The 277856-nt window shown below is 45.2% G+C and overlaps 16 protein-coding genes, 2 long non-coding RNA genes, 3 other non-coding genes and 1 pseudogene across 47 annotated transcripts; 11 read left to right on the top strand and 11 right to left on the bottom strand.

The window, feature by feature from the left end:
- Nucleotides 1–3633: 3633 nt before the first annotated feature.
- On the bottom strand, nt 3634–8914 carry PSPH (phosphoserine phosphatase). The gene is made up of 5 exons (XM_065694862.1): nt 8600–8914; nt 7772–7906; nt 6080–6225; nt 5146–5294; nt 3634–3820 (listed from the first exon to the last, which is right to left on the bottom strand). Exons 1-5 carry the CDS (start codon nt 8872–8874, stop codon nt 3710–3712), a joined length of 816 nt encoding a protein of 271 aa, XP_065550934.1. The 5' UTR covers nt 8875–8914; the 3' UTR covers nt 3634–3709.
- Nucleotides 8915–17823: 8909 nt separating this feature from the next.
- CCT6A (chaperonin containing TCP1 subunit 6A) lies at nt 17824–25719 on the top strand. The gene is made up of 14 exons (XM_065694334.1): nt 17824–18018; nt 18249–18312; nt 20276–20410; nt 20981–21154; nt 21311–21414; nt 21945–22055; nt 22608–22767; nt 23028–23110; nt 23522–23618; nt 24020–24167; nt 24473–24606; nt 24728–24830; nt 25110–25182; nt 25361–25719. Exons 1-14 carry the CDS (start codon nt 17885–17887, stop codon nt 25431–25433), a joined length of 1593 nt encoding a protein of 530 aa, XP_065550406.1. The 5' UTR covers nt 17824–17884; the 3' UTR covers nt 25434–25719.
- Nucleotides 20734–20865, top strand: LOC136022206 (small nucleolar RNA SNORA22). The gene has a single exon (XR_010616067.1). It is a non-coding gene; the product is annotated as a small nucleolar RNA SNORA22 (small nucleolar RNA).
- On the top strand, nt 21680–21811 carry LOC136022205 (small nucleolar RNA SNORA15). Its single transcript, XR_010616066.1, has one exon. It is a non-coding gene; the product is annotated as a small nucleolar RNA SNORA15 (small nucleolar RNA).
- A 1044-nt stretch (nt 25720–26763) lies between the features above and the next one.
- On the top strand, nt 26764–31391 carry SUMF2 (sulfatase modifying factor 2). Of its 3 annotated transcripts, none has more exons than XM_065694338.1 (9): nt 26764–26872; nt 27155–27311; nt 28339–28453; nt 29014–29058; nt 29263–29413; nt 29912–29967; nt 30361–30445; nt 30923–31088; nt 31169–31391. In XM_065694338.1, exons 1-9 carry the CDS (start codon nt 26824–26826, stop codon nt 31272–31274), a joined length of 930 nt encoding a protein of 309 aa, XP_065550410.1. In that variant the 5' UTR covers nt 26764–26823; the 3' UTR covers nt 31275–31391. The 3 variants fall into 3 exon arrangements, with proteins under 3 accessions (XP_065550410.1, XP_065550411.1, XP_065550412.1); XM_065694339.1 differs by lacking the exon at nt 26764–26872 and adding an exon at nt 26922–27029; XM_065694340.1 differs by lacking the exons at nt 26764–26872; nt 27155–27311 and adding an exon at nt 27323–28079.
- Nucleotides 31392–32084: 693 nt separating this feature from the next.
- PHKG1 (phosphorylase kinase catalytic subunit gamma 1) lies at nt 32085–38832 on the bottom strand. Of its 2 annotated transcripts, none has more exons than XM_065694335.1 (10): nt 38318–38832; nt 36558–36688; nt 36145–36320; nt 35784–35838; nt 35180–35245; nt 34879–35042; nt 34170–34260; nt 33175–33328; nt 32963–33088; nt 32085–32387 (listed from the first exon to the last, which is right to left on the bottom strand). In XM_065694335.1, the coding sequence occupies exons 2-10, from the start codon at nt 36638–36640 to the stop codon at nt 32139–32141; spliced, it is 1164 nt and encodes a 387-aa protein (XP_065550407.1). In that variant the 5' UTR covers nt 36641–36688; nt 38318–38832; the 3' UTR covers nt 32085–32138. The 2 variants fall into 2 exon arrangements, with proteins under 2 accessions (XP_065550407.1, XP_065550409.1); XM_065694337.1 differs by lacking the exon at nt 38318–38832 and adding an exon at nt 36923–38137.
- Nucleotides 38833–39580: 748 nt separating this feature from the next.
- Nucleotides 39581–41851, bottom strand: CHCHD2 (coiled-coil-helix-coiled-coil-helix domain containing 2). Its single transcript, XM_065694342.1, has 4 exons — nt 41684–41851; nt 40995–41232; nt 40275–40434; nt 39581–39815 (listed from the first exon to the last, which is right to left on the bottom strand). Exons 1-4 carry the CDS (start codon nt 41731–41733, stop codon nt 39805–39807), a joined length of 459 nt encoding a protein of 152 aa, XP_065550414.1. The 5' UTR covers nt 41734–41851; the 3' UTR covers nt 39581–39804.
- Nucleotides 41852–44831: 2980 nt separating this feature from the next.
- VKORC1L1 (vitamin K epoxide reductase complex subunit 1 like 1) lies at nt 44832–59448 on the top strand. Its single transcript, XM_065694341.1, has 3 exons — nt 44832–45086; nt 56467–56576; nt 57259–59448. The coding sequence occupies exons 1-3, from the start codon at nt 44893–44895 to the stop codon at nt 57483–57485; spliced, it is 531 nt and encodes a 176-aa protein (XP_065550413.1). The 5' UTR covers nt 44832–44892; the 3' UTR covers nt 57486–59448.
- Nucleotides 57536–63096, bottom strand: LOC136021778 (uncharacterized). The gene is made up of 2 exons (XR_010615885.1): nt 62807–63096; nt 57536–58182 (listed from the first exon to the last, which is right to left on the bottom strand). It is a non-coding gene; the product is annotated as an uncharacterized LOC136021778 (long non-coding RNA).
- Nucleotides 63097–63563: 467 nt separating this feature from the next.
- On the bottom strand, nt 63564–74862 carry GUSB (glucuronidase beta). The gene is made up of 12 exons (XM_065694333.1): nt 74587–74862; nt 72774–72962; nt 72150–72331; nt 71484–71626; nt 70798–70985; nt 69778–69930; nt 69142–69320; nt 68617–68763; nt 67456–67540; nt 65735–65911; nt 65007–65142; nt 63564–63786 (listed from the first exon to the last, which is right to left on the bottom strand). Exons 1-12 carry the CDS (start codon nt 74845–74847, stop codon nt 63629–63631), a joined length of 1998 nt encoding a protein of 665 aa, XP_065550405.1. The 5' UTR covers nt 74848–74862; the 3' UTR covers nt 63564–63628.
- Nucleotides 74863–76510: 1648 nt separating this feature from the next.
- On the bottom strand, nt 76511–85955 carry LOC136021790 (argininosuccinate lyase). The gene is made up of 17 exons (XM_065694365.1): nt 85864–85955; nt 85663–85724; nt 83488–83682; nt 82522–82605; nt 82157–82213; nt 81533–81630; nt 80821–80898; nt 80459–80536; nt 80004–80056; nt 79535–79597; nt 79204–79318; nt 78460–78544; nt 78228–78287; nt 77871–77954; nt 77527–77607; nt 77171–77277; nt 76511–76751 (listed from the first exon to the last, which is right to left on the bottom strand). Exons 2-17 carry the CDS (start codon nt 85672–85674, stop codon nt 76601–76603), a joined length of 1401 nt encoding a protein of 466 aa, XP_065550437.1. The 5' UTR covers nt 85675–85724; nt 85864–85955; the 3' UTR covers nt 76511–76600.
- A 5542-nt stretch (nt 85956–91497) lies between these two features.
- LOC136021818 (argininosuccinate lyase) lies at nt 91498–99863 on the bottom strand. The gene is made up of 17 exons (XM_065694443.1): nt 99837–99863; nt 99634–99695; nt 98137–98331; nt 96963–97046; nt 96598–96654; nt 96248–96345; nt 95557–95634; nt 95195–95272; nt 95033–95085; nt 94604–94666; nt 94270–94384; nt 93540–93624; nt 93308–93367; nt 92951–93034; nt 92671–92751; nt 92192–92298; nt 91498–91738 (listed from the first exon to the last, which is right to left on the bottom strand). The coding sequence occupies exons 2-17, from the start codon at nt 99643–99645 to the stop codon at nt 91588–91590; spliced, it is 1401 nt and encodes a 466-aa protein (XP_065550515.1). The 5' UTR covers nt 99646–99695; nt 99837–99863; the 3' UTR covers nt 91498–91587.
- Nucleotides 99864–104173: 4310 nt separating this feature from the next.
- TRNAG-GCC (transfer RNA glycine (anticodon GCC)) lies at nt 104174–104244 on the top strand. Its single transcript has one exon. It is a non-coding gene; the product is annotated as a tRNA-Gly (tRNA).
- Nucleotides 104245–104283: 39 nt separating this feature from the next.
- Nucleotides 104284–137703, top strand: CRCP (CGRP receptor component). Of its 3 annotated transcripts, XM_065694550.1 has the most exons (7): nt 104284–104444; nt 108480–108516; nt 111713–111811; nt 114991–115085; nt 127259–127316; nt 129170–129202; nt 135650–137703. In XM_065694550.1, the coding sequence occupies exons 1-7, from the start codon at nt 104437–104439 to the stop codon at nt 135791–135793; spliced, it is 474 nt and encodes a 157-aa protein (XP_065550622.1). In that variant the 5' UTR covers nt 104284–104436; the 3' UTR covers nt 135794–137703. The 3 variants fall into 3 exon arrangements, with proteins under 3 accessions (XP_065550622.1, XP_065550623.1, XP_065550624.1); XM_065694551.1 differs by lacking the exon at nt 129170–129202 and having other exon boundaries at nt 104286–104444; XM_065694552.1 differs by lacking the exons at nt 104284–104444; nt 129170–129202 and adding an exon at nt 107048–107274.
- An 8264-nt stretch (nt 137704–145967) lies between these two features.
- On the top strand, nt 145968–190059 carry TPST1 (tyrosylprotein sulfotransferase 1). 11 transcript variants are annotated; one of them, XR_010615907.1, is made up of 8 exons: nt 145968–146209; nt 148687–148747; nt 165513–166457; nt 173952–174150; nt 185274–185324; nt 187170–187245; nt 188265–188312; nt 189559–190059. XR_010615907.1 is itself a non-coding variant. In XM_065694476.1 (7 exons), exons 2-6 carry the CDS (start codon nt 165613–165615, stop codon nt 188267–188269), a joined length of 1119 nt encoding a protein of 372 aa, XP_065550548.1. In that variant the 5' UTR covers nt 157741–157938; nt 165513–165612; the 3' UTR covers nt 188270–188312; nt 189559–190059. The 11 variants fall into 11 exon arrangements, 3 of the variants coding, with proteins under 3 accessions (XP_065550548.1, XP_065550549.1, XP_065550550.1); XR_010615908.1 differs by lacking the exons at nt 145968–146209; nt 148687–148747 and adding exons at nt 158353–158640; nt 164912–164996; XR_010615909.1 differs by lacking the exon at nt 148687–148747.
- Nucleotides 190060–191621: 1562 nt separating this feature from the next.
- On the bottom strand, nt 191622–211436 carry GGNBP2 (gametogenetin binding protein 2). 4 transcript variants are annotated; one of them, XM_065694469.1, is made up of 14 exons: nt 211331–211436; nt 210345–210475; nt 206237–206317; nt 203954–204207; nt 202944–203042; nt 199741–199854; nt 197868–198077; nt 196687–196861; nt 194397–194591; nt 193678–193828; nt 193379–193504; nt 193145–193296; nt 192493–192741; nt 191622–191857 (listed from the first exon to the last, which is right to left on the bottom strand). In XM_065694469.1, exons 2-14 carry the CDS (start codon nt 210435–210437, stop codon nt 191654–191656), a joined length of 2103 nt encoding a protein of 700 aa, XP_065550541.1. In that variant the 5' UTR covers nt 210438–210475; nt 211331–211436; the 3' UTR covers nt 191622–191653. The 4 variants fall into 4 exon arrangements, with proteins under 4 accessions (XP_065550541.1, XP_065550540.1, XP_065550539.1 ...); XM_065694468.1 differs by having other exon boundaries at nt 194412–194591; nt 211331–211414; XM_065694467.1 differs by having other exon boundaries at nt 197874–198077; nt 211331–211414.
- Nucleotides 211437–211479: 43 nt separating this feature from the next.
- On the top strand, nt 211480–212915 carry LOC136021834 (uncharacterized). The gene is made up of 2 exons (XR_010615914.1): nt 211480–211542; nt 212007–212915. It is a non-coding gene; the product is annotated as an uncharacterized LOC136021834 (long non-coding RNA).
- A 2428-nt stretch (nt 212916–215343) lies between these two features.
- PIGW (phosphatidylinositol glycan anchor biosynthesis class W) lies at nt 215344–218198 on the bottom strand. Of its 5 annotated transcripts, none has more exons than XM_065694474.1 (2): nt 218178–218198; nt 215344–216877 (listed from the first exon to the last, which is right to left on the bottom strand). In XM_065694474.1, the coding sequence occupies exon 2, from the start codon at nt 216861–216863 to the stop codon at nt 215349–215351; it is 1515 nt and encodes a 504-aa protein (XP_065550546.1). In that variant the 5' UTR covers nt 216864–216877; nt 218178–218198; the 3' UTR covers nt 215344–215348. The 5 variants fall into 5 exon arrangements, with proteins under 5 accessions (XP_065550546.1, XP_065550545.1, XP_065550542.1 ...); XM_065694473.1 differs by lacking the exon at nt 218178–218198 and adding an exon at nt 217678–217784; XM_065694470.1 differs by lacking the exon at nt 218178–218198 and adding an exon at nt 217538–217636.
- MYO19 (myosin XIX) lies at nt 217630–238452 on the top strand. Of its 5 annotated transcripts, XM_065694464.1 has the most exons (25): nt 217640–217780; nt 218627–218717; nt 220503–220647; nt 221411–221559; nt 221796–221909; nt 222681–222813; nt 223288–223357; nt 224012–224114; nt 224307–224403; nt 224886–224962; nt 225322–225412; nt 226387–226558; nt 226894–226967; nt 227058–227179; nt 228837–228950; nt 229330–229506; nt 230376–230522; nt 230978–231085; nt 231905–231975; nt 232915–233024; nt 234874–235034; nt 235522–235651; nt 235831–235916; nt 236265–236570; nt 237593–238452. In XM_065694464.1, the coding sequence occupies exons 2-25, from the start codon at nt 218706–218708 to the stop codon at nt 237719–237721; spliced, it is 2898 nt and encodes a 965-aa protein (XP_065550536.1). In that variant the 5' UTR covers nt 217640–217780; nt 218627–218705; the 3' UTR covers nt 237722–238452. The 5 variants fall into 5 exon arrangements, 1 of the variants encoding a protein (XP_065550536.1); XR_010615904.1 differs by lacking the exons at nt 235522–235651; nt 235831–235916; nt 236265–236570; nt 237593–238452 and adding exons at nt 233489–233528; nt 233619–234158 and having other exon boundaries at nt 217630–217780; nt 234874–234957; XR_010615905.1 differs by lacking the exons at nt 235522–235651; nt 235831–235916; nt 236265–236570; nt 237593–238452 and adding exons at nt 233489–233676; nt 234031–234158 and having other exon boundaries at nt 217630–217780; nt 234874–234957.
- On the bottom strand, nt 238420–239632 carry ZNHIT3 (zinc finger HIT-type containing 3). Its single transcript, XM_065694479.1, has 4 exons — nt 239508–239632; nt 239382–239413; nt 239166–239312; nt 238420–238904 (listed from the first exon to the last, which is right to left on the bottom strand). The coding sequence occupies exons 1-4, from the start codon at nt 239585–239587 to the stop codon at nt 238714–238716; spliced, it is 450 nt and encodes a 149-aa protein (XP_065550551.1). The 5' UTR covers nt 239588–239632; the 3' UTR covers nt 238420–238713.
- A 1958-nt stretch (nt 239633–241590) lies between these two features.
- LOC136022106 (lysophosphatidic acid receptor 1-like) lies at nt 241591–242876 on the bottom strand (annotated as a pseudogene).
- An 8053-nt stretch (nt 242877–250929) lies between these two features.
- CA4 (carbonic anhydrase 4) lies at nt 250930–270068 on the top strand. Its single transcript, XM_065694480.1, has 8 exons — nt 250930–251087; nt 262064–262117; nt 262568–262738; nt 265363–265520; nt 266163–266255; nt 266521–266584; nt 267099–267262; nt 268324–270068. The coding sequence occupies exons 1-8, from the start codon at nt 251030–251032 to the stop codon at nt 268510–268512; spliced, it is 951 nt and encodes a 316-aa protein (XP_065550552.1). The 5' UTR covers nt 250930–251029; the 3' UTR covers nt 268513–270068.
- The last annotated feature ends 7788 nt before the right edge of the window (nt 270069–277856 follow it).

The raw sequence follows: 277856 nt of genomic DNA, 5'->3' as shown, positions 1-277856 counted from the left end.
GAGGTTCTAGAGGTCATAAATTCTGTGCTGTTAAAGTATGTTTTCCTTTTGATTTGTCTCCGCAAATTACACTTCATATTTCAGGTCTCATTTCTTCTGTATTCCCATGTGAATTACTCTGCACTCCTGCCTTGGCTTGAATTTCATCTTGTACAAAGTCAATATTTGATGTGATTCTTGCCTGTTTTCCGATTTTCCTCCTGCTGCCAACTGATGGTGGGATTTTACTGGGTAAAATTCTGTACTAAATTAGCTTCAAGTTCTCAGCTTGGCTTACACATGGGCCATGTACATCAATGCAGCTGTTCCCTCTTATAAATCAGCCATGAGCAGTACTATCATCTGGGGCTGTCATTTTTCCAGGCTTTTGGGTCTACTGTTTAGCTGCAAAAGGTGAAAAAGATGACAATATCAGCTTCCAGTCCAGGTTATTCCTCCCCTTGTCCTCCTGTATTTCTTGTTCCTAGAGAATTCCTTGTAACTTACGCCTCACAACCAGCAATCTCAGTCAGAGACAAAAGGTAGAAACCATTTTTGGAATTAAAGGATTTTGTGGGTTCTGATGTAATCCATGTTCCTTACCTTCAGCTGGGAGCACTAGGAATTCCAGTCAGGTAGAGCTCTTATTGTTTGAGGATCACCAAGGTTTTCATGAATAAGGAATCCAAGGAATAACTGGATGTTCTACAGGGTGACATCACACAAGTCTCTTCAGTCTTTACACACTGCCTAAGATCTGAATTCCCACTAGTGATATTGTCATGTGTTATGAAAGTGCCTCCTGTCATTCTGAGCTCTAAACTCGTGCTCTGGCTGTCATCAGAGAGAGACCGGTTCCTGTTATTTAGTTACAGATAACTATGTAAACTGGAATGTACCACAGTAGATAAATAAGTAATGCTGATCTTTGTTGCTTCCCTTTGCCTGAGCCTTCTCTGAAGTTGGGGTTTGCCGTGTTGTAAACACTATTGTGATTTTCCCTTCCGAATTTCATGGCTGATTCTGCCTTTTTCCTTCGGTAAGCAATGTGTCAGCATTTCTTAGAGCAAAGTTTGTAGAGTGCAGAACTGAAGTAACTTTCCAGTGCTTAGGAAGTAGGGAACGATGCCTGGAAGGGTCTCTTGTTCCACTGTAACGAAGACACAAAACTCAGGTTTAGTTGTGCTGTAGTCTTCCTAGAAAAGCTGCAAACTACAAGTCCCCTCATACAAATTGAATATATAATTTAAAGTTGGATAATAAATAAATGAAAGGCTTTATATGAAGTGGTGTGTCAGGAGAGACCCACCTGCAGACTAGGTACTACCGGCCTGACATGTGCTGCTCTCCACACTTTGCTGTGATGGGACATGTTCAGGTGAATCGGTAGCGTGAATGTAGCATTGGAATTTCCCTCATGCTGCTTTATTCCCCCCTCGTTTTTCCCAGTGTTTTATAGACAAAAGAGCTTAGCCACTCGAAGCCAAGTAATCCTTTTGGTGCCTCCTGCTCTAGAGGTCAGGCTTGATATTTGCCCAGTGGAAGGGGGGTGGTATTCTTTTCAAGCCAGTCAGACCTAAAGAGCTCTTGTGAAATCACTGGCACAACACCATGTTTCCATAGCACTCCGACTGGCAGAAGATCCCACTGTGAATGTTAACATCTCTGTGGCACAGAGCCTGGGCACGGTCTTCTGACTGTGCCATTAGTGAAATGACACACCAAAGCACGTTGCAGTGTTTGTCAGAGCAGGGCCGGTAGCTATAGCTGATGGGCTGGATGTTAGACTGTTTTATTTGCAGCTAACAGACACCACTTGTGTTTCCTAACTGTGGAACTGCAGAGGAACACAGAGCCAAAGGAGTTGATACTTTTTCTACTCATGCAGTCTTGACTAAACAAAAGCATGATTGTACATGAGCTGCCCTCGGAGCTGGCTGAGGTTTTTCTCAAGAAGAATTCAAAAGAGATCATGGTTGATACTCCCAGCAGCATTCTGCAAGCTGCCTGCCAGCTATTGTCTGCCTTGGCTTTGTGGAGTTCTTTAAACTCGGAATACTCAGTACTGCTGTTGATACCTCCAAAAAGCAGTGTACTTCTGGATTTGTTTCTTTTAACCCTTCTGCTTCTCTCGTATGTAAGTGCTGTTGTAACTTCAAGGGGTTATTGCTTCATACTTGTCACCAAAAATGTTAGGTGGCATCACTGAGAGCTGCCATTCCTCACTCCCTGGGGCTCTGTTGATGCTACTTTCCACTATATCCATTCTAATGATGGTGCAGAATGGACAGAACTGGGATTTGGTTCAACTGTTGGTGATGCTCAGACAAGGAGCTCTCACTGCACCTTGATTTGACCTTACTAAATGAAGGAAATCTAGTGCAAGTTGTGCAAACCTGGGATTGTGGAGACTGTGAGATGTTGACAGGCAGGCACAGCACTTGTTTCTCGTCTATGAAATATGTGGTGGGATGAAAGAGGATTGGCATACTCAGCCTAATCTTCAGTTCCCAGAAAAACCCTGGCACTGTTTGTAAGCACCCAGAAGATTGGGGCCTGCATAGATATATTTTTTCCAGCACAAATTTTGTCATATCTACCCATCTTTCTCCTGTGATGGTATTAGGTAAATGAAGGATGTGGGAGATGTGGCATACATTTTAACATTAGTAAAGCTTTTCACATTATCTGAGGTGAGATTCATCCAAGTCAGGGAAATAAAAGTGCCACATTATGTCTGCAAAGCTGCTTGTAAAGACATACTCAGAAGAGTTGTCAGGAACTTGCTGGCAAAAAGCATTTATTAAGTGTGCTCTGTGTAAGGACGCTCTTGGATCAGACAGTGCAGCCACAAAGGGCAAATCCTTAAGAAACAGATTTGTTAGGTGAAGCTCAGAGTGGTACCTACTTAGAACAGGTCAGACTTTTCTAGCACAAGCAGTTCAAATGTGGTTGATCCACACTGAGGCAGAGGAAGAAGAAAAGTGTCACGGTGTTTTCTGAATCAATAGACCATGTTTTCAAAGGTTGATGAATTAGATTCCACCCAGTTACAGGTTGATGCGGATGGGTTGTTAAATTAATAAAACAGTGAAGTCAATGGTGTGTGCCCATGTTACAAGATCACCCTTCTGAAGTTTAGTGATGCTGAGTCATGGATGACATCTCAGGTTCTCCTGTAGATGTATTTTAATGAAATCAGAGATACTTAGTAATGTTTCCTGTCTTTCTGTTCACTGTCCAGCATAGTTCTGAAAGCCTTTGGAATGGAAAGTACCATTTTGTTTTCCTTTTAGACTATATTATTGTTAATTATTTAAACTTCTTGTTTGTGGCCCCTCTTCTGTGAGGGTGGTGAGGTGCTGGAACAGGGTGCCCAAAGAAGTGGTAAAATGCTCCAGTGTTCAAGGCCAGGCTTGACAGAGCCTTGGGTGACATGGTCTAGTGTGAGGCATCCCTGATGATTTTCTACCTTTGCTTTTCACTCTGAGTGAATAACCAACTGAATTCTTCCACCTTGGAAAAGATACTTCAAAAATCTGACCATTTTCATGACAAAAGATTTGAGTAGAATGGTGCCAATTGCAACATGAGGTTCAGGGCAGAGATGACAGTACCCAATCCCCAGAATCATTACAAAATCCAGAACAAAACTTTGCAAACAAATAAATGTTTAATTGCATTGTATAATGGATGTAGAGTGGTTAAATATATTATTTTACTGTATAATTTATCGCTCTTCCAGTTCCTTTAGCAGTTCGTCAAAGTGAGTGATGTACCATTTAGCTTTCTCCTTTACTTGCTTTCTGATTACATTTCCTCCAAATCCAATGAAACAGTCCTGGCAAAACAGAAAGAAAGGGCACATTATCACTGCAGTCCTGTGTACTGGGAATGGAATAGAGCTTCTCAGCAATTGTTTGATTTTAAAATGCCACTATTCCTCCCTGCCTCTTCCCCTGCTTTACTCTACATATTCATTTTTCAAATTCATTAACAAGAAGTTCATTACATTTGATTTTGCACCACTTTGGTTATTGGAGTTTTGTTCCAATAGGGAAGTTGTGTTTCAGTGCCTTCAAGATTATTCAGATCTGAGATTTTACTGAAGATCTGATGTGAACCGTGATGCAGCATAAGGCCTTACTACTCAAGAATGAGTTAACATCCCAACGTGCATGCAGCATCTCACAATTATCCTTACACTGTTTACCTTAACTCTGTTTACCTCATTTGGTAGATACCCAGAGTACACATTAACCATGGCTTCAATCATTAACCAGGAGCAATCATCATTTCTACATCTTAGAAAACCATCTGCAGTGAAAGTGGGGTGTTCAAAATTTCCACTGCTGCTGGTTTGCCCTTAGGTAGAAAGCATGAAGCACACACTGAGCAGCTTTGGTCATGCTCGTGTTTAACAGCAAGGGACCAGCTGCCATGACTTGCAGCAGCAGCAGCTCTCAGAGTTTGCTCCTGTGCATTTCCATGCACTGGGGGATCTGTCCCTCAGAAGGGGTGTCAGGGTGCTTTTACACAGAAAAAGGCGCTAAAGGGGAGATGGAATAAAGATCTCTTCTGCAAAATGATCATTTATAAAAGTTGTCTATTGATTTTGTTGTTATTTCACCCTGTCAGGGCTGTCATCCTGTCAAAGGTGTCATCACTATACAGTGACATGAACTCACTTGCTAAGCCAGTGTCGGGTAAATGTGCACCAGATCTGTGCCAGACCTTCATGCTAAGCACCGTTAATCAGTGTTCAGGGCTAGGACCTTGGCAGGGTATGACCTCTGCACCGAAGTGAGCACTTGCTGTGGGGACACAGGGGAGAAGGAGAACGTGATAATATCACCTTGATTTAAGGTTGCTTGGCTGCTACACAGTCCTGCTAGACCCAGCAGCATCCGGCCTTAGAGGGTGATACTTACTGAGATTATCTGAACTGAGAGAAATGAACCATTGTGTGATGCAGGCTTTCTAGAGGAAGACTACCTACACAGATCACTTTTAGGTTGTGGGATGTGCTAAAGATCTTCCCTGAAGTCCTATAAAGAATTCAAACCACAGCTCTCATCTGTCAATGTGTCATCATCCATCCCCATCCCCCCGTCCCGTCCACAAAGGATTTACTCAAATTTAGAATTCCAGTTCTTTAATACTTACAGCAGGGGGACAGGCTTCCATGTCTGTAGCTCCATCCCCAATCATAACTACTTTCTTAAAGTGGAACTGTTCCTTCAGATGAGAAATAACCTTTCCTTTCCCCCCCGATTCAGCTGTCGGTTGTGTTTCATCAAACCCTGCGTATTCTCCTAGAGCACAGTGGAAGAACAAGTTAGAGACACAGCATTTTCTCTTGTAAATGAAGAAAGATTATATCCCTATGGTCTTTACTTCAGAAAATGGCTAATTACATGCAGTCCTCTAAGCCTCACAATATCAGCATCCCAAAAAAGTAATCAGAAGGTAGGCTGGTAAAATCCTAGTGAAGATGAGGATTCTACTCAAGTCTTCAGTGGGGATATTTTTAAAGACCCAAAATGCTAAGACAAAAGTAGAAACCCTGTATGGGTGGTGTTACAAATTCACTCCCGGTCACCCTGGTGTAAATATTCCAAAAGCAGCATCTCGTATGATGTATAGATTGTATGAAACACTGAGTACGAAACAACCCACTAACTATAGCTCTGCTTGATTACACTAGCTTAATGACCAGAGCAGCTCTACTAAAGTGCATCGGTCTCCACACGTACCTCAAAGTCCCCAAAAGTGAAGTTTGCCTCTGAAAGCAGGTAAGTGGAAAAGACTCTTTAACTTGAAGGAGCAAGAGAAAATGAAACTCTGCTGTCAGCAACTGTACAGTGCTTTACCTTTGGCACAGGTTGCAATTAAAAAGTAATTGCAGCTCTATTTTATATGACTGGAAAGTGACCTAACTCATGTTTTTGGTAGGGTCTTGCAGTTTTCCTACTTGAAGCTAGCTGGATTGGTAGCAAGGAGGTGTAGACTGGCCAGTATCTGTAGCCCAATATCTGTCAGTTTGAACCAAAAAAGTGGCATTAATGAGCAGAGAAAAGAGACTTTATGGGAATCTCACCATTAAAGTAAAACTTCAGCCTGTTGGCAAAGACGTTTGCTGTAGGAATGTTCAGCTGCAAGGCCACGTGCTCCACAATGCTCTGAAACCCTCCAGAGACCAGGAATACCTGGACCCCTCGTTGATGAAGCCTGCTCACCAGCTCCCTGGGCAGAAAGAGCATCACAAGTGTGAGTGCCTGGCAGCATGTAGGGATAACAGGAAAGGTAAAATACATCTGTCCTAAACAAGGTTGTCATTATGTAGTGTTACTCCAGTTTAGTTCAGATGTGTGGCTGCTTCCATCTCTGCTGCCCAAAGCTTTTCCTTTTTTCCCTTGGGTTTGTGCATACACTTGCTTGAAAAGAGTTAAACAGACCCATCTCATCTAGAAACATATGGATGTTTAGTTGCTCAGAAACAAGCACTTCCTAGAAGTGTTCTCTTTACACTTTCATGCTGTTTGCATTTGTTCAAATGAGAGTGGATCCAATTTTGGTATTTTTTGCTGCAGTAAAACAACACCAAGACAATGAATCTACAATGCAGGAAAAAGATAGGGAATGGGGAGAGAAAGCCACTTCACTGCAATGCTGAAGTGGGCTGAGAAGTGTGCAGAATGCACACACTGGAGTTGGTTCCCCAGGCACTGGACGCTGGTGCCATCTTTAGAAGAGGGCACCAGCAACACAAAAGGAATCAGAAAAAGAAGCTTTTTGACCACGTTAATGTCAACAGGGCTTGAAGGTGGTTAAAAGTTTTATGGGCTTTGGCTCATAAGCAGGAGGATCAGCATGCAGCTGTGCTGAGCTGGAGAAGCAGCAGGAACAGCAGAAATGCTGAATGCTATAAAGCAAAGTGAAGGCTTAAAGCGGGCTCCACAGAAAAGGAGGAAGAAAGGGAAGGAATGAAAAGGGAAATCATGTGATTCCAAACAAGCAAACAATGTTTTCTTTGTAGTTGCATTCTAGCTATGCCTTCTACAGAAAAAGCCGAGCATGTGCTTAATTTCAGGGAGAAAATACAAGCACATTATCACCTCAAACTACTGTATGGGCTAACAGTGTTTTACACTCAGAGCTTTTGGCAGGCTTTGTAGTAAAGAAATCCTTTTCAATTGTTTGAAACAATTTGAATAGGAAAAAAACCCCAAACTTTTCAGTTTAAATAGTTAATTCCAAACCCAAAGATGGACGAATATGCACATATATGTCTATTTCCCCTTAATGACTGTTTAATACTTTTTTAGGGACTTCAGTGCATGGGTAGCTCTGAACAGTGGATCTCCTAAGCTGAGTCCAGAGATGTGACTGCACATGGAAGTGTAAGAAAGAGGTAATGCAGTTGCAGAATAGAGCAAACCAGTAGTTCCTACTGGGTATTAAATATCCATCATCCGTCAAAAAACAGACCTGATTGAACAGATTGTCTTCCATGCTGTTTAATCCTCAAGCCAGCATTTGAGCTTGCTAGCCAAAATGATAGTTAATACCTAAGATAGTTTTCTTTTTACATGGATGCTCAGCCACTTGACATGGACTCAAGCCATTATAAGCTCCTGATACAAGTTTTGGACACAAACAACATGGAAATGGAGCAGGAAGTCAACCTAAACCAGCTCTGTGGTCTTACAGCCTCACCAGTGTCACTGAATTTTATGGATTTATGCCCTTTTGTGCTTTTGGAATTGAACTAATTTGAAATTCTCCTTACCGTATTCCTGGTGTTAGCTGAGGTGGGTTGTCCGATATTAGTTTCTGCACTTGCTCATAGGAGGGACGTATGAGACCAAGTCGTGCTGTTAAAGCTGCTTTGAATGTCACAGTGCCACCCATAGCTCTGCGGGTCCTACATCGTGAGCCAAAAGCAGCAGATCAGTGACACTTAAGCTGAGGTTTCTCCCAAGAACAGTTAGTTAAAGAAGCATGACAAGGAACAAGGTCAGAGACCATAGGTTCTAGGTTATACTGTACAGAACATTGGTACATTGAAAAGACTGGTAGCAACCACTGGGGGAAGATCTCCACAGATATGAGCTCTTGTGAGAACCAGAGAGGCAAGGGAAAACTGCTTCATTCTCTCTGTAAGTGCATATGAGCCACTGGGACCAGTATTCCTAAACTGCAGCTGAGGTGCCTTTCTCTGAATTTAACAGAACTTTTGCTACAAGCATCAGTGGAAACAACATCAGCCTCAGGGAAATCATGAGAGAGTTGTCTTCTCTCCATTGTCTCATAATACAGTTTCCTAGCGCTTATCCAAGTTTAATGGTGAGGGCTGATCTTAAGTCTATCAAAGAAATATACATTAGAGAGTTTCTCAATATAGTTTTGTTGAGTGGCTTCACAGTTCCAGAAGAAGTTATTCCATTTTATGCATTAATTCCACTTATTATTCCTAAAATCCTTTTTAAACTATCATAATCTCCTATGACAGAATTAGTCCCTACTGTAAACTCATTGTCACATATTACCCTTACCCATGCTCATTTTTTACCACTTTTTTTACTACTCCTATGAAGTTAACAGCAAATACACATACATCTCTGCGACGGCATCTCCAACTCCACAGAACTTCGCGAGCTCATCGATGCCTTCTTCCCTGATGACTGTACTGTCCACGTCAAAGCAGACTGCATCAGCATTCCGGAAGATCTCTTTCATCTCCAAGAGGGATGCCATCCTTTTAGGAACCTTCTTACTGTGAGGGGACAAGATAAAGTCTTTCTCTGAGTGGCAGCACTGCACTCTGTCTTGAGCCATTGGCGCAACTGCTCTGGTTCTTGCAAGAAGGGACGAGCACAGCCTGGTGGGCATCTTATATCAAAGGGGGAGCAGTGGTGGAGGTCTGGCTCAGTTGCTGATTTGCTCTCTGCTGTTGCTGCCTACTGATGTTCAAATTACGTTACAGATGGGCCGTGGAGCTTTGGTCAGTTGCTGATTTGCTCTCTGCAGGCTCGGCCCATTGATGTTCACATGGAGTTCAAGGTTGTAATACTTGGCATTTGCTGAACCATCTGACTGCCAACTGCTGTGTGGGACTTGCAATTGTCTGTCTCATCTTGCCCTCATCACTCAATTGGATCTTGATTTCTCATCAGACCCAGTTTAGTGTGTCAAATTAGTTGCCCCAGGAGATAGTAAAAGGCACCCAGCCCTTAAGGATTTGCTTGATCACAATAGACATAATTATCTTAAACCTATCAGTGTGTGGTTGTCCCTAAATCATGAAGGTTTAGATTCTTTTCTCTGTCCTTACTAATACAAACTAAATATTTTCATCATCCATGAATGCATTTGGCCATTAGCATTGAGAATTAGTCTAAAATCCATTAAAGTCTTGGGCTTTGGTAACTTCACTCAACCTGCTCAGATATCCCATCATCATGCCAACTTTTTCCATTACAATGCCTGACAAAAGTTTATTTTCTTCCCTTTTTTATCTGTCCTCTTAAATATGTGGAACACTTCTGCAGATCAGAAGCATAAGGTGTTAATCGAGTATTTCCTTACTCTGCCCCACTCATCTTGTGCTTCCCCCTTTTCACGAGGGAATTCAGTGTGGACTTCACTCTTTATCAATCTGTACATTTAGAGAGAAAGCTGTTATTTATCTCACTTCCCAGATTTTTGTATAAGTTTTTGATTGTTTCTTCTACTCTCTTAGATGTCTCTCAGGACACGTCTTGTGTAATTGATCTGGGTGGCAGATTCTCTTTTTTTTCTGGGATGGGGGAATGAAGACCATCTATAAGCATGTTATCTACCTTCCTTGTGCTTTATACCTTCACCTTTTGTTTTCATCTCACTGAGCTCATTTTTCTCCTATATATCACATGGATTCTGATGGTGAGAAGTCTTATACACACAAGTTCCCCAAAACCACCTATTTTTTGCCCTTTTTGGACAAATTTTACAGCTCATGGCCAGGCAGGAGTCATCCAGGGATCCACATGGTAAGCACCAGTGCTGATTCCTGAGGTGAATTCTGTGTGCTCACTGAGAGATCACAGCTAAATAGTTACTGCTCAAAGCAGGAATAGGAACCTTTGGGTTTATTGTGGTGACTAGTAACTGTTTGGTGAATATTGGGAGACAAAAGGCTTTCTGAAAGATTACCATAATCACTGCAAAAATGGATAGAACACAAGAACACACACTCATCTTTGATTTGTTCACGTACAGAATAAAAGAGACTACTCCAGTCCTTCACTGAAAACTAGAAGTCTATAGATGAAGCTGCCAAACCTAACTGGTGAAAGCTGTTGTGAACAGCTAAGAGCCATATTTGTAAGAGATGATCTCTGTTTCACAAATGGGTGATACGAAATAGCAAGAAACAGAGAGCAAGTCACATGAAAGGCAAAGTTATCCAACAGCAGCCATGAAACTGCCCTCAGAGGGTCGTTCTAGCTATTCTTGAGGTTTTAGTGTGAACGTATTACTGTAGTAATCAAAGTGGGTTCATGGCTTTCGCACAAGGCCGAGGAGATGCCACAGGAGCCTCCTCAGTGCTCCTTTGTATTGCAGGTGTGAGGATGGGCGAGCAGTGATCACCCAGCCCACACTTCTCTCCTGTGCATTTGGTTTAGGTGTGGGAAGGTAGGTGTGGACAGGTCTCTGCTCTTCGTGCATCAGAGCTGTTCTGTGCATGGATATAGTATAAAGCTCTGGTCCAGCCTTAGAAGCATCACTGAAGAATTATTTGCTGCAGAGAGCATGTTGGGTTTTAGGGTTTTTTATAAAGACTGCACTATACATGTAAGAATCAGTCACAGGCCAGCAGCATGGCACGTCAGAGAAACCTCTCTCTCTGAAGTGGCCATGGACATAAAGAGACTGGTTGTGAGCTAAGAGTTGGCAGTGAGTGGGCAGGTGACACATGAATTCAAGTATGCTTTGTGCTAGCCTTGACTTGACATTGGCTCCACAGCACTGTGTCTGTATTTGTAGTGGAAGATTTTGACTTCTGAGCAGGAGGGCTTTGACTTCAGGGCAAGACTTGACAGCATTTGCTAGATATATTTGTGCAGTGGGATCAAAAGAAACCAAACATCCACTAACGTATTTTAAGTGGCAGGGCGTGAATTTTTTCCAGCCTCTTGGACATTGTAACTTCCACCAAAACTTCAGCCATTGGTTTGGTGCCAGTTATAGAGGTTTGCTCTACTGGACAAACTTGTTGCATCACTGTGGTGTAACATCTGCGTCACAGTGTTCCAACACTGATTCCTTATTATGCAAAGCCATCACATTGCCTCATACTAACCTGAGGCTGCACTGCAACAGTGCCACATTATGATGCAATGTCACTGTGTGGGTGCACTGCACTGGGATTGTTTTTTCTTGGGAAAAACCTGAACTGTATTTCTGGATACATCAGAATTTTAATCACTCTGAGAAAAATGTTATTACTGGAAACACACAATGGGAGCAGGAAGGAAGAGACATTCACTTTTCCTTCTCTCTGGTATCCACATTTCCCATACTCCTTTTCCTTCTGGATACTCCTTACAATCACTAGGCCACTGTTGTGGTGGACTTCGATGGACAAATAGAGAAGTTAATGGAAGAATTATGGATCCCAGTTGTGGAATGGTTGGAATTAACCCTGTCCTCTCTTGTATGCGGTAGCTCTTTCAGAAGAGTTTCAAGTTGTAGTTTATGGTGCCTAAAAATTACAAGTTGGAAAGGTTGTGTTTTGAAATGCAGCAACCATCAGTAGTTCCTGATCTCCCTTGGCCTGTGACCTGCTAAAGTCTTTCCACTTTCTCCTATAGCTGGGCACTGGGTCCTGGAAAACAAACACCTGGGTTTGGCTAGGGTACCATCACACCTGTGATGAACTGTGAAGTAGGGAAACTCACGCAGGAGCAAAGAGAAGAACCTATGAAGGAAGCTTCAACTATTGTAGGGAATCTTGCTAGTGGGAAAATCAAATCTTAGGAGTTCAAGGTGGCTCACTTGGAGTGAGATAAGGTTCTTCTGTCCTTGCTGGCAGAACTCCAGTAGTCACCAGCAGCTCCAGAGGCTGGTAGATGCCATTCCAAATGGTAACATGCCAATTTCAGTCACTTGTGATTATTTTTTCCCAGCCCTAAATGTAGATGAGAACAACTTTCACTTGGAAATATGCTTTAGTGTTTTAATGAACTGGTAAGAAAAAAGAAATTCCCACAAATAAGGAGTTCTGTCTCCATGAGAAAAACATGGGTAGAAAATCTCTCATCTTCCTGCCACTGAATTTCAGGTAAATCTATTTGTATCCTATTTCCATGCTGGAAGAGCATCCGAGCAGCAAACATTTCAACAGGTTTGATGATCAAATATTGTGGGGAAAAGCTGAAAATAAGAAAATGGGGAAAAGAAGAAGCAGTGGCTAAAGAAGTGACTACAGAAGACATAAGAAGAGACTGACAGAGGGGAGAAACAGGGTGAAACTTGAGCTAAAGATGGAGAAAAAGGAAATCATGAGAGAAAAGTGTAATTCCCATGAGATCTGTTTGCCTCCAGGCTATGAAGTACTTCATTAGGGTACTTGGGAAAAACCTTAACCCTGGCATTTCCGCAAGAAATAGTTCTATTTTGTAACAGAGAGGGAGGAGTCACAGAAGCAAGCACAGGAATTATGTAAGGCCACATGTTAAAGGAAAACAACTGAAATCTTCTCTGTTTGCTGTCCCTTCAAAGAAGGGCACTTGCTGCACTGTGAAAAACTGAAACATCCACAGTATCTGCTACCTATAATGCAAAAGGAACAAGCAAATGGTACTTGGAACTCCAGGTGTTCTGGGCTGGTGTGTTTCGATAAGATCTTGATGAGATCTCAAAATCCTCATTGTGGCTAGACTTCACGTGGTGGTGTGTTTCAGCTGCCAGAAGTGCTGCCACATTGCTATTTTGCATTATGTTGATTATTGCTGTGTAAAAATGAAGATTAAGTGCATCTTAATGAAATATGAACTAAAATATCTTTTGAAACAGATCACCTGGGAATATCCTGGTTTGCAAACAGTTTCTGGTGTTTCTGATCCTGATTGACTTTCCCATTAGCAAGGTGAGGGTGAGCACTGAGATACACTCTGAGATAGAGAGTAACGCTGTGCTGAACGTGTGTGAGATTAACAGAAACACAACCACGTTAAAGTGTTTCTGTTGCATTGAAGGGAAACTGCTGCTTAGACTAAGGGATTTGGAGAAAACAGTTCTTGAAACCTTTCTCAGGACCTGTTCCCACTCCAGGAGTGATCCTGCTTGTAAGATGCTCACAGAAGTGTTCCCATAATGCCAAACAAACCACTTAATCCTCGTTGTTTCTAGTTCTATGTCTGTAAAATGGGAGTAATACAGTGATACAGCTTTTCTGTGCTGAGGTTTAATTCAGTATTAGCAATATGTTCTGTAAGCTTTAGAAGAAAGAGGATATGTTTAAACAGACTAGCTATATTTAAGCAAATTGTGACTGATGTTCATATCTCTGCAAATAGTACTACTACTCTTTACAAGTTTAACCCAACCATCCGTAATTGTGAGTTTCTGTGGGTTTCAGCATGAGAATAGAACAATTCAGTCCTTAACCTCACTGAGGTTGCTTCACACTTCCTGGTTTTCTGTTCAGTTTTTAAAGGTAGTAATTCAAACCTGTATGCAAGCCAAGAGATGAACTGTTTGCAGCTATACACTAATACCTGAACAGCAGTGCCTAACTGAACTTATTTAAGCACCTTTTAAAAAGTAGTTGGAAAGGGACAGAAGGAACCTGATGGATGTTGACATACGCCTCCCAACTCTCCAATCCCCTCTTGCCTGTGCTGACAAAACGATGATGCTTCCCCCCTGTATGATTGCATCATTCATGCTGCTGCTATAAAAGAGGCACCACACTGCTGCTGCATCTTGCAGGGCAGCACAGTCACAGTCCCAGCAGAAGTTATTCTGTGTTTTCTATGCTAGAAACATACAGTGTTACACGAAACGCCAACCCCTTCCAAACTGAGAGAAGAAAATGTTACCGGTGACTTACAGTATTGTACTGGCCGTGGCTGCTGCTGCTGCTGCTGCTCTTGACTGCACAAGAAAGGAAGCGATAAGCTGAGACCTTCAGTCACATAAACAGAACGGCACGGGCTGATCTGGAAGGACGCCGCATTTTGTCAATCACTCTTTTATAATGTGCTGAGTAAGCCAGTCTGGGTATTTAAAGGGCTGCACACATGTAACCAGAGAAGTCCAGCTGTGCGCTGACAGGCGCAGGGACGAGAGGTGTAACCTTGCCTGGTAAGGGGAGGAGCCGCTCGGGCCCGGTTTGGGGCGCTCCCGGCTTGGCCCCGCAGAACGCGATGGACGGGAGCCTGCCCGCCCGCAGCCAGCCTGTGCCACAGGCGTGAGGAGCAGGACGGGGCTTGGCAAACTCACCTCGCCCTGTGCCAGCAGAGCAGGGCTCTGACAATCAGGGGGTTCTCCGGGAGACCAGGCAGGGACACTGTTTCCTTTCCCTGGGGATGAGATGAAAGGGTTTGTGAGTTAAGATTGCATTACTGCATTTTGGCTTGCACTGTCAGTCGGTGCATCAGAGTGTGTTACACACACAAAAAAAACAACGTTCATCATAAGCTTTGAAGGCAAAATTAAGCTTGTGCCTATGGGAAGGCTCAGGTTTGCTTCCCCAAAGGCAATGGGAAAATTGCAAAACCTGACCGTGCTCTGCTTTGGCATCCCACAGAAGAGCTTCCCTCGGTCATTACTGTGGACATTGGTTAGGAAATGGGAGACTGCCAACCCAGAGCTATGAAGCTGGTTGGTTGGTTCAAGGTCAAGAAAGCCTGATTTAGCTGATTTAGCATCTTTAATTCAGCTCTGATGGGAGTCTTATGACTGCTGCCCATCGTGAAAGACTGTCTTGCACCACTGGGTGCACCAGTCACATTCTATGCATGATCTCTTGCCATTCTGGCAGTGTCACCCCTCAAAACTGCATGCATTAGTTAAAATCAATAGCCTCATGTGCCTCTACTCCCATGTCTTCCTTTCTTTCAGACGGTCTCACTACATGACCATTTGTCACCATGAGCATTTATTAGTAACTTCTTTCATTGGGACAGATGGTACCAAGCCCCTTTGCTGCAAAGCTGGTGACACAGTTCCCTGCTCAGCCTGGTCCTGTTTGTTAGTTTTATCATGGCAGGGCAGGATGTTTTTAAAGAGGATTTAGAAATCATTTCTGTGAATAAGGTCGAATGGAAACAGATCTTGATAAAGATGAAAGAAAACAGCTTTTACTGAGAATCTCAGAAGGGGTTTTTTTGCCAAGATAAGCAGTGCATGATTTGACTGAGAGAATCACTGCTGAGTATTTCATGACGGATATTCCCTTTACTTGGCTTAGTTTAACAGACATGTTGCTTTTAATTCACTTAAATATTTTGATCCTAATCTGGTGTAATTTGTTGTAAATCCATTGATTTCAAGGGACAATTCAGGCCTGATAAGCATCTGCTCTGTATTTTCACTAAGCATTAAAAACAAATATGCAGAACAGTTTGACAACTACAGCTAAGACTGAAAATGAAGGTAAGCTTGTCCTGATGTCTGAAAAATGCTGCAAAATGGGGATTTAATGTGAAAACATCAATGATAAATGTCACTTTACCATAAAATAACTATTCTCAGATCCAGCAAAGAAACACAGAGAAGTCTTCCTGGAAGCTTTAAGAGGATGTTTAAGAGTGAAAAGCACAGTTCACTTGGATGTGTGATAGCTGATGCAAGCACAGACCTAACTCTTGTACATCACTACACATCCTCTCCATTTGTACAAAAAGCAGAGGACTAGAAAATCTCTGAAAATGGCTTTTTCCCCCACAAAAAAACCCATCTCAAATTCAAACTAAATTTTCCCAGAACTTCTATTTTGCTACAGTAATAATTCCCCTCACAAACCTGAACGTGCTGGGGCAATGGCCATAGCACTGTCAGCAGCCAGCTCCACGCATCGCAGGTGTTTAGCATGGATAATTCCACAGGACATCACCCACACGGGTCACCACAGCAGCAAGGAAAACATACAAGGTGCCGCTGGTGTGCAGCTGGGTTTGACAAGGCTGCCCTCTACTGAAAACAGCCCCGAGAGAGAGAGCATGAGGTAAAACCATTACAAAGCAGGGAAATCAAGATCAGCAAAGTATTTCCATGCGATTTGGGGGCTATGGAATCGAGGGTAGAGCTGGGGATTCCGCTCTTTTAACCAGGCATTGCATAGGAACCTCAGATGTTAGCACCACAGCCTCTTGGCGCTGGGTTGGTGTTACGGTTTCAGCAGATTGGAAGCATCCCAACAAAAGTGAAGACTAAACATTAACGGGGTTCCAGAGGCAATGTTGAAAGGCCAAGCATAATTTCCTGCATTTTGCAATGCTTAATGTATATTTCTAATGATTACAGTAACAGAACAGAAAGCCCAGCTGCTACACTAAATATATTTCACAAGAAGGATGCACTGCTCAGCTAAACAAAAGGCCTCCAAACTTGTGTCATGTTCAAACACCAACTCCATCTAAAATGTTTCAAACCAGAAACCCAAGTGTATTAGCAGCTGAGTCAGTCTGCGTGGCCATGCAGGGCATCCTCCTGCACAGCATGGTGTTTTGCCCAGAAACCTGAGCTCCTCACCCAATTCCCTCTACCAGATTCGCAGCCTACAGCCAAAACCTGCCCTAACACTTGACACTCGTTTCAGTCAGGCTCTCCCAGAACAACATTGTACCCAACAGCACACTTAGGCTTGGCTACTGGAAGAGGCATGAAAACATCTTAATCTCACTGCATCGCTGCTCAGTGCCAAACCCAGCATCCAGGGCCGCATCCAGAGCTCCCTGCTGCAAGAAGTGGGATGAGATTTACCCTGCACCATCCCCATGCCTGGTGGATGAGGATATACCAAATCCTGGGTACCAATGGCTCCTGTCTGCTTGGCACCCTCCTGAGCTGATAGAGGTTTTTAACACCAACAAATGCTTAGGCTGGGTCTCCCTCGCACACCCCTGCTACCACAGGCCATGGTTATTGTGGCAGCATGCACCTTCTTTATGCAGTACCTGAAATAAGAAGCAGGCTGTGTCACACCTGATATCACCACTTGCTCAGGGGTAGCAGATGGGTGTTAGGGGGTACAAGCCCAAGCTGGCAGCCAAACTTGGAGCACTCTGTGCCTGCGGGATGTGTTAGGAGCCAGGGCGGGAGCTCCCTTCCCAAGGGAAAGTCCGTTTCGGAGCCCAGATCCAGGCAGACACAAATGGGCCGCGCCCTGACAGGCACAGGCCAAATGCTTCCAGCACCCGCAGTTGCCCTGATCTCCACATTTTCATTAACCTCAACTCTGAATTTTTCCAACAATTATTTTGATTATTAATCCGGGCCGCTTAACTATTAATTCTCTCCCTCTAAAGTTAAATCCCCGGGTTTAATTATTTATTCTCACAGCTCTGCGGACCCGCCGGGGGGTCCCTCTCGCATGACGGGCGGGACTCCCGACCGACCAAGCCCCCCCAAAGGCGCCGCCTCACGGCGCCCGGAGCCGGCCCCTCCGCCTGCAGCCGCTCCGCCTCAGAAGTCCCGCCAGCCACCGCGGCCGCCTCCCGACTGCCTCAGCGGAGGGGCGGGCCGGGCCAGCGCTGGAGCGACAGGCGCTGTAGCCAATAGAAACGACGCTGGCGTGCCGGAGGGCCAATGGGCGTGAGCGCGCCTCGGAGTGTTCTAGAAGGGGCGGGGAGGGAGGCCAGGCCTGCCCCGCCCGGCTCGGCCCAGCGCGGAGCGGTGTGCTGCGGTGGCCATGGCGGTGAAGAACCTCAACCCCAAGGCGGAGGTGGCCCGCGCCCAGGCCGCGCTGGCGGTGAACATCAGCGCGGCCCGCGGCCTCCAGGATGTGCTGAGGACCAACCTGGGCCCTAAGGGCACCATAAAGATGTGAGGGGGTCCCCCGCGCCTCCCGCTGGGGTTTGGGGGGAAGGTTCCTCCGAGCGGCCGTGAGGCGAGAGGCAGGGGGAGCCCGGGCGCCGCTGCCGCATGGCGGGGAGCAAAGGCGGAGGCCGCGGGGCCGGGGGAGTGGGATGAATGGAGGGGGAGCGGTGCGGGCCCTGGGGCAGGCACGGGCGGTGGGGCCGGGCCGCTGCTCACCCGCCTCGTGTCGCCCACAGGCTGGTGTCGGCCTCGGGGGACATCAAGCTGACCAAAGATGGCAACGTGCTGCTGCAGGAAATGGTGAGCTGGAACTGGTGCTCGAGGGGGAGGGAGCCTTGGGTATGGCCTTCGGGTGCCTGGGGCTGAGGGGGACCACGTCCTGCATAGCCCCCGGTCTGCGTTGCTGTGGTGTTCGTTGAGGGCTTAGTGCTCCTTGGGGGAAGGTAAGGAAGGGCAGTGTGGTAGGCGTTGAATGAAGTTTGTGTGCTGATTTGGCAGGTTAAAAGGAAACGTGAGCTGTTAAAATAATGACATTGGCACTTACATGTCTTCCATTTTGCTTACAGAAAGCATTTGAGTAGCTTAAAGGCAGCAGAGTTTGCCATGGTGTTTAAAACTGGGTGATAGATGCAGCCCATAGCTCTTGCATGTTGAGACAGGAGGTGTATCACAGTATCCACACCATAGGGGTGACAATTACAGGAGGGGTGATGCCACCCTGCCACTCACTGCACTGGGTCTGACATGCTGGGGGCCTCATGTTGGGCCCATGGTGGGTCCTGGTGCTGTTGGGCTGCAGTGTGCCTCCAGCTGAGCAGGGCATTTTTGTGCCTGTGGAGTATTGCACTCTACTAGGTGTTGTAATTCAGTGTGAAATGTTGAAGTTAATGTACACAGTGATCTGGGAGACAGGAAAAACATCATTAAATCACTTCTTTTGTACTAGAGGTGGTACTTTAAAGATAATATTAATAAAAAGCTAAATGACAGAATAAATGGTTCCATTGGATTCTGTCTCACTGTCTACTCACCCACCTAGACTGCAGTGTTCAGCTCTGGGGCCCCCAGTATAAGAAGCATGCGGACCTGCTTGAGCGAGTCCAGAGAAGGCCGCAGAGATGCTCAGAGACTGGAGGACTTCTGCTATGGGGAAGCAGGCTGAGTTGGGCTTGCTCATCCTGCAGAAGAGAAGGCTTTGGGAGACCTTTGAGCAGCTTCCAGTGCCTGAAGGGGTGTCCTGGGTCTACCAGGAGCCGTTTTGCTCCTTCTTAGTAAACAAGAAACTTGGAGAGGGGCTTTTTAGAAGGGCGAGTAGGGACAGTACAAGGGGGAATGGTTTTAAACAGAGGGGAGATTTACATTAGGTATTAGGAAGAAGTTCTTCCTGTGAGGGTGCTGAGGCACTGGCACAGGGTGCCCAGAGAAGCTGTGGCTGCCCCATCCCTGGCAGTGTTCAAGGCCAGGTTGGACAGGGCTTGGAGCTTCTTGTGGAAGGTGTCCCTGCCTGTGGCAGGGGGTTAGAACTGGATGAGCTTTAAGGTCTTTTCCAACCCAGGACTCTAGCTCAGTTACTGAGCACTAATTTTTTCAGCTGTAGGTACCTTTCTGTCGGTTCGTAGGCTCCAACCTATGTTAAGATACACTTCAGGCAACCATTGGAGATGCTAAGTGATGTGTGTGTTCTCTGTAAGTAACCCAAGGCCACATATGGTGGTTGTGATGTCTGGCTGAGCAGGCATAATGCTCATAACTGGAACACCAAGTGTACTACTTAGCAGAGCAACTGGAAAGAAACAAACTAATTGAATATTCTTTAGTTTCATAAGTAAACTGCCAAAGGAACAGCAAACCAGTGAGGTCATGTACACCACTGATCATGCAGAGATTCCTAAATTAGCTCTAAACATGCTGGGTTTAGTGCCAGCAACAGTCCAGTTGTGATGGTGCATCCTTTGCGTAAAGGAGAGGAGGTCTCTGCCAAGCTAACTGGGAGTCGATGACTAGTTTGGCTCTTGGCACTCAATGTTTTTGTGTATAGATGCATAATCTGAGGGGGGAATTAGTGTTACATGGATTAATTCCATCCACTTATTGTCAAAATTATTGGTGTTACTTGTTGAAACCAGCTAAATAGACATGAATCCTGAAAACATCAACTAGTTCTTAAAGATTTCGTTTAGCTGGTTGCAAATTACTTGCTTCCTGTACCAGTGCAGGAAGACTTATGCTCAGCTTCTTGGCTTTTTTTTTTTTTTTTTTTCAGCAAATACAACACCCTACAGCCTCTTTGATAGCAAAAGCAGCAACAGCACAAGATGACATCACTGGAGATGGCACCACTTCAAATGTCTTGATCATTGGTGAGCTCCTAAAGCAGGCAGACTTGTATATCTCTGAGGTATGTATGCGGTATTTCTTTAGTAGGTGGACAAGTTAGATGCTTCATCTGAGACCATTCAGCTTGTTTTGTTTGATGCTTAAAACTCTTTAAGTCAAACATGAAAGTGAATCTATGTTTCTGCTTTAAAATGAGTGACTTGTTCAAAACTAAACCTGCTTATTATTGATACTATAGCTTTTTATAAGGTTTTGTCTGATGCCTGCTGTTATTTCTGTCTGTGTTGTGCGAGTTAAAATGCTGCTTTTACTTCTGTGTTAACAAGGAGATCTTCTCTGATAGTAGATATTTTAGATGTTGTAGTTACAGAATAGGCATTTGTACTGCACAGTGAACGCCCAAGTGTGCTTTGTAGTTCCCTTGGTTTCAGTTCTGTGCTAGAAGAATCTGTACTTTTCCTCTGCATTGGAAGGATTTGCATTCCTTTTACATGTATTCAGAAGGACAGTACATTTTCTTGGCTTTGTAGGATGTTTTGACATGGAGTGTTGAAACTGCAGGTTCTATTTCAGAAAAAAGTACTATTTTGTCTTTTGCTGTCTAGTGATTTCATTCCTTTCCTTGTTCTAGGGTTTGCACCCTAGAATAGTAGCAGAAGGATTTGAGTTTGCAAAGGAAAAAGCACTTGAAGTTTTGGAGCAGGTGAAAGTAACCAAGGAAATGGACAGGGAGACCCTCATAGATGTTGCCAGAACATCCCTCCGTACTAAAGTTCATGCAGAGCTTGCTGACATCCTAACGGAGGTAGGTCTGTGCGTGTCTTCTGCCTCTTAGTGTGAAGAGGTTTTACAGAGCTGTGATTATTGCTTGAGTGAAAGGTGGATGGAAAGATGTGAACTTGCACTTTGGAAGACTAATAGTTGTCTTGGGGGGGTTTTACCCCCCTTCCCTCTCTTCCAGGCTATAGTAGATTCTGTTTTGATAATTAGAAAACCAAATGAGCCTATTGACCTCCACATGGTAGAGATTATGGAGATGAAGCACAAATCAGAAACTGACACAATGTAAGTAATAAGTATCCTTGAGCTTCAGTTTAATGGTGCCCTGATCTTTGAGTAGTTTGTGGAGTTTTGTTTTCTTTTTAGAAGAGCTTGGATTTTTGAGTAGCAAAGAGTAACACTGGCTTAGGCTTTTACACAACAACTTGAATAAATACTTTTTCTTAGTGTCTGTAGTTCAGTTATGCTTTAGGCTCATATCTGTCCAAGTACAAAATAGCATTTGATGAATGGAAACTGGATTGTAGTCATGTAGTTGGAAATTCCATAGGCATAGGTGAATTCTGCACTAGCTTTCCTCAGTAGCTAATGCAGTCAGACGCTATGCCAGAATAAATTCCTTTTTCACACTGCCTGGTATGCTTTTTACATGAGTGGGCATGCCTTTGGAAGTGGAATACATGGTTGTTAACTCCCAGCACAGGCAGTTTGTATTTGACAGTACAGCTGGTCAATTTTGACTTGCCTGCATTTCCATGAAATATGTGTTTCCTGTATGTGTATGTTGACACACAAAATGCTTTCTAATCTTTCAGACTGATTAGGGGGCTGGTTTTGGACCATGGTGCTCGTCATCCTGACATGAAGAAAAGAATGGAAGATGCTTATGTTCTTACTTGCAATGTATCTCTAGAATATGAGAAAACGTAAGTACACAGCAGCAAGGTAAAAGAAAATGCTCCTGTCTTTTAAGACTTGTTTAAGGTGTGCTTAAATAAGAACCTGAAAGACTGCATAGGCTTTTCCACAGCAAGACAGGTAGTGTAGAAGGTGGAGTAGAAGAGGTAGTGCTCCTGCTGTCCTCTTTTAGGAAGGGGAAGCTGGTGGCTGAGAAAATGCCTTTGAGAGGCAGAGCTTCATAGTGGGTTTTAGTTTCATTATTTCATTGGAGAAAAAAGATGGAAGTCCTTCCTTTCTTGGGTATAATTTTATATTCTAAAGAAACATCTAAATACATAATCTGGAGTTTGCTCAGTTTCAAATGTATGCCTTATTTCTTGCAATGGAAAAGCTCTGAACCAGAGAACAGGAACAGAATGCTGTATTCTGCATGCTGGTCTGGGGCAGGGGAGTGGCTTGGTTGTTCTATATTGATTTCTTTAAAATGTTGCTGAAAGGACTTAAGTTTATCTCTACAGTGTAGAGGAGGTTTTTTTACTGCTTTTTCATTATTGTTGTGGGGCTTTTTTGTCCTTTAGAGAGGTGAGCTCTGGATTCTTCTATAAAAGTGCTGAAGAGAGAGAGAAGCTTGTGAAAGCAGAAAGAAAATTCATTGAAGACAGAGTGAAAAAAATCACAGACTTCAAAAGAAGAGTCTGTGGCAATTCAGATAAAGGATTTATTGTGATCAACCAGAAGGTGAGATGAAGGATATAACTAACTAGAAAAATTAATTTGAAATGCTGGCTCTCTTGGCCAGCCATGTGCTATTTGACTCCCTTTGTGTACCATTCTGCAGACAGATAGCTGAATTTAGGCTGATGTACTTTGCATATATTCATACAGTTCCTATTTGGGATCTTTGAGCCCTGGGGGAGAACTTAATTCATTAGTGTCAGATTGAGAGAGGGTGTGTTTAGCTTTTTCTTTATCCTGATGGTCACTTCCTTAATTTCTAGGGAATTGACCCAGTTTCCTTGGATGCACTTGCAAAAGAAGGAATAGTTGCTTTGCGGAGAGCTAAAAGGAGGAACATGGAAAGGTCAGTTTCTGTGGAGAGGAGAAGGCTAAATAACATGCTTTTCCAAATCTGAGCAGCGAGCCAAGTCTGGTTTTGGTCCACTTTTAAGGACTTGTACTGAAAAGTCCAAGTCCATTTCAGTCTCACCAGCTTTTGCTGGTGTTACTTATGGTAGTTTGTACAAACTGTAGGAATACCAGTTCTGCACACTGGGTGATGCAGGAATTGCATCTGTCTGACTCTTCACATCTAGATACCTGTAGAGGAAACTTAATTCTACAAGCTTATTTTTGTGAAGAGCTCTTTCATGAGTAGAAGCAAACCGCTCCAGGCAGCGTGGTGTTCTGCATGCTAAAATACTGCTGTTACATTACTGACTTCAGATAGTACTTAACACAAAGCAAGTGCTAAGCTGTACACATTTTTTCTCAGACTGACCCTTGCATGTGGTGGTACTGCCATGAATTCCTTGGATGATCTCACTGTTGACTGTCTGGGACATGCAGGGCTTGTCTATGAATATACATTGGTGAGTATGACACAGCTTTCAGCTGAAGGCAGGTTGAATACACCTAATTTGGTGCCACCTTTTCTTTTGTCTTGATACTTCTGTGCATGGATTTTTCTTAAATGTTTTAATAGCCTTATTGGAGCATGGACAGAGGCTGGTAGCATTTCACATCCCAGTATCCCACTTTTGTATGTGAACATCTACTCGGATGTTTCCTCTTACCGTAGTGTATTTTCCTGTTATTCCCATATTATGCTTTTAGTATCTGTAAAATTCAGAAAATAAGGTTCTTGTGCTTCTCATCACTTTCTGAAATACTTTGAGTGCAGAACTGAATCTGAAAGTGTTCAATTTTTCTGAGTATGTGTATACATTGAGCAAATAATGACATGAGTATGTAACCCTATGGTTTTTCACAGGGTGAAGAGAAATACACCTTTATTGAGAAATGTGACAACCCCCGCTCTGTCACCTTGTTGATCAGGGGACCAAATAAGCATACACTCACACAGATCAAGGATGCAGTAAGAGATGGGCTGCGTGCTGTTAAAAATGCTATTGAGGATGGTAAGTCTCCCCTCTCTTTAGGGATATTAAGGATCTTCTGTTGAAACCTTGAAATCAGTGAATTCTGTCAGTTTCATTGGTATCCTGTGCAGTCAGACACCAAGCTCGGTGTATTTCAGTGTGAAGTGCTTTCCATTTACCATTACTGTTCTTGTATTTACAAGCAGTTAACTGTGTAAGTAGTCACCTGATCAGACACAAGCTGTCTTTCAAAAGATGAAGAGGTCAAACTACACTGTAAATCAGCTGTTTAAACTGGGATAGGTGCTGATCGTGAAGTCTCACCGGCAAGTTTTCCCTTGCAGGATGTGTGGTTCCAGGAGCGGGTGCCCTAGAAGTGGCAGTAGCTAGTGCTCTTCTTAAGCATAAGCCTAATGTAAAAGGAAGAGTGCAGCTTGGAGTTCAGGCTTTTGCTGATGCTCTGCTCATCGTTCCTAAGGTATGAGGAACTCTTGACTAAAGCGGCTTTAAAGCATGCCAAGACCCATTGCTTTTCCTGACAGAGGTCTCTTTTAATTAACAGCATGTTAACAGCATGTTAACAGCATGTTCTCTTGCAGGTTCTCGCTCAGAATGCTGGTTATGATCCCCAGGAAACGCTAGTGAAGGTTCAGACAGAGCATGCAGAGTCAGGGCAGCTCACTGGGGTTGATCTGAACACTGGTAAGAACTTCCTCAAATAATGCTCTAGTAGGAACTTGTCATGGCTGAGCTACAGGAAGAATAAAGTTGCTCTGAGTGCAGACAGCTATCCCTCTTTCCGTAAACAGCTGTGCAGGTTTCCTGGTGCTTCAGGCTTGGCACACTGGGGTACTTCCCTGCGTTCTGTTAAGCTCCTTGTGAACTGTAACACTGTGTTGAACATACCAGTATCACATGTTAGATAGCACAAAGTCTTTGAAATCTGTGAGTCATTATTTAAAGACCATTGTACTTTTGCAGGTGAGCCAATGGTCGCTGCAGCAGCTGGAATCTGGGATAATTACAATGTCAAAAAGCAACTGCTTCATTCATGGTAAATGTTAACACTATTTTCACTTCAAATAGTTACATTTTGTTTCATCATTGCAATTGATAAGGTGGAATGGAGGCATCCTTTGTAGGGGAAGCTGTCTGGAAGGGCAGAAATGAAACCGAGTTGTCTTTGAACTCTTATCACGTGGCTCTTCTAACACTATTTGTTCTATGTCCAGCACGGAGATCGCTAGCAACATTCTCTTGGTGGATGAGATCATGCGCGCTGGACTCTCTTCTCTTAAAGGCTGACTTGGATCTGTTGTTGCGGGTGGTGGTCAGCTCCGGAAGTGCCCCATGGAATGTTTGTAAGAAATCCACCCAAAGATGCTTTTCTTTGGCTGTGGTGGATTGTCCCAGCAGCAAAAGTTCCTCTGCTGTCACAAGCAGCCCCTCTTTGGTAAACATGTGGCCAGTCAAAATAATAGCAATTTGATCAGACATTTGGCTCTAAAACTCAGTTATTTATTTTTCATTTCACTGATGTGTACAACTGAAGTTGCTTTTCTTTTTACCCAATAAACTCTTACGTTCTGTGCTTTCGCCTCTTGCTTATTTAAAACTTCACCTCCCTTGGGCCAAGATTGGGAACATTCTGGTTCCAGCGGGCTGCAGGCCTTGACTTGTGCTGTCTGGCTCTCAAGGGCAGTGTTAAAAACAGTAAATTTCCACTACATGGGTTGTGTACGTTTGACTTCATCTGCATCCATGGATGCATTCCCAGCATCTGGCCTATGCCCATCTCTACAGTGGCTGATTCCTTCAGAGGCTGGATGCCTTTCTCTGTTGTGGTCCAACTGAACAAATGACTTGAAACATCATCCTTGTACAAGAACCTTTCTTTCACAGCTGCCAAGAAGCCTGCAGCATCCGGGAGTCCCAGGCAGTCTCCTATCCAAGTATTAACAGCCTAACCCTGCTTAGCTTCCACGAATCAGACCGGATTGGGTGTTCTCAGGGTCATTGCACCATAGGCAAAACAGAAAAGGAGGCTCTGCTGCTGCGGGAGCCTGGGCTCAGACCTGGAGTCTGCTCTCTATGTTGTAAACCTGGGTTACGCTGGTTGCTCCATATCTTTGTACTTCCTTACAAATGGAACTGAGCAATTTAACTTGTTTGGAGGAGTGGTGAAAGACCCAGTGTGTGTTGTCAGCCTTGTTACAACATGGTGGCTGGTTTTTAACACTGCTGCATTAAAGTATTAATGGACAGCTAGGGTTATAAACTGGCTTAGGGCAGAGCTGCAACTCCAGCTCAAGCCTGTGCAGGCCAGCTGCTGGGGTAAAAGGGAGGAGTGGGTTCCTACCCTTCTAAATGGTCTTTCTTAATCCCTGTTGTGCTTTGTTAACAGCCACACTTCCCTGCTCACATGTAGCTGCTAAACCACCATGAAAGCATCCTTAAATAACAGCCACTAACCCTAACCCCTCTAACACCCCCGTTAGGCCAGCCCGGCGGCTCAGGATGGTGGTGGCTGCGTTGGTGCCTCCAGCACCAGGAAGGGTGTCAGTGCCCCCTTCTCACACGCAACCACGCGGTCCCTATCCCGGAACCCCCGCCGGCTCCCGCTGTGCAGAAGGTCCCGGAAGCGCTTCCCGACTCCCGCAGCTCTTCCGTGTCATTGCGGTTGGAGCCCGGTGCGATGGCCGCTGCGGCGCTGGCGCTGCTGGCGTGCGGCTGGGCGCTGCGCGGTGAGCCCGGGGAGCGCAGCGCTCCTTTACAGGCGCTGCCGGGATGATTGCACCCGGTTGGAGCCATTCCCTGCGCCGAGACACATGGAAAATGTGGCTTGAAGCATTCTAAAGCTTGTTATCAAATACGAATCATAGTTACTAACATACCCCTACAGTTATGTATATAGCAGATAACCCAATCTCCAGTACATCGAGGGACTTTACTGCAAATACTTCTTGCTGTCCTGTGTGGTCGTGTTTAACACTGAAAGTTCTCACCCTGAGTTTCTTTCCTTTCAGCTTTCGCCCAGGATGACAGCATGGTGCAGCTGCCTGGTGGGAAGTTCCAGATGGGATCCAGCTCCCTGGAGAAGAGGAATGAAGAGGGGGCCGTTAGGGAGGTGACAGTGAAGCCGTTTGCTGTTGACAAATACCCCATCACAAACAGGGATTTCAGGTAAGGGTGAAGGGTAGGGGAGGTTTGTCTCTGCACGGATTACAGGGTCCCTGTAGCCTGGAGGGTGCTGGGTCTTCTGGGGCTGGTTCCCAGGTCCAAGAGCCAGCCCTGGCATGCTGCCGTGAGGACAAAAGAATGTGTTTGTCAGTAATAAATCATCTCAAGGGCTGCAAGCTGAAGCAGCTTACCAGTATAGCTCACAAAAATGTATCCTTTTCCTCTCTGTTTCTCCTTTTCTTCTCCTTTTCCTTTGCTTCTTCTTTTCCTTTTCTCCTTCTTCTTCTCCTTTTCTTCTTCTTATCCCTTTTCTTTTCCCTTTCTTTTTTCCTTTCCCTTGCAAACACACGTGTGTGTGTGTGTGTGTTCTTACGTACAGGGCTGCACTGCTTCAGATTGCAGGTTCCTATAGGTTCCATTTCCCTTTTCAAACACCTGATCACTCCATGTATTTTACCGGAGCCCTTTTACAGAGCACTAATAAATGCATTGGGGGAAATGCCTTTATTTGTCTGACTGAGCCCTTGCTGCTTAAGAGCCAATGCTTCCATGCACCACTGACTACCCAGCAACACCCAGTAATGGCTGTTACTGCAACTTAGGCAGTGAGGAAGTAAATGGGGCAGAAGCAGGGTGAGATTATTCAGCAGCATGTGACATATGTTTTTGCATTGTAGGGCTGCTTCACTAACAGCAGCTGTGGGTTTAGTGGCCTTTAAGGGATTTTTGGTCTGCGAAATCATAATCTTTTATGGAAGAGCAGAGTGCAGGGTGAGTTTACCCGCAGGGGTAACAGAAACCCCTGTCACATCTGGGAACAGATGGAACTGGGCTGCTTTATCTGTTCAGTCTGTATCAAACTGGCCTGAGCTGTGCCGGGGAGGAGCCGGGACGCTCTGCAGATGGGGTGTCTGAGGTTGAGTATGTTTTGCCTTGCTCTGGTCTTGCTGCGTGTGCAGGTGGCTGTATTTGGTGGTGTGACTCTTGAAGAGCTCTACCTAGCCACCTGAGGTTGTTGTGTTTGTGCCAGGGAGTTTGTTAGAGAAAAGAAGTACAAAACAGAAGCAGAAGTGTTTGGCTGGAGCTTTGTCTTTGAGGATTTTGTATCCGAAGAGCTGAAGAAAAAGGTCACCCAGAAACTAGAGGTAAACCTAAACCCCATGGGGACCAGTTTCAGTGATGGGGATGGAGGTGGGATTCCTGATCTCTCTGGTTTAAGTGGAATAAAACCACAGGAGGGGACACCCTTGCTGGTATTGCTTTTCCACTGAGTAGCATCTGCCTCTCAGTGCAGAGCCTGGCCATTCTCAATGGTTTGTCTTTAGGTTTGGGTTATTTTGCTTCTGAACCTAACAGCAGAGATGAGCCTGAGTAGATTTATGCTGCTTCTCTGTTCACATCCTCTCCAAACAGTTACATTGGGCTCATGATTTGCTCCAGTGAGCTGGGAGAAAAGGACGTTTCAAAGTACTTTATTAACCAAACCTTGAAATAGAAACCGTAACCAGCATGGGCTGCCTCATCTGGTTTCCCTTTTAAAAGTAGACACCTCTGTTGGAAAGCACGATCAAAATGCCTGTGATAACCCAGCTCCAACTGCAGCATTTAACCATTCCCAGGCTAAACCGAGTGATCTTGTTAACATCCACGCTGTGGGGTGGTGGTCACCAGTTCAGCTTTCATCCGGTGTCATTTCTTTTCCCAGTCTGCCCCTTGGTGGCTGCCCATTGAGAAGGCATTTTGGCGACAAGTAAGTAAAGAGCTGGTGTGCTGAGTCCTCTCCATGCTGGGAGCATGCATGCGTTAGTGTGTGCTGAACCTTGCTCACCAAAGCCAGCGAAACAATAGCATCTCTGGTTGCTGCATGTTCCCTGCCCTGTTCTGTCCTTTGTTCCCTTTTGAATTGAAAAATGTATAAAATCAATTAAAATCTCTTTGATGCAATTCTTCCCAGCCCTCAGGTCCTGGCTCCAGCATAAAGGACAGGCTGGATTACCCGGTGTTGCATGTGAGCTGGAATGATGCGCAAGCTTACTGTGCCTGGAAAGGGAAGAGGCTCCTGGCAGAGGAGGAGTGGGAATTTGCTGCCAGGGGAGGACTGGAGCGTATGTACCCCAGGCTCTGTTCCCAAACTGAGGCACTGAGCAGTGTTCATTGTGTCAGATCCAAACCTCCATCAGGGGATGCTTGTGGAGGTTAATCTGTGGGGCTGAACCACCTCTTTTGGCCTGGGAGTCAAACTGTTATTATGGAAGAAGTGGCTTATATATGGTCTTAATGTATGTTCCTAAACAAAGGAATGAGGCAAGGAGTGAGCCACCTGCCCCCACACACTGAGGGGGGCATAAAGCAGCCACTGGCATTGCTTGGGGGGATCACAGGACTCCCTGGTGCTACTGATGGTTTGTGAATGGGAAGCTGTTGCTGATTCCCATCTCTCCTTGGCACCATCTGTAGGGATTACACTGACAAGCCCCATCCAGAAAACCCTTCTCCGTGTCTCAAGCTGAGCAGGAAAGGATGGACATGAAAGCCTGGTTAAAAACAGGCAGATAGAGATGTTGGCATGGCACAGGGTAACGCGTGGCTCTTCCTCCTTGCAGAAAGGGTGTATCCCTGGGGAAACAAGTTTCAGCCGAACCGTACCAACCTGTGGCAGGTAAGAGCTTTAAAATCATCCCATCTACACTGAGCTCATCTGAGGGGGCTGTTCAACTTGAGCAGACTCTGCATGGCTGCCTAAAGTGGCTGCATGGTCCTGGGAGGCAATGCAGGATACTGGAATTGAGCTCTGGATGGGTTATCCAAAATACCATTGGAGGGGGCAGACTCAGCCCAGCTTCCCTGGAAAACCAGGATTCCAGCTTCCAAAAATCCATACATGGATTTGTTTGGAAAGGGGGTTGTCTTGGGAGAAGCTGAGATGAGTGATCTCTCTCAGCTGGAAATGCTGTGTAGAGTTAATTTGCAATGGAGAATTACTTCCATGGTTCAAGTGTAACACAGTCCTGTGGGGCAGTGGTGGTCTTTGGAATGATCTCTCTTCCCACAGGGAGATTTCCCAAGGCTCGACAGGGCTGAAGATGGGTACCATGGCGTCTCACCGGTGGCAGCATTCCCTCCTCAGAACAACTATGGTACGGAACAGGCATCCGTGGTTTGGGGAATGGCACCTGCTTCCTAAATTAACTCTGCTTACAAAATCCTGTAGTTGTGGCTGTTTCAGGTATGAAGTGGGATCACACCAGCATCTTGACAGAGTAACCAAGCCCAGCAGAAGCAGTGATGGTTGTTACTAAGGCTGGATGACGGGCACCAAATCATCCCCTGCTTCTGACTAAAGTCAGTTATTTTGCACCTCAGTGTGATTTACCTGCAAATCACAAGCACATTGGTTTGAGGGCAGCAGATGTCCTCACACAGATGGGACACGTTATAAAGGTCCAGGCGTAACCTGGGGCCAGTTAGAAGTACAGTGAAGAGCTGCTGGTTCCCAGTCTCACCATTAACCTGTGCTCTTGCAGCAATGATGTGCCCACTTCCATACACCAAAGGGCTTTTGCAGCCCATACAGATGTGCTCTCACAATTCAAACCCTCCCATGTGTCACTCAGGGCTCTATGACCTGCTGGGGAACACCTGGGAATGGACCGCATCTGAGTACCTGACGCCGGGGCTGGCATCAAGGCAGCGCACTCAGAACATGCGGGTCCTGAGAGGTGCCTCCTGGATTGACACCGCCGATGGGTCTGCAAACCATAAAGCTCATGTTACTACCAGGTAGGTCTGGGCAGTGCCCCAGGATGGAAGCGTTCACTGGGAAGGATCTCTGATTTCGGTCTCTTCTTTTTCCCTGGGAGAATGGGGAACACCCCAGACTCAGCCTCTGACAACCTCAGCTTCCGATGCGCTGCTGATGTTCCGCCTCTCGTGGCCAAGGAAAGCCGGACCAAACCTGAGCTCTAAGAAGGTCACTCACTCAGGAAGAGCTGAGGGCATTTTCTCCTGTGGAGATGAACAGCAACCCCCAGCAGTCGCTTTTGTTAAACCCCAGTTTAAAACATTAAATACTCCCAGCTAGAACTGCTTTCTGCACCGGAATGCCGGGGCACCAGCAGGGATTGGGAATGGCAGGCCAGGTGCTTCGTCTGTAACATCCTTTTGGTGTGGTTGATATTACAGCTCTCCTTTTGGTGTCCGTTCTAAGCGAGCCAAGGGGTGCATGTGTGCAGGGCCAGGGTCTGCTCTGACCTGCAGCTCCACCATGGGCATGGGGCTGTCCTGAGGGGCCGCTGATGGGGTAAAGCAATGGGGGCACATCTCTGGAAGAGGGACTTGTACATCATTCGCCATCTCAGGAATTCCCAGCTCTGTGCCAGCTGCGGAGCCATGCCAGGAATAGAACAAGGCACCTTTGTTGATCCTTGAGCAGCAGCAAAATGATGCCTGTGCTCATTTTTAAGTGCACTGTGCATTGACCCACCTCTCTTAGGTCTTACAATTAGCACAAACTCTGCCACCAAACCTGATGGCACCGGGAGCCCTGAGCACATGGGTGAGGACAGTGCTCAGGGTGCTGCTCATCCCTCTACCTGCAACTGCCCCACAAGGGTCCCACTTCAGTGCCCAGGGCTGAGCCTTCCCCATCAGGAGCTATTACAGCTCTGTTAGAGCAGCTCCTCCTAACCCATCCCTGGGGCACACACACACCCCAGAGGCAAATCACTGCACCTGATTTGAGGCCGGTGCAAACAGCAAAAGCCAAAGCCATCACCCTTCGGCTTTCAAAGGTTTTATTCCTTGTGAGCGAGCTCACTGTCCACAGCGTGATCAGAACAGCTCCTCGGCCGCCAGGGTCAGCAGGATGGCCTTGCAGGTGTTCTCGAAGAGGGCAGCTCTGTTCTGCGCCTCCCCCTTCTTCACCCAGTGCCGGTAGGTCCTGAAGGCGCAGGCATCGATCAGCTTACGGACGGGCTTCAGGGCGTACGGGTCCCGTACCACCAGCTCCCTGGTGACCGACTTGACGAGCCGGTACTGGTAGTAGATGCGGACCGATGCCAGGACAGTCAGGCAGATCACCTGCAGCACAGCGGGCACAGGCTGGGGTGTGAGCACAGTCCTACAGCAGGACCAGATCAGCCCCCGTGCATCCCATGTGGCTGCTGTATGTGTGGAGGAGGCAGGAGGGAGCCTGGCTCCTGGTCCAGGTTTAGTCCCGTGTGTGTGGAATGAGCTTTTTCCTTAATGGCAAAACTACAGCGCAGTCCTAAATGTGTCACCTAATTCCCTTCTGGGTGCCTTAGCACTGCCCTATTGACTGGCTGTAGGGAAGGGAAAGGATTCCTCTCTTCTGTCAGCTTTTGCATCATTTGATGCACCCGTGGGATGTCAGCTTCATTGATTCCCCCTTAGAACTGATCTTGTTAGCGGGAGGCAGGATTTTCCCTTCTCTTATTTAATTCCCTTCTGTGAAAAAGCCCTTAGGAAGTACCACAAAGCAAGCACAATAGTGCTCGGAGAAGCATCTCCTCCCAGACCGCTGCATCCTGCCAAAGCCCAGGTCCATCAGCCTTCCTGACTCCCAGTTTCTGCCAGCTCAGCTGGGAAACCCATCCCACCTCTTGGCTCCAGGTCACCCCATTCCCAAACCTCACCTTGAACTTGCGGAAGGGGCTGAAGTGCCGGACCTCCTCTGTATCGTACTGCTGGAAGAAGGGGTGTGCAAGCGCCTCCTCAGCCGTGTACCGCTGCCGCGGGTCCACCACCAAGAACCGGGAGATCTGCAGCAGGACAGTGGCTCCATCCGGGCTATCCTGGGTGTCCACACCTTCCCCACACCAAGGCTTTCCCATCCCCAAGCACCTACCAGGTCCTTGACAGTGTCTGAGCGGTCGTCCCACTCCGGGGAGCCGAACTGGTAGTCCCCATTCATGATCATCCGCAGCATCAGCATCTGCTTGCGGTGCCAGAAGGGAGGCGAGCCAGCCAGCAAGGTGTACATGATCACCCCGGTGCTCCACCTGCAGGTAACCCACATGGCCCCCACAGCCCGGGCTGGTACCCATGGGGCACCCAGCAGCATCCGCACCCCAAGGGTGGCTCAGGGGCTCCCCTCAATGTGGCTTTGCCTCCCTGGGATACAAGGAGGAGCCTGCCCTGCCTGATGTGTGCTGCTGGGGCTCATCAGCCCTGATGGGTAATGGGGAGCAGGGGCTGCCCCGCTGCTGGGGAGGTGTTTGGGGTTTCTGAGCTGAGCTCATGTGGAGCTGCTCCCCCGGATGCTGCAGGAGGAAGCTGGGGGTTGGAGGTATTTGTCTTCCTTGTGTTTTACAGGGGAGGGAGAGGGTGCAGGAGGGTGGGATGTCACAGGACATAATGGCACAGCAAGGCTGGATGCTCTGGTGCTGCCTCAGCTCAGGCTGTGGTGTGTTAAGTGTCCTGTTTAAGCTGAAAAGGGGCTGTAATGCTCCAGTGTGTTACGAGTGCTTGGTTACACCTCTGACCCCTGCACACCTGAGCCTGAAGCCACCAGAGGTGGTGGCAAAGTCCTTGCAGGACTCTGACCTGGCTGCTCTCTCAGGTCTTACTATGGGGGTATTTAAAAGGCCTCAGTGTCTTGGAGCCGAGCCTGAGCCGATACAAACACAAAGTGTTGCTTTCAACCCTACCTGAGAGGGTAAAGCAGGGGGACAGGCTTGACCCCAGCCTGCTTCTCCCCCAGCCCTGTATCAGAGCCCCCTGGTCACCAGCACAGCCCCTTCCAACCCCTGAGGTTGTCTTTTGGTGCCTCATTTAACTCCTTCCAACACTCAAATGGGAGCCCAGGTGCCCACTGTCACTGTGCTCTGGGGTCTCACTCACATATCCACCTCCTTCCCATAGCCTTGGTGCTCGTCGTCCATGGAGCACTGGAGGATCTCGGGGGCCAGGTAGCCAGGAGTGCCGCAGATCTCTGTCAGGACAGGACACAGCATCCCATGAGCCACCCCGGAGGGACAGTGCCATCCCCACCCAGGATGGGTGCTCAGGGGGCTGGATCCCAGCTGGGATCGTTCCAGTGATGGGGCTCCTGTGAATCTCACTGGTGACCTTTCTTGGTGCACTATAGTGGCTAAAAGCAAGTGAAGAGAGTAATGGGGATGCCAGTGGAGGGGATGCCCGTTGTTGGATAGGTGGGTCTATGCAGGGTGGGAGTTGGGGGGAAAAACCTTGCTGTTGGGCAGTAAATGGATGGGGTGATGAGGATTGACTGGAAGGGAAGTGCAAAGAACAGGATGGTTTTGTACCTCTTCATGGCAAGGAGTGTGGCGTGGGGGCCATGTGCAGGCAGAGCCAGGCTCGTGTGTGAGCAGGAAGGCACCCTAAGCCAAGAGGCACCAATCTGCACCCATGGCAGCGAGACTGGCTCCAAGGGGAGAGTGGGGCTGGAGAGAGCACACTGACTTGGTGGTGGCCTTGGCAGTGCTGGGGTAAAGGCTGGACTTGATGATCTTAAAGGTCTTTTCCGGTCTGATTGATGCTATGACTTGTGGTGGCCATGGGCATCGCCCCCACTTCACCGTCCTCCTACCTTTGAGCTTCTCATTCTGCTGCAGCTGGCAGGAGAAGCCGAAGTCCGTCAGCTTAATGTTCATGTCGTCATCCAGGAGGATGTTCTCCGGCTTCAGGTCCCGGTGGACGATGTTGATGGAGTGCAGGTACTGGATCACCTCCAGCAGTGCGCGCATGATCTTCCTGGGGATGGGTGACAGCAGCTCTCCCAGCCCGAATGCCCACCAGCACCGTGCTCCCCCGGGGGTGGGAACAGGGAGCGCACCCTCTCTGAAGGCACCCTCTGCTTCTGCAATGGGATTTTCAGCATCCGGCCCTACCTCGTCTCCTTCTCGCTCAAGGTGACTTTCTCAGTGAGGTAGTCAAAGAGCTCCCCTCTCCTCATCCTGCAGGAGGGAGGGCAAAGGGAGGCAGTGACGGAGCTGCAATGGAAAACTGGCCCCTGGGGTGGGTCAGTGTCCCTCAGCAACCCAGCACACCCACAGCACAACAGGACAAGCTGGCTCCGTGATAAGAAAGGGGTAAAAATGCCTTTATATTGCTGCAAAACATCAGGCAGAATGGGAAAGGCTGTCCCTGGAGAGGGCAGGTTTGGGATGGGGCTTTCCCAGTGCCATCATGCTCCACTGATGTCCCACCCGCTGCCCTGGCATCAGGGGTTGTGGTGTCACATACACCCTGGTGCCACTGAGCATATAAATAACCCGCAGGGATGCACAGCAGCTTCCACCAAAGGTTACAGGGAAACCTGAGCAGCGCTGACAGAAGGGAAACACTGCTGGGAGCAATCGAGGCTCATTTCTACCCTAAGCAAGAGCTCGTTGTCCCTCCACTGAGCCCTGTTTGGGCCATAAGAAGCTGGGTCCAGTGCTGGCTGGCTGCAGAGCGGGAATGGGCTTGGGGTGATGGCGAGCTGGTACTTACAGGTCAAACACCAAGAAGAAGAAGGTGCTGGATTCGTAGCTGTCCTTCAGCTGGACTGCAATAAAGCACGGGGAGGGGGCTTGGGTGAGCACAGTGTAGAACATCTTCCTGTCCATTAAGGGACTAAAAACCAGTGATCTAATTGCTAATTCAATTAATGAGGAGTTGATCTGGAGGGGAGACAACCCAGGCACTGCTGGTCTGTGTGCAGGGGCAGAGCAAACGTGATGTGGGGCACCCGCTCCGAGCAGCATTAGGAGCATCGGAGGTCTGACCCTCAAGGATTTCATCCCAAAACCCTTCCTGGGGTAAATGGGGCAGACCCCCCCCGCCTTGCCCTGATGCTCGGAGCGGGACTTACTGACATTGGGGTGGCCTGAGACCTTCCGGAGGATGTCGATCTCTTTGGTGGTGGCCTCTCGCAGCTCCTGCACCTCCTTGGGGGATAAGTTCCCTGCGGTGATGTCGATGATCTTCACAGCGTACTCCTGCCGCGTGGTCTTGTGGATGCACCGACGGACCACGCTGCTCACCCCCCTGCCAGGGACAGCACCAATGGGGGCTCCCATTGCCCCCCTGCCAGCCCATTGCCACCGGGGCTGGTCGGTGTTTTCAGGCCCAAGAGGTTTCCCTCTCTTGGGATGGAAGATTTTGAGCTGATGGAAAATGCTGCTTCATGCTATTTTTAACCCTCTGCTGCCACAGGCCCTGTTCCTATCGGATTCCCAGGGAACGCCGTACTGGAGCACACAGGAACACAAACCCAAGCTTTACCTGCCCAAAACCTCCTTTGGCTCATATTTTTCATAGAACTCCTTGGATGAGTTCCAGTCGGGCAGATCTTCTTCCTTGGTCATCGCTGGCTCCTACCCGGTGGCACTCTGCGCTTTGCTGGTGGAAAGCAGCTGCAAGGAGAAGAGCGCGAGGGTGGCATTGAGGCAGAGACCCTCGATCCCCTCCGGAGGAGAAAAGATTGAGGAGGAAGATCCTGGACCACAAACCAAAGGAAGATCCCACTGGGGACAGAAGCAGCCTGGCTGGGGCCAAGGCTTTGGGAAGCACTGCAGCGCCTCAAAACCCCATCCCTTCCTGTAGAGCATCCGCACCCAGCTCACGGGGCATCGTCCTCCAGCTCCTACCGTGTGCCAAGGGCTTTGCCACGCTCCTCCTGGTTCCTCCAACCCGGGAAAAGGACTGAGGAGGGAAATGGCTGCGAGGGGCGGTGAAGCAGCGCGAGGAGCTGGAGGGGTTGAGGTGCTGCTGGGTTCGGGGTGCCTGGGGACAGCCGGGGCTGAGCGAGCTCCCTCGCATGCTCAGCTGCCGGCGGGCTCCCGTCCCATTCCTGCTTCCTGGGAGAGGAATGCCGCGACACTGCTTTGCCAGAGGAGGGGAGTAGCCGGTCCTCCCCATCCCCGGTGGTCACCCGCTCCCCTTTAAGCCCTGGGAGCAGCTTCTTCCTGTGCCCAGCGTTGCTGAAATCCCAAGCGTCCAAGTGCAGCTGCCCCACAAACGCATGGAGACCAAGCAGCACGCGTGGGAAGCAGCTCGGGCGGCGAAACCGTCCCCGTGGGGTGACAGCAGGAGGGCGAAGAGCCCCAGTAGCGCAGGTTTTCCTCTGCCTTCATCCCCGAGGGGGGGAACTCTGCCAGGACGCGGCCAGGCAGGTTCGCACCTCTGAGCTCAAATCTTACCAGTGCCCTGCGCCGGTCGTAAGGACCGAAGCTATGGGCGATGTCTAACGCGGGCTGGAGCGTTTCTACACAGCCCCGAGTTTGCTCTAATGACGTTTCAGGTGTTGGTAGCAACGCCAGAGCAATCGGGGCTGAGACCAACGGAGAGGCAGGAGCAGGGAGAAGGAAAGATCTCCGGGGTGGGGGAAAACCATCAGCTTTGACTGGGTTTGAAGCTGAAAACCCAAGTCCTGGGGTTGGTGTTTGGGGAAGGGCTGGAGGCTGGGGAGCACCTGCGGGTGCTGCCATATGGGAGGAAAGAGCCAGGAGCTCGTTTATGATACCCTGATATTACATATATCCCGATATATATACCCTGATATTACATATATCCCGATATATATACCCTGATAGAAGAGCAGCTGCTCCGGGGCACTACCAGGGTAAGCTGGTTCTATTATCAGAGCTTTCGAGCTCCATGGGAGAGGAAAGGTGGAAAAAAAAAGGGGGGGGGGGCACAGAGAGGTTTGTGTCTTAAGGCAGCGATGGAGGAACGCAAATGGAGGCGGCGCTGGCCGTGCCCGCCGCGCTGCTGTGGATTCGCGTCTTTGCCTCGGTGAATCCTCAGTAACACGCAGATACCCACTGGGATCCCGCCGGAGAGCTCGGGCTAAGGCAGGGCTTAGGCCAGGAGTGCCCCCGCTCCCCCCCCCCCCGACCCCTTCGCTTCCCCCTCCGGATTCCCCCCCCCCAGAACCCGGCCCCGGCCGGAGCTGAGCGCACACGGGCAGAAAGCGCTCAAGGTAACGCCGGGATCCGCGTCCCCGGCACCCCCGCCCCCCGCCCCGCCGCCGCTGCGCTCACCTCGCCGCGGGCAGCCCGGGTCCGCCGCCGAGCGCCCCGTCCCGGTCCCCGTCCCCGTCCCTGTCCCCGTCCCCGTCCCGCGGGCGGGCGAAGGGCAGCGGCCGGGGCGGGCCGAGGAGCGGCGGCCGAGCCAAAAATACAGCGCGGCCCCGAGCGGGGGGGGAGCGGGGCCAGACCCCGCAGCGGGGCCGGGCCGGGGCCCAGCGGCGGCGCCGCGGATGGGGCTCCCCCCCCGCCGGCCCCGGGCTAAGCCCTGCGTTGCGCCGGCCCCGAGCTGCTCGGCGGCGGTGCAGGGGAGGCCTCGGCTCGCCCGGCCCCTGCGTGTCCGGGTGCCTCCTCCCCGCTGTCCGCCGCGGGCGCTCCTGCTCTTCCCTTTCCCCTTCCCTTCTCTTCCTCAGGGGGGTGAACACGGAGCAACCGGGGTGGGAGCTTGGGCAGCAGGAGGAAAGCGTCGCCTGCCACCGGGAAAGGTGGTTTAGTCCTTATCCCCCTTCCCAACACTGACGTTATCCTTCCTTTCACTTCCCGGGACGGCAGACCCGAGATGGAGGAAGGTTTTCAGGAGCCCTTCGGGAAAACCAGGCCACGCCGTTTGAAGTGCTTTTAGCAGGAATCTGCAGGGTCATTCCCAGCGCACTGCCCCGTGAGGGTCCCTGCTCCGTGCAGCTTCCAGCGCAGCTGAGGCGCAGGAGCGTTTACTCCGCAGGTTGCAGGGGCTCAGCGGGGCATGAGCTGGCTGCTCCCTCCGATGGGAAGAGGAGGGCTCGCACCCTGCATCGGTAAACACCCTTCATATGGGATAGTTTGTTCTCTTCCTGCAGCAGCTTTGGCCGTTGCCCACACGAGGTGCAAAGGCTGGAGCACCACATCGTGTATCAGGCTCTTGGCACAACATGGAGGAAAAGAGAACCTCAGCTGGTATCATGAGGAACTGCAGCTCTGATGCAAGCTCTTGGAGCATACAACTGCATGGCAGCCTAGGGACTGCCCAGGTAATCCTACCAGGGATCCTGGCCAAGGGGACGGATTTATCAGAACTGCTTGAACAGAGCTTGTTCTGAGGAGCAACAGGAGGCTACTGGGAGCCAAGGCCCAGGACATGAGGAACATCGTGTGTGGGGCCAGGCACCAGCTCCCTGTCCCTGCACATTTTAAGCAGCAGAAGTTGCCTGCAGGGTTCAGGTGTTCACGGCAGAACAAAGAGCAGTTTATTTATACACGGTGTCACATTCACCACAACAATCAGCAAACCAGTAACGCAAATCAGCTCATTCCACTTTATTCATTCTTCCATTTTGTGCTAAATCAATTTGCGGCTGTAAGTTGTAGCACATCTGCAACGGCTATGGCAAGAATCAAGCCACAAGGACACAAGTGTGAATACATGAACTAGGAAAGTATCAACTTTAGGCTTTATTACTGAAGCTTTTTCTTCATTCACAGATCAGTTCTTGCAAGATGACATTCAGCAGCCTTGTTCTGAAGGCTTAGGCTAAACCTGAAAGGTAAGGAGTTGGCAAAGTTAATGGTAGAAAGGTTTGGATCCCGACAGATCTGCCGGGGTGTTCCCTCTCCCTCATCTATTTGCTAAGCTGCAGACATGAGCAGCAGTTTCCTTTCTCCCACCCAGGCCTTTGGTGCCACCAGGTGCTGGCCACCCACCAGCAATGCTGATTCTCCAAGTGTGCTGCCACCACTCCCCCACACTGTCAGCTTCAGTCCATGCATAAAAGCTTTGGGAATTCATCTTCCCCACACCACACCACCTCCAGCTACATGGACGGGACAAAACAGGAAGCCAAACAGGACAGGAGCTTGCTCTAACAGACTCCATTGTACATGTACTCCAAGTACCTCCATTCTTTACTGGATGGACTTGAAAAAAACAGGACATTATTCCCACATTCGTTTTACTGACCAACTCCTTCAGTAGTAGCCTGGAGCACTGCTCACTTACCATTAGCAAACCTGCATTGCTTCAGCACCTCACTGAAGCCCTCGCACAGCTTGAGGTCAGTCTGGTTCTGGGCACACTCCAGGAATTGCTTCATTTCAAACTGGCAAGGAGCAAACTGCTGCTGCTGCTGCTGGTAGGCAGGCTGAGCTGCCTGCGGCTCCTGAAACAGCAGACAAGCACCCTTCAACACCTCCAGCTTGTGACACCAAAGCACCCTGGTGCTGCTGTGTGTTTTTTCCCTGCATTTCAGTCAAAATGCTGTGCTGCCTTTTAAACGGAGAACAGACAATGGGCTGAGGACAAAACAGGCTTCCAGCAGTGGCTTGGCACATCCTAAGCAGTTTTCTACATTACAAACGCTTGGGTAACTTTGGATACACTTGGGTAACATCATTATCTTAATGTCTGAGCAGCACAAGAAGATCTCACATTAGATCTTGCCATCGTAAGATCTGGAACATGGAAGCCCTGCCTGAATCAAAATACTACAGTAGAAAACAACTCTAATATCCTGCCACAAGCATGTTATCACCCATGCATCCCTTTGAGCCCGTTTTAGGATATGGTGATTGTGGTAACCACCATGGATAGTGGAGTCTGTATGACAAGATATGACTTGTGTAGGCTCTATGTCTACAGCAATTATCTGAGCCTGTATGTAACTGCTTTGCCAAGTTACCTGTGCCTCATTAGTGGGTGTCCAGTTGTGCTTTCTCTTACCTGGTAAGTAATATCAGGCCTTGCAGCTTCAGAGCTGCTTCCTCCACCAAATCCTCCTGTCAGCGCATGGCCTATGGTATGGCCCACAGCAGAGCCTACGGCCACTCCAGCAGCAGTTGTAGCCATCTGTGCCATCAGACCAGGCTGCTTTGGCGCGGGAGCAGCCACAGCAGAAGCCGGAGCCGCTGCTGGGACAGGCGCCTGTGCCGGAGCTGGAGCTCTCATTTGCGGCGCCCGACTGCAAGGACATGAAGAGAAACCTCAGGTCATGGCTTCAAACACGCCGGGCAGAGGCACAAGCTCCTCCTCATCACACCCTGCACACTGACGGCAAGAACTCAGTGTCCTGGCGAGTGATTTATGCACATCGAGGTCAGGCTTCCGAGCTTCTTCTTGCCCGTTTTAAAGGCCAGCAGCCCCCCCTCACCCAAAGCACTGCGCTGCTCTGCGCTTAACGAGGCACAACCCGAGAAGAGCTCATTAAACCGGGCCTCAACGCCCAGGCCCCGCTCAGGAGCTCCGCACCCATCCTCGTTAGTCCCGCTAACCGAGCCCAGCGCACCCGGGCCCCGCTCCCCGCCGGGCCCGTTACCCCCGCAATGGCGGAGAGGCCTTCGCCGCCCGCGGCCTACACTGGGGGGGGGGGGGGGGGGGGAAGGAGAGGAGGAAATGGGCCCAGCGGCCCTCACCTGGCGGGGGGCGCCACGCGGGACGTGCGGCTGCGGCCGCCCCTCGGCATCGCGGCGGTGAGCGGAGGGCAGAGACCGGGAGCGGAGAACGGAGAACGACAGCGCCGGACCGCGGCCACCCGCTTCTGAAGGTCACCCGGCACCGGCCGTGCGTGCTTACGTCACGCCGCAAAGCAGCGCGTGGAGGCGTGGCTTGCGCAGGCCACGCCCCCCTTCCCGGCTCATTGGCGGGAAACGGGGGCTGAAGGGAGCAATGGCGGAGGTGAACGGTTGAATGGTGTCTGAGCGGTTCACGAACGGTAAAATGGTGTCTGAACGGGTTCTAAACCGTTAAACGGTGTCTGGGAGTGCGCCTACGGAGGATCGGTCCCTGTGGAGAAACCCGGGGACACGGGGAAGGAGCTCATAGAAATAAAAGTCAGGTGTTCCACAGTGAGTCGTGGCACTAGATCCGGAGCTGTTACGCTGAGGTAAACACTGCCCTTACTTAAATGGAGCTAATGGAACGCTGCTTAAATGGAGTTCTCTAGGCAAAACACGATGGGGTTTGGAAGCTGGTGTTAATTATGGGCCTTAGAGCTTTAGGGAGGAGTGAGTTACTTAATAAGGGTAAGGGGGAAATGAAAGTTATGTCATATGACTTGGAGTATAATTAAGATATATTCCAGGCAGAGTTCACTGCCTCAATCCAGAGATAAAATTGATCTGAATCCCTGCTTATTCAGTTAAAATAGCATGCACGTTTGGTTTTTCATGATCTAAACCTCATTGAAAGGATATAACATACACAGGATTAGACCCAGTAATCTCCCCAGTTAGTTAATAATCTCTCCAATTAGGCACAATAGACTGGAACTGAATGATCTTAAAGTCCTTTCCAACCCAAAGCATTCTACAGTTCCATGACATTGAACAACTCTGGTTCTCATTATAAGCAAGCAGTTTGCTTCTTGTCCTCGGAGCACATATACACACGTTCATCCACAAAATGACACTGTAACATTGTCACTTGGTTGTGAAGCCATTATCGTGATAAAACATCTCTTGTTCACCATTTCTTCAGTTGTAAGGGAGTTGTGCAAGACCAGCCATTTCAAGCTCAACAGATACTAGTTACATCCCCTTACATGAATGAAGCATTAATACCATAAATTTATATAGCAACGGCAATCCGCAAGCACAGAAAAGCAGTTGCTGTTAATGCCAAAATTATTAGGAGATAAATATAAATGATCTATTATGCTCAGAACAGCGGCATCCACCAGTTCCAGCTGCTGGTGCCAATGCAGGAGCTCATCTCCGCATGCACCCTCTCTCTGGTTCTTTCACTCTTGGCCTCTTTCCATCCTGGCTGCTCCCTGGGCAGCTCTGCCTCTGGGGTTTGGTCAGATGCCCTGAGGCTCTGTGAGCTTTGCACTCCAGCCATTAATTCACTTCAGACCTGGCACTTCCTCTGAGCAATGCTTCCAGACATCCCATGGTGTCTGGTTGGTGTCCAGAAAGGAAAATGTGAATGCTCCATCCCTGGCAGCGTTCAAGGCCAGGCTGGACAGAGCCTTGGGTGACACGGTCTAGGGTGAGGCATCCCTGCCCATGGCGGGGGGACTGGAGATCAATGATCTTAAGGTCCTTTCCAACTCAACTCTTCTGTGATTCTATGCCTAGACCTCATCTTATTTAAGGCCCAAGCCGCAAACATCTGAGATTGGGTGATTGATTTTCCTCTTGCTTTAGCACATCTCTTGGTTGCCCCCATCTATCTCGGTTGTCTCTGCTCCTTCCCATTGTCCCCCTCCCTGGCTCGCACAGATAGCAGCACACAGTATAGAGAGCAGGTTTTTACTGTAGTTTATACATCAGCTAGAGTTCAAACAACTCGTTTCTTAATGAGTGGTTTTCTCAACTCCTTTTTATTAACATAATAGTTATTAATATTTATTAATATTTATAATTAACTCCTTTTTAATGAATAGTTTTCGTTTTACTTTTGCTGGCAGAGGGATTCTTGTGGCTTGAAGTGATTTTGCAACTGTCTCTGAATGGGTTTTGTTTGGGAGAACAATGCATGCAGGGATGGTGTGAGGGCGGTGTGAATGCTGCCATTGTGTTTCCTCCTCCTGCCTTCCTTGGGAAAAGGAGCAGAGCTTCTGTCTGAACTTGCTCTGGGATCTGCTGATGGGAAGCAAGACAATGGAAACAGGGAAGGGATGGAGAGCAAGAAACCACCCCAAAGTAAAACCGTAACAGTGGTGATGGGGGGTTAGAGCAAGAAAAGATCCGTTGTTTCCATCCACTTTTGTATTGGTAGACCAGAGACACTCGCTGGGTCTCAAACTACAGGCAGACGGGTGTTGATGCTAGTGCTGATAGAGAGGTATAAAGGAAAGAAGATGCAGCCTGATTGCTGTTGGTTGTATCCATCTAATTCCAAGCAGCACTATTAGCTCATGGGTCTGCTGGCTGTATTTAGAGGTGGGATACCTGGGTGATCCTAGGTCTGTGAAACAGATGATGACATCTTTTTTCTCAATGATGGAGCATATTCTTCCAAAGATGAGGCTTGGGAGGATCCATTGGCAGCTGCTACAGAGCCAGGCAGAGCACGAGGCTGTGGTGTGCGCTGGGAAAACCAAATTTCATGTGCTTTGGATGCTTCTTGCCCAAATTCCATGTCCCAGGAAGCGTCCTGGTAAACTCTGGGACCATAACAGGCCCTCAACAAGGTCCCTCTGCACCGGGGGCACCAGATGGCCATTGTCTGCAGGTTGTGGTGTGTGGCTTATTCTCTCTAAAGTCATGGCCAAAAGCTGTGGCTCAGAGACCGACCCCGCCTGGGTTAGAGGGAATGGCACGTCAGCCCCTCAGCCGTGCGGGGTCTCCGCTGCCTGGAGCAGCCCGGACCTAAGGAAAGCGGCTGGAAAACCTCATTTTCCGGCTCGAATGGGAAGGGGGGGGGCCTGGGCGCCCTGCAGTTCTGCCTGGCTGCCGCCAGGCGGCGCCACACCCGCCCGCCGCGCCACACCCCCCTCTCCCCCGCCCCCGGGCCTGACGTGACGTCGTCGCGGAGCGCCACGTCCGGCGCGGTCGAGTGGGGCGGGGCGAGAGGGGCGCGCCCGCCCATCTGAGCCAATCCGGTGCGTGCGCGCGTGCGCGCGCGGCTGGCCGGCGCCGGGCGCGCGTCGCGGGCTGAGGCGGAGGGAGGGGGTAAGATGGCGGCGCCCGTCCTGCTGCGAGTGTCGGTGCCGCGCTGGGAGCGGGTGGCCCGCTTCGCGGTGTGCGCGGCCGGCATCCTGCTGTCCCTCTACGCCTGCCACCTGGAGCGGGAGAAGGGCCACGACATCCACTACCAGGCCCTGTGCGACTTCAGCGAGCGGGTCCGCTGCTCCGCCGCCATCACCTCCAGGTGAGGCGGGGATGGGACCCGTCGCCGCCTCAGGCTGCCTCGCAGGGAAGGGGCTGGGAGCGGCGGGGCCGGATCCCCGAGCGCTGCCTCCGGTAGCGTGCGGGCTAAGGTGGGGTGTGCTGGGAGGCAGGGTCGGCTCTGTGACGGGGCTCGAGCGGGCGGCAGGGGCCGGCGGCTGCGGACCGGGACCCGTCACTGGAAGCGCTTCCTTGGGGCACTGAGGGGGGCGGGCGGATGGGCCTGTGCTGGGGACTGCAGGGCGGGCAGGCCGAGGAGGAGGGGGTCGGGGCTCTGGGTTCAGGCAGCCCCTTCGTTGGAGGGCTGGTGTGGGAGCGGCGTTCTGTCGGGATCACCGCGGGCCGGAGGGTGAGGCACCCGCAATTTGCGTGTTGTAATCACCAGTAATTAGCTGGAGCGACAGGCGGTTTAGTGGTGAATGTGTGTTCCAGTGAGATGCTGCAGGTGTGACTAGCGGTTAAGGCCAACATAAACGTGTACACTTGTAGATGGTCGGGTTTGCGTTGCTTTAATTGAAGTATCTGAATTGGGTTTTCATGAGAATGGCACCTAGCAGCACAGAAGATTGTCTTTATGATACAGAGGAAGCGTTAGTTGAAGAGACATTTGTATAGCTGCAAAAGGCCAGTCCAAAACCTGTTTTATTTTACAGGCTTCCTGTCAATAATTACTTTAGCACTTCACTTGCTTTCTAAAGGCCAGTGGCTCTTATTTCTGTTAGGAGAGTCGATGTACGAGTTCTAATATGCTGGTGGCTTGGCCTGTTGTCAAGTCACTAGCTGAATGAATAGCAATAATGAAAAGACTTAACCTGCTGTATAGTTACAAATGCTACCAGGGTGACTGTGGTACAGGAAATACTTTTCAGGTGTAATTTGGCCAAGAAAAACTCTCTTAAAAGCCTATTCTCAAGTATTTCAGCTAAAGAATTAAGATGAGTTGTTCAGCAATATCGGAGCTCTTCTGTGCAAATGTGTGTCTGTGTGTGTGTATATATATGCATATGAAGACATACACAAAGGCATCTACAAGAGCTGGGAAAGGGATGGGTTTAATTCTTCAGCAAATGCTTCATTTTTTAATTAGAATTTAGTTATTATCATGTTTAATGCTTTCAGCTGAATGAGTGCTTGAGATGCTTCCCCTTTGTCCCCCCCTCAGTGTAACCTGCATCAAATTTGTCACTGCTTTTATGAAGGTACTTGCTGTATCATCATACCAAGGCAGTGAGGGAGGACATGCCCCTTGTCTGTGAAGGTGGAGGCCAGTTAAATTGTTTAGGCAAAACATACAGGGAACTCTTATTCTTAAAACTATTTCTGGGGTGGCAGAAGTGGGATTGTGTTATGCTACAAAGAGATGTGTGTGTCTGGATGCCTGAAATGAGGCTCTTCTGATTGAATAAGGGCCTTAACTCTGCTTTTCTATCTGCCATCAGGTAATCATTAGTTTGTGAAGGTGCTTGTTCATGTCTCTATTTGAGAAGCGTCCTGAAATGAGAAGTTTCAATCTAAACAGGAAGAAGACTTGCCAGATAACTTAACTTAAAACTGAGCATAAATTACTGAGATTAAACCTTGTGAGTACCATCAGTAATTTGTAAACGAGTAAATTTTACCATAGCTATCAAGGTAAAAAGAGAGTAACAGGGATTTAAGCACCTAAGTAGTCTCTATAGTTGCCTGTTCTTGTGTAGGGTTGTTTCTTCATTACCTTTGTATTGTTATTGTAGTGCTACTATTGGGGTAGGGAATTTGAAGTAGTAGTTTTAATGGATGTTTACTAAATCCTTTGAAGAAATAAAACAATTCCAGTTATATCTTTAGATTTTTAATTACGGAATGCTGCTTGGTAATTATAGTGTTCATTAGTAACACTGCAGCTGAAATGTTGAGTATGCCATGTAAAAACTGTACTGTAGGAATTCTGTAGAATAATTCTAACAGCTAGGGATAAATCAGTGAAAACCTCACTAGCAGTTGCTAGGAGAGTCATGCTTAAAGACTGAAGTATTGCAGCTCATGATAACTAGAGCAAGTGGGAAAAGGACTGTGTGGAAAATGAAGCGTGCAAGTTCTGTTCAGTCAAACCTTATTTGGAGAAGAAGAATGTGCTCTCAGTGCTGTACAGGACAGACAGAAAAGGATTATTGCTGTAAAAGTAAGTCAAGGGGCAAGCTATGAAACTTTGAAGTAAGAATAACACTGAAAGAAATGAATCTTATTTTCCATGTTGCCACAGCTCCCCATCCAGCAGTCATTCTGTTTCCAATAGAGTATTCCTGGTTACCACATCACCAGTTTCTCTGAAACTCGATAACTGAAAGGAACTTTTAACTACAGTTTAGATTTCACCAGGATAATAGAGTTGCAAATACTGTCTTCCAGCATTTTCACATGTAATGCAGATTTAACTTTCGTCTGTTTCTTTTCTCCTTAAACTATTACACTGGCAGTCAGAAATCAGTTGGTTTTCAATTGGCAGGGTTAACTACAGAGTTAAATGGGTGACAAACTTGTATTTTGTGGCTTTTACTGGGCTTCTAGAGCATTCATCTGGTTGTGACTTTTTAAGCTAGATTTGGTGATGGAACTTGTAATGTAACAGTCTTCACATTTTGAGTGTTGACTCCAACAGTGGAACTTTAAAAAGCACCTCATGGTGTCAGAACTAATTTTAACGGTATAGAATAATTAGGATAAATTAGTGTACTCCTATCTGAGCTGAGTTACTTTGGAACCAAGTTCTGGCCTTTAGGGAGGCTTTTTTCCCCACTAATAAACTGTTAACATTTCCAAGTCTTGCTTTTAAGCCAAATCTGGTACTGGCACAACAACAAGAACAGAAATGTTGTAAAGATTACCAGCATGCAAAGGGAGGAGCATAGAAAAATCTTGTAGGAGAGTCTGACTCATCCAGAAGATTGTGCTGGAGAGATACCTCCCTAGTATTCCTTATTCAAAATACTCATGGTCAGCATATTTCAAGTTGTTACCATGGAGAAAGTTCATTAAATAGTTTTAAACCAGCTAAGGACAGTATATAAGGGAAGGTATGAGGGAAGCACCTAATATCTTCATTTGGCAGTTTTGTAGATGTTTTAAGTGAATTGCTGTCTCATAATTGAGAATGATGAAGTGGCAAGAATGGCTTTATTTGTAATGAAACTGGCTAACAGCAGTTCATGACAAATACCCTTGGTCTTGTTGTTAACAATAGTTTCACAGAGTGAATTAAGCTAATAGACAAGTTTCACATAATATGGATCGCGGTATGGCGTGAAAGAAAACGTGACATAGAAGTAGTAATGGAGAGACACAGAGCTAGGGAGACTTCTAGGCCTTCTACTGTATTTCTGCTTTCTGTCTTGATTAATTTCAGGTTCCTGCAAAGCAGTTTAGTGGATGGCTCTGTTTGAAGCAACTTTTGTAGCCTGGCATGTGTTAATGCTGTAACAGCTTCAATGCAAACTGAAGACAGATGGCATGAATGAGCAAAGGGCACATGCCACTGTATATCTTTGCCAATATGGGTGGCTGTGTAAGGGAAGAGGCTTGGAAATTATCAGTATTGCTCCAGGTTAGCATCTTTAGCTGACTTACTGAAGAAGTTGTGGAGTCTGTTAAGGTTCTGTGTTCATCTGGGTGTAATGTGGTAGATGACATATTTTAGGGGTTCCTTCTTCTGAACTTTATGCTAATGTGCAGGGTCTTAGATTGCTATTGTGCACTTGAGCCACTCTGAAATGCCTATTCTGAAAGTCTAGTATGCATGTCTGCATTATGTCTTCCAGTAGGTGCACCAAAATAATCATCTGGTGCTTCTTGAAAACGTGTATCTGTAACATTTTGCATGCATCGTGGACTGATCTGTGCAGACATGCACTTGTTCTGTTGGATTTGCCATGCGTAGCCTGTGTAAACTGCGGTATTATTATATTGTTCTGCTCACCTTCATTAATCACTTCAAGCAGTGAGTTTAGACTTTAGTGCAAATGTTATATTTGAGCTGTTTGTCCTTGCAACACAGTACTTCTGTGCTGTGTTGTGTGAGTAGAATTGTACTGGTGTAGAGATCACCTCTCTGCAGAGTGGGCATGGAATATGTTATGCTTATATCCCCTTCAATTCTCATTAATATCTTTCATATTAATGGTAAGTTCCTGATGTCCCAGCATGTTTTTTATTGCTGTACCTGCAAGCCAGCATTCAGATTCGAGGTTGACAGCTACAGTTGTTAGTGATTGATACAAGGTGAGAAAAGGTAAAAGTAGCTTTATACAGGAAGTGGGAAAAGCATGTGTAGTCGCTTTTTTGTGAACCAGGGTGCACAAATGAGACCTGTGTGCTTTTTAAGCTTCCCTGGTTTTGCAAGTCTCTGCTCTTTTTTAGTCAGCAATGTCTTTAACCTGGGCCATATTGTTTTTGTTGGGCATCTTCCATTCTGTATAGGAAAAGGTGGAAGTTTGATTAAACTGCTAGAGGGCAGCATGTGAAGCAGCTGGTGTTACATTCAACAGGAATCATTTGTGGTTCTTAGGCTACTGAAATAGTTTACATGAAAATGTTGCCTCCTGAGACTCAGCTATAATCTGTCCTGTCATATAAAATGAGGATTGCAATGGTTAGAGAGCAGCTGTAATGATGCTGCTTCAGTTATTCTGTAGCAAGGATTCATTGGTTGTGCTGTCTGAGGGAAGGTTTGAAGATCTCCAGCTTGTTGCTTGGGCAGAGGGAAATCAGTGTAGGCAGAATCCATCTAGTATGTCAGGCCTTTGTTTCAGCAGCATTTGGAATGCTGCAGGTTCAGGTGATGGTGAACTGGTGTAGCTGTAGCTACGAGTGTGATACAAGTTTTACAGCTAAGGATGGTGAGCCAAATAGCACAAACACCTTGAGGCCAAGGTAAGTTGTGTTTTTCTGCTTTTTTAGCCTGGTTTCTAGAGGAGATTTTGGTTTTGTGCTGCATTAATAATCTATATTTTTTTTAATCTTTTAATGGCAAAATTTAAAGGAGGTATTGAAAAGATGTGCAGATGTGGCACTTAATGACGTGGTTTAGTGGTGGACTTGGCAGTGCTGGGTTAACGGTTGCACTCAATCATAAAGGTCTTTTTCCAACCTAAACGATTTTGTGATTCTCAGTAAGGTTTTATAGAAACAGATTCAGTGCTAAAGGGGCAGGGGGAGAGACTCAAAATAGTAACTTTGGAGGGAAAAACCGTGCCATGTGAACTAAGGCTGGCTGTCCTATTTGGTCAGCCAGCCAGCCAGGCAGGCAGCACATGTGCAAACAGGACTCGGTCAGAACTGATAGCTGATGGACTTGATTGTGGAGGATGTGAGCTGGGAGGGATCCAGAGGTTATTCGATGTGCTGGGGGAGGAAGGCGTTTCAGGAACACTTGTAGAAAACCAGTTTCATTGGCTCTAAAGGAGGCTGTTCCCAAAGCAGCAGAAGCTGATAGTTCAAGTGAGTTTTGCCTTATCTTTTTAACAGAAAATTGGTAACTTAACACTTCAGGCTGCTGTAATGCATAGTGGCTGAGGTCCAGGTTTTATATAATACAGCAGTACCCTCACTACATGTCTTTCCAACCTTACAGTGTATACATGGACATGTGTATTCTGGCTTTTCATAAATACATCATTTCCAGCTTGACTGGAATTTGCAGTAGGGCTGAGAATTATTTTGCGTGTTGCAAAGTAAATTTAACAAAGTGCCTATAGTTCAAATTCGGGCTTCATTTCTGGTAGCTTAATAGATGAGATTATGTAGAACAATGCTGTTGGCTTGTAGCTTGGATAACCAGTGTGTCTATGAAAACTGCTATAAAATAATTAACCACTTTCTGCTTGAGACTTGCTGATCTAGACACTGAGGGGTTTTTGGACTGTTTCTGAGGTAGAGCTGGAGGAGATACAGAACAAAATCCTATTTGGTTATGGTAAATCCTGCTCATAGATTGAAACATGAAATGCATCACAACTTTTCAGCTCTCTTGGCAAGTTTACAAGTGGGAGATTTTAATCTCCTTTCTTATGGCTTTAATCGAAGGCTTTTACTTAATTTATTAAAACTCTTAGAATGGCCTGAGCAACCTCGTAACCATGATCTAGGTTTAAGCCACAATCCTCTAATGAAGTTGTAAAGAAGCTGCAACCAAAGTTTCCTAACATTGCTCCAGCTACTTTGACCTTTATATGAGCTTTTAACTGAGTGTGATGATGTGTGAGCACAGGCCAGCTCTACTTCCCTCCTTAGAGCTTCCATTCTGTACTGTAACTTATCTCGGAAGTCAAATGACACTTCAGGAAATGGGCACATCACTTGCCAGATGTAGGCTTATTTTAGGAAATTACATTAATTGTTTCCTCAGGGTTACAAAGTGGTAAATGGTGCTTGCTGTTGATAACAAAAGAATGCTTATGGGATGAAAAACAATCCTGAAATGAGGGGCTTTAAGTAATCTGTTACTCTGAAAACAAAACTTGAGTTCTTTACTTACAGTTCTTTTGAATCATCCATGCCATTTAATAACCTGGTCTCCTGAAAGATTTGAGAGCATTTTCAGCTAGCTGTTCAGGAGACTAGAATGTGAACTGGGAAGTGCAGGTGCTTTGTTCAAGGCATCTGCTACTGGCTGGTGTCAGGGATGTGGTTCTGAAGCCAGCTGGCCTCAACCTGATCTAGTATGGTTATTTTCATGTTAAAATGAATATACAGTGGTTAGTTCTTTTCTTGACATGAGAGCTATGGACTGCCAAGTGAAATTGAGCTGATGTGATCCTGGCATCACTGTTGTGGACGTCAAGTGTGTGTTCAGAAAGCATTGAGATGCGCTCAGGCAAGCTTCAAGTTAGGCATGACAAAAAGTCACTGTAGGATTTGATTTTAGGTGTTAGGAAACTACATGAACAGTTCTAAACACTTTTTGTCTTGGATTTCTTAAATCACTATTCTGAAAATCTTCGTAAAGAGCATTCAGAGTTGTACTTGCAGATGAGGAGTGGATGAGCATGTTAGTGCAGGGGAAACCCTAGTTCAGAAGTTTCTTAAGCTGATTCTTAGTGATGATTGAGGTTAAGAAGAGCATCTTGGGGAATGATCTCTTTGTAAAAGCCCTTAAAAACATCTCCTGCAGGTAACTAAGCACTGAAATGGTTGGCTAGAGCAAATAGTATAGCATTTCTTACAGAGAGAGGATGAGAGAATAATCTGACTCATGGCTACATATATACTTTGTTTGTTTGACTTGCTGTGTTTGGCAGGCTTGGAATTCTGTTGCTTTTTGAGCTAAGACTGATAACTTACAGCTGTTAACTTAAAGATGGAGCTTGTTTACTTTAAAATGACTGAGAGGCTGTGCACTGCTTGTGGTTCTCTTGGTTGCCTTTCTGCCAGTGGTATTGTCACTGCTAAATTACAGTAACGTGTTTAGAGTTTAAGTGTACTCCCACAGTCCATTGTTCCGGATCATGAAGGATGTTCATAATTGTGCAGAAGAGGTAATTATTGAACAGAGTAGGATTTTATTTGAGAGATGTCACTTGTGGATCAAAATGACCTCAGTTCTTGCTATTAACAAGTGTCAAGTGTGTGCAAATGCTGCTTGAAACTTCTGAGAATGCGATACTTCTGATTTTGGTTAAATAGCACAACCCAAAAGGGACACTGTTTAGAGGCTGGCTAATCATTTTCAGTGTATTTCTTCCTCTTGTTAGAGTGAGATGCACACTGGACTAGAAGTCACTGACTCCAGTATAGTGAATAGTACAGTGAATAGTATTCAATTTTAGGCATTGGGAAACTGCATGAACACTTTGCCTTGGATTTCTTGAAGCGTTTATAGGGCACTTTCAAAGCTGTACCTGCACATGGGGAGTGTCATCTTGAACAGACAGGAATGGAGTTACTTCAGACATGCAGGAAGATGGCTAAAAGGTTTACTTTAAAACTTCCTTGTCGTTAGTTTGCTTTTGTCTTACTAGGAGCAAAACTGGGGTGTGGCAGAATTAGTCTTGCCACGTGTGTTGTCACAGTGCTCTGAATCACACAGGGTGGCTTCAGGAAGAGTTTCACAACAGAGCATTTAAAAGGGACAGGGAGCCAAAGTCATACCAGCAAAAAGCGGTGTTGGACTAAGCTTTCATCTTGCTGTGGAAGCAGCTCTTGAATTGGTGCAGTTCGTTTTACTTAGCGTTCTGTAGCCAACAAACTGATCCCAATTAACAATAGGTCTTGTAAATCATAATCCTTGTGAGACACAAGTTCTGTGAAGAACTGAGCTGTTTCTAGTCCTTTTTACTGATCTTTTACCTGGAATTTGTGGTTAGGACTGCAGTCTTCTTGCTATTTCTTTGCCATGTTTTTAGACTTTCAGTTACAACTTGGGTGTGATTTGCATGATTTAGGTGGGAGAAGGGAGATTCCTGTACTCAGTGTTCTACCTTCCTCCAATTGCTTTGCGAAGTACTTGGCTTGTTGTGCCAAGTGGGTTTTGGGACCTCCTTGAGAGAATGAGGAGATGATTTAGCCTCTTCAGGAAAGAAACTAGATTGAAATGGAAATGCACAAAGTCTAAATATTTTGCTTTTCAGATTGATGCAGAAAACTTCCACTTCAAACCTGGTAAGGTTGGAAAAAGAGCTTCCTCTCAAACCACAGGCTTCTTGACTGTCTTCAAGTGTGTGGAATAAGATGTGAGATCAGAGCTGTTGTACTCCATGGACTGAAATTTAATACTCCGTGTTCTTAACGCTGCTGCATAGCCAATAAGATATTTAATGAACTACTGCATGTGGAGAAAGCTTTCACCATGCTCTGACCTTCTCGCAGCTGTGAGCAGTTCACTTGGGGACCCTGACTATCAGGGAGGGCTCGAACTCATTATCTTTGCATTAGCAGCATTTTACTCACTTGTAGAATAACTGAAGGGTCAGGTTCTGCAGTCTGAAGTTTCTGATGTTTTAAGCTTGCGTTTGCTCTCAAATGTGAGAGGATCTCATGAGCAGCAGAAGAGGTGAGAGCACACAGCTAGAGCAGGGAGAGGGTAGGAATTCCACATCCTGCAGTTACTTTGAGCTTGGCTAATGTGGAACCACTGACTTAGGCACACTTTGTGTTCTGCTGTTTAGTCTCTCAATAAGGAAAGTCTGAGTGTGTTCAAATAGAGTTTAAAGTCACCCTGCAGAGAATTCTCACTTAGGGACAAGAAGAAGTTGCACCTGTGGATAGTAACCTGAAGCACCTATAAATGTGGTAATACAGAACAATAAAAATAGGCCATTCAATGCAAAATGATGATGCCTTTAATGTATTTGGCTCCTTAATGCTGCATTTGGTAGCTGGACACATGGGACAGTTGTCATGTGCTGTGACCATCTTATCAAAGTTCTCACAGAATATCCAGATAACCTTCAGTGTGTGGGAGGAAGGTCTTGTCATAGCTAAGATTCTTTGGAACTTGCATATTTCTCTATGATGTTTGCTTATCTGTTGTTGCACAGTGTTTGGTCTGCTTTGAAATCCCTCCGCCTTGGAAGCATGGCTCCCTTAGCTGTCAAGTGCTCACTTGAACCTCTGCGGCTGCTTTCCCAGATCTTTGGTATCTATCCTTGATGCTGCTTCACACACAAACTTCTCTAGATGCTAAGCGGGACTGTTTGCCATCATATACTGGAGGGGGGATGTGCACTCAGCCTTGTGTAGCCCCAGACGTCCACTGGGAAGACTGCAGGGAGTGAAGCCACACAACACTGGTCACCCCAGCAATTGACTTGGTGTCTTTCTGAGCCTTTGAGGCTCCGGGATACAAGACATTGTCCTGTGGTAAAGCAGTGTCAGTCTTCTCTGTGCTGGCTTAAAGCTTTATATTTGCACAGAGGTTTCACTTCAGTCATTTATCAGATTTGAGACCAAACTGGTTGAAAGTAGGTTAGGTTTTTTACTGTTTATGCAGTAAATGTGCTTTCTAGGGGCAAAGTTTCTGCTCAGTTTCTTGGTGAGAAGAGCAGAAGACTTGGGTGTCATAGTTCATTCCAGACAATTACTCAGCTTGAACTAAAATGATCAATTTGAATAAGTTTCGAAAATACTCCACGGACGGTTGTGAGATCATGAAGTGTTTTGAAGACTATCTTAAATTGTACTACCTGTGGTACCTTTCTCATGTGAGGAAACTGCTTGTAACGTGGTGGTGGCCTTTCACTGGTCTCAGATGTATGGCAAAGTATATCAGCAACATTCCTGTAGTGTGCGGAGAGCAAGCCTGTGCTGTGTCTTGGTTTAGAGCTGTTGCCTCTAACTAGTACAAGAAGCTATTTGGAAATGGCACTTGTGTGGGCATACATGTAGTGCGCTGGTGTTCACTGCTCCAACAGCAGGGAGGGATTGTGCTTTTATTTACATAGATACGTGACAGTTCACCTGATAATGTGAACCTAGCCGTTTAGGCAGTACTTAACTTGGTGCTCCAGAGATGTGCTGGCAGATACCCTAACATTCTCTTGTAAATTAGTTCAGTTGCATGTTGAAGCAGTAATAAATACAGTCCTCACTTTGCTTTTACAAATAATGGCGTGATCTGCCTTAGGGCATTGAATTAATGGTTTCTTGCACATTTGCTCATTTAATCTCTTGTGCCCTTCCTGCTGCAGCAGTTTCATAGGGCTTGTGTCACTTTCTGTCTTATCACTAAAAAGTTGGTTAAAGTACTAGTTCAAGATGTCACACTGTGCCAGGGCTCTGACAGATGAGGTCTGTGAATCCTGTATGGTACTATCTCCAGCTTGTCTGCTTGACAGGTTTGGGTTCCTCCTGAGGTGTTAGGCTGATCAGGAGCAGCTAAATGCAGACGCATACTCTGCTTTACTTGTTCTGAGGCTAATTAGGGAAGTGCTGGTAGAGTGGTAACAACTAGTTACCAAGTTGTACTATTTTCCCTCAGCTGTATAGTGAGCAGTGTCCAACTTACTGTGCTGGCAAGAACTGCTAAGGCTGTCGTTGGAGGAAGGAAGTGTTTATTTGATGAAAGACCTTTAAACTCCAACCCTAGGAAGCAGACATGGTGTTTGGTGAAGTTGCAACCATGTGATTTTGGTAGTTTCTGGTGTGTCAAATAACTTTGGCCAGCAGCGTGTGGGATAAAGTTCTACGTAGTGCACCCCGTGTTGCAAGCTGCTTGGTTTTCCAGGATAACTCTGAACTTTGTATAGAACTGTGGTTGTCATGTCAGAATATATGGGGGGGGTGGGGGGGAGGGGATATGGGTTTTCTTGATTCCTCAGCAGTGATGAACTGAAAATACTGATGTAAAGCAACAGGTACCTGAATACGAGTTAATTAGTTTCACTGTTTTACAGATGGGGTCGAGGATTCGGTCTGTTGGGTTCCATCTTTGGAAAGGACAGTGCAATAAATCAGTCAAACAGTGTTTTTGGGCTCGTGTTTTATATACTACAAATGCTACTTGGTAAGTATTAATTCAGTTTTGAGGCTAAAGTAAAGCTCTGTGGTGATGTGTATTACACATTGTGTAATCTGTAGGAGACCAGACAAATGCGTGTGATTTTTATCTTTTTTAGCACCAGTTTAATGACACATCTGTCCAAAGGGCTTAAAACCCCAACTGATAACCAAAGCAATTGCGTTTTTCTCCTGTTACACTATTAATATAAGCATCAAGACAGTTGCTGCACTGGTATTCTCACTTCAGTGTATTTAGCATTGTCTTGCATGACAGAAAAGAGAGGAAATAAAAATGGAATTCACAAGTTTTGCAGGAGTAATAGAGATAGCAGGCAAAAAAGTGCATGAAATGTAATAGTTACATGTTTCTTTGTATATGGTCTGCTATAGAGCTATTGACACACATAACTTGACCAGCCTGTAACTTTCCCATAACTCAGGAATACAGAAGATGGTTAATACACATACTTCTTATCAAAGGACTGTCGTACAGAACCTAGAAGCTCCCCTCCAGATAGCGATTCGGGAGCCAGCCACCTTGGGCTCATGGTATTTTAAACAGACTTCTGTGTAATACCAACTTGCTGAGTAGCCTTCAGTTTGAATTAGAGTGCTTAGGCTTTTTTGCTCTGTGTGGAAGGGGGGGAATGAGAGCAATGGCAGTAACTTTCTCTCTCTTGTTGCAGGTATGACAGCAAGTGCAGTAGCAGCTCTAATCCTCATGACATCCTCCATAGTGTCTGTAGTAGGGTCACTGTACTTGGCATACATTCTGTACTTCGTGCTGAAGGAATTTTGCATTGTCTGCGTCATCACATATTTGCTGAACTTCATTCTCTTTATCATCAACTACAAACGACTAGTTTATTTGAACGAGGCCTGGAAACGGCAACTCCAACCCAAACAGGACTAAGGCCTGTTTGAACTCTTGACTGACAGTCTGAAGACCCAACTTCCATTAAGTTTATTTTGCAGTAATTTTTTATTCTCCATATCAGACACTTTCCCAGAGAATCATAACAGAATTTTTAATTATCAATTTGAAGGGGCCCTAGATAATTGTTTTTCCTTTGTGCTAATCTTCAATGTGGTTATGAAAGAAAGCTCTAATACAATCAAAGACAAGCTTTAACTTTACTTTGAAGGAGTTTTAGCCACAGCAAAACCTAGACTCTCTTCCCCCCTCCACTTGTGAAGTGGGTAACACTTGCTATAAAATATCCTGTATATAAATTCAGGTATAACAAGATGTGATCATGACATTAAATATTCTAGACTAGGATTTACCATATTTAATGTTGCCATGTTTACAGTATGTGTATTACTTTTTTTAGCTGATGGACTTAGATTTGACTAGGACTTATACTGTAAATAAAACTAGAGATACTGGTTTCATCCCTGGAGAACTCACTGTACAATCAGTTTTGCTAGCCTAGGAGCTGTCAGAGTGTTCACCTAATAATCGACTGACGTGATGGAAGAAGTGACCTCTGTAGAACACTGAGTTGCTGCAGTCGCTGCTAGTGCTGTCGTGAGAATGATGGTTGGGTTTTGTTCCATTCCTTTTTGTCCGTGTCTTCAGTAACGAGAAATGGAATTAAAGCTGAAACCTGAAGTACGTTTGTTAAACAACAACGTCATTAATTTCTGTACAGAATGAAATAGCTTAATGTGGTCAATAGAAAGCTGCCACCGAGATATTACATGCAGATTGGGGGTTGGTGTACCAACATTCTTTGGAAGGACTTAATTTCCATGCAGAGCTGTTTCATTTTTAACCTGTGGTCAGCCAGCCAGTGTTACTAATGTTTGATGTTACATGAATGCTGCAGTATAGAATTGCAATTTGCAGTGGAAACCACTGACTGAATAGGATAACCAAGAAGCAGTTCCTTAATTGATCTTCGTCAGGATCTTTGGTTTGTGCTATATTGGGAAATGAACTTTAGGCCTGACATACATAAGATCCCTTGGAAGGGCACGCTGTTTAGTGAGATAAGTAAGTAAATGTGCTCCTGAAAATGAAATGTGATCTAGTGCTATCATTGCTCTTTCTAATAACTAACTGGGAATAAAACAAAATTAAACTGCAGATCTGAACAGAGGAACAAAATTGTAAATGTTGTTTCTGCACTCAGTATTCTAAGGCTGAATGTTAAAAGTGCCTTCTGTCTTAAAATCCTAAACCAAATACTTTGTGTTGAACTTGGCAGGCAGAAGTGTCCTTGCTTTAAAAATGAACAAACAAACCAATTCCCAGGCAAACTTGCTGGGGATAGGAGAGTATTAAGAGATCTGTTTTAGTTTTTAGACTGAGAAGTGGTAGCAATATTGTTTCAGTTAACTTAAATCAGTGTGACTGAAGGTTGATAATGCAATTTGGGAAAGTAAAGTACTTGTGTTTCGTACTCTGTGACACCAAAATGTATTGGTTCAGCTACTTTCTGTAATTGGTGCTGTGCTGCTTTTTGCCCTTGTCAGCTTCTAAATATGAAGAACTCCAACTGCGTACCCATTTATTTAAATAATGAGCTTAACTAATTTTAGGATGTTTTTGCCTAAACATGAATGTCAGAGAGACACTTACGTTGTCTGGCTAGGTGGATTCTAAACACTAAGTTATTGAGGATAAACTTGACTGTGAAACATGCAGTGTTCCATAGAGAGAAAAGTAGACTTTTTAGATTGAATTTACAAAATACTATTTAAATTACTGAAGTAATTTTCTGGTTTGTATCAAGGATGTAGGTGGAAACTGCTTTTATGTATAGAGTTCTGTGGTATGAGTAACATCTGTTGCATGTAACACTAAACTACTTGTCCCTCTTGTCTAACAGTTTTAGACAATTCATTAAATGCGTTTTGTATTGACCAGAGTATAGTTAAAGCTTGTCTTGATGTTTAGTTCTGTCTCTCAAATGCCTTGAACTTTGATATGAGGGGAGTGAATTATGTTAAACTGGTCCTTCAAGGCTTTACTTTGTTCTCTTACAAGCCTTGAGGCTCTGTCACTGTTTAATGTGTTGTATGGATTTATTTTGATGCATTCCTGTGATCTACTCTAAGGCATCTTTTTCATCCGAGGAAGAGGTGAACACATGCTGCCTGCAGTGGTTAGTCGCAGCGCTGATCCCTCAGAACAAGCAGCAATGGAGACAAGTATTATCAGTGATTACTTGGTCCAATTTCTGGGTATAGTGCACACCGAAAACAAAGAAGAAAAGCCCCATCAGCTGAAAGTATAGGTGTTGACTAACTTCACTGTGTCTTGTGCTTGTCTGTGTGGGCATAGTCTGTTAATTCAGTTTGCCTAGTAAACTTGTTTAGGGCCAGATTTTGCACAGTCGTGTCTGCAGTCCTTGTTTGTGTGGCCATAGGGATCAAATGGAAACAGAGTTTGGTCTCTGGAAGAATTTGCAGCTACACTTTGTGCACGAACTTGCCAGTCTGATCCTTAATTGTGAACTCTCTTGTCTTGTGTGCTTTTCTTGCAGTTACTTTTTACTGGAAGGGATTTGCTAGAAATGGCCCTAACTCTTCTACTTCCTCCCTTGTACTTCAGAAATGCAGTTGGCCTGAATAAAGGGCAAAATAATGTTAGCAGTAGAAATCTGGACCTTTCTGCTTCCAGCTCTTTGACTCTTTCCTTGTTGCTCCCAATGATAGGACCAGCATATTTCTTCCAGTAAAATGGCTCAAGTTATGATTAGTTAGTGTGATGGAAATCAGAGGAGTGCTTCATGCAACTCCCCCCGCCTGCCCCCAGCCAAAACTAGTGCTATGGCAAATGTTTAACATGTAGTTGATATGAATTTGACTCTTACAAATCTGAAGGCAAATTCTGAGGAATCTTGAGGATACTATGGGGAAAAGCAAGTAACTAATACCTGGTCTGGCAGGACAGGAGGGTATTACACAGATTCTGGTTATGTTTCAACACTCAAAGCGGGGGGGAGGAGGGAAATCATAATACACAAACAGTGGTTCTGAATTTGGGCTTCTCCTCCCCCTCATTGGCTCTTAGAAGTTCTATGCTGGGTTGGATTGGAAAGGCAAAAAACCTCATCCCAAAACTTGCTTAGGAATTAAACATTCCTAAAATTCTCTTACTGTAAGGTACTTGCTACTCTTAAGGCCAATGAAGCATTCAAGTCTTGTTTCGGAAATGAATGTTCTTGGAAGTTTCTTACTGTCAAGTGTTTGCAACGCTAAGGCCAATGAAACATTCCCTACCACCTCCGCTATCTAAAGTGACAACAAATCTTTCTTAGGTTTCCATATACCATAGGATGCGTTTGTCTCTGCTGTACAGATCTCTCAATAGTTCCAAAAGATTGGTGAGGTGCTTCGGGCAGCACTTGATGCTCCTAATTTATATGGGCTAAAGTTAAAGAGCTCTAATAGCTTTGGTTCTGCCAACATTGTTTAAATGTGATCTAGACAAAACTGGTCCAGAAAAGATGAAGTATTCTGCCACCATAAAACTGTATTAAGCATGGCCTAAGTATTAGGTGTTTGTTCTGTATAGTATGTTCCATCGACTATTTATTACTAGTGCTTTAAACTCCAAATTAAAACATCCCTTGAAATGGAGTCATTGGGCAGATGTTCCTTTTATCAGTATAGGTTGAGAGATTCTCTATTGGAGGTTTAGGATCCAATTTTGCTAACAGGTAAACCAATGTAAATATGTATGAATTCTATTTGTTGCACATAACTTTTTTTGGTATAAAAAAAGAATAAATGTAGAAATTACCTGTGGATGTCTTGCTGCAATCATTCTTATGCTGCATTCATTCCAAACATAAGAGCTTGAATGAACCCAATTGGAGGCCTTTTTGGACTCAGTCTGAGCCTTAGAAACTGTTTTTAAAGTCAGTACTGTAATTCTGTTTGTAGACATGTACTAAGCTGTGATTGTTTTCAGAGATACTGTTAGCAGCAGAACACTTAAAGCACTCGGGTGCCCAGCGATACCAGTTCAGAGCATTTCTGCAGCTTTGTGTCTTGCTGAATGTTGTGTGCACACGGGTGTGTAAAGGGTGAGCATCATTGACTTGAGGCTTTAACCGTTTACAGTTCTCTAAGCAATGTGCAAACCCCTCCCCGTTCAGTGTGTTCTTGTTATCCCTTCCTGCTTTCCTTGGTTCTGTAGGTCTGCTTTACCTCTGCCCCAGCAAGATGACAAAGTATCTGGAAAGTGCTGTGTGTTCTTCTAGACTTGGGGAGGGAGGAACTGCTGGGAAGGGTTGGATAGGTGGTTTGGGATTCCGATTGCACTGAGCTCTTGAGAACAAGCAGGAGCTAAGACTGAAATGTGTGCTTACTGTACGTGTGGGTCTTACACTTTGCATCTGTTTTGTTGGACTGAACTAGAGTTCCTTCTGCAACCGCAAGCCCTGTGTGTAACCACAGGGATCTGAGCCCTAGTTTGTAATGAGTTAACGGTGTTAGACCTTTATCTGTGTTCTGATGTGGCAGCTGTTGGTGTGTCACGGCTGTTGAAATGGGGAAGAAAATAATTTAAAGGAAATTATGTCTAGAGAGCAAGAAGTCACAATGACTTTCATTGTTGGCTGAAGTATGGTATTTGCTCTTATCCCATGGTACGTTTGAGCAAGTTTCTTTACACTGTGGATGGACTTCTGTGTTCTGGAGTTTTAGTTATATAGAAAATGTGTAGACCTAACACAGTAGAGAGTGTTGATACTATGCTGCTGCTTTTCCCTTAAAAGCAAAATTGTTCTGAAGTCTGCAGTAAACATGTATGTCCTTATTCTGCATGTAGCAGTGTGGACAGTGGTGCTGGTTTCTAACCTACTGCATCTAAAGGAAAGAGAATTTGGGAGAAGAGCCAGTTGCAGGAACAGTTGTAGCAACAGTTTCACAAAGTATCTGTGCTTCAGAATAAAACAACTACATAATTGTACCAGCTTCCAAAACACAGCAGGCAGCCTCCAGTTTGGCATTCTGCTGTGGGTGACACTGCTCTTGGGACAACCCTGGTGTGTTGCAATAAGAAGATTGCAGAATGTTCTGAGCTTTTCTGAGTGTTGGCATCATCTATTGCAGTCTGAAGCCTGGTCTTTAGGGTCCTCTAAGCCTGTTGGGCAGCGTGAAAGAGACGTTTCTACACTACGTTACTGTCTAATGTAGCATGTGACCATTAATTTACACATCGCCCTACCCCACAAGGCTTCAGGCTAGTATCAAAAAGGTTTAGAACAAACTTACCCTCTAGACGACTATTACTGTAACACATAGTGACAATTTAACATGAAGGACCTCCTTCCAAGCTGGAAGATAAAACACATCTACTAATGGCTGTTCTGGTACTGGGAGTAAAAGAAATAGTTTTAGACAAAGTTCAGTTGATGTAGTACCTATCTAACATATTCCACCTTGCTGCTGTAGTGTGAATTCTGTACTGTATTGGAGTATGTTGGGTATCCTCACAGTAGTACTTTGTACAATTCCTGAATGCTGTGAACTCTCAGAATTTCTCAGCCAGATGCATATGTTCTGTCCCACAAGAGAAGATATATCTATATATATATAGCTATAGATATATATATATATTGTGCTCTTTGTTAATCCTGCAGACAGCCTGCTGTGATCTGAGTAGTGTAACTGTTAGGGGAGTATAACTGGAGACCCTCATTTCCGTTGGAGGGATATGATGTTCATTTACAGTAACTTGGATTTTTTTAAGTCTTCAGCATTGACTTGTATCATGTAATACATGTAATGCTTTTTTTTTTTTTTTTTTTGCCATAACCAGATACCTCAGTCAGGATCTCTTAACTTCAGCTCCTTGAAACTCTGAATAATCATTTTACTACCTGGAAAGAGGAAGCCTACAGACATGGTTAAGCATAGGAAACTAGTGTTTCTGATCTGCTTTGTATCATAGTAACTACTTCATAGTAGTTACTATGATACAAATACATAGAAATTGCATTAGACTTGCAAGACTTGAGTCAGGCATAAATATTATTTAAACAGAACTTTAATGAACAAGTTCAGCATAGTACTCAGCCACTATACCTTTTGATGTCATTCTAGAAAGACGGTATGTGATTTTATTACAGGAGGAAGACAGCTTGATTCATTTGCAATCTTCCAGTATCTTTCTCTAAGAACAAATGCAGCTGATTTGGGCTGTCGTTGGCGGGTAAATATTCCTTTTTTGTTCCCCAAAACACGTGTGGTCCCTGTAGAGAAGTTGTAAAATTAAGCACATATACATAAAATACTCTTTTGTCCCCTACTGTGAACTGTTACAGTGTATGTACTAAATCAGGTTAAATGGAAGAGATGTATGCGCTTTCTTGCACACTATCAGGTACAACAGGGAACCTAGCAGATGTAACTTGTGTTATCTTGGCAAGAGTTATGGTGTAACTGAGCAATGCAGCTGCAGTTTATTGTAGTTAAAACTGGTAAGTCGATGACAGTTAATTCAGGTGTGCCCGTTAACTTGATCAGTATTGTATTTACAGCAGATATCCTCCTGCCATTGGTTCCACCTTGAATTTGACAGTGAAAATGTTGAGTGCTGTTTGACTGTGCTGTCTTTAGTAGTGATTGTATCTGTTTTGCCTCTTTTTCATGGGAAACTAGAAAATACAACTGCAACATGTAGAAAGCCTGGAACTGCCTATGTGTATGTGAACTTGTCTGTGTTTTCTCTATCGTATTTGAAACAGCACTTTTCTAATTGTGCTCTGTGCTGATTGAGCTTTCTAATACCTACATTGGTGCTCTACAGGTTGTTATGAATGGTGTTTCTCTGCCTGAAATTAACACTGACTGTTCACCACCCTAACTCACTGCAGGTGGCATATGCATAACTAGTTCCTTCTTACTAGGTCTCCTTCTGAGCTGTAATTGTTTAATTTCTCTGTGTCTGCACTGTAATGCCCCATACTTTGTGAATGCACATTAATAGTGGGGCAGAGTGTCATAATAGACAGTGGTTTACCAGAATGGAATCTGGTCCTCTACTGCTTAAACCTCTACCAAGTTAATAATACATTATTTAAGGTGCTCTGTTACCAAGGGCAGTTGCAGATGAAATATGAAGCAAGTGAGACATGTCCGTAAGAGCTGACTGAAGTTCTGAATTGAGGATAGCCAAGAAATAGCAGTAATCTGGGTCTGCTCACAAGCTTCCTTTGCCTTCTGCCCTAGCATGTTGTCTCGTGTTTTGGGGAGCACCTCTGCAGAGGGAACACCTAGGAGCTTGAGATGTGGAGGGAGGATGCATTAAGTACAGGCAGGACCTTCCCTCTTGTCTTTGTCACAGAAACCAGCTTGATAAGCAGAGGGCCCTTTTGTCCTACCCTACAGCACAATATTGTCTGTGTGTCACAAACCATTTTAAGCTTGCATGGAGGCTGGAGAGTTGGTTAGAATATAAATATAAGCTTACCTTGATTGGTCATGAAGTCTGCAAAGTTCCAGATGAGCTCCCCAATCACATACTCTTTCCTCTTCTTGTCAAAAACTGAATGGTACTCCCTTAGCATCGCTTTCTGATACTCCTCACTGAACATCAGAGGTGGATCCTACAGCCAGGGAAAAGAGGTGGCCTTGAATGAAGTGACAGTTAATCTCAGCAAAAGCTCTGTATGTTTACTCCCTGTTTACCTGGGACCTGCTTCCTCAAGACAATCTTAACAACTGCTCTGGCTTTTCATTGCAGCTGCATTAACTGACAATTAGCAACTACTGAAATTGCAAGGGGAGGCACAGTACAAACATAATGCCAGGGATGCCTGGGGGGAAGTCATGGTTTTACTTGGTGCTTTGTGATAGGTGTAGGAGTGCCACCCCTTCCCTGTGGGACAGCCTCATGAAGTGAATATCCACTCTTCAGTGTCCTGTTTTCCAACTAAGCATTTTCTGTGAATGCTGAAGTGCAGATTTTGGTGCTCAGTGCTTTTAGTCAAAGTTCAAACTTTGCTCTAGGTAGAATCTAACCTTTGTTAGTAGCACAGCTCACTGATTTCAGTGGAGCAGGATTACAGTCCTCTCAAACACCTGTAAACTCTCAAAGATAAGTCAGGCTCAGTGGTACCCACCTCTTCTAATTAAACTTTGCTGCCCTTGTAGAAAAAAGCACTGCTCTTCCTATCTTTGAGCATCTATAACACTTACACTGTGAAGCCCAGGGACTGAGTCTGCTCCATATTCACTCTGGATAATAGGTTTTTGGTAGGTTTTATACCAGTTCTCAAACTGTGCTGTGAGTTGTAGTGGAATAACCTCCAGATGGCCTGGGTCATGATACCAGGAGAAGTAGCTATTTACACAAATTACATCCACGTAAGGAGCCTATAAAAAAGAAAAGGGTGAGGGTGTTTTATCACAGAGCTCAAAGTAGACAACCTTCACTTGAAAAGCTAAATCCTCCTTTTGGTTCTTTTAGTGGAATCCAGTTTTATTACATGCAGAATAAAGTCTTCCCCCTGTCACTCGGGCCTTGCCGACACAAAACCTTTCCCTGGAAAAAAGCAGTTATTAGATTTAATAATAGCAAACTAATTTGGCATTTTTCTCACAGACTTAGGAAGTCACAGCAAAGAGTTAGACAAGGTCAACCCATTTCATCCTCAGGTTTGTTAGAAGTTTTTGAGTTTCCAAGATGTCTCTGGCTTGCTGGTACCTTTAGATGTACTTCTTGAGTACTGGAATGTGATTATCAAGTTAGCGGTCAAATATTTTGACTAGCAACTAAATTTGTGCATCAATGGTGCAATACTAGAACTAAGCATTCTGCAAGTTATATGCCATTTCTACCACGTGGACAGTATGATAAAAAGGGCACAAAGCCCACTAAAGATAAAGTGATGTTGTATGTAACTTGTTCAATGTTCTCTTAACATGTTTTGTAATAAAAGCAAAAAAGTTCTAATATCACATCAGTGTATGAGATCTATTCTTTGCTTTTGTTTTCCTGTGTCCCTGAGCTATTCAGAACACTATCCTGGGGATGGGATGTCAGGAATCGGCATGTGTGTGCCTGATGCAGCAGCAATAGCCAAGAGCAGATCCCTGCTGGGCTCCTTCAGTACTAAGGGCCACCAGGTTTTATCCTAGTGTGGGGAGGAACAGATCTCTTGGAGTTACAGGAGGCCATGTCAGGATAGCCTGAAAGAAATACAAAGTGTAACCTGTAGCAGGGACGTGGTGGAATCACATCCCTACAGACTTGCCTGCTAGAAGTGTTAATTGTACAGTAGTGACATGTACTGTAAAGCCATCTTGGAACTATTAAAAATGACATAGGAATGACCCCGGAAACAAATTTCTGTGTTAAAGATCCTTGGTTCATGTTATGGCCAGCTTAAGGCATAGACATCCAAGAAAAGTGCCTTTTGGATATTTATACAGCTCTAAGACTTTTATAATGAAGCTGGAAGAGCTTATAGATTATTCGATGTTAATAGACATCTGCCAAAGAAGATCTAGAGCAGTTTAAAGCAGGAATTAAAGCAAAGCTGCCTTCCTTTAGACTTCCACAAGGCCTGTTAAGCATTTTAAAGAGGTTTAAGCTTTGGTCTAATTGCAAGTGAATGCAATCAATGGAACAGCAAAGCATGACAATGTTAATGGAATCCAGGGGTCTGATCCTGCACACTTCACTCAAGACAAAGAACTTTCTTACAGATTTCTTTTTCCCCAGCTGGACTACAACTACAGGATAAGGTGCTTTATACTAGAAACGAAAATGTAAGTTCTCATCTGACTCTCCCTATTAACTATCTCCAGTAAACTGGGGGAGGAAGGGGGGAAAGGAGAGTAATAGAAATGACAAGAGGAGGAAATTTAATGTGTCAATTAAAAACAAAAAAGGCTAGAAAATAAAGTGAACTTACACCATGATCAAGAGCGTAATGAGCTTCTGTCACATAGGTTACTGGTCTGGAGGGATCGAGAGCTTTAGTGTGAGCTATCACTGTCCTGTTTGCAAACAGTAAAGCAAGAGTTCAGCAGCAGCATGGAGAAGCACAGCCCCATTTCCCCAAGCTCTCTGTCCTTCCACCCTCACAGGCATTTGGAGCTGGGTCTGATTTAGCAGACATTGTTAATTCAATACCGGAGGATACTTAGTGATCATCTATCAAGTGCCTATAATGTAGCCCATTCTATAGGAGTATAAACATCACGTCACAAAGCCGGCTGCTATCCCAGCTGAAAAAGACCAGAGTGGAAGTGTACCAGGCACGGGCAGCTCAGGAGTTGGAGACGGGACAGTGAGTTGGAAGACAAAAACATAAGAAGGGTAATGGGAAGTTCCTCAACAGCTCTGCTCCTGCTAAAGCACAAGGCCACAGCAGACAGAGCAGTTACAGGCTGGCGGCCTTTGAGGAAACCCTGAATGAGGGAGGTAGAGGAATGGGGAGATGTCCATGAATGGGAGGGTCAAGCTCTGCTGCTGCCTTGATATTGCAGGAGGGTGGTGTGTCATTGTGAAGAATGAAACTTCATGGTTACTTCTTAAGGCTCTTAAAGCTACTAGGGACAGTCTGCTGTCCCATTAGAAAGGTAACTTGGCTAACCAAAGCTTAAAGCTCTTTAAAGGAGGGAGGAGGAGGGAAGAGCTGTAGAGACTCAAAGCAGTGGCTTTGAAGGGGGCATCACGATCCCCAGCAGAACAAATAACCAGCACTAACGGAAGAACCTTGTCTTTAGAATTAACGGCCAATTCTTTTACAGCTCTTCTGTAATCCTTGAAGAATTTAGCACTTGTCTTCCACAGGTAACAAGGAATATGCTGTTCCCAGCAGGTTTGCTTTAGCTCAAACCGAATGGACCCCTGTCAATTCTGCAGAGCCTTACGTTTTCCAAAGCAGCAGACTGAGACTGTGACGTCGTGCTGAGCGTCAGTTCGACACGTGAGCGGTTGCACTGTCACCTTGTGGGTACTGCTTCGGGGTTCCCTCTCTTTACTACTTCTCTGTGCCACCCCCAAGGAAGAAGATGGCCCATCTGCCCAGAGCCAAGCCTCACCTCTCTGTACAGGCACACGCACTTACTTAAAGTAATAAGCTGCTGGGGCCAGCTCCGACGCTGGCTCGTTGGCTACTGACCACATCACGACGGATGGCCTGTTCTTATCTCTGCGGATCAGCTCCTCCATCACAGTCAGATGATGCTGCAAGGACTTGTTCCCAAAGCTCTCACTGAAAGACAAAAGGAAGCAAGACCGGGTGAGGTGAGGGTGCAAAATCCATCCCTTCTGCCCTTCCCTGGGGAAACTCAAGCTCCTGGGATGTACAGCTGAGCCTTGATGCTGGATATGGCTTCTGCCCTATCTCCCCAAAGCCTGTTGCACGGTTCAGGGCCATGGTTTGGGCGCGTTAATCCCGATGACGTGATGGCCGCGCGGCAGAACGCCCTCCGCTTGCCCAACCGCACCAGGCGCACGCGGCACCCCGGGCTGATTGCTACACAGAGCAAAGTACTCCCATTACCGGGGCGACGGGCGCTGTGGCTCGGGCGGGGGGTGCTTTTGACAGCGCGCACAGCCGAGGGCAAGGGGCTCCTGGGCGCTCTCTTACGGCAGTTTAATGCCCACGGCCGGGCACTCGTCGATCACCACGATGCCGTAGGCATCGCACAGGTCCATGATCTCCTCGGCGTAGGGGTAGTGGCTGGTGCGGAAGGAGTTGGCCCCCAGCCAGCGCAGCAGGTTGAAGTCCTTCACAACCAGGGGCCAGTCCAGCCCTTTGCCACGGATCTGCGGGAGGGAGAGAGACATTGCAGCCCCTCCCGCTGCTCCTGCCCGCTGCCAGGGCGCCTCCAGCCCCGGGTGCCCTTTCTGGCCGACCCCATGCAGTGTCTGCGCCCGCCAGGGGCACCGCCGCTGCCGCCATGCCCGGCCCGCCCGCTCCTTCGCTCCCCGAGGCGGGCAGAGCGCTGCGGAGGGGAACGGAGCCTCCGGCGCGGCTGCGGCGCCCTCCCGAGGCCGGGCCGCGGCTGCCCCGGCCCCTCCGGCCGTGATCCCACCGCGGAGAACCGCGGCGTGCGGCTGGGAGCTCTGCCAGCCGCCCGCGGGAGCGGTGGCTCAGCTACGGCCGGAGCGGGGATGACCTGGCTGCAGGCCCTGAGGACGCGGCCCCAGTGGGCGGTGAGGGGAGGCGAGCGCGGCCGCCGCCGCCACAGCACGACGCGAAGTGCCCGTGGCGCGCGCTTACGTCTGCGTCTTCGTGCTTGTTCACGCCATGGAAGTAGAAGGGCCGGCCGTTGATGAGGAACTGCGTGCGGGTGACGTGCACGGTGCGGATGCCGACCGGGAGCGTGTACACGTCCTCCAGCATCGCCCCGTTCACCTGCGCCCGCATTTTCACCTGGAGGTCGAGGAGACAACACAAGTGCCGTGATGGGCTCCACAGGGATGCCCTGTCCTCCCTCCCCTTCACTACCAGGGCTCCCTTCACCTCCCATCCTTCCCCCAGCCTGCTCCTCACTGCTGCTTCAGCCACCTCTTGTGGTCCTCAGAGATGGAGCAAGGTTTGACTGAAGAGACAACAGAAATCCAAGCTGGGGAAGAGGAGGGATGAAGAATGAATCCTGGATGACCCTCCTGGAGCTTGGTCACTCCAAAACATTCGGTTTCTTTTCCCCGTACCCATCTGGGCCGTTTTGTCCCCCAAGGCACAGCAGCAGCACAGCTCTTCTGCCCTGACACCCTGACGCCAGGCAGTGACTGAAGTGTCATCTGCTCACAAGAGATACAGACCTGAGCCCCTGGAACCTCAACAGCAGCTCGTCTGCCCCAACTTCTGTATCTAAATGTCACTACTGAGCCTTGTGCTGTTGAAACCGAACTCTTGTCTTGCAGAGCAGGAAGAAAGCTCATTGCATGGCAAAGCACGGGTAAGAGGTCAGCAGCCTGCTCCTCAGACACTCAGCTTTCACAGCCTCCCCTCCTCTGTCTCAAACATTCCTGTTGCAATGAATGGACTGGGCCCTGAATGTGAAGGGCAAGTATCTCAGAGCGCACACATGCCCTTCTCACCAACAGACCTTTCAGTTCAGCATCCAGAAGCTGGCAGAGCTTGATTTGATTACTGCATAATCAGCACCGCCACTCTGGTTACATGAACAGCACCCGTGTGAGAAGATGGGCACAGAAGATGGGCCACGTGGCAGTTCTTGAACGCTATTAGGCAGTCAGAGTGAATGCACATGGAAAGGAGGAAACATCACGTTACCTCTAAGGAGTAGCGGTATCCAGGGGTCTCGTGCATTAGGTAAGGCCACCAAAGGTTTGGGTTGAGGACTTTTAGCTCTCCAGTTGGCCCATCGCCTGTAGCAACCACTTTCCCCTCTTGATCATATAAACTCAGGGATAAGGAATAGAGTGTGCTGCCAACAACAGACACCTGATACTGCACCATTGCTGGTTCAAAGGAAACAAAAGACAATCAGAAACTGCCATGAAAGGAAAAATACATGCAGCAAATGTTGGAGGGGTTTCACACAGAGCAGCGTTAGAAGAGGGAGGTGCAGAACAACAACAGAGTGGCCGGAACTGGCTGTAAAGTCTCAAGACTGTCTGTCTTGAGGTCCCCAGTGCAGCAAGATTTGTGTTATCACACAATTCTGTCAGTGATAATCCTGCTTTAATGGCAGGAAGACTGCCCCTACAGAGAAATTCCACTTCAAGAAACACCTGATCATCCTTTCACTTTACCAGCTGTCCCTTGCAAGTAATTCTTTTCTTACCACTTCTGAACTCCTTACCATATCCTTGCAGCTGCTGAGCTGCGCAATGGATGAGCTCAGGTTCAAGAGAAAGCCACTATGAAACAAACTGAATCAGACTTTTGCAGGGTATTCTGCCCCTGTCATCTCCATTTGGAGCCTCAGGTAGCTGCTGTAACTGTTTTGGACCTACCAACACTGTCTGATGAAGCAGTTGTCACAGTAATATCATCTATGTAGACAGAAGGAGTGGTGTAAAGCACAACTGGGCGATGGATTCCAGCGTAATTAAAGAAATCAAACCTGGTGTTCTGTATAAAATAGTTCTTGGGATACCTGAGTGAGGAAGACAGGAGAAATGGCTACATTATGTTTCATTACAGGAACTGAAGGCAGCCTACGGATGCTAGCAATGTAAATTGTCATGTAACAACAAATGCTAGCTGGTAAAATAGTCTTTACAGCAGGATGGATCTGTCTTTCAGTAGTGCTGCTGCTGCTGCTGCACTGAAGGGGGAATCCCAGTGAACAAATATCTAATGCACTGAACAGGTTTGGTCCTTCAGGATAGCTGGGGCTTGTATATTCCAGCTGAATTCAAGCTTCTCAAATCTGCCATTTATTCAACTTGGCAAATCACTTAATCTCAGTTCCTTGTGTATAAAACAGATGCAATAACTCAGTGCAGATTCCTCGTAACAGCAAAGCTTAAACACCTCCCTGCTCAACTAACGGATTTCGGCATAAATACAATCCCATGCTCTCCTAAGGTGCTTGGAAGGTCTTGTGAACCAGCAGCTGAATCAAGTCCCTTTCTCTCAGTCCCGGGATAAGCTCAGCAGTACAGTAAGTAACTCACCTTGTTGTGTCACTCATGTATAGAATTGACCCTGGAGGCAGAGTATGGGGGGTGAGAGTGTTGTTGAGCGCAACAGTGATGCGGCAGGGGATCCCTGGGCTGTCCTGGACGATGCTGCTTATATCTGCTTCGAAAGGGAGGTGGCCCCCTTCATGCTCCACCACTTGCACTCCATTGACCCACTGCAAGAGAAGACACCCTTGGGCCCGAGAAGCAGGTTATTGGGTTTTTGTGGCAAGCGTAGAAGGGCAAAGGGAGGGAGCTCAGCAAAGGGCAGTTGGGATTCCCAGTAACACTGAACCTTGTTCTGGGCTCTTACTCCTTGAGGGATCAGTTTAGCAGCCCTTTCTTTGCTGGCTACTAGGTCTCGGTCATGTACAAGCAAGGGTCACTGAGATGACAGTGGCAGATCCTGTAGCAAGGAAGTATTTTAGTTACTAGGCCTGATACTGGAGAATCAGAGAAAAGAGACCTGGAAACAGGGCCAAGTGCTCGGCTGGAGGAAAACAGGCAGGAGTTAAGATATAAAATCTAGGCAGAGGTGTAGCTGCTGAACAAGCCATGAGACAGATTTTAGTGCAGCACAATTCTGGAAACACAGGGACCATCTCCCATGCAACGTACCACAATGGAGTAGTAATGGGCACTGCCGAAGCGGAGCACCACCCTGGTGTTGAGGTCATCCTGAAGCCAGCGGAGAGGGAGCAGCACCTCTTTCTCATACCAAACCCAGCCAATGTAGTTCTCTAAGCTCGGGTCTTGAGTGATATCGTTGAAGCTGGCAGGCACTGGCATGTCAATCACAGGGCCAGTCTGGCAGGAATGGAACAGAAAGGGAGGAAACAGATCAGTTAAAGAACTTTTACTGTCTTGGGTGTCCAACCTGTACTGCTGGAGGTGTCTCCTTCCACTGACAGCTTTACAATCCCTGTGTCCAGTGGAAATACTTGGGAAAACCTGTTTAGAAACTGGTGTGCTCTGTCACAGGTCCTATACAAGTCCTCCTTAGTACCAGGCCCAGGTACCTGCTTGTTCCTACAGTAAGAAACTGCTCATATCCTTTCCCCTGATGATGTATAATGAGATGCTTTCATTAATGACTCTGGTATTGCAGAATCAGAGAAGAGAGGGGAAAAAAATGCTTAGGTCTCTGTTTCAGCTTGAGACTTGGCACGAGCAGTAGCTTCTCTTGCACAGCTCTAGGTGTTGGGTGAGCAAGGCTGGTGGTGTGGTGCCAGGTCACCGGTGTGGGGCGCTGCTTTTTGGGCTAAGAGTTGTTGTAGAAGGGTGACAAGAGACATGGATATTTTGGGTCAGATTCCCCATGGAAGGTTTGTGGAGGCTGTTTGGGATGAGTCCAGCCTTTCTCATTCCCTGAAAGCAAAATAGATTCCTTGGGATTACAATGGAGTGAATTCACTCACTTATACTTCATGTAAGGCTCACAGGCAGGCAGCGTTGGAATACATTTAACATCGAGGTAACTGGATGCTATTGTGACATAGAGCTGTTCATTTTTAGCACCTGCTGTGCTCATGATGTTGCACAGAAGAGTGCTGCTGCAGCAGCTTCCCCTTTCCTCAGGAAGCTCTTCCATGGAGAACGGAACAAGGAAGGTCTGGTTGCCCAGGGGTGAGCATCATGTGCGCGGCTGACTCAGCACTGAACCATACCAGTGCTGCAGAGAAACTCAGTGCCCTGATCAGCCATCAAATAATCCTAGCAGGAGAATCCTTGGATGGTGAAGTGGATTTTCCTGTATCTGTTACAGGAAATCCTTTGACTGGAATGGCCATAATGTGCATCTCCTTCAGGGGGAGTCTCTGCTGTCTCAGGCAGGTTGAATATACATGGCTAAGCCTCCCTCTGCGGGGGCACTGTAAAGGATCCCTCTCCTCTGGCTGCCTCATTTCACTGGGCTTCCAGCAGCACAGTGCCTTTCAGCTCCTCTCTTTCCACCACTGGGCAAAAAAAGCTGGCCAAAGGGCTAAAAGAGAAACGATGGGCATGTACATTTTACACAGAGACTACTTACTCCTTTTAGGTCATGGTGTTAATCCCATACCTGACTGCAATTACACTGGAATTGTTTATCAGCACTCGGGTACTTTGGAATAAAATCACTCGAGCGCCCTTTCCAGGCGGTTCTGTTTATCCGACGCTGTTGGTCACAGATAAACGTTGTGCAAGGCAGCGCCGAAGGTGGCTGTAGTCCATTCAAACGCTTTACGGCCTCCGAGCCGAAGCGGGGTAAGCAGAGGCGGTCGGTTCTTAGCAGGTCTCTTAAGAGAACCGTCCGCAGAGCCGTAAGGCGCAGGCACAGGGGCAGCCGCTCCGCAGGCCCGGCGGGGAGGGGAAGAGGAACCTGCGCTCGCGGCGGAGCAGCGCCCCTGCCGCGCGGATTGCCCCGGGGCAGCCCCCCCGCTCCCCGCGATACCTGCCGGAGCGGCTGCCGGTACCAGCGCTGTACGAAGCCGACGTCCCTGGTCGGCGAGAGGTCGGCGCGGAAGCTCCAGAGGCCGCCGAGCTCCTTCCGCTCGCGGGACGGGGTGTCCCGGGGGTACAACATGCCGCGGGGCAGCGCCGCCGCCCGCCGCGCCGCCAGCAGCAGCGGCAGCAGCAGCGGCAGCAGCAGCAGCAGGCGGCAGCCCCCCGCGAGCCCGGCTCCCGCACCGCCGCACGCCGCCGCCGCCGCCATCTCCGCCGTGGGCAGTGCCCGGCCGCGGGGCGGAACCAGCGCCTGCAAGCCCTGCCCCGGCGCGACGGGGCGGGCGGGTCTGCTGGGGAGCCCGAGCCGCCGGTCGGGGCTGCAGCCCGCGGCTGCCGAAGCGTGGCGTTGGGGAGCTTGCGGGCGTTGGGCTGCGGCCGGGCTCGCTGGGCTCCCGCGGCGGGGGATGGTTTTGTGTCTTTACTGGTGCGCTTGCCCGCTTTCCTCTGTTCTCGGAGTCGCTTTATTTTCCGAGTCGCTTTTCTTTATTCTCAGAGTCACTTGTTGAAGCGGGAGGGCAAGAAGTTGTTGGAAACGGCACAGAAGAGTGCTGATGACCGGATGGAACCGGGGGGACAGGCGGGAGGGTGATCGCTGCGTCAGGAAACCGCGTCAGGGCTCGGCTGCGAAGCACGGTAACACTTTCCTAACCGGACGACGACCCCCAGAACTTCATTGGGAGTAAAGAGAAAAGCATCATGGGGGCAAGGGAGGGAGGCAGCGGTATCAGACTGGTTTTAGTTTTGTAGGATATTTATTTGTAGCCTATGTCTGCTTTCTGGATGATAACATGTACCTCCATGCACAGTAAGCAGCTGTCGGTCATGCTGTGTTTGACTCAATTACAGAAGCACAAACGGCTTCGTTTATTGCAGATCAGTGAATGGTTTGGTGACACATAAGAGTATCAGAAAGGTGGATGGTCAAATGGGAGTACCAGTGATGATGAACTGTTCATTTAAGCAATAAATCGAGGTGTGATAATCTGCTAAAACCACCTCCTTTTTTCAAACAGCACTGCCCCCCAAGGAGCTGAACAGAGGCAGCTGGGAACAAAGGAAAGCTGAGTTGGCTGAGGCATGTGAAATGGAACAGTGGGGAGAAAGCTCGGTTTTAATTGTCATTGCTCTAAAACGATACTCACTTGGGTGGCTTCCTACATGGGAGGAAAGGAAAGAACCATGAGCTGAGAAGGAGGAGATAATCCCTCTTCCGAGTCTTGGTGTTGGCTGTTGCTGTCACCTTTCCACCTGAATTAAGTGTACATAATCGATTTCCCTGCGCAGCTAACTTAGCTGGAAGGTGAGACACGTGCTAAATCAGAGAGAGAAGCATCAGGAAGCAGGAGAGGACCTGGGAATGTCCTGGGAGTTCATACTGCAAGTAAGGCTGCTCCTGCTCTTAGTTCTGGTTTTACTTCTGCAAGGGCAAAAGGTGGTAAATGATCTCTGTCAGAGGCAACAGCAATGCAACGCCAGGGATTATTTACATTTCTTTTTAAGGCACTCTGCCCCACCTTAGCTTGAAGGCAAATCAGGGCATGTGGCTCATACAGGACAGAAGTACATGTAGTTCTGTGATGTGTTGGGATGACCTGTGGGTTGGCACAACCTGCCTAAGGCCATGCCAGCTGTAGTGCAAGGGGGTGAGGAGATTTTATTTTCCTGCCAGAAGGCAGGCAGGAGAACATAATCCTAGCAGGAGAGCAGCGACAGCTGGAGATGTGGTGTGTGTTACAGATGTTACACCAAGCATCCCTCTTTGTGGACACACACAGTCCTCCTGCAACACATGTGCTGACACTCCTGCTGCTCTCTGCCTACCAGAAGCCCAACTCAGTCATACTTCTAATAAGAAAGACACAAGACAGGAGTTTCAGTGAGCTACATACACCACAGTGTTTATTAACTCCAGGTTAGTGATATAGGCACAACGTTGCATCCACGGGATCTATCCCCACACTCTAAGCCTGGTCCTTCAGCCTCTTGAGCTGCTCCCTCAGGTGATCGATCTGGGCACTCACGCTGCTCTTGGCAGTGCCACCCATGGCCGTGTACTGCTCCACACTGTTGAAGAAGTTGAAGACCTGGGAGACATCGCTGCCAAACAGGGGGCTGGGAGGGCAAAGAGAAGAGTGTCAATGGAGAGCACTGGGTGCTGGTGCCTGGCTTCAGGTGCTCACTGCTGTGGAGATGGTGAAGGAGTGGACATGGAGCCTTTTTGGCAGGGGAAAGGCCTCCTGCAGCCCTGCTTCTGCACTTCTGGTGCCTGACAGTAGCTGCTGGTGGCAGACCAAAGATCAGCTCCGCAGGCAGAAGCCTGGAGCCAAAGTCTGCTGGAGGGCTGGTGCCTGCAGGTCAGGGCATGAGTTTCATTCATTCCCCCCAGTAGCTGCTGCCCGTGGTCTGCTGGAGCTGAGTGGTAGTGATGTTGTCCCCCTTTTCCCAGCAGGATTTTGGGGTGCTGTCTGCCCCAGGTGATTTGGGAAAGGGCACCCTGTTGAGGGAAGTCAAGGTAAAAAAGTGATACAAACCTGATGTTCTTTAGCTCATCAGGGTTGAGTTTATTGATGGGGATGCCTTTAGTCTCAGCAAGGTGGATGGCTTTTCCAGAGGCAATGTGGGCTTGTCTGAATGGCATCTGCAGTGAGAAGCAGAGGCCACAGTCAGTGACAAGGCAATGGGGGTGTTTCTCAAAGGACACAAAATAGATGTGTTCACTGTTTTGCTTGGCTTGTTTTCATCTAGTAAAATGCCATGTGAATCCAGGTTTGTTGACCCAGAATGATCATCGCCTCAGAACAGAAGACAAGGCCTCATCTCAGGCCTTTGCAGAGCAGTATTTTGCATCCAAAGGAATCGGAGTTCCAAGTTTCCCCCTGATACTTACCCCTTTACGGACCAAATAGAGAGCCAGGTCAGTAGACAGCATCTCAGGGCTCAGAGCCCTCTCCATGTTCTCCTTGTTGATCTGCAGAAAGGGAGAGAGCGAGGCATCATCACCTCTTCCTTTGGGATGTCAGTGGTCACAGTGAGGGGACTTTATCTGCAAGGAACTTTGCTCTAAAAGGACCCTCTGATTCCTTGAGCAGCTGACAGTGCTGGCCATAGTAAGCCATATGGGTGAGCTACTGAAGAGCCTTCATCTTAGGACCTATGTAGAGCTCATTGACCCATGTTATCTATGCGATGTGCACCCCAACCATGTTCAGTAGGGAGAGCCTGAAGCCTTACCTGGAGGGTAGAAATCACTCCAGTGGCCACCTGGAGCACAGCGTTCAGGGTGTCCACAACATCAAAGACAGCCTCCTTGTCCTCCTGCATTAGAACAGGGATGAAAACTGCTGTGAGTCAACCTGGTGCAGCCCATGAAGCCCAACGAAGAGCCTGAGCAGCCTGGCCAGCAGAGCAGGGGCTCAGCACAGGGGCTCCTCTATGGCCATGGTGCCAAGTGCATTGTGCTGAGCCTCAGCCCCTTCCTCACCCCCTACACACAAGCAGGGCCTGTGCAGGGACAGGGACTGGCCAAGAGCTCCAGAGTAGAAGAGATCTGTGTGCTTGAGAGGCTCTGTGAAAGCCAATGTGGTTTACCTGCAGATCCTTGTTGTAGGTGCTTGGAAGGCCTTTGAGAACCATGAGGATGGCAGCCAGCTGCAGAAAGAAGCAGGCAAGGTGGTTAGGTACAAGAGGAGAAGCACACTGTTGCAGGAGAGGTGAAGAGCCCAGACTGGGCACTTTTCTTTGAGCAGAGATGAGAAGGAGGAACATTCCTCAGGCCTGGGTGAGCAGTTTCCCCATCCCCTTCCCTCTGGAGCCCACTCACCCGTCCGAACACTCGTCCGGCTTTGCTGCGGATCAGTTCCAGGCTATCAGGGTTCTTCTTCTGAGGCATCAGGCTGCTGCCAGTGCTGGAAGAAAGGTGTGTGGAGTGTAACGGTGAGCAGGACCCCAGCCCATACAGACACAGGTCATGCTCGTACATCCTGGTACAGCCCTCCAAAAGCAACACATCTGTCCCTTTTTCTTTCTAGGCCTCAGTTCACTAAGCAGTGAACTGAGTGTGCCAACTTTCTCATGTTTCCCACAGCAAAGCCTTTGGTTTTGCAGTTCTGTCTGGAGCTAACATGCAGTTCCACCTCTCAAAGAGGCAGCAAAGAGGAGATTTGCCCCCAGGCCTCCCCACGGCTGCTATCAGCAGGTCAGCTCTCCTGTGACAACAGAGAGGGAGGGCTGTGCTGTGCTGCCCCAAGAGACAGGAAATCCATTAGGACTGCAAAGCCAGCCAGGCAGGGAAGGCTTTGGCAGGCAGTGCCAGCAGAGGAGGAAGTTGTCTGAGCCAGCAGTTGCTGGGGAGGAGCGAGTGCTGAACGCAGACTTGGTTGAGTTGCCAGAATCGGGAAGAAGTGTTCAGTACTGAGGGGTATTCACCCTGCGGCTGCCTTCCTGCCAGCCTTTTAATGCTGTCAGCCCGGGGCAGCAGGGAGTCCCCAGACACTGTCTTACTCTCTCAGGTGAGGATAGCTGAGGAGGAGAGGCTGAGGGAAGGGCTCTTTGTCCAGAGACCTACCTGTAAGCATCAGAGAGGGTCACAAAGCCAAACTCGCTGGTGCTGTAGATGATGAGATCTTCAGCCATCTTGCTCAGGTGGATCATCAGCAGGGTGGCAAAAGAGAGGAATTCCACTGCAGAGAAGGCAGGAAATCAGGACGTGAAAAAGGTGCTTGTTTGCCTGATAACCCAGGGAGCCCTGACTAGAGTTTAAATACTATCAAACAGGTTTTCTGTATAAGTACTTCCTAGTGGAGGATTTCAGTCCTTATGAAGGGAAGTAGACCGGAAAGGTCTACGGAGGCTGCTTCTAGAATGGTGTTGGGAAGATGTTATTGAGTTGTGCTTACCCACAAAGTCTCTCTCACTAATGGCATCCATGCTGTTCAGGCTGATGGAGGCAAAGTCCAGCTCTGTAAGGAAGGGGATGGATAAAGGAAGTCAAGCTTGATATGAATGGAGCTAGAATATAGCAGTTTGCCCCAGCATGCAGGTAACTGTGAGCCCTTGAGTAGTTTCAGGAACACAAGCATGCTTTGTTATTAGCCCAGGCAGGCAGTGTGCAGCAGAGCTGGTTCTGTTTATGGTCCTACCTCACAGGCACCTGCTGCCTCACTGCAGTAAAAAGTCTCGCTTACCAAGTCAACAGGAGCTGCCTCCCTCCTCTTTCACTGAGCGTCAGATAAAACTTCTTTATAATTAACACTCTCCATGTCCATGTTTAAGATATTGCAACTTCAGGACAATGTGTCAAAGGCTTCCCCACCTCCCAGGGATTATGAGCAGACCTGTGCCTCTCAGTCATATGGAGACGTTTACCATTACGTAGAAGCTCTCTGTCAATGTCCAGTGGATGACCAGCCAGAGCACCACTGCCAGGGGAGAAAGAAACAGAAGTCATGTATGACATCCTGCACACTCAAGCCAAAGCTGAGCTCTGGCTCCCAGGGATGACACCTCTCTCAAGATTTCCCTCTCTCAGTTCATTTTGGTTATCATACAGTGTGGCCTGAACCTTGGCAAACTCTGACCTCTGGAATGAGAGGAAGGCTTATTTGGTAAACGATTGTAGTTCCTAATTTCAGGAAGTGAGAAGAACAGTCTCTCTGTGGTGGCAGTCTTCTATTTGGCAAGAGAAGCAAGGATTGCAGCCTTGCAGATCTTTAGTGAACAGATTCTACAAACCCCAGTGGTTCAGGGATGCAAAGATCTGCCTCAGCCATTTCACAGAGCAAACTGAGACCCAAGGACTACACACGAAGTAAACTTTATACCTTCCCAAAGGCAAGACGTTCATCCTCCTCTTCACATCTCCCAGGCGCTCAGAGTCACGGGTCAGAGCAACAGCGTGGCTGGGAAAGGACACGAGAGGTGAAGCACCTGATGTCAGAAAGTGTCACACAGCCCAAGAGGTGAGAGTGGCCAAAGGATGGAGCATGCAGGAGTCAGCCTCCACTGTCCCCTCAGTGCTTGGATCAGAGCCACGTGGGGAGCTCCTGTTCCAGTTTGCAAGGTTATCTCTGGTTTATCGTCACCCCTGTCTGCCCCCTCAGAGGACAAGGCCCTTCCAGGCTCCAGCTGAGCATGGCCCCAAGGGTGGAGAAGGGTCCCTGCAGCCAAGTGTAAAGGTGGTTACCTGAGCAAGAACTGGCTCCATCTGATTGGCTGAGCTTTCTGCAGGTGGGTGTAGCCAGGCAAGATAACATCAATTTCTCTGCATGTGGAAGGAGAGAAAGAGGTGAGCGGCAGCTGTGAGGATGCCAGCAGTGGCAGGGACACTCCAGGCTCTCTGGCAAGGTCACAAAGAGAGCATCCCTAGCTTGTGCTGAAGCTGGTCTGTCTCCCTGTCGCCTGCTACCTAAGCACATGGGGTTTAGATTTCCCACTCTTCCAGAGTGGTGCATCTGCTGTAGGCCTCTCTGGAAAACTGCCTGATAAAGTAATCCCCCTGGCAGGCAAATCTTCCCCCGTGTACCACTGGCTTGGAGTGTGGTGGGTAAGAAGGAGTTAGACATGGAATTTACACAGCTGAGCTTTTCTCATATTTAGCAACCTGAAACATGTTCCCCACGCCTTCAGATGGATTTGGTCCTTCGAAAGTCTTGTCCGCACTTCCCACCTCAATTCCTTTGCCTGGATACACTGGGGGAGGAGGAAGGTCTTTGTGACATGAACTGTGGGGAAAGAGGGTCCTTTGCCTTTCCCTGTGCCACCACACACTGCCTGTCTGTCTGTAACTTCCTCTGCAGGAGACCCTGCTGCTGCCCTCACTGGGGCCAGTCAAAGAGCAAGCCTGGAAGTCTCCTGGTCCTGTCAAGGGAAACATCACGGATTTGGAAAGCACTTACATGGCAGCACGTTCCACCAGGGTCTTAATGAGCTGCAGGAGGTGACTGGAGATGACAGAGAGGGAATTCCTCATGAACAGCTTCAGGTCAGTCACAACCTGTGTGAGATTGGCCACAGTCAGACAAAGCAGAATGTGACACATGAAATATAAAATATTGTTCAGCAGAAATCCCTGGCAGAGTTATCCCCTCCTTCTCTGTGATGGGAAGGGATCACTGATTTGTGAAAAACACCGTATCTTGCTTTCCATAAACAAAACCAAAGCCCGTTCCTTTCAGTGGCTCCTCAGGCATTGCCAAGTTTGACTAAGAAAATCCCAAACCAAGTCAGTCTTCATTAGAAGGACTGATCCTGCAAGCTGCACCCAGCCCGTAACGTCACGGTTTCTATAGGCTTTCAAAGCAATGTCAGTGGAAGTTTGTGGGCTTTTACCACCAGGAAGCAATTCTGCAGTGCCCATTTTCCTACGCAGATGAGTCACTGCACTGTCACTAGCTTAAAGCCTTAGGGAGTCCATGCTGGAGAGTGTCAGATCATCTAAAGATGGCATAAAGAAATATGATTAAGGAACTGAGGTGGGGGAGGTATACAGAAGGAGGAAAAACAACCAGCTCTGTACATACCTGATCATTCCTGCTCCTTCCAGTGTGCAGCTTTCCAGCTATGTCTCCAATCAGCTCCTGAGGACAAGAAGAGGATTTCTATCAGTACCTCTGTACTCTAAGCAGGAGACTCCACGTGAGCAGACCTCATCCCTGCCTGGAAGGGATTCTAGAGGATCCTGTGAGTAGCCATGGGATCCCTTTGGGGAAGGGCACGTTTGGGTTCTGTGCTTGTACAGTGCCTCTTCCACAAAAGGGGTCTTGGAGCCACTTGATTGTGCAGCAGGGGTCTAGTGGAATTCCCCAGTGGAACAGAGGTACAAGCACTTCATGTCAGGCAGATCCAGCTCCAGAGGAGCAGGAGCAAGAGGTGGGAGGACCCAAACCTTTAGTCTGCGTTCGTTGGCAGTGTGGATATCCTCATCGGTGTGTTTCACCACAAAGGCTCCTTTAGACCATTCCTCAGAGATCTGCAAACATCAGCAGAAACACCAGTCAGCCTCTACAGTTACCGTGATGCTGTGCATGGGTGTCCTCAGGAAATACCAATCTCTGTCATCCCAGTGGATATCAAAGTGTGAAGTCTCATGTGAGCTCTGCATTCCTGTTCTTTCAGGCCAAGGCTGGCTGCTTGCTCTATCCCAATATTCTATACTGCACTTGGTGGGATTCCTCTCTCCCCATGATGATTCTGCAGTGTTATGTCTATAGGAGGATTTAAGCACTGCAGCAAAAAGTGAGCTCATTGTCCACCAGGATTTTCCTATACAAACATCGTATAGAGTCACCATTGTCCATGGTGGGTGAGCATGAACAATGGGATATTTTCTATGCAGGCTATGCATTGCCTGCTTCTGACTCGGGCAGCCAGGCTCAGCGGGATCCCAACTGCCAGCAGGAAAATAATATTCCTGATTCAGAGGGAAACAATTCCTGGTGCCTGCAGTGTGAAGAGGGGGCAGGTCACACTGAGCACACCTCACCGTGGCGCTGGGGCTGTCATGATGAGCATTGGCAATGTGCTCCTCAGGGCTTCAGGCTCTCACTGGGGGCTTCTCTGCTGGTTCACATCCCACTGTTGGGCTCTGGAGCCTTTAGTGGGATGCAGTTTGAGCATCCATCTCCTGCCCAGAATGTCTCCAAGAGACCTGAGTGCAGTACACATGGGCCCGTCATGTCTGTGACTTAGGGCAGCATTCCCTTTCAGGAAAGCACTTCAGCACATGCCTAGCTCCAAGGAATAGGACATGAAAACATTAAAAGATTCTCTTTAGAACAGCAGCTCAGGGATGCTACTAGGGATGCTGTCAGAGAAGGAGCCATTCATTCCAGCACATGAGGGAAATACATACCTTTTCCAGGCCACTCAGGATCTTCTCCATCTCACTTTTAGGTAGGATTCCAGTCTTCTCCAAGGCTTTGGCGTAAGCCATGCTCCCCTGGATATCAACTTCAGCCAGTCTCTGATCATAGCTGATGGAAGCATTGAGCATCTCCATGACTGGATCTGTGCTTCCACTGAATCTTCCTCCCCAAAGTTTATCTCCCTGAGACAAAGGAAGCAGCATATTAAAGAGGCCCAATAACTTCAGTGAAGGCTCTATGCACTATATAACATCCAGTGATCTGTTTATGCAGTACTGAGGCCATGCTCAGCTATGTCCTTGCAGGGTGGTAGCACTGAGCAGAAAAGCCCTGGACTTCAGCAATGGAGAACATGTCATTGTCACTAGTGTTCAGCTCCCAGGGTGTGAGGCCTGGCTCAGGAATCCTCTAAGACATTTTGTCTCTGCAGGGAGTCCTCGAAATTATTATCAGGGCAGATGGTGCAAGATCAGCATGGATTTCTCTTTTAAGGCAGCTGCAGGTCAACAACCCTTTTACAGCCTTTTAAAGGCTGAATAAAGGAAAGCACTCACTAGCAAATAGAGTGAAAGCCAGTGTCATCAAAGGTCTTTTTGTTCTGTTGAGCTAACAGGTATGTTTCTTTGATTGACAAAGAGCTGGAGGCCAGCACAAACCACAATATGAAGTGTTTGGGGTATCTCCAGAGTCCACTGCGCTTGCAAGCTTTGGCATACAATTAGCATAAAACTGCTTGAGGTCCAGACTCCAGAAAGGGAGTCAAGCATCAAGAATGTTCAGGAAAATAAATCAACAGGAAGGTTTTAAACAGCATAGAAATGAAAGTTGGTTTTCTACCCATAACCAGGATTCACAGAGTAACCTCACACACTTAAATGTGTCATCGACGTAACTACTGCGCTGGGTGACCAAAGACAGGTACATAATTCTATCTATGCATCGCAGCTGGTTGTGTGTAAGCTTTTTCACCAGTGAATCAGCAACTGAATGGATTCACCAGCTAAGAGACATATATGCCACTTTTTGCTTGCCTGGGTAGGACACCCCAAACTCTAGCAAACTTGCACTGAAATGGAATTTCACTTGTGCAGAGGCCTTCCAAATTATCCAAGGTTTCAAAAGCAACTCTCTAGTGCTAACAGGCACAAAAAAGAAACTGGAGTCATTTAAAGGAAGGGCCGAAATCCACTCATGATTACAGAGCAGGTCATAATTACTGATCTACCTGATTTTCCTTCAGACACCCCTGTCCAGTCTCTTCTCACACTGTAACTACCATGGACAGCAAGAAGCTGGTGGGACAGTTGCAAGCTGGTCTGTGTCAGGGCTTTATCAGTCAGACAAAGCACTGTTGAGTAACCTCAGAAACTTGATTCCTAGTGATTGTCTCCATGTTTCTGCTGATTCCTGCTGAAACAACGTGACTGAGAGGGCAGCAGGAGAGAGCCTTCGCAGGTAAGGTTGTAGGCATCTTGAAAGCAGGTTTGTCAGAAAGCTGAGGGAAGGCACAGGGGGAACCAGAACTGAGCAAGGAAAGCATTAGAGACCTCAGTGTGCACCTGGTGCCCACAGGAACATGGCACAGGGGGTGCTGAATTAAAGGCCAGTATCAGAGGCCAAGTGCTTCAGTAGGGAACAAGACTATTCAGATATAACTTCAGTATTACGGGTTTTCATCAAAGTGAGAAGTGGGTCAGCAGAAGCATTGCAACACAGACATTTGCAATCAGGAAATTAAAACTGAAAGATTAACTTTAGCTAGCTGTGGGACTCCGATTAGAGAGGTGGCCACTACAGTCCAAGAGTTGACAGACACTCATCTGCGACCCAGAGCAGAAGAGGCCAGGGCTGTAGTAGCCATTTGAAGGCAGAGAGTGTGACTCACGGAGATGACTGCTCACGTCTCACCTATCAAGGACAGAAACTGGAAACGCAGCTTTTGTAAAGAGAAACGTTTGCAGAACCTGCTGCGCGTACCTCCTGCCTCAACACAAGTCATCAGGAATGAACTGCACGGGTTATTAGTCCTTCCCTGGGAGAAGGAAGAACCTGCAGGCAATGGCAGGCTGCTCGGCCTGCGACTTACACTTTAACTCAGCTGAATTTGTGATTGCCAGAGCACTCCGAGACCACCCCTCCAGAGAAGCAAAGTTCACCCTCACCTCTCCAGCCATTGCGGACGATGTTCTGCTTGCTCCTGCAGCGATCCCGCAACTGGTGCGACCTGTGGGACAGCGCAGTGAGATGAGATGAAGGTCCCAGTCCTGATACTGGTCCCAGTCCTGATACTGGTCCCAGTCCTGATACTGGTCCCAGTCCTGATACTGGTGCCAGTGGCCGGTCCCGGCGCTGGGCCCCCTCACCTGCTCCGCAGCTCAGCCCCGGCCGCTCGCTATCCCCCGGCCCCGCAGCCCGCTTTTACCCGCCCGTGCGCGGGGCTGGCGGCTCGGCCCGCCCCCCGGGGCGGGGTGTCCCCGGGGCCGGCCCCGCTCCGGTCCCGCTCCGGTCCCCCCTCCCCTCGTACCACCCAGCGGCACGGGGCGGCTCGGCTTTGCTTGTGCCCCTGTGGCATTTTCCCCCCTGCGTGCGCTGCCGGAGGCCTCCGAGGGTTGCAGGAAGTGCATCCCACTTTTCTTGTCCCCTTTTGGGTTTCCTGGCCCTTATCCAGCCCTGTTGGCACAGGGCCGTAGGATAATTCAGGTAGGAAGGGACCAGTCCAGCTGTCTTTCCTATGTTCTTCCCTGTCCTGCTATTCATCCCCTTTCTGAGCTGAAGTCTAGGGCACAATGGGATTGCTCGATTGGGGCGTGCTGCATTCTGTAGCAGAGAGGGCATGGGCAGAGTGCCATGGCTACCATCAGGCTGCCTCTGGCTACCAGATCTGAATGAGCAAGTACCTTTTGCAGCTGCATTTCCAGTGTGTCACCTTCAGTATCAGTCCAGAACATGCTCAAAGTCTGTATGTGGATCCAAGTATTAATTCACTGCTTCTCAAACATTTCCACTTATATTTTTTGGGGAAGGGGGTATGACCCTGTTCCCTTTCAGACTTCCAGGCTTGTAGCAGCACAGAGCACCACACTGTCTACACTGGGGAAACCTCTTTAGACCATTTTATTGCCAGGTGCCTTCCTCTTCTGAGGTCCCTCATTTTTAATGCTTCTCTTGTGATGTTCCTCTATTAAGAATGTCTGAGTCCTTATTCTGAGCTTTAACAAGAGGTTGCTGAGGATTTGGAAAACCAGTAAGCACTAGAGTTACATCTAGAATGAGGCATGTACAGGGAGAGGCTTTACCTCGGGGTGTTTGTGATATGGGCTCAGGGCTGGCTATGTGGAACATATACAACCTGTTCAAAGACTGGCCTCCAGAGACCGCTTGTGACCCACAGAGCTAAGAAATGGAAGATGGGATCTCTGCGGCACTTGCAGAGTTGCCCTGTATCTATTTTGATAGTTGTGTTTTCACATTATTAACCCCATGTGTGTGTGCTACATGATAGCTTTGATTTCTAAATGTTACCTGTATTTAAACAGTTCCATGGTTAAATATACCAGTGAAAGCTCCACTTTCAGTTCGATTAGTTCCAGCCCTCTGGGTAATTTTTTCCATATATCTGTATGTGCACCTCTCTGTAATGTGAGGAATAGAAATGGTTGAAGAATCCCAGTGAAACTGGTTTGTGTTGCCTGGCAAAGAGGAGTGCAGTGTAGATGCACCCGTTTGGATGTTGCTGTCTCAAATTCATCCATGGTGCCTGCAGGGGACGTTGCTGACCCGCAGTGCGTCTGTTCTCACAGTTCTCTTGTGGCAGGGAAATATGAGTAGCTCAGCTTCTTCAACAGAGAGCTAGGGGACAAAAGGACCAGGCACAGGAATTTGCTTAGGAGACAAAATATTCAGCAGGATTTTTCCCAAGTATAAAAGCAGGTTAGAGCTCTTTTCCTTGGGGGGGGGGGGGGGGGGGAGGGGGCAGAGAAGAGTTCACTACTTTTTGGATTGTCTTAAGAGCCCTTCTGTAGGTTTGTTATCTACTTGGGTGTCAGAATAGAGTTACATAGCCATCTGCTGAGAGTTTCAGTACTTCGTGATCAGCCTACATGAATTCTTGGTCTAAGTGCCTTCCTGTGGTCTGTAATGGAGCAGACCAGAGCAAGTCCAGAGTAGTGTCCAAGCTGCCGAGCCTATACAGATCTATACAGATCTATACATCTGTCTATACAGATCTTCCTGTGGTAAGGGTCGGGGCTTTAAAAACCCAAATCACAATGGGTTGTAATAGGATGATGGTGAAAGTCTGAAGATATTGTGGGCCACACACTCCTATAGTCATAGGATCCCAGACTGATTTGGGTTGGAAGGGACCTTGGAGCTCATCCAGTTCCAACCCCTGCCATGGGCAAGGAGACCTTCCACTGGAGCAGCTTGCTCCAAGCCCCTGTGTCCAACCTGGCCTTGAGCACTGCCAGGGATGGGGCAGCCACAGCTTCTCTGGGCACCCTGTGCCAGCGCCTCAGCACCCTCCCAGGGAAGAGCTTCTGCCTAAGAGCTCAGCTCGGTCTCCCCTCTTTTAGCTTGAAGCCATTCCCCCCTATCCTGTCCCTACAGGCCCTTGTAAAAAGGGCTTGGGAGACCTCCGTAGGTCCCTTCCCATCTAAATGATTTCACAGTGTTAAGGAAAAGGTGGATGAGTGGGAAGTGCCAGTGCCTGTGAGTTGCTCATTTAAGTAGGAGGCTGAGATATGATAATCTGCTCATACCTCCCTTTCTCTTTCAGTTTGGCAGAGCTCTGTGTCACTCGGCACTGGCCCTGAGGAACAATGCCAGACATTTGCTGCTGCGAGCAAGAGAAAATCTATTCAGCTGGGGCCTCTGAAGGTATTGAGAAGGAGCTAGAAGGTACAAATAGGGACAAAGAGGGGGGAGTGGCACAGGTCAAGAAAACTTATGGGAGGGAAAAGAACTATGAAGTTGAAATGAGGAGTTATCCCTTCTGGCTCTGTCGGTGTCTCGTGTTGGTGTCACCTCTCCCTTTGTTGCTCCTTTCCTCGATCAGCTAAGAGCATGTAAGTGATTTCCTGGCCACAGCTAACCTACCTGGGGAGTGAGACACAAGTGCTGAAACAGAAACACAGCAGGAAGTAACAGAGGAAACACAAAGGAATTTTATGGAGTGGTGATTGAAATGTGCTGTTCTTCAAACTGCAAGAGAACAGATCAGGTTCAGGATCAGAATAAGGGGACACTGAGGGTGAAGTGTTGAAGAAAGGGAAGTTTTCGGGTGCTGTTTTTTCTCTTGAAGCACATGGGAGAAGAATGTCCTGGGGTACTTTGTTAATGGCAGGAGATTTAGCTCATGGCAGTTTGTAGTGTTTGTGCTGTAGACCTTAACCTAAACATAGTGAGGCAATGCTTGCATTACTGCCATTACCTGTTTGTGCTACAGTCTTGCAGTCCTAATGCATTGCTGCATCAGCTGAGTGCAGGGTGCTAAGCAAAACACCTCTGAAATGCTGTGACAGCAAAGAAATTGTCCATGACAAAACTGATACTACTGTGCTGTGGGTCCCAGGTTCAAGCTGGTTTAGTGTTTAAAGAAAACTGCACCACTTTCCCTCTGGACAACTGTTCTTTCTCTGCCTTTCAAGTCAAGTTGCAGGCATATTTCTTCCAGAAATCACTGCAGAACAATAGTGGGGAATGATGTTTCAGGTGTTTGTTTAATCAATTATTTAATTCCCTATGTAAGGCTTTTCCTGGTCTCTATTCTGATCATATTTCTATAAGGACAGAAGGAAAATAGCATTAAGATTCATAAGAGGCAGCCAGCCATGCCAGTGTCTGTCCAAGCACTCTGCCACAGATAGGTTGGCCAGGTCACACAGAAAAAAGCTTGACCTGGACTCATGATTTTGAGGAAACGGGGGCCAAAAGGGGCTTTGTGTTGGGCTGGAAGACCTCTGTGTTGATGTGCTGGCCATGTCCTGCCTAACACTATGCAAGTTTTGCCCCAGGTGGTGAGAAGACTTCTTTTGGCCACTTCATCTCCCCTGTTGGCAGGCAGGCAGAAAGCATAGTCCTGTGAGGAGGGCAGCGATAGCTGGAGTTGTGGCATGTGTTATAAATGCAGTATCAGGTGCACATTGTGCACGCCACAAACCTCCCTCAGTACATTATGTGGCCTGCTCTGGACTGCTGGCTCCAGCTTTGTGCTGCATAGAATCATGGAATCATTTAGGTTGGAAATTACCTTTAATATCATTGCGCCTTAATCGTAAGCCTAACACTGCCAAGTTGGCCAGTAAACCATGTCCCTAAGCATCACATCTACATGTCTGTCAGATACCTCCAGGGGCTCCACCACTTTTCAAGTCTTATGAGGAATGGCTGAGGGACCTGGGGGGGGTTCAGTCTGGAGAAGAGAAGGCTCAGGGGGGACCTCATCGCTCCCTACAACTGCCTGACAGGAGGCTGTAGTGAGATGGGGTCAGTCTCTTCTCTCAAGTAACAAGCAATAGGACAAGAGGAAATGGCCTCAAGCTGCACAAAGGGAGGTTTAAACTGGATATTAGGAACAATTTATTCACAGAGAGGGTGCTCAGGCACTGGAACAGGCTGCCCAGGGTGGAATCACCATCCCTGGAACTGTTCGCAAACCGTGCAGATGAGACCCTCAGTGCCATGGGTTAGTGGTGGCCTTGGCAGTGCTGGGGCAATGGTTGGACTTGATCTTCAAGATCTTTTACAGCCCAGTTGAATCTATGTTTCTATGATTCCCTGAGCAGCCTTGTCATGGTTTAAACACAGTCAATAACTAAGTACCAGCAGCCCCTTGCTCACCCCCCTTATACCCACACCAGGTGGGATGGGGAGGAGAATGGAAAGAATGAAAACCTCACGGGCTGAGATAAGAACAGTTTGATAACTAAAGTACAGTTTAATACTACTATGGCTAATAATGATAATGCTAAGGGAAATAACAAGGGGAGAGGATATGAAACTAAAAGGGATAAGTTAAAACAACAATAAACACAAGTGATACACAATACAATTGCTCACCACCTGCTGACCCATACCCAGCCCAACCCAAGCAGGTACCTGGGCCTTCTGGGTGACTCCCCCCAGTTTCTATCCTGGGCATGCCGTGCTGAAGTATGGAATATCCCTTTGGCTAGTTCGGGTCTGCTGCCCTGTCTCTGCTCCGTTCCAGCTCCTTGTGCCCCTCCTCACTGGCAGAGCAGGAGAAACTGAAAAGTCCTTTACTGGGGTAAGCATTACTTAGCAACAACTAAAACATTGGTGTGTTACCAGCATTGTTCTCAGACTAAAGCTGAAACACAGCTCTTTACCAGCCACTGGGAAGGAAATTGACTCCATCCCAGCTGAAACCAGGGTAGGCCTTCTTGACAACTCTTCTGGAGAAGAGATTTTTCCTAATACCCTCCCTAGTGCAGCTTGAGACCATTTCCTTTTGTTCTATGGCTTGTTATTTGAGAGAAGAGACCAACCCCCACCTCACTACAGCCTCCTGTCAGGGAGGTCTAGGCAGCGGTGAGGTCCCCCCTGAGCCTTCTCTTCTCCATCTGACCCCCCAGGTCCCTCAGCTGTTCCCCATCACACTTTGGCTCCAGGCCCTGCACCAGCTCTGTTGACCCTTCTCTGGCCTCGCTCCAACACCTCAATGTCTCTCTTGTAGTGAGGGGCCCAGAGCTGAACACAGGATTCGAGATGCGGCCTCACCAATGTCAGGTGCAAAGGAACAATCAATTCCCTAGTCCACCACCCTCCATTCCAAGAGACTTCAGGTCTCAGGACACTCCTGCTGCTCTCAACGTACCAGCCCCTGAGATACTGAACGCCCCATACCCAGCTCCACTGCCTGGGGGCAGGCCACAGGCCCATCTTCTTTCACACCAGTGAACATTTCCCCAGGCCTCACATGGGCTGAGAAAGCCCAACTCAGTCATACTTCTAATAAGAAAGACACAAGACAGGAGTTTCAGTGAGCTACATACACCACAGTGTTTATTAACTCCAGGTTAGTGATATAGGCACAACGTTGCATCCACGGGATCTATCCCCACACTCTAAGCCTGGTCCTTCAGCCTCTTGAGCTGCTCCCTCAGGTGATCGATCTGGGCACTCACGCTGCTCTTGGCAGTGCCACCCATGGCCGTGTACTGCTCCACACTGTTGAAGAAGTTGAAGACCTGGGAGACATCGCTGCCAAACAGGGGGCTGGGAGGGCAAAGAGAAGAGTGTCAATGGGGAGCACTGGGTGCTGGTGCCTGGCTTCAAGTGCTCACTGCTGTGGAGATGGTGAAGGAGTGGACATGGAGCCTTTTTGGCAGGGGAAAGGCCTCCTGCAGCCCTGCTTCTGCACTTCTGGTGCCTGACAGTAGCTGCTGGTGGCAGACCAAAGATCAGCTCCACAGGCAGAAGCCTGGAGCCAAAGTCTGCTGGAGGGCTGGTGCCTGCAGGTCAGGGCATGAGTTTCATTCATTCCCCCAGTAGCTGCTGCCCATGGCCTGCTGGAGCTGAGTGGTAGTGATGTTGTCCCCATTCTGTGTTGTGAGGGCATTGATTTTGAGGTATTGTCTGGCCCAGGTGATTTGGGAAAGGGCATCATAAGGAAGCCCATATGGCGAGAAGCTGATACCTGCCTGTTGAGGAAAGCCAAGTGATACAAACCTGATGCTCTTCAGGTCATCCAGGCTGAGATTATTGATGGGGATGCCTTTAGTCTCAGCAAGGTGGACGGCCTTTCCAGTGTCAATGTGGGCTTGTCTGAATGGCATCTGCAGTGAGAATCAGAGGCCACAGTCAGTGACCAGGCAATGGGGGTGTTTTCCAAAGGAAAAAAAGTGGATGTGCCTGTTTTGGTTGGCTTGTTTTCACCTAGGGCAATGCAATCTCAGTCCGGGTTTTCTGGGGTGTGAAGAGGGAAGGAGTTAGTAGGTAAAACTCCACCTGTAAATTACTATCAAGTCCACCTGGCAGCAGTTCCACTACTTGGGATACATGTAAAGAATAGGTTTCCAGCTTTCGTGTTTGTTCACCCAGACTGATCATCACCTGGGAACAGAACACAAGGCCTCATCTCAGGCCTTCGCTGAGCAGTATTCTGCATCCAAAGAAATCACAGCTTCCAATCTCCCCCTGACACTTACTCCTTTATGAACCAAGTAGAGGGCCAGGTCAGAAGACAGGATCTCGGGGCTCAGAGCCCTCTCCATGTTCTCCTTGTTGATCTGCAGGAGGGTCAGAAGAAGACATTACCATTAACTCTTCCTTGGGGCCATAATTAGCTGACAGTGCTGGCCATAGTAAGTCATATGGGTGAGCTACTGAAAAGCCTTCATCTTAGGACCTATGTAGAGCTCATTGACCCATGTTATCTATGCGATGTGCACCCCAACCATGTTCAGTAGTGAGAGCCTGAAGCCTTACCTGGAGGGTAGAAATCACTCCAGTGGCCACCTGGAGCACAGCGTTCAGGGTGTCCACAACATCAAAGACAGCCTCCTTGTCCTCCTGCATTAGAACAGGGATGAAAACTGCTGTGAGTCAACCTGGTGCAGCCCATGAAGCCCAACGAAGAGCCTGAGCAGCCTGGCCAGCAGAGCAGGGGCTCAGCACAGGGGCTCCTCTATGGCCATGGTGCCAAGTGCATTGTGCTGAGCCTCAGCCCCTTCCTCACCCCCTACACACAAGCAGGGCCTGTGCAGGGACAGGGACTGGCCAAGAGCTCCAGAGTAGAAGAGATCTGTGTGCTTGAGAGGCTCTGTGAAAGCCAACGTGGTTTACCTGCAGATCCTTGTTGTAGGTGCTTGGAAGGCCTTTGAGAACCATGAGGATGGCAGCCAGCTGCAGAAAGAAGCAGGCAAGGTGGTTAGGTACAAGAGGAGAAGCACACTGTTGCAGGAGAGGTGAAGAGCCCAGACTGGGCACTTTTCTTTGAGCAGAGATGAGAAGGAGGAACATTCCTCAGGCCTGGGTGAGCAGTTTCCCCATCCCCTTCCCTCTGGAGCCCACTCACCCGTCCGAACACTCGTCCGGCTTTGCTGCGGATCAGTTCCAGGCTATCAGGGTTCTTCTTCTGAGGCATCAGGCTGCTGCCAGTGCTGGAAGAAAGGTGTGTGGAGTGTAACGGTGAGCAGGACCCCAGCCCATACAGACACAGGTCATGCTCGTACATCCTGGTACAGCCCTCCAAAAGCAACACATCTGTCCCTTTTTCTTTCTAGGCCTCAGGAAAGCAGTGAACTGAGTGTGCCAACTTTCTCATGTTTCCCACAGCAAAGCCTTTGGTTTTGCAGTTCTGTCTGGAGCTAACATGCAGTTCCACCTCTCAAAGAGGCAGCAAAGAGGAGATTTGCCCCCAGGCCTCCCCACGGCTGCTATCAGCAGGTCAGCTCTCCTGTGACAACAGAGAGGGAGGGCTGTGCTGTGCTGCCCCAAGAGACAGGAAATCCATTAGGACTGCAAAGCCAGCCAGGCAGGGAAGGCTTTGGCAGGCAGTGCCAGCAGAGGAGGAAGTTGTCTGTGCCAGCAGTTGCTGGGGAGCAGCGAGTGCTGAACGCAGACTTGGTTGAGTTGCCAGAATCGGGAAGAAGTGTTCAGTACTGAGGGGTATTCACCCTGCGGCTGCCTTCCTGCCAGCCTTTTAATGCTGTCAGCCCGGGGCAGCAGGGAGTCCCCAGACACTGTCTTACTCTCTCAGGTGAGGATAGCAGAAGAGAATTACTCTCCAGAGACCAAAAACTTACCAGTAGGTATCAGAGAGGGTCACAAAGCCAAACTCGCTGGTGCTGTAGATGATGAGATCTTCAGCCATCTTGCTCAGGTGGATCATCAGCAGGGTGGCAAAAGAGAGGAATTCCACTGCAGAGAAGGCAGGAAATTAGGACGTGAAAAAGGTGCTTGTTTGCCTGATAACCCAGGGAGCCCTGACTGGAATTTAAACACTATCAAACAGTTTTTCTGTGTTAAGTACTTCCTAGTGGAGGATTTCAGTTTCCTTATGAAGGGAAGTAGACTGGAAAGGTCTAGGGAGGCTGCTTCTAGAATGGTGTTGGGAAGAAGCGAGTGAGTTGTGCTTACCCACAAAGTCTCTCTCACTAACAGCATCCATGCTGTTCAGGCTGATGGAGGCAAAGTCCAGCTCTGTAAGGAAGGTGATGGATAAAGGAAGTCAGGCTTGATATGAATGGAGCTAGAATATAGCAGTTTGCCCCAGCATGCAGGTAACTGTGAGCCCTTAAGTAGTCCCAGAAACACAGACATGTTAAACTCTTCACTGACTGGGGTCTTTGTTATTAGCCTAGGAAGCCAGTGTGCAGCAGAGTTAGCTCTTCCTGCTCCCAGCTAACAGTCATTGTCTGTCTCTTTGCAGTAAAAAGCCTTATGAAAGAAAAGCTTTGGCTCCAGCACATTGTATTATGGTGCCATTGTAAGCCATACATCAGTGCTTCCCTCCCTTCTAGACATGATGGTTAGGCAAGTGTCACTCAGCCATATGGAGACATTTACCACTACGCAGAAGCTCTCTATCAATTTCCAGTGGATTGCCAGCCAAAGCACCGCTGCCAGGGAAGAAAGAAACAGAAGTCATGCAAGATATTCAACCAAAACTGAGCCCTAGGAAGCAGAGAAGGCAGAACAAAGCAATGCTCAGTGATAACACAAACTTACCTTCCCAAAGGCAAGACGTTCATCCTCCTCTTCACATCTCCCAGGCGCTCAGAGTCACGGGTCAGAGCAACAGCGTGGCTGGGAAAGGACACGAGAGGTGAAGCACCTGATGTCAGAAAGTGTCACACAGCCCAAGAGGTGAGAGTGGCCAAAGGATGGAGCATGCAGGAGTCAGCCTCCACTGTCCCCTCAGTGCTTGGATCAGAGCCACATGGGGAGCTCCTGTTCCAGTTTGCAAGGTTATCTCTGGTTTATCGTCACCCCTGTCTGCCCCCTCAGAGGACAAGGCCCTTCCAGGCTCCAGCCGAGCATGGCCCCAAGGGTGGAGAAGGGTCCCTGCAGCCAAGTGTAAAGGTGGTTACCTGAGCAAGAACTGGCTCCATCTGATTGGCTGAGCTTTCTGCAGGTGGGTGTAGCCAGGCAAGATAACATCAATTTCTCTGCATGTGGAAGGAGAGAAAGAGGTGAGCAGCAGCTGTGAGGATGCCAGCAGTGGCAGGGACACTCCAGGCTCTCTGGCAAGGTCACAAAGAGAGCATCCCTAGCTTGTGCTGAAGCTGGTCTGTCTCCCTGTCGCCTGCTACCTAAGCACATGGGGTTTAGATTTCCCACTCTTCCAGAGTGGTGCATCTGCTATAAGCCTCTCTGGAAAACTACAGGCAAAGATTCCCCAGTCCACCATCACTTTGGAATGTGGTTTGAAAGGAGCAGAGTTAAACAGGGAGTTTACACAGCTGAGCTTTTCTCATATTTAGCAACCTGAAACATGTTCCCCACTCCTTCAGATGGATTTGGTCCTTCGAAAGTCTTGTCCGCACTTCCCACCTCAATTCCTTTGCCTGGATACACTGGGGGAGGAGGAAGGTCTTTGTGACATGAACTGTGGGGAAAGAGGGTCCTTTGCCTTTCCCTGTGCCACCACACACTGCCTGTCTGTCTGTAACTTCCTCTGCAGGCGACCCTGCTGCTGCCCTCACTGGGGCCAGTCAAAGAGCAAGCCTGGAAGTCTCCTGGTCCTGCCAAGGGAAACGTCATGGATTTGAAAGCACTTACATGGCAGCACGTTCCACCAGGGTCTTAATGAGCTGCAGGAGGTGACTGGAGATGACAGAGAGGGAATTCCTCATGAATAGCTTCAAGTCAGTCACAACCTGTGTGAGATTGGCCACAGTCAGACAAAGCAAAATGTGATATATGTAGTGACTGGCCACTTTTACAGCAATCCCCTCCTTGTTCTTTGTGATGGGAAGGTTCATCTTCCTGTCATCATTTGATCATTTTGATGTGGTAATGTCAGTATACCTTGCTCCTCAGGAAAAGAGCCAAAGGCATTTCTGGTCTCAGGTCTCCTGAAGTGAGGTGAGGGAGGAGTAGAAAGGATTCAAAATAGATTCTGTACATACCTGATCATTCCTGCTCCTTCCAGTGTGCAGCTTTCCAGCTATGTCTCCAATCAGCTCCTGAGGACAAGAAGAGGATTTCTATCAGTACCTCTGTACTCTAAGCAGGAGACTCCACGTGAGCAGACCTCATCCCTGCCTGGAAGGGATTCTAGAGGATCCTGTGAGTAGCCATGGGATCCCTTTGGGGAAGGGCACGTTTGGGTTCTGTGCTTGTACAGTGCCTCTTCCACAAAAGGGGTCTTGGAGCCACTTGATTGTGCAGCAGGGGTCTAGTGGAATTCCCCAGTGGAACAGAGGTACAAGCACTTCATGTCAGGCAGATCCAGCTCCAGAGGAGCAGGAGCAAGAGGTGAGAGGACCCAAACCTTTAGTCTGCGTTCGTTGGCAGTGTGGATATCCTCATCGGTGTGTTTCACCACAAAGGCTCCTTTAGACCATTCCTCAGAGATCTGCAAACATCAGCAGAAACACCAGTCAGCCTCTACAGTTACCGTGATGCTGTGCATGGGTGTCCTCAGGAAATACCAATCTCTGTCATCCCAGTGGATATCAAAGTGTGAAGTCTCATGTGAGCTCTGCATTCCTGTTCTTTCAGGCCAAGGCTGGCTGCTTGCTCTATCCCCATATTCTATACTGCACTTGGTGGGATTCCTCTCTCTCCCCATGATGATTCTGCAGTGTTATGTCTATAGGAGGATTTAAGCATTGCAGCAAAAAGTGAGCTCATTGTCCACCAGGATTTTCCTATACAAACATCGTATAGAGTCACCATTGTCCATGGTGGGTGAGCAAGAACAATGGGATATTTTCTATGCAGGCTATGCATTGCCTGCTTCTGACTCGGGCAGCCAGGCTCAGCGGGATCCCAACTGCCAGCAGGAAAATAATATTCCTGATTCAGAGGGAAACAATTCCTGGTGCCTGCAGTGTGAAGAGGGGGCAGGTCACACTGAGCACACCTCACCGTGGCACTGGGGCTGTCATGATGAGCATTGGCAATGTGCTCCTCAGGGCTTCAGGCTCTCACTGGGGGCTTCTCTGCTGGTTCACATCCCACTGTTGGGCTCTGGAGCCTTTAGTGGGATGCAGTTTGAGCATCCATCTCCTGCCCAGAATGTCTCCAAGAGACCTGAGTGCAGTACACATGGGCCCGTCATGTCTGTGACTTAGGGCAGCATTCCCTTTCAGGAAAGCACTTCAGCACATGCCTAGCTCCAAGGAACAGGACATAAGGACATGGAAAGATTCTCTTTCTAGTGAGATACTGAACAGGTTGCCCAAAGAAGTGTTAAATGCTCCATCCCTAGCAGCCTTCAAGGCCAGGCTGGGCGGAGTCTTGGGTGACATAGTCTAGTGTGTGGTGTCCATGCCCACAGCAGGGGGGTTAGAACTTAGTGATTTTAAGATCCTTCCCTACCCAAACTATTCTATGGTTCTATGATTCTTTAGAACAGCAGGTCAGGGAGTCTGCTAGTTATGCTGTCAGAGAAGGAGCCATTCATTTCAGCACGCATGACAGTTTGTAAAGAAAATAAATACCTTTTCCAGGCCACTCAAGATCTTCTCCATCTCACTTTTAGGTAGGATTCCAGTCTTTTCCAAGGCTTTGGCATAAGCTATGCTTCCCTGGATATCAACTTCAGCCAGTCTCTGATCATAGGTAATGGAAGCGCTGAGCATCTCCATGACTGGATCTCTGCTTCCAACAAACCTTCCTGCCATCATTTTATCCCCCTAGAAGTAATAGTTCAGAGACATTCTTAGAAGACTTTCTGATCTATCCCCTATAAATTGGTCAATGGCCATGCTACTCCTTATCCAGCTGTAACTGAGGACATACTCAGGAATATTTTCAGTTTGTACCATTAACCAGAAAAGCCCTGGACTTTATGAACTGTCAGGTCTGGCTCAGGAATCCTCCCAGTTGCTTTACTTCTGTAGGAGTCTGGGGGGAGTACATCCTGTCCATGATCTTATGAAGAAGAGTATCAGGCCATATTTTGCAAGACCAGCAGGGATGTCTTTTAAAGCAGCTGCTGATCACTGACCCTTTGATAGTCCTCTGACACAGAATAAAGTATGGCATCCAGGGATACAGTGAAAGCTGTATAGTGAAACCTACTGTTACTTGAAATAACATTTTTTAAACCCCTACTCTTTGAGAGAGACTATAAGGAAAGAGTTGACAAAGAGCTGTGGGCCAGCACAAGCCACATCCTCTAAAACACTCCTGTAACTATGAAGTGCTTGGAGTTACCATTTGAAGCATCTCCAGTCTCCGTGAGGTCCTTGCAAGCTTTGGCATAAAATTAGCAGAAAAAGTGGTTAAGGTTCAGACTGCAGAAAGGGAGGTCTGGGTCCCTTTGGTGTTAGCAATGTTCGAGTAAAGAGGAAAGGAAAGAAACACCCCCCAACCCCACCCCCAGCCCCAATACCCTGCGCAAGGTCTGTGGAGCAGCGCGGAGCTGCCCAGCGCGCTCGCTACCATGGACAGCGGCGGAGCCGGGGACCGGAGCCCCGAGCTACCCCTTCCCCAGGGGCTGAACCAAGGAGGGAAGGAGAACCCGAGAGGAGAGCAGGAGAGAGCCCGTGGATGTCAGGGCGCAGGCACAGGCTGCTGATGGTCCCGGTTTTGAGGGGTTTGTCAGTAGGAGCTGTGAGGAATTGGAATTCAGTTGGAATTGAAAAAGCAAAGTTTTGCATCTCCTAGCTGAGAAACCAGCCCCTGGGGTGAATGGCAGAGGGGATGGGGCGTGAAAGACAAGTGCTGGGAGCTAAGTGCTGAATGGGGAAGAGGTACCCAAGTATATCCCAGCTACTGTGGGCTGTCGCCGGAATCAGAGGTGGGTCATTACAGCTATTGCAACAAATATGTTTGCTGTCCCCTTCTCCATTTAAAACCCAGGAAAACAAATCAAGAAGAGAAGCACCCAGGTCAGCAAGGGCAGGTTGCAGTGCTGGGGTTATTATGCAGCTGAGCCTGTTTGCCAGAGCACCCCGAAACCATCCCTCCAGAGAAGCCAAGTTCACCCTCACCTCTCCAGCCATTGCGGACGATGTTCTGCTTGTTCCTGCAGCGATCCCGCAACTGGTGCGACCTGTGGGACAGCGCAGTGAGATGAGATGAGGTGAGGGGAGATGAGATATGAGATGAGGCCAGGTGCCCGGTCCCCGTGCCGGTCCCAGTTCTGGTCCCGGTCCCCGTGCCGGTGCCGGTGCCTGACGCTGGCCCCGCTCACCTGCTCCGCAGCTCAGCCCCGGTCGCTCGCTGTTCCCAGTCCCTGCCGCCCGCTTTTACCCGCGCGGGGCTGGCGGCTCGTCCCGCCCCGGCGGGGCGGGGTGTTCCCGGGGCCGGCCCCACTCCAGTCCCCCCTCTCAGGCCCCTTTCGCCCTTCCTACCCCCCATTTCTTCCGGCCCCGGTTCGGTGATGAGCAAGTCAGGGAGAGAAGCGTCTTTGGAGGCAGGGTGGCCGCAGGGAGGAGGTTTGGGAGAGATGCTTTCATATTGCTTGTTGGTGAAGTTACTGGGGTAGCTTGAGGCAGTGCTCTGGCAGTGCCAGAGTGTCTTGCATATGGATAGGTCGGCTCCTTTTCTGGGGATATCACTATACTGAAGGAGTCACATCACTCCTTGTCACAGCCCTCTAATGAGCAGCCTTTGACAGGAATTGATATGATGGTGGATCATTGTTGCTCTATCCCCATTGCCACCTCAGCAAACACACAAGAACAGAATAGCTGGGAGCTAGTGGCTCTTTCTCATTTTCATGTAGATGAGGCTTTTCACCGCACCTGGAAGGATGCTGCAGCTCCAGCTGTGGGACTCCCCTTGCTGTCACTAGCTGCACGGGGTCACTCTCCCCAAGAGGTTCCTGTGAGCCTCAGGCTGTGGCTGTGGGGTGTGAGGTTCTGCTCTGAAGCCTTGGCAAGCAGCCTGTCTCTTAAACTCATCAAACTTCAACTATCATGGAAGTAAAGAACCAATTTAAAGTACAAGACAACTTTGGGAACAGCAACTCACAAAGCTACGGCTCAGCACCAATTCCTCATGAGCACCTCACACACTGAGCACTTTTCTGCTTGCAGGTTTGCCGTACCGAGTACACTAATATGGTATAATATTTTTCCATCTGCATGCTCCAAACCTTTCACAGAGCTCAGGAAACATATTCCAGCTTTCTCATCCACGTTTTATTGGGTTCTTTTCATTCCTTTAACTGACCCACTTGTCCTTTTCTGCTGTTCTCTCAGTTCTGCAACTCACCTCCTTTTCCTTTTTTACACTTGGATCATTGATCATTAGGAAAGATCATTTGCGACTGTGTTCCTTCCAACTGTGAAACCCCCCATTTTTACCACTTTTCTTGGCTCTTGTTCACCCTTGAGGAGTGTCCTTGTCCTTTCTCTGGGCATTGACAAGAGATTGCTGATGTGTTGGGAAAAAGTTACTAACACTGAATTTGTAACCAGAGCACATCAATGTCAGTAAGATCTTATTAATCTGTGTCTGATATTACATGTGGCAAGGGTGTGTGCTTTCACATGGGATCTGTCAGCACTATCCCTGTGTGTTCAGCAGACTTCAGAGGGATTAGTTTGCTTATAGTATGCTGCTTAGCTCCTGTCCCAGTTTGTAGCTAGGAGATTATTCAGTCTCCCTTTTCCCATTTTTAGATGAAACAGGCAATAACTATCCTTTCTGTAAAATAAGAAATGTAGAATACAGAGGAATGTATTTTTATCATAAGAATGGAAATGAAACTTCCAAGCAGAAATCAGTAATATAAATTGAACATTGAAGAAATAGCACTTCTTAAAGATGCTTGGAACTGGAGAGCTGGACTTTTTTGCAGGTCAGACAGTGAAATAGCATTGCAAAATAGGTTTTCTAATGCACACTGGAATGGACTCTCATTACGGTCTTCTCAATTTGATTTGGTTTGGATGGCTCTCCACTTCCCATCATCTTCTTTCAATATTTGATTTGCTTAGTGAAATAGGAAGTTTAACCCCCAAATCTCCACCCCACAGTTCAAAACCAAGGAAGGCCTGAGAGAAAGGTCTTCCACTTATTTTCCCTTGTGGCATATCATTCATAACATCAATATTCCCAGCTACAATATTCCTTTTCTAATCTGAGATACAATGAGGTAGTACTAGAGAGTAAATTGCCCATTTCGCAGCATGAAGAAGTTTAATTAAATGTATTTGAATGTTCTCAAAGTTTTGAACTTTATTTGTGCCTGCTTTTGTCATCAGTCAGAGCCTTACTATTCCTTTCCGAGTGCACTTGTTGCTGGAAGAGCACAATGCCTGGGGAGTGCAGCTCCAAAGAGCACTTTGGTGGTTTCTAGAAGTCCATTTTTCATATAAGGACTCATTTCCATAACTGAGTCCAGGGAAGAAAAAGGATGCAGACACTGCTGCAGTGCACCTGCTTTAAAAACCTTCCTTTTTTTAACTGTCATTTTGGTTTAGGACAAGAATAAAAGCTCTGTGGGCTGAAAGCGCTGCTCAAACGCACCGTCAGCTGCACTGGTGTGGAGCAGTGCTGACATTTTCTGTTGGGAAAAAAAACCCAACTTTGTTTAATGAATTTTGAATGTAAAAGAAAAAAAAAAGACACTAAACAGTGCTCAGCGAAATGCTGAATCCGGTAAACATCTTTCATGACAAAGAACACAAATACCCCACAGATCTGCTTTCAATAGCAATTACTAGGCCCCCTGCTTTCAATAGTTAATACCGAGGCCCCTCTCTCACCAAGCCTTAGTGGTAACAATCACAAGCCAATGCTTAAAATGTTGACATGCTAAGCACATTTAGTAAAACCTATGTCTGCATTCCCTATGGATGGTGTAGCATAACTGTCTAACACCTATAATGCAGCAATTCAAAACAAAGTGAACTGAGCTAATCGCCATCTCCTGAAAAGTTGTGTGTAAAGATAATGAGTTCTCTCTTAGATATTCCCCTTCTCCCTCGCATGGACCTGTAGCTGCTCCATATAGATATGTCTCCATAGGAAGATTCTTTGGAAGAATATTTAAATAACTAGCTGTGGAGAGAGGCATTTGTGGTTTGCTCATTTATCCCAGCTGCTGGGATCAGGCATCATCATCATGGATTGTAAAAAACTACAGCAGCAAAGGCCTGGAATGAAACTTTTGGAGAAACAGTTAAAATAAAGATGATACATTGGTGATGGGGGAGAGCTCTAAAGAGGGGATGCAAAAGAGAAATGAAAGTCATATGCTGAAGGTTCTGAAGCTGTATCTAGAGAGAGTGATGAGAGGCAGGCAAGGATTAGTAGATTTCTGAAACAAATCTCTGAAATTTGATAGTCTTGGAAAATTCCATCTTTTCAAATGAAAGCTGACATCCTTTCCCTTCTCTATTCCCTTTAGCCTGGCTGGGTGCTGGTGTGCAGGCAGTTTCCCATGTGCGGTTTGAAACATGGCAGAGAAGTTACAGAACATTTGCTGTGCAGGTTTTGGCCAACTTACAGTGTTGGTTAATCCTGACATGCAAAAGATCAGCATCTGTTACATCCTATCCACTGAGTCAGACCAACAGCTTTCAGTCTGCAATTTGAAGACCTTCCCATGGCTCTTTTCCATAGGACTCCATGACAAATGATTCCGGAGTATAGCTAATTTCTACCTGTACCACAATCTGTGCATGATGGGGTCCACATGTCCACTGCAGCCTTTTTAAGAGTCTTCAGCAGAAAAGGGCTGAAAAAGCTTTGCAGGAGGCTTTCAGACTTTGCCTAGCACTTAGGGATTTGATGACAATGGTTCCTGGAGAGCTTGGAGTAGTTTGTTGCTTGCTGTCCTGCCTGTTTCTGAAGCGCTGCAGTTTATTCACATTATTCAGAATTGATTTAGGATTTGCAATATCCCAAGGGGAAGTAAAATCCCAAAAGTGGGAGTGGACTTTCTTGTGGTGTGACTGGAGAGAGTTAAATGGCTGGTGGATTTTGTGCTGGTATTGCAAGAGGGAGGTAGTGACCACAAGTCTTAGTTCCCTAGTTTGCTCTTACAGCACAGCTGCAAATAAGTGAGTGGGACACCTTAGGGAGTGTTTCTGGGTTTGCAGATAAACTTGAGTCTGAGAGATAACGGCAAAATTAAGTAATTAATTAAGTAATTAATTAATTCTGGCTCTCGGTCAGACTGTTTCCCTTGCTGTAGCCAATTGGATTTTCAGCTATCTGCATTCAGTGAAGTATCTTCAGTTTTCTTGAGAATGAAAAGGGCTCTTGAAGAACTTAACAGCACCTATGTTAAATGGGGAAGAAGTGATGGTAGGAAAAGGCATATGACACTGACGCCCTTGATAAGGTTATGTTCAGGTGCTTTAAAAGATGATGGGAGTATTCTACAACTAGTTCAGCCTTAGTGTATTGCTTGCGCATGACTAGATTTGATTCGGAAGGGCCTCTTAGAATACTATTTCCCCCTTGTCGTACTTGGCAGCTGGTAGTTGTCAAGATCGGGGTATATCTTAACAGAACTCACGTCTGTAAGTGATGCTTACAAGTCACGGAGCGCAAAGAGCGAAAGCATCGCCGGCATTGGTGGTTCAGTGGTAGAATTCTCGCCTGCCACGCGGGAGGCCCGGGTTCGATTCCCGGCCAATGCAGTCGATGTTTTTTCAACCCCCTCCTGTTACACCCCTTATTTCTCCTTCCTTTTCCGCTTCCGTTCCGGCAGCCAAAACTTCCTGCAGCTCAACCCGGCCCCTGCCGCGCTCCCCTCGCCGTCTCCGGGCGGGTTGTGGCTGCCCTTGTCGGTGTAAGGGGAAGTTCTCAGCGCGGCGGCCGGGCCCGGCACGATGGAGGTGTAAGGAGCGGCGGGGGAGGGCGCGGGGCAGCGCCGCGGCCTGTCGTGGCGGCAGCGGGGCTGGGACATGGGGCGTGTGTGTGTGGATGGACCCCATCCATGTGGGCCTGCCTGTGTGTATATATATATATATATGTGCTTGCCTTGATGTGTGTGCTGGGGTGCGTGTGTATAGGCTGCCTGTGGGGTGTATGATACCGCTGCATCATAGAATCCCAGCCTGGTTTGGGTTGAAGGCACCTTAAAGCTCCTCCAGCTCCAACCCCTGCCCCGGGCAGGGACCCCTTCCACTGGAGCAGCTTGCTCCAAGCCCCTGTGTCCAACCTGGCTTTGAGCACTGCCAGGGATGGGGCAGCCACAGCTTCTCTGGGCACCCTGTGCCAGCGCCTCAGCACCCTCACAGGGAACAGCTTGCTAATATCTAACCAAAATCTCTCTGCCAGTTTAAAACAGTTCCCCCTTGTGCTGCCACCGCACGCCCTTGTAAAAAGTCACTCTGTGTAGCTGTATGGACCTACCAGCAGTGTGTTTGTGTGGGGGTGTTTCTATGGGCCTGCCTGGGGTGTACGGGGGGCTACGTTGGGCCTTTAACACCCCCATGACCAGCAGTGTGTTCAGGTGTTCTGCTGAGAAGCTGAGGGGGTTTCACCTTCAACAGAGTGCCGAAGGTTGTTGGGGCAAAAGGCACCGTGGCTCAGCTTCACCCCTGCTCGCAGGCCCTATTTCCCCTCCCCTCCTGCCTCCTTATGCTCCCTTCTCTGTCCTGCCCTGGAGAGGTGAAACGTGGATCCTCAGCTTTGGGGAGAGCGTTATTCCTGTGAGCATTGAATGAACAGTTCATTGTGGGAGCTGAATGTGCTGGAGAAGGAGAAAACCTAATGGGGGGGTTGATAAGGTGATCTCCAGGGGTCACTTCCAACCCTCATGATGTGATTGCGTGTGCATCAGCGGACAAGAGAGGCGAGTCAAAGTGTTGGCTAGCTGATAGTTGAGGTAGTTACCCCAGCCACCCCCAGGCTGCTGTCCCAGGCAGCAAGTGGTGCTGGCTTCCTAAGCTGACAGCACTATGTGTGTTTGTGTCTTGTTACCGTCACCCAGGCACAAAGCAATAGGATTTGAGCTGGTTTGAAACATAGAAACTCATTCTCATGAGTTCTGTGGAGCTTGTTACATTGCGTGGTTCTGTATGCATACCTGGTACTTGTTTCTAATGAATAGGAACACCGAGGGCAAGAGTCCCAAGGGATGTCTGTCAGCATCCTCCAAAGTCAGCTGAGCTGCTGCAGTTCATGTTATCCACGCGTGTCATTATCATTAAATCTTCTGTATTATTATAATCAAATCTTTACACAAAATGCAGAAAAAGATAACAAATAGGAAATACCCAGTGAAATACAGGTTTGTATTACATTAGTCTTAGCATGAGTAACAGCCTGCAGGGAAATGAGCTGTTCTTGTCATTGTATACTGAAAAATGCTGTGAAACATGCACAGGCCAAAAGTTGCTTTTGCATGTGAGGAAGGGTAGGATTTGCCCTGCTCAGAAAGATGCTTTTGATATGCTGATGTTTATACATCCATTTGTGTTTTATTACCTTGAGTAGCCCAACGTATTTTACTGGTGCTGCTTCTTTTAATAACAATAAGAAGGCTCCTCAGAGTAGAAGACATGGGGCCTGAATTCCTGAGCTTTGAGTGAATGTCCCTTGCATTGGAATGGAACAGTTTAGTCCATTTTGAACTTGAGTTCCTTTTGGCATTTAATCTTCCTAATCTTTTGCCTCCTGCCTGATGGCCTTCATAGAGAGAAGCTTTGCAACTAAGGAAACCTCTCCTAAGTTCATACCATGTCAGAAGTACCTGCTACTAGAGGAAAGAACCCTCCAAAAAACACTGTGATTTAAATGTGCAGCGTATTTTCAGTAGTAGATTTAAAACCATGAAGGGGCAGTGATACTTTGAGAGGTGTGATGCCATATTCTGGGATACTTTTCCTAGCATTTTTACCTTCTCAGTAATATTTTGGTTTGGACTCAGATTTGGGCAAATATTACTTAGTTAAAGATTCTAAAAGGAGTTTATACATTTGGTGTCAGCATGACTTTTTTCCTTTCTGCTTTATATTAAGTCTTATATTTATTATTGCTTAAGTCTTATATTTATTGTAGTTTAATATTAAGGCTTAGTATCATGAAAATGAAGCAGACTGTTTAGCTGACTTTTTAAGAACACACACTAGAATTCATCATTTATAGTTTCTTGTTTTCTGAATGGATAAAATCAGCAGCTGCGTCAGGAGAGTTAGCACTGAAGAAGAGGGTGTTTCTACTTGTAAGTCCTGCAAACATTTTGGAAGCTGAATGCAAGGTCTTGTTAATCAGTTTATAACTGCGGTAATGCAGCACAGGAAAAAGGTTTGAGACTGATTCGCTTGCTGTCCATTGTTAGAAGAAAAAGTAAGTGGTTTTCTCGATGATAATTTTTTGGATTAAAAAGGAAGCAATTGTCTGAATTATTTACCTTCAGATAGCTTTCACAGCCTCACTGGTGTACTAATATAGTTATATGGCCCTTCCGCTTTACTGAGTAATTCCCTATATCATTCTTCTATGGCGTTATTTTTTCTAACAAAGAATGTCTTTGATCCATAGGGATTTCTGTAGCGATAGCCTGAATGCAAACATTCTGGAGGATTGCATTTACCTAACAACAAAAGCTATATGGTTTGTAAAACATGAATGAAAGCTAATGCGTGTGTGAGCTCACTGGCTGAAGTTTCACTCGAGTCAGCGGAATGGAAGTTGAAGTTCATCTCAGCGTATTTCAGAAGGTCCTTTTCATTTAAAAACAATGATGGAACCTGTGGAAGTTTGTGGACGCATTGAACTCGTTTGAAAGTGATGAACGTGACAGTTCTATTCAAACAGTTGATGGTGCTTAACAATACATGGTACCTTTTTTTCAGAAGCTGCTGCACAGACCTGAGAAAGGCCTTTTTTTCCTTTTGTATGGAAGCTGTCTGTTGTTGTGGCTGCTGACTGCTCAGCAGAACGTGTTGTTCGGGGAATATAGGATGTTCTGGGTTGGGTTTTCTCCCTTTTTTTGAGTTTAAAAGTATAAAATTACAAGGTGTGGTAGTAATAGAGGCACGATGAGTCTAAATACGTGCTTAACTCAGTGCAGGCAACCTACCAGCAGTGAATAAGGATTCTTGCCTAACTGGGACATAATTAGTGGCGAATTGTTTAGCTGGTGGAAAATTGGAAACTCTCAGCATTCCCTGATGCTAATAAAGGAGTAGACACAAGAGGAAGTGGCCTCAAGCTGTAGCAAGGGAGGTTTAGATTGGATATTAGGAACAATTCCTTCCCCAAAGGATGCTCAAGCATTGGAACATGCTGCCCAGGGCAGGGCTGGGGTCACCAGCCCCGGAAGTGTTCACACACCGTGTAGACGAGGCCCTCAGTGCCATGGGTTAGTGGTGGCCTTGGCAGTGCTGCGGAATGGTTGGACTGGATGAGCTTAAAGGTCTTTCCCAACCTGGTTAATTCTACGGTTCTATAATAAAAAGGAAATGGAGTGAGGTTTTTTTTACTCAGAGCAATATGCGTAAATACAGTGCCATATTTATACACACACATATGCCTGTGGTACTAAAATAGTAAGTATCTGTGTTCTTGACAAATAATTAGCATGTGTAATCTGGATTATATTTTCTGTCTCTCTTTATTCAGATAAAACCAGAGGCCTTTGGGTTTTTTTTTGTGAGGAAGAAGCAAGGCATTTTGGTTTTAGTGTGTAAAACTGAGCGAGTGAATAAAATAGAGTGACTGAGTGAACAGATGATGTTGTACAAGTGTATTATGATTTAAGGGGCATAGCGTGCAAAATATGTAAGATGTATGGAAAACTATTTTCAGAGAGGGAACACTTCACAGAAACAGCGTCTGTTCTTTTAGAATGTATGACCAGCCAAGAAAACCTTTAAACAGTTTCATTTGGAATATAAGTAATTGTTTTTATTATTCCTTTTAGGAAGGATGCGAACGCCGCATTGCTCAGTAACTTTGAGGTAAGTTTAGCTGTGTTCTGGTTTTGAACCAGCGCCTTAAAGCTGTCATCTGTCACTTGGATACTCCTGTAGTAGCTGAAAGTTGCCAGTGGCAATCAGTGTGTGATTCCCGCCCCCCCCCCGCATTTGATCTGCTTTTAAGAAAAAAGCTTTTTAAAGAGGATCTGGAAATGTTTTCACCTATAATGAGTTGTATTATTATTAGTTTGGTCCCAGACCTGTAAAACCAGATATAAACATGGCTGAGAAGCAGGTATGTAGAATGTCAGTAGCTTGAACTTCAGCCTTGTTGTATTTACACTGATGCTCTGTGGTTACTTTGCTGAATCCTCTTGTTTATGGTAGGTTGTCATTTAGAATTTGATTCTCCACATCTTTAAACACTTGCACAGTTGCGCAAGCGCACTAGATTCAGTGGTACTTCGTGTGGCGTATGGTGCATTGGGTCCCAAATGGGGCGTGTTGACCCCCATGTGACTGAGCAGCGATATCCAAGTTCTCTTTTAGTTTTTAGTTTAATCTTATGCCAAGCCAATATAGCACCAAGTGAGTGACACACTGATGACTGGAGTGTCTCTAATATTGCAAATAAAACTCTTGCAGAAAGCCCTTCACAGACGGCTGCTGCTAGAATCACTGTTTCGTATTTAACTTTAACCTTGTGATGTGCAGCATCATCCAAGAACCTGCAACTTATTAATGCATAGTTGTATGGAAGCCAGTGTTACTGGAAATGCAGTCTTACAGCCCTGAATGCTTGTGTTCTTGTAAAGATCTTCCAAAGCAGGTTAGATTATAGGAAAGGTGAAGCAGTTGGCTCATCTGACGTTTTATTCAGGATAAACGCTCCTAGGAGCCAGTGATGTCCCTTAGTCTGGAGCCACAAGGAAGTTACAGTGCCCTGTTGTAACAAACAATGAATATTGGCATACACATAACAAATAGCAATATAGTGTTCTTGTTGGTTTAACCGCAGCCAGGTATTGGAGAGATCTCAGTGCTTTGTTCATGAATGTAATTTTTTGGCATGGTTTTAATAAGCCAAGTGCTTTGTATTATTTTGTTACTGAAGCTTGAGTGTTGCACAGCTGTTTCCATCTCTTCTGAAATTAATCTTGAAATGTTTTATCATGAGCTGCATCTGTCTGTGTACAGCAGAGCAACCATCTGGGGACTGTTAGAAGGGCTTTAGTGACTCACTTGGAAAGAACTGTCTTGCCTGAGAAATAGATGATATTTTGTCAGCCAAACTAGTATTAGGTGGCTGTTAAAAACGACTGCTATTGAAGGAAAATAGCAAGTATTTCAGAGATTATTTACTGCAAAATCATCTCTGCCTCCTTCTTTATGTGCTGGGATATTGTTGGAATATAGATATTATTGTCTGCTGAGGTTCAAGTGATGGCAGCCACTTTATGTAAAATCTATATGTGTCCTAAAGGTATGGTCCAGAATAGAGAGAATTGCAGAATCCATTCTTCATGCTCTTCAGTCAGAACTTTCTTCAGCTGAGTCCTTTTGTTGGTGAATGTACCATGTGTGTTGGAAAAGAGCAAAAGGAAGTGGAAAATGAAGTTATACTGATGAGAGTGCTTATTTCTCATTTCCCTTTCACAGCAGGGTTGTCACATATGCAGCTTTTCATTCCTTACAGGAAGGGATTTGCAGTGTCTGTAGCTATAGGCTTTTGGGGCATGGCTTTTCACTGCTCTTCAAAGTACTGATTCCCCTGAAACTAGTGATATCTTTCTGTTTGCTCCTCTTTTCAGTTGCAATTTGACTGGCATAGCTAACATTCTCTGTATTGAGGTAATATTTTGCTCAGAAAGTGCTGTTTGAAAGAAGTATTCAGGATTGACATGTTTTATGTTCCATGCCTACATTTCTTGTGTGAGTTTTAAGTTATGTTGTGTTTTGGTGTCACTGGCTACATTTTCTTCAAATATATATTAGGTAAAAGTTCCTAACTTGAGTTTTGGCTTTCAAGTCAGGATTGATGGGTGTTCCTGTTTCACAGAAGATGCAGTATAAAGGGGTTGCAGGTTATGTTCTTATTTCTCACTGTCTAGAAATGTTTGTATTCTTATTTCTATGGACTTGTCAGTTTGTCATGGATCTTGATATGATCAAGATATCTTATATGACCTAGAGATCTTATCCTGATCTTGAATGAAGCTAGTTAAAAATTAAGGGATGAACAGAAATAAGTGGTCTGTTACTTTGCTGTGGGTATTAGCTCCTGATATACTGTAAAGCCTGAAGCAAAACATCTGAAGAAATTTCAACCTAACGTGATTTAATATGGGAATAAAAGAGTAATTGTGATGCTGTCTCAACATGTTGCTGTGGATGTAGCTATAATGAGTAAAGATGTTGTGGTGTTGCAACGAAGTTGACAAAGCACAGTTGCAAAAATCAAAACATCTTCCTTGCCTTCAGACTTTGAATCTCGTTTCTACATTAATAATCACTGTATCATAAATGTGAAGGTAACTTTATTACTTTCTTTTCAGGAATGTCTGCTTGTATTGCATTGCTATGATGAAATGAGGAGCTAATTTAATCTTTGTGGCATAACATACCATAACACTGTGCTGGTCATTGTAACATTTACTATTATGAATAACTCCACTGGAGTTTAAAATGGGATCAGTAATCTCTGGAGCATCTATAGGTCAAGCTTTTATTTAGTTGGTTCCTGGCAATGTGACAGTTGTAGAGTTTACTTTTTTTGAAGATAAAGTAAAATTGCATCTCTGTGAGATGGGATACATATCCCTTTTAATACTATAGTTCTATCTTTTGTAACAAATCCAGCAGGGCCATAAACTTGTGTGACATTTTGCTTCAAGCATCACTCATATTTAAATGGGAGCTCTGTTCCAGTACAGCAGGGTATGACCCAACCATGTTCAGAGCATAAGATAAACAAGTAGAATGGATTCATCCTGGCAACTTCTCCTTTGGAGCTCTTGGGTAACACTTAACAAGTGCTGAAAATCTGTTATTAAAAATCAATTTACATACCTTTTCATTGTTGAGGTGCCACAACATTTTTCACTTCAATTGCTGCTGCATTCTTCACCAAAGAAGCCACATTATTTTTGTTTGGTTGATGGGATTTTGCATTGTTCATTTCTGTTTTCCTGGGAAAAGGCTCTCAAATGGTCTAAAATACTTTAATTTTTTCCCTCAGGTATTCCAGTTACTCAACGATCTTAAGCAGCAGCGCAAAGAGAGTGGGAAAAACAAGCAGAGCTCTGGTCAGCAGAATCTGAACACGATCATGTATGAAGTGAGTAGCAGTGTGACATTCCTTTGCAACTTAGTAGGTTACATCCTTAGGTCTGTATGTTAATAATTTTGTATCAAATCTCCCCTGTAAAGACCACGGTTAAATACTGTATTTGCCACTTTTCTGTGGTCACTTTGCTCAGGTTGTGGCTGCCTGCACTATCGGAGCAGAGGCTGCTCTTACTAAAATCTGTCATAACAGTTTTTTAACAGTTTTAGTTTTGTGACTTATTATTAGTCCAAATATTCTCTCCTTCTAAGACGCAGAGCGGAGCTTTCTTTCATCTGATGAATTGATGATACCATGTAATCATGATTCCAAAGCTGAAGCGCAGATCACATATGGTATTTTCTGTATTAACAGAAATAAACTGCTAATTTCCAACTATTTTTCTTCTTTTTGTCAAAAGAATAACCAAATCATATATTCAGATGACAACGTGAGTTGATGTCAGACTGGTAATGAGAGTTTAACCTATTGCTAGGAAGAACTTCTAAAATTGTATGATACAAGTAGGAACATTTGAAATTTCAAATAAGCAACTTCGATACAGACTTGCAGTGTGACCTGTTGTGTCTGTGTTGGAGAACTGCATGAGTAGCACCATGATTAGCAGCGAGTTGAAAGCAGTTTGCCTTGCTTGCATGAGTAATCCTGTTGAGCAGCAAAACTACTCATGCGAGTAAGATTTGGCCTCGGCTTTGTTTTGTTTTAGTTCTGGCTTTGTTTGAAAAGGTACAGGGTTGTAATTCCTAAGCCTCGTATTCAACAAAATAGGGGCTTACATAAAGTCTAATTTAAATCTTCATGGAGACAAACAGTCTCTTCCTGTACCGCTTTGAAACAGTTGAGAAAGATTCTGTAAGTATATGCTGTCAGAAGGTACCTTAAAGCTTTAATCGCTTTGTTACCTTGCTAGGTGTTAAGTCCCTATAGGAAGCTGGCTTTTGTGCATGGAGTGAAGCTGGTGTACACTCTAGGTATATTTGCTTTATATCTGACTTGAAGAGAACCAGAATTTGATTGCCTTTGTTCATGCTGAGTGTGTCTTCATGAGCTGTGGACAGGCTTGTATCCACTGGTATTGAGATCACTAGATGAAACTTGCTAAACTGGAGCTCTGTTTTGCTGTTATGTCCAGCACTTTAACCGATTTGAAATCGCTAAAGAAAAACTAAACTGGAAAAGAAAATAACTCCTATTAAGCAATTTTATTACATGACAATATGATGATTTAGTGTCAGTCATTATTGATGCGTAACAACTTCATTTTGTCCAAAAAGGTCAGGTAGGGCTTGTAGAAAGGAGGGGTATCTAACACCTTATTGTGCTTTTAAATGTATTTCTTAACAGTCCAATGAACCTTGTGCTTAAGAATACCAGTGATTTGTATTTCATCAGTTCTTTACCTGTGTAGTAGGATGATTTATCCTGTGATGTTGAAGTCTGTTTTGTTTTACCTAGCATTTTAAAATAATAACGGATTTGAATCGAAATACACTGGAAATACATTTGCCTATTTTCTGATGTGCCTTAGTGGTCTTATAGCTCATTTTAAACCAGTGTCTGTTGTTTCTGCTTTGAGAATACTGATGCTGCTTTTTTGGCCTCCGACTTTCCAATATAAATATATAACATTTTCTAAGAAAGAAACTCGGAGTACCATGTAGAATTGTGTGGGGTTTTATTATTGTTATAGACAATATGTGCATGTGGTGTCCTACTACACGTCTCTGTATTTGCCATCCAGTAAGTGCACCAGGAGTCAGTTGTATTGGTACTTCTAAGCTTTATGTATAGCTATGCAGTATCAACAGGTGAAGATTTTCTTCCTTAACGCAAACCAAACATTGACAATAGTCTTAAATCCTTCAGTTGCTGATGCACACAATGCAGACAATGCAAGGATTTCCTTGCCTTTTCCATTGATGGGCATTATTTCCAACTTTCATTTTGGGGTCTAATCCCAGCAACAAGCAACATTCAGCAAGATTCTAAGCTACTTCCACTGAAAAGACAGCTGTGAATTGGAATTTGTGTGGAGTTTTTATCAACAGATGTTTGGTTCTTACTCCTGTCAAGTTACATTATGTATTATCTGTCTGCTGGGTGTCCTGTTGTTTTAAACAAAGTAAGCAGATGTAACATCTGCTGCAACAGTTAGCTGAGGTTGGTGGGTATTACATGCAAAAGATGGAGCAAAGATAAATTGTCTTGTCAGATAACCATTTCTCATAGTTCTTGCAGATGTTCATGACAGCCCATCTAACCTGCTTCGATGAACTTTCACAACGTATTGCCAAATAGCATATGAAGGATGGAAACAACCATAGATTGGAGAGCTTACTGAGTTATTTATGGGTTGGCAGTGAGAGTATCCCTGGCAATGAGCATGTGAAAGCTTGGCAGAGGATAACATGGTTTTAAGGATGAATAGTATCAAACTTGTCTGAAGTGTTACTGCTTGAAAACAAAAAAGAAACCCCAAACCAACAACAAAAGAAATAAACAGCACAAAACTGGTAACTTTTTAATCTAGCTTTCACAGTAAATGTTTGTTGGTTTTAAAAGAAGTGAATGTGAGTGATACTATTCAGCACAGCTGTGAGTATGTCTTGATCACAGTCTTAGCATCACGTAAAATCATTTCAAGCCAAGAAAGCAAGTGTCTGCTGTCACCGCAGCAGGTGGTTTTTTAGTAGAGCTAAAACTCGATCCTTTCCTGTTCTCTTCGTCAACATGTGACTGGGCTTTGAAGAGATGAGAGAAATGGCCTCCAGGGCCATGGAGGGAATAGTCAAAGCTGTAGTTCTCACCTGGATGTGTAATGAGCTGGTTGGTTCATGTCGTTACAGAATAAATTTGCTGGGGCTTTCTGGATAAGTACTAATGTCATTTCCGTCATGTAAAGTTGTAGTTAGGTGTTGCCTGTTTCTTACACCCTCAGCATGTATCAGTATAGGCTTACTGAAGGTAGAAATATGTGAGTGATCTGTGTCATCTATGACAGTGCTTCCCACTATTAAATAAGAAACCAAACCCCAAGCACTGGAATTGACTTTTCCAGTTTTTCTGAGTGATACTGAGGAGACTTTCCAAAATCGGCTTGTTCCATACGCAGCTGGTAAACCGAAGAGTAACTGTGAAATAACAAATACTTCTCTTTCTGTCTGTTGCAGACACTGAAGTACATTTCCAAAACACCCTGTAGATACCAGAGTCCTGAGACGGTGAGAAACTTCCTTATAGCAATGAAAGGCCATAAGCTAACCAAGTAAGTTGTGCCTTTGATTAGAAGTGTAAACTCATGGTAATGTTGAAAAACTGATCCCCAAATGCACAATATGATAACCTGTTGGGTTTTGATCTACTTATATTCTGCCATTATTTAAATACTCATCCAAACATCTTTTCCTTCAGTCATTAACACCTACATGGATGAGTATTTCCTTAAGTGGGCCAGTGGTTATCACTGTATATCTCAAGCAGGTTCTTGTCAGTGTGCTGGGTTTTAGCATGTTTTCACATGGTCCAAGTGCAAAATAGGGTTCATAAAATGTTTTCAGAGGATGAAGTTGTAAGTTGTAAACGGGTTTCGAACACAGTAAGAGAACTGCAAAGAACCCCCCCAACCCAACTCCCCCTCTATTTTTATGAACTTTCTAAAGGAAAAATGCATTCATTCTGAAGAGGTGATTAAGAAAAAGGTGACTGTGTTGCAGGGAGGTAATAAGTAAATAAAATTCTAATATAGACGTATGGGGAAAAAGTTAATTTTCAGGTGAATCTGTCAAACCCAACTGCTACAGAGCAGGGTTATGCTCTCTCCTTACTGTTGAGCAAACTAAGATGTTCAGCTTCTCTTTTTCTGCTGTCTGTCCACCAGGATTTCTGAGATGTACATTTCAGTTACCTAAATACTGTGTCAGTCAGCCTCCTCGGTGCGGTTTCCAATAAAGCTGAACACGGAGTTCGTATTTTCTTATTTTGGGAAGTCCTGTGTAGAAAAGAAAATATTTCCTTCGTAGTCAAATTTTCAATCTTCCTTTATAGTCAAGAAGACTGAAAGGGCATTTTTCCTCTTTGGCAGTGGTGCAGATACCTGTTCACAGTGCTTGGAATGCATAAGCCTCTTGAACCTCTGCAGAGTGTGAGCAAAGCCTTCTGTAAATAGTCAGATCCAGAAAGAAATTGCATCAGCTGGCTACTTGCTTGGATAGCTCTAATCAGTCATCTGATTCTTAAAGCAGAGAGAACAAAGATTTAATGGCTTCTAAATGCCTTCTCCTTCACCACGAAGAGGTAGTTTATGCTGTATAGACACTGACTGCATTCTTTTTCCCTGCTGGAAGGACTCCCAGAGAGTTCATGTTCTGGGAAGGAGAACTACTGAAATTTGGTTGTGTCTCAAAAAGAAATGCAAAGTGAGAGCATCTGGAGAGTGCAGTGCTACGAGGCAAGTTTTTACCCTGTCCAAAGCACAGTAAGTTGTGTAGAAAGCAGATTGTCAGCTATTTTGTTGGCTTTCAGTGCCCCCTCTCTACAGTCATGCTCACATCCAGTCTGTCAGCAGCTCTGATCACAGTATTGCTGCCTCTGCAGACACAGGGGTGCTAGTACTTGGAAGCTTAGTCATGGGTATTGTAACTTTGCTTGTAGTGCTTTCTTTTGTAGAACTAAAGTTGCAAGGTCAGTACGTCAGTGTTTAGTCCTCTCATAGCTCATTTTATATAGTGGGATGCTAGTTTATGTAGTGGGCTTGTTGAAACGTCGAGAAAATGCTCTTGAATATAAAGACCTGGTAGAGACAAAAGAAAGTGTATTAAATTGGCAACAAACTATTTCTTGGGTAAATAATGAACATCCCCTTCATTTCTGGTAGTGTGAAACAGTCGTCGTTTTTGAAGTGAAATAAGCTGGTTCAGTCTGTAGAGGACGCCAGTTTAGGAAAGCACTAGAAGAATGCTGTATCACAGCAAAAAGCCAGTGGGAGTTAAAAAGGCAGAAGAGTATTTTTCAGAAGTAACCGAATGAGTCCCATTAAAAGCCAAGGGTTTCGGGTTTTTTGTCGTTGTTGTCTTAAAGCTCATTTTTCAGCTTCTTTCAGGTAGAATTTGACCAGGATCTCATGGTTAACTCTTAGAAAAAGGCAGGGGATGTATGACATTAGATGATTTGATTGCATCTGCTCCCCTGTATGGGGTCTCCAAGAGTGAAACTAAATCATGTTGAGTCGTAACAATGAAAATTCTTGCTACAGAATCTCTTGGTCTCTCATAGTGCCTACCTGTTTTGTGAAGATCTACCCAAATATTCCCCTTCCCATACCTGCCTGTTCTGTGAGCTTGAATATAGCACTGCTGCAAAAGTTGAAGTAGTTGCAAGCTTGAAATGAGATTTGACTATTTCTTATGGATGCTAGGAAGTGCCTTTGGTTTTATGTGTCATCCTCTCTGTCCTTTTTTTTCTGAATCAGTCTATGAGGTAAGCAAGAGAATTATTCCAAAATCATTTCCTTCTGCTTCATGGCAGAGGGATGAGAGTGTGAAGAACCAACCACTAATTTAGGTTCTAAATTTACCACATTTATGGCTTATCTTAATGCAGATTGGACTGTGACACCTTGGTTTCTTGAGCATCCTGCACAACTTTGTTAATATCTTTGTCATCTGGTAAAGAACGTGGCAGTTTTGCATTGGCCACATACTTTACAAAAGAAGAAATTTAGTGTGATCTTGGCAGTTCTTCTTTCTTCTAATCTTTTCCATTCAGACACTTGGATCTAGAAGTATCAAAGCCCATCTGGCAGCCTCTTCACAACTAAACACAGAAAGCATATGGTGTGCAATTACTATATAATTTTATGTTAAACCACTTAAAATAGTAATGCCTCCAAGGAAATTCTGAACTACCCTTTGGTTCATAACCAGGATAATTTCAACACTGCTCTGTTGTTAAATAAAAACTGAAGGCTTTAATCATTTCCATCCTGTGATATTTGTATAAAAGACTTCACTAGGGATTTTGTTCCGGTTACCTGGTAAGAGAGCTTTCTCACCCTTTGGGAGGAAGGATGTTTGCTTCAATGCTTCGATGTTTGCTGTCCCAAGACCTTGCTTACATGATTTTGCTGTAACGACCTTTCCTTCCATGCAGGTTAATAAACTTCAGAATCCGTCTTTGCCACTTCCTTTCTGGGCAAGGCTTTCAAAGATTTGCTGTCTCCCTTAATTGCTTAGCTGGTCATATGCTGTCTCTGCTGGTAACAGCTTTCTGAAAGTAGGTGTTTTGATTTAAGATACACGTTAGTTGGTGTCTATCCTCGGTGAGGGCACGGCGGTGTCTTCTGTTTTCTTGTTGCAAGAGTATTAGAGGATCTGGTTAAAAGATTGGTCACAAACACCCCATCATCTTAGTCACAAACACCCCATCTGCTTCCTCTGCTCTTTCAATTCCTTGTTGCAACTCTGCCTCTTCCTCAGGGAGGAAACACTTAAGCAGTGCGTTTGTGCTGTTAGGCTCAGCATCTTCTTTTCTAATAGAGGGACTTCGGGGCTTTGAATAGAAGAAGAATTTGCAGCTATATCTTAAAAGCCTGATGGAGGTCGGTAGTGTGCTGAGCTCACTGTCCCTACTCAGTATGTTATTGCAGCACTCAAGCACTAGGTTGTGCTACTGCATGCGAGAATTTCAAGGTAGTGAGGAAAGAGCAGACGAGTTGAGGTACCATTCATCTAAAGAACGGAGCTTTTCATCAAGTGAATTTTCATTTCTTCTGCACTCCTTCCACAAACCTGAAGGCTCTGAAACGTTCTGGCGCCAGTTTGCTGGTAGCCTTGTGTTGTCACATGGTGTGGTTCCTGTAAAATCACCTCAAGCCTTTTCTATCTGTTACTGCTGCTATTTGCTACTCAGGTTACCAGACCAGCATCTCTTTTCTGCTGACAGCATCCGTTTTCTGGGATTTTCTCTTTTAAAATATACTAACTTACACAAACAACTTAAACCTTTCCAAGTCATTTCAGATAGCTGCCTTGCTAAATGGAGCAAATTCAATGGCATCTAAAGGTAGATTTCACTCATATTGTCAGTAAAGTGTGGTTAAGCCCAGTTTTTAACTTGTCATCAGTTATTTTGGTAGAATCCAAGCTGTAGAACTGAGATTTTTGTACAATGAAAAGCTCTGAACTGACATCGTACTGAGGTTTATTATTACCTTGTGGAGGCCTCAGGCTTTGGCTAATGCAGTACAGTAAGCCATGTTGTACTTGGACATACACTGTGCCACTGAGAGCTAATTTTCCAGTTTTAGTCCTTGGAATGGCTTCATATTTTCTAAGGTAGTGTGAATGGCACTGCATGAAAAGAACATTTATTAAACTTGCCCTCTGTAATCGCCATCAAACGAAACTTGGCTCTGCATGTACTTCCGCTGTTCCTGATAGCCTATCTTGGATTGAATTTTGGAATAATCACATTTCCAATCACTGCGTATTATTATACGTCTTTCAAAAAGGGACATAAACATTGCCCTTTTTGTCCTTATGTTAACACATTCAAGGAAGGGTTGAGCTGAAAATCAGCAGTACTTCTAGAAAGTATTTTCCCTCATTACTGCCAAAAACTACAACAAATATAAGCCTCTGCAATATTCAACACTGAATGATTTCCTTTGTAATTTTTGTCTCCTCCAGAGCTTTGAAATGAATATTCAACACTAAAGCCAGTTTAACAATAGCATCATTGAATACTCTTTAAAAAGGCTGTTGTGTTTCCCTCTAAATGGATTAGAAATTAACCCTTCAATTTGTAGCAGTGTTGCTCAATTCTTCATATTCAGATGCCATTATCAGCCCTCAGATTTCATCCTGGACAAATGTCCTGACACTGAAGTACAGTGGTAACCCCACAGGAGGATACAGCCCATGGGCAGACTGGTACTGTGATTTCACAGACCACAGCTCAGGACTGCTCATCCCTAAGCCAGATCTTGTGTGATCTTGATTCAGACATTTTATGCGAGTTGCTGTGGCTGACTCAAGACCATAGCATTTGACTCTTTAGTATTTTCAGCTAGTAATGAAAGTCATGGTTATCTGATGTTAGTTTATGGTTTTCCTAGCAACTAAAAAGCATATATTCCTAAGGATAAATTTGCCTCTGCACAGTCACAGATGTTTTAGGGGATTTTTTTTAGCTCTGTATGCTGTATCTTGGCACTAACACCATTCTTACCCATGCCTATAGATCTCTTACTAGAGCAACAAAATGTGCATACATATATATTTACATTCAGTCTAGGAGTTCAGTAGCTAAAACCATACAATACCAAGTTTTGCTTCAAACAAAATGCTGTAAATATTTGGCTCACTGCTGACAGGATGTGATGCATTTTGTCTTAATTTACACAACAGTATGTGACTGGTTTTATTACTGTTTTTAATCTGTGAATTGATTGTCATAGAATCATAGAATGGTTTGGGTTGGAAAGGCCCTTAGTCATCCAGTTCCAACCCCCCTGCCGTGGGCAGGGACACCTCTCCCTAGACCGTGTCACCCAAGGCTCTGTCCAGCCTGGCCTTGAACAGTGCCAGGGATGGAGCATTTACCACTTCTTTGGGCAACCTGTTCCAGGGCCACACCACTCTCACAGTAAAGAACTTATTCCTTATATCTAACCCAACTTCCGCTGTTTAAGTTTGAACCCATCACTCCTTGTCCTATAACTGCAGTCCCTGATAAAGAGCAATGCACTATGCACTACAGCAGTGTACAGTCCATTTTTCTACCCAGATATGCAGTGTGGTCTTGAACGCAAGACAGTGCTTTTTTTGTCTTCTAGAAGAACTTAGTTTTTACTGTAAAGGATTCCAGCACTGGAATCTCCATCCTCACCTCCTACACTCTCCCCTCAAACACAGACCTCAGATCCATTTCTTCTCCGTAACTGTGCATATTTTTGTATCCCACAGCCTGAGCTTTGTATGTCCCAAAGCCATTTCCACATCATTTTGCCCTCAGCTGGAAATGCTGATCTTGGCTCTAGCTGAGTCTCAGCTACTGCTGGATGTGGCCTAGAAGTGGGAAATTGCCATTTTGGGATTTCTCCCTAGGCAGGTCCTATAAGAGTCTGCACAACGAACAATTAACTCTGATTAGTGGAATCTTGCTTTTATGTGAGAAAATAGCTTGCAGCCGTCACTCATCTTTTGTGTGCATTCTCTTGAATGAGCAGCTTTCATGTTCCAAACAGTGTTAATGCAAATCCAGGCAGTCTAGAGAAAATACAAATACAGACTTTTGGGGGTCAATTAAGCTGAAAATGTTCTTCACCCTCTGTTTAGATGAATGGGGCAGTTATCCTTTCTATTTAATGAGCACAAGGGTGAGCACACATGCTGTAGGAAGTGTGAAGATGGTTTTATCCGAGTTGGCAGAAGTTTGGTTTATTTCTTAGATGTAATGGAGCATGAACTAAATTCAGGCTTATTGTGTCTTGTGCCCAAGCAAAATACTGCAGTCAACAGTGATATTGATGCATGTTGAGGCTTGCAGCACTTGCCTGCATTAAAGCTTGTTTTTGGCAGAATTGTGGGTATTCAGGTTCTAATTTATGTATGTGCTTGCAAGAAATACCAGGTACAGGGAGATTCTTATGCTAATAGTCAGATTTTGGTATCAGTGTTGGAAAAAGTCAGTGCAGTGGGTACTGAGCTCCAGCTTAAATTGTATGCAGTGCTGGACTGCTAATGTTGAGGGTTGAGTAATCCACTTCTCTACTGCAGCATTGAACTTCAGAGGCATTTTTGTATTTGCCTCAAGGGGATGCCAGTAGTAACCTTCTCATCACTCCTTTTGTTAAGAGTAAGAAGGTTAGCAATTACACGCAGGGAGAAGAAGTGGGATAAAGACATCAAAAGGGTCCTCTGAGCTGGTCTCAGTTTACTTGGACTAAGTCACTTACAAGGAGCAGGAAGAGCTGCTAAGATGGCCCTCTGTGTAAGCAGAGGTAACTGTTCATGTCTTGCACACACATATGCTTGGTATTTCTTGATTAATCTTAGCAGCTGGCTATTTACTAAACAGAAAAGAGAAAACGTTACTGTTCTCTATTGCAGGAGAAACATATCTATCCATACTAGTACCCGTTACACCCACACTACTGTCAACGTGTCTGTCCAGTTGTCTTCAGTTATAGTCAGTTATCCCTTTGCCATCTTGCAGTATTTTGCTAAAATACAGTAACTTTCATCTTCATTATCAAAATGATCTTTAGGTTGATCAGCAAGTAACTGGCTAAGTACCAATTTTCAGATGCCAGTTACTGAATAGTTGGTCATTTCTCAGTGTCTTTGGATTCCAGCTCTATGTAAATAAGACAAATACATTGCTTAAGTCATAATTCTATAATGTTAACATGTCTGAAGACTGTTATTTTTCAGTGTTAATTGGTGTTTATGATTTCTAAACCCCTGTAACACTACACAAGCACCTTCAGAGGAAATATGTCATTTATGCAGCTTTTGTTTTCTTGCGCTCTGGTGCTAATTCCTTTTTGATGTTCTGAGTCATTTTTCCAGTAGGGAGCTTTGCAGATCAAAATCAGGCATGAAATTTTTCAGCTAACACATTCTAATTACTTACTTGCAAATTATCTCTTATTCTTCCGTACACATTTTAGAAACAGCAAATACTGTGAAGGATATGATCTGTGCTGAAATAATGCTGAAGCATTATTCCTATTGTCTCATCTGTAACACTTCTGTCTGTTCCCTAATGAGTTACAGAAATGTTAATGGCTTATAAGCAAAAAGTATTTGACAGGTGACCTTTATTGTGTCCTGTATTTCTTGTCTTAAGCAAACATGAACAGTTTCACTGATTGATTTAATCACGTGTGTCATTGGGTTTAACTTATTTCTGTTATTTACTGCTCTGCCAGTAGTCTTTTAGCGCTAAACATGATGGAGTTCTACGTGTTGTAAAATAGCTCTGCATAAGTAAGATTTGCATTCTTCAGCACAGGCATGATATGGCTTTGGCTCTTTGAGCCTGTTTATTTGGCCCTGAAGTTTTGTTGGAAATCGAAGGTACTACTTTGAAAAACAAGACTAAGAAAATCTCGTATGTGTGGTTCAGTAAAAGTCAAATAATACATTTTATCTGGAGAGGCGGTGGAGCTATAGGGTAGGACTGGGATATGGCTTGCTGCAGAAGTGAAGAATGACTTGTTTGAAAAGGCTCTGATGTGAAAAGTGGCCGTGTGAGTGTGCAGTGCAGTGAGGAACTTGTATACAGTTATGAATTCATTAAACAGTGGACATAAAAGTCTATAAATAGGGCTTTGGGAGGAGGGGGAGGTGTTTTACAAGAAGATATCCTCCTGGCTCTCCTGTGAGAGCTGAAAATAGCGTCTCTGTTTTAGCTGTCTGGAAACTGAGGCATGGACATGTGCCTGGCCAGGGACCATAAAGCAAGTAACATCGAAAGCCAGGACCAGAGAGGCAGCTTCTGTGCCTCTGTCAAGTGCTCCAGGCACAGAAGCAGGCAGTTTCCTAGCTCTTGAGGAAAAAACATTAAACCTTTCATGCCTTCATTCAGATGAATTGGCCAGGAGATCTTTAATGTTCTTCACCCAGCTCAGTTAGGACTTCTGCTTTTTGACAGTGATGTCTTTCACTACAGTTTTACAAAGGTGTGTTGTTTTCTCTCATTAATTCCTTAAATGACCTCTCAATTTTAGTTCCAGTGTAAAGGATTTCAGTACTTGTCTCCTGTCAACATTACAGTTTGCTTTCTGTCCTTCATTACTTCTGACAGTAGGAAATGGCAGCAGTTACAAATATCTTTCTGACAATAAACCAGCCAACAGTGGTGCTCTTGGTTCAGTGTTAAATTCAGCCATGCTTTTAGTATCTCTTGCTATAATGCTGAAGCTGCCGAATAGCTATACGTGGTTAGCATAGGAAAACAGAGGAGGTGTATTCACTGCTTCCTACCAACGGAAGCATATTTGGCTTTCATGCTTGATTCTCCAAACCCAAAGCAATCTAATAAATTTGGCTGTCCAAGCTAATTCTGATTCCTTTGTGATGTCTGTAAAATCACAGGATTCAGAAGTTAAGACCAAGCCCTGTGTTGCCAAAGGGCTGTTAACAGGAGAGTGAGGAAAATGTAAATAGCTACTCAGGAGGGAATAGAGAATGTAGCCACTACAGTCGCTGCCTTGAAATACGGATTTATCCTGTAATTGACACAAAGAACCTTCTCCCCTGCATCCTCCTGTATTTTTGCACCTTACAGTTCATGAATGCAAGGACAGATCCTTTTCGGGGTACTGCAAGATCCCCAAGATGAAGGAGGAGGTCTGGAGAGAGGCCATGAACATACATTCCTTCACAGCATGAGTTAGTGGAGGCTTCAAAGAATATAGAAACATCTGGTGCCCTGTACCCTCTTAAGGGCTTCCTTTTCCTTCTCCCACACCACATCTCTTCCCCACTCTTACACCTCCAAAACCCAACACCGTTAAAGCACTCACAACTTAATTGTTCTCCCTTAGTCTTACTGTCAGTAAAATGGGGATTGTGATCCTTCCTACTTTGTACAAGGCACACAAATAAGTGAGGGCAAACTCAAATGTCCAAGTAGTCTTTTAACTGTGAAATCTGAAATCGAAGTGGAATCTGCATTTATCCACATGCCAAATGTCACTTCACTGCAGACGTTTTATGAAGACTGAGAAATATCTTCTGATGTGGTTCTGTAGAAGCAGGAAAGAAGATTCAAAGGACTGGGTGGTACCCATAATAGTAGAGCTCATTTTTAAACAGACATTTTGAACTGTTCTGTGGTTTATCGCAATGGAGGTTTTCTCCTTTTTTCCCCTCCTTTGTACAAGTTTTAATTCCTTACCCCCTCTCCAGTTTTGAAATGTAGAGAGTAAAAATATAGGTACATTTGTAAAGTAAGTGGGAATTGAAGATGTTAATTATGTACACTTTTTAATGGTAAGTGAATGTATAGGAGGAATTCTTGGAGCTCTCTGTTCTGAGTTGTTAATATTTCACAAATGTTGCATTAAAAAATGACAAGCTTTTCTTTTTCTTTTGAAGCTGAACATCACGATCAAAATTATTTCCCAGCATTTATACAAATGGTGGCAGAATGGCTCAGGGATTAGGTGGAACAATTATAAACTCTTCTTTTGTCAGGATTTTGGGTTTGTTACCAGCAGGCTGGATCTAAAACCAAGTCTTCTCTTTGGAGCTATTTCCTGTTCTTAAGGGCTGTGAATACACATCACAAAACCCTCTGGTGTAACAAAGCCCATCAGCAGAGCAGTTGTCTTCACTGAGCCACAGCCCCCCCGTAGTCCTGTTCCCATCACTTGAAATCATGGACATTTTAGCTGAAGCGGGCCTGTTAGATCATCCAGTCTGTGGTAATACAGGATTTTTCCTTCAGGAGACAGCAGCCAGGAAAATGTTATGCGAGTGCTGCTTGTTTGATGTGTTTAGTGGATAAATGAAGGGCCTTATTCTTTGGGTGTCAGCCTGGTGCCTTCTGAAGTATTGCGTTCAGTCTCAACACGTACACGTGTGCTTGGCAAAGGCTTCTCCTGAGGAGAGCAAGCACCTTGGTCTTTGAGCATGCACCACTGTGCATACGTGAATGATAAAGCATTGAGGTGCCTGACAGCGTTACAAGCTGTGAGCTGGAGTTAGGTTTCAAGGGCAGCCAGTGTCGGAGGCCATGTGAAATGGGACAGTACGTCTGAAGTGTCTCCAGACACACAGACATTGACCTGTGGGTTATAAACGTCTGCGTGGGAGAGATCTGTGTTCTCTTGAAAGCTGTGCAGTTTCCTTTCTAAACCACCCACAGGTCCAATAAACCAGGGTACTGCTCTTCAGAAACAGTTTAAATGTGCATTAAAGGTGCCCTTTAAATAATAATAAATTCCAAGCTTTAGTTCTTCAGAATGGTAACTTACTACTGTAGCAGAGACAGATCTGGCATGCTGTCACTTCTCACTTCAACATGTGAATGTGTGCAATAAAGATGTGCTGCATAAAAAATAGATGACTGCTAGGAAAGGCTGTATATCAAGTAATAATAATTCAAGATTCCCTACCCCCCAGTATCCTTTCAAGTTTCTTCTTACCTCTTCTTATTATACTTTAACTGTATGTTTTTATTATAAAACTGCATTTGTTACTGTTACATACACCCTTTTAAACATCTGTTGTAGCTTTAGCAGTGTTGTATTGTGCTTCTCTGTTCTAAAACACAAAGATCAGCTTCCAGCATTAGACGTGCTGCTATTATGTGGTCAGTGTTTTGAGCTTCCGAACTGAATGAAATATGCGTTACTGGCATATGACAGCTGTTTTTTTCCTTTGGCTTTAGACTTATTTGTATTTAAGTAGGGTGTAAGATTAATAATTCAGAGCTATTGCCTGAATGTTGTGGTTTGAATTTAATGAACATGCTTGTTTGATCATGTCTTCAAAAACGAAATGAATAAAGAAGAGAGCTTTTTAAATGTCAATGAAATGTTTTCTCTCAAACCCATTCTTTTAATTTCTGTGAATGATCAAAGTGTTTAAATGGACATTTGTGAGTCATGATTTCTTGATGAGAAAGTAGAGCTAATAGCTGCTCGGTTAAAATGAATCCAGTAAAACAGTGAGGATGGGTGAGCTTATTGATGGTTCTCAGCGTACCGGGAGTTTTGCTGCTGGCTTCAGTGGTGCTACCCTGTCTCTCTGGAGTATTGAAGTGTTTTATGTTTTTAAGTACCAAAGTCAGACAAGTTTTACTGACTTCTCCCCCTTGCAGGCAGAGGAGAATGGAATTTGAACTATTAAAAAGAGATGCAACAAGGTTCATACCTAAGTCAAAACAAAAGAAGTTAATATTGATTGAAAGGGTTTTGTGCTAAAGGCACAGGGCTGCAAATCTGAATTGCTTTCTGTCTGCCTTAGAGTATGGACAGGAGATCAGAAGTGTTTGAGTTACTGTAAATGGACAGGCAAAGAGAAGTGTTTGAATTATTGTTAATTGGTGAATTGTCACTTGTATGTTAAACCAGCAAAAGAGTCTGTGATATTTTGACAAGTTTAGTGTTTCCATACAGCTTTTAACGAAGCAACAGTGCATGTTAGTTAATGCTTGTACAGTAATGATCTCAGGGTCTCTGCCTTGCCACCTTAGACTAGAGGCAGAAGTAGCAGTATGTCTGAAAACATAAGAAAGTAGTGTATTTAAAATATCCAAATTATCATGGCAATGAAACCACACTGCAAACCCAGTCAGAATTATTCTAGGCAGCGGTGTTTCACCCCTAAGTTATCAGGAATGTGTTTGCATCTTACCAGTCGTTTGAGGGGATCCTCAAATTACATAGTAATGAAGATTGTTTTACGCTTTGCTTTTAAACAGGGCAGAAAAGCTCCAGTTGCTTAACCACAGGCCTGTGACAGCAGTTGAAATACAGCTGGTAAGTAACAATGCTTCTGACTGTTCAGAGCTTAAATGAAAGCAGCTTTAACCTTGAAGATCAATTGAATAATTACTTTCTTATGGGCAGTGATTGAGTGCATCCCTTTATGCACATCTTTACATTCATGGCTGCAAATCCACTTTGCTTCCTCTCAGAGACCTCCTTAGAGACTTGCCTATCTTTCTCTCAGACAGATTCTCCACCTCTGTTTGCTTTAGTGTCACATACTGAAAATGCCCAGTGCAGTCATTAAAGGTTAGTTAGGGTATTACAACTAAGAATGTATTTAACCTGAGTCTTTTTTGCTGCTCCTCTGTAATCAAGTACTTGATTTTTTGACAGCTGTGATAACCTGATTGTTTTGATGGCAGGGTTTTATGTTACAGTAAAGCCAAACGCACTAAAAAGGATCAAGTAATGACTGATACGGACCTTTGAGCAGTGGCGCAGATTGAGAAATGGGTATAAACAGACTTTTGGATGGAAAATACCCATTGTCAATCTGTTAAGCACAATTCTGATGTAAAGAGGGACTGTTGCTAGATAGAAATAGTTAATTCTATTTTCTGAAGTATCTCCTTAGGAATACAAAATCCTGTGGTAATAGGTTATTATAATAAGGATATTCTTTTAGTAAATACCTCTTCCATTAAGAACATCTGTTTACAATCTTATTCTGAAACCAAACTGTGTAGCAACAGGATCATATTTTGCTGCAAAAAAGGGAAGGATTAGATAGGTACCAGTAGGACTATTTTTCTTTCGTAGCCAGGGAGTAGAAATTATAATGCTGAAGGCATCTCATAAAAGAGTGCTTCTAGCTGAGGAGTTAATACTGTGTTTTGTGATTCAGGAGATCAGTGTCAATCATCAGCCCAACCAAGAGCGTTAAGGCTTCATGAGTTTTGCTTAGGAAGTTAGTCAAAAGCGATGATATAGAGCCTGTCTCATACCTTTGTATATGCTGAGACAGAGAGTTATTATGTTCCCATATAGGCCATATATGGTCTATTTTCCCCTTCTTTCAATGCAGTGGTCTTTAGCTGCTTTCAGGTGACTCTCTGATTTTGTCTGTGTTTTCCCTCCCCTCCTCATTATCCTACCTTGTTTCTGATAATCTTACCTAGCCATAAAATACTGAAAATAGTTTTGTTCTTGTGTCACATTTGGAGTCCAGGAAGCGAGTGTAAGAAATTGGGCCTTTATATTGGAAATCAGGTTTCTGTGGAGTGTCGTGCTTTAGATATTCCAAGGTTTGTAATGTCAAGGTTAGGTAAAACTCATTGTTGAAACTTGCAGGATACAGATAAGAGATTTAATTTTGATGTGCATTACTGATATGTAACCCTTCTCTAAAGATGAGAAGCATCTTGTAATATTCATACATTTGAGGACTAACCTGAATTTGTATTGTCATGGAAGTATTAGGGATGCAGTTGCTTCTGTTCCATTGCGATACCCCTGTAATTGCCAGGGCAACTTTCTCCAAAACCAGTGTTACAGTAACCTAAGTTGACTGGACTGTTAGCGCTGTGTTAAATGAAGCCTCCCCAGGATTGCAATATGTTTACTCTTTCATCAAAGCACATAAAAGACTTTTGAGCGCAGTAACTGCTAGGAGACTGCAGGCCATTTTTGTTAGTGAAATACAGAGACTAGAAGCAAGGAAATAATTTTGCTGTTTGACTACTGTCTTGAATGATTTTGGGGTTTGGTAAGGACTGAGGAAAGAGACTGTAGCAGTGCAGCTTCTTTCGAACAAACAAACCCTGTCTTCTCTGAGCATCTTTGAGTATAAAATAATGCAGAGCAGTGGAGGCTACCAGTGTTTTCTTCTTTGATGTCAATAGGGAGAAGATTACCCATTCACATATTTCATGCAGGCAAGTCAATTCGCTGCAGTTGATGAATGACAGACAGCCTACAGAGAACTGAATACTAAGTCTGAAATCACCTTGATTCTCTTTTCATCAAACTTTCCCCTGCCACTGAAGAGCTTTGAGTCACTCCTGGAATTGAATCAGAAATACATGATGATGAAGACTTCTGACCACTTCATCTAACATAGGCAAATCAGTCTTAAAGGCTTTAAACAAAATGCCACACAAGCTGTATCTCTGTCTCTGACTTACTTTAATAGTTTTGATGTCTCAAACTTTTACTCAGTGCTGCCTGTCCACGGAACAGAGTCAGGTTTATGTGATAGGCTTTTAAGAGCTGATGTGAGAGGATAGTTATATTTACTACTGCTTGTTGCTTTTTTGCCTTCCCAGCTTTTTGTGGTTTTATTCCCTTCTATAAAATTATCTGTCTTTTGTTGCATGCAAACTATAAATCAGTTTTGCTAAAATCGTATTTAAGCTAAAAGGCAAATTTATGTTGTGATCTTTTGATCTCAAGTTCCTTTGTAAATCTTTATGCATAAATCACTGTAATTTCTCATATTTGTCTTCTCTGGACTGCATGTGAGGATTTATTTTCAAACAACAATAGCAACAAGAGGAGCATGAAATTCTAATTCATATCCCACAGGGTAAAACACTGTACACATTGCAGCTATCTTGACCTCCTGTTTTAATCTTTAACATATGTTGTTCCCAGCTCAGTGATTCAATTCACAAAGGAGGAACAACAAACAAAACAGTGGTGCTCATCTAACCATGACAGTGGGCCAGCTTTACTTAATGCTGAACCATGATGGGTTTGAAGATTAAACTTCATCTTTTCTAATGAACAAATTGCTCCACATTCTTCTCTCTGAATGGAAAAGTGGATTTCAATTCTGTGCTTTTGAAAGCTGGATTTCCATCTCAGAGGGCTTGGTACCACATCTTATGTGCTCTGCATAACCAGCCTGACAAATAGTCTTTTATTGTTGAATGAAAAATAGGAGTGTAAAATATCCTTCTGGAAATGAAAGACGTTAAGAGGATTTAATCATTTTACGTTCTCGACAATATATTTTGCTCCCCACTTTGCATACTTGGTTAATTATCTCTGAGGGACATTAATCCAATCATTCAGTCTTTACTTCTTTTCTATGTGCCTTTTTTTCTATGAGCATGTTCCTGCTGAACAATTTCAAATTACTGCTCAAAGGAGGAAATAGCAGTCATTTTCTCATAAAATACCTGTCTCCTACACTGGGGTTAAATTATGTGCTTGAGAGCTTTGGAAGGGATCAGACCCCTCTTTTTCACTGATTATTTTTTAAATAGAGCTTTTAGCTTAACATTCAACTAAACAATAGCTTTTAACCCACAGGTTGTTCTCTTCTGTGATGCTGAGGTTTGTTACCCATCAAATATTACTTATCCTTGAGACAGTTTCTCAGTTCTGAAAGAACTTTGCAGGGTTCTTTAGTGTGGCTTTATTTATGCTTCTTAATTAGCAGTGTATTGTCATGTTTCAAGAGGCTAAACATTAGCGATGAAAGCTGAAAAGGAGCACAGGGAGGATGGTGAAGTCTCTTATACTTAGCTTGTATTTGAGTAAGCAGAAAAGACAAGGGATGGCTGTAATTAGGGAAAGCATGTTCCTAAAATGATTGTCCTTGTTTCACTGGTAAAAAAGGAGCAAGTATGCATGTTTATATGTCTGTGTTCATGTTTTGTGCTTACACGTATATGTGGCACTACTAACATGCAGATTTGCACATTTATTTTAGGAACAAACATTTTAAGGCTTGGTAGTCAGGCGAGCCGGGCTTTTCTGATTTACCTGCTCCATAAATGAAGTCTTCAAAAGCTTCTGAAAAATAGCTTTCTGCCATGAGAATGTGTCAGCAGGTTTAATGGGACTTACTGCTTAATGGAATTCTATTACTGCATTCTGATTTGGTAATTATGGTTGTTTTGTTCCTGTGAGAAACTCATACATAGTGCTCCATTAAAAAAAGCTACTGTTAAAATGTGCAGCTGGGAAAGGCTGCGTGGTACTAAAATATTCCACATACACATTTGTTTAATAAGCCCAGCTCTGGTTCCCAGTAGCGGTTATGTTACTGTGCAAGGCATCTGCCAGTGTTTAATTCCACACTTGGCAAGTGATTTGTCTTTTCATTCTCATGTAGCAACATTCAGTGATGGATGTTGGATGCGTGTTTCATTTTGCTGTGTTAGGAAGCCCATCCATAGATGAATGTGGAGAGGAGAACAGAATTGGCATCCTTTCCTTGTTGTATTCTCCGTTTAATAAATGTTTGCCTCGTTTTAAGCTCTAAGTCCAGTGAAGTTAGCTGGACTCCTTGAGTGCTTGAAATTAAGTCAATACATAAGCTATGGCTTAACACTTGTAGCTATGAGGTACTTAAGCAGGTGGAAAATCAGTTATTAGACTTTTAAATACAGGTAGCAATGCTCTCAAAGGTGACCAGTACTGGGGCTTCAGCTGCCTTATGAGTATGTTGTGTATATTCCACAGTTCTGAAGATCTGGCTGTTCTTGTCAATACATTCATTGATAAAGTCAGAAGCAACTTTAGGTGCTCAGGCTTGAAAAGTATATCTTAGCTGCAGGGGGAACATGCCTCCCTTTTTTAGCTGTAAGGATTGTGTGCCGATGATTGGCAAAGTTTTCCCTTTTCCTTCTTTGTTTCCTTCTGTAGTTGTCTTGTAGATTATATTGTTTAGAGCATTAGCTGGAGGGGAAATGTCAAAATTGCTTAGTGTAATAATATATTGCAGTGATAGCTTAATAACTGTTACAAGTTTGAGTGAAATAAGAAGTCATAGAGGTCTGACTTGACTGAGTTGATCTTGACCACATAGTTCCATTTCCTAGCAAACACTGTGTATATGTATAAATGACATTGGTATGCTACAACATTTGCTACAAAAACACTGCAGTTATTTTGGGACAGTATAGACCTGAATGCTGAAAAGCTGTAACAGCTCAGGCATTATTTATTAGAAGCAGCAGCATAGCTGACATGGCTTACTGCCTGTCTCTTGTGTTCATTTCAAGCAAATCCTTGCTCTCCGCCCTGCGGAGACACGCTTGTCTTGCAGCACCTCATGCTGCAAGACAAGCATTTATCTGTAATAAGTGCTTTTTATCTATCAACTGTGTTAATATAACATTGTTCAATTCTGCTACTTGCGCAAATCCTGGCATCTTGCAAATTCACAGTTCAGTGGAGCTCTGATTGACAATACCCTACACTTAGCACATGGCATCATCTATGAGGATAATCTGTTTCCATTTGGTGCCTGTGGCACTGCCAATATAAACATCTTATGTCATACACTTATTAAAAACATTAGCATTTTTTGTTTTCCTTAGTATAAACTTTGCATTCCTGGCTGCTTGTGGTTTGAAGCTGTTGCTTGAGCACCGTCAGCCAATTGCAAGTTTGAGGTTAGCAAGGCTTTTTGATAGATTTTTTTTTTTTTTTTCATCTATTGGTAAGATTCTTGCTGGAAAAGCAGGTACTTGAATACATTTGTTTCTTTTTGCCTCCTAGGCTTTTTCATACACTTAATTTCTCTTCTGAGTATCATTATTTCCTAGTATTATCAATAGCAAAGGTATTTCATCTTATAAATCAGAAGACTCTGAACATCTGTTGAATCTAGAATAAGCTTCTGAGTGACCTTCTGTTTCCCTTGAGATCTGTTTTCCTTTTGGGCAGTTTCATTTGTCCCTATCTACATGCTCTCTGTGCTTAACTCTGTGTTTTTTCTTTTGGCATCCTGCTTTGCTGCTTCCTAATTGCTTATGTTTCCTAAGTCACTGCTCAGGCTGTTTCCCTGAGGAGTGAAAGAAATTGATTTTTATACTTATGAGTTTGAGCCTTTGAACTCTTGACTAGTATCACAGCAGAATAGTGCTGAAGCATCAACTGGAATAATAAGTTGTCCATCCTGCCTAATACAGAGTTTTGACTGTTGGTAGTTCCTGGTGTGGGAGCTGGTAGTGAGGATGCATGGCTCGGAGGCACCGAGAGGTGAGCCCCTGATGAGTTTGGTGTAGTAGTTTAAGGAATTACCACTTCCCTCTGGCAGAGGCTGTGGATCTGTCAACAGAAGGAAATTTGGAGCTACATTACCTACTCCTCAGTGCAATGTCTGGCATCTTTCTTTAAAGGTGCTTTTCACAACAGTTTAATGAGACATCAGCGTCAAAGCATCTGAAACATGTGAGGCTGTTTCCTTTCATCAACTTTCTGGTAAAGTATGGTTTCTTAAACTGTCACAGCAACCACCAGAGCTCATCTGTTGATGTCCTGAGTCGTATCTGCCATTTTGTCAGTCTTGCAGGCTTCTGTGTTCAGTCGGTACAAATGACACCAACATGGTTGTTCGTACTGGGAGCTGTGGTATTACTCATTTGGCACTGAGGAGCACATCAGAAGCAGTGACTAGACACTCATATAAGTGTCCTTAAATGCAGGAGTTGAGAGAGTTGATGCTGATCTAGAAATCACTCTCTGTTCTCTGTCTAAGTTCTGATTAAATCCTTGTGGCTACTGGCTACCTGAAGCAAGCACCTAAAGGAGGTGTTTGGAGGAGAAATGTAAAGGAGATATATATAGGGAGGGATAAAATTTAAATGGGGAAGAGGGTCTGACTTCATGTGATCCAATAAATCAAACCTAAACCAGGCAAGGGGCCATTTTTCTGAAGATCAGAAACCAGTGGGATGGTAATAAATGTGGGAGACATTGGCTACTAAGAGAAAAATCATCCTGCCTTAAGTGATATTGCCTGTCCAAAGGATGTGGGCTTTTTCTTTGTGCGGTTCCTGCTGCTATGGGACTGTAACCTTTCAAATTCAATGTAACAGTAATTAATAAGCCAGTCCAAAAATCAGGCTGATAATCTTCTACAGAACTTAATAGCATGGATCATCTACAGAGTAGTGGCTTTGTCAGCAGTGTTGGCAACGGGGAGTGTATGCACACACTGCAATGTGCTGGATTGTATATTGTTGATGCTCCAAGGTATGGTAGTCAAGCTGCTGAGATGATCACTTCCGAAATGCAGCCTAGCAGGCAATTACCTGATACCACTTCAGTAGCTGCAGCAGTTGCTTACACAGAAGGGTAATATTAGGAGAATTTTTAGTATATTTTAATGCACATTGTATAGTATAGCAGCTGGTGGTAATGAGAGCCAGCGCTGTTTTTCAAGCCAGGGTCCTACAGTAGTTCTTGAACTAACAGTACTTGGAAAGCCACTTCACAGAGAATTTCATCCTTTGGTCAGGATAGTCCCCAGAAACAGTCATTTGCAAATGGATATTCACTCTCTGCCTTTGCTACATGAGTGGATTCTAGTATCTGTGGGTAATGGCTGATGAAAGATGATCAGATTGTGCAAAGGGGGCTCATAGGACATCGAAGGGAAAAAAAAAAGTTAATTGAATATACCACTCTGCTTTTTACAAGGCAAAGATGTGTCTGAATAGCTGACAATTTATAGCCAGAACTGATTAAAACTGCATTGGCTTGGAATCATAATTTAATATAAATCACTGTGCTTCAAAGGACATTCTAAAGGACTTTGTATAAAAAAGAAAATCTCAAACCCCACAATCCTAATTGGTTTCATTTGCGTTTGAAGAGTTCTTTTGGCTTGCTTTTCCAGGCCTCTGACAAGCTTTTCCTTTTAACAGCTGCCTATAAATTAGGGCAGTTGTTTTAACTGGTAGCGGTGATATAAGAGTTCCCACAGCTCCACAGTGAGAGTAGGGTCCTAATTAATTGTAGGGAATTTTACTGTTGATTCGTGACAGCGTGTTTTGTGTTGCTCAAAGCTTTTATATGCCTTTATCTTCAGGAATCTCACAATCTAAGCACATTCCAATAAAGTATAGCTGCTTAGGATGAAATGGTTTCTTTTATGGCCTGATTGCTTATAGTCTAGGTGCAGGATAAGATAGAAAGGTTCAGTTAACCACTCTCTGTCATCTCATTTCAGTTTATACATGAAAGCACTGGAACTTAGGAAAACCAGCCTGGAAGGCAGGTTTGCACGTGAGCTAAATGAAAAGCCTGACTCAAGATATGGACGTGTACCAATGAGAGAGGCTTTAGAAGAAACCAGGGAGGAAAGTCTGTTCTGAGTGTGTCGTTCTGCTTGCTGTAAAACAAGCAGGGTCTCATTATGGAGTGCCAAGTGTAGTAGTTTACAGTGGAGCTCTTCTGTCTCTGTTTTTGAATATTGTAAGAGTTCCACTTTGTAAAATGCTTTGGCAATCAGCTCAGACTATGTCTTGCATCCATTAAGAATTCTCTTTCCCAATTAGTTGAATCCTTCTGTTTGGATTCAGAACAAGGAAGGAAGTATGGATTTAATGATTACAATACATTGCTTTTTTAACCTGCAGATGGTAGAAGAAAGCGAGGAAAGGCTCACAGAGGAGCAGATTGAGTCACTTCTCCAGACAGTCACCAGTATTCTTCCAGGGGATCCTGAAGAACAACAGAGAGACTCAGCAATGGCAACTGAAGACAAAAGTGACCAAGCTTAGGGGGCATCTAGACCAAAGCTGGCAACGATTTCAGCAGAAGAGAACCAGCTAATATTTTTCTGGTTTTTACTTGATACCAGTTTCATCTTGTATTTTACAATGATGTCCAATACATTACAATTTTTGACTTGGAGGTGATGAGGGAACCAATTGTTTACCAGAAAGCATGAAAAAGGACACTATTGTTTTGGCATTTTGTCATAAACAGGGATGGCAATAACTGAGTTTGTAATGTCTGAGAAATTATGGGGCACAGAATCTGAAGCTTTTGTATTTTTTCCATTACCCGTGTAACAGCTGTACATTTGAATAGGCTCATGTACAGCTGGCACTGTTTTAATTATCACAGCAGTGCTAAAATTATAATTGCTTTCATATGTTTTTGAATTGCTCAACTGGTTTTCAGAATGCATTCTACAATACAAAGCCAACTTGTGGAGCTGTTTGTGAAGAGGGCTCTTTTCAGTGACCGGAACAGGGAATAATGTACAAAAACTGCTTGGTATCTATCCAGACAATTTCATGTAGGCTGTTGGCATCGTGGAAGTGAGAAGATCTGTTGGAAGGGTAGCTGTTCTCAAGTATATCTGGCATTTCTTGATTAAAGAATTATCCAGATCATCAGCTAAATAAATGTATTGCCATCATAATCAGCTGCATTGGACCAGTTTATGGCAGCTGAGGCTCTGGACTCAGATGTTAAGGCTCTTAGTAATACAAACAGAAGAGCATTTAGGTGAGGTGTATAATTTCCCTTCAAACGTTTGTTTCAATAGTTATATATAGACAAGTCACAGTCTTGTTAACATGCTTGTGACCATGAAATAAGTGAATGAGTCAACACTGGAGTCCTAATCTGGTTTGGAAGAGTGGGAATCAGTCAAAGTTAAAGCAGAATTTTCTGTGTACTGAGCTTTTGTCTGACTGAAGATTTCAGAATCAAGTATTTAATGTTGAAAGCATAGATGATTATAATAAATCATTTGGGTAGTATACATATATATATACACAAAGTCATGAGTTATACATGGCACTGGTTTTATACGATGACTGCAGACCATTCTTTTATAATTATGACGTACTGGAAATAGAAGTAAAGCTTAAAGTGTATCCTGGGAATTTTAAATCTTATAGACAAGATATAAGAGTTTGGATCAGGGTATCTGACTGCTTTGCTTCTGTCATGCTCTTATTTTGTGGTTTTAGACAAAGAATTTATGCTTTCTAAGCTGTGTGTGAACGGGAGAGATAACTTCCAGTGTCTGGGGGATTTACGACACACATTGCCACGGTATTTTAGGTTGCTTTGATATTTGGAGAGGAGTAAATAATTGGAAAATATATTTGTTACCTCTTAAAGATAATTTATCTGAAACGCATTCCAAGGCTGGAGACTGAAGCTACATTTTGACTGGGGAAGTGTATTAGGATTAGAGGGAAAAGTGGCGAGTTTTATGATACATCATTATGCGTTTTTCTCTCTAAATGTGCAGCAAAACAAAAGAGATAAGTAGATCAGAGCACACACTGACGTGCAGTTAATTCCAGAATTAGCATTTTTACCCGTAGCAGTCATGGTTTGACATGCTCTGGCCTTGGGCTGCAAGTGTTTACATTTTTAGCTGTCTTCTTCTAAAATGAAGTTACTGAAGCACGTTCTAAGCTTACAAAAAGCAGATGGAAGCAGATTGCAAGCGTCTTTAGCCAGCAAGAATATGTTAACAGATCTCTGAAGCTGGATGTTCCATCTTGGGAATTGCTGATTTGTTATCAGGGTGGATTTTTGCCAGCATCCATGTTGTCCTCTGCTCTGTGTGTGTTGTACAAGATACAAGAACTTGCTGTTGTATTTAACCTTGTCATCAAAATCAGTTCCAGATGGATACATGTATTAAACTTGTGCAAATGCATGGGCAGCTCTTTCAGGCTCAGTTCAGGTACGTAAACCCTAAGTTCCCTATAAATGCAATTCTAAGTAACATTTGAGGGGTTCTGGGATTTTGACATCTGCATTACATCAAGAAATCATTTTTAAGTGTACTGTATTCTCTGATCCTGTAAGTGCAGGTGAGGAACTGCTGCGGTGCTGAGAGCAGGTTCATGTTGTGCTGTTTACCCTAAGGTGTGTTTTTTGGAAAGCCAAGACTCAGAAATGGTTTAGGGAAAGCAAATGTCTCACCTTGCTTATGTGATACCGTCTTTCCAGTGTCCTGTGTCTTACATGACAGATCTGCCTCTCTCCCAGGGCTGCTTTTTGTTAACTAATCAGTTACCTAACACAATAAATATACTCTTCTAATTCTTTTGAAGGAGAGAAGATGGCATGAAGAGATGGTGGCCTTCTGATGTGTCACGGGTACAAGAAAGCATACATGTGTATTGGGCACTTCAAAGCTTGGTCCCTAGTATCAAGAACAGAGGGGCAGGGTACTCCTCACTTTCTGATATTTAAGAAGCGCGTAGTGCTTTTAGCTTTCTCATTCTTACATGTTACTCACGTTTATTGCATGTTTGGCTCTTGGCTCATTGATAGCTCTGCTTAGGGCAGCTCCTGTGCTCTCAGCACTGCTCTGAGAGAAAGAGGGAATGAGCTGCCAGAATTCCTCTCCCGTTTCGATACTTCAAAATAGCCAGGGTTCCTCTTCTCATAAATTGAAGCCCAAGAAGGGCAGCTTGCCCTAGGCTTTGTTTGGCAGCCCTTGCTGGAAAAGTTTTTATTAGAGCATTTGTTTTATGGGAGGAGAAGGAGCTCCTACCTGGCTGTGCGCGGGAGCTGGGAAATGGATACACTGGGAACAGAAATGTCCATGGGGAATCTTGCGGAAGATCCAGGAAATCCCTACCAATGAGCCAAGCAGCTTTGGTGGTGGTCAGACCATGGCAGGGCTGTATAGGGGGCTGCTGCCCACCACTGAAGTGCAGAATTTGACAAGCTCTCCTTGTCTCGCAGGGAGCAAAAGGCATTTTATTTCTGTCTGTGTGGTGTGTTCACTAGGTAAAGGTGTGTGGTCTTCATTAGAGAAGGCAAACCCCCAACATTTGGAGGTTTGGCTTGCTTCTGAAGCAGGATTTCTGCTGAAGCATGCCTTTAAACAACATTGAAGCAGGACATTGGAGTGGCATTCAAGCCTAATGTCTCAGTGTGCTGAAGGAGTTAAGCAACATCTACAGAGTGTCTAAAAGTGTTTATACAGATGTTTTTAAGGAGGTTCTGTCATAAACAGCTCTGTAGATAACTTTACTTACTAAAGGCTCTCCTGGTCATAGACAAGCTCTTGCTTTAGAGGTTGACCAAGCCAGGCTGGTTTGCACCATTTGAGAATCATGCCCTAAAATGATAAACCAGCCACATCAGAGTACATGAGCGGTGGATGCCTGCACTGCTGTAATCATGGCAGACCCTGACACAGGACGAATAATCAATCTGGACATGTTTTTGAAGCTGTTACACCACAGAAGAAATAAGAAATGGAACTAGAACACAGCCGAGTTGTAGCAGAGCAGTCAGCACATGTCCTGGAGCAAATTCCTGCTGGTCCCAGACCTATCTTGGAGGCTGCCTCGGGGGAGCTGCAGGCTGCTTGAGTCATACTTTGCTCTTCATCCCCCTGGAAATGTGTTTCTCCCACCTGATGGTTGAAGGGGAAAGACCTGGTTGACCCTGTGTGAGTGGGGAGGTTGAACTGCGTGATCTCCAACCTCAGTGTTGCTGGCTGGCTGGTTTCCCTCCCACTATGCACTTGGAATGTTTTCGGTTGCTTGCTCAGCACAGAGGCAAAGGCTGCTCTCCTGAAGATCTGAGAGGCAGCAAGTTGGGGGTTTCTCCTTTGTCCCCTTTCCTGTTCGTGCCCAGTGGCCTCTTTGCTGGTGGGTGCTTTGGGGCTCTGGCACGGTGCAAATACTTCATTTCTGGGCTGTGACAAAGGGAAAGGGGCAGTCTTGGCAGGATGGCAGCAGGGGTTTATGTGGTGCCTGTCATTTTGTCAGTTGCTGGAGCCTGAAGTCGGAGTTTCTGAAGTTGCTCTGTGTTAGTGGTGCGTCCTGCACATTGCAGCTACGGCAGTGAGTTGAGTCTGTTCCAGATGAGGATCCTGTACTGTAAAGGATGTGTCCCAGGATGCTGCTGGGATAAGATGATCTTTCAGTGTGATCTTAATAACAATTTTCTCTTGAGTTTTGCTTAATGCTATTCCACAGGCCAGATTAATCCACAGAGCCTCTTCACTGCCTTATGGTTGACCTGAGATACAGAACCATTCACTCACTCCTGCTGGCTGTGCTCAGCCCCTCGAGTCAAGCCACGGGTGAGTTAACCCAGCCGCAACTGAGGTTATCCTGGTTTTGAAATGTCCAAATCTCCCTGTACTGCATTGTCTATGACTACATATTTTACTGCCTCTGCCTCCCTAGGGTGGCAGCTCTGCCATGGCAATGCACAAACAGCACGTTCTGCATCCCAGAGAATGCTTCGCTTCTAGGCATGGAAGCTGCTTCTCTGCGCTTGGACACAGGCTTCAAAAGCACCAGTCTTGACAGGGAAGCTACTGTTGTTGAGTGACTTCTGAAATGCTTTGGGCTTTGGCAGGGGGAGGGGAGTTGGAGGTGCCTGTATGCACCTCAGCCCGGCTGAGGTGGGGCTTTTCCCACTTTTCTTGCTTCATTTTCCATCTGCTACCCATAACCAGCCTATTCCAGCCTGTTCCTGCTACCAGTTCCCAGAGCAAGGGGATGCCAGGCTCTTCCAAAAGACAGACTGCAGAAGAGGCAGGAAGATCTTTCATGCCTGAAAACTTGTTGGCTTCTTTGCTTGTAGCACTTGGTCTAGATAACAGAGAGCATCTTCCCCCATGAGCTTTGCCTCACTGATACACTGAGCATGTGTGGTTATGAAATGCTCCTGTAATCAAGAAGGACTTATGGCAGTATCTCGGTTGACTCCTCTCCAGCACAGGCAGATGATGCTCACAAGGTAACCACCCCACAGAAATACAGCCTTACATTAAATGTGAGTGACAGCCATTGTCCTTTCCGGGTGACACGCTGATCAGGCAGGCACGAACACTCAGCTCCTGCTGTTCCCAAAGGTCAGTTCTTTCGCCTTGGAGATGTATTTCCTTCCCTGCAGATGGGCAGTGCTGGGGTGGAAGATGCAGAGCGAGGAGGTGGTGTGGCAGGATGGATGGTGTCTGTCTGGAGGGTTACGTAGTGCCTTTGGAGCTGGGATCAGTCAGCAAATGCCAGCTCTGCCACTGGCCTGTGGCCTTAGGGAGGTTGTTTCTCTTCTCTCTTCTCTCTGTCTCAGGGCTTGCAGCCAGGCTGGCACCAGGAGCGCTGCCCAAGGCCTTGTTCAGTCCTTTTGTGCATCCTGACAGGTAAAGGAGTCTTTTTTACTAGGAGCTAGGAGCTGAGGAGAGGCTGCAGCCCTCAGCTTTCCCTGTGCTTTGAAACCAGCATGTGGGTGCCCATAATGCTGCTGTAATGTGCTCCTGTCCCACTGGACATGCGGGTGTCCGCTGTGCTGCTCCCAGCCCCGACAGGACCGTGTACTTGCGTATCTGTGAACGCTTGGAGGTCGTTACAGGGAGTCGAGTTAGGAATTGCACAGGACGAGTTGTTGCCAGACATCACAGCCTTGCACCCCTGGGAGTTACCCCACCGCGAAGGCATGTCCTGCGTATGCTGCACACGGTTCCCTTCGCTTGCAGCAGAGGTAAGGGGGAGCTGAACTGCGAGGAGATGACTTTGTAATGAAAACATCTGTGCTCTTGAATTGGGCACAAGATCAAATCGGAGGATGGGGCCGAGCCGTGGAGCCAAAGGGAAGGGTTCCCTTGCGGGTGGGCTGCCAAGCACCGGCATGCCGGCATCGCTGGGCGGGTGGCTGTGTCCCTTCAGCAGGGACAGGTCATGCTTTGCAGAGCAGCGGTTTAAGTTATTTAATGGCAATCAGAGGGTGAGGTTTATGCAGGAAATCTGAACTACACAGGTTCTTCTTGGGTTTAAAACGCAATGGTGGGAGCAGATCCTGAGCTGGCATATGTAGACTTTGCTCTCCTGACAGATACATGTGCGGGAGCATCCTGTGGCTCAAGGAAAACGTGGAGAGGGCAGTGCCTGGTGTTATCCCAGTGAGAGTGTGCAAAAGGCCACATGGGGACACCAAACCTGGCCTTTCTGCATCAGCAAGGTGTTAGTGTCATTAGGCAAGACCGAAGTTGTGTCCCGAAGTGAATGCCATGGTAGAGCTGATGTTGGGGACATGGGAGGAGTGGGGCAGGGAGCAGGCAGCTGGAAAGCCACCAAGAGATGAATGAGTTTTGAGCATCAACATGAGCATCGCATCTCTTCCTTGCCCGTGAGAGCGATGCCTTCATCTGGGTGGTGACATCCTGCCCTAAGGACACTGCTTCCTCACCACCGGTTTGATAACCCAATGCTCCCAATGCTACGCTGTGAAATCAGGGATTGGGATCCCTGTTCCTGGGTGCTAGCCTCTAAAAGGGGAGGAGGCTTAGGTCAAGGCAAGCAGGGAACTAGTTCTCCTTGAGATATTAAAGCTCTTTAAAATACTCCAACAGCAGCTTGGATGCATCCAGCCCCCTCACACTCCCCCAGATGAGCCCAGGGGATCTCTATAAAGAAGCCCAAAGTACCCTTTAAAACCATGATATTTTATAACCTTCCCACAGAGAGGAAGGTCACGTTAGCCCCCTTTCCAAAGGGCTGCTCTATGGGGGCACAGGTTGGGTTCTGGCCAGCATCCTGGAGGGAGGCGATGGCGGCATTGTTTAGGTTGGAGCTGCTGAAGACATTGACAGAGAAAATGTTTTGTGTTCCCACAGAAAGAATCCTGCTGCAAAGCTTTTACTGAGCGAAAAGAAAGGCTTGTGCTGAAAAAGAGACAGAGCTGCAGCCAGAGCACAACTGAAATGCAGCGCGCAGTTAGGAAACAGTTCAAGGCCCAAGAACTTTTGCTTGCCACAGGCAGGAGTCTCTGTGCACGTTTGCTTGAATTCATTTCCCTCTGCATTAAGGATCTTTCTTTTATTAACTTTAATACTTATAGAAACAACCATCAAAGGTAGCAGAGAGGCTGTTCAGCTTTAAAGATAATTAGAATAAAGCTGGCCTGAGAACCAGCCAAGTGGGGTGAGAGAATGTCTGAGAAGAGATGGGGAAGCCAGAAGTCATGGGCAAGGATCTGATGCACACAGTGAAGCTGGGAAGGGAGCTGTGGGAGCGCTCAGGGATGCTGCAAACAGTCCCAACAGGACCAAGTGCTTTCAGGAGCTGTGGCGGGTGTTAAGGAGCATCCTCTGGTCAGCTCTTCGCCAGCATCTCTGCCACATCCAGCCTGGGGAGGCAGAGGGGTGATGCTTCACAGGAGCATGGGAGGGTGGCAGAGGCGGCATAGGTGCCCTCGGTCCCCTCAGATGAGCTTCAGCACCGAGCACAAAGGCTCGCTGTGGTTTAAAGCCCTTTTTTGTGTATGGCACCCCTTGTCCTCCTCCTAAGGAGCAGCTTCACTGCCCGACTGCTGCTTGCAATTAGTGCTCAGCCCTGTGGGGCTCCTGCTCGGTGCCTGCTGGGCTGCGAGAGAGGAGCTGGCAGGAACCACCCGGCCTTCGCTTTATAGGGCCAGGCAGAAACTTCATTGCTCATTGACAACAAAACAACCCCCAAAAGCTGCACTCCAACCCCCTCAAACCTGCTGTTTGCATGACAAGCCCTCCGCCTCTCACCCCTAAACAGATGCCCCATCGGGGTGGTGATGTTTAACAGGAGCTGGGGCAGCTGTGGGGCCATGGAGCAGGGCTTTAACCTGGAATATCAGTGCAGGAGGAAGTGGATGAGCCCAAACCGTCAGTCCCAGCTGGAAACAAGTAACCAAGCATCTTCACACTGCTCCCATCAGAGTCGCACCTTGCCCCGTGTTGGTCCCTGGGGGCTCTTGTGTTGCTGGATGTCAGTTCGGGGAAGCAAATCCCTTTTGTCACAGACCAGATGCTGGCAAGTAAAAGGCATCCCAAAATAGACGGCCTGAGCAGTTGAAATTCCAGCTCAGTGGTGAGCGGGGGGGGGGGGGGGGGGGGGGGGTTCTGCTTCCCCACCTCTTCCCACACTTTATCCATGCATGTATTTTTATATCTAGTGGAAGTTAACCCCGGGGCCGTGCCAAAGGCTTTACAAACGCGCTCTGTTGGGCTAGAGGGATTTTGCTGGGTCTAAAAGGACTTTCAGGGGCTTTGCCACAGCAAAACCTGTGCTGCCTGTCCAGAGGAGAGCATCAGCTGAGATGAACCCAGGGTCTTTTATCAGTGGCAGAGCCGAGAGGGTTCATTGCCTGACTCAGACTGCTGTTTCTTTGTTATTTAGATGTGTTCAGCTATCTGACGGGCTCGGGATGGACAGGGATACACAGCAGGACATGGTGAGCTCCAAAATGCCCCAGTGGGCAGAAAGCAGGTGGGGTTTGGGGGAAACCTGCAGCACAAACACCTTGATGCCTCCCCGGTCCCCATCCTGATGCGCTGGGCACCTGGTGTCCCTTTTGTCCCATGGGGAAAGTGGTTGGGGCCACCACGGTGGGGCTCCCATCCCTGGCCGCTTGGCTGCCCCTGCTCCTCCATCCCAGGCCAGCTCCATCCCAGCCGCTTCCCAGCCTCACTGGCTACAGCATCAAGTGTCCATTCTCTACTTAGCATCTCCAGACGTGCTTCATCTGCAAAGACTTTGTTTTCCCCTTTTGTATTGTTGATGGGTTTCCTGAGAAAAGGCTGTGGCCAAAGGCTTCCAGGGATGCAGCAGCCCGAGGGTGGCTGTGAGGGGGGGGGGAAGGAAGCACTGAAAACACCCACTCAAAACCTGTTGGGATCCAAGTGCTTCCTCCCAGCAGGTTTGCTCCTTCAACGTCTATCAAAGCCCATAGAACCCCCCAGGCGCTGCTGCTCTGAGCTGCCCACACCTCGGCATCCATGAGTGGGAAATGGGCCGTTTCAGGCCAAATTAAACATCTTCCCTTTTCCTGTGCAGTGTCCTGTCCCTGCGTGTGGGCTCCGCACAAAGTTGCCTCTTTCCCAAGCCCTGTGGGGCTGCTCTGAGTGGGGCAGGACAGCCTGCCCGTGTGCCACCACCTCACCAGAGCGCTGCAGTGTTGCACTGGAAATGCCCCTAAAATGTTCCTTGTGCATCCACATGGAACTCATCCCCGCGTGGGGCTGTCCCATCCATGCCGGGTGTCCGCAGCGGGATCGTTGCTGCCCATCTTGAAAACCAGCAGGTTTGGTGGGATGAGATGGGGTGAGCAGCAGATGAGTGGTCAATGTTATGCTGGTAGAACACAGTTGATCCTGTTCGGGCTTGCTGCATGGGGCTGATGTGCTTTGGGCTGCTTGGGAGGGGTTCTTGGCTGATAAGGACCACTGGGATGGTGAGGATGAGCAGCTGCTGCTGGTTTAGGCACTTTCCTTGTGTACAGATGCCAGGAGTGGCTCCAAAGGTGAATCCAGGCCTGGACTGTGCTGCTGCTGGATTGGGAAGGGGGAATGCGTGCGAAGAAATGCCCAGGGCAAGGAATGCACTAACCCGACTTCTGTCCCAGGTAACCCGCAGCGTCTCACTGGGATTCATCAGGGCAATGGAGAGTGAGGTCAGACCATGGGTCCCAGCCCGTCTCTAGCACTCAGCGTACCGAGAAAGCCTGCGATTCAGCCCCAAAACCTGCAGTTTATTCTACAGATGCTGCTTCCTCATGATTTAACCTCTCAAAGCTACGGCTGCTGCTCCGGGTGCTGGGTTTTGGGCTTTTCCCAGCCTTTTTCCTGGCCTTTTGCACCTCTGGGAGCTGGAGCCTTCCCTCCAGTGCCAGCTGAGCTGGTTGTATCAGGACAGCAGCGGAGGCTCTAAGGAAAGCCATAAATATTGTGGGGCTGGTGATGAAGCAGGGAGCTGGCAGGAGCAGAAGGACAGGCAGAGGGAGGCTGCGGATCCTGCCTATTTGCTGGGGCCTCAGCAGAGCCCAATAGTTAATCATTAAAATATGCTTATATGTAACTAATCTCTGCAGGACAATGAACTGAGGAATTATTTAATGCTATTTAAATGGGTCATAGCAGTCACTATAATAAGTGTGCCTCGAGCCAATGGGAGCTATCAGGCTCCTATAAAAGCGGGTGGGGAAGAAATAGCAGCTGGTAGGAAGAGATTGCGGAAGATCCCATGCGTGTCCTGAGCTGCCTCTCCGAGCCCTCCCGACCTGCCTGAAACCAGGCTCCGGGCTGAGCCCTTCTTCAAACACTGCTGATCCCACTGGGGTCAGTGGCTGCAGTGGGAGGGACGGGGTCCGCCCGGAGCCAGCACTCGCTGCCGTTCAGCACGGCCCATGGGGACCAGCATCGCTTATTTAAGGCTAAAAAGGTGAACTTCAGCAGTGCTGTGAGTTGGGGGTTGCACCGCTGGGGCGGGGGTGAGAGGGATGCTCTTCTATAGGGCTGGTTTTGGTGAAACCCCATTCGGGTTTGCACGTTTGGAGATGTGGTGGTGTTATCGAGGCGTTATCGAGGTGTTATCCTGTGGGGACAGGGACGCGCAGCAGCGGGCGTGCTGCTGCCAGGGATTTGCAGTAGCTTTGTGAAGAGAATGGGGTGGGGGGAATGAATGGAGATGGGTTCTAGTGGACTTTGATCGGCTTGTGGGAAGGATTATACCAGCAGGGTGCTCTGTGAGCGGATCCCGATGGCTTCTCAAGTCCTGTTCTGCAAACACAGTGCCTGGCTCCCAGCATTCCCGCTGGGATGTTTTGGCTTTATCCCTGGTATCGTTTGCAGCCCCTCAGGACCGATGCATCAGGTGCTGTTGGTGAACACAGCTCAGACCCTCCAGCATAGCGCTCACCATGGCTGGGTGAGGATGTAGCTGCTGGAGGGAGAAGTGACACTGAGCTTTCTGCAGCCTTGTTGCCTGCCTTGTGATACCCAGAGAGGTGTGAGCTGCAGTGCTTTGTAGCCCCACAGCACAGGCATTGACCCCCGTGGCGATGCATGCTGCTGCCCTGGCTGCTGGCCCTTGGGTAAGCAGTAAATCCCAGCATCTCCAGACAGCAGTTTCATCAGTCTGGGGGCTGGACCAGGTGACCTTTGAAGGGCCCTTCCAACCCAAACTATTCTCTGATTTGATGATACTTGTTTTTTCTCCCTTCTTTTACTTTCATCATATTTCATCTGCCTCTTTCAATGAGTTTTCTGTCCTTTGTCCAGTTTTAAGTCATGTACAGTTGATTTACACCAAACCCTACACTACATGAGCTTTCAGCTCCCTCTTCCCTGCTCACAAGTAACCAATGGGTGCAAAGAGTTTCAAAGGTAATGGTGGCTGCTCCAGCTGCTCTCCCATCCAGAAAATAAAGAGCACAGCCTGTTTCCTGTTAAACTTTGCTGGTCACATTGATTTACATTGCTTGTCTCGTGTTTTATGGCTTCCAAACTGATGTTGTGTTAAGCTGGCTGGAGTTTAGGCAAGAAATCAAATGCAGGCACTGGCAGGCTTCCCCACATGCATTCATGAGTGTTGATCACATCACAGTCACATTTGCTTAGTTACTGGAGGACAAATAGCAGCACTGCCCTGGTTGTGTCCCGGCTGGTTTGCATCGGGGCAGTGCTGGTAAAAGGAGTTTGATATTCAAACTGTGGGGTAATGCAGGCTGCAGGGGGGCTGCATCCCCGCTGTGCCATGGCTGGGTGTGCCTCCAGTGGTGGTTTGGTGCCATGGGGTATCTCCTGCCTTTATCTTAGCCCATGAGCTTTATCTTTTATCTTCTCTTCTTCGTGTTGAGGAGGGGAGTGAGAGCAGCTGATGGGCACCCAGCAGCCAGCCAAGTCCATCACACCAAAGCCATGGTTTGGGGCAGAAATACATATATATACATACATAAATGTGCGTGTGTGTGTAGGATAATAGAATACCTCAAGTTGGAAGGGACCCATTGAACCATCAAGTCCAACTCCCTGCTCCTCACAGGGCTACCTAAAACTAAACTGTATGACTAAGAGCATCATCCAGATGCTCCTTCAACTCTGACAGGCTTGGTGCCGTCAGTTCCAGTGTACATATGTGCATTCTATGCATATGTGCAAATGCATTTTAAGCAAAGCAGAATGAGTTTCTCCTTGCACAGGGCATGCCGCTGGGACTCTGTGCAGCCGAATGGGACTGTGTATTGCTGCTGCTGGTGGCGGAGGTCAGTGCATGGATGGCTTTCACCCCAGGCTGTCACGGGGAGGTTGTTTGTACAGATCCAAGGGGATCTGGATCCCTAGTGGGTTACTAGCATCGTCCTTGCTGCCTCTCAGCAAGTCTGTGCAATGGGCTGTGGATGTGTCCACAAGGAGCCCCAACAAAACCAACTGCTCCGTCCGCTGCGGGCCAGTCAGAGGCTGTCTGCAGAGCAAGGCAGGGATTTTTGCCCAAAGGAGCCCAAAGCGTTTGGAATCCGAAGGGCTGGATCTAAGGGAAAAAGCTTCTCACTGCTCACGAGTGAGGAAAGGTTCTCATTTCATTTCACAAGTGTCAGCAGCACGCTGGATTGGGAATTCTGCCGTTTCTGCGCCGTTTCTGGCAGAGAAAGTCTCGCTTTTCCTTAGGAAAACAAGAAATAGAATATTCCTGTAGGATCAAATGTGAGAGAATGTGCAGGAGTTAAGAGTAAGGAATGCATCCACAGGAACCCGCAGGTTCCTGTGGCAATAGGTCGAACAGCATTTAGCATTAACTAGAAATCATCTATTTGTGTGTGTGTTTGGGATCAGCGGAGGAGCCGCATGGGGGGTGCTGGAGCTGCATGGGTTGGGCGAGTCCTGATTTTGTCATTTCTGTTCCCTGTCTCTCCCTTGCAGTGCGGAGAACCGGTGTATTGATGCTGCTCTCTGATTTACGAGTGCTGCTGCAGGGACACAGGTACATTACTTGCCTCTGCTGGTGCAGATTTGGGTTTCATAAGGCAAACCAAAGGGGTTGCTTCTTGTTGTGCCTCGGGTTTTTCACATCAAGGGGCAGAGCTCCAGGAATCTTTTCTTTGGTGCGTTTCATTCTTCTCTGTGCTGCTTTTTGAAGGTAACATCTGGTTTATGGTAGAGGGGGATGTTGTCCGGTGGCTCGAGCTGGGAACAGGGGGAAAGGAGGTCTGGGTTTCGTAGCTTGTCTACAATGAATTTACAGTGGGTGAAGGTTTCAGGTGTCTTCACACCCTCAGGTTCTCTGCTTGCCTCTCCTGGCTCCCATCACCTCTCTGATGAAGGTGCCACCTCTGTTTTCAATGGGGGCTATTTCCCTCCTTGTAGCAAGCTCAGCAGCATCAGAGCAAGCCCAGAGAGAGCATGAAATGCTGAGTTCCCCTTTGGAAAGGCCACCATAAAAATCAATGATTGATGGAAACCAAACAAGACGAGTGAGCTCTGCACAAGGTCCTCCCTCCCTATCGACTGCTCTCCCAGACTTTGGCCTGGGGGCTCCGTTTCACAGCTTGCCTCAGGACACAGCCTTGGCAATGAAAAATGGGGCAAAACCAGGATGTTTTCAAGCAACAGCACGGTTCTGAGCTGTTCAGCCACTGCAAACAGGGGAGTCCACAGCCAGGGGAGGGTGCTGGATCCAGGAGGTGAGCCCGTGCCCAAGAGCAAAGGGGTTTCATTTATCCTATTTTCAGGGTATTGCGTTTCCCTCCTCGTGTGCCCCCAGGAAAGGAGCCAAACTGGGGTTGCTGAACTGATGCTGGCTGGTGATGAGCCTGAGAGCAGCCCCTGTGGAGGGAGAATTGGGGTTCAATGCAGTTTCTTTTAGCTGACAAATCCAGCTCACCCATAGAGGGGTGATGGAAACAACTGCACGTCTGGAACAACCAGCCATGGTGGTTATGGAATTTACATAGAATCATAGAACAGTTAGGGTTGGAAAGGACCTTAAGTGGTCCGGTTGATATGCTGGAAGGAAATGCCATCCAGAGGGACCTTGACACGCTTGTGAGGTGGGCTGATGCCAGCCTTATGAAGTTCAACCATGACAAGTGCAAGGTCCTGCACCTGGGTCGGAGCAATCCCAGGCACAGCTGCAGGTTGGGCAGGGAAGAGATTCAGAGCAGCCCTGCGGAGAAGGACTTGGGGGTGTTGGTGGATGAGAAAATGAACATGAGCCGGCTGCAGTGTGCGCTCGCAGCCCAGAAAGACAACCGTATCCTGGGCTGCATCCAAAGGAGCGTGACCAGCAGGTCCAAGGAGGTGATCCTGCCCCTCTGCTCTGCTCTTGTGAGACCTCACCTGGAGCATTGTGTGCAGTTCTGGTGTCCTCAACATAAAAAGGACATGGAACTGCTGGAACAAGTCCAGAGGAGGCCACGAGGATGATCAGGGACTGGAGCACCTCCCGTATGAAGACAGGCTGAGGAAGTTGGGGCCGTTCAGCCTGGAGAAGAGACGGCTGCGTGGAGACCTCATAGCAGCCTTCCAGTACCTGAAGGGGGCCTATAGGGATGCTGGGGAGGGACTCTTCGTCAGGGACTGCAGTGACAAGACAAGGGGTAATGGGTTAAAACTTAAACGGGGGAAGTTTAAATTGGATCTAAGGAGGAAATTCTTTCCTGTTAGGGTGGTGAGGCACTGGAATGGGTTGCCCAGGGAGGTTGTGAGTGCTCCATCCCTGGCTGTGTTCAAGGCCAGGTTGGATGAGGCCTTGTGTGGGATGGTTTAGTGTGAGGTGTCCCTGCCCATGGCGGGGGGGTGGAACTGGATGATCTTGAGGTCCTTTCCAACCTGAACTATTCTGTGATTCTATTCTATCATCCAGTTCCAACCCCTCTGCCATGGGCAGGGACACCTCACACTAAACCATGGCACCCAAGGCTCTGTCCAACCTGGCCTTGAACACTGCCAGGGATGGAGCACTCACAGCTTCCCTGGGCAACCCGTTCCAGTGCCTCACCACCCTCACAGTAAAGAACTTCTTCCTTATATCCAAATTATGCAAATATATATAATATGGATATATATATACAATTTGGAGATATATATATCCAAATTAAACACTGTGCTTTGTCTCATCTTTAACAGTCTCACCTTTAAAAGAAAAAGGCTGCACCGTGCCTGATTTCATTGGCAGCATTAGCAGTGTTCTTTATGCAGTTTTAAGGCTGCTTACACTTCCATATCCCATTGCAAGCTGTCCAGATAGCGAAGGCACAAGTGACTCAAGCACTCGCTGCTCTCAAAAGGCCCATGCCTAGCGCGGGATGGAGATGCCAATGTATTTAGGTGATGGGATGCTTTTGCTTCCAGAGCTAGTGGCTGCAAGAGCCAAGTCCTGCGAGAGCAGCCGAGCTGGCTGTGCTCACTCATTGCAGACTGCAGCCAATGGCCCGGGCATGGAGTGTGCAGCCAAGGTGAATTCACTGATGTCTCACTGCCACCATCGCAACCGGATGATGCGAAAGGCTTTGAGTGGACGCAGGCAGAGCTCTGTGTCTGTGGCAGGGGGGTTTGGGGCTTTTTGGGTTGTTTTTGTTTAGATGTTGGGGTTTGCGAGCTGCTCTTTCACTTCCTTGTGCTGTTTTCCAGACGCAGATGAGATCATTTCTTATATCACTGGCATTATAAATAAGCTAATGGGTAGTTAGCTCATTAAGTCACCACCATGTTTGCTGCTGCTTTACAAACTCAGGACTTAAGCCTGCAAACTGCCGAGCATCTCAGCCATTCAGACTTCATGGGACAAGAAATAGCTTATCCCTCTTCTGTTAAGGGCTGCCGTGCTGCTAGTGGTGCTTTGCCAGGCAGACACCAGTGGATGGGATGGATGAATGTGCTGTGCTGAGGATGGGCTGCACAGGCACAATGGGGCTGGGAGAAGCATCCCTTCTCTCTAGTAGATGAAAGCCCAGCGCTTTGCTCCCTACCTCCATGTCCAGCCATGCAGAGCAGCTCGACGAAAGCCACCAAGAGCATCGCACACCACTCAAAGCAAACACCTTCAGCAGCGTGGTAGGGCTCATGTGAGCCTCTAAGTGCTCCGGCTTAGTGAGTCCCTGTGATACTGGATTCCCCCCCCCCCCTTTTTTTTTGGGGGGAAACCTAAAGAAAGGGAAGGAATTGGGCTTGTTCTCTCGTGTTCCCATGCTGGAGACAAGTGCTCTGCCTGCGCACGTCCATCGTGCCACATAGGCAGCTGTCTGCAAGCCAAGGACAGGGGGAGATGCCTATAAATGTAAGAGAGAAGAGCGTTTGCTGCTGCTCTGTGAGTGGAAAACCAGCTCCTTCTGTGTTTACTGCATAGCGAGGAGTGCCTGGAAAAACCCGGGAGCTCTGCACCTCCAGAGGCTCCTGCAGCTGGGGAAAAACAGCCTCCCCATGAAATAACACATCTGATGCCTAAACCGCCTGTGAGAGCAGGGGAGAGAGCTGCGTGGAGGGGTTCCCAGCTCCGTAGCTGTTTCTCCAGGCACACGGAAAGATCAGTTCTCAGCTGTCACATTTAGAAAGCAGCAGACACGAGATCAGGCAGAGGTGGGGGAATACGGAGCTACTCATCACAAAGTGCTGCTCTCCGGGGTCAGAGCAGAAACCACCTTGCTCCCCTCTGAGCCACAGGCAGGTTACAGTTGGGTCACAGCTACTTGATAGGAAGCCCCTGTTCTCCTGACTTTGATAATCGCAGTTTAAATCCTCCTGAGCTGGTGCTTGCAGCAGAAAAGCCAGCCCTGCTTGGCAATGAGCATGGCCCTGCTGAGGCTGTGCACAAGGGTGATGCTGTGTGTGCAGGTTGATGGATCCCTGCGCTGATTCAGAAGCTTTTTGCGGGTGAACACTGAGAATGGCACCTTCCAGGTCCTGCAGTGATTCCCATGGCTTGGTTTTGCTGGGTTTGGCTGTGAAACAAAATTGCACGGCTATCAAATATGCCCCAGCCCATGAGCGCATACTTCATGTCTGCCCCTCCATCCCCTGCGGCAAACCTTGCGCTGCCAACGTGATCGATACGGGAGGCAGGCAGGCCAGGAAAATAATATCAGTGGCAGAGAAAAGCAATAAAGATGAGTGTGCCCCTGGGAACCACAGACAGACACCAGCATCCTTCCAAGTTAAACTGCATCCTCACTGGGCTCGCAGCTGACAGCTCTGCTCCGCTCCTAAGACAGACTGTGGTAGGGGCAAGGCACGATTCTAGGTGCAGAAACATCTATTCAGCAGAAACATCTTATTCTCCTGCTGCGAGGGGATGCAGAGGAATCTCATCAGCTTAATGGCTTGTGGGGCCTGTTTTCCCTGTACTTGTGAACACAGTCCTTGGATGCTCTCCTCCTCCAGGGATCGTAAGTCTTCCCTGGCTGGGTCGTTTTGGCTCGGTCTGCAGTTATAGACACTGCTGTGATCCATCTGCAGTGGTGGGTGCCAGCTGCCCCCATTGCTCCCCATCCTGCCATGGTGTGCAGCCAGGAGCAGGGTATTCCCACCCCTTGTCCCCTGCTTCTGGGGTCTGGAGTAACCCTCAGCCCGAGATCAGTTTAGGGTATCACAAAGGCTGGGATGTGGAGAGGGATGCGGAGAGGGATGCAGCCCCATGGTCCTCTCCTGCCTAAGGACCCCACTGAGGGCTTGAAGGCTGTGCTGATTTAAGAGTTGGCAGTTTACTTTGTCGGTGAGGTGTTATATCCATCCTTTCCCCCCTACCAGAGGGCAGTTTGTTCATATGCATAAAGACAGAGATAACAGGATTGACTTAAGCATGTCTGACACAGAGCCAACTAAGCACTTAGGCAGGGAAGAATGGATGTTGAGTCGTGCTCTGGCCTGTGAGACAGCACAGGCACACATGGGGCTTAGGAGTTCTGAACCACCTCTACCTAAAGGCTGGATGAATTTCCCAGAGGCACAGGACAAGCTGAAATCCATCCCACTTGCGTTGTGCTTCATCGTATCAGCATCCTCCTCCAAATCCCTCTTTCCCCTCAGTTCACTCTAGAATGGATCTATCCATATAAAGTCTTCTATAACAGAGGTAACAGAGACGTTTTGAGGCAGAAGCAACAGCTGAGCCTCTCTCCTGGCTTTCCAAACTGCCTTTAGTGAGTGTGGGGCTGAAAGCCATAAGCCTGCTCCATCTGCCTCTCACCGTGACAGCCAGCCAGCAACGAGCAGGGTTGTGCAATCCCTGCCGAGGCATTCAAGAAAAAGGAATAATATTGAACAGTCCTGGCAGGAACATGCCCAATGCAGCAAGTGCAGCTGGGCAGGGCCAGAGGGAAATTCTTCGCCTTCTTAAGGTTGGGAAGGTGGAATTAAGGCAAAATACTTTTGGATGAGGTCCAAGATACCGGAATGAGCAAACTTCCTCTTGCTTTTAAACATCACACCTGGGCTGAATTCAGGAATACTCTTGAGATGCAACTGGTGTGAGGAAAAGCATTGGAAGTCCAGGGAGGAAAAAGGAAAGAGACCTGGTTTTGACTCTGAATGTGCCAGACCTCCAGCTAGCAGAGGTCAGGGCAGCGCTGCTGGGGACTGCGCTCGCTCACGTACTGGCCCAGCAGTGACTTGGATGCTGTGTTAGGAAAGATGCTGCTCATCAGGCAGCAGTGCAAGGCAGCACAGTCTGTCACTGCTGCTGGAGCTGTGACAGTCCGCATTGCCCAAGGCTCTGCCACCAGGCACTGCACCCCTGTGTGTCCCGGACCCAACAAGTGGAGGGAGCAGGGATGCAGCCACCAGGCTCGGTCCCTCCAGGCAGTGATGTCCGCCTGGTCTCTGATTTGAAGTTGTGGCTCACGTTTGGAACTAACATGAAAAAAAGGCTTAATGGGAAGCTCCTAAATGGCTCCAGCTTTCAGGACTCAGGGCTGCTCTTCATTGCTCCTCCTCCCACCAGCAGTCCCGCACCCAGCGGTTAGCACTGCTTTAAAGCATGGGAACAATGGGAAACCGTGCCACTGCTGGGGGAAAACTGGACACAAAGCAGGAGCAGCCTCCAGGACCCACTCCTGTTCCCGTCAGAGCTCAGCAGACCCTGAGTGTGGCCCTGCAGCACCGGCCAAGCTCCCCCCGAGCTGCAGCTTCAGTGCTGGGCTCATCCTTCATCCCATGCGTGCGGCTGAGCCCCAGCAACGAGGAATTATTCCCGAGCTTCAAGGAACAAACCAGGAGCAAGGCAACAAGGAGCAGCCAATGGAAATGTCAAACAAACCACGAGCAATTAAGTGCTATAGCTTCTTGTTTATCCACCTGCAACAGCAGCTTCGTGGCTGAGACTTCAGCTCTGTCTCTAGTGAGACTCCACACGATGCACTGTTTGGTTGGTTATTTGATCCACGGCTCCCCGGATGAGTGATGATTAAAGAAGGGCCCAAGATGGGGCACCCTCTACTTATGGTAGCTCTGTCTGCTTTGTGCAGCCTTTCCCTTGGAGAATGGTGTTTTTTCCTCCCTGGAGGCCCTGTTTGATTGCCACAGACTGGAAGCCTTTAAAAGGGACTATCTGTGTGAGTCACAGTTAAAGCCACAAAAGAAAAACCAATAAAGCAATCTGAAAAGTGCTGTTTAATGGATTGAGGCAAACTGACTGGAAACGGGATACAGACTTTCATCTTTAGATGGTTAGCTCAAATCCAGCTGCATTCGGGAGCAGATGACATTTATTCCTCATCAACAGCGCAGAGAAGAGACATTTGAAAGGAATTTTACCACCTGAAAGGAGCTGCTGCTCTCTCTGCGCTCCCAACAGCTCCCTGAGCACATCTGAAAGCCTTATGGGTGTTAGGTACTTTTGAACCTCAGTCTTTACAGGGCAGAGCTTTTCCCACCATGAAAATGCACTGTCCTGAACGTAGGTATCTGCTCATATGGCTGCCTTTGCTTCATTTTCTTAGCAAATAAAACATGCATGAGCCCCACTGCATTCACCCCTCTCAACAGTGATGCTTCTCCATCACCTCAGTGAAGCAGGAGACATGGAATAAGTGCTCATCCATATCAGCTCTCTGGGCAGCGCTGGCAGCGAGTGTTGGCTCATCAGTATCAGTGAAAACCACGTCTTGACAGGCTCATAAAAGCCTTATGACACTGCAAGGGCTGTGAGACAAGGGGTAATGGGCTGTGATTAATTCTCTCATCCTGATGGCATTGCTGTCAGCTCAGGCACCGTCGCTCCACATCTTGTCGGGCTGGGATGACGGCAAAGCCCAGCTGGTTATCTCCCCGGCTGCGCAGGATCTGTTCCGTCTGTCCGGGAGATGGGTCAATGAGTCAGACCTGATCTGAGGGCTTTTGGGATGAAAAGGGATATCTTCCTATACAGTGGTTTCCATCAAGGCATCACTGCTGGTGCTGTCTCCCCGGCCTGGTGTCTCCAGCCAGCCAAGCCCTCACTGGGCCTCGTGGCTCCCATGCTGTCCTGTCCTGCTGCAGGGACACAGAGATGGCTTTTCCCAGGCTGAACTTTGGGCTGGCATCATGCTAAATCCCTTTGGCTGACTTTCTTCCCCCTGTTTGGCAAGCGGCACAGATCTGGGGAATATCCCATGGGATTGTTCCCTCTGATTGACCCTGCAGCTGCCCTGACTTCTCTGCAGGGTGTTTGTCTGCATGCAGTGATGGCAGCTGGGCCAGGGCTCCTGTGTGTAAAGAAGAAATATGTTTTCTGTTTAATTCAGCCTTTATGTATCACTATGTTAATATTAACAAGTCAAATTCGACCTATTTTCCCACTTTTTAGGGGAAAAAGGAATAAAAGGTATCTTTCTGCATAGAGCACTGAGAAGGCAGCAGTTAGGCTGACCGAAGGCCAGTGTTTGTTAGAGGTGAGTTAATCTGTAGGTGTGAGTCTCCTCATATGGCTACACCTCGAGGGGCAAAGTGCTGGTGCGAATCATCCCCCCCTTGCCTGGCTGCTCCCCCAGCTGTGGGGCAGGGGAGTTGTGAGATGTGCTGCAGCTGGCTCAAGCTTGTGCTCCAGCCTGATGCTTTTCCAGATGTGTGCGCAGCTGCACACGTGGTGGGCACATGGCTGGCGCTTCCCCACTGCTGCAGAGCAGGTGTGTGACAGCAGAGGAGACCGGAGCTGCGGGCCAGGCTGTACTCCCCGCTGCCCTGCACTGCCTCGTGCCTGTTAAAATGTGCAACTGTGGCTTTTCTCCACTTTTTGGACATTTGTAGTGCTGCACTTAACACCCAGGACAAAGAGACCGGGGGGTTTGGATGGCTTCCAGGCAGCCAAGAAAACCGATGCCATCCTGGGCTGTATCAGCACCAGTGTGACCAGCAGGGCCAGGGCAGTGACTGTGCCCCTGCACTGGGCACTGGTGAGGCTGCACCTTGAATGCTGTGTTCTGGGTCCCTCACTGCAAGAGAGACATTGAGGTGCTGGAGCGGGGCCACAGAAGGGCACAGAGATGGTGCAGGGCCTGGAGCACAGGTGTGATGGGGAACAGCTGAGGGACCTGGGGGGGTCAGTCTGGAGAAGAGAAGGCTCGGGGGGGGCCTGATGGCTCCCTACAAGTGCCTGACAGGAGGATGGAGCCAGGAGGGGCTGGGCTCTGCTCCCAAGGAACAAGGGATGGGACAAGAGGAACCGGCCTCAAGCTGCACCAGGGCAGGTTTAGATGGAGCTGAGGAGCAATTCCTGCCCCAGAGGGTGCTCAGGCATTGGAACAGGCTGCCCAGGGCAGGGCTGCAGACACCGGCCCTGCAAGGGGCGGGGGGGGCCCGCATGCGCACGTGGCGCCCCCGCCCAGATGTGCGCCCCGCCCGCCCCAGCTGTGCGGCACAGCTGCTTCCCGCCACGCCCGCGGGGGGGGTGGGGGCGGAACAGCCCCGCTCCCGCCGATAGGCCCCGCCCCCTCGGCTGTCAATCTTCTGCTCGGGCCCAACCGCGTCCCGCGACATATCGGGGCCCTCGACCAATCAGGGCGTGGTTGTGATTTCCATGGCAGCCGCAGCCGCGCGGCTCCGGGCAGGCGGCTCCGCGGCCGGTGCGGGTTTCGCTCCCCGCTCCCCGTCCCCGTCCCCTGCGATGGTGCCGGAGCGGAGCCGCGGCGGAGGACGGGCGGCAGCGCCGCTGCTGCTGCGCGGCTCTATCCGGGCCCTGGCAGCGCGGGGCCGGCGGCAGCGCAGGTGAGGAGCCCCTGCCCGCCGCGCACCTGAGGCGGGAGGCTCCGGCGGGGCGGGCCCCGGGCGCGGCCGTTCCCCCCTCGCAGCCCCGACGGCAGCCGCTGTGCTCCGCCCTGCCCCGCCCGGCGCTGGGGCGGCCCCGCTGCCGCCGGACTCGTTGCCTTTGTCGGCCGGGCTGAGGCGGGGGGGTGCGGGTGCAGCCGCGGCCTGAGGTGGCGGCTGGGAGCGGGTCGGCGCTGTGGCCGCGTCCCTCAGCGCCGCTGCCGGCCGGGGCCGGGGGGGCCGGGGCGCTCCGCTGTGCGGGCGTCGCAGCCGGGAGCCCCCGAGGATGCGCGGCGGGGCCGGGGGGCTGCTCCCCGCGGGTGCCGTGCCGGGGTGCCGCGCGGATCCGAGCCGGGTAAAGGGGGAAGCTTCCGTGCGGGCGGCAGAGCCGGCTGGGGAGCTGCAGCGCGGCTCCCGGCGTTGTGCGGCAGCGGGGCTGTGTCGGGGGAGGCTGTAGGCACCGCGGCCGAGCAGGGGGGCTCCTGCGCACGGAAGCAGACCCACGGCGCTGCGTTTGTGTCTGCAGACACCGTAGAGCAGTCCTGGTGTGTGAGCGGCTCAGCAGTAGTTCACAGCAGTAGACCTAACGTCTCCGCTGGAAGGGGTTTTCCTGGTGCTGCCGCTGGAAGAAGCCATTTGGATGGTGTGAGCGTGGTTTTGTAGGTCTGTATCTTTATCAGGAAGCAGTTTGATTCAGTGAAGTACCCTGTGTAATAATAGAGTGCTGGAATCCGCCTGAGGAGGCACAGTACAGGTAAAACTGCACGGAAGAGGAGCTCATCTGTTCATCAGTGTGTGCTGCTGTCTGGTTTTCCCCTCTTTTAGCTAAAATCCAAACCATCCATTTAAAGAGGTAGAAGCCTGTGTGTTGCCAATAAAATTCCTTTTGTTGAACTGTTCTCCAGTAGTAACTGTAGTGCTTAACAGGTACTGCGTATTCTTGCGTAACTGGGAGCATGTTGGTAACTCTGTTTTGACCATTCAGTATGCAAATCCAGATCATTTACTGGATGCAATATATGTGGCTACAGCAGAATGTTATTTGCTTTCATTGTTTTACTTAGCTGTACTTTTAAACTCATTTTAGATGGCTTAAATGTTGAAAAACCTGAAAGTGCTGAATTTTGAGTCAGCTTGGTATCAGTTTTGGGTCTGCTATGGTTTGCTTCTCTGGAAAACTTGTGAGTGTTAGTAGATCCAGAGAAAAGACAAGTGCTTCTGACTTTCTTTACACACACACACACATATCTATCTAGTGGAAGGTCATGAAGAAAGCTGTCTTTTGGGGGGTGTAACTGGTAAATGGAAGGATTACAGCTTGCTTCATCTTTTACTATTGATTATATGAGAGAAATGCATGAATGTGAGCACTTCTTTTTTACTCCGTGTAATGTGATTGCACTAGAAACTGTGGGATTATTACACCGTTGTATGTGGTCTCCCCAAGTATGGAAACTTGGGATTCATCAAGCTTTAGGTTAAAAAACAACCCCCCAAAGTAGGTTCAAGGGGAATGCAAATCTGTGAACAGCATTCCTACAGTATGAACGAGAAGGGAATGTTGTTCTCACATCTGCCTTCCCCTACACTAATTCTGTCCAACTTTGTCCTATCTACTTGTCAAACTGCTCTGCATGAAGACAAGCTTCCCAAGGTCGAGTTGGCTCTTTCATCTCAGCTGCTTTCTGGCAGATGACTTACTGCTTAGTTCTTTGTGGCAATGAGTAAAAGCTGCTGGTTCTATTTTATCAGCCTTTTCTACTGTATAACGGGAGAGAAACCTAAAGAAAACAGATGCAGGGCTTGATAGCCATGATGGTTTAAAAGCTAAAGATGGACTTGGTACTCACGGCTGCTTGGGTTTTATTTCTAGCTTTGCCATTTTGCTTGGGGTTTGTTTCTTCTGCTGTAATCTGACATTCCTCTCTGATGCTGTTACGGGACTGGCAGTAACGTATGATATCCGGTCTTTGGGGAAATCATTAAGGTGATTGTGCAAATCAAAAAACCACCACTTTAAAGGCATAAAAGTGCTTCCTGAATACTTAAATGACTTTTGGAACAATGCTCTAGATGAGCCTACAACGGCTTGGGTAGCTTCTTGAAGTGGTATACAGTGAATATTTCAGTCGTGTTCCTTGGTGGTGTGCTATACCATTATCATGTAACTGTCAGCTTTCCTATGCAATCTTCTTTGTGGTGAGCAAACACCAATGACCAGAAACAAACCAGTTCAGTAAAGGAAAGGCTTTATGGAATTCCTTGCTGTCAGTTTTATTTAGGAATACTGGAAGAATGACGTTGTATGCAAGGGCTTCTTCCCGGGACTGTTTAATACAGAACTTTCTCTAAGAAATGTATTGTCTCTGCTTTTCTGAATGTATATTGTTTTGAAGATGATTCCTGAGAATTCTCAGTACCTGTTGCCTTTCCAGTATTCAGGTTTAGAGAGGGAAAGTGAAAGGTGCAAGAAGAGGCAAGGAAGGTACTGATGTGATTGACAGTTGCTTCTTTTAACTCCTAGTAGCATTTTAATTTCTCTTTTGACTTTCAGGAGCAGAGAACAGAGTAACAGTAGATAACAACAGGCTAGGATTTTTTTTCTATTCACTTTAGCAATCTTGCCTCTGTAAAATGAATATCCTCTGCAGATTTATACCATGAGCCTTGGGTGGAGTAGTTGGGCTGTGGCTGTGCATCTGAAAGCGTTTCTGACCTGTGAGAATCTTCTGTTTCTAAAGTCTGTATAAAGCCTTGTCGGGGGGAATCGTAGCCCCAGAGACTAAGGGACTGACTGGACCTCCTAAGTAGGAAAAGAAAATCATACGAACACGATAGGAGGACAAGGGTAAACTGTAGAGAGAATGTGAGAGGGAACACAACTTTCCAGCAGTGTGAACTCCAGCATTCCTGCTCCTGCTTTCCAGCAGAGGTGGGTGGGTGCAGCATATTGAGAAGGATGCTGATGAAGCATGATAGCCCATTGGCGCATAGCTGAGTGTGATCTTTCCTCCCAGCAAAGTTCTCCAGGTGTGTTGATGTCAAATATGCTGGTGAACACTTGGGCAGATGCAGGGACAAGATACACTCACAAAAATCTAAGCAGTACTACTGTATTTGCTCTTCCTAGAAAGAGATCTGGTTGTCAGAGTCTGAGCCAGAAGTCCAAGAGGTGGAAGCAGAGCGCAAGGACAAGCTAATCACCCAGAAGTGCTTTTACTGGTGGGGTTGGCAGGGGTTTGGTTGGGTTTTTTGTTGTTGATATTGATAGTTCCAGTGTTGCTGTGCTGTCGATTTAGCCTTGGAAGAAGCTGCCTGCTTGAACATGAGAAGTGAGGTGGTCATCACTCTTTCCAGCCTCGAAAGTGCAAGTCTGAGCTCTAGAGCTTATGAGGATTGTGTATTACTGGGTGGTAGTGGATCATCTTTTTTCCTGCTGGCAGGGAATGCTTTAAACAACACCAGACCCCAAACTGTTCTAACATCACGCACAAATGAATGATTTGCCTCTTGACTATGCTAAAAATCTGCAATGCTTTTTGGGTGAACTTGAGGAAAAAGGTCTTGACCTGCTGCATGCAGGGAGAGGGAAGGAGGGAGAGAGGATTAGTGTGTGCAGAAGGAGGAAACAAAGCAGGCATTTTTGCTTTGCTAACATCATCTTGTGGCTGACTCATAGGCCTGACTTTTCTGGGAATAAAATTCAGCTACATACGCTTCTGCTTAGCTGCGCTTTCTCATAGTGAAACATGGAGATCATTTTTTCTTTGAGTTACACTTATTTTCCTAGGAATTGGGTTTAGTCTCTCATTTGTAACTGTTGCTGCTAAAGGCCTTCCCTACCTGTAGTCGTCTTCACATTCCTCAGTTTATGACTGTGTTGGGTGTGTTGTTTTGGGTGGTTTGTTTCTCTCGGTTGTTTTGGGGTATCTTTATTAACATGTGCTTTTAGGTGGAGTTTCACTTGGCTTTCTTCAGCTCACGGTGGGTAGAAATGCCGCAGCTTTTCAAAGCTCTGCTTAAATGCTGACAAGGGATTGCTTTTGCCTCCTTGTGATTTTTAAATGCTCTCAGTTTAGTGTCTGTTAGCAGCAGGACACTGAAGACTTGTAACAATCCTTCAGGCAGGCAGATGTGATCCAAAGCACTTCCCCATGTAGAGGAGGGGGAAGGTGGGGTTTATTTGCCAGCTGCTAGCAGGGCAGTAACTGCCATACGTCATACTTGTCCCAGAGAGCCTTCTGTGTAACTTCAGGCCCAGAAGGGAGTTTGCTGGCTTGGAGGATAGCTTGGATTGCTGAGAGGTGCTCTTTCTGACTGCTCTTCTGTTGGTTTCCTGACATACAAAGTCCTGGACTTGCCACAGTTCACAGCAGTTGCACGCTGCAGGTATTGCTTCCAGGGGAAACAACCCCATGTGTACAGAAGCTCTTTATGGGCTTCCAGCCTTTGGCATCTTTGAACTTAGCAAAAAAAGCTCCTGCATCAAGTGAAAGTATTTGTGGTTGAGTGGAGTGGGGGTTCTTTGTCATGTAGATGGATTTTTGTTTTGTAGGTGAGTGGGCAATACTTGGAGCAGTTTAGGAAGCCTACTGGCAGACTGCAAGGCTTGTGTGCCTTCACAGCTGGAATTACGCTGAGAGTCATCATTCTGCTTTACCCAGCCTGTGAGATGAGGATTTCAGCCTTCAGTCAAAAGGCTTCTGCTTGTTGGTTCTGAAAGCTGGTGCTGGTTTCCTGTTGTTGTTTGGTTTAAGTGATATATATCCTCTTATAAATGGGCAGAGGAAAACAGTTGATGCACTCAGTCTTGGCACGTTTTTCTCTAGTAGTCAGCTACCTAACTGCTGCATTTAGGGAATGTTTGTGTCATCTTCCTTTTTTTTTTTTCTTTGAGGAAATGAGGTTTATGGGATTTATTCGAACGTGAATAATGTCAGGGACTGTGTGAAGTATTTGCAGGTCTTGTGTGCTCTGTGGCAGAATACTGGTCCTGTTGTGGTAACTCTTCTCTCAGATGAGTACTGACTTTGAACTAAATCTTTACTGTATCTAAAGCATTTAAAGATACTCTAGGTGCTGTTTGCTAGTGTTAAGCAAAACAGTTTCCCCTTCCCGAGTTGAAGGTTAGGTGTGCCTCCTGAGTCTGTTCTGATTTGTCTTTCTTTCCGAGTACTCTTCAGCTGACCTCCACTTAAATTTCTGGGAGTGTGTTTCTTTGGCCAGATTTTTAAGGTACAGTTGAAGCCAGCTCTTCAGCAAGGAGAGGTATGTAAAGGAGAATTAAACCTCTAATGGAGGATGAATTGATTATAAGAGTGGTGTTCTGGCAAGAGAGTGTGGGAAAGCTCCATGGCCATTTCATACAGAAGGAAGTGAGTTAATCCTGAAGTTATGATTCCAGGTTAATTTTGGTAAGAAAGACTAAAAGCTGAACTTGGAGTGTCGTCATAATTGTTGATTGGAACAAGCTTTGTTAGTGTGAAGAAGCAAGGCGTTCTCTCACAGCCTGGCAACTGGCTCTCTTGGATGCACTGCAAGAGAAAAATATACTGTGACAGATGCCTGCATGAGGAATTCCCTTCCTTCCTCCCTTCTCCTGCCCCTGCACTGCTATGGTGTGAAGTGGGAGTTCTGTCCTCTGCCTATTGCCATCTGGTTGCACAGCCTCATAGAGCAGGGACTGCAGAGTGCAAGGTGCTTACCTGTTAAGAGCTGCAGCAAGATCTGCAAGGCTGCTTGCCGGCTGCTTGCCTGCTGCTGCTGCCCATAAGGGCAGTGGTCTGGTGAGGGGCAGCTCTCCAGTCTTGCTCAGATGGTGACTTCAGAATCTCTGAGTTAATGGCTGAATTGGTGTGGAAGAAAAGGTGACGTGGATGATGTTTTGGAGAGAGGGGAGAGTAAGCATACGGATGTTCTTCATTCAGGGTTGTGTCATGCCTTGCTGACAGAGATGGAAAAGCTTTGAGGAAGCCAGTCATTTAAAATGTTGGTGGTACCTCAGTACTTGGAGGTCCTCACAGTTAAGAGCATCTGTGATTCGTACTGTGCAGTGAGTTATTTAGAGTACTGATTTCATTTGGGTTTTGAGAGGAAGAGTCAGTTTTCAGCTTACCTTATCTGAAAATCCAAAGCCGATGAACTACAGAATACAGGTAAAACAACTGTCTATATATTAGCTGTTATGAACAGAAAAAATAGAGATGCAGTGTACAGATTGGCATGAACAGATCTAGTCATCCAGGCAGCAGAGTACCAGTTTTATCTAAGCTAGTTAGATATAATCCACTGCTGTTCATTGTAAGACATGGAATAATCTTAGTCCTTATCGTGTCTACATTGGAATTCAGCAGACAGATCTTTTTTAAGTCTTTTGTTTCTATCTAAAAGCTTTGTTCAGACTCATGAATGTCCAGACATCATCACACACAGCCTTTGTTTTCATCTCATCTGTAAAAATGAAAATTGCTTTTAAATATTGCAGTACTAAAAATCCTACATGAAAAAGGGGAAAAAAGGAAAACCTTGGGTTTATTTGGTGTCTCCTGGGGTTTCAGACTTCATCTCCTTGGAAAAATAACTCTTAGGATTTAAAGAAGGGCCTGTATAGTATATTTAGTAATAGATGTGCTGGCTGTGCAAACCCTGAATTCCAGTGCATGTCTAACTTGCTTTCGAATACTGAGCTCTACTGTCACTGTAGAGAGCAGTGCCATTCCTATTTGAAGAAAACTTGCAGGAGAAAAGCAGTGGCTTTTGGTGTGGTAAAATTGACTTGATTCTAATAAGTCATATAATAGTCATATTGAGAAATGGCTCTGCCACAGACAGAGCTATTCTTAATTGCCCAAAGGCCTCCATCAAAAATTGGACGCCGTCAGTGTTGATGTGTAACTGTGCAATGGCTTTTACTATCTTCTTGTGTCCTGTGAAGGTATTTCAAGCAAAACAGGAGATCATGTAGTTATGTGAAAATGTGATGAGCAGGATACTGCTACCATCCATGCAGCAAGCCAGAGGTATTCTAATACTTGCATTTGTCTGTCATTTCTAACGTGATTTGTGTGGGGTATCTTGTTCTTTTTGGTTATATCTTCGTGACTGGCTTCTTGAATGTGTAGAGTTCCATATAAATGATGTCTTTCCTTGACTGTTAGCAGCAGCTATCCAGTAGAAGAATCCTTTTAAGTATGTTAAGATGTACCAGAGAACCCATATGTAAATAGTAACTGTAGTCATGAATCCTATGTTTTGTGTTGTGTCTATGGGTAAACAAAAAGGCTTTTTATTATGGGGTGGTCGTATTTAGACTTCGCGTTTACTGGTCTTAATGCAACACCAGGAAATAATAGATTTATTGGACAGAGCCTTGGGTGACGTGGTTTAGTGTGAGGTGTCCCTGCCCATGGCAGGGGGTGTGGAACTGGATGATCATAAGGTCCTTTCCAACCCAAGCCATTCTATGATTTCTGTTGTTGATTCATCACATCTTAACAAAGTTCTAAATACATACTTTCTTTTTCTCCTCTCACCAGACCTTAATTTATTTTGGATTAGGATTCCCATGGCATGTGAACTAGAAGATACTTTGAAATAGAAGGCTTCTTTCTTTTGAAGTGACAGTCTTTTATCAAAATGGTTGGAAAACTCAAACAGAACTTGCTACTGGCATGTCTGGTGATCAGTTCGGTGACGGTGTTTTATCTGGGCCAACACGCTATGGAGTGTCACCATCGAATAGAAGAACGCAGCCAGCCTGTGAGGATGGAAACTGTGAGAAGCACAGTAAGAACTGCTTCCAGTGTGAATGCAAACAAAACCTTTGCTTACAACAAAGACATGCCTTTAATATTTATTGGAGGAGTACCTCGAAGTGGCACTACCTTGATGCGTGCTATGCTTGATGCTCATCCCGATATTCGATGTGGAGAAGAGACAAGGGTAATCCCAAGAATTCTGGCAGTTAAGCAGATGTGGGCTAGGTCAAGCAAAGAGAAGATCCGACTGGATGAAGCTGGAGTCACAGATGAGGTTCTGGACTCAGCCATGCAAGCGTTTTTGTTGGAAATCATTGTGAAACATGGGGAGCCTGCTCCGTATTTGTGTAACAAAGATCCCTTTGCTTTAAAATCCTTAACTTATCTTGCCAGAATTTTCCCCAATGCCAAATTTCTTCTGATGGTACGGGATGGTCGTGCATCTGTGCATTCCATGATATCTAGAAAAGTCACAATAGCTGGATTTGACCTGAACAGCTACAGGGACTGCTTGACCAAGTGGAATCGTGCTATAGAAACTATGTATAACCAGTGTATGGAGGTTGGTTTTGAAAGGTGTATGCTTGTACATTATGAACAACTCGTATTGCATCCTGAAAGATGGATGAGAACTCTCTTAAAGTTTCTTCGCATCCCATGGAACCAAGCTGTGCTGCACCATGAAGAAATGATTGGAAAAGCAGGAGGTGTCTCTCTTTCAAAGTGAGTATGAATGTTCCTCCTTTACCTTGTATTGTTCTAAGAGCTAAAATAGTACATTTTGCATATAAAAGACTAGTCATAACTTGGATTCAGTTTTTAGGTAGCTAATGATGTTTCGGGAAACTGAATTATGATGCTTGTTAGCTGGGAAATAAGAATCATTGTTAACTAATGATTTGAAGTCTCTGATTGCTCCCATTGAACAACTGTCCCACTAACGTGTATGGAGCATGTGAGTGAATTTTTAATTAATGATCAGTCTACCTTGGATTTAGATGTCTCTTGTCAGCCTTGCCCCAAAGTGAAGCTGGCTTATTTTATCTAGGCTGCTGTTACTTATCCTGGCAAGATCACCCCTTTGATTTCATGAACTTAAGTACTGTCAATGTAAGAATGGCTGTTGAGTTACGTTTGCCAAGAACATACTCTTCCAGGAAACTTGAGAAAGTGTTCCAACAAAATAGAAAGCAGAATTGGCGTGCTCTTCTGTTGGCATGTGCTCCGAAAAGAACAAGCATTTTGAATAAAATTAACCTTGTTGTAAGCAAATCTCTCAGTGTTCTGCCGTGTCATCTGTGCACCTGATTTAGCCTCTTTCAGAAACCAAACTCCAGCTCTGCTGAGAAAACCTAGATAGGTATTGTGAAAAGGAAAAAGTGTAGTTAATTCTCTAGTTAAACTACTCTGGTTTCTTTGCCACCATTTACAGCTGAACATCCGAAATGCTGGCTTCGCTTTCCATTGCAGGGGGAGGATGTGAATGTTTGAATCTCTCTTCCTATTTTTGCAGTGGCAGATACATCTACCAGGTTGTCTTTAAGTTTCTAGAATATTGATTAAAAAAACCTATTTGAGCAACAAGGCATGCCCAGTTTAATTCCTTGGCTTCTGGTTGTTGAATATTCATCACTGGCCAAACGCTTCTGAGTAACAGAGGCCTTGCCCAGCCAGGAGTGTGGGCTGAGTAGAGACATGTCAAGCTGTTGGATACTGAGTGATTCCAATGTCTGTAAAAACTACAGGCTTGAGAAATAAATATTGGGAGATTTGGTTTATTTAATGACTGGGGAAGGGACTGCGTGGGTTTTCTAATACATTGTAGGGGAATAAGATTTAAAGCAACCATAGGATTATTAGTCAGCGGCTACAAAGAGAGCTTGAAACTTGGATAATGGTCATATATTTACAGCCTGGAGGTTTTGCATCACTGTTCTTACTAAAGAAACACAGCCACCGCCACTGTTGACTGTTCATTCTCAGGGCATCTCAACCCCCTTTTTTTGCTGTGTTGTTTGTTAACCTTACCAGATGTCTTCAATCTGTTAACCTGAAGCAGGGCACTGTTGTATGTCTCTGCAAGCTGGATCTGCATGTGAACTCCTCTTCAGTTACCTGTATCATGTTACTGCTTCATGGTGGCAGCTGAGGGAGGAGTAAACTTAGTGATATAAATAGGTGGTTGCCAAGTTCTGTTAAGTGTCCTGTAAAAATAACTATGCAAAATGTCATTCCTTCTAAAACAGTTCTATCTGACAGCTTCCAGATCAGCATTTTTGAAAGTTAATGAACCTCTATACTATAGAACTGTAGTAGTCTTACTGAATTCATACAGTTTCAAGTAATATTTCTGGTTAAATCTGGTGGAATGGGATGTGAGGAGCGGAGAGCACTTGTTCATGTCTCTAAAAATTAAGGAATTGGATTGTCAAAAGTTGAATATTTACTTCCATGTTTATTTTTGACTCAAACTTCCAAATTCAAGATCGACAAGTATGAACATGTTCTTATGACCTTCAGTTCAATCTGTTCATGGACTTCTGCAGGGTTTTATTATCTCTCATGTGATACGTGAAAGTGATCTATTATTTCAGAAGGCTCTGGCAGTAGTGGAAAAAGAAAGGGTTTTATTAGTGTTATGTCTGTTTTTCATCTAATCAATTACCCTTGAAATAGGGGATGAGGTTTGTTTTTCAGTTGCAAGAGGCCTCTATAATCTGATAATGATTATATTATTATTACATATTATATATTTATTATATGATATGTTAGTAATTAAACAATATAATAAATTATTAATATTATTATTATATATAAGTGACTGAGGCTTTTGAAGGCTGCAAGAAAAACAGTGACTATGAAATTCTCTTCAATGTCTGTTTTGTGTATTTAAATGATATGAATTGAAATTATGGAGGGGGGGCTTGAGATTCCCCAGTTTGATTTCCTTGTACCAGTTAAAACTGCCTGCTTTTAGCATCCCAGCTTCCCACTGCCCTCTTGTATGCAGCCAAGTGCTATGAGCAGAGACTGCTGCCTGTGTAGGGGTTCCTTGTCTAGAGCTGGGGGTGACTGCCCCGAAGAAATTACCCTTTGAAGAGCAGCTTGCCAGGTATTTCACATCGAACTTTAGAGTCTGCCACAGCTGAACAAGCTTTGACAGCTGAACAAAACACACCTTGCATTAGACTTGGTTTTCCTTCTATTAAGTTGCATTTAGCTTGTTCTTCATGGCCTTGGGTGTGCATGGCTACGTTCTGGGTCAGGTTTTAAGCATTGTTCTCTCGTGACTTTGACTTTCTCTCTGAGCTTACTGGCGAGTGCTCTTTGCTTCAGTGTGAATACTGTCATCTTTCAGCTGAAAGAATCTGGACCAGCAGAGCTCTGTATTCTGATGGTTTTCTCCCACCTGATTTTCCAAAGGGATGGTGCTAAAGATCACTTCAGACATGATCTAAGGAAATTTGAAACACTACTGCCTATTGCAACTCGGTCTTCTACTCTGCTTTCTTACAGAGCTTTGATTTACCACATGCCTGCTAACAAGTGCTTCAGGCTGGTTCATAATAGTATATTAAAATCAGAACACTCAAATGATATTGTGCTTTTTATTGGCAGAAGGAGGATATCATAAGTACCAAATCATCTGTGTTTAAATGTGATGTTAATTTAAAAGATCCCACCACATAAGCCTAGCCTGCCTAGTGTGGCAGGGACAGTTTGAAGATAAAATCAGTTCCCTGGTTGTCAGCAAGGTAAAAAACCTCAAAAATGAGAGAATGAACTACTACTATAATCTGCAAAGGCTGTGATACTGTGTAAAGAAAAGGAGCAGAGAAGCCTGCCTTAATCACTTTCCACTCACTATAAAGGCTTTCAGACCTTTCACACAGGCTCAGCATCCACATGGATACCTGGGGGTGGTTTAACTGTTGGAGGGTTTTTGAAAAGAAATCTGACAAGAATTTGTTGTCTTGAAATGTAAAAAAAAAAAAAAAAAAAAAAAAAAAAATTATAGCAGTGTTTTTAAAAGCCCTTTATAATGATGATAATCCCTGGTGACAGAAAGTACATGTCTGGGAATATGGTTTTCACTCATCCGAAATCCAACGCTGTCAAATGAAATCTGTATCAGATGGAACGAGGCTGTACGGGCAGTGTAAGATGTTTTATGTGCAGCTGTGTGTAGAATCAAATTGTGCATGCAGGTTGTTTCTGTGCCAGGGATGAGCCAGCCACCTGGCTTGCGGAATTCTTCAGGCACTGAGCTGACTCTGTTCTTCTCTTATTGCAAATGCAAACTCTTATGCAACAGTCTGTTAACAGCAATATTAGATACCAGACAGCCTGTGTTTAAGATTCTGACTTCATCTGTTCCCCTGGCTGCTTGGTTTGAGGAAACTCTTGGCTGCCTTACTCTCTTTTCTTGCATTTGCTTAGTAATCCCTGTTACTGATGCAGCCCTAGTCTCACTGTTCTATTTTACTTAGTGTTTCTGCTTCTTGTTTTGGTTTTATCCAGCTGCAAGGAGAAACACAGCAAGGGTTTTAAGGATGTGCACTGCAGCATTTGTAGTGGCGGGAAGCCTTCTGTGGTTTGAAGTAATTGCCAGCGTGGCTGTTGAAGGAATGTACTATGGCTGGACTACATGCTATAACTAGTATTGTTAATATAGCTCTGGCATTTGCCTCCTAACTGAAACCAGCTGCGGTGACCATGGACGCAAAGAAATGTCAACCCTTTTATAGCAATTTTTATTAGGCTTGTTATGAAAATAGCTGTCTAAGCAAAATTGCTTCAGGATATACTGTTTTTAATGCATACCTTTCATTTGATTCTAGTACAGATGTGGAAGTGTTTGGGGTTAGTCGTGTCTTCCATGCTACCAGCTGCTTTCAAAGCTGTAACTGTGCCTGTGTTTCTGCAGTGGAGCCTGGCAGCGCTGACCAGGCAGCATTTGCCATATGAATGCATAATCGAATTTGTCAAGACCTGCTATGTTTCCTTGTTTTGATCTGTTTGATGTATTTTTTTTGGGGGGGGGGGGTGTTTTTTTCCTCCTGTCCCCAGTCTGTCTTCCCCCATGCTCCTCAGATCTTCTTTGCTCTGAAGAATCTTTCTCACAAACTGTGTTTGACTTTTCTTTCCACCTTAACTAAAAGGACAGAAAAGGAGCTACACAGAAGACCAAATGTGGTATAGTGTATTTTTGAATCGGTGCCTCGGAGCAGCTAAATGTAGTTCCCTGCTTATCTCTTGCCAGTGATTAATCACCAGGAAGTGTTTCATGCTGAGCTTATTTTTACCAAAGACTAAAATGAGAGTGGGGCAAAACATACACGTTTTAAATGTGCTTTTACTTCAGGATGAGTTAGCCACATGTGTACTAATTTAGGTCCTAACTGATGTATAACACCCGTTGGTTTGGGGTTCCAGTAAGCTCTTAGCCAAGGCTATTGCCTGGTTCTCACAGTATCACCCTTATTTTAAATGGTCCAATCAATCTGCACTTTTGGTGATGGGATTGGCTGGCTCTAAGAGGGAAAGGACTGTAAATCATAGCCTTTTCACAGACCTAGGGACATATTTTTCTTGACAGTCCCAACCAGCATGGTTCTGAGGACTCCTGACTTGGGGTGCTTTGTCCTCTGCCTTGCCGCTTTGACCTTCAGAAACTCAACTCTTAACAGCTATTTTCTTGCTAATTTGATGTGAAGATAGAAGCTCGCCTTCTAATTAGAAGGATCAAAAAGGCAGTGCCCAGGCTTTTTACTTTGCTCTACAGCCTTGTGACCTCAGGAGGGCTGAAATTAGGTTGTGACTTCCTGGTCCCAAAATCCCATTCTGACTTCCTGCCTTTGGTTTGAGCTACTGAAAATGGTTGAAGAGAGCAAGGCTGCATGTTCTGGGAGCTGTCTTACATCATTTTGGTCATCAGGTGCTTACTCATCAGCTTCCATTGAACACCTTTTGCAGCCATCTGTGAAGACTCAGCTTGCCAAGATGGTTTCCTCATGCGTGACCATTTCCCTGTCTGGTTTGTTCTTTGTTGATTGTGTTTAAAGTACGTCAGGTACTGACCTTCCAGCATTGTGTGATTAACTTCCTTCCTCTGTCCTGGAAACGTTCCAGCTATGATGACAAGTAAAAAAGAGCAACAAGGTAAAGACTGATGACTGGAAGATGTGCATGCATGGTTTGTAATTTTAAGGCTTTTGTTTCACAGTACAGGGTGCATCTAAATGGGATGCTTCTTGCTATTGATTTAATGTTTGCTCTGCAACAATTCTTTAGCCTCTTCTTGGACTCATGAGGTTAATTAGGTAACTGTAATCAAACTTGTTCCTCTTTCAAGTTGAGTGATGTCAGTCTTGAGAGCAATCCGACTTTTTTTTAGCTCAGGCGTCTGGATTCTGAAACTGTCGGGAGTATTTCTGGATATTCCATTTATTTTTTGTAGAAGACGCTTTCCCATCTCCTGCCTGCTGTAGAAATGGAGCGTTGGCTGCTTGAGAAATAACTCGATCTCAGTTTTCTCATTCTTTATCATGAGTAGAGAAGCTACTGCTGTTATACTTCATACTGTTACTTTCACATATATCACTTTCATTTCTGAGTGGTAGAGCTTTTTGAGATGGAAAACTCCTTATGATGTAAATAAGGCATGGGAAGAATGATAGTTGCAAGTGGGTGTGAGAGCTATATGCTTAGCATCAGGTTTGAGGCAGGTATAGCCATCCAGCAGGAATTACTGATACTGTGGCATACCTAGGGTATTACTTGCAGTGCAGATGCAAATATTCCTTTAGGCAACTTATATATACAGACCTGATTATTAATCTGCCTTAGAAGAAAGATAAACCTTCACCTCCAAAATGCTTGTGCGCTTTTACTCCTCAGCCTGTTCTGAGTCCTGCTGGCTTGTTTCAGAAGTAACATGGTGAACATGTATGTTTTCTAACCTAAAAGAAGCAAAGAATGTGGGAAGACAAAGTGATGACAGATTTCTTCCCTTGGAAAAAAAACCAACCCAACAAGCACACAGCAAAATTAGGGTGCAAGAACAAACATGGCTTTAGGACTGTTGACTAAATGAGCAACAAATCAACTGTTTTCTAAACACAGTACATATGTGTCGTGGTTTAAACCAATCCACACAAGTCGTCCACTCCCCCCCCCCCCCCCCCGGCCCTCCCCACTCCTAGAGGGATGGGGAGGAGAATCAGGAGAATGTAACTCCCACAGGTTGAGATAAGAACAGCCCGGTAACTAAGGTATGACACAAATCACTGCTGCTACTGCCAATGATAATATTGATAAGAGAAAATAACAAGAGAGTATGATACCACCACCGAACGAGTTCGACCTCCCTAAAGAGAGAGAGCCTGCCCTTCCGGGTAGCTCCCAGTTACCTCTCTGGGCATGCCGTGCTGTGGTATGGAATACCTCTTTGGCTAGTTTGGGTCAGGTGTCCTGTCTCTGCTTCCTCCCGGCCTCCCTCGTCCCCAGCAGAGCATGAGACTCACAGAGTCCTTGGCCAGAATAAACATTACTTAGCAACAATTAAAACCAATCGGTGTTTTCAGCTCTCTGCCCAGGCTGGAAGTCAAAACACAGAGCTTGCACCAGTTACTAAGAAGGAGCAAAACGGCTCCTGGTAAACCCAGGACAATATGACACTGCTATGGTTATCCACTTGCCTTGAAGAACTGTGTAATGGCCAAACAATCAGTAAAAGGAATGGTTATGAATAATATTATTGAAGTCTATGGATTTTCATAGAGGTGTTTTACTGAAAAAGTCACAGTATGTAGGGGGGAAGAAATGGCACCTGGACTTTAAATTTCAAATACAACTTTCAAGAGCATTTAAGACAATGAAAGAGCAAGTGTAGGAATATGCCAGTGGGAAAACATCTTTATATGTAGGTGTGTGCATACTTTTCACTTAACAGCTCTTTGGTTTTTACTGCTGTCTTTAGGCAAAGAACTTGCCTCAGGATGTTCTGTATGAAAGCCTAAACCATGAATGTTGTGCTTGTTATTCTCATTTTAGCCTTGTGTAGTAAAACTTCACTTCCCATCAGCTCTGTAGAAACATGAGATTTGGAAAGGGAAAGATGAAAACCCAAACAAAACAAGCTAAAGGTCTTAATGCCAGTGAAGAAGCAAGTATTGGTTGGAATGCAAAATGTAATCTGCCTTTCTCCCTCCACAGGGTTGAAAGATCTACTGACCAAGTAATCAAGCCAGTCAATGTGGAAGCACTGTCAAAGTGGGTTGGGAAGATACCTGCTGATGTTCTGCAAGATATGCCTGTGATTGCACCCATGCTAGCAAAACTGGGCTATGATCCGTATGCCAATCCACCAAATTATGGAAAGCCAGATCAAAAAGTTGTGGAAAACACAAGGAGGGTAAGGCGTTTTTGTGTGTTTAGTGACTGACTAACTGGATGTGAGCTATAGAGCTGAAGAGTCTTGTGTTTTGTTTGTTTGGGGATTTTAAAGTCTAATACCTTTTGAAACTTAGCAATGTGGTTTCCTTGCCATGGGGATGAAAAGGAAGAATTCTATGGGACCTTGAGCACTGAAGGTCTTTCTCCTGCTGTTTGTCTTCAATTTGGTTTATCTTCCTTTACCCCAACCCCAGGTTTGAGCGGTGTTCTTTGGTGTATGTAGCTAAACCTCTTGAGAATTGTCCATATAGCTGGGAACTAGTTAGTAGTGGAAAACGCAGCTTTCTCACACGAGCACCAAACTTGACTGATGAGCTCAGCTTTTTATACATGAAGGCTGGCAGAAGCTCTGTCACAAAATTACACCCCAGATACTTGGTAGAGTTTGGAGAGTGACCCATGGAAAATGGCTCAAGATGATCAAAATGACACATTTTTCCAATTCTTTGCTGTCTTTTGTAGAAACAAACAAAAGATGGAGGGAAGTCTGGTGCTGATTAACCTAAACTTAAGGATTTGAGCCTGAACTTAATGTTGGAATGTGAGTAGTTAGGCTATAGAGCTGTTTATCCCTGGAGGTATCCATTGGAAAGCTCATTACCATTGTTTGAAATAAGAGTAATTAATTCCTCTGTTCTTTGGAGAATGTATACTTGATTAAAAGAAGGTGCATTTTGCTGCAGCAGCAAAGTAATCATTGGAAAAATTGAATTAAACCGTTAAAAAGGACTGTCTTCCACTAGCCTTCAGTATTAAAAACCCCTGGTTTGTACGCTGCTCAGCTAAATACTGATGGAAGGGGGAAAAAAAGGCTTTTTGTGAAGTCTCCAAACACTTTTGCATTCTTTCTTTTTAGAAACTTGAATACCTGATTGTGCGTATTAAAGGAAGACAGATCGGCTGTTTTAATAGTTGTTAGCTCAGCACGGAAAAGGTAACTCACCTTTTCTGGTAGGGGTCGTGGTTAGCATTGTATGGGTTTCCTGGTGCTACTTCTTTTAAAGAAGCTCACAAACTAACTTTTCTGTACCCAATTCAAGCCCCTTAAAACAAAAAAAGAAGTGTTCAATGCTACTTCATGGAGCCTTGAAAATGAAATCCTCATGCATCTACCCATATGTAGTATAGAACAGTGACAGGGTCCAGATTTGTATTCTGTTGTGGTGGTTTAAGGTTGGTTATCTCTTCTGACACAATTAAAGTACATTTCTGCAGTAGGATGACCTTTCTTGTGCCTCTGGCTGTGCATGGCAAGCTCAGTCTGAAGTGTAAAAGTCTGGATTTCAGTTGCTTACTGTTGGATGGCTTCTTGAAATCTGTTTCAATTCAAAAATGCAAGAGAGCAATACAGGTAATAAAGCCACAAACATACCTTTAAACATGTTAAAAGCTAATTTAGAAGGCGAAAGTGCATCGTTTGCTTTGAAGCATGATCAGTTTATTTACTAATGTTAAAACCAGCTGTGAAAAACTGGAGGTTACTATTGCAATAGCCGATCCAATTAGTGCAAGGGTATGGAATGCTTATTTTGACTGATACTTTAATTCAATAGTTTTACTTACAGCCCAAGATAGCATTTTAATTTTGGTATTTATTTTCCTGGTCACTTGTTTCTTTACAAAATTCCTTTTATGTCTATGGTTTGTATAGCTAAAGTGAGGGTGATGTCCTGAATTAAGACGAAAACCCCAAACCCCCAAAGGATTAAGGACAGCTAACCTTCAAAACTTGCACTGTTCCTTTTGAAAATGGAGAAACATGAGGCTCTCAAAATGTCATGTACCCCAAGGAGCCTGTGATGGCTTGAATTAGTGTTGGAGCTTTCATTTGGATGGCTTGAATTCCGCTCCCAGTCACTTTGCTTTGTTTCCTCCCAGCTGGTTCCCAGCAAATCCCTGCTCAGACTATCCTCTTTCCCTGTGACTACAGAAATGCTGATGGCCTCACTTCCTAGGGTTTCAAGACTTAAGGCTTCCCAGCTCCCAGAGCAGTTTGTTGCTTAGGTTACTTAATTCTTAGGGCAGCAGGCTCATCGCCCTCTCTACAAGTGCCAGGCTCTCTGGCCAGCACGCAGCTCACATAGTCAGTGGCCAAAATGCTGGCTGCTGAGCTTGGTCTCAAACCAAGTGCATCTTGACATAACCGATCTTCTGGTTGCTGATCAGTGGGAGCTGGCTCGCGTCTCAAACATGCTTTGATTTGTTTTCCCCACAGCTTTATTTGGTTTTATCTGCCCCCCATTCCCAAATATTTCAAAACACTTTAAGGTGTTTGGGGCAAAGGGGGGTGAGAGGAAAGGAGGAAGAGGGCAGGAGGGAACTGTGATGTGTTGGTTTTGCCCATCAGGGATAGCATGTGCTGCCTGTGGATTTGCCCTTTTCTACCATGAATCTGTACCGGTTTATTTCTTGCTGCTGCCTCTTGATGAAGAGGGCATTTACTTGAAGGTTTTTAAACATTTATTGGTCTGGATTTTTCCAGCCTTTATGAAGTGGCACTTGGGAAGTGTGTTACTGCATGCTCTTAGCTGGTGACTTTGTGCATTAATATAGCCCTCCTTTTGTTCTTGCTTTTTTTTTCCATTTCTTCACCTTGGATAGTCTTGCACGGAGTTTTGTGCAGAGTTTGTGGGTATGTTGCTGAAGATGAAGCTGTGCAAATAAAATCTTTCCAAAGTTCCTCTTCAGTGCATAATAAGTACATATAAATCTTGCTTGTAACCATTTATTGCTTCACTTTGTGTTTGGAAGCTGTCCTGTTGTATTTTTATTTGTGGTCTCTGAGAACTTTTAAATTTAACACAGAACTTGAATTTTATGCATTGGAAACAGGAAGTTTCAACTTCTGAAGCTGAACTGTATTGTGGTAGCACAGTAACCCTTGCAGTGACTCACTGGGAATAACATTGAGTTATCTGACACTTGCTGCTCCGATACCATCATAGTTCCTTAGTCCCTTTCAAATGGCAAGAGCTAGCACTTCAGATGATCAGGGGACTGGAGCACCTCCAATATGAAGACAGGCTGAGAAAGATGGGGCTGTTCAGCCTGGAGAAGAGAAGGCTGTGTGGAGACCTCATAGCAGCTTCCAGTATCTGAAGGGGGCCTATAGGATGCTGGGGAGGGACTCTTCATTAGGGACTGTAGTGACAGGACAAGGGGTAAGGGGGTTAAAACTGAAACAGGGGAAGTTTAGATTGCATATAAGGAGGAAATTCTTTCCTGTGAGGGTGGTGAGGCACTGGAATGGGTTGCCCAAGGATGTTGTGAACGCTCCATCCCTGGTGGTGTTCAAGGCAAGGCTGGAGAGAGCCTTGGGTGACGTCGTTTAGTGTGACGTGTCCCTGCCCATGGCAGGGGGGGGTTGGAATGGGATGATCTTAAGGTCATTTCCAACCCGAACTATTCTATGTTTCTGTGAAGGGAGTTGCTTTTGCCTGGCACACAGAGCAGCATTAAGGGGAAAGGATTGATGGGTTGGTTTGGTGTGGGGGGTGCGTGTGTGTGTTCAGTTATGTGGGGGTTACGTAAATGCTGGCTTAAATTGATTGTGGAAGTTGCAACAACAGGGTGGAAGGCCAGCACCACTGAAATTACTGGCAAGGGAGATTCCTGCTCCACCTAAAGATGGAACAACGCTGTGTCATCTGGTGCATTGCGTGAAGATAAGGAGAATATGAAATTCATTTTCAGGCTGCAAAACAGCTTCTATTGAGTGCAGAGGGGTTAGTATTTTATGACCAGAAGCCTGTGCATTGCCCAGTTGTCGAAGATAAGAAAATTACAAGCTTTAAAATGCCCCATGTCTGTTCTGAAATGTGCTTAAATGGCGTGTCTAGAACTGCACTAACTGCGCTGAGCAAAATCTATGGCTTCTTGGTAAAGACTACAAATCAGACTTAACAGTGAAAATACTGCTCAGCAATGACAAGATGCTGCTGTTAGTCCTGAAGTTAAGAACTGACAATGTAAAGGTGCCTAAACCAAGGGCTAATAATGGAGAAAACCAGAAAGGAATGACTACTGTGGTGCAAAGTATTAGCTTCCCCTAACCTTTCCAAGCAGTTAAGTCCTGTTTTTGTTTCTTCTTCTTTCCTCCTTTGCTGTCCTTCTGCTGGTGACTATACAGGTTAATGTACAGGTTATGTATGGGTTAAACAATCCTTTTTGTTCAGTCTGGAAGCAAAATGATGATCCTCACCAGCTCCAGTACAGTGCTTGAGTTAGAATTTCTATGTGCTCCTAGGTAATGCAATGAAAACAATGTTCTCTGCTAAGTTTGGGGGTTTCATTTGAATGCTACCTGCCTGGGACACCGGAATGGTTAGGTTGGGTTTCCATGCCACTGTAGCACAGCACAGAAAAAGATGCAACCCCTGTGTTTATTTTTGTCACCTTAGTTCTGCTTTTGTTTCAGGAAATACCAGTGTTTGAAGCTAACATCATCTCTTCTTACACTGGTCTCCAAGTGCTATGTGGTGTTATGAAATAAGACTCTGGCAGTATCTGCGCTGGTAGAGTACAAATCCAACATGAGTATAACAGAATTTCCTGATGTTTTCAATAAAAAAGCCATTAACTTCTTGTTTATCTGCTTTATGTTATCCCTGACAATATCCTCTTTTATGGCATGTAACTTTATCTTGTCTCGGTTTAAGGAATGCAGAGCAGAGAGAACAAGGTCTGAACAGCATTGCCCTATTCAGCAGATCTCTGCATGCAACCTCCTCAAGAGGCAACTTTTAGTTATTCAGTGACTGCAGAATTGGGTCATCTCGTGTTTTCCTTCTAAGCCTGTTGCTGGTCTGTTCGTTTTATTACAGTGATTGTGAGAGTCCCTTCCTTACAGATACGCAACTGACTACTTTTCTTCCTCCCCTAGAGTTTTAACATATTCTACATCCTGAACATAAAGGAAAAGACCACCATCCTTTAACTAAAAGGAGTTTTCATCTGCAAGTGATGCAGAAAATTATTAAGCTTTCTGCACTGGTAGCCCCATGACTGTATGATGAATTACATAAGTAGAATCACTCCATGTTAGAAGTGCCCGATATGTCCTTATCAATATTGTGAGTCTGTAAAAGCATATGTCAGCAGTTTAACAGCATGTACCAAAAGTGGAGAACAGCTCATAACTGGAAGACTCTGACTTATGCCCAGTAGAAACTGGCTTATTGTTATGTTATGATTGGCTAAGTGGTTTCCTCTCACATCTGTAACATATTACATCAGATTTTCTTTGGCACATACTTCCCCCACTAAATGAATTTGTATGCCTGGAATACGTATTCTAGTCATTTCTTTTAACTTCTTCATGAAGTTAATGTTCCTTGCCCTGGAGAGGTTGAGGGACGGAAGTGTACAGAACCGTGTAGAAAAAGCTATGGTTTTCATCAGGACTGTTTAAATATCTGTGGCTGCTTCTAATCACATCCAAAAGCTGTTCTCTATCTCTGGTTATAGTCTGTTGATGGTATTTTCTGCAGTAACATCCAGAGGAATAAACCAGCTCTACTGCCTCCTGTTCCGTGCCTGTTTTAGATTGTGAGGAAATGTCTCCTGCTGTTAAGACTAGAGACGTCCATGACAATCATGATGTCAGGATTTTATATTTGAGGTTTTAAAGACAGGAACAATCTATGGTAAAGAGTGTGAAGTATATTTATACCAATGCATGAGAATCATTACTTGCGCTGTCAAAGATGTGTAATTGAGGTATGCTGTAATGACAGGCTGCTCGAGGCCGTGCCTCTCTGCTTACACTGGATAACTTAAGCATAAAAGCATTGGGCTTCATGGGCATTTTCTGATATTTAAAACAAAAATTGCAGGGTTTATTTCATCTGTGTCATTTCCACCAACAGCACAGACTTCCTCAGTGTCCTTTAGATTTGTTTAAAACCCTCTTCAGTGGGCTTTTCCAGCATGTGGATTCCCAGTCACACTGGTTTTCTCCAGAGGTGCTGATACCTTTGGTTTTTAAAGCAATTATGCATATATATATCTCTATGATCAATGTGGCAAATAGAATTATTAACAAACAAAATACAAAGGTGTGGTTGCAAGCTGCCTTTTGGCAGACATTCATAGCCCAGTGTAAAATCTTGCTGTCTGTGTTAGACTTGCATCTCAGAAGTCCCCTTACTTCGCAGTTACAATAAAGAGGTGAGGAATTGTGTGAGCCTTGTGAGCTGCCTTAAAAGCCAAGGGAAGTGTGAAAGAGCAGGCTGTACCTGCAGGTACTGTGCAGTAAAGGGCTGTTTCTAGAAAGGGCTCTGCTCTCTTTTTGCTAGTGTTCCCTTTTTTTTTCCTTTAACAATTAAACACTTCTGGCCTTGTACTCTGCAATTTGATGTTTTGAAAGTCTGCCAAGCCCAAGTACCTGCAAGAAAACTTACAGACAAAAAGACCCATTATCTCCATGTACTGGAACTGAGCCCGATATGATGTGACTCTAAACCAGGCTTGAAAGTGAGTGAAAAGGAGTGCTTTAATCTTCTATGAAGATGAACTCTAGGTTACACTTCTGAGTTACACTTTCGCTCCAAAGTTTTCCTTGAGAAACCCCTTTAGAAGGGTTTTCTCAGCCAGCTGGATGTGGAATTTGTTTTCTGATCTCTCTCTGCAAATATTATGCATTTAGTTTGGCTTATAAGAATGTGCTTTGTTGTTTGAATAGAACACTGCCAACACTGAACAACAAACTGACACAGGCTGAAGATTCCTCCTCCCTCTAGAAATCCGTTTGGACTCACAAAATAATTCCCTGAGCAATGGTAAACACGATTTCTGCTCTATTTTAACAAATTCTTGCTTAGACTGGAAATCATTCCAATGTCCTGCTTCTGGCTCTGCTCCTGCTCTCTGGATAACGGGGTTTTGACTTAGAAATTGGTCAGGAAAGAATTCTGAATTTGAAACCTCTCAATTCCTTTGGCTGCAGATGGAATCATTGTTTTGGGAATTTCTGGATTGCAGCTGATCCCAGGGTTTTGATTCCAAAGGACCACTTGCTGGGTTTGGAACTACTTTAAGCCAGTTTGCATGCAGTCTCAATCTTGACAAAACCAGTGTTCAAGGTAATGTCAGTTCTGAACCAAAATCAGGCACTCTTGTGTGTTAAACCTGATCTTGGTGGACCTGCCACTGGTTAGGTTTGCCTTTGTAAACTGTGGTGTGTAAATTGTGATATTTCATGTGAATATAATAGCAAGTGCCCCTGAAACATTTTCTTTCCAGGCTATGACATTAGCATTGCTGATGGATGAATACCCTTGGCCAACCACTCTTAGGTAGATGCCTATTAGGAGTAAATGCTGTTCCTGCAGAGGGCATCACAATGGTAAAGCTTCTAGAGCAGACACACATATAGGTCTGAATGTATGTGTGTGAAAGTTAGACCAAGTCGTAGATGCAGGAGAAGGAAAGGAGGAGGCTTCCAGAGAGACAACCATGGGTTTTGTCACTCTGGTTCTGAATCAGTCATGATGCACCACTGTCATCATCAGTGCTAACTGCTTTGGAGAATTCCCAGATACTGACTGTAGTGGTTTGCTAGGAATGGTGAAGAAGGCTCTCTCTTTCTTCCAGTATCAGCACCAGTCTCATAAAGATAATAAAACGGTGGGGGTTTTTGTGGTGAACCTTGCCTAAGTTGGTCTGCAGCATTTGTTTAGGTGCTGATATTGCTGATTCGTAAGCTCCGTTTCGGCTCTCTAGAACACAGCCTGCATTTCAGTGGCTTGGTTAAGAGCTGAAAACATGAAATACTTGCCTTCATGTATAAATATTTATGGTATATCCAGGCTCCAGTGAGCCACACACTGAAGTTCTGACTGGTGTGGCTTTCATTAAGGTTTCCATGGGAATGACAGTCCCCTCTGGCTAAATATAAATGAGAGCTGTGCCTATCAGTTTGAATCAGCCTTTCTCTTTGATCTAGATCACAGCCTGTCGGAAGGAGCAGGGTTCTGCAGTGTATGTGTGTAGTAATTCCTTCTCTCATGTTGGGACTTAGTGTAGCCTTGTTGTTTGGATGTGTTTAGCCTAGTGATGAAGAGCAGTGAGAGCTGCCAGCTCCTCAGTCCACTGCACATGAGTCACAGGTTTACTGCTGCAGCCTGTTGTGGGGTGAGACGGGAAACCTGGAGCTGACTCAGCTGCAGGCCAAGGCCATGGCTGTCGATGGACAAAATGTCTTCATGTTCTGGTCATCTCTTCATAGGGAAGTGGAGAAAATGGATATTGCTAATCAGCATCCCTTGACTTCCTGAATCATCTTCCTTTGGTGCACTTTGCAAGTCAGGGAGTACAACTGTAAGTGAGGCTTTAGAGTAGCCCCATTTCCATTGTATGTACTTGTTTTCCCCCTGTTTGGAATGTCTTCCAGTTTGATCTTGGAAGCAAACAGCTCTTAAGAAGTATCCTCTAGAGAGAAGACAACAGCTTGCCAATTTGTTGCCTAATTGGCCAGACAGTGGGAAGCTTGCTGTGCCTGTTGGGATGTTTGAGGATATTTATCACTTGCTCTGTCTCCAAACAGCATTGGTTCAGGATTAATGTCATGCTGTAAAAGACTGGAAGCTGTGGAATGACAAACTCTGAGGTCAGGCAGTAATGAGGATACAGTCATTGCAGAAATTCACAATCATCACAGTGACTGTAACTTTGTGACAGCCCTACTGAGCAGTGGAGCTCTTCTGTACTCATATATGAAGCCATAAAGTCTGTACGTATTGTAGTATAGAATAGTCTCTTCCAGTTGGAAGGGACCTACACTCGTCATCAAGTCCAAATAGGAAAGGATTAGCCCACTGATTTTATTTATTTATATAGAAACATAGAATAGTTCGGGTTGGAAAGGACCTCAAGATCATCTAGTTCCAGCCCCCCTGCCATGAGCAGGGACACCTCACACTAAACCATCTCACGCAAGGCTTTGAACACCGGCCTTGAACACCGCCAGGGATGGAGCATTCACAACCTCCCTGGGCAACCCATTCCAGTGCTTCACCACCCTAACAGGAAAGAATTTCCTCCTTAGATCCAATCTAAACTTCCCCTGTTTAAGTTTTAACCCGTTACCCCTTGTCCTGTCACTACAGTCCCTGACAAAGAGTCCCTTCTCAGCATCCCTATAGGCCCCCTTCAGGTACTGGAAGGCTGCTATGAGGTACCCATGCAGCCTTCTCTTCTCCAGGCTGAACAGCCCCAACTTCCTCAGCCTGTCTTCATACGGGAGGTGTTCCAGTCCCTGTTCATCCTCGTGGCCTCCTCTGGACTTGTTCCAGCAGTTCCATGTCCTTTTTATGTTGAGGACACCAGAACTGCACACAATGCTCCAGGTGAGGTCTCACAAGAGCAGAGCAGAGGGGCAGGATCACCTCCTTGGACCTGCTGGTCACGCTCCTTTTGATGCAGCCCAGGATACGGTTGGTTTCTGGGCTGCGAGCGCACACTGCAGCCGGCTCATGTTCATTTTCTCATCGACCAGCACCCCCAAGTCCTTCTCTGCAGGGCCGCTCTGAATCTCTTCTTTGCCCAGTCTGTAGCTGTGCCTGGGATTGCTCCGACCCAGGTGTAGGACCTTGCACTTGTCATGGTTGAACTTCATAAGGTTGGCATCAGCCCACCTCACAAGCGTGTCGAGGTCCCTCTGCATGGCATCCCTTCCCTCCAGCGTATCAACCGGACCACACAGCTTGGTGCCATCGGCAAACTTGCTGAGGGCACACTCAATCCCACTGTCCATGTCAGCGATGAGGATGCTGAACAAGACCGGTCCCAACACCGATCCCTGAGGGACACCACTCGTTACTGGTCTCCAGCCGCACATTGAGCCATTGACCACAACTCTTTGTGTGTGGCCATCCAGCCAGTTCTTTATCCACCGAGTGGTCCATCCATCAAATTGATATCTCTCCAATTTAGAGAGAAGGATGTTGTGTGAGACAGCATCGAACGCTTTGCACAATATATATATTTTCCCCATTGCAATAGATGAAAAGCAAATTAATGGCTAAATGGTATGAAAATAGTAAAGAAACCTTGAGGCTTATCTATCCCTGTGTTCTTCCTCCAAGAGCTGGGGATTTTGGATGTGTGCATAGAGATGTATGGGAAGGATTTGGGCATCTGATCTCACACAGTGTCTGTGCTGAGTGACTCAAGGTCTGACACAGTGCTTGGGGGAAAATTGCTAGTAATACAGCTGTACCATTATATATATATCTGATATAATAGATAATACATCCGATACCATTATAATGGTATCTGTGTGTCTTTAAGATGCAAGCAAATGTATGAACTTTCCTGTTACCTGAAAATTACATCAAATTATATGTAGAATAAAGGGATCGATATGTGTAAAACGGTAAGAAGGAGATGCTGATGCTCCTGAGTTACCATTTTAGCAGCACTGAAAGGTAAGTTGTTAACATTTTCATACCGATCGTAGTCGCGTTGTCTTGATGAACTGTATCAAAGCTAACAGAACTTTCCTTTGACAGCACAGTAACATGGGATCCATTGTTCAAGTGGGATGCTTCTGCTTGTGTGGTTGACATGTTTTGTATATAATGAATACGGTAACAGGTCAGAAAAAATGCATTATGGGACATTTGTTGAGTTGAATTGTAATTAAAGGGATTTTATATATTATGTAAGTGAGGGTGCTAAAATGTGAAGCAACACATTTATTATAGGTAAACCTCAAGTTTGATGTGGTAGCAAGTGACTCCTAGTGTAGTTCATCCTGTTTTTCTACAAGCATAGTGAAGGGACTTAATAATTGGAGCAAGCTTGAAATGTACGAGTTACATAGTTTTACTATTTTAATGCAAACAAGGTCAGAGTGTTGAGTACAGAGCAAGCCTGGTACTGATCATACAGCTTCAGCCAACCAAGCCGTGTGAATCAAACCAGCTTTTAGAACTAGATTGTGCTCAGTTTAGGTAGAGCTGTTTTAGCATTGCTACATCTTAATCACCCAAAAGAATCTTCCCCCCTTAATAAGTGCTTTATGATTTCAAACAGCACTGAATGCTGGCTCTAAGTTACCTATTGTTTCCTGTTTTCCAGGTCTATAAAGGTGAATTTCAGCTCCCTGACTTTCTTAAAGAAGTGCCACAGGTACAGTATTGGATTAATTTGCTTTTTGCAGGTGTAGTGGCAAGTTAGTGTGCAACCAGTCTGTATAAACCACTCCTTCATAAATGTGACTGTGTTTGACCACGGAATAGCTCACCCATGAGACTGAATCTGCAGTGCTCTTACACCAGCAGCCCCAACCCTGTTATGAGTGCATGTGTAACTCCCGTGTTAATAGTCTGGTGCTTGTAAACCTGAGCTGAATAAATGCTGCTGTGAAACTCAAGGACTCTCTTTTGTATAGACCAGATGGCAAAGTTTGTTCTTTGTAGAGAAGCTTTATCTTTTATTGCCTTGCATAGAAAGGCTTAAAGCAAATACAGACCAGGGAGCAGTCTTTAAGGAAGGAAATGCTACTGTAGCAGACAAGCCAAGCAAACCCAGTTTAGCCATGGCTAATGATGGTGTGTGGATGTAATAATCAAGTGAACTATTGAACTTTGGATTCCAGGGATGCCCCATCCCTGGCAGTGCTCAAGGCCAGGTTGGACACAGGGGCTTGGAGCAAGCTGCTCCAGTGGAAGGTGTCCCTTGCCCATGGCAGGGGTTGGAACTGGATGAGCTTTGAGGTCCCTTCAACCCAAACCAGTCTGGGATTGTATTTACAGTTCCTAATCTGGCACCTTTCAAATGCTCTGAATTGTCATCAGCTCCCTAAGGGACCTTTGCAACAGTGGTTGAAAAGGCAAAATCCTTACCAGGGAGCTCTCAGCCTGCAGGATCCCTTGATGCCTTCCCCAGCTGTGTGAGTGTGGGAGGCATGCTTCCAGCCTCATGCCCTTTCCTCATGTAGACATCATGGAAGGGTTTTGGGCTGTAATCACAAACCCATTTACAGGCACAGGAGGTCGGTTTGGAAGGTGGCATCCCGCGCTGCTGGGCAGCTCTGCTGTGTCTCCTGAAGGTACTGGGGCACATGAGATGGACTTGTTCTGTGGAGCTGCCTGTTGGAGCGCTCCCCTTCAGTGTACTGAAGGGTTTCTCTGTGTGTGTGTTTCATTTTATTCCCCTCTTCAATGTGTAATGACATCAATTCTCCCTCCCTTGCAGATGTAAGCTCCTCTAATCCAGCCATGAAAAACCAGAGCAGATGATCCAGACAAGGAGCAAATCATTTAACTTCCCTTGTCAGAGAAATAACAAGATATTTGTATTTTATTGCTTAAATGAACCATTTTATATGAATAAGAAACAATTGGTTTTGTTTTCTTGGGTAAGAGCTGCCCAACAACCCTCATGAAAATACCAGTTCTTGTAGGCTGTTTAATTGATGGTGAATGTCTAAATGCCATCTGAAGTGCTCTCCACATTGTGCTTGGATAGGAGAAGCAGGAAGTGGTTCATCTGTGGCTGTCGCATATAAAGCTGAGTAGAAAAATACTTGGGATTTTTGTGTTGTTTTGGGGTTTTTTTCAACTCCGTGTGCATGGACAGGAGCACCACAGGTGCTGCAATTAGGAGAGAGAGCCTTGTTAGGGGCACTCTGCCTCCAGCCTTGTCTCTCTGCTTGCAGGGCTTTGTATTTCCACTTGATTTCCCATCCTTTCTGATAGCCCAGCAGTTTGTTTCGAATGTAGGCGTAAGCAGCCTATCAGAACTAAAAAGATTTGCAATGCCTTTGCTTTTCAAAGGAACAAACCCACACGATAAAGCCAACTGATGGGCTTCAAATCTCCAGTGTTAGGAAAGGGTTCATTGACTGGTGTGAGCTGTAGGGATTGAAGAACACACAGGAGAACCAACCACATGCAAAGAGTTTTTACTTGCTCAGTTCATTAAAATGAAACTGAATTGATTAAAAAGGAAAATTGGTTTCTTCTGTTCCAGCCAAAGAAGACAGTAGAAGGGAAGTCTCGTGGCAAGATAAAATGAACATGGATCAGTGAAGTCGAATAGCTGTAGTGTCTGTCTCATGTTTTCAGAACGTAACTTTATGCTGTGGACACCAGTTCTTTCTGATAAAGCTTTGTGTGATCTCTGATGTGGGCTTTGCTCTTTATATTGGATGTTTGCCTGCTCTCACCCTTTGAACAGTCAGTGCTCACGCTTTGCAAGTCGTGCTCAGCTAATAGAAAACCATTAAGAGCCTGGCACCACGCTGCTAAATGTGCTGTTGCTCACAGCGCTGTTCACTCTCAACTCTATGCAGCTTAAGGGCAAGACAGCTGTTTAAATGTGTGCTGCTTGGAAGTGATTGTCAGCAAATTGTACTGGGAAGGTGGGCTGCAGTGATTTCTGATGCTTCCAAATGCAATCATTGTAGTTGTTTCAAGGTTATCTCCAACGCTGCAGCTGAAGTTGCAGCAGGCCGGCTGCAGGGACAGGCTGTGCCAGAACAGGAGATGAAATATTGCTGAGAAGGAGTTGGGAGCAACTGGGGAGATGAGCGGTCTTTAAAGTTGAGCACACTGTTGAGATAGTGTGCGAGCAAAATGAAAGAGCTTATGATCTGCTGACAGGATCCATTAGTTAAATTGTGCTGTTTGTATTTGCCAGTTACCTTGTGATACAGCACAAGAACTTGGTCCACCATTAGTAGTGAATGTCCTCTTCCAATCCATGTGCTAGGGAGGCTTCAAAATGGGACTCGGCTAAATTTCAGGAGGTGGATTTTTACAGTTGGCTGGGTGTGCTGGCAGCATTGACCAAGCTCTGAGCAGATTTACCCAAAGTAAAGAAAGGTCATCTAAAGAGCAAAAATAAGCTTTGTAAAATAGTAAAGGAATAGTGCTTCAGCCATAAAACGCGACACTGGCACTGATGCTGACAGTGACGTTCTTTACTATTATACTAAAGATCAAACTAACTAAAGCTCAGATGTAACTAAAGAGCCAGATGGTTTTGAGTACAAACACTGGTGCTGGTGATAATATTTGTTTCCTCTAATCTAAAATAGCTAATTTCATGTTATTTACCTGACAGACTGAACCTATGGAATAGAAGCTACCATGGATGTTCCTTGCACAGAAGGTAATAAGAGCTTGTGGGTCTGCTCATTTGCTGCTCTTGATGCAGTTCAGGTGATTTTTCTTTTGAAGTTGTGTAGCTCCACGTAAGATGCTGGGGTCCAGAACCCAGAGATACGGATCTTGGTTCAGAAGTGGTGAGAGTAACATTGAGGCAAGTCCTGGTGGTGAGAGCTACAGACGCATAGCTCGTGTGCTTTATGCTTCACAATGCAGTTCCACATGGCTCATCACAACACAGTGGTGAAACCTTAAAGGTGCCTCTTAATCAGCTTTGGCTTTCATTTTTAAATTGTCCTTTCCAGATAGAGGGAACTGCTAAAGAGGAGCTAATTTGGGTGAGGTGCTTTCAGTATGTCCCAGAGCCAGTATTGGCAATAAACTGCATCTTTGTTGCTGAAACACGGGCAGCAAGATTGTGCAGAGAAGGTGGGAAATTCCAGGCCAGTTAATGACTGAATGGTGCAAGAGTTACTGTATTAATCCAGGGTTTTTACTTGTCCACTCTACTGCCAAACGTTTGAGCTTGACAACAAAGGGTGGTAAAATGGGCACAATGCATCCAGTTTAAGTATAGCCAAAAGCAATATGGCATGCAGATATACCCAGCATCGATATTTAATATGTGGCCATAAATATTGCATTCTATAGACCTAAATATAGCCCAAAGCATTGTCCCAATTAGAAATAATGGATATAAAAGTTTTCTAAAGACTAACTGCAGGCATTTGTTCTGAAATCGATAGAGTACCCATTGCCTTGTCATGTAATCAATGTTAAAATGACTGAAACCATCTACTTCACTTTGCCATTTTCTTCTCTGACAAATGTATTTAGAACTACACTATTCCCATCTACAGCTGCTGTCCAGTTTCCAAGAAACCACTTTAACTTCTCAGCAGTAACTACCAGTGGTACATTCTCATGAGAGATAGATAGATACACTTTGAGCGTGTAGATGCAGCCCACTTCCACATGTATTTTGAATGTAAGTAAGTGGAAATTCATGAGATATATTCATAAATATATATATATATATCTCTAAATATGCTTGAAAAGCAGGCACATTCCTTACAGGAAAGTTTTAGTGGCTGTGGTCACTCTTGACAGTGACTACTACTGAAAGAGCAGTGATTACTCCTAAGGCTGCAGTATATGTAATTAGGAAAGGGTGTCAGGGATATAAACCAGGCTATCAATCAATCAATCAATCACATTGAAAGCTCAAACATAACTTTCTTTCTCTTTAGAAAAGACGCAGCCTTTGCGCTGGAGGTGCTGCCACCAGGACCGTCCCGCTGCCACCAGGGACACGTGCTGCTCGGGGCCTGCTTTCCTCTCAATGTTCTCCCCCCTTTCTCTCATACTGTTTTTGTTCAAGATGTTGCTGTTGTGGCGCATGTAAACCTGCTCCATAGAAGTCACCAATGGTAATGTAGAACCGTGTTACAGCCACACCACTCTGGGGTTTTAAGTTGAAAAGATTCCAAGCAATGCCTGTCTCAAATTGCTATTGCCTTCATGGCAAACCTCTTTGCTTTCCTGCATCAATTTGGTTTTTCATGTGTGAAGCTTTCAAAAGAGTGGTCTGTGCTTGTCCTAACAGGTTTCTGGTGGAACTATTGTTTTATTCACGTGTGGAAATTGTTAAATAACTTTTATTTAAAACAAAGAAGTTGATAATGCCCTGTACAATTATAATTCAATGATCTTTTGTATTTTATTTTTCAAAATAAATGCTTTAAATGTGATTGCGTTTGCCTCAAAGTTAAGATTTAAATCATACAGAATATTGATGCAGTACGCAGATGTAAGATACGCTTGACTGGCCTGGGTTTGGATTTCTTTTTAAGGTTTGCAATTGAATGTGGTCTGTTTGCTTTTAATGGATGGGAGATGAGGAAAAAGTAAATTAAGAGTATCCAACGGAGAGGTAGGAAAGTGTAATGTGAGATCTGGTTATTACAGGAAAAAACAGGTCAGTTTTAGCCTCCTGAATTTGTTCCTCAAAGGCAAATCTGTTCCGACAGGCACTGCTGGTGTGAAACAGCTGCTGCAACCCTGCTGTGGCACATGTATCCTAAAGGGATGACTGACACATGCTCAGTGGGGAACCGGATTAAACAAAGGTTTCGGGAAGGGTTTTTGAGTCTCACCTCAGTGGTGCCTGGGACAGTGAAGGTGGCCTTGTCCTACAGGCACTGTTAAGAGTTCTCTCCAATGTGCTTGTGTTTCCACACGTTTTGCCTGTTAAGAATTCAAGCAGGTTTGGGTTTCTCTCGTTTGTTGCTACAACCGCAGTTTGAGCTCGTTAACCCGTTTTTAACACCAGCGCTGCCTGAACGACGTTTAAGTGCGTGCCTACGGGCAGTAAATTCGCTTTACGCTCGGTACAGATTGACCGCATCTCCACCACCCACTGGTACTCGCAAAAGCAAACCCGGAGCCCCCCCTGGTGCCGGCAGCGGGCAGCGCTGCCCCTCGCTCTCCCCCTGGAAAACGCTCCACCGCTGCCCCCCGGCGGCCCTGGTGGGATCTGCCAAAGCATCTTAACCCTGGGCCAGGCTCAGGCGGAAGCCCCAAGTCTGCGTTGCTGGGGGCAGATGGGAAGTGCATTTCTAAGTGCGGAATGACTCACTGGTAGCAGCGATTGTCTTCATCGAGTCATCAAGCCCCCAGCACGGTGCAGGCTGCACACTCCTCCTACTTGCTGCACAGTAACTCAAATCACATAGGAACTATACAGCAAACCACAGGGAGAGGTCGGTGTGTTCCCCAGGCCACATTTACTCACCGTACACTTACCTCCATGGAGTCATGCAGCCTGCAGCGACAGCATCAGACCAGAAGGAGCTTGAACTGCTGCATGAGTGTGGAAAGTAGAAACATGAACACCAGCTTTTACTATGCATATTAATAAATATTCTTTATTTAAATTTTGCACATTGCGCTTTAACATATTACATCCAAAACACCTTGCAAATGGATGTCTACTTTGTAAAATCTTATATTCAGCTCATTGTCATTCTGTACAGAATTATAGGTACAACATTACTTTGCCACTAGTTTGCTTCTTGTAAGTCTCACAGTAAGAGAAACATTGACTGAAAAGAGATGGCTTTAAATTATGAGAGGCTTGCACAGCTACTCAACTAAAGAGACAAGCCTGAAGGAAGAACAGAATTAATGAAATCACCTCCACCAGCCTCCCCCAAAAAAACAGGAAAAAAAAAATCACATTAATTTAAGATAAAATTTGCCATAAGTCACTAAATTAAGTTTTTGAAAGAGAAGACGCAGTAGTCATCGAGAGTTTCAGTGAAAGACAGAGCTACTTTATTGGCTTTAGTTCACTCCAGCCGTTGTCAACCAACTGTTACAAATGGGCCCCTTGTGATCGTTTAAGCGGCAGTACTTATTAAATTTCTCCTTCAGATGCTGTCGGTATTGTTCTCTATTGCTGTAAAAAGACTTGTTGTTTGCCATAAAGGACTGGATCTCATCTTGTGAGATGAAGATTTCCTCATCAGAGGTGCATTCAGACTCATCCTGCAAAGGAAAGCAGGCGTTTAAGAACTTGAGCATCACCCTTCCCGTGCAGCTCACCTCCTGCAATTGGACTCAGGGTCTAAGTTGCCCTGATGAAGGAAGGTTCAGCCTTCCTGCCATGACACCACAAGCCGTAGCTGGCTACTCCAGCCACCTCATTCACACACCATACTCTGCTAGACTGTGTAAGAGTCATGAAGAACCAGAACATGCTTCAGAGTCTTAGCACATTCCCATTGAAAGTGCATTAAATTAAAACTAAGCGATGGAAAAAAGGAGCAAGAAGAAGCTGTCCAAGGAGCGCGTAGTGGGAAAGTAGTATTTGAGGCATGAAGGCAGCAATAAAGCACGTTTCACTTTATGGAATAACGCAATCCTTGCTAATGAGTGGTTATAATACAAGTTCTGTCACTTGCATTCCAGTGGCAGGCAATTTCTCCTCCTCTGCAAAGCGTCTGAGTTACATATTTTACAGAGAACATGCAAAAGCAAACAAAGCACCAGAATCTTCAGTTCAGTTACGTTCTCTCTTGTAACAGTTCTTCAGTGAGGTTTCCCTTCTAAACCCCATCCTCAATCCTGAGGGTTTAAAGCAGTATGCTACAGCCTAGAATTCAAAGGAAGCGGTTACTTACAAGGAGTTCCACTAAGCTTTTGGCACCTTTTCCAGTATCGGGAACAAGTGACATGTCTGCAGGTTCTGCAAACTGTGACACGTTTTTCATATGCTCAAACCAAGGCAACTGCTGCCCACTTTTTTCTGAGCTACAGCAGCTTTCAGCATGTGTGTCTTTGGTCTTGTCGCGATGAAACTCTGTGTGCATGAGATTTCCTGAGGTCTCTCTGTTACCTGGATCTGCCATACAGCTTCCAAGCTTCTGAATCTAGAATTGAAAAGAGCCTGTAATGAAGGACCAGCAGCGTTCAACCTGAATCATTCAAGTTTCAGATGGAGGTAGAGAGAAAGAGGAAAGGAGGAAGTTCAAAAAGAGAACATGGATGTATATTTTTACATGTGTGTGCCTAGGCAGGAGGGGGGAATGGCATGTCAGCTCCCTGAGTGCACATAATGTCCTGAGTGGACATGCTTAGCAACACAGGCGAGACTCCTTCAGACCCAACCTATTGCAGGAAGAATATTGATTTCAAAACACGGATGGAGAGGTAGCGGCAGATCCTTGTTATCCCGCTTACAGCATTAGTTACAAAAGTATTTCAGATTTCAGTTGCAACTACTTTAAAACGCATGCATTTAAATAAGCACTCTGAAATAGTTGTGCTCCTTACGTGTTCATTCTCACACTTCAAGGTTTTACTTTTCTTTTTCTTCTTTTTGTTTTTGCCTTTTGTGTTACTCTCTTCTGAATTAGCCCAACATTCCACGCAGCTATCTCCATCCTCCTCTTTGTCTTCACAGCGATGGACACACGAATCATCTCCTGCAAAAGACAAGGCCATTTTCACTTCAGATGCTTAAGTTTAGTGGATACCAAACTGATGTTATATTCATACCAAACCTACCATTTTCATCATGGTTGCAAATGCCTTCAGTGCAGGCCACATCTGACCCTTCTCGAGATCCTGTTTCGCTGCCCTCCATGCTAGATGAATAGCCACAATCACTGCCATTACAATGTGGAGATAAACCTGAGATGAAGTGAAAAGTCACAGCGATGTAGAGGAGCTGTTGCGTACTCTTTAGTTATGCCTCTAAGATGAAATAATGCTTTAAAAGAAGTGATTTATAAAAATAGCTGAGTGCCGTTCAGCCCAGAAATGGTCAATGTTTGTACAATGCAAAGCAATGGCATTTAACATACCTTTCTTGATTTTAGGTGAACCTAATAGGGTACCACTACTAGGACAGGTGCAAGAAGTGCTTTCATTAGTAACAATTACTTCTACACAATTGTTAGCTTCTTCAGTGCTACCACAGGCTTTGCAACTGCTTTCCGTGAAGTTCGAATTCTCCTTGAAACAAAACCAAAAGTTACTTGCAAGTACTGAAAGCTCAGCCCACATCTTCATAGAGGATGCTCTTACACAAGAGAAAAGAACCGACACTGATAACAGCCACAGCGTTGCTTGTAGTTCTTCACAAGTACTAAACAACTAAACCCACCCCATCTACCAACCATCTTCCCCACAACAGCATGAATAAGTTCAGTCAGGAGATCCAGAATAATAATTGCATTTATGCAGCGTAAGTTACTCAAAGCTTCCCCCTCTCCAACAATTCGATGCAGGTTGTCTGCAACCAGCATTTCAATTCCCATGCTCTAAGTGATCTCTAAGAAATGAGAGTTGAAAAAATAGTCTAGGATAACCCGAATCCTTGGAGATTCAGGATTTAAAAACAACCCAAAGCTAAGGAGTTCCAGGCAAGTACTTTACAGAAAGGCTGTACTAATCCGGAAAAGTATTCAGTCCCTCTAGTGAGCAAATACAGTAAAAGCCCTCAAGAATTCTAACTGAAAACAGTGAGCTGATGAACGAAGCTCCACATTAGAAACGCAGTTATGTAGCTGTCAGTGTTTACCTTTGCTTGATTTACCTCCTTCTCCTCTGGTGCCTGCGAAGGAGCAGGGATCTCACACACACACTTGTTTTTCCGTCGGTTCTTCCGTTTTTGGCGCTTCTTCTCTTGTTTCAGCTCTCGCACCCTTTCTTCTTCTGAAAACTCTTCACAGAGCTGTTCCAATCGACTAATACCCTGCACTTTTTCCACAGCCATCTGTTTGCAAGAGGTTAGATCTATTTACAGGTGTTAACACAATTCAAGCTTTTATGTTCTAAACAAGGACAATAGCTGGCAAGTACTTACAAAGTCATAGAATCATAGAATAGTTAGGTTTGGAAAGGACCTCAAGATCATCTAGTTCCAAGCCCCCTGCCATAGGCAGGGACACCTCACACTAAACCATCCCACCCAAGGCTTCGTCCAACCTGGCCTTGAACACTGCCAGGGATGGAGCACTCACAACCTCCCTGGGCAACCGATTCCAGTGCCTCACCACCCTAACAGGAAAGAATTTCCTCCTTAGATCCAATCTAAACTTCCCCTGTTTCAGTTTGAACCCGTTACCCCTTGTCCTGTCACTACAGTCCCTGACAAAGAGTCCCTCCCCAGCATCCCTATAGGCCCCCTTCAGGTACTGGAAGGCTGCTATGAGGTCTCCATGTAGCCTTCTCCAGGCTGAGCAGCCCCAACTTCCTCAGCCTGTCTTCATACGGGAGGTGCTCCAGTCCCTGATCATCCTCGTGGCCTCCTCTGGACTTGTTCCAGCAGTTCCATGTCCTTCTTATGTTGAGGACACCAGAACTGCACACAATGCTCCAGGTGAGGTCTCACAAGAGCAGAGTAGAGGGGCAGGATCACCTCCTTGGACCTGCTGGTCACGCTCCTTTTGATGCAGCCCAGGATACGGTTGGTTTCTGGGCTGCGAGCGCACACTGCCGGCCCATGTTCAACACAACTATTGACCATGACAGAAGAATGCCTATCCAGATTTAGGCACTACCTTTAGAGTGCTGGAGGAAATCCATGTATTTGGGGAATGCTGTGTCTAACTTATGGCCCAGATTTGCAATTTTCAGTGAGAAGTTGTGGATTTGAATGCATTTGTGGATCTGTTTCCCATGTTTACCGTTTACTCTGATTATTTAACACAAAAAGCCACATTAGAACTACTGCTACAGAATTCCTGCAGCTCTTTTGTCTAGGAAAACCAGTGAAAAATGTAGCCCATTTTTCTAGGCAGCATAAATGTATCTCAAGATGTAGCAGTATCTAAATATGTTCTTTAACATTAAGTTCAGAGCAAGTATCATAATGGCACATCCACATACAAAGTTAAAAGGATACAGGTAAACCAGTCAGCTATTCTGGACCAATGCTCCTACAGAGGTAAAAATACATTCCCTTTTCTTTCCCAGATCACTCTCAGAACTCCTTAAGCCAAACTGAGACTTCACCAATCCCACTCACCTCAGAAAAGGACCCTATATAGAGATGGAGCAGTTCTGCATTTCAAGTCCATTACCAACATCACAGAGCAGTCTATCTATGTGAATGTTACAATGCCAATGAATTTTCAACACCACTTTTCTCCATTAAAAAGAACACCAAGACAAAACCTGACAGGAACGTCACTGTGCACCCAGTCCTACCCAGTCAATGCCACTGCCACAGCATTGTAAGTCTTAGAAAAATTACTTGTAAAAACCCCCAAGAACCAGGTGAGGGTTCCACTCTGACCTTTCCCAAACTGATTTTATTCCTCCTCCTCTGATGTTTTAGACATTTTTAGAGAGAACAATCATTAAGAATGGAAGACAAACATAAAAAAGACCTATGTCATACCAAAGGGGAAGTGTACTACTGGCATATGCTGAAGGAACTGCATGGGGTTCAAGATCCCAGAGGATTACAGACTGCACTTGGAACACACCGAATGTAAGAGTTAGCAGTTGTGACTGTAACCCAAAAGCACATCCTCCATGTTTACTAATATGCCAAACCTGTTGTGGCCAGAGCTACTTTTAAATGCTATCAGGTAGAAAAACCCTCACTGTGAAGATTCCAAGCTGCACATTACAGTGCGCTGTAAGTACAAGCAAGCCTCAATCTTTTGTGTTCCAGGAGACTTCACATTGGAATGCAACGCAGTTGTGCTATGCATTGATGTTACACAACTGTTGCCCGCTGTGAGGCAGGGATCGAATGCAACACCCTTGAAGCTCCTTCCAGCCCAATGTTAGTAGAAAGCAGAAAAATCATTTTAGTGAGATGCATGCAGTTCCGGGGTTAGATAAAACTTGGAGTTTACCTCAAAGCTTTTGCGTAAAGCATCGACACCCAGGTAAAAAAGCATCTGCCACGTTTGTTCCTCAGCCCGCAACTTCTGCCAGATTCGGTGTAATCTTTCATAAAGATGAATACCCAGGCAGGTCAACACTTCTTCTTGGGCTATGTCTATTGTCTTAGCGTGCCTTTCTCTTCGTCTACAGGAAGAGTTGAACCAAAGCACAGTATTGTTAAAGGAGCTGGAAGTCTACCAAGAGATCAAAGCAGCTCAATGACGTATTTTCTTGATGTTCAACTAAAGATAATGTTTGCATGAACAGCTTTTTAAACCGAGTTCTGCTGTGCTGCATGCAGATGCAAAATAGAAAGGACCAGGTCAAAACCACCACAACATTCCTCACAGGTTAATCTGTGCACAGGGCTGTTAAGCTACGCTATGCCTTCCCACCTGTGACTTCAGAAGGCAGTGCCCCACCAGTCTCTGCTCACTCCTAGTAACAGGGATCAGCAGTTTTAATGCCAGAGATGCAGCTGCTCTCTCATTTAATGCAATCTGTATTTAGTTTATAGCAAATATTTCACCTTCCTACACATTTATGTGTCAGTTAACTGAAGCTGAATAAACACACACAGAAGTTTATACACTACTTACCGTACCAAGTAAAAACATTTCAGCATTAATCTGTACTCTATTAAGGAAAAAACATTATGAAAGGATTTACCGTCCTCATTAAAGAGCTATGACTGAGCTTTAATTGAGCTCAGAATTGTACTTTTCATTGTAGGAGTTTAAGATGCTAAAACAGGTTCAGAAATTGCTACAATATCCAAGTGGTGACAAAACCAAATTGAACACTTGGCATTTGGTAAAGCTGCCAACCAAGGATCTCTTTCTATTTCGCATATTTTGAACACCTCAATGGAAAAGCAGGCAGTCCTGTGAGTAAACACATCAACTAGAACACATCTGGCAATTTCTTTCAGGCTTGCCTTCAGAGTTAAATGCATTCTGAAGTCAAAAGCACGTATGAAACCTTTGCTACACTGAAGCGCTACCTTGAAAATCTGCTTTACCATGAATATTCAACACAAACATCTACATTATTCTGCAGCAAGGAGGCAATAAACCACTTTTGCAAAATACAGTCAGTAATAAAATAAAGAAGCAAAGCGCTAGATAGCCCACTCTAGCAAATTACATACTCATACCCTCCTGCGAACTCGGGTTCGGCCCGGCCCAAGAGGTGCGCGATGAAATCTGTCTCACAGCACACGTGGATGTGGCGCTCATGGGGACAGCAGCGCAGGCCCTCGTACAGCGCAGCACAGTAGCCCTTCTCCTTGCTGCAGTCCAGCTCGCCAATGAGAATGTTGTATGCCCGAAGGACTTTGTTTTTGCAGTCAGTGCAAAACCTGTGTTGGAACAGAACAGAATGGGACTGAGTTCTTATTCAAGCAGAGTACGTTACACTATACTGAGTAATCTGCAGATAAGTCTAAGTTATAATATACAGAGCTATTTAATAGTGCATGCTATATTTAAACTAGGTCACGTAAGGTTTATGTTACTTCAAAAGGTAAAATAGTAAGACTTTGGCTGTAAGCCACTCTAAGTTTACTGTATGTATTATAGCACCTATCATATATTACAAGTCTGGATATCAACTTTCATGCTGCAAGGTATAAATCAGGCTAACTGTTAATATGAAGAAATTCCTAGATGGATATGCAAATCCACTTGTTGAAAGATCAGAAATCTAATAGTGAACAATAGTGATCATTAGTGTAAGCCAGGGCAAAATTCCCCTCAAGTAACACACTCCATGTTACTTTATGGCAATTATTTAAAGTATACTTGAGTGATAAGCAATAAGAAAAAAAGAAATTGCTCTGTTGCCTGCTCTATGTGAGTGATGTTTCCACTACAAGCACCTTTAAACATATTCTGAATTACTAGATAACTGCACAGATAGCCAAACAAGGTTTCAATTTAAACAGAGCTCAGATAACTAATGTGAGAAGAGCATAGTTATGAAGCCTGTTACAATTACAATACAACCAAATTCAGCTCTTTCTATTTTATAGCAGGAGTCATCTTCAAGAAGCTACAAAACCTCTGGCTGTATTAATTTAACAATGCACGTCAGACAAGCTGCTCACATTTCAGCTTTCAGAGCTGGCTCTTCATGCCATCTCTGGATGGTGTTTTTCCCTTTCCTAGTTTGTCCACTCACTTGACAACACTAAGTCAAAACATGCTTTGATGTTTGACAGAACTATGATAACTGGCTAGTTTCTGTGGTGAAAGGAAGGAAAACAGCAATATTATTGCAGGTTAACATCAGGAATGCTGCCAGCACCATGTTTAATGTCACAGGAGATTAAAGCTATTTTGTTTCCAAAGTGTTATTTCCACACCACCACCACCCCCGCGCCCATCTGTGGTCCCACTGGTGGTATCAGAACCTTGAGACTGCTGGAAAATAAAGCATTTTAATCAGCATGGTAGCTCCCATACACATGCAACAATGATTTAGTGGCCTATTTTTACCTTGCAAGAGAGACCTAATAGTACTAACAGTACTAAGTCATAAATAACTGTTTTAAAACAGCGATTTAAAAGCAACGCCAAGCCTAAAATCTGCTTCTATTGGTTTAGCTCCTATTAGTTTGAATCTGCACATACTCCCCAAAAGCCTAAATGAAAGTATAGTCCCAGACACAGTAGGCTACTTGTGAAAGAGTGAAAGAATATAGACAGGTTTAATACATCAAACTGTAAATCAACTTAATCCTAACAAAACAGGTATTAAGACAAGCAGCTATGACTTCACCTGAGCTCTCTGCATTACCATAACCCGGAACAATACATAAAACACAAAGAGTATTTCACAATGTTAGTCTGTTACGATCCAATCTGCCAAAGCTCCCCATCACCACGAAGCTTAGATGGAAGGTATCAGAAGGATCCTTTATACTTTTAACCACTGCGTGAACTCCGCGTACATTTTGACTCACAAAACAATACAGCATGTATTCCTCACAATGAAGGAGTGTCTTTGCTCTTTTAACATACCTGTGTTTTCGCAGATAGGTTTCTAATGTTTCTAAAAGACAGCTAGAGTCAATTAAAACTACTTCATCCCTGCATTCCTGGGACATGAGCTCCCACACATCCATCCAACAACCCCTGCAAAAGAAGATCATAAGAAACAAAAGACTGTCCATCATCCTGGGAGGGGTTTAGAAAAGAAGCAAAATAAAGCATCATTACTTTACCTGAGTGCTCCCTGGAAAGACCCACAGTGGCAAATGATGCTACACTTGCTCTCCTCCTTCCTCCTATCTTTACTATTTTCCTTACCTGCACTGAATTTCTGTGTACTGAGTGTGCTAAAGCTCCCTTCAGTGTTACATAGCATTAAAAAAAATATTTTTAAACCTATACTATATATATATATTGTGCACTACTTATTTTTCCTAAACGAATGCTATGAAAATGGATGGTCCTTTATTTACTTTGAATCCCTTACAGGCTGAGCCTTAGCCTCCAGTAAAGTCAGACTTGAGATACAAATTGCGGTGTCCGTGTTTAGAAACCAAGATTCATGAGGACTTTTGAAAGTCACAGCTGAAAGCCAGCAGCATTTCATCAGGATATTGTCTATATTACCTTAAGGACAAACATATACAAGTTTTAATACTTCTGGAGGATTAAATTTCATATGAGAACTTCCTAAACAAAATCAAAACCATGAAATAGAAAGCAAAAGAAACCCCCTAGATTTCCACACATCTACAACTGTCAGAAACCATAGAACACACCACATTTCATTTCCAAAATTCATTAAAAAAACCCCAAACCCTAAGTCTGGATATGCTAAAAGTACACGTATAGAGCAAAGAACAAACTGTAAATAGCAGTCATGCTTACTTACAGGCTTGCCTACACTTGACATTTTATCAGAATGGTCAGTTCTGGTTAAGCTCATGTATGTGTACAACAGAGCAGGAAAACAGGGGAAGAAGCACTCCCATTTAATAATTAGCTCCTCAAGAGTATCTGTGTGTGCTATTATCTAGCCTGCCACATCATATGGCTTGCATTTTATGAGAGGTTAAAATGCTCTTTAGCCTCAAATGGACCCAAGTAGCCATAAACCAGGCACACAAAGTGAGGACATCAAGTAACTCAAGTGGTATTAGATAGTTATGTAACTTGCCCAATTAAGCAACACAATTACAACTCAAAGCCTCTTCTGTGTGTACAAAATGCCCAAGAGATGCAACTCAGCTGAAGAGGTTTCTTGCAATAAGCAGCTCTAAATTGATAAATAGAATTTGTTCGGTGGAACAGTTCTATCTGATGCCTCTGTATCTAGGCTGCTAGCATACTTGCTTCCACTCAAGGCAGCACATTTATCTGGAGAAACAGCAATACTGATTCACCCTGATCACTTCTGTAGCATAATAAATGGCTATAGACTAAGCAAGCAGAGTGCAAGCCGTGCTTCTTTAGCACACTACACTGATTGTGCACAAGCTATGTTATCAGATAAAGCAGAAGGTTTTACCTTCAGTGTACTAAATACTGCTGTTCCGTATATTCCCTATTAACCTGCCAGCATTCAGAATACTAAGGGGATTTATTCCAGCCTGAATTGAGGAAACAAAGGCAGCATTTTCCTCTCTATTCATTCAGTTTCAGAATTGTTCTCCTTTGCCAAAATGGTCACTGCAGGTTCCACAATACATGTTCTTACACAGAAAAGATTAATCTTATTAAAAACAAAAGTAAAGAAAAAAATAACACTTTCATAATGCTTTGGAATTGCTTTATGTTAACATAACCCTGTAACTCTTATGACCTTTTGCTTGTGTAACATAAGCTTTAAACTAATTGTATGAAAAGCCTGTAACCAAAATAAAAAATGGAGATAATGATTAGCTACCACTGTCCTCAAGCAGCCCAAGTGAAAAGCAAGTGTCAAATTCCACATGCCTACCAGCTCAGGGGATTTACCTAAACCCAAAGTGACTCAGGTCTGCATAGAAAAACATATATCCTGTAACTGGAAGCCATGATCAAACTTTCACAGGCTGTACAACCAGGAGAACACAACCAACTAAACCAGCTCGTGGACACTTCGGCTAAGCACAGCAGTCCAATTTATTGGTCATGACAAAAAAATAACAAACACCCCCAAACAAGAAAATGCCCCCAAATCCACAACAGATTTGCAGGGAGTGTTTTTCTGGTTAGCCAGCTGGAATAACCTATTTCAATCAAGACAGAGGTATACATACATCTTTTTCACTGGTACATTCAAAACATGCTATCCTATTTTGAGAAAATACAGTTTAGTTTTAACCCTGCAGCCCCACCACAACAAAGGCCTTTATTAACAGTTGTGCAAGGCATTTTTAATAACCCCCAAGCGAGATGTTTATTCATTTAGCATGTACCCTCTTTCACTGCAGTGTGAGAAAAACTGCTGATCAATCATTGAGGTGTAGAGCATAAAAACCAGTTTGTCTTTTGAGAGCATTGGTTACACTGTGCAGAAGCCATCCATGCCCTGAGCAGGCTACAGTCCAAGTTTTGTCAGACAGATATGAAAAACACATCAGAAAGCACTGGTTTGTAATGGCCAAGCTGCATTTTGGCACCTGGTTTTGAAATTAAACGTGGATATTTTTATACCAAAAACCAAAAATCCCAAACAAAACAGACCCAAAAGCAAAGAGGCAAAAATGAAATGACCAGAACCAACAAGCAAATCTTGGGAAACAGCGCATTTCTTATTGCAGCCTTAAATTTGATATGAAAGCATCACCGGTTACCTTCAGTAGGTCTGACAAAGGGCAGAGGGACAACTCTCACACTGAGGAATGACCACAGAGCTTATTTTGGGAGGGCAAAATTGCTCATAGCACTAGTTTTGTCCAGTCAAAGCATGAGCAAGGAAAGAATTAAACATCTCACTGACAAAACTGTCACTCTTACTGCACAAAAAAGGGTTAACTACCCTTTTACAAAGCCTATGGAGAAGGGCTCATGCCCTGCAAAACACACTGCCCAGGACTCCTGGGTTCTTCTGTTCCTCTCCCCCACAACTATCTGAGTCAGCTAAAAACACCAAACAGTCTAGAGATTACTACTCTGGGAAACAGATAACAGCATAAGAATTTTACCACAATGCTTACACATAAGGTACTATCAATAGTCTGGTTTCTTAACATATTTTCATTGGAATTGTGGATGTTAAAGGCACTTACCCCAAAGGTTTTGGTTTGTGTGTGTCCAGGGAGTGCAACTGACATCTCTTGTTCTTCTTACTTTTAGGAATTGCATCAATCATATCATTCAGTTTGGACCTATGGAAAAAAAAATTAAACTGATATTCTGAAAACGTGGTCATCCAGAGAAATTTTAAAGGGATTAATTCAGCTCATGTACCAGAAACAAGCGCACCAATGAATTCAATCTAAAACTTCCTCCTGTCCCCCATTTTAACTTGTTCTGACACACAATCCTGCAGTACACAAGGATTTTCCAGACAAATCCTAGCAAGCAAGATAAAGAGAACCCACATCTAAAAAGCTATTGCAAAACTTTAAGTAACAGACCTCGAGCAATGATGCCTATTTCAGAAGTGTGGGGAACCACTATGACCACTTTATTTACCTCACCCTCCAAATCTCGACTGCCCCAGCTCTGCATTAACCTTTCCTACTTCTCACTGGCCTGCTAACTGCAGAAAGAAGAATGAGCTGAAGCCAGCTGGAAAGCCAAGGCACACTGTGGTGAGCAGTCACTGTTTGGTCTGCTGACAGCTGAGAAACAAACAGCACTGAGGCTATTTATTGTGGTAGCCAAACCCAGAAGGTTTCACTTTCTCAGTGTCACCTTTATACTGGAGGAGTACAATGTTTTTTGGGCCAGGTGTTAGTTAATAGTTGCAAAGTAGCAGGGTGAAGAAACACGCTTCTTCCAGAGATCATGAAAAGCCCACAGCACCTATTTCAGATTGGTAACTGAACTTTTTAATACCAGTATCTTTCAACTGCAATCATGGCATCTCAACTGATGATATGACAGATTAGTTGGGTTTGGTTTTTCACAGTTTAGGTGATAACTAGCTTAAAATGGCTCTAAAAGGCATGTACTAGAAGACCTAAACTTGTGACGTTTTAGTATCACCAAGGCAGCTATAAAGTCAAATGCACAGAAGCTAGCTTTGCTTTTCCCCAGGTACGAATAATCTGGGCATTTCTAAGACACCTACCCATGTACATAAAACAGTGTATACAGCTTCTTTGCATCAGTCATACAGCTTCGAGTTACAGACAGAACCCCTTTTGGCCCTACTGTCAAGGGCTCAAGTGCTGGATTTCCAGACTCAACAAGCTGAGAAAACAGACGTTCCACACTGCGACGGCAGCCAACACATGGGACCAGCTGAGAGAGCGCGCTCAGCACTTCACGCGATGTCACCATCATGGCAATGTTCAGATCCTGCTGTTTAAGCATGCTATGCCTCTAAAAGAGAACAAGAAATTAAATCATTAAAACCAAAAGGAACAGTTCAAGATGTGTGTCTGAGATTTCTTCCTTTTCAACAGACTTTCCGTACCAAAATACACTTGTGGAAGCTGTCTGCAGTGCTCAATTTCAGGTCACTGTTTTAACGTAGACATTTAAAATACTTACTGTATGAACGAAACCACGCTTGCTAATAGCATAGGAGCAATTCAGCTTCAAGTCTTACCATCTACCCTCTGCAAGGAAGCTAATATTTTTCTGCTCTTGTTTCCTCCTTCTACCTCTCATATCAGCAAATGCTGCTTCCAAACAAATGGAACATTCCCTGCCCCTACCAGGAAGCTCTTTTTTTCCCCACCTCAGCACAGATATGTTAGTAAAGGGTCTCACACACAACTTTGCATAGAAAGTAAATTAATGGATGCTCATTGGCATATACAGAAACTTCATTTACATGAAGCTTATTCTGTTCAGACAAGACAATTTTGCAATATTTTTCCTTGAAGGCTAAATGCCGTTTCCCAGTATAATTCTGACATCTGAAATTAAAAGCTTACTATTCAGGGTGAAACAGTTTACTTTGCTAGTGAACATTCAATGTGTGCTTACAACAGAACATTAAAGAGAACACCTTCACTGTTTCTTACATCAATAAACAACTTCAGGAGTTTCTCCTTGTTCCTCTGTCAAACACATCCAGGTGCACACACACACACAGAGCACATACCCTTCTATTCCTTCTTCTGCTAAATTACTGGCTTGGACTTCATCAACACTACACTGCCGCTAGCACAGCTGGGCAGAAGAGAGTCCCTTCCTCACACACATCCACACTTAGAATACCAGCACTGCTGGCACTTTCCAGTATCATCTGTAAAAGCAGAGTCCTGTCAATATATTAATTGTGAACATCATTTTCCCCAGTTCTACAAAGCACAGCTTTGTAAGCACAGTCGTATCCACACAGGAAATGTTGCCACAATAGCATTTTCTGTATCACTGTCATATTACACCACTTAAACACTCCTAATGGAGAAACGACTTGTCACACCTTCTGAGGAAAGAAAGAAAAGACGTTCTACATAGTGAAACTAATCAATCCCATGGAGCGTATCAATACATCAGTTGAAAAGAGAAAATATTTTCAGCTCACTTTATGCAATACATGTTATGAAAAGTAAAGCCATTATCAGATAACATTTAAGGTTTATGCTCTTAAAGGCAGGCACGTTAAATCACCTTACAAGTGGTATCACCCCGCAATAATCCTCTTTCCTGTAATTAATAGTACTAGTCATGGCAACAGGAGGGATGCGCTATTTTCACAACACAGCTATGCTTTACGTGCAGCATATGTCTGAACTGCTGCTATCAAGCCACTAGTGAAGTACAAGCTGCACATCAGCAAACTGGCCTGTTCCTCTGCATATCAAGTGGCACAATTTTTTAGTTGCTACAGGTGTTACAGTGCCAGTTACTTGCCAGAGTGTTGGCAGATAAGTTTCTATTTAGTAAGGCTTCAGGGGTAAGTAAGGCTCCTTTAGAAAGGACAGACAAGACAGTCTTCTCACTATTCAACTACATATAATCTATACACTGGCACATTAATACTATCTTGGTATGGTACTAACCATAAGAACTCAGTCCTAAGGAATTTACACTTCCACTTGAAAAAGCAGCTCAAAAGCATTTAGGAAAAAAGAAAATAATAGAAATGTCTTTAGAAACTGTAGTTTCCATTATGCATGAACTGGCAGCGACCAGAAGATGCGCTGCTTTTACAGGCATTCTATTCTAACAGATAGGCAGCAATTGCTTCCTGACACAGCCAACAGTCTATAAATGCTGTAAAACATAGAAAACAAATGCATCCAGTGTACTTTGGTACCAATATGTAATTGCATATAGGTGCTGATGTGTCTTTTAAGTCATTCCAGGAGTGACAGCCTCCTAGAGAAGCAAAAGCATGAGTCTAAGGAAAGCAAGACCTGATGCGTGGCCTTAAAACCCAGCAGGGTATATTTACCTGGATGAACTGTTTCAACTGTGCACCATTACTCTGATGTCCATCAAGGTTTAGCACATTATCAGGAAATTCCATCACCATCTATAAAAAAGAAAAAAAAAAAAAGAGGGGAAAAAAAATGCTTTCAGAAAAAAAGTCCAAAACAGCATTAATTTATTTTAGTTTCTTGGAGGAAATAAGACAGAAATTTTGCTGAATGCCCATTCTGCCCACCTAACTATTGGAAGCTTGGGAAAGGAGAAAAGTATTCGTTTAAGACATCGAATGTTTCAAAGTAACTTTCACTAATAGAATGCTCTGGAAGCTGTTTATAAATGGCAACTCCTCAATAGCTGTTACAGAGAAAGCAAAAGTTGCTAAAGGAGGCATCAGCATTTGTATTACATTACTACACGACTTGAGACCCCATTTCAATTTAGAAACAACATATTGTACTTTAACATGCTGAGATTCCAACTGATCCAACAGCCCAACTCCGTTTATATAGCTATGAAGAAACAGCCACAACAGCTTAATGACCGAGTCCACTCCTTCAAAGGCTAATTTAAAACCATATTAACCCGAGAAGGTACTCCAAGGGATACTTTGTTTTGCATGACTGCAGCTGCAACTCCCAAGAGGCTCCAAGTAAAAAGTTAAGCCTTCAGAACAATGTGATTACTTGTAAGTAATTAATCATATTTCTTTTCAAATTACTATGCAACAAAGAGGGCAATTCCTAACACTCTTCAGTCACAAATCCAACTGAACAAGCATGGAGTACAATGAAACCAACCAGATAAATGTGTAAAGACTGGTTTAGTTGATCTTCTTTGTCCAACCCAAGAAATACAAAATTTATCAATACCAATGACAAAAGTTCACTTAAAATCTGAAAGATAAAGTAACAACTTTGGTTAATAACTCTAATACCAATCAACACCAAGTTAAGTTGGAGGGAGGAAAAAGGATGAATAGCACACCTTCCCTCAATTGTCTAGTAAAGATACAATTAATTCCCTGCTGTCTCCATAACTGCTGACACTGCCCCCAGAGAACGCATACATCTACTTTTACAGGCACTAGACATTGCTCCAAAATAAACACCTATTCTCTGAGGCCTGAAAGCAAGGCAATATTTCGCTTTCACATGTGCTAAACTGGAGCATTAGCACAGCTGCCTTATCTTTACACAGAACAGTGCCATAGCCAGCGCTAATCCTAACCTCTCACGCATCTTTTCTCCAGTCTCCCTTCCTCCTGACCCATACACACCAAGGACCTGCCTAAGTTTTTGCTGCAGAATTACAGGTTTCCTACATTAATCATTTGATGTTTCTGTGGGGAACAAGCTAATGCAAAAGTAAAACCTCTACCTGCTAATAACAAAGAAGATACAACCTGCATATTCCCCCCTCCCAATCTCCCATTATCAGACAATACCCTCAGGTATTTTGTACAACAGAGTGAAATTACCAAAGGCTAAATGAATTCATGTGTCTGACGGTATTTTATTAAGTGGTTAAAAATCTGCCACCATCACACCCTGAACTGGAAGAAAAAATTCCTATACCACCATATAGAATCCCAACCTGGTTTGTGTTGGAAGGGACCTTAAACCTCATCCAGTTCGGGATACCTTCCATTAGAACAGGCTGCTCCAACCCCCAATCCAACCTGGCCTTGAACACTGCCAGCGATAGTACATTCCCAACTTCCTCACATCAAATGGAATGCCTTCTAGAAATCATAAAAGCTGCTTAAGAAATTATAAGGGTTAAATATTTAAACCTCCTTGAAGTTCTAGCTAAGCCATAAGAAACAGAAAAGTGTGGTAGTGAACAATTCATATAGGACAGCAGCACCACAAGGAACCTAAACGTCTTTCTACGCTACTACAAAGCAATGTCACACACTTCAGGGCATGACAGGCCATTCATTCACTAATTTGTAATCCCCAATACACTGTTTCCAGATTTAAGGCACACATTAAGTCTTCCAGCTTCCCACTGTCTTCCAGCAATCCCATTATTTTTAAAACCTGAGTTTTAAACGTGGTCTACAGAAACCAACTACTAAGCACCATTTCTGTAAAGCTAATGCTGCAGATGTAGAACTACGTGTCAAAGACAACTGCATGCCTCACAATAGCTCGCAAAGAATGTATACACAACTGAGATGAGAACGGTGAGAGTTCATTCACTTGCTTTTGCAAATTCATTTAATAAAAGCCTCCAGAAGCCACCTACAAACCCCAGAACTTTGCAATAACGGTAACAGAATGAACAAGGGGGAAAAAAAAGGACCTGAGATAAGTCATGCTGAGGATGACTTGCACTTCACCCAGAAGGAAACGAATCTGATTTAGAGCTATAGGAACCTCTCCAATCATGAGGATGGCTTGCCTCTGGCATAAAAAGTAGAAGGACAGCAAGAACACGGTGCAATTGCACAAAGTTTGGGTCTGGTGTTAAACGCTGGAGCTAAACCAGAAATGGAATTTTAGGTCAGTTGAAGTCATCCACCTGATGCCTGGTATAGCTGAATTTTCACTCCCTCAACCTATTAAACACAGCAAAGGTAACAAGAGCATGGTAAGGTGCCTACTTGACACAATCTAATGAGTGATTTTTACTAGGGAGTCTGAGGGCAGGGGGAAGAGAGTTGAGAAATCTAAGATCTTAAAACTACCTGGGAATGGAGGGGCAAAACAACTTTCAAGCCACGACAGAGGACTGACACCCTCCCCCCACCAAAAACGATTACACACAATCATTGAATCAACCAGGTTGGAAAAGCCATTTAAGATCATCAAGTCCAACCTTTTCCCCAGCACTGCCATGTCCAGCACTAAACCATGACACTATTCTTACACAGCGCTGGGTTTCCCAGGTAACCAACCACTCTAGGAGAGCTGGATACTGCTTTGGACCACTTAAGAGGAAACTGCGCTTAATGTATAAGCACAATTAACCAGAGCTGACAGACCATGTAAAGTCAAAAACACTGATGGCATTTGGTATATTAATAATACATCATCATTTAAAACGATCAAAACAAAAATACTGCAAAGACCTTTCCTTCAAAGGTAGCAAAACCAGATGGGATTGCGACAGATAATCCTTATCAGTGGGATGGAGGGTTAAGAGACTCTCTGAAGACACTCAACTATTTTGTTCTGGAAGGTGGAAGAAATTACACTAAGAGGTTGACAGAGTTAGCTGATGCAAGTCAGGCATTCTCCTGTGCTAAACCATAAGATCAGGAATTTGAAGCACGTAAATTTTACACTATTTAAAGTAACAGCATTTACTGTCATACCACTGACAGCAACAGAACTGAAATGCAGAAATCAAGATACCCAATTACACTAAGTACAATTTTATTTTCCACCTAACCTCTTCGCACCCTAAGAATCAAAGCAAACAACAACGGGCTAGTCATGTATTTTTTCCCCCCTATTTTCTGTGTTCACCTAGGATGCAATTTCTGGGCCTACCTCTAAACACATTGAGGAGGAGACACCAGAGAGCCTCCAAGCTCCATTTCACTCATTCTTCCACTGAATCTTCTGGAAATGGCAAACCCCCCATGTTTTTTAATTCAGAACACCACACTGAAACAGAAACTCTCACAGATTTGTTACTGTAGACACATTATTACAGACTCTATAACCCCTACTTGAAGCCAAAGCTTTCAAAAACACCTCTTGCCTTTTCTTGCCTATTTGACAGCATATTCATTACCTCGTTGTAAACCTGGGGTTTAACCTTAATATGGCTCCCTTCCCGATCAACTGAAAACCAGCTTTGCTCCGCGTTTGGGCTTGGACACCGAGACACGCTTGTCACTTGAAAACAAGTTCTGCACAGGCGCCAGTACAGCAATCACTTTCTCATTACGCGGTTTGCATGTTTTTAGAGCCGGGAATCAGATAAAAAAAAAGTTGCCCCATTAAGCGCTGCTAACCCGAAGTGTTGCAAAGTCCCACAGATTAACGCTGCAGGAGCAAAGGAGGAGCCTGGGAGGCCCGTCTAGAGGAAAGGCCTCGCCTGGGCATTGCAACACGCCGCCCGCACACGTTGGGAGCGGGAGGTGCGGGGACACCCCGCGCTCCGCAGGCACTCACCGTGAGGGTGTCATCGATGTAGAGGGGGATCTGCCTCTTCTCGAAAGGGAATTCCTCCTCCCCGTCCCTGCACACCGCCACCAGCCGAGCCATCGCCGCTGCTGCCGCCGCCGCTTCCTCCCCGCTCCAGCCTGCGAGCAGCCAAACCCCGCGGAGGTAAATACCCGCCGCGCTCCCGCGGCACACTTTCACCACCCCGGGAGCAAGCCTGCGTTACCCCATCGCCTGATTCACCACGCCGGGCGCCGGCCCCGGCCGCCCAACCCACGGCCGGGCGCGCAGCCCGCCCGCCGCTTCGGCCTTGGAAGGGGCTCAAAAAGGCTACGGACCGGGAACGGGAGAGGTGGGGAGGCCGGGAAATGCGACATAACATGGAAGGAAGGGAGGGGACAGCGGCGAGGGGCGGGCCGGGCCCTCGCCTGGGCACAGCCGGCGGAGCAAGGCCGGAGGGATGGAGCCCACCGCGCCGCGGGCCGCTCCCCGTGCCCCCGCCCGCCGCCGCCGCAGACAGGCCGGCGGGGACCCACCCAGCGCCGAGCCCGGCTCGCGGCTCCCCGCCACCCCCGTCCCGTCCGGCCCCGCGGCGGCTGCGGAGCAGCAGCGGGGCGAGGAGGCGCCTCCACCGGCGAGGCGGGGCCACCCCTGCCCCCGGGCCACCGCTGCCGGGCCGCGCCCGCGGGGAGGGGGCCCGCGGCCCTCCCGCTGCCCAGCGCCGCCCGCGGACACCGCCGTCGGGCAGGCCGGGGGCAGGGGCGAGCCGGGGGGTGCAGCCCGGCCGACGCGGCGGCCAGACCCAGCCCTTCCCTCCCTGTCCTCTCCCGGCCTCCAGCCGGCGCGGCGCAGGCTCCCCGGCCGGGGCGGCGATGGCGTGGAGGCAGCCTGCGGGCCGCTCCCGACCGCCCTCTCCGGCCGCCTTCCCCTCAGCCCCGCCGCGGCCGCTGCCCTGCCCCCGGCCCGCCGCCGCCTCGCCCCCCTCGGGCCTTTACCGGCTCCCCGGCGAGTCGGCGGCCCGGGCGCTCTGACAGGCGGGCGGACACCGCGGGCTCCGCGCAGAGCCGCCTCCTTCCTCTCCCCCTCCCCGGGCCCTCCCCACAGGCGGTGGCCCCGGGCCGCCCCGCCCTCCTCTCGCGAGAGACCGCGGCCCGGCCGCGCGGCCGCTACCTCGGGGGCCTCGGGCGCTGTCCGGCGGGCGGCTGAGGTAGGCCCGGGGCGCCCGGTAGAGCCCGGCCCGGGGCGGGCGCTCCTCGGGCCTCTCCCTGCGGCCGGGCGGCCGCTGCCGTCGCGCTTCCGCCGCGGGGCGCCGTGCCCGGGCTGCCGCCGTGCCCCGGGGGCGCCGGGGGCGGAGGGGAGGGGGTGGGCTTGAACCCGGAGCGCTGGGGGTGGGACGGGGCCGGAGGGTGCCCCGGCCCGCGCCCCCGTGCTCGCTTTGCTGCAGGGGCAGCCGAGCGCGACCTGACCGAAATGCACCCGGGGGCAGCCCCGGAGCCCCTGCCCTGGTCACATGCGGGCTTTAGCTCTCTTACGGCCTCTTAAGGCTGTTGGCTTCTGCAGCACCGTAATGCAACCGGCTGCTTAACTTAGGGAGCCAAAAAACCCCATAGCCTTTCTTGAGCTATTAAATGGTGCACTTGAGCTGTTCATTCTTGTTGTTTATGTATACAGATACTGAAGGCCTCACAAGCAAATGCAGGGAAGGCAGTTAGCAGTATTTCTTTTTCCCCTTGTTTCTGCATTAAAAACATCTTTAATGGAGGAGTTAATGTACCTGCACTCACCATGCAGCACCTCTGACAAACACTGCGCAGAGCCACGTCGCTGCACAGTTTGCTGTCTGTGGGTTTCTTCAGCAAAATGGAAAGCTGGGGTTTACAGCAAGGGGTGCTTCCTCCCATCAGGGCATGGCGAGGGCACCGAGCTGTGATGAGCACCCAGGGTGCATTCAGCGTGAAGGCTCCTGTGTCACTTCTGCCCTTCGCCTCCCGGAGTGTGGTTGGATCACATCAACACATGCCACAGATGTCGTATTCTCAGGGTACGCACTGGTAAACTACACCTGAGAAGTACTATTGCATTTCAGGTAGGCTTTACCCACGGCTGCTGGAAGATGCAGCTCTTGGTTGTTATCTACAAAACCACTACACAGCAGCCAGCCCCTTCCTGCCGTTCATTTCCATGGCCCTCTCTCCTGGAAGAAATACCTGTCCTTTGACATAGCGGCTTTGAAATAGGATACAGCTTGAGGTCTTTCTTGTAACATTGGACTTTAAAAGAGACGCTACTGGGTTGGAAAGGAAGGCTGCTACCGAGCTGACCCTTCAAACCAGTGAAATTTGGTAAGAATGCTTAACAAATAACAAGGTTAAGGATAAATGGCATCGGACACAAAATCAGATGGTGGAATTATGGCAGCAAAGACAAAACAATTTGTTTTCCCAGTCCTCTGCTTTCCTGTTATTCCTGGAGTCGGTGCCATGCTATAGTTGAACCCTTTTACTTGTACTAGGTGAAATACCTTAAACTTGTACTAATTATGTAACAGCTAAATAAAAGTTTCTGATTTTTTATAATGTATCTTTGATCTGTACAATGCATCTTTGATCTTCCTCGTCTAAACACACCCCAAAGCCAAATGAAATGCAGTGTTCTTGTTCCTACCAACTGCTGAGCTAACAGCTAGCAAGGTGCATGTGGAGAAAGCGTCTACAGCAGTACCATAGCATTAACGTCGCTCACATCTCTCCCAACCCATTACAGTGCCCTTTGCTCACACAGACTTGGTGGTCAACGAACGTGTGCTTGTGTTTCTTGGTTCTTTCAGAGGCATGGTTAATCATCTGTATCTATTCATAGTTTAAACAGCATTAATAACTATGGCTGCTTCAGGGCAGAGCTTGCCACATTTGTTTATTGACAATAAGCAGTGAGAATTAGTTGCCTCTCATTAAGTCAGTGGTGAACAACTTACTTCGTACGGCTTTAAAAGCAGCAGACGGCCTCACGATGAGGTATTGTGGCACTGCACAGCTTGTCCCCGCTCTTCTGGTCACTTGCGCACCACAGTCCCCTTGGTTTGGGGCTGCAAACCACAGCTCCAGTCCTGGAGCAGGTGCCCACCAGCCTGCTGTGTGTGTGGAGCTTACAGGGCTCGGTGCAGACACCACAGACCTCCCACATCATCTCTGCTTCACGAACTGGAGTTGGTATCTAGTTTGCTGCTTGTTCAGACACAACTCTGCTTTGTCACACCCAATTAATGCCTTCATTGTGAATCACACTGATAGACGTGTGCTCACAGGCAGAACTCACTGCAGGTCTTGGGCTTCAAACACTTCAAAAGTTAATATCCATGAGTAATTCTGCATGAGTGCACCCTGCCGTTCAGCTCACGCTGGAGACCCTTCCTCCCTAGCAAGGCTAGGAAATGCTTTAAATCAATACGTACACCAGTTACCAGAAAACTGCTATAAACCGTGACAGCTGTTTATAAGACATTGTTGGCAATTGATTGCATTTGTCCTCAGGATAATACAGGCTGGTTTTCTTTCATTCTGAAGACTGTACGGCTATAATTTGGAAGTAAACAAGCATGAAATCAGCATGGCCACAGCTTGTAATCCTCAGACTTAACCTTTGCATTGGCCAGCAGCTAAGAGAACCTCATAAATTTCAGATTATTCCACAGTACGTTTGCCTTAAGGAATCTGATTTAGAAGCTTAATCTCCATGAGTTTTATGATTCATCACATTCAATCGACAAGGAGAAATACAAAATGCAGCCCCATGTGCACTGCTTGGAACTCCACTGACACTACACATCACCAGTTACCACTTGTATTCTACTTCTTAAGTATCTGTATCTCCCATTAAATTCCTCACAGTCTTTAAATGTATTTCTCTTAACCAACAACTTAATGAGGTCAGGAGGCACTGTCACACTTTGGAAAGTGAACAAAGAGGGTGCTGTGACAGAAAGTGAGCACATCTGGTACCCTGCCCCACTGCATCACGCTGCTTTCCATTTGCATGCCGTGTTTGCTAATAAAAATTAATACAGAATGTTCCCACTTGAAGACATCTCAGCTGTCAAGACACAGTACTAAATGAGCTGCTGCTTAAAATGATTTTATAGACAAGTAGGTGGGCCTTCGAGTACTTTCAAAGTAGAGCTGACGACCATAGTTTACAATGTTCCTACAGACGAGCTGTCACAACATGCTGGTATGCAGGCTGGGGGTGAATTAGTTTTGGATCTTTGTACTTTCTTACAAAAGGCTGTGCTGCTCTTATTATCAAATTCCAACAACTGCTTTATGAATTCATCCGCAGTTGAGTTTATCCTTGGGAGCATCACATTTTATCTGAGGTCTTTGTTTATAGTCATCAGTGAGTATGAAAATGAAGTTCAGGTTTACTTCAAAGGCTCACTTAGATTTCAGTAAAGGATTAACATTCTGCGTACAATTACTGCTATCAGAGTCAAGCATATGCATAAATCTTTACAGGACTGCGGCCAAAACATTGTAAAGTATCCACTTACTGAATACATTCATATAAAGAATTATTCTTAGCTGTTATTTATGCAAGGGCCTCAACTAGGTAAAACCTGACATAGGTAAGTCTCTATAATTACTCATTTTTCTACTTCTCATCTGCTTTCTACTCTATACATTGCTACCTCGTCCCACCAGCACTTCACCGTTCACTACCTGTAAATGCAACGTTACTCTTCTGCATGAGTTCTTACAGGAGCAGCAGGAGTATTTGACAAACAATCTCAAAGCCTAGGTGTTCAGGAAAATGTGTACCAGCTCCAGCAGGTAACAGCATTGACTGTATGTGTTTGGTAAAACCAACCATTAAAAACTAATCAATGCTAAATCATAAAGAGCTGTAGTAAATTATAACTGACTGCACTAAGTACAGAAAAAAGTACCAATTTTCCCCTTTAAATACCATCCTCCAACTACAGCAAGGTTCAACTAGTCCACTGAAGACAGAGTGGCATCACCAAAACTTGAATACTATATTTTTGGCATGCATTATATACATAACTAAACAGTTTAAAAACATATACAGGTGTAGTATACATAATGTAAACGCAGTCTTGCTGTGGATTGTATCTATAAGAATATTCACAGCACCAGTCATAACATTTGCTAGCAAGAAGAACAGTAATTGATTTTTATTGATAGCACTGATCAGGCACATGTGCTTGCCTTCCCTTCCGACAGGCACAGCCTCCAGTTCATGCTTTTTACTGGTACTGGGGGGCTGTACAATATCCCAGCAACAGGGCACGCTGGACCCCCTGACAAGCAGCTTCGTGAACACCAATGCGAGGTCAGTCACCACTAAGCAGATAAAGAACATCAGGCAGTGAGCAACCACCCATATGCAGTAGGAGAGATTGGCCATCCGGCGGGACACGGGCTCCACGTACACTTGAGAGACGTGAAGAAAGAGGAAGAGCACAAGAACTGTGAGCAGTAAGAGACACACTGCCTCAGCCCAGCCCCTCACCGAGCTCCTGCGCTTCAGCAGCCATAGTCCCACCTGGACACTAGCCATGTATATAGCTAAATACCCAAAAAGAGAGAGCAGCCCTTCCCTGTTGGCATTTAAAAAGCCAACCCTCGTGTCCCTGCCATTGCTGCCGTGCAAGATGAACATCTTCAGAGAGGTAGTGTTCAGAATAAGCTGATAAAGCACAGCGAGATTTACAGCAACAATCCAAGAGTTGTACTTTGGGAATACAGACAAAAGTAGAGATGCTGCAAGCCTCACAAACGCTAAGGTAAAGAAAAAATTCCAGTGCACTCCATACTCTGAAGTATGTTCATGGTAGTCTATAGATTTAACACTGAGCAGTCGCCCAACACCAAGGAAAATCAGCGGCCAAATGGAAGAGAACTGCCTGGCCACGTTGGAAAACTTTGGTTGTGTGACAGAAGACTTCTGTCTAACTTCAGGACAAACAAGAGCATTCCCAAAAACAAAAGCTCCAACCCCAAAATCCATAATTCCTGTTCCATAGGTCTCGGTTTTGGCGTATCGCCGCGGATACTGTGGGAAATCCACTGCTAAAATGCTGATTGATGTCAACACGTTGATATAAACACGGAAGACGGTTATTGCTGGAATGTATTCTGGGTCCAAGGACGTCTTCTGGAAGCCTTTCACCATTTGCCTAAACCCCCCCCTGAGCTCCTGCTTTCTTTGGCTGTATATTTTGGAAAATATTCCAGCACAGAAGCCTGCAATGATAACCGGTATGAAAAAGATGACTGGAGACAAGACTGTGCAGGAGAACAGGAGAGGAGACACCAGCACAAGAAAGTCCAGCAGCAGGCTGTATGTCCTGGAACTTAGAGGTTCCCCATAGTGCAGGCAATACAAACTCAAGAGGAGTCCTCTGCTGAGCAGGCAGAGTGGGGCTAGAGACAAACCTACAGAAATTTCCAGCAAGCTGGTTCCATTTAAGTCCCTGATAAAGGCTTCCTTCAGCTGCTTTTGGGACATTCTTCTTTCTTTCCCTGCAAACACAAGCATAAACCTGAGTTAGTTTTGCCAAACAGGGAGCTGAGAACGTCAACAAAATGCGCCTTGCGTTCCAGGTCAGTAAAACAAGCACCGATCTCACAAGCCACCTGGTCTCCTGCTGCTCTTCCGTTTAAAGAACGAGGGACAGCAAAACGCCGAGGCCTGGTGGTGGCTGGTGACGCTGCGCAGCCACTCGGGCACCTGCAGGGCCCAGCAACGCAAGATCCTTAGCACGGCTTTGCGGGAGGTCTCTAAACACCAGAGGCTCTGAACTGCGAATGCTCTTCCTGTACGCCCTGCTCTGTAGAACGCAGTCGCGGTCTCTACAGTGCAAATCAAGCAGGGGTATAAAACCGTGACCCCAGCCAGGCTCCTGCTCCGGCTCCTGCCCTGCAGAGCGGCTGACAAAAGCAGCAGCCAAAAACCCCGCTTGTCACGCAGGCCCCAGCCCCACTGCGACCCCCGGCCAGGCTCCTCCGCCCCTAGAGAGCGGATGTTAACGGCAGCAGCATTCAGCTTCTCTGCCGGGCTCCCCGGGGGGGTTCTCCCGGCACAGCCGGACCCGGGCTGCCGGGGCACAGGCCGAGGGGACAGCGCAGCCCCGGCTTACCGCGGTGTGACCGAGCCCCGGGCCCCTGCCCCGCCGCGCTCACCCCGCTGCCGGCCGCAGGTAAACGCGGCCCGCAGCGCCCGGCCGCACTTTCGCCAGGGGAAGCTGCAGCCTGCTCTTCCGCTGCGCCCGATTCACCGCCGCCCGCCCAGGCCCCGGCCCCGGCCCCGGCCCCGGCTCCACCTCCTCCGGCCGCCGCGCAGCGCCGCGCCCGGTGTCCTCTGTGCCCGGTGCCCGCTGTGCCCGGTGCCCGCTGCCCTGCGCCTCGGCCCGCGCAGCGCCCGCGGTAAGTGCGCCCTGCCCGCGGACAGCGGGGGCCCCGCCGCGGCCCTCAGCGGAGCCCTGGAGCCCGCCCGCCGTTAACATGGGGGGGGGGGGGTCCTGCCCTGGCCATGGCGGGGCCCTGAGGAGAACCCGCGGGCAGTGGTTGGTGGCAGGGAGGGTGTTGGTGGCGGTGGTGCGCAGCCGGAGCCCTGCAGCAGCGGGCGGTCAGAGCAGTCTCTGAATGGCGTTTTGATGCCAGGTGGGAATGGAACGGGAATGGAATAGGGTGGGAGAAAACTCATTTGAATAGGATCCTGGTAATGGCGGTCTCGGCTGCTGGGAGAGGGCGGAATTCTCCCTGGCTGCGTGACCCGGCTCGCAGTGCGTATCACAGACAGCCAGGGGCGAGCCTGACTCACCTCGCCTCGGCTCCCGGGGTTGCAGAGGGAACAGGGAGGGCACAGCAAGCGTATCCCGCTCCTGCTGTGGCACGGAGCTGCTCTGAGTCACTCCCAGAGGCACCGGCCTCCCCGGCGCCGTCAGACACACAAACCTCTTCCGTTTGTCCTAACGGGAGGAATTTAACAAAGAAAAAGTTGCGATTTCATGCCTAAAAAGCTTGCTTTATTCACTCAAGAGAAACAAAGCACTCCTGGTGCAAGGGAAGATGTGTTATTCCCTCCAAATAAGCTTTATTTGCAGGCTGTACAACTGTTACTCTGATAGCATGGGTAGGCTTTCTAACTCCAGCGTTACTTGAGCCCTGTTGGGATCAGTACTTCTGTCTAAAGCCTTTGGGCTCTGCTTGTGGAAGCCTGCAGAGAATGACATGTCCATGTTCTAAATGCCTTTGTATTTATTCCTTTAGGCTTTCTTCAGTCTGGTTTGAATGAGACACTCTACAGTAAAGGCCCTCTCCAGCATTCCCATCCATAGGGCTGGACAAGATGCCAAAGCAGGTAAAAGGAAAAACAGAAACTGCATGTGCAGATTAAATTCTAGTGTCAGGAAAGAAATCTTGGCCTGTTTCCATGCAATCAAGATTAGGTAACTCCCAACGTGTATTCACTCCTGCTTCATGAATTGACTGTGTGGTTCTGAGCTGTATTACACCAAGTGTGTGATTGTTGTTATGCCATTGGCTTTAACGGCGCCGGTGTTCATACATGTTGCAAGCCCGTCCTTAAGGCCGTCTTTTCAGTGAAGTTAATGGACGCCCGAGCTCTGCAGCGTAGGTATCAGACGTGGTTGTGCTTCCCGTGTTCATTGTGTTTTACTTTTGGCTCAGCAATCACCACCTCTTCTCAAATGAGGTGGTGTTGTGCAGGGGGTGCCCTTTCTCGGGTCTTGCAATGTCAGCTGCACTGGGGATTTAACTTGGCTGGTGCCAGTGTAATACAGTGGATACATGGGTGAAAAGGGCAACTGGCCGAAGAAAAGGGCAATTGGCAGAAGCGCATCTTGTCCATGGAGTATTTCATAATTGCACATGTCTGCTCCTTGTGAAAGCAGCAGGCAGACTAACAGAAATCACTTCGATGGCAATGCTCAACTGTTGCTAAGCTTTTGTTTTTCCTTTGCTGTGTACAATTATGTATTACTGGAAATGAACTATTAATGCTGTCTGCAAGAGATAATAATGCTCCTAAATAAGTATGCTGTTGTAGCTGTGATAATTTGGTTTTGGTAATGTGTTAAAGGGGTTTTACAGTATATGTCCCCCTTTATTAGCTTAGCTCATGTAGTGGGAATGCTGCTAACTAAATTTAGCCCTTTTCCTGTATAAACAAGGTGATTCTGTTCATTGACTTTGTTAACCTGTAAAGAATTGCAGATTTGTGCTACTAAATACAAATGAGTAGGGCTACCCGGGAGAACTTTCTGTCAAGGAGAAGGGGAACAGAAAAGGAATATCTAAAATGCAAAAAGCAGGACTGGCATCTTTTTCCTTCTTCATTTTCCCTTCTTCTTCTCCCCCAGAAATGACAAACAGGACCTGAAGTGTCTCTTCTGGATAAGTTTTCCATTACCTTTGTACAACAAAGGTGTCCTTCCAACTAATATTGTCAAGGACACGGGAGCCCAGAGGCTAAGATTTAAATACTTGAAGTGATTCAAAGGGGACAAATCTTCACCTAATGCAGGCCAGCTCTTACAGCACCACTGTTTCTGTCCCCTGGCTTCCATGTGTGCACTCTGATTTCATTTTTGGGGCCCTCAATCTCTACTCTAACACTGAAAGTCTCTGCTAGGAAAACTGCATTTTTGTTGGACCACAGCAGCTTTCAGCTCTACTTTAGCCTCTGCAGCCAGTCCTTCCTGCTTCCCTTTGCCTAAGGCAGTGTTTGCACTGAATGCATGACATCCACAGGCCTATAAGACATTGTGTCTGCTGAGCAGCATGCAGAACTGCAAGCACCAGGTAGTGTGAGTCTAAGGACACATTCTTTCCAAGTGCCTTTGCTTACAGCCAGAATTGCCAGCAGTGAATTCAGTTTACAGTGTAGTCAGCCTGCCATTTCTTATATGCTAGATAATACCTTTCTAAAAACAGAGCACCCCATGGGAGCCATTGATGCAGGGGGAGGGCAACCGGGAGGAAGAATATCTCCAACATGCTAAGTTATGACTCCTGCTGAGACTGAATTTCAGTTACATGGAAGCAGTAGAAGAGCTGTAGTGGGTGAGTTGAAAATACAGCTGTATTCAGCCTTTGACTGGTGCTGATCTGACATCCTCTCCAGAAAAATGGCCCAAAAGAAGATTCTGCTATCCTGAATGACCTCAATGAATCGTTTGAGGAAGAAGTTAGAGCATTCCTCAGTGAGGAAGAGAAACTGCATCTTTTTGACGACCTCACAAAGGTTAATCCGGTGACAACTACAACAGGTAAGCAGCCAGCCAGGCTTAAGAGTCATGTTCCCTGAGGAGTCGCTTTCCCTGGTGGCCACTAATATGCGGTGGTTACTGTTCTCATTGCATTAATACTGTCATGACCACAGTACTTAAAGATTCAAAGCCTAATAAAGCTTATTCAAAGCCTTAGAAGGTCACATTTGGCTTGGTTGAATTTCTTTTTCCCCAAATACTTTTACTGTAGCTTTGGCCATGCTCTTACCGAGCTCTGCAGGCAGAGCTCGCATTTGTATTGTTGGTTCAGGTAGCCAGGGTGTGGCTGAGATTTAATGCTATTTGAAGGACTCCTGCATGACCTTGTGATTGCAGTGTGGCAGGATAAGAACGTATCAGAAAACAAGGCTCTAACTTTGATTCAAAATATAGCCTTGAAATTGGTTTTGAAAAGTAAATTGCTTGCAAGACTTTTAAGGATGATCCTGTTAAGAGAAGCTAAAGTCTGTTCCCAGTGCAGATGGGGAATACTTGCCTCTGGTTGTCTGCAAGTTAGCAGATTCGCTTTTTAGAACTATATGAAGCCTTATAAAAGCACAAGATTTATTGAATGGAATAGTTAGCAGATCTCGTAAGGGCAACTCTTAGAGACTGTTATATATGTTAGTCCTATATCACTCTTGATTACCTCATTCTCTATTAAACCTGATAGGTAACAAATCTGAAGATTTTTGTTACAAACAGACACAAGAAGAGTTGAATACACTTTGCAAAAGATGCTAACAGAAGGTGTGTCTTTCAGTTCTGAAATGTCTTCAAGCAAGATACACAGTAAACTTGTTTTATACAAATGCTGGCTGCAGCCTGGTGGCTTTAAATCCGTTTCAGCCTGTCTCCTACCTCTATTCACCAGAGCTTATGAGAGAGTACCATGTTGCACTTCATCCTCAGGTAATCCTTCTATTTGAAATAACTGTCCTTCTGCAGAACCCAGATGTCAAGTTCTTCAAAATCTCTAAGAGCAAAATAATCCTAAAGGATGACCCCCATGTCTAGTGGAATATGAGTTCCATTAAAAGAGCTCTCTTACCTGTTTTCAGATAAATTTGATAAGGCCTTTGCTGTCCAGTGCTGTTAAACTGTGTAATTACAGTTCTCTGAATGTGAATATCCTCTTTTATTGCCAGGATTTAAAACCTCACATCTTTGCAGTGGCTGAGCAAACCTACCGAAACGTCCAAAGCCAGATAGCCCCTGTAAACCAGTCTATAATTGTAAGTGGAGAAAGTGGTGCTGGGAAGGTAAGCAGATATTTTTCTGACATTGCTCTTCAGTTTTGGGCTTTGCCAGTGATTTGTATTGTGCAGTATTTCAGTAAATAAGCAAACAGGAAGAAAAAACTCCTCTGACAGAGCACATAGCCAGTGTGCTTTAGCACAGCTCATTTGAAATATGCCTAGAGCATTATGTGATTGCAGCAGTTAAATAGGCTCTACTTAATAGAGCTGCTCTTTAGGTGATATTTGTGATTTCTTGGAGGGCTGGATTTGAATCATTCAACAGGGATCACATCTGAGTTAATTGCTCAGCCTAGTCCATTAGGGAGCTAGTGTGAGTCTTAGCAAACCCTGTGTAGACACTTACAAGCAGCAGAGAGTTCAGATCTGATCTTAGGCCCTTCTGTAACGGTTCATCCCTATTCAGGAAGATACTGAGGATATTTTTAAGCCTGAGAACAAAAGGATTTCCTGAGTGTTAATGACTCAAAGTCCACTTACATTCAGTTCATCTTAAGATACTAGCTGTTAATTCTAGCTGAGTTTCTAGGTGAGTACGCCTTGATAAAACTGCCATTCTCAAAGCACTCCAGCCAATAGTGTTTAAATGTCTGTTGCACGTAAGTATATGCACAAAAAGTTTCCACTGAACTAGAGCAGAACTGACACAATCACTCTCTTCAGCATCATTGCCAGCTGCATACTGGGTTTACAGAAGCTAGCAGTGCTTCACTAAGTGACATAACTAATAACATGGTACAAACTAAGACCTATTATCGAACCTCTCTCTTGCAGACCTGGACATCTCGCTGCCTTATGAAATTCTATGCTTCTATTGCTGCTCCAGTTATCTCCCCTAAAGGCAATGAAACTGTGGAAAGGATAGAGAAGAGAGTGTTGGATTCCAACCCTGTCATGGAAGCATTCGGTAAATAAGGCTTTTTTAACAGCAGAAAGTAGTAGTGGCTAACTTGTCCTGTAGTGACAGGACAAGGGGTAACGGGTTAAAACTTAAACAGGGGAAGTTTAGATTGGATATAAGGAGGAAATTCTTTCCTGTTAGGGTGGTGAGGCACTGGAATGGGTTGCCCAGGGAGGTTGTGAGTGCTCCATCCCTGGCAGTGTTCAAGGCCAGGTTGGATGAAGCCTTGTGTGGGATGGTTTAGTGAGAGGTGTCCCTGCCCATGGCAGGGGGGTTGGAACTGGATGATCTTGAGGTTCTTTCCAACCCTAACTATTCTATGATTCTATGATTCTAAGTCTAAACTAGCTCTTGGTCCTCTCCTTAAAAGTCAAACTCTTCAAGTACTGGAGCTATGACCATATCACCCTTAATACTTGTATGTCCTACATGGAAGAGTGGAACCACTCTGATTATTTTCTCTCACTGGCAATTTCACAGGAAACGCATGTACCCTGCGGAATAACAACAGCAGCCGTTTTGGAAAGTATATCCAGCTTCAGTTAGACAGGTAATAACAATCACTGTGGAGAAACCTTATCTGTTGTCTTGAAATCCTGTCCAAGCCTATTACTTCTGAAGTCTGCCTCATTGAAGCCTTCCAATATCTGAAGGGGCACTACAAGATGCTGGGGAGGGACTCTTTATCAGGGACTGTAGTGATAGGACAAGGGATAATGGGTTTAAACTGAAAGAGGGGAAGTTTCGATTAAGTATAAGGAAGAAGTTCTTTACTGTAAGCATGGTGAGCCACTGGCACAGGGTGCACAGAGAAGTGGTAAATGCTCCATCCCTGGCAGTGTTCAAGGCCAGGTTGGGCAGAGCCTTGGGTGACATGGTTTAGTGTGAGGTGTCCCTGCCCATTGCAGGGAATTGGAACTGGATGATCTTAAGGTCCTTTCCAACTACAGCAACTACAAACTACAGTTTACTAGCAGCTTACATTATCTTTTTCTTTTTTTAGCTTGCAAGCTCTCACCCTGATCTCTAAAAGGGCACAACAGAAAACCAGAGATGCAGTTAGGAACTCTGAATGTAATATTAGGCTTGCACCAAACTGACGGTGAAGTGCAAAGCATTCATAGTCAGTATCATAATAACACATCAGCTATGGGATTCTGTGAGGAAATTTTGTTGAAATCTTTGCTCTTTCCCCCCATTCTAGGTGTCACCATCTGACTAGTGCTTCCATTCAGACTTTCCTTTTGGAGAAGACCAGAGTTGCCTATCAGGCCCCCAGTGAAAGAAACTTCCATATTTTTTATCAGGTTTGCCTTCAGTTAATCTTGCTAGATGTTTCTGACAAACAGTGGGGATGAAATCAGCTCTTAATATTTAACAGTCTCCCTGTCTGCCATGTATCCAAATTAAACCCTGCTCCCAGCATGTTATTCTTCATTGTCTGTGAGCTGTAAATACCAAGGGCAAATTTCAGTCATTACCTTGTTTTCTGTCTCCAGATCACAAAAGGTGCTACTGCAGAGGAGAGGTTGGAATGGAACCTTCCAGAAGGGGCTGAGTATTGTTGGCTGCCAAATTCTGAAAGGAACTTAGATGGTAAAGATTAATTTCAGAGACTCTCCATTAATAATGGCTGTGACTTTAAAGGCAGGAAGGCAAGAATGTGTCTGTCCTATTAAATCTCATGACCCAGGTTGGGCAGCCAGCAGCAGACATTGCAAAGCCACTTGCATTAAAGGGATTCTTTTTAAGTTTCAGTTTGCACTTGTTAAGTTTTTATGTGGCTGAAAAGAGCAGTTTCTGGCCTCGTGAATTTGCATCTCTCCATGGCTGTGTTTAGAAACTGTCTTGTCTTTGGATGTGCTTCTAACTGCTGCCTAACTTCAGAGCCCCATAGAGTCAGTATTAAGTCAATGACTTGTTTCTCCAGTTTATACTCTGGGGCTTACCAAAAGCACATATGGCTTCCTTGACCTCCTTCGACAATTCCAGCTAACCTGGAGGTGGTGTGGAGTGTTGTGCTTGCCTGTGTTTGTGTGCCTGGCTTTCTCTTAAACAGCACTTGTTTGGCTTTTCAGAGGACTGCTTCGAGGTGACCAGAGATGCAATGTTTCACTTGGGCATTGACCACTCCACACAGAACAATATTTTCAAGGTCAGGTACAAAGCATGGTCACCATGAGGCTGCTAATGGTGTCTGGAATGTCTTTAGTGTGGGATTTCTGCAGAAGTAAATCTGTATCAATGTACAGAGGATGGCTTGTTTGGTACTGCTGACTGGAGGGTCCACACCTGCATGTTAGCTTGCATAGCTAAATATTAGATCCTGACTAAAAGCTTGCACCTGTGAACTTTAGTTTTCCTTCAGTAATTGCAGCTTTAGGAATTAACATAGAAGCTTGGAATCTACTTGCTTTTTTTGTGTGTGGAAGTGTATTGATTTGTCCTGTTCATGTGACTAAAGGAAGGTTAAGAGCTCTGTTTTAGAAAGCTGAATGACTGATTATATTTCAGGTACTTTCAGGCCTTCTTCATCTTGGGAATGTTCAATTCTCTAATCCAGTGGATGAATCTCAGCCTTGTGAACTAGAAGACAAAACCAAAGGTGAGGCAACTAGCATGTCATGCTCCAGAGAGTCTTGTTATCTTAGTGCAGATGCCTGATGGAAAGAATTTACTGTGCTTCTCTGCTTGATAGGAGGAGACTCAAGGTCACGGGCAACCCAAAATCATGGTTTCAAAGTACTGAACAAACAGAAACCGAATGCTCCCCTGCTCTGAGAGACAATATCCTTCCGTTATAGGGCAAGGCAACATTAGACAGTCATTTCAGAAGGATTATTGGCAGAACTGTTACTCCTGATTCTAATCTTACACTGACATCACAAGACGTCCAGAAATCTGACCCAGAGTGGAGAGCAGGGCTTGCAAAATGGAAGCTTTGGAGTTTTCATGATTAAAACTTAGTAACAGCAAATCTGTTAAATTGCAGTGGAGGACACAGGGTGTCCTACTAGTGTGGATCTAGTTTTCCTTCAGAAATAAAACACTGTCCTGAATAGTGAAGTTTCCTGCTATTAATTCACATGCTCTGAATTCACACTACCTAATATTCAAATAGTTTTGCCTACAGTTCAGGTTAGCAGGATCTTAAATGCTTTGTTAGCAAATACTCATTCTTCTGTATTTCCCTACTATCCCCCAAATCCGTTTTTTTCTGATCATGACTGATTTCTCTATCTGGATTTAGAGGTGTCCACTCAAAAAAGGTGAAAACCTAGAGAGTAAAATGCCTAAAATGCCTGCTGCAGTGTAGCAAACGTCAGACTTTTTTGGTACTATTGTTTCATTTCAAATAGTACCTGGAACTCCACAGGTCCTGTACATCCAAATCAAGAGTTGGGTCTCACAAAACTTTCTCCCAAGTTTGGATAAAAAGATCCAAAATCCACATTTCAGTTGGTGAGCTCATGGAAGTGTCATTTTTCTGTACTATCTCTAGACCTTCCATAACCTTAAAGGAGCTGCGTTCATTTGACACTCCAGGTAACCTTGCCATGGTTTTTTTCCCCAAACAAGACTCTGTGAAGACTGCTGGAGCTTTGCTGCACATCCCTGTTGAGGAGCTCCTGGAGTCGCTAAGGATTCGAACAATAACTGCTGGAAAACAACAACAGGTCTTCAAGAAGCCATGCTCCAGAGCCGAGTGTGAGACCAGGAGGGACTGCCTTGCCAAAGTGATTTACGCCAAGTAAGGACACGTAGGTCAGGCCGCTGTGCTAATCCGTGCAACTTCGTGAGGGAGTAGGGAGGCCAGAAGGATTTACTTTCCCTGCCTTTCTGCTTGGATTCAGTAACGGTGTAACCCTCCCTTCCCCTCTCAACACACCCTTGATTCATTCGTAGATAGGACATAGCTGCAGACCTCCTAGAGAGATCTTCAGAGAACTGCTGTTCCATGTCAGCAAGCAGCATGTCAGTGTTTTGTTTCTTCCACGTGATACTGGTATAAACAGCAGTAAAAGAAACTACTCTGATTGTTGTAAGCAAGGGCTTTCCAACTAATCCAGTTGTCAATGTCTGCAGATTGTTTGAGTGGCTCGTTTTGGTCATAAATGAAAGCATCTATGCAGATCCATCAGTGTGGACCAACTTCATAGGTATGGTTATTCAACCCTAGTTTAACTGAGTAGCCATAAGTCCTTCGAGCTACTCGAACAAAATGCACTGTCTTCCCATATTCCTTCTAGGTTTGTTGGATGTTTACGGTTTTGAAGCCTTCCCTGAGAACAACTTGGAACAGCTTTGTATTAACTATGCCAACGAGAAACTGCAGCAGCACTTTGTAGCGCACTATCTGAAAGCACAACAGGTAATACCCCACTAAGATCAAATGTTAAATATCTAATTTTAAAGCAGCATCTTTTGTCTCTTTAATTATACTCCTGTGCCTCTGGTCAGATTACAGCCTTCAGTCGAGTAAGCAATGCCACAGACATCAGTAGGTTGTGAGTAACAATTGCTTTGTTAAAGAGAGTGTGGGGCAGTGGATGGAATGAGACAGCTTTCTCCCCCGGGCACTGGAAATCTGTTCCCTATTACACAGCTCCATTGTCTTTGTGGCTTGTTAAACCATTTGCTTTCTCTCAAAGAGCTTTAAATTCTTGAGGTAAGTGTACCTAAGTTGAGAGTCTTTTGGAAACTACTGCTTATAAACATGTTAATTCTCTTCATCAAGTATAAAGCACCTACATGGGTGGGGAGCTTCTAGACCTGACAGGGAAAGCAGAGAGCCAGACAGAACCTTGTAATCTAATCATCAGCAGGACGTGGTACCTGATGGAGGCCTTTTGCCATAGGAGAACAGCTTCATACACCCAGTTGTCATGCCAGTACCTTGAAAGACAAAAACGCGCTGTGCATCAGCTTTTATGTTTGAATGAGAAGGTACACAGATTGTGTTATTCACGGTAGAGAAGGTATTTGCACCATCCTAAATACACTGCAGTCACTTGCAGTGACACACTGTTCGTTCCATTTCTCATCTGAGTGCTCTGAAAGCTGCAGAGTTCCTGCTTGGATTGCTGTTCTAATAGATGTACTTCAGTCCTCATTGAATTTCTCCACATTACAGATACATTACCACAATGCTCTTAGCCATTAACTGGAACTGGGGAAATTGCTTTCTTTATGGCACCAACATGCTGGCACCTTCTGCCTCGTGGCATAGTTTTGTCAATTTATTCAGGAGATAAGTAGCTCTTTGAGCTTAATTAATGCTTTCATATAACCCTTTTTTTCCCTGACTGTCTTCCCCAGTGTGCCAGGGGTTAATGGTCAGTGAAGATGGAAAGCAAGCTCAAGCACACAATTACTTTCCTCGTAACTGATTCATGACCTCTGTTTATAGTATCATTCCCTGTCTGCCCTCTTACCTCTCTTGACCTGACTGTATCCCAAACCACTTAAACGCCATTAGTGGCTGTGCTGAGCAAGCTTTTGGCAGGAGACTTCTAAAATAACTGGCCAGAGCCTGTGCTTGTTAAACACTCCTGCCAGTTTGTTCTGTAGTCCAGCATAAATACCGCATGAACTATGTCAACCAATATCTTTCTGCGCTACCTCTTGGATGAGGCTTTGTGTTAAAAGAAGCCCAGCTTCATAGTAAAGTCTGGCACACAACAGTTGGTTTAGGGCTATGTCCTAATCTAAAGAAGGAGTTCCACACATTCTTTGCCCTTCAGGGAAAAACCCAGTGTAGCCAGGAGAGGCTTAGTGTGACTGTAGCCTCTGTTTACTCTGGAAAGCAGCCATGCTGTGCTCTCTGATAAAGCTACCTGGGGTAGAGTATCCTCCCTTGTTTTCTTCCCCTGAAGACTGCTGTTGAACACGAGCTGAGTTTTGGATGGGCTGGCTGAGCCTGGGATTAACTCGTTAAACAGTAACTGCATCAGACTGCAAAAAGGCATCCAGTTCCTTGGGGTCTAGTGCCCTCTGCTGCAGAATAACTGGGCTTTCTCTTACTGCAGGAAGAATATGCAGCTGAAGGCTTACAGTGGTCTTTCATCAACTACCAGGATAACCAGAAGTGCCTTGATCTGATAGAGGGCAATCCCCTCAGCATTTTTTCTTTGCTGAATGAGGTAAGTGTGGATCTAAACCCCTAATGCCTTTGGCCTAGTTGCCTGTCTTCCATCCCATGCCACCAAAGAAAACACAAACACTTTATAGTAGGAAGCTTGTCAGCTATGGAATTTCTGCAGAGCTTATTTTTTAGAAGCATCGTGGTGCTGCTTCTTCCTATTCCAAGTTGTCTTTTTCCCTTTCTTCTGGATATTCTGATTCAAATATGAAGCCTCTATTACATTTCCGGGGGGCTGTTTTTCTCCCCAGTATTTCAGGGCTTGCATACTCAAAGCAACTGTAAAAGTAAAATGTCTGACGTTAAAGTGGTTTAGCTTTTAAAGACAGTTCTTTATGATGAATAAGAGATGTTGCAATTTTGTGTCGTTTGCCATGCAGGAGTGCCGTCTGAATAGATGCTCTAACACTGACCTCTTTCAAACTCGGATTGAGAAGGCCTTGTCTAATAATCAATGTTTAAGTCGAAACAAGTTTAGTAAGAAGCCTAACTTTATCATTTCGCATTATGCTGGCAAAGTCTGCTATCAGTTGGCAGCAATGGTGGAGAAAAATAAGGTAGGTATTTTCAGGAAGAGCTGTTAAAAATAAAACAGTCTTACAGACCTGAGGCAATTTAAACCAAAGCACCTCTAACAAGTACATTCAGTGATGCTTATTGGATAGACATACCTCCTTGATTTGGAAATAAATCCTTCAGGCCATGTAAAACTGGGTGACATTTTTGGTCTGGTTTTCAGTGAACTATCACTGGCACCAGCAAATGCTTTGGCAGCAGAACTCTCAACTGAGCATTAAGTGGACCATGTATCACTAAAGCTGGGCTTCTTCCATGTCTGAGCGTGCAGAAGAGTTGATGACATCAGGGCATTTCTATAACCATAAATTAGCACTTCCATAAATGTAGCGCTTCCCCCCAGATTCAGGTAAATTTATGAGCAACAAGAGCATGGACTCAACTACTGAAAGTTCTGCTATACCAGGAAACTCAGCTTGTGACCTCATTGTGCCATCAGGGAATAAGTGAAACAGTCTGCAGACATGAGGGTCCCTTGTCAGTTCTGACACCGCCAGCAATTACACAAAGTGGTATTAGGTCATGCAATCAAATATCGTCTCTTAATTAAAAGGAAGACTTTCTAATACCTGCTGCAGGCTGTTCTGCAGGGATTAAACTAGTCCTGACACTTCCAGCTCACTTCAGTTGTACGAGAACAACGTTAGGAGCAGTCGTACACTGGAATATATTTGCTAAATGTTCCTGAACCTGACTGAATGAATGTATGTAGTCAGGTTTGAAACCACAGCCATGACAGTTGGCATCAGAAATACTGTTCCACTTAGATGTGCAGATTTTTTAGTCATTTTCAAAGGTGGCAGGTTTCTGCCTAAGTCCCCATCCTAATGAGTGACGTTTGTGTTTGCAGGACCCCATTGCACCAGAACTGGTCCAGGTTCTGCAGAATTCGAAGGACCCTTTGCTTCAGAAATTATTTCCTGTGACAGAAAGGAACCAAAATAACATCAAACCCCAGAACAGAGCAGCTGTGGTGACAGTGGTGGCCAAGTTCAAGGTACACCCTATTGAAGATTCTGCTTTCTACTGCTATCTTCATAACTAGACGAGGAAACAGTATAGTTGGACCAAGATCAGTAAATATTATTAAAACAGGTGTAAACCAGAACTAGCTTCAGATTTCCGATATGCTCTGGGTTTTAACTCGCTCCAATTTTACCTTTGACAGTTGGGCATCTGCCTTTGTGAGGCTGCTTCCTGCCTCTTCCTTGAGGAGTTTCAGCTCTGCTAGAATTTTGGAAACTTTATGAGTTTACCATCAACAATGTTCCAGAGGAACCCAGAGAGTGATTTTTTTGCTCAAGCTGCCCCTATGGCAGAGGTCTGCTGATGCTGTGTCTGTAAAGCCAGCCTTGCAAAATACTGCTTCATTGTTTTTACAGCAGAGCACTGATCAGCTAAACTACCTGTGGAGGGGGAGTCCCTGGTGAAACCTGTATTTGTTTTCTACAGGGTTCACTCGAACATCTCATGGAGATTCTGAATAGCACCACACCACATTACATCCGATGCATCAAGCCTAACGCCGACTGCAAGGCAATGACTTTTAAAAGAGAAGAGGTAACTTCTCAAAAGCCTTTCCTCACAAGTTCAATGAGAAACTTCCCAGAGACATTGTGTAGGGCTTTGTGTTGGGTCTTTCATGATCTTCAGTTACTTGCAAAGCTCTTCTCATAGCACATTATTAAATAGCTTTTTCTCCTTTGGAGCTTCCAAGATAAATGGCCTTTCAGAATCACTGATGATGCTTGTCTAAAATGGAACTAGTAAGCACAACATCTCTTCCAGATGCAGCTTAACTCACTGTTGTACAAGTTCTCCTACCAGAGTGCTCCTGGGTTGTTTAGGGTGCTACCATCTCAGCCCTCAAAACAGGTAAAGGTGATCTGACTGCTCAGCAGTCCTGGTCACACAGATAGATACCTTCATGGTGAATGCCCACAACAAAACTTTGCTTGCTCCTGGAGTCTTGTGTAGGACAAGTTAGATGAGATCAGCCAACAAGCATGCCTTTGGGAGCAGAGCAGCAGATGCTGAAACTATAACTAGAGAACCTCATCTGACGCAAAGACAAGCAGCTAGTGTAGTGCTGCCTTAATTTTAAACACTTGAAGAATCTGCTGATGGCATGCGAGTAGTATTAAAATACCAACACTGGCGTTTCATACTGTGCTGCATTCAGTCATTGCAGGGTGTGTGGGTACTGCAAGAGAGCGCACGAGGACTGTCCCGCTGTGTTAGCACTGCCTTGACCCTGCTCTGGGTGTTACTGGCAGGCTCTGAGCTGAGCTGCACATGGCTTGGGTTGAGCACACCGTGGGCAGACCTCAGCAGCAGCTTCCACAGTGGTTACCTAACCCATCTCAATTTATGCCTCAGGTTCTCAGCCAGCTTCAGGCGTGTGGAATTGTTGAAGCCATCACCATCAGTGCAGCGGGCTTCCCTGTTAGGTAAGTCCAAATTTCTTGAGCAATGTGTTCCATAATGCATTTCTATAGCAATTAGTGACATGTTGGTCTTTCAGAGGATAAGCAGGAAATCCAAATAGTTTGCATTCTGTCTCTTTCTGCAGCTGATTCTTTCAAAGGTGTCTGAAATGTTCTGCTCACTGCTTGCATTTAAGCTTATTTGGGCACCACTTTCACATTTTGGAGACAAAAATACCTGTTGCAAATCTGGACTGTTGTTCTGCACTTTGGATTATGAAACTCTGCTCATTCAGCAAGTCCAGAAGTGCAGTAACAGTCTAAAAAGCAGTGCTAGCACAACTTGCACTCAAAGCAATAGGATTCTTAAAAATACACTAACTACTAACGAAGTCCAGATGTGTGTGTTAACACACCCCTGGTCCAGGGGCTCACTGTGCCCTTCCAGTCTGAGAAGCTGGGGAAGAGATGTTTTGATGTGGACTATTATGGACTAAAACTTCCTAATGGAATGTGGCTTCACAGTAACATCTTCAGCAGCCAAAATGAAATGATAAATGGCATTCATCTAGAGGTAGTCATCTCCAAGTTGAGCAGCTCATTGCAGCCAGTGCCCTTGCTGGGCTTTTCTGACCACATTCAGAGGACAGAGAGAATGAGGCCTGAGCTACTCACATTTTTGACAGCTCAGGGTGGATGTGGTGAAGCTCACTGTTACCATAACCAAGCACAATTCCCACCCAGTCTTTGTTACAGTCAAAAGTCACTGTTACTGGGCAATAGGCAGTCCCTGAATTCCTTCAGAAAGTCCATGCTTTCTTGCATGTTGGTGACTACAAAAGCATTGGTGCATTTGCATTCTATCTTTGAAGCCATTCTGCAACATCTCCCCCTCAACAGATCGGTTGTTTACTTTCTAGCAAATGATACTTGCCTAGGATTAACTGTATGTTTGTCTGTCAGAATCCCTCTCCAGAGTTTCACTGAGCGCTATGCAATACTGAGAACATCACATGGATCCAGTAAAAACAGAGGCTGTGATAAAAGCAACTATCATACTGCTGAGCAAAATGGTATGTTTCTTCAGATAATCCCTCTGCCATCAAGTAAAATGATCACTGCGCCAATTCGATATCGCATAGATCAGACACAGTCACTGTATTCACCACTAAGGGCACCACTGTTCTCAAGATACTTTTCTAATCTATGACCAACTTGAGTTTCTAATTTGTCTGATGATTACAACAGGCTCTTAAAAAATGTAAATCTTTCATCTTACTGCTGTTTCTTTGTGTTCCTCTTGGGAAGAACAGCTACAGTTATGATGGTGTTTCGGGTCTCCCCCCAGTATAATTTGGAGTTGGTTCTTGAGTAGACGTGAAAACCACTTACCTTTTTGCTTATATTCCTTCTCTTTCCTTCTCTTTTCCCCCACCTTGTTTTCTTGCCGAACACACTGACCTTCTACCTTACCTGGATTCTGCTGCTTCTTCTACCTTTTGCAAACTTCTGTATGCGATACTTTTTAATAAGCAAGAGTGAGGATGGACTTTAAAAAACACCATCCAGTCTACAAGGTAACATCTTTGGTATGAATCCCTGAAAGGAGCTCATCAGGTGGATACAGTCAATACTGAAAGTTACTGCAACCCCCTTCTCTCTCCCAGATTAATCCTATCTTCACCCAATGGGTTTAGTAACCAGCAGATGTGGGAAGCACGACCAGTGAGTACCAGCCTGTGTCAGATAGGTAAAATGGCTAGAAGTACATGCACCTTGCGGAAATGGAACAAAGTAATGAAGTAAAGGCTGGAAAATGACTTACACACCATATCCTTCTCCCTCAATTACAAACCCATTAGCTGAAATGCCTCACTGTGGTAGGTTACTAGTGCTTTTTATCTTTAGCAGGTAATAAGCTACAAAGAAAGCAAAAGCATTTCCTAAACACAGGGATAAGCTTTTGATTCCCTTATCAGCCCAGCCCCATGAACACCACCATAGTCACCAGATGTCTTCCTGTAAGCTAGAATTGCTTATATTTGTTTTCAGTACCTTAAAATGCTCTCATCTCCTTAGAAATATTTACAGCATAAAAGCAAACAGTATCCAGGATGGAAATATACAAAGACCATCAAGTTCTGGCATTGGGCATGCAGAAACTCATGCAGCATTGCCTTGAAGAACACAATCTCTTTGAAGGACAGGTCTGAATTAAGTCTACCTCTATTTCCAAATAGATTAATCTGGCTAACCTGTTTGTCCCATAACATAAAGAATTGTGTGCTATGTCCCCAAAATGTTTTTAATAACCTCTTACTGCTGCAATAAAATCCTGCTTAGTACATGCCCCTATAGCTGCTTCTGATGCCCTGTGAAAGCTGTAGAGTTGTGTAGAATTTGTTTTCCATTTCACATCTTTCAGTACATTAAGGCTAAGAGTCTAATTCCTTGCTTTTTGTTCTGTTCCCAATAGCTTTGAGATTTGGCTATTCCATCAGATTTTCTTAGGACTGAGCTGCTCAAATCTATTCTTAATTGCATTGCTGTTGCTTTCTAATGTTTCCATGTAGGAGGCTTTAAACAATGTGAGAACAGCTGGGCCCTCCATTTGTTACATTTGAGACTTGATTTGACATTTGTTACCTACGGATAGGTTATAACTTAGGCAATAAGAGGGCACCTAAACTACATCCTAATTAAAACACACTGTGCTGGTTTTCTTGTTGCCAGCACATGGTGAAATCTACCCTGTCACATTCTTCCCATAAGTCCAGCTAGATCTACTGATGTATCAGCCATCACCGCCTCCCCTCTTGTAGGTGTATCCCCCCTTGATGGTCAAGAAGTCTCAGTGTAGACAATTACTCAGTCCCGATTCCCAAGTTTGGTGATACCTTCTCTTCAATGCTCCATTTGCAGGCAAGACTCCAGTGGCGGATGATGACAGAGCATCACGCTCTCTGGTTTTTGAGATCCTTCAGAATGTGACTGGACAAAGTGCTGCTGAGCAGACAGGGAACAGAGCAGAAAACACGTCAGTGTACTGCGGCAAAACCAAAGTATTTATGGTGAATTCTGTGGTAAGAGTGCTATTGCCTTGACTAACAGTTCCGGAGCGAACTTCTGTAATGGGGATTCTGGCACAGAGCATCATGGGTTAGGCGACATTCCTAATGCCGGCGTGACCACAGGCTTAAGCAGCTTCTTTGTAAAAGAGGTGAAGGAGATAAAGTCACTTTGCAAACCTTATATACTGAGGGATGCAGCCATAAAAGAACCCCTTTCAATGGAGCTAATTTTAAGCCAGCTGCTACTATGAAATTGGGAGTCTCCACTTTTTCCTATCACACTGTGCCCCCCCCCCCGATACTTACATTTCTATTTGACATGTTATCCAGTAAGCACCAATGAAGTGCTCTCACTTCTAAACCCTAATCCAGCAGTCTTAAGATACTGACACAGGCACGTGGTTTTCTGAGAAGCACCAAGAGGCTGTGGAAGAGGGAGGAGTTGTGAGCACAACTCCATCCCCAAGTATTAACTGCAGGCTTGTATCCCCTGTTGCAGCTGGAGCAGCTGGAAGCTAGAAGAGCACAGGTGCTAAATGAGAAAGCATTTTGTATTCAGTGTTGTTGGAGACGATTTAAGCAGAGGAAACTAGCAAAGGAGAGATGGTCTGCAACTGTCATCCAAGCAGGTAATTTGGTAAGGGTGTGGCTGAATATAACAAGTAACATTTCCAGTTACACTGGGTGTTGGAACTGGCAGGAGTGATTTTGGTAACAGTATGGAAAAGCTGAAGTGCCATTGCTTATACTGTGTGTAGGAGCTTCTGAGATTTCTTTGTACTCAGGTTTCTTTTAATTCAATCTTCAGCTGTTCGTTCCTGGTTAGCCAAGAATCGCTTCCAAAGGATGCGCAGGGCTGCTTGTGTTATTAAGCGTGGCTGGAGGAAATGGAAAGTAAGTACATTGATACAGGAACACATTGAAATTGAGTGACTGAGGCTTTTTAGTGTCTGAGAAAGACTCCGCCTCTGTCAAGGAACTGCACAAAACCGGTACTGTCACGGCTTCAGAACACTGTTCTCAAGCTGAAGATGGATGCCAGGTCTTGCACAGCTGCTTCTACTGGGTAGCAGCGTAGACTGCAGAATAAATTTATTCCTTCCTTCATGACATGGGAAGACCCCAGGGGTTGTCCTGCCCTTTAAGATGCCCTCTCTTTCAGACTCTTAAGTTTTGCAGTTTAAAATGTTCAAGTTGTTTGAGAATGTTGGTCAAGAATATTTTTCTGCATCTCTTCATCAGGCAAAAATGGCTGCGTTAGCAGCAGCAGAATTGGATGAGGGTGAAGAAAAGGGGTTCTCTGTTCCTGGAGCTACGCTGACCTCAGCCAAACCACCTTGCTCTTTGGAAACGAGTTGGCCTCTGCAGGCAATAATTCAATTCTGGCCCCTCGGCCTTGTCCTGGCTGCTGCACCCGTTACTGTAACAGGGCCTCGGAGGGACCTGTCCTTACTGGCATGTCTCAAAGTACTTCAGGAGAATGACTGCTACAAGGTGGAAAGCTGTTTCTTTGGCTGTGGCATCACCTCCATTAGAGCTCTCCCACAGGTAACAAACCTCATGCACTCGAGTCAGCAGCACAATGAAGCTGCCATGAGTGCAGGAACCTGAACTCTGCTATGGAGCAGAGCAACTGTGAAATCTGCTCTTGAGCTGCACCTTTCTTCTCCCACTGGCCTTGATACACAAGGATGACTCTAACATCAATGGGTGAAGCTGGACACGGGGCTGAGTTCAGACATTCAGCTAAGCATGAAAACTCTCATCTCTGCCTCAGGAACAAACTGATCAAAGCTGTGCTTTAGACATGGAGAGCACAGGATCCTAATACAGGCTCTGCTATTATGTACTGGGTTTTCTGCTTAGGGGATTCAAGTTGCACAACAGGTGAACACATGAAAACAAATCCGCTTGGGGAAAAGCCACTGGGTGTATTAATAATAACCCAGTGCTTCTGTATTAATAACTGCACAGACTGATTCACACAGAGGATTTCCATGGCAGAAAGTGAGGAGCAGACCTCAAGTATTTAAAGTCCTGTGCACAGGCAGAATAGTCTTAGGCACCACTTACTACAAACGAGCCACAGCCCACACTGGCTTCTCTTGGAAATTGCACTCTGGTTACAAATCACCTTGTGCTTGGCTTTTGTTGATAAATTGTTGAAGTTGCATAAAATTATGTGTGCAAGAATGCAGCCTGTGCTTGGTCACAGTTACAAGCAGGAAGAAGCAGTACTAAGTTCAGTACTAGCAGTACTAAGCTCAGTACTAACTCCTCAAACCCTCAGAGTTTAAGCTAATTTAGGTTCAAATTACAGTACTGGTTCTCTTTGTAATACTCGTTTATCTTAAATCCATTTGTACTAGGACTCCTGTGGAGGTCTTCCTCTATCCTTATAGAATCACAGAATCATAGAACAGTTAGGGTTGGAAAGGACCTCAAGATCATCTAGTTCCAACCCCTTCACTAGTTGTCTACATATTGAAGCATTTCTTAGTCTGAATAGCAAAATTAGCTCAAAATGGTGCAGGAACACCAGCTGACCTCTCCTCCTCTTCTTCTTGCAGGGCTCTGTCAAGTTCCACTGTAAGAAGTCTCCCCTGCATTACGCAGATGTCAGCCCCCACACGGATGCCTACTCCATCACTGGATTTAACCAGATTTTATTGGACAGAAAAAAACTCCTTCCGACATAGCTTTTGGCCATCTTACTGGACTTTTTCCTTCAGGGAAGGGCTGTCTGCAAGCTGCTGCTTTCAAATTACTCAACGTCCATATCTGCTGCTACCTCAGAGCTTTCTATATCAATGCATTGTATGTATGTATAATATGCTTCACACACACACACACACATATTAGAGGAAATATCAGTACTGTGAGAATATTCAGCATAATCAAAAGAAATCAAATGCTTTAAGCAGTAAATACTTGAACTGAACACTTCTGGCACCACCTGGGAGAAGTAAGGCTGATAATGAGCAAGCAAATAAGGGAAACATTTCTGATACATGCTGGATTCCTGTTGGGGGTCAGTAACATAATGCTTCTGACTGTGACTGAAGAATGAGTAGCAGCCAACTGTAACACTAAAGGTGTAAAGATGTCTCAGGGAAAAGCAAGATTGAACATTTGTTTTTTATCTATACAACCAAAATACATGTACCCTCCCAGCTGCCATGCATTTCTAGGACTCCCTTGTCAACAGCATGACCTCTGCCACGCGGCCAGGGTTTTCCCCAGAGATGCTCCACACCGCCTCTTTGCTGCTTGTATCAGCCTTGAAAGTGTTCAGCTCTCCTGTGTATATGCCACTTTTAAGTAAACCACTGAATACCTTGTAAAGGTGCCTGACCATCTGCAACAAGGTTTAGTTAACAAAAACACTTCACGTTAGTTTGTGGATTAAAATAAATGCAAATATATTTAACGTTGCCATTGGAAAGCAATGTTTCCCAGGGTCAGCAGTGTTTCTGTACCATCAGAAAGCACATCCATCAAGTTTAATTCCTAGCGTCTAAAAATCTGTCCAGTATGACCATGTCCCTGTTTAAATTGGAGCACTGACACCATGAGCAAAGCACGAGCAAGCCTTGAGGAAGTGCCCAGCACAGTGCACCACACCAGCACCGGTGCTGCTGCTCTGTCACAAGGCAAAATTCTCAAGGAAGAAAAGCGTTCCCAAAGTAGCTCACTCAGGAAGAACGTTCTCCTTCTCTGGAGGCTCAACAATTCCCAAGCAGCAGTCTGCAAACTCAACGAATAACGGCTCCTGCATGTACTTTTTCATGAGGGAACTTTTGTCTTCCGCTTGATCGAGGGTCAGCAGGAGCTGCCGGAGATGTGGATTCAGAAGCAAGGTTCTCAGTTCTTCCGATTCCCCTTTAGAAAGAGATGAACAGTGCTCATCTATAATCTCAAACGGTTACAAATTCGGTTGAGATCACCCTTATTTTGAAAATGAGCTTTCAAAAAGACACAGGACCAGGGACCTTACATTTACATCTTTAAGATCCTGCAACAAGGTGCCCGACGGGAACAAACTGCAGCGCTCCACAGAGTTCCTGGAACCAGGAGCACCGCAGCTCACTGTGCTGAAGGTCCCCCAACCCCCCCGGTTCGTATCTGACCGCTAGAGGTTACCGAGGAGCTTCAGCTTCTGCAGCGGCACGCGGTCCCGTTCGTCGTCTTCGCTCAGGATGTCGTCCACCGACCAGGGGCTGTCTGCGGGCGGGGCGGGCAGCGCTGCAGAGGGCTCTTGCTCCCGCTTCGGCTCCGGCGTGCAGCGCTCTGCGGGAGAGAACGGCGTTAACAGCGCTACAGCCCGCCCGGCCGCTCGCCGGCCCCACGCTCACTCACCCCTGTGTGTCCTGCAGCACGGCACGGAGCAGCTGCGGGGCGAGAGACAACGTTAGAAGCGGCGGTAAGCGCGGGGGGCCACCCGCTCCCCTGACCCCGGCCCTCCCGCCCGGCCCCGGTGCTCACTAGGCCGCGGCGCAGCGCGGGCAGCGGTACTTGGCCGCCCCGGCCGCCCCGCACACCGCGCACGGCCGCGGGGCCCGCATGGCGCCCGCCGCTGCTGCGCTTCCGGCCGGCGGAGCGCCGAGCGCCTCCACCCAGGCTCGCTAGCCCAGCGCCGAGCGGGGGGGGTGTGCGTGTGCTTGTGTGCCTGCCCCAGGGCACAGGGGTATTGCTTTATACGTTTATTTATGTAAATAGATATTTAGCCATATTATTTATATATATCATTATATTATATATTGTTATATATAATATTTATATATCTATATTTATAAAATATATAATTATTATGGTATATATCTATTATTACATATATTTATTTAAACATATGTTTATTTAAATACACATATACTTATTTGAACATATATTTATATAAATATATAGGCAAATATATATGCCCTCTTGAGGAGGGGTTTTGACTGGGTTGCAGCTGTCACCTTGCTTTTGAAATGACAATCACAGCGACAGTGAATATGCGTTACATATTCAGGTCGCTTTGCCAATGTCAGTACAGAGATGAATCAAAACCATATCGTATCATAACTACCACACAACAAACCCGCCCCAGGTTGATCTGTACCATCTGCCCCGTGGTGAGCTGTGGTTGGCTCTGCCGTTCCTAGGTTCAGTTGAAACACCCTCAGCAGGAGGCAGATGCTCAGGTTCCAAACTCTTCCCAGGTTAGCGGTGTGGAGCCCAGAGCAGTTGTGTGCAGAGGGGAAGCAGAGCCAGTTTGATCTGCCTGAGTTACAGTATCCATTTAAATCATTCATTTTAATTACACACGCTTTATTGCCATCCATTTCCTTTAGTGTCAGTTTAATTCAGATGAAAGAAATTCTCCCCGAGTTCTCCAGTGTAAAGCAGCCCAGAGGAGGGGGTTTACAACCAGCACTGACACTGAGCAGTGGCCTCATTACTGTAGTGGCACCTGCCCGGATCTGACACTGGAGGGTGAACCATCTCAGAACATACCCATTTCTCACACCCTCTCAGAAGCCGATTGATGGGATTTTGTTCTTAGTATAACCAAGAATATGCATTCATCTGTACCAGGATCTGACAGATTGACTATTCAGTAGCCAATTGCTATTTTTTGGAGACAAAGGGAGTAAAACCTTCTCCTTTTACAAAACACTTGGTCTTGACACTTCCGTTTTTGTACAAGCAACTCAACTGCAATTCTGATACTGAAGAATTCAAGTGAGGTTTTCTCCTAGAACTGTGCAAATTTTAAAAGCCATGAATTTGAGTGTGCCTCTGTTTATAACCGGAAATATCATAGAGTCATGAAGGGACCTTAAGATCATCCAGTTCCAACCCCTGCCATGGGCAAGGGACACCTTCCACTGGAGCAGCTTGCTCCAAGCCCCTGCGTCCAACCTGGCCTTGAGCACTGCCAGGGATGGGGCAGCCACAGCTTCTCTGGGCACCCTGTGCCAGCGCCTCAGCACCCTCACAGGGAAGAGCTTCTGCCTAAGAGCTCATCTCAGTCTCCCCTCTGGCAGATTCAAGCCATTCCCCCTTGTCCTGTCATTACTTGCTCTTATAAAAGAAAGGCGTAGGCACAAATGTCCCATAAAACCATGTAATCCAGCTACATACTGCAGTTAAAATTACAACAGTGAAACTGTACTGAATGCCCCCATTAAGAGAGAGCTCCATCAAATATCCAAAGACACAATTGGACTGACTGTGAGAAAGTAAAATCACGTTTTCACCCACGTTACTGCAGATCTTTTAGCCATCTTCAAAACCATACAAATAACACCAAGGATGTGAATGTCAGCAGCAAAGCAAGCCCAGCAGAAGCCTATTTCCAAACACAAAGTAAATGTGGCTAATGGAGTTATCTCTGAGTGAAGGAGTTCTCCTGCTCCACTCTGCAGCAAGGCAAGCGGGCACGTACCATGCAGCACTTCACAAGGGGCTGCTGCAAGCCCTTGTGGTGCCCAGCGCCAGGCTGCAGCTCATTCTCTCCCTCCCAAAGGTGGTGGATGCTGCTGTGAGAAGCCATGGAGCTCCAATGGCCCTTCCACAGGGATCATGTGGCACGCAGAGCTGCTGCAGCACCTGGGCATGGGCAGGGATCACCGTGATTTCAGGTCCTTGACTACACCAGCCAGGCACGTCAGCAGTTCCAGACCAAAGGCAGTTCTGGACCAAGGGCAGATCCAACTAGATGTTCTCAAGGGTGCAGGCTCGGACATGGGCAGTGAAGAGGCATTTCAGAGCCTTGAGCTTAGCCCCCAAAGTTTTTGCTTTCAGGGTACATATGATGGGGTTCTCCAAACAGTTCATGGTCATCAACATAGCCATGCAGTTTTGGAAGATACAGACTCCTGGGTAAAGATCAGTGTGGCACTGCTTGTTAACTGCATCAAATAAGATTCCTGCCAATACAGGAGCATAGGAGGTCAATGCCAGGAGCCAAATAAAAATACTGGTTCTGGCAACCTGGGTTTCAGCAGATTTGTAGGTGTCAGTGGCTTGTCCGCATGCTTTCATTCTCAGCTTTCTTTTCCTGAAGATGATAATGATTCTAAGGTAAGTGAACAGAGGTATAGGAAAAGCCACCACAACATTGGGAATGGCAATGAAGATGAGGTAGTTGACGCAAAAAGGACTGAGGAGGACAGAGGTTTTTTCCCATACTCAAGCAGTTCCACCCCATCAATGGCAAGCAGCCCAAAGAGAAAGCCAGGACCTAGCTAATTAAAACTGCAGCTATAGAATGGTTTCTGGCAACCCTGAACCTTGTCCTCATGCTTTCAGCCACAGCCAGGTAGCATTCAATTCCAATGCTCACCAAGTTATAGGTGGTGGATAAAATAGACATGGTGTAAAAGGCATAAAGTGCAAGCATGTCCTTGGATCCAAAGATTGTAATGTCAGGATTGGTGACGAACAGCATCAAAATCCAAAAGCCAGAAAAGCTGGTGAAGAGATCAGAAAAGGCCAAATTGCAGAAAAGTATGGAGATAGGCTTGTGCAGATCCTTTGTCGCAATCCTGGTGAGGATGACTGTGCAGTTGAAGATCACAGATGCTATGTTAATGGTCAGCTGGGGGATGCCCAGTGCAAGTACTAAATAATGACTCCAAATCTGAGTGTGATTAGTAGAGCAGTTTAGGTACCTGTTCACGGTGGAAAATCCTACTTTTAAGCATTAAAGAGGTCTGTTGTACCCATCCCGTATTCCCTCAGAGACCGTACTATGTTCTCCAGGTGAAGAATGAATCCTGACACATGGTGTCTATCGCCACATTATCATAGTGGATTAAACTTTAACCACTCCTGGTTTTAAATGCTTGAGTTACCAACTCTGGGCATCGCCAATACCTTTAAGTTGCTAGGATAGCCACAGCTGGAAAACATATTTACTACTATACAGATGACTTGCTTAAAGCAACCTTTATCAAGAGCAAAACCTGTCCAGATCTTGTGAAGATGAATGACTACATCAGTAGTTTCAAATTCTTTAAGGATATTCTAAAATGGAATGAATGTGAGCTTTAATTCACCAATAAATCAGATGGATAAAGGACTAGAGAGTCAGAAAATGAAGAGCAGTATTTCTTTTTCTTTTGGAGGAAAAGTGACTCAAAAGTGATGGAACTCCAAGCAGAACAGCACTGCTGTGCCACCAACCAGTTCAGCGAGGATGCAAGTCCCAATTTCAGATGAACTCTAGCAACATCACAACATTTCATCTTGCTCAAGACAGAACAACAAACAGCAGAATCTACTTGTTCACTGTCTCTTGCTTACAATGGCAAATGGAGGTAGCCAAAAGTGTCTGGGTTTTTAAGCTCTGTTAGATCATTTCTACAGAACAAACCCCAAACGTGTAAACAAAACCATACAATGAACTGTAGCACTTGAAGGGGGATCCAGAGAGGTGAGAGTCTTTGTCTCACAGATGCTCTTGTGCTTGGGCCCACAGAAATGTCTCTGTACTGAGTACTGGAGTACTCAGAAGCTGTCAGAATACACCTGAAATTGCATGGCCTTTCTCTCTCTTGTGTAAATTAGAGGTACTCATAACTCACAAGGAAATACAAGTGGTTGGCTTAGACCTTTAGGAGACTATATTGAAGTAAATATTGGAGACTTAAAATGCCTAAGGAGTTCTGACAATGCCATTTTTTTTACCTTAATTCTTGGATGAGAATGTAGTTAGAAAATGACGGGCATCTACTCATACCTTTGTTACAGGCTATTCTGTATTTGCTTATTTAATGTGTAACTTGTATATGATAAATCAACATAATATCCTTATATCTTTTCTTCCTCTTTTTAAAAGCAAATGATTTTTGAGAACTCGATTTAAAATACTTGCGACTTGGGGACAATAGCTCTTTGGACACAATGCTATCAGACAGTAGAGGGCACTGCTGGAACAAACAATACAGGGCGCAGTGGGGAGGCTGGGGATTTTGGGCAGTTCAGGAGCAGTTTAGGTGAGCAGTACATCAGTACATCTCTGTATCACCACGAACAGCACCATGGATGTTTTTTTTCTGTGCAGAACTGGCTGGTCTCGTTTGCTACTGCTGAGTGTGGGTCACATCTGCGTCACCCCACGCTTTATTCACAATGCCCACAGACAAGGAGAAATCTCCATTGTGCTCTGGCTGCTTGCTACTTAGCATCTGTCTGCAGCTGAGCAGCTTTCCTGTAGCAAAATTACCCAGGTAAAGCCATGCCACTTACAAATTTATTCTGATTTAATGTATTTTTACTGTTATCTTGACAAAGGATTAATTTGCATCAGTAACAATTTTATACCATGCTATTGCAAAGCAGCTCAGCTAAGTTTATGGGCTTTCCATATTCAGTGCTGACATCTGAGCATTGTAGCAGCAATTCCAGCTCTAGAACTGTAAATCTGCCAGGATTTACAACACGGGAAAATCGTGCCAAAATGTTGAGCTTAAAATGAAAATTCTATAGTTTTTTTTTTTGAAGTTGAAGTGTATGAAAGTATATCCAGGTTAGCGTGCAATCACCAGTGCATAATTATTTTATATATATATTGGAAATACTTTCTGCAAACAAGCAAAAGGTATTTTCGACGGTCACAAGGAAGTGCAAAGAACTATTATATAGAAATAAGGGCTGAGAATTGATTAATGAAGTCTGCTGATGTATTAATATTCTATAAAACACTCGAGTGTCACAGATAAACCGTTCTTTGTGCATGCTATAACCCACCTCGCACAGGCTTGTCAGCCACACCTTTGGTGTGAGGGTGCTGCTGAACAAGGGCTCAACTATTTCTGTCACCTTGTCAGTGCCAGCACCAGGAGTCAGCGAGTCCTTTAATAACAGTGAGTGTGTCAGCAGGTAGCATCCAGCACAGGTGAGCTTCGGGCAGGAACAGCAGAGGACACAGACTGAGCCACACATGCTCCTCATCTCTTCTGCTGACGCTCCCCATGGCTCTGTGAGCTGAGGGCTGGGATGAACAGCAGGTACCCACAAAGTCAAACATCTTCAAGAATATCCTAGTTATAAAGAAGGGTATAGGTGTGAAATTGGACTCCAAAGTGCCCTAGATATTCCTGAAAATGCTACTTGAAATTTCCCTAATTTGAAACTCTGGTGTTCAAACATGAAACACTAAATAATATGAGATCAGAATGTAATTAAAAATAATATCAAGTAGCATAAATAGCTCTTCATGAAAGCTTTGAAATCTTACTTCACTAATATAATTGCATAAAAATTGGCATAATGGTGCTAGATTAAAGAAAACAATATCTTTGTGGAAACTGCTTTTTTAGTGGGCTTCCATACACAGAGCCCCCAGATTTGTATATTCCAACCCTCTGTAATAATGTTTGAACTCTCAAAACCAGATGAAAGTAGATTGAATTGAAAACATGGTGTGAGAAAGAGGGCTGTTACATAGCCGAATGTCAACACAGAGCAATCTCAATTCAAGGGAATTGTTATACTCCCATATTCTGGGAACTTTGCAGTCGTTATTGTACTTACAACACACCCATGAGGGAAAAAGTGTTATTTACATTTCATGGGAAGAGTGGGAAGAGAACAATCATGTTATTTGCTTAAGATCACTCGAAGTCCAGCACAGAGGGAACTGAATCTAATCTCCTCTATCTCAGGCTAACGCTTCAGACACTGGCTGGACCTTGCAGTTGGTAAGCATTTGATTGAGATTTCAATTTGTACAACATTCTATAGTTCTATAATTGTTTTATATTTCTTTATCTGAATGTACAGATTGCTACTGTTTTGTTATTTGTCATGCAGAAGAAACGGCATTATTTGCATTGAATCTCCAAGTTCAATAATACTTACTGATGATTGTGCCTCTGGGGAAAACAATAATCACTGAACATGCTGAAAAGACTGAGAAAGAGACACGAGAGGCCTCAGGTTGAATTTTTAATAACCATTCGTTCGAGTGGCTGTTGTGGACAATCTAACCTCACACAGCTGAGCTTGCCGTTTCAGAAATACCCATACCCTGCAGCTCGCAGCCTTCAAGAGGAATCACAAGTGCTCGGCAGCAATCAGAACAACAGGCCCCAGCCAAAGTTGATTTCAAAACAGGAAATTAAGTTCAGGGGTTGCGAGTCTTAGTCCTGTGCAGTAACCCTTGGACAACATACACTTTTACCTTAGCATGATGCAGTTGCAACTCTCTCTGTCTTTTATGCTGGTAATACAACAAGAAGTGGGAGTAATGCTTGAAACTGCAGGAGCAAAAGCTGCATCCATGTAATTAAAACAACAACTCCACAGCACAGTTAAGCTACAGATGATATGGTATTACTTTCAAAGTCACGAACATACACTGTATATTCAAGAAAAATAAGGTACTGAAAAGATCAGGGATTTTACTGTTCTGGTTTCTTTCCTGTCTCACTCTCACTTGAGCTCATGTCCAACTCGACTCCCATTCTTGAAACACCAGACACTGTTGTGAAATGCAGTGGTTCAGCTCGCTCCTTAGTTGTCCCTGCACTCCAGGTATACACTTTACCAAGCTGCAGATCATACACAACCTGAGCCAAAAAGTGGCAAGGGACATGCGGCCTGGCTAAGTACCGAGGGAAAATGATTCCTGCTTGCCATGACCTTCATCAAAGCCTTGAGGCTACAACATCCATTTGCTCCATCTTTCAATGGCCATTATGAAGCCTGCAAATAAGGAACATTCAGGAAAGGGAGTAATACAAATAAGGAGCCTCTTTATGCAATTTATGTTTTAATTTATGCAGATTAAAGTCTTCCTCTTCGGAGAGGAAGACACAAATGGGGTGTATGATCTCCTTCCAAGATTTTTCTGATATGTACTCAAAACAGAGAGCTCTGACTCCTTCTCCACCCAGTCTCTTTGAGGAATTTTTACCTCACAGGTTTTGAGTTACCTGCCTTCCCAGCTATGCTTTCACAGCCCTCACCAGCTACATAAAGCAAAGACAGGCCTCAGGCTTGAAGGATTATGATAGCTACAAACCACAAAGTAACGCAAGCACGAGCCTGCTGCAAGAACACCCCCAAAAACCAGGGCCTCTGTGCAGAGCCAGAATGTTTCTCTGAGATGCCAGGACTGTTATTTTCACCTTTGAGGAACTTGTATTAAGCTGTCTAAAGGGAGACAAACAGTGATAAATAACTGAAAGGAAGTTTGTATGGTAAAGATAGCCTTCCAAAGACAATTGTTGGATATAAAGAAGTGCTTCCCTGTGAGGGTGCTGGGGCTCTGGCAAAGGGTGCCCAGAGAAGCAGTAGCTGCCGCATCCCTGGCAGTGTTCACAGCCAGGCTGGATGGGGCTTGGAGCAAGCTGATCGAGTGGAAAGTGTCCCTGCCCGTGACAGGGGGTTGGAACTGGGTGAGCTTAAGGTCCTTTTCAACCCAAACCATTCTATGATTCTATGTATATGTGAAGAAGCTGGAATGTATCATATCCCTTTAGACATGTAATGGTCAACATAAAGGGAATCTTCCTTCTGAACTAAACAACTACAGAAACATGGCAAGGACTACTGCTACAAGAAAGCAATAGTCAGAAACGTGTGTGCTTCAAAACAAGGCAAAGCAACCAGGCAGGCTGTAAACATACAGAGCTGAATACACAGCTTAGAAGCATACGTCCTTCAGAATCCACCTTCACAATTCAGGGAAATGGTAGAGTTGCACACTGCTAGTGTTTCATCACTCACCAAAGGAAGGCTATTCATCCACATAAAGGGTGCTGCTTCACTTAAAAAGTGAGAAAAGGAGAGAAATTCAGCTTTACGAATGATGACATCATGTATCACAGGTTTAATCCTCAGGTACAGCCTAAATTAGATAGTAAGCAGCTAATGCACCAGAGCTGAGCAGAAGGTCAAATAAAGAGCCATTGGAAATGTTACTAACTATTCCATGGAAGTGACCCTATATTAGAACAAGGTTCTCCCAATTCAAGGAGAATCACAACCAGCTCACATTTTCATGTGAAAGACGAAGACTTCATATTTCAGATTCACAAATAGTTATGAAATTCCAGATTTCTGGTTCAGTGGTGAGGGAACTCTAATGAAGAAAATTACAACGCGTAACTAAATGAAGAGCACTTAATGTGTTCTCCCACTCTGAAGGTCAGGTTTCCCAACCGCCCAGTCACTAATCACGAAATTAATCTGCGCTTCAAGCCTCTTGGAAGTGCAGGGGCAGTTCTTCCCAGGTCAGCTCATCTACAAACAGCATTTGGACTCAAGTCAGACTCTCCCTCACAGGCCTCAGATCTTCCTTCTAAGATCAACAACTTGGCCTCCCAGCACAAAGAGCTTTGCCACTGCCTTGACTTTGACTGGGACTCTCATGCATTTGTGCCACGGAGTCAGACCCAGGCTGCTCTCATCCCCTCCTGCCTGCACTGCTGAGGCAGGGGGGACTGCCGCAGTCCAGCTGGAAGGTTAGGAACAGCTCTGGACTTCCTTCAGCACATGGTAGGATCATTTGGCTCAAACACATGCAAGCTTTATCAGCCATCACGTCAGTCCCTTCAAACTTCCCGTGAAGCTCTTTTGGTAGCAGCAGGCTAATGTCCGATCTCACGCATTTCAGAAACCAGGCTGGAGGGAACAGCTCCAAAATCATTGCTGCTTTGGCTCTCAAGGCCCCAGAGTAAGTGCAGTTTCCACTGGTTTTGGTATTCTCTCCTGTTCTTACCTATCCTGTAGCTATGAACACAACTGCAATCATTATGCCAGACAAAAAGTAGCTTTGGGTTCAACAACCTGCAATAGACTCCCTGCATAACTTTGTCTCTTATCTTCTCTGACCAAGATCTTCATATGTATTTAAGTTCAGTGTCAAAAGTTCTTTATGTAAATCCACCCAGAGTGTGTTTCCTTACAAAAGTATCCCTAGGAGCAAAGACGTCATTGAGAACTGATGATAACCAAGCACCTGTCAGGTAAGTTTCTTTAGAAGAAATAATGGAGATCATATGATGTCTGCGCCCTGCTTCTTTAGATAACAGACTTTATAAGGGAAGGGAATGTCTTTCCCTGAGCCTGCCTTCACTTCCTAACACAAATACAGACTTAGTTAATATGACTGCAGTGCAATTGGTTGCCACTTTAATAATGACAGCCTGGAAGGTTTACAAAAGTTAAAAAAGCCCCAAAACAAAGCCAAAAAACCCAAACAAGGACTCCCTACCCCAAACCAAGAATCCTGAATTTCAAGATCAAACTTGTAACTCTCAGATTCATCAGTCCTCAACTGCAGGTTTCTAGCAAGCTTTTCTCCTGCAGAGAACTAAACAGTTTGGTGTTCAGCTTTGGTTCAGCTCCCCTACTGAAAAGCCCAAGAACAAAATGCCTGGCCAATGTCCCTGAAGGCTGACACCACCTGACATGGCCTCGTTCATGCCCCCATTCCCCTGTACGTGCTCAGCATGCACCTTGCTTAGATAACTCCACCGAGGCTGCCAGACCAGGAAGTTAAAAAATGCAACAAATTCCCTTATTGTTCTTGTCACTGCAGTAACTGTTTATCTTAGCACCATGTGCTAGGCAAATCATCTTCTTTTCATGCTTTAATCTACCTAATCCAGGATGGAAAAACACTACCCAGCAAATCTTCATTGTTGGAATGTTATTTATAGCCGTCCTTTTTATGAATAAAAGACCTGCTCATAAGTCAGCTGTCAGATTGCCCATTGTTATTACACGTCCTGGTCCTGTGCGACCCTACTACTAGTAGCAGAATGGACATAACCCTCACCTGGGAGCCTGCAGCTCTTGCTAAAGGCAAGAAATGCTTTCTTGGCTCTTTTTCCTAACTTGGCCCTCACTGGATGACTTGGCAGGCTCAATACGGCCAGCATAATGCTACTTCACTCTGTTCAGCCCATCATGCGGAAGCACTGGGTCAAGCATCCTGCTCTTCTTGCACCCAACCAAGCATGTGGGTTGCACCCCCATGGACAGAGGCACATGGGGAAAGGGAAGAAGAAGCTGCACTCACTCCCTCCTTTGCTTTCCTCAGCTGTATCAAAATCCATCCCCAAATGGAAAGATGAAAACTTGTCTATGACTATGAGCAAGAAGCAGTAGTGACACTTTCCTGTACACACCTTTGTTTGTGGAACATAAAGCCTGAATTGCCACTGAATCATACACATGGAATTAAAATATTCAGATAGGAAAGCAAAGGTGACAGAAAAAAATGTATACCAGATATAATATATATATAAAAATGTATATATATTTTATTTGATATACACCTGTATATCGGATATAATATATCTGTATATTATACTGTAATACCAGAAGCAGGAAAGTTAAGAAAAAGTGTCATTAAAAAATAAAGAGAAAAAAAGCCAAACCAACCAAACAACAGAAAAAGGTGTTCTTTCTGTTAATTCACAAAGTGCAAAAGCATATAGAAGGAAGGTGCTGGTATGTCACCTAATAAACATTCCCTGTTACTGCACACAGCAGTTCCCTTTTCCAGTCTCAAATCCCCTCCATCCCTGAGCAGCTATTTGGAGGGTTGTGGGGTAGAGTGTGGGGGTGAGGGAGCTGGGGTTTGGTTTGGTTTGTTTCGTTGCAGTTTTTTGGAACCCAACACTAACCTTAAAGCACGCATTAATCAAATGTCCTGTGGGCTGGCAGGAAAAAAGCTGGCAGTAAATAAAAACGTAGCATTTTAGGTTACTAAAGCTGCATAGGTTGCAGAGTATCAGATATTCACTCCAGGCTACTTGCTTAGTGCTAGAAAACCTTATTCCTTTTGCCATTAATTTTGTAGAAATGAAAAACTTTAGGCAAATCAGGAGCAGGGTAAATCTGGAGAAATTACAAAGGGGAGGAGTTCACCTTCCTGGCTATGGCTTTCAGGTCTGTCCAGGACTACTTACTCCAGTATAAAACTGAGAGCAGAAATATGATCACATACTAAGAAGTCTAATCAATTCTGGTTTCAACACTGAGCCTATTTAAAATAGATAATGGAATTGCTGTTCCTTGTTCTGTTCTCTCTGCACCTTCTCAAGACAGAGGCAGTAGGTAAGTCCTTGTCTGCTCTTTCTAACCCCATGTACCAAGGTTACTCTTATTTACGATTTGTTTTTGAGTATCAGTACACACCGTACAGACTCTCTAATTCTCCCATATGTCAAAGGAAGATTGTTTCATTTATTGCTCTGTCTTTTATTATTTGTGCTAAAATATCAAGTATAGATTTCTCATGAATGAACAAGTGGGTTTGGGTTTTTTTACCTTTAGAGAGTCTAGTTGCCTTCCTCCTCTAAGAAAAATCAATGAGGTTTGACTTGAACTCTGTAGTTAATTACATCTGTACGTTTAAAAAATCAAACTTCTATGAACTTCTTAAACCTTCAAGTAGCTTGGTTTAGTTTTCTACTCGTATTGCTTCGCTGTTTATGATAGAAGATGAAAATCTTATGGATGCCCACTGGGAGAAAAAGAACAATATGTCTTTGCTGCTGCATTATTAGCTCAGCACGTCCGTCTATTTTTGCAGCCTGTGCACTATGTACATAAGTACACTATGCACTTACGATGCCTGGATTAAATAGCGGTCTATAATTAGTATTGAAAAATGCAGAGGGTATTTTTATGCTTCTATTTAATCAGCAATGCTATAACATAGAATAAATCCCCTTTCCTATGTAAATATCAGCACACAGCCTCAAAATTAAAGATAAACACTGCAGTTCCTAAAGGTAATGAAGGATCTATTGTTTGCACTAAAATAGACAAGACTGCATTAAGGAAAAAAAAGAGATACAATATTATCAGTGGTATCAGAGGGAAGCACTGCACCAAGAGCCTATTAAAGAGACACAGTTTTAAAGCAGATCAAGATTCAGTCGTCAGACTTAAAGTAACAGCAGTTTGAGGTGCTCAGAAAGTGCCTTAAGGAGCACAGCCTCAGCCCCGGGGAAACGGGGGCGGGGGGTGGCCTTCCATATACTATTTCTCTAGTATTAATTAACTTGCCATATCCATGAAACTGCCATATCCATTGCCTTTTCCAGGTTCTTACCTGATGGTTCAAATACCTCCCCTCTTCTTTAGTCTGTATTTTGTAGGTATTCTCTCCCCAGAGGCTTCCCACATACGGGACAGGTAAACAGAAACACAATGAAGCTTTGCTTTTCCAAAGTCCACAACTAGTGTTTGCTTGCTATTGATTACTGACTGATTAACACTTCACTCAATTTACTGCTCTATGAAGAGATTTATTACAGGATCTTGAAAGACTACTTAGAAAACCTTTATGGGCTTTATCGGATTAGTGGTGATAATTAGCGCCTGAACAGACGGAAGTAAGATAAGGAATAGATATAATAAAGTTTTGTTGTTTTTTTTTCCCCCAACCATGATTATTTCCACTTTGTCCCCTGAATGCAGAGGAAACAACACGGTCATTAATACGCATGAAACCTGCTCTCTCCCCAGCCTTCTTTTCCAAACCTTTTCCTGAGGCAGAAGTTTCACAGGATACATTATGCTAAGTTAAAGGCTAAACATTTTTCAAGAAACCTCAACTTTTGAGAATCAGCCGAACTGATTTTTGGTCATATTTGGAAGGGATCCTGTTTAAAAGCAAGCATTTCATTTCTATCTTGTCACTTTTCAGAACTAGCTTGAGCAATATCTTATTTAAGTTATCTTATTTAAGTTATCTTATTATAACTTATCAGCTCATCTAATAGACCTTCACCAGGGCTGGTTTTCCAATCTGGGCAGCCTCATAATTCTCTGCACTTAAACAGTAAATATACCTGTTTATCTTTCAAATCGCTTTCAGCTTTGATCTGTCTTGCTATCACAGCTCCTATGCTTTAAAATTGTTACTGATAGTCCTTAAAGGGCTTTATGAGGAAGCAAGCTTCATTATCCACATTCCATAGAAGGGAAACTGAGGCACATGGCTGCAGCCACCTGCCCAGAGATCAACCAGCAGCAGGAAGAGAAACCATCTAGCTTGAACCCTTGTCCAGCATCTCATCCATTGACTTATATGGATCTCAGCATGTTCCATTAATAGCTGCACTGATGCACCTCAAATGGCTTGCTTGATTCCTTTAAGAGATCAATGACTCTCTGGTACTGCTATTAGAAGAGAGGCAGAATGTCTGCAATATTCCAACAGAAATATTCCAAACCTTTTAAGAAAGAAGTTTTATCAATGGCAGATTCAGTCTAGGGCCATTCAGAGAACAATTGCAGAGGACAGTAATAAATCTCCATCTAGAAGCCTTGTGGTAGGGTGACAGCAAACTCCAAGTTTTACTGATAAAACTTTCTTTAAGAGGAACAGGATGAACTCCAGCATGTTTGAACCTTTTTCATAGCCATGATAAGGCATTTTCCCACAGTCGCTGCTCTACTGCTCCAGAAGACTGATGCATGATAGAACATGATTCCTCCAATTTTCTGTATTTCTACTGACATACTTTTAACTTTCACAGACTAAAAATTCACATCACCGCGCTGACATTGACACTGTCAGCATCAGTTCTCAGTCTGATGTTTCCTCAGGGCCATTCAAATACAAAGTATAATTGATATCTCCATAAGTAGCATAAAACAAGATGCTGCAACTTCTGCCATTTCCAGTTCTAATGGTATAGACTGTACACATACTTATAGTTGTATTTCAGATTAATTTTAGGGTTGGCAAAAGTGGGATGCTGGTCTCCTTAGATACACTCTAGGATGAAAAGTTGCATTTTCAGTTGTTTAAGAAAGACGAAGAAGAATGGCAATGTAAGACCTAGCACATAGAAAGGCAGTAATCCATAGGTGCTTTAGGAGCTATGGATTGCCTGAATTTCTCTCTCTCCACCCCCATAATCTGGCACATGATTAAACATAACTGACAACCTATCGCTGACATTATCTCAAAGTAGTTACCTCTGTTATCTCAGCCTGATCTCAAGTTATGATCTTTATGCAGGATACATTGCTTTGGGCTTCCTCCTTTTCTTTCCTTGTAATTATTCAAGCTGCCGAAATAGATTTCGAGGCTTATCTGAGTCTGCCTGCCATTGTCCGTACATATCAGTGTATGCCACCATTGGCAGATCCACTGTACGCAAGAAGAAACAAGAGTTCACATTCCTCAGGCTGCTGAGTGTGCACAGAGAGCAAGAGCCATCCACTGACACTGCTCTGTGCTCTCCCCTCTCCATATAGCTGTGTAAGCTGCACAAGCAGGCTCCAGGTAGCAGTTTTCTAGCTTTATCATCTGTGCTGAACCTGTAGCAGCACTGAGTACTTAATATCTTTGAAACTCTGAGATTTTTGTACTTTCCCATTAAACATTGATCCTGCAATCAAATTTTAGTGAACAAACTCTGTAAGAGGGACAGTTATAGTGAGCTGAGGTTTATTCACTGTCTTGCAATTGGAGGGGTTTTAAGCCTGAGAGAAGAATGGACAGAGTGCTTGACCAGGATATCTAAGGATGCAAATCCTGTAATCTCAGAGTACACTTACTTCTTCTCACAGTTTGTGATAACGGCACAAAGTGGTAAGGCATTGTAACAATTTCACTCTCTCTTTGACACTAAAATTCAGCAAAAGACAGCAAAGTGCTTGTGGCAAAGCAGCAGGTGAGACAGGGAGCAGCTCTTCAGTTAGCTCTAACTGCCTGTTTCATTTTGTGGGACAGAACCAAGCCCAGCAGGCAAAGAAACAACACAGTATGTCACTGGAAGACTCCTTAAAGGCAGCTGAAAGACAGTATTAGAGTCATACATGGAATAAACTTTGAAGTGTTTTTAACATCTTACATTCCTGCAGCCTGCCAGGGGTGGCATTCAGCTATATCTGCACAAATGGGTGAATTTGTGCCATACAAGGAATGCCTCAATTCTCTTCACATTAGACTGTATGTGAAGTTATTGGAGAAAATGTATTCTGCAGACACATCTTGCTGTAATCTGCAGATCCTGACTTCCTCTTGGAGAATTACACATATATGTGTTACAAAATCACCTCCATCACGTATGAATCCAGTGCAGGCTCATGAGAAGCCCCTCCTCTCCTGCATGACTTCTGTACTGTTGAAAAGTGATTGCATACAGCATGCGGAGATGAATGGCTGATACCATAGAGGAGATGAATCCCGCTTTGTTTTCCTGTGCTGTGCCTAAGGCAGCATACATCTGTGCGATGCCTCAACAAGCATCAAGGCTCTTGAGCAGATGAAGATATTTTACTAGGCTGATGCACCCAAGGACATCACAGCTCCCAAGTTCAAAAATCATTGTTCACTAGTTTGCAGCCTGTTTTTGTGACATGCAGTGAGTGGGCAATTTTCCACATACAGAGTGGACCCAATCACATTACTAATGCTCCATTTAAGGATCAGCCTGACTAGCGTGAGTGCACTCCACTGTCATCAATTTGTATTAACTCACTGTTTAGCTGACCTCATGCAGAACTGCAATGTGCTGCATCACCTCGTCCTTCTCCAGCTTCCAGGCCAAGGTGCTTTCCTGCTGCAAGCTCCAGCACTTCAGCTGGATGTCTTCATGCAAATAGGCTTTTTTTCCCTGTTAATGGCACTGCGGGAGATGCTTTGTTATGTTGCACCATATATCTAATGGCCTGTTACTAGATTTTTAGTTGCATCTGCAGCCATAGAATCAGTTTGTCATAAACCCAGCACAAAAGACTACAAAAGGAAAGCCAAAAATAACGTGAATTACATTTTAAAAATACTTAAAAAAAAGAGAGAAATATTTCTGAATTTTCTTCTTATTTAACAAAGCAAAGCAAAATACTCCACAGAAGCAAATCACCTTAGCCCTGGATACTCAGTTTTTAGTAAGAGCCAGCTTCCTGCTTTGATACAGCAAATTTATGAGGATGCATGTATATGACAGAGGCTACAACAGTATCACAGGTCACAGCTGAAAACATTTTCCTCACTCTTTGACACAGAGGAAGTAGTTTGCAAATGTTTATAAGGCATATCTAGAATCCTCCGATCTGTGGGTTTTTCCTTGAGTTTATATGTGTTGTTACAAAGAGCTCAATTCAGCATGTGATTCATGTATACACGTGCAGATTATAAGCACTGTGCCCTAATTAGATATGGTTACTCGTAATGCTTCACTCCTGCAATAAAGCTTATTTTCAAGGTCAGCTCCCAACAATATCTTGGAATACATACAGATGTGTATCATTATTAAAAATCAAAGTTCCAGGTAAAAGTGACTAGAAGAGACGTGAATGATCACAAACATTTGTTTTTACATGGTTAGAGATACACCAGTCTAGAAGCAAACATTTGGAGCTGCATTTGCCTGTCAAAGTAGTTGATCAGGACTTCCTGAGGATGCGTAATACCTAAGAAAGTATAAATAGACTTATGTCTATATGTTCATTGTGTTCAGCAAGCTCGATTAGAAAGACAGATTCCACTTGTTTTGAAGTTGCTTTTTCTTTTGCGCTGAAGATAGTAAGTTTTACACAGCAAGATAAAAATAGAGTGAGCCCAACACAAACTGAAGCTAAAAATATACCACAAGCAAAACTACCTTTTGCCATTTTCATAGAAAAGGCCAGGCTGCTGCAAAGCCAGTGGTTACAAGAGATTTTAGGGGTGGATTGGAAACTGGTGGGCAGTAGAGCTGTAATGAGAACTATGACATTCAGGGCAGCCTGGGCTTTCTGAAAAGCAGTAGTGCAGTGGGAGCACTATCAGCTGTGTGCCTCAGAGAACAACGAATTGTCAGTGAGGACATGGCTGAAAGAGGGTGACAAGAGATCTAAAGGGACAGACAAAGGAGCCAGTCAGTGAGAGAGAATGGATTTTCAGTAAAATGTAACAGAGGATATTCTTACTGCCTCAGTACTTCAGGCTATTAGTGGCATAAAGGTCATTCACACTTCAGGAGATTAAATATAGTTAATAAAAATAGCTAACCATCAACATACAAAATCAATATATTTCTAACCACTTTATTCGGCAGGACAAAACCTGGTTTAGTGAGTTTTTGTGTGTAAATGGACAAATAAAAAGGGCAATTTTCAGCTAGCCTGGGTACCACCTGTCCAATGGCACTGAGTCAGAGATGAGGGCTTCCAAGCAGCAACTCGGCAGGTCCAAGTAGGGCAGTAAGCAGGGAACAAGTAGGACAAAGTAGATTTCGGAACTTTTATGGAATTCGGGCAATCTGACCGTGATCCAAAGAGCTTAAGGGTCTTTTCCTAGATCACACAATAGCACATTGGCAAATTGCTAACACCCTGGCTTCCAGCCAGAAGCACTGTCCTCCATCCAGCCGCATAAGTGAACAGAAGAGGGAGTTCTCAGCTGAAGGAATTTTTTGGCCTCAAGTTTCCGAGCTAGGCTTGATAGCTAAAACAATTGAAAACATTTACAATAAAATGAAAACAATACGTAATAGTATTGTTTTCCAGCTATTCTGGTGCCAAAACCCAGCTTTGGTCAGGAAACCAGTTGTAAATTTGACAAGGAAGAAACAGAGATAAGTAGGACTGCTTACTTGCCAAGAGAGACTCCCTAAATTTAACTGTCTTGAACTTCAGGAAGGAAGAGGAGGCCTTCAGCCCAGTTTAGCCCTACTCTAAACTAAACCCCAGTAAAGTCAAGGTGCATCACCACTTACATTGTATTATGGATTCTTGATTTAATAGCCAGATATAGTTGATAATATAGCAATTGTTAAGTCCAGGTATATATATATACATATATACTGAATTATATTACTTCCAATAGTGACAACAGGGCAAATGTCTCTACTTAATGTCAATTAGGCAAGGAGCTTTTGGAAATCTTGGCTAGTATCTAATACTATGCTGAGCAAGGTATGAATGCTCATGGTTCGATTCATGCATACCAGCAAGCAGTAAGCTATGAAACCCTCCAGGGCAGCTCATATCTCAGCAGAGGTTTCAGCAACTCAACTACAGATCAAACAAAAGACCCCGAACCACAAACCCCTCCACTTGCTGCTGCATTTTGCCAGGCAATAAAATAAACAACAGGAAAAAGAATGGGGGAATGGAGGTTTGATGGAAAGAACAGTCAGGTGAGAGGACTGCAGGAGGGGATCAGAGATGTGCTAAGCCCCTGTAAGAAACAGGTTTCAGAGAAAGAGAGATGAAGAACTTTGGAGTGGAACTGGTGGAAAGGTGAAGGGCATATCAAGAGATGGGACAGAGGACGGATGAAGCAAGAACAGAAATTACAGATTATGAAGGAAATATTTGTATGCTGTAAACACCAGGGAGGGAAAAGAATTGTTTAGGGTGGTTCAGTGATATTTCTAGGAGTGATGGGATGCAGATAAGCAAGTGGAAAATGTAAGCTATCAACAGGAAGCATTTCCTGACAGTGAAGGCTAATAGACTGTGGAAAAGTCTCCTAAGGGAAGTGATAGGAGCCGCTCAGACAATTAGAACTAGACTAGACAACATACCTTAGGGCATAATCATGCCTAAGAGCACAGACAACTGACTGGATGTGACAAGTATCTTTCCTTCTTGCTTCAGAAATAAAGCCTTAAAGCCTAGGGTGGGGAAAGGAGCATTGTAAATGCAAGGTCTCTATATGGAGGGAGGAATCGCACCTGACTCAAAAAAATCCAAATCCTTGGAAGTGAAACAGTTTGATTCCTCCTGAGCAGCATCTGCAGAGAAGATCCTGTTCTCTAATGTTATATTACCACCAATCAGAAGAAAAATCTGATTCCCGATGAACATTAAACCATTGTTTGCTTGGGCATTCTGCAATGTTTAATTAGCTCACTTATTAAAGTTTAACAGCTTTAAGGACCTTTTTCTAATGAACTGTTGAATTTATAACCTGTTCTACTTCACTGATACCATCTGACTTTCTAAACCACAACTGTGATAAGTACTTGACAGAAAACCACTTAATTTTTGTTAGTTTGTAGACATTAGGAACTTTGCAGAAGGCTCATGAAGATTAGACACCAATTATTTGGTGTACACTGCATTTGACAGAAGGGAAGAATACTTTCAGTGCTGGGTGTAAGGCAGCAGTGGCCACCTGAAGGCTGGATTCTTTATTTTTATCTTTAATTTTTTAAACTCTTTCTCCCCATTGTCTTGACGTTCAGGCTGAAATATTTTGAGCGTAGTTATGCTTCAGTCTCCTGAGGCATGATTGAAATGCACAAGCTCATTTGACAGAATCTGCTAAACACTTACCAGCTAGTAAAAAATCAGCTTTGCTTTGTTTGAGAAGGGTTGGACCCAGAGGCAGCAATGAAAGGCTCCATAACCCACTTCTATTTCACTCCTCTGGTACAGAGACACCACATCAGGACCACTAACAATGTGATTTGGTGATATTTACCTTCCCTCAGTGGTTCCTGTGGTTGTCTTTGATTTTCAGGATTCTATGGTCATGGTCCAAGAGCTCCACAACCTTGCACCCAATGAACTTGTTGCACTTACTCCTAACTGTGAATCATATTGACCGGAAAATTTGATTTGCATTACAGTAATGCTTTGATGTCTAAGTCACGATCACACTCCCATTGTGCAAAGCACTGTACAAACCCAGAACAGTAGACCTTGTTCCAAGAAGTTATGGTAAACAGACCAGAATACCTCCATCGACCTTGATTTCTCACCTGAGGACTTTCATCCCCAGTTTAACTCACATCCCAAGACTTTGAGACCAGATCTTTGCTGGTAACTCTCCTCTTATGCTTCCTATATGCTACCGCCTTCAAATATTTGTGTCCAGGTTGCTCCTGCAGTGCAGTATTTTTGTTCGTGAAGGTTCATGCACATACAACTCACAAAGAAAGAGCACTCCCAATCACAGGGTGCTGATGCAGCTATTGTTAAAGCACATACTGACCACTCATCTAGAGCAGTTGCCAAAAACATGTCTGTAGTCATTCATCAATGCAAACACTAACACATATGAAACAGAACCAAGCACTGTGAAGATTGGCTTACCTGGAATTTGCTAGGCATTTATTGATTAGAATAGTGATTGAGGCACTTGGTGATATTCTGTGCTTGGAACTTGTGGTCATTTCCCAGTGGAGATGAGAAACTGCTCAGCTCCGTGCTGCTGGAGGTCTGGTCTCTGTCTTGTGTACCCAGGCCTGAAAAATACAACAATCCATTTGAGAAATGGCAGGTCCTAAGGCTAAGTTTTGGGTGTGTTTAGAAGTGATTAAAAAACCAAATCCTTGTCAAAAACAGTTTTTTGATAATTATAAAACATTAATGGCACAACAATGTAGAAATCAGTGCACTTACATTACAAATGTAGCCATGCTCTTTACCTTTCTTCTCGCTAAACATTTGCTTAACCAGAAAGCGAGTCAACATTATTCAGAGTTTTCAGCCTAAATTTTTGTGAGAGATGAACTGAAACAGCATCATTTTTTCAAGATAATATTCAGGCTACAAGCTCAGCCAAGTGTCCCTCAAAGCTAGTCACATTTGTTATCTACTTAGGGCTGCTAAATACTTACTAGATGGATAGTACTGCTGTGCTACTAATATGAAGGTGGCAGAAGCAGTTATGAACCTTCCAGCAGACGTGTTATAAAAGATCACAAATTATGGCAATTAGCAATCAAACGACAGGTCTCCTCCATAATAACCCTTAGAATTGATTAGCCACTGATTGAAACGTCTATAATTCACAAACTATAGGCAAACAGAATCTGTAGTATTAATCATGATTATAAGAGGCTTTGAATTGTTATTGATTAAATAGAAAAGAGAACTGCTCCTGTTGAAGTCCATTTGAACCTTGTAACTGTCATGAACAGCCACTGAAGCATAGCTATAATAGTCCTTACTTTCCTGACGAGATACTTGAGTTAAATCAGCTCTTCCTCTGAATTTCATATTTCTTCTGACAATGAAAAAGTAAGATTAAGATGCTGTATTGAAAAATTCTGCAACCATCTGTGTGGGATCACAGCTCAGCTGAATTAAATATTCTTCATGTCTTTTGGGAAATGAGATCCTTCATTCCTTAAAATTCCTTATTGCACCAAGTAATTTTTAAAATAATTTCTGGAACAGAGTGAGAGAAGTCATCCTGCATAAGTGAATTTACAAGTATGTGAAAGGATGGCAAGTGCGGAACTGATGAAAGGAGATGTATTTTACACTGCATATATTCAGATGTGGAACTTTTGCCTCAAGGAACTACCAAAGCCAAGGTTTCAAACCCACATTATTCAGAACTGCAACCTATCTAGAGTTCTAATAATTCCTGCTAGTTTTTGGAAGGAATACTAACAGGTATACATTGATGCATTAAAGACAGATCTAGAGAGAGGCCAGAACTACTCGCTGCAGGATTCTGATGCTTTCATCTGGATTATTTGATACTAAAACCCAGCAAGACTCTCTGGATGGCGTGCTTCATACTGCTAAGAAATCTCTAGCAACTGAAGATTTCTTTGCAGCTGAAGCACTCACCTCTTACCAGCCATTGTTTATATATTTATGAAATGAAACATCTTTCTTTAATAAAATCAGGCAGACAATACCAAGACATTGTCAAAGCTGTGTTCCCAGTCATAAAATCATAGAATAGTTCGGGTTGGAAAGGACCTCAAGATCATCTAGTTCCAACCCCCCTGCCACGGGCAGGGACACCTCACACTAAACCATCCCACACAAGGCTTCATCCAACCTGGCCTTGAACACTGCCAGGGATGGAGCACTCACAACCTCCCTGGGCAACCCATTCCAGTGCCTCACCACCCTAACAGGAAAGAATTTCCTCCTTAGATCCAATCTAAACTTCCCCTGTTTAAGTTTTAACCCGTTACCCTTTGTCTTGTCACTACAGTCCCTGACGAAGAGTCCCTCCCCAGCATCCCTATAGGCCACCTTCAGGTCACTGTGTCAGGATCACAAGTTACAAATCCATTTACATCTGCTTTTGGGAAGGGGGCAGAATTTCTGCAGCTCTTCATTCATCTGATTTTTAATATCTGACGGTTTTATTTTCTTTGTAGTTGGACACCACTGGTGTTATCAGTCACAGAAGTGTGCACAGCCATACTGCGAAGGTACTGCTGAACAATTCATTTTCTCAGTCACATTAGTGTTTGGATTCTTCTGTTTTGCAAAGGGCTTCTTGATAGAAATAATGCAAAAATTCACACAACTCCACATTTAACGCTGCATGATCACGTTAAATGTAAATGTAAGTGTAATATAGAATACCTAAAAAACGGTATTTTGAAGATGCCAGTGTTTTGGGCTAAATATTAATTTTGTTTCAACCACGGATAATGCTACAAAGTGTTAATATTTTAAAATACTATGACCTATGAATATCTTAAATCTACAAAAATAATATGCTAAGAAAGTTGCTGGATTGCATTCCAACTCCAAAGACCTTTTCTTCAAATAGGTTCCCAATTTCCCAAGCAAGAATAAGTTGACTGTTGGGTGATTTGGGGTTATCAAGGATTTGCAGTCTACAGAAAGAAATTATTTTCTTCGTCCTTACACAGCTCCTCAAGAATGGTATCTAACAGATGTCAACTGCAAAGGGAACAAACAGTCACCTGTCAATATTGTCACTAAAAATGTCATCTATGACAAAAACCTTAAGCCACTGAATTTTGAAGGATATGATGTGAAGGGGTCTTCAAAATGGAACATAGAAAACAATGGACATACAGGCAAGTACTGTCAAATATGTTGTTATGGGATTTATTTGTTCCTCTTCTTGAGACCATGCATTCACCGTGGGCAAGGTTAGCTGTAACTACTACTACTCAAAAGCAAGTAAGCAAAATTAAGAGAGCATCCCTGTATTTCAGAAGTTAAACTTCCAGAATACCTTCTCATCCAAGGCTTTCTGGGAACTTTGTGGGAATTACCTAGTTTTTGAGTTCTGGACATGATCCTAGAGCATCTCAGCAGAAAGTGGCTCTGCGCATGTGCAGAAACAGAACACAAGATGTTTAGGGAACCTCTAAATTAAACAACCTCTAGGACTAGAGGTGGGTAGAGGTAGGGGTTCAGGACAAAAGGTTTGGCAGAGGTATATGATTTCTACTGAATGCTCCTATAGGTTTCATTTCTGTGCTTGACCTTTTTGACCCTTGCTTCTGCACAGCGTTCTACTGAAGAGCATAATCAGGGAAAGCCATTCAGCTAGTGGCTCACAACATGTGTGTCTTACTAGTTCTTTAATAATGAGCTCAAATCTTCTTAGATTTCAACCTGTTTTCTCTGCACTCAGAAGTAATCTAATGGGAGTTTGCTGATCAGCTCCTTACTGATTCAGTAAACAATGATTCAGTGAACAGCATATCAGTAAACAGTGAATCAGTGAATAATGATTTAGAGCTGTTTTACTTCCTCCACTTTTCTTCAGTAAAAGCAATACTAATGATGGCACTTCAACAGCATTATACTAAATTACTTTAGACATAAATCTGTTATCCTTTTCTTTTTTTTCCCTCCATTTTAACATTATCTATATAGAACGTCTACCTATGCCCCATCCTGGAAAAGTTCAAGGCCAGGTTGGATGGGGCTTGGAAGGTGTCCCTGCTGGGGGCAGGGCGTTGGAACTGGATGAGGTCTAAGGTCCCTTTCAACACAAATCAGTCTGGGATTCTGTGATTCTATGATTCTATAAGTGTTCTTAAAATCTTTGATGTTTTTTGGTTTTTAACTGCTAAATCCCTAAAGTGGAAAGTTGCAAATGGCAAATATTTCCTTATTGTAAAGTAGAAAGGGAAGAAGGCAAACAGCTGGGTAGGTTTTCATGGCCAGAGATTCTAGTTTTAAACATCAGTATTTTGACAGACAATAAGAAAAATACATATTTTGACTTTTCACTAGTATATGGGTTAATGGCTTTTCCATTATAGAATGATATTCTAGAATCTCCCTATTACAGTGGCTATGCATAGAAATCTCTTTTACACACTTCATAAGAATGGGTCAGATCTCTCATCTTTTACAGCCATGCAAAAGAATTAGATTTTCAATCTGGGCTTTTAAAATTTCTTCCTTTTGAGGGCAACCAATTCCTGTGTTAAAATGAGTACAGAACTGGAACTGTTATTGCTTAAACTACAGCTGCAATTAGAAGCTCTGCGTGAGATTAGACTATCATTATGGTCTATGATGTGCAGACACCAAAGGTCAGTGTCTCCAAGGTCCTACAATCTAAATAAACAAAGCCCACAAAGATATGTTACTCATCCATTTACAGATAAAAAAGAAAACTGACTCACACAGGCTTCCAGTTTATTTGGAATTCAGAACAGAAATGAAATCTCTGGGGCTTCAATCAGGTTAAAGCAGTCTTTCCTATGGAAAGAGAAGTACCGTGCTTAATATAGAGGTCTTAACATTATAAAATATATCACAAATATCATCAGTGCAGGAAGTGATGGAGATTTCTAACCAAAAAAATAGCTCATAATAAAATATTGTTTTGCTGCTAACAACAGATCAAGCATTACATTAAATAGATGTAATGACTTAGATGCTTAGGCTGAAGTTGCAACACTAAATTAGAGTATCTTTAAACCTTGACTAGAACAAATGTTACAGTGCAGAGAGTAGAAGATAAAAAGACATTTAAAAATCAAATAAACCATGGTCAAGATTACTTTTAAGAATACTTTGACATAGGGTGTTCTCCTAGACGGTAAAATGAAAGAATATAGGGTCTTCTGAAAGGTCTGAGTAGTTCTTACTTCTGGGGTTATAATGACAGTGAACAAATCCCTACAAATCCCCTCAGTGCAATCAAGCAAAGACAGTCCATTACCCTGGTTTCTTCCAAATGCAATTAGCTGATGATATGCTAAAGGATATACCAATGGATGCTGTAAAATCCTATAAATGCCTTCCCCTGGAACAATCCAAAGCACTGCTCTGTCCTTTTCCTCCACTTTACAAAGGGAAACAAGTATCATCAAATTTATTTTGTCTATTCAAATGAAGTAATGAGTAGCTCAGCTCTCCAGCAAGTAAGGCTCTACACAAGTCATTCAAGTCCACAGAGCTTATCCTAGGTAGGAATGCGAATAGAAGTTCCAAGTCCTATGCTATAAAGGGATGCCCAAATGCTGTTGCGTATTACTGGGAAGTGGACTATGATATTTCTCCTTTTCATCTCAAATTAATCTCAGCCAGCCTTTTGTCAGTGCTCAGCTTCTGGCACACTCAGAACTTCAGGATACATTTGAATCTCAAGAACATACATCCCTCTACTCTCCTGTACTATTAATGTATGATCTCTTTGTGGTTTTTTTAACAACTTATTTGTTTTCCCCAGTTAAAGTAACATTAAGCACATCCCCTAAAATCGGAGGTGGAGGTCTGGGAAGAAAATACAAGGCGATAGAATTTCATTTGCACTGGGGAGCCCCTGGTGTGCAGCAATACCTTCCTGGGTCAGAGCACAGCATAGATGGAGAAAAACAAGCCATGGAGGTAGGTGAGACTGGTTTTACTCAAGAACTTTGGCAATTTAAGATACTGGTGCACAAAAACCATTGGCTAGTTCTCCTATGAAACTGCAACAGTAGAAATAAAGAACTGAGGACATCTTGTTTGCTAAACAAATGATGACATCAGGACACACACTACTTTTGCATAGCAAAGGCACAGGACAGGTGATAAATCTGGAGTTATATAGCCTTTTGGGAGGAGAAACATTTCAAAGTCTATACAGCCTGATTACACTTTCAGACTGCTTATCCAGATTATATATTAATTTCTGGGACTGCAGCCATGAATTGACCTGTGCAACCAAAAACATTTTTTCTCTTCAAGGCAAGACAAAGTGCCAGTGCTGAGACACATGAATTAGTGGAAGAAAACCACCCCCTTTCAAACCATGATGTAAAAATCCATGAAGCCACTGTTGATGAAAGCTGGCTTCAAATTATAGTCCACTTACTGATAGCTCCTGCCTCCGGCCAACGACCTTGAGCTGTTGGCTCCCAGCCTGTGACCAGCCAAGCAGCTCAGGCCCTGCTGCAGCGCAGGTGCAAAGAAGCAGCCAGGCTGCATTTACAGCACTGAACTGTAGAGGAAAATGAACAATAAATGGCCTTTACTGTTGTGTTACAGCTTCATATTGTCCACATAAGAGAAGATGTTGCGGATATAACAGAAGCAAAGAAAACCGAGGATGGTGTGGCTGTGTTGGCATTCTTTGTAAAGGTATGTTGCCAGTTTTTTAATTGCCCATCTCAAATATACCAGCAATTTGCTGAGTCATTAATCGTGTTAATATTATAGTAATCTAAGACCTTGGTGTCTCTATCTTCTGCAGGTATTCAGGACAAGCACTTAGTTCCTTTACCCTTTTCTGTATTCATCTTGCTGTTACCTTTTAGCTTTATGGTTCTTTTCTGTCTTATTCACAATTCAAAGCAACCAGCTGTTGAGAAATGCACGATTTGGAATCAACGTATTTCCATTTCAGGTTGAAGAAGAAAATAAAAACTATGAAACTCTAGTAAATGAATTAGAGAACATTAAATACAAAGGTAAGACACTTATGTTTGTTGGTCAAAACACAACAGGTATTTATTTTGAGCACATATACTACCAGGCAGTTCACAGTCCAATCCTGTTATACCTACAGTAGATACTGTTACTTGAAAGTCAAAGCCAAAAGACAGAAGTTTGCCAAGCACTCAGAGCATCACAGATGGGAGAAAATCTAGTTCTCCGTATTTGCAGTGAAGATTCCCCTCAACCCCCCACACCCCCAGCCCCAGGCCAGAATGAGTACTTCTGCTTCTGCAGAAGGAAACAAAGTGAGAAGCAAATCACGCAGAGTGTTAACAGAGCTCTGTGTAAGATGCGCTGGGTGTGAGCCTGCAGCTGGCACTAAGGGGTTTCACAAGCAGCTCAGTGTGGCTGCCCCTGGTGGTGTGGGAAGCATGTGTGGGGATGGGGCTTTATGTAGCCGTAAGCACCAGCCACAGCTGAAGACAAACGTGAATAACACCCAGAGCTGTGCTTTTTACAAGAGACATTTCCATGTGGTTTGTCTAGGGCAAACAGCACAGATGGACCCTTTGCCACTGAGTTCTCTTCTCCCACCTGAGAAAGACCTTGGAAGGTACTATCGGTATGAGGGCTCCCTCACCACTCCTGACTGCTATGAGGGTGTCATCTGGACGATATTTGAGAAGCCAATTGAACTCAGTGTTTCTCAGGTAAGTCACAGAAGGATAGCCCGGAAGATCTGCTGATGGTTATTTGCCCTTTGGCTGCCTGCTCAGTCACACAATTTAACCCAGACTTGTTAGCTGCTCCACTGCTTTCTTCCTATGACACAAACACAAGTGCTTGACATTAGCCAAAATGTAGTCCCTCATGACAGCTTTTTTACCCTATTAAATCATCCCTCAAAAAATGGCAGGAAAAGGGAAGGAAGGGGAAATGACGATGTGAAAAGAAAGCCAAAGAAATCCCCCAGGTAAACACCTAGCTGAGTGCTTCATCAGCAGCACTTCCACTGCTGTCATCTCCTCACTCCCAAGTCCCACTTCTTATCTCCTAGAGTTGTAAATATCAGGATACCAGAACAGAATACTTCAAAATCCAGCCTTTGAGTCTATCAGCATCAGCTTTAAGCAATCCTTGTTTGTCCTAGAGATTGGAACAGGAGACTGAATCATGACTGCCTCGAAAATACAGACTGTTTAGCTGACAGAGTACAGGATTAAGAAATTCGGATGTCCTGGGGTGGACTCTCAGCAGTACTGCAGCCAGCACAGCCTGGCCAACAGCCAACAGTTGTGGTTTAGTTCCTACCTGCAGTGCGCTCATAACCACTTCCGTCACACGGCAATGCTCAGCCACACACAGCCAGAACAGCACAGTACACAAGAGTGAGCACCTGCTTGCTCTGGGCCAGCACCATGATGCAACAGGCAGAAATTTGAGGCAAAGAAAGAAATCCTAATTCTCTTGGTGTCACTGGGATACGATGGACAAGGACAGGACTATGTGCGTCAAGAGGACTGGTGTAACCAGGTCCTTGAGCTGGACAGAGCATTTGGCTCACACAGAAAGGAAGTGCCTGTGATTTCCAAGGTTAAAAGAAGTCATGTGTTGGTGACGTCTGGCAGTAGCCTCCATCACATTGTTTCCTGCAAAGTTTCTGCATCCATACAGTTCAAAACCAGACTAAGGCACTACAGATTTATAATATCATCATTTACAGTGATTTGTTGAAAGAGGATTTAACAATCTTTTTCTTTGATGTCTGCAGATTTCTCAGTTTTCAACGCTCCACTTTGATGGGAGGAACTCAACTTACATGACTGAAAACTTCCGGCCTGTTCAGCTGCTGAACGAGCGCAAGGTGTACTGGTCCAGTGCCAGCATGCTTCTGCCTGCTGCTAAGGTTTTAATGTTGGTCCTGATGCTTACGTACATCCTGAGTTCTCTTTCCCAATGAACACTTCTTACCTCATTCAAAGTTCTGGGCTTTTTGGAGTTTTGTTGTTGGTTTTTTTGTTACTGTTGTTGGTGGTTCTTTGTATCAAGTAGCCTGTAAACTCCTGAATCATATCTCAATACAGAATTTAACCTTGTCTTCCTCCAGACACTAACCAAGGTCTTCTGCTGCTGCTCTTATATAAAATGAAACCCATTGCACTAAATCAGAAGAATTCAAAGGAACTGTAAGATAAAGCTATGAAGATTCAAATTTAAAACAAACAAACAAACATTTAAAGAAAACATTAGGATGGATTATCTGCAAGCATTAGTCCTAACACAACACTGGAAGGACACTTTACAAGCTATACAGAGGACCTTCAGGAGGAGTCTGTTCTTAAGTGCCTATGAAGGGTTTTGTTTGGAGCATGTTTACATTCAGCACTGCAAACCAGGAAGATGGTAACGTGGAGTAATTCTTACAATCCCTACATTGTCCTACATGAAGGTACAATCCAGAGTAAAGAAAAAATGCTCACACATAATTGAGCAATATCCGGTCATCCTGTCTAGTGAAGGATATGTGACAAATCTCATCTGTACTAACACAATTTTCCCCTCTTCTTGCTTCAGAATATCTAAAGTTAATTTTTAGATAAGGATACTGGATTCTTTTCACCTAATCTACTGATTCTGGATTTCAGGTTTCTTTATTAAGCTTATTTATTCAGCCTAGTACAGCATCCTTCTCTGCGATGCCCATGGCCAATATGATGTGCTAGAAAGAAAAAGGGAAGCTCAACCCTTGCACATCAGTGGAAATTCCTTCTCTTTGGAGGACTGCGTTTGAAGCATGAGACTTTGATGATCCTTTACAATTTTCATCTACCTAATAAAATGGGACAATGGAAGAAATGCCTCTTTCCAGTTCACATTTTGGAAGTTTTTAACTGCCAGTCTGAACATTTCAGTGTGAACATTTCCTTCTTTATTTTATTAATTTTTTTTCAGTAATAACATACCTGCAATATTCACATACGGTTAAGATCTGGAGGTTTTCCAAGAAGATTGTGATTTGAACTGTTTTCTTCAGGCCTTACTCATTTACTTACAGAAAACCTCAGTATATTGGGAAATGGGGTTTCCTCATATTGTTCCAGTTTTCCCTCTGAAGACAGACGTAACAGTTTTCTTTGGCTAATGCCATATAACATGTTACAGCTTCCTTTAGAATGATAGATTTTGGCAACACCAAAGTAGGATTTCACATTAGCAGACTTGTGTTTTTTAATTCAGGGCCATGTTTGCAGAGATGACTTTATGCTGCAGCTCTGTGGCTGTATTCAGGAAAATCATGGCAGTGAGGCTAACTACAGCTCACCAAAGAAGAAAAAGCAGGGAGGGAATTATTTTCATATTTAACAATCAATAATATAAGCTTAAAAAACTACATGGGAAAGAAAATTCACCTTTAAAGTTCAGAGGAATGATTAAGACTTTAACTGTATTTTTAGCTAACTGAAAACCTTTTGAGGAGCAAAGATAGATGAAAGATTAAAGTTGAACAGAGACCTATATTTTCATTGCCTTGAGTTTTTATTTATTATTTCCTTCATCCTTGCTGAAAAGGAATTCACACAACACTCATCCAGAAAAGAAATGTGACTTTTTTCCCTATTTTCTTTATAAAGTTTAGAGTTGAGTTTGCATTTTGGGGAAGGGCAGGAATTGAGGGATTTGCAGTACATTGGGCTATTTCTGATGTCAGCAGGCTCCTGGAGATTTCCTTTCACATGGGGCATAGGGGTATTATCTGCACACAGCACAATTGCTTTGAGCGTGGCACCTTGCTCAGCAGAGCTGGTGCACACATGCAGCCCAGCAGGCAGATTACAACGAAGGACAGGGTGCTATGGATTTACCCAGTGTAACTTCACCTCTGTACAAACACATGACTAGGTAGTTAACCAGGATAAATGGTTCCGTACTTACCCACTCTTTGAACATCTCTGTGTTTGCTGTTTTCATTACATCCCTCAACATCCCACAAGTAGAGAATGCAGTAAGAAATTAAGAGGAAAGATGCTTGGTTTTCATGCTGTTGTACAAGATGTAATGAATGCAAATACTCTGAAAGGCTCATATTTTAATGCTCTTTAAAGATTTAAATGCAACACAGTAAACAGCACAGCCACGTAAAAAAGTCCTGCAGGAATGGTATCTCCTGTTTTAATGACCAGTGATGTGAATACTCCTCAGGACACCTCCATTGAGAACAATGCCTTTTGCACTACAAAATTTTTTTGTATCTGCTGGGAGTATGTATAGGAGACCACCATCCCTCACTGTTCAGATTACTTACTAAATTCTAGAAGTGATTCTCATTTCATAGGCAGCTACCTTAAGGATGATTGGAAGAAACTATAGAGGATCTCGGTCAACTATTTATTCTTGCTAGTGATAAATGATAAATCACGGAGGAAACTTCTTAGTAGGTTGTGACTCAGTAGTACTGTTATATACGCAGTAATTAGTAATGATGTGGAAGAATCTTATTTATCATGAAGTATATTAAAACATAACTATGATGAAGAATAAAATGCTGAAGAGATAGATAGTCCCCTGTAAGCACTCTTCTGCACAAATGTCACGGTTTAAGCCCAGCCGGCAACCCAGAACCACGCAGTCGCTCGCTCACTCTCTCCCTTCCTACCCCCACTTCTGGAGGGATGCGGAGGAGAATTGGAAGAATGTGACTCCCACGGGTTGAGGTAAGAACAGTCCAGTAACTAAGGTATAACACAAACCACTGCTGCTACCACCAATGATAATAATGATAAGGGAAATAACAAGGGAAGAGAATACAACTGCTCACCACCGATCGACCGATACCCAGCCCAACCTGAGCAGTGATCTAGCCCTTCCAGGTAACTGCCCCCAGTTCTACATCCTGGGCATGACGTGCTGTGGTATGGAATACCTCTTTGGCTAGTCTGGGTCAGGTGTCCTGTCTCTGCTTCTCCCGGCTTCCCCTCCTCCCTGGCAGAGCATGAGACTCAGAAAGTCCTTGGTCAGACTAAACATTACTGAGCAGTAACGAAAACCATCACTGTTATCAGTGCTATTCCCAGGCTGAAAGTAAAAAACACAGCACTGCACCAGCTACTAAGCAGGAGAAAAATGGCTGCTACTGCTGAACCCAGGACAACAAACCTCAGCACGAATAAAATCTGAATAGACAAGTATGACTATTTTTACACAGTGAATCTGAATTTTACACCAGTGAGGAGAAGGGAAACGCCACAACCTGCATCTGTGTCAGTGATCTAGTTCAATGCGTTCTCTGTCAGAGGCAGCTCTTTGCAACCACACAGACACATTCTGTTCTAGCACAGGACATGGCAATTACAGGACTAGCGTTAATGCAGTGAATGAATACAAATCTACAGCAAAAGCTATTTCATTTAAAAGCCGGTAAAAGACAGGAAGGCTTCAAGTGGGACCTTTGGTTTTGTTTTGTGAAGATAGTTATGGAAAAGTAATTTGCTGTTCCAGAGGGTACCTTCAGGCACCAATTTTCAAGAATTCTGTCTATGCAACATTTGGCATGAAACTTCTTAATACTGCAAAGACACTAGGAAACAACAGTAGCTGCTGAAGGACAAATAGCCAGTCTGTGTGATAATACAGGGAAAGGGTGGGGAAAGGGACAGAGATCTTTAGAAAGACCCAGAAAGAACAGTATTTTCCCACGTACAGAAAAGGTAACCCAGGACTTTGCTAATACATTTCACATATGTCGGAGCCAGAGGTGAAGAGAGCTTAGCTTCTGGGACTGAAAACTGGAGTACAATAGAAAATGAAACAATACCGGAAACTAAAATTCACTGGAGATGTATTGTCAGATTCAAAACAAAAAAGACAAGCAGAGGCTTTGTCAAGTTGCATCAAGTCAGAGGTAAATTAGCATCTGGATTGCAGAAAAACAGACGTATGAACTCATCGCTTTCAAGAGTGCAAAGACATTTTAAGAGATTATCAACATTTGGACGTAGCTTTGCTTAAGTGAGCTCTGTCCTTTGGAAGCAGCAGGCATTTTGGTTTAAGGCTTGCCTGCAATGGCTGTCAGGGTAGAGCCCATTCACCTTATGTAAGGCTGAACAGTAAGCAAGGACTCACCAGACTTCAGTGGGTCTTCCCCATTTCTGAAAATACACCAAGCTGACATTACATGGTTTTGTATAACACATCCAAAAAGCAGTCCTTTTCCAGCTGTGGACTGGACCTTGATTTGAGTGCAAGCCTTCAGAGGTCTGAGAGGTGAAGGAGCACACATACCATATGGACATAGGCCCAGCTTCACTCTTTCACAACCATCTGACAATGGACACGGGAGCCGGAGGGGTGACAGGAGGGGCAGGCACAAAAATAATTCCTAATACAATATGTTTTCAGCTAAACATTTTCTCAGGAAGCAAAAAGAGACGAGGAAACCCAGCCATTACTCACAAGAATTATATTTACATTATCCACACAGAGCTTTAACAAACTTGCCGGGTTCATTGCATGGTCAGCTCCTCCTGCTGACAAACACAACCTCAAAATGCACTTTTCTTCTGTACAGAACTAACTTGCCATGACTGCTTGAAGAAAAGGATAAAGCTTTTTGCTTCCTTGCCTGTCCAGAAATGAATTTCACGGTGAAGACATTTGCCAGCACAGCCACATAAAATATCCCTCCATCCCCCTCTAGCCAAAATAAAGGATACAGAGAAGGCTACCTAGCATCCCAGGCTGGTTTTGAAGCTTAATAAATGTGTTAGTACCAGATGTAATGTCAAACCCCTCTGATCCAGAGACAGCGGAGGCCCATCGCCTAGCACCACACCTTGCGCAGGAGGTAACACTCCACCACAAAAATTACATTTGGATTCAATGCTCTTAATGGTCTTTTACAACCTAAATGATTCTATAATGATTCTATGAAAAATGATTACGCTTGGAGATGTGAGGCTCTTTTCAATAGAGTTGAAAGTGGACTTGGTGATTTTATCGCACTGAGCACTACAAATGACATGGGATTTAGAGAGACTTCAGTTCCGAAGACACCTCTGTCAGCTCTGTGCAGAGGTGGCTGCTGAAGATGTTTCATTTAGGAGAAAATGACATATAGATTGTTGAAAAGAAAAAGGAAATGTAGGATTTGCTAAATCAATGTGTCTGGAAAAGCCAATGAAGTTCCAGCTGAGGTGCGCTGAAGAAGCACACCTGAGGAAACCGAGATGTAGCTGCTGCCACGCTGCCCAGCCTGATGGGCTGCCCCCCGCAGACACGGGGGGTGACATGGCTGACCGCAAGCCTGTGGAATCATCCCACAAGAAGCACCTGAACCCCACCTCAGTCACTCAACGTGCTCCTCACTCGCTGCTTACAGAGCCCTGCAAATGCATCTGCCTTAGCATGGGGCGACGCACCCTTAAGGAAGCAGCCGAGGCAGCTGGGAATGCCCATCTGAGGCACCCCGTACCCCCGGCCGCTCGGAGCAGGAAAACCCCTGCGCACCTTGTTTCTCCCAGGGTTATTTCCCCGTTTGCAAGCCCTCGGCACACAGGACCGACTCACTGCTTTGCCGTCCGCACGCTGTGGGAAGCAGCAGCATGGCCGTGCTGGGGCCCCTCTGAGGTGGCCATGACGGGGGGCCGGGCTGCAGCACCGTCTGTCACCAGAGCTGGGTTCAAATGCCAGGTAGGGCAGCCCTGCCGCTTAAAAAGTGAGCTGAAAGGAAAAGAAGGGGGGGGGGGGGGGGGGGAAATAAGGAAAAAAGGGGAGAAAAGAGAAAAAAGACCCTCTGGGCACAGCAAGCGACCCACAGAGCTCACCTGCTGCTGGCCGCCAGCTTCTGCGGGGCCCTGTCAGCGAGGCTGGGGGGAGCTCCCGCGCTGCAGGCGCCTGCTGGGCCCTGCCTCAAGAGCAGAGGAGCTCGGCGCTGCCGTGCGCGGACACGGGGACGGCAGCTTCAGGTGGCAGAGGGGCAGCAGCCAACGCTGCAAAGGCCTCACGAGCAGCGTTGCCTCAGGCCGGCTGTGGAGCCCGCTCCGAGGCAGGGAATAGGGGAGACGTTTCCAGACCCCACTGGGGGAGCTGGAGGCCGCCAGCAGGGACTCAAGGATGCCCCTGCCCATGGCAGCGGGGCTGGAACTGGATGATCTTAAGGCCCTTTCCAACCCGAACTATTCTGTAATTCTATACTGGGGGCACAAGCGATGGAGCACTGTGAGCAGCATCAGCAGGGACCACAGTGCTCTCCTCAGCCAGGCCGGATGCAGCCGGGCAGTTTGTCCTCTTGCTGCCCCCATGCTCTTTGTGAACAGACACGACTCACTCAAGCAGACTGGTGAGAATGGGAACGTGCAGTTTTCATGGCGAAGTTTAAGTATTTCCTAAAAACACCCTGCTGTTGGGGGCTTTTAGGCTGAGGAATAAATCCATGTACACCCATAACGCCTGACTGGAATTCGTTACACAAGTAAAATTAACTACAGTAATTAACTGAAATGCTTTTGGGACATGATTTCCCTTTTTGCAGTTGAATGCAATTTGCATTTAAAGTTACTTTATAAAAGGTATAAGGCTGTAATCGATTTGGGTTATTTTATTATCTTTTACTTATTACTATCGTCTGAGATGATTTAGACATCTCCAACTCAAACATATTCTGATGAAAACCAACGCTGTTTAATAACTACAGTGTTCGTTTTCCTATAATTTAGCTCCTCGTAGCTAATTCTTTCCATGCCCTTCCTTTTTATCATATGAAGAGAACCTTAAAAAATACATTCGTTTTCATCGACTGAAATTACCTTCATAATGTCAACACCCATTCACTCCCCACATTACTAAGACTACTCCTTGTTCCCAGCACGTAGGAGAACGATCTTGATTGATTGGCTTCCAGGTATGTGTGGTTATGAAGACTTTATGAGAGAAAGGAATGCAGAAGTGTTACATTTTGCTGCTGTTGAGGTTAGACCCTAAATAAGTCATTTTCTGTCAAGACCACTGTATCTGAAAACCTCAAGTCATTCGGAGTTTGTTGTGTATGAAACTCTCTGCATCACACAAAGCGCTTTCTTACACGCAGTAAAACAGAATGTTTTATGTCCTGGAAGCCAGCAGCCACTGCTGAAGCTAGGAATAATCCTGGGAGAAAACCAGTGACTTCCCTAAGGTAAAAGAAAGCTGCTGCTTAGAAGAGCAGGATAAAGACACGAAGTCAAGCACCGAGGTGCTGAGTCTTCCTCCAGCCCCTTCAGCTGAAACCTGTGGCAACTGCTGGCTCCCCAGCTCTCTGTTCAGCACATGGCTCCCAACAGGTACAGGCAAACGGGAGGATTCACCGTTAATTCGCATGTCCTCAGAGAGCTTCAGTGCTCCAAAATGTTGATGCAGCTCAGACGTTTTGGGCGGTGGGTGTTTGGGTGTTGGGACAGCCCCGGCCCAACGAGTGTCCCTGTGTATGGAGAGCTCAGATGAAGCCCACGACGCAGGTTGTGAGCAGAAAGATTTCTCAAGCCTCATTTACTTCTGTGCTTTCTCAATAGCTTGATTGACAGAGACCATGGTGTTTTATCAAGGGGGCAAAGGACTCCAGTGGCACTCATATAAACCTGAAATGGGTTTCTATTGTCCTGGTTGTTAACATTGCAGGGCCAGAGCATAAACGGGAAGTTTTGGTTTGTGATCCCACAGATATGAATGCACATGTTATGGAACAAGATTGATTTATTTTAAAAACCAGCTCTAACCTCAACGAGCTCATAGACCACAAACATTCAGATTACATGCAAATAGATATTGGGAGTCAGTGCAATTCCTAGTGCAACCATAGGAATGTTTTGGGATCGAGACAGAGGAGGCGACAATAGGAAGTCACAGTTCATGGTTTACAAATGCACCACATACAGCTTATTCAAGAGAAAAATCACATCTGACCACTTCTCAGCAATGACCTCGGTGGGATTCCACCTCAAGAAAGAGATGTCAGTCCAGCGAAACCTGGTGGCTTGTTCTGCTGCCACAAGGCAACACACAGCGGGAGTTTATAGCAGAGCTGTGCAGCAGAAGCACCTCGGACAGTTAAAATTCATTTACAAAAGAGAAAGAGCATGTGCAGTAAGCTATAGAAGATGGAATTAACTCTTCCATGAGCTCATGTCCCCTATTTTGACTAATACATACAGCTAAGTCAGTGCTAACTTCTCCAGAAGACAGAGCTGCCTAGGGCTTTCAGCTTTCTGCCTAAGAGGCTAAATCCCAACACATGAGAAAGTTTACTTTGCAAAAGTAATTTCGTTATAGTTGCCCCCAGCAGAGCCTATGGAAATGATAGTGTAATTTGCTTCTCCAGCTGGAAAATCAGGAAGAACAGTACAATAATAAAACCCACTGGTTGCATGGGCAAGCAGTATCAGTGCCTGCTTTACTGTATCTTACTGCCAAGTTCCTGCCAGGAAAGCTGAAATGGAATGATTAACACATCCTGTGCCCTCATTATAGAGCATTCAGTTATCCCAGGATACTTCATTGCAAATAGATCATTTTCAATACCACACTGCACCATGCTTTCTATGCCACACTCTGTCAAAGCTTGGCCAGCCGTGGTCTGGTTTTCTGCACCTGACCTGGGGGTTTGTATGTTTGGTTTTCTTGTCTCCAAAACTTACCTGAAGGGGAATTTGAGCAAAAGCAGTGCTTTTACAGCAGTGCTGTTAACACTCCTGGGCTAGACTTTGTATTCTGTAATTGGTATAAGAAGCTTCTTGCAGCATGTGCTAAATCAACAGCACCTTGTTCTTATTAAGAGGAATTTGATCATCACTGATGCCTTCTAAGAGTACTCTACCACCAGTAACATGATTTCTAATATTGGAAGGATAGCAGTTTCCTCTGCCCCCACCCCTTGCTCCTTTTTTCCCTTAAAATTCCTAACAGAAGATGCAGTATTACCAGTCTGCCAACGGAATACAACACTTGGCTTTGAGATTGATGCCTTTCCTGACAGACTGGATGAATTCTGGGAACTCAGATTAAATGGGCAGAAGACTCCAGACTTCTGCATGCACCTATGCATGAATAGACACACACATAAATATACATCAGTGGAAGTTAACACATGAAGTTAAAGGAAATGGAAAGCACATTCCTAAAATGTAGTAGGTTAGAAGAGAAAGGGAGGATATTGCAATATACAGCCACATTGTACACAAGGAAAGGTTAAGATTTAGGAGTAGGTGTCTGCCTTCATCTATAGCTGATGGACTCAATCACATATAAATATTCTGTTTATAATAGCATTTGGTAGAT

The sequence above is a fragment of the Lathamus discolor genome, chromosome 14 (assembly GCF_037157495.1).
Source record: "Lathamus discolor isolate bLatDis1 chromosome 14, bLatDis1.hap1, whole genome shotgun sequence".
Taxonomy (NCBI): domain Eukaryota; kingdom Metazoa; phylum Chordata; class Aves; order Psittaciformes; family Psittacidae; genus Lathamus; species Lathamus discolor.
This window is presented reverse-complemented; position numbering and strand designations above follow the sequence as displayed.

Excerpts from the sequence above, each read along its gene's own strand:
- CHCHD2 (XM_065694342.1), bottom strand. The coding sequence starts at position 41,733 with ATGCCGAGGGGCGGCCGCAGCCGCACGTCCCGCGTGGCGCCCCCCGCC. Across the intron at positions 41,233-41,683 it reads CGCGTGGCGCCCCCCGCCAG|TCGGGCGCCGCAAATGAGAG; the intron begins GTGAGGGCCGCT and ends ATGTCCTTGCAG. Across the intron at positions 40,435-40,994 it reads GGCCTGATATTACTTACCAG|GAGCCGCAGGCAGCTCAGCC; the intron begins GTAAGAGAAAGC and ends CTGCTGTTTCAG.
- PHKG1 (XM_065694335.1), bottom strand. The coding sequence starts at position 36,640 with ATGACCAAGGAAGAAGATCTGCCCGACTGGAACTCATCCAAGGAGTTC. Across the intron at positions 36,321-36,557 it reads CCAAAGGAGGTTTTGGGCAG|GGGGGTGAGCAGCGTGGTCC; the intron begins GTAAAGCTTGGG and ends TGTCCCTGGCAG. Across the intron at positions 35,043-35,179 it reads TTGAGCGAGAAGGAGACGAG|GAAGATCATGCGCGCACTGC; the intron begins GTAGGGCCGGAT and ends ACCCATCCCCAG.
- PIGW (XM_065694474.1), bottom strand. The coding sequence starts at position 216,863 with ATGTCCCAAAAGCAGCTGAAGGAAGCCTTTATCAGGGACTTAAATGGA.
- PSPH (XM_065694862.1), bottom strand. The coding sequence starts at position 8,874 with ATGCCCACCAGGCTGTGCTCGTCCCTTCTTGCAAGAACCAGAGCAGTT. Across the intron at positions 6,226-7,771 it reads CAGCTAACACCAGGAATACG|GGAGCTGGTGAGCAGGCTTC; the intron begins GTAAGGAGAATT and ends CTTTCTGCCCAG. Across the intron at positions 3,821-5,145 it reads TGGAAGCCTGTCCCCCTGCT|GACTGTTTCATTGGATTTGG; the intron begins GTAAGTATTAAA and ends CTGTTTTGCCAG.
- ZNHIT3 (XM_065694479.1), bottom strand. The coding sequence starts at position 239,587 with ATGCGGGCCCCGCGGCCGTGCGCGGTGTGCGGGGCGGCCGGGGCGGCC. Across the intron at positions 239,313-239,381 it reads GTGCTGCAGGACACACAGGG|AGCGCTGCACGCCGGAGCCG; the intron begins GTGAGTGAGCGT and ends TCTCTCCCGCAG. Across the intron at positions 238,905-239,165 it reads GCAGAAGCTGAAGCTCCTCG|GGGAATCGGAAGAACTGAGA; the intron begins GTAACCTCTAGC and ends CTCTTTCTAAAG.
- GGNBP2 (XM_065694469.1), bottom strand. The coding sequence starts at position 210,437 with ATGGCTCGGCTGGTGGCGGTGTGCAGGGACGGGGAGGAGGAATTCCCT. Across the intron at positions 198,078-199,740 it reads ACCTATCTGCGAAAACACAG|GTTTTGCACTGACTGCAAAA; the intron begins GTATGTTAAAAG and ends GTTCCAACACAG. Across the intron at positions 194,592-196,686 it reads CTTTACGCAAAAGCTTTGAG|ATGGCTGTGGAAAAAGTGCA; the intron begins GTAAACTCCAAG and ends TCTTGCAAACAG.
- CRCP (XM_065694552.1), top strand. The coding sequence starts at position 107,183 with ATGAAAGCTAATGCGTGTGTGAGCTCACTGGCTGAAGTTTCACTCGAG. Across the intron at positions 111,812-114,990 it reads TGAACACGATCATGTATGAA|ACACTGAAGTACATTTCCAA; the intron begins GTGAGTAGCAGT and ends TGTCTGTTGCAG. Across the intron at positions 127,317-135,649 it reads CAGCAGTTGAAATACAGCTG|ATGGTAGAAGAAAGCGAGGA; the intron begins GTAAGTAACAAT and ends TTTAACCTGCAG.
- CCT6A (XM_065694334.1), top strand. The coding sequence starts at position 17,885 with ATGGCGGTGAAGAACCTCAACCCCAAGGCGGAGGTGGCCCGCGCCCAG. Across the intron at positions 23,111-23,521 it reads AAAAGGAGGAACATGGAAAG|ACTGACCCTTGCATGTGGTG; the intron begins GTCAGTTTCTGT and ends ATTTTTTCTCAG. Across the intron at positions 24,168-24,472 it reads TAAAAATGCTATTGAGGATG|GATGTGTGGTTCCAGGAGCG; the intron begins GTAAGTCTCCCC and ends TTTCCCTTGCAG.
- TPST1 (XM_065694476.1), top strand. The coding sequence starts at position 165,613 with ATGGTTGGAAAACTCAAACAGAACTTGCTACTGGCATGTCTGGTGATC. Across the intron at positions 166,458-173,951 it reads GGAGGTGTCTCTCTTTCAAA|GGTTGAAAGATCTACTGACC; the intron begins GTGAGTATGAAT and ends CTCCCTCCACAG. Across the intron at positions 174,151-185,273 it reads TTGTGGAAAACACAAGGAGG|GTCTATAAAGGTGAATTTCA; the intron begins GTAAGGCGTTTT and ends CCTGTTTTCCAG.
- SUMF2 (XM_065694338.1), top strand. The coding sequence starts at position 26,824 with ATGGCCGCTGCGGCGCTGGCGCTGCTGGCGTGCGGCTGGGCGCTGCGC. Across the intron at positions 26,873-27,154 it reads GTGCGGCTGGGCGCTGCGCG|CTTTCGCCCAGGATGACAGC; the intron begins GTGAGCCCGGGG and ends CTTTCCTTTCAG. Across the intron at positions 31,089-31,168 it reads AAAGCTCATGTTACTACCAG|AATGGGGAACACCCCAGACT; the intron begins GTAGGTCTGGGC and ends TTTCCCTGGGAG.
- LOC136021790 (XM_065694365.1), bottom strand. Across the intron at positions 82,214-82,521 it reads CCAACGAACGCAGACTAAAG|GAGCTGATTGGAGACATAGC; the intron begins GTTTGGGTCCTC and ends TCTTGTCCTCAG. Across the intron at positions 77,955-78,227 it reads CCTACAACAAGGATCTGCAG|GAGGACAAGGAGGCTGTCTT; the intron begins GTAAACCACATT and ends GTTCTAATGCAG.
- MYO19 (XM_065694464.1), top strand. Across the intron at positions 220,648-221,410 it reads TCCGGTGACAACTACAACAG|TTCTGAAATGTCTTCAAGCA; the intron begins GTAAGCAGCCAG and ends TGTGTCTTTCAG. Across the intron at positions 224,963-225,321 it reads CACAGAACAATATTTTCAAG|GTACTTTCAGGCCTTCTTCA; the intron begins GTCAGGTACAAA and ends ATTATATTTCAG.
- LOC136021818 (XM_065694443.1), bottom strand. Across the intron at positions 96,655-96,962 it reads CCAACGAACGCAGACTAAAG|GAGCTGATTGGAGACATAGC; the intron begins GTTTGGGTCCTC and ends TCTTGTCCTCAG. Across the intron at positions 95,086-95,194 it reads AACGTCTTGCCTTTGGGAAG|CGGTGCTTTGGCTGGCAATC; the intron begins GTAAGTTTGTGT and ends CTTCCCTGGCAG.
- VKORC1L1 (XM_065694341.1), top strand. The coding sequence starts at position 44,893 with ATGGCGGCGCCCGTCCTGCTGCGAGTGTCGGTGCCGCGCTGGGAGCGG. Across the intron at positions 45,087-56,466 it reads TCCGCCGCCATCACCTCCAG|ATGGGGTCGAGGATTCGGTC; the intron begins GTGAGGCGGGGA and ends ACTGTTTTACAG. Across the intron at positions 56,577-57,258 it reads TATACTACAAATGCTACTTG|GTATGACAGCAAGTGCAGTA; the intron begins GTAAGTATTAAT and ends CTCTTGTTGCAG.
- GUSB (XM_065694333.1), bottom strand. The coding sequence starts at position 74,847 with ATGGCGGCGGCGGCGGCGTGCGGCGGTGCGGGAGCCGGGCTCGCGGGG. Across the intron at positions 68,764-69,141 it reads GCCGTGGGCATTAAACTGCC|TGAGAGCTTTGGGAACAAGT; the intron begins GTAAGAGAGCGC and ends TTTGTCTTTCAG. Across the intron at positions 65,143-65,734 it reads CAGTCCCTGGGCTTCACAGT|GATCCACCTCTGATGTTCAG; the intron begins GTAAGTGTTATA and ends CCCTGGCTGTAG.
- CA4 (XM_065694480.1), top strand. The coding sequence starts at position 251,030 with ATGGAATTGCTGTTCCTTGTTCTGTTCTCTCTGCACCTTCTCAAGACA. Across the intron at positions 266,585-267,098 it reads AGAGAACATTAAATACAAAG|GGCAAACAGCACAGATGGAC; the intron begins GTAAGACACTTA and ends TGGTTTGTCTAG. Across the intron at positions 267,263-268,323 it reads TTGAACTCAGTGTTTCTCAG|ATTTCTCAGTTTTCAACGCT; the intron begins GTAAGTCACAGA and ends TGATGTCTGCAG.